Here is a 259,540-nt window from a genome sequence, read left to right as displayed (position 1 = left end):
TGGAGAAGGAAGTTATACCTCCCATTCTCCTGAGTTTCTAGAAGGACTTGATGAACCTCAGTAACTGAATCAGATTATATAGTGGTTTTACTCTTGAAAAACCTCTAAAAGCTCATGCTACAATCCTGGAACAGGATTTTAAAAAATAAAGGACCTGGAGGAAGGATGTGATGCATGGTAAGTAAGTTTGGTGACAGCACCAAACTGCGAAGTGCTCCTGACTCCCATGGGACAAGAGGCTTTGCCTTGCAGAAGGATCTGGATTGATTGGAGTATTGAGCAGTCACCAGTGACATGAAGCTGAGTAAGACCAACCAAATGCTGGATTCTGCACGTGGGATGGAGTAATCCCAGACACAAGTCTGAGCTGGGAGAGGAGTGGCTGGCGAGCAGCCCTGCAGAAAGAGGTTGGCAGGAAGCTCAATGGGATCAGCAGTGGGTGTGCCCTGACAGCCAAGAGGTCAAACCTCATCCTGGGGTACATCAAACACAGCATCACCAGCCAGCCAGGAGAGGTGATCATCCTGCTGAATTCAGCAATGGTGCAGCCTCACTCGAGTACTGTGTGCAGTTCTGGGCCCCACCGTTTGAAAAGGATGTGAAGGCACTTGAACTGAGTCCTGAGAAGGGCACCAAAGCAGGGGAAGGAGCTGGCAGGAATGTGCTCTGGGGAGTGGCTGAGGGCACTGGGCTTGTCTGGTTTGGAGAGGAGGAGGCTGAGGGGTGACCCCACTGCAGCCTACAGCTTCCTGAGGAGAAGTAGAGAGGGAGGGGCTAAGCTCCCTGGTACACAGTGCCTGAACATGCAGGAAAACTGTGTCTGTCATGGGAGGTTTGGATTTAATGTGAGGAAACACTTTTTTACCCAGAGGGTGGCCCAGATCTGGAACAGGCTTCCTGGAGAGGTAGTCAATGCCTTCCCCAGCCGTGCCTGTCAGTGTTGAAGAGGCATTTGGATAGTGCCCTTAAAACCATACCTTAACTTTTAGTCAGCCCTGAGCTGGTCAGGCAGTGGGACTAGACGGTCATTGTAGCTGAACTATTCTATTCTATTCTATTCTATTCTATTCTATTCTATTCTATTCTATTCTATTCTATTCTATTCTATTCTATTCTATTCATTCCCTGTGCTCACCATGAGTTGAATAATGATGAGACTGTTATAGCTGAGGTTTTCAGCTCCAAAATTACTTGAAATAATATAATATAGGCTAGCATGTTGACTAGAAGTCCAGAATCTTCTTTTAGATATTTCCAAGCTGCATCCTACAGATTCTTTGAATGTCTACATGTAAAGTCCAATAGATCATACCATTAAAACTTACACTGAGCATGTGAATATCTTTCATCTTCTTTTGCCTCTCATATGATATAAAGAGGTTTCTTCCAGAAAAGGTTGAGCTGTGCAGCTGAAATTGCTGTGGACACAAGACAGCTACCGTATTTAGTTCCTCAAACTCTAGCCCTTCTTTTTTGCTAGTGTTTATCTGCACTACTACTTCACACAAAAAATGTGCAGCTAACTTGAAGACAAACTTCACAACCAAAAGAGAAATTAAGCTGGGATTATAATGGCTTCATTCAAAGTTATGTTCATGACTCTTCTCTTCTGTTATGCATTCATCAGGTACAGTCACTTCTCCCATGGTCGCTGTAATGAAAGAGTGTTTGGGGTTAATAAATCAGAGGAAATGTTTTTCCATTCAAATTTGTTCTAAGGTAGCAGATCTATTTTGATGTTGATTTAAAGTCAGTTAAAATGCTTTAAAGAAGCAGGAAGGTGATCTGAAATAACTCCTCTGTGGACCCTCAGTGATTTCTGACGTGGGGGTGAGTGTCCTGTGCTCAGGCATGAAGTCCACAGAGACTCTGTGGTAGTGGCTGGTGTGTCAGCAGAAAACCAATGTTTGTGTGTGTCTCTGACAGGCTCTGCATGAGCTCACTGTAGCAGGCTCCTCTTCCCTCCCCATGATGTCAGATGCTACCCCATTTACTGCAATGACAGCTTGCTTAAGGGACACATGCCAGCCTTGCCTGTGCACAAGGTCCCCTACCCTAACCCTTTTGATCTGCTTCATTTGGTACCAGCTGTGCCAGAGTGCTAAACTCTCCCCAATGAAGGAGCCAGTAAAAGCAATTTAGCATTCCTACTCTGAGCATGAAGGAGACGTGAAGCACAATACCTCATTTCATTTACTCAGTGTAGAAAATTTGGATCCTTATTTCTCTCAAGACAAGATTTGTCCCTGGGTTTGTTTCTTTCCCACTCTCCCACTGTGTATCTCACTGTAGGAGGCATCTGGCTGGCTTCTACTCAGTTTTAGGCATGGAGGATGGAGATGATGCACTAGAAGGGAGAATTGCAGTCCTTCTGAGACAGCCATCATTGCTCCACTGTTTTCTGTATGTAATCTGTCATTGGCATGAGAAATGTCATTGACTTGGGAGCAAATAGAATCAATTCTTTCATTCAGCCAAAACCTCTCATTGGGAATGTCACTGCAACACTTTCAGCTACTCAGACTACTGGGAGGTACAACAGGAGCTTGTACCTAATATAGTTGCAATCCTGAGAAGTCAACAGTTCAATTCCTGCCTCACTTCAAATGGCCAGTAAAACTCACTAAATGACAGATGGTTAGGTCTCAGAAGGATGGTGAAAAGAAAATTAGCTGGTGCTAATTCTGAGAACCCTGGACACCAAAATGGCTTTAATGCCTTAGAGACCTAGAAATGAAATAATGCACTTTTGCGATAATACTAATATAGGAGGTAATATAAAGGCTGGTCTTTATTGGAGGCCTCCAGGGGTAAATACATAAAATGTCCACCCCCACATGGGGTGAATACAGTTTAATAAGATTAGCAAATTAGCATAATTGGCAAAAATCCCCAATTAGAGACATAAGTGGTGAGGTAATTCCCACACAGTTCAACCCTTTTCTAAATCCTCCCCCCTTAAACAGGAACTAAACTTTGCTTATGAAAATGTGTCTCAAAGACCAGGTTTCAGCCTTGGGTCCCAGGAAGAACCAAGATAGGACAAAAGCCTTGGATCCCCGACTTTGAGCCTTTGGAATGTTTTGTCTTTCTGCCTATCAGGGTAGGGAAAAGTACTGGGGCTAGCTATGCATACAAATATATGTGTAAAGAATATAGAGAATATATAAAAACAAAAAAAGGCAAAAACCAATTCAGCATCAGCCTGATATACACATAAGGTCAAGATAACCTCTTAAATGATGGCATGTTGTTTGGATTAAATTAAATGCATGAAAAGTGTACAGGGTCCAGCCAGTACATAGGCCTTAGGTCCTCTTCATGAGTTTTTTTCAAAGAAGTGAATACAACTCTTTGCAACCTTGTTTATCTGTTCAGTTTCTTTCTGTCATGTGACTGAACTGTAAATCTAAAATCAGGAAACAACTAAAAATAATAATAATTTTTAAAAAAATGTAACAATGCAGGTAAAAATATGTAACACAGAACATTACTGTGGTGAAAGCAAAATCTGTCTTGCACTCTGACCTTAGAGCAACCATACCAGAGTGAGGTGGCAGAAACCCAAATTTTGGAGGGACTTCTTAACACTGAAAAACAAAGAGCAGATAGGCTGGCATCAGAGAGCAGCACAGCATGAGTGGAGCAAAGCAAGTGGAGCTGAGGATTCAGTGTCCACCTTACAGAAGCTTTACATGTCTTGCTTTAGAATCAGTCTAGTTTGGTCCTTTGGGCTGTGCACCAGCAGGCAACTGGAGCAAAAAAAGATCAACTCTGGAAGCACATTTTCTGGTTTAGTTACATACAAAAGGAATCCAATTTGCATGTTGTGACTGCTCTGAGACACAAACTGAAGCACTCTGAATGGGCATGATTGAAGAATATCCTAAGCATAATGGCCAAGACTAACACAGATGAGTGACAATCTGTGGTTGTATTCTCCACCTGTGAGGACAAGATAATAAAACTCAGCCAGTTTCCAGTGTGGAAACTTGGTTTGGTAGATTTGTAATATTTTTTAGGAAAAAAAGGTAAGGGTAGATTCATATCTTACATGGTAATACAGTTAATTTGTTTTTTATAGATGGTATCCCTCAGATGTATTCAGTTTTACATCTGCAATTTGTTGTTTTTCTGGACTCCATTTGGATGGACTGTGTTAAGCAAGAATGATGAAAACAGAACTTCAATAAAGCAACAGTTAAATTCACTGCAGTAATTTTAATTATATTCAAGCTTTCATCCTTCTTTTCAAGACAACATTTAAGCCTAATTTAACTATGAAAAGCAACGGAAAAAAACTATACTTTCTTACTCAAAATATATTTTATTGTTTTTTTCAGTTATGTATTTTAAGAAGCAAAAGGGTGGCACATAACCAGCTACAGCACCTCCTTTTAATGTTGTGTTAATCTGTTTATAAGATTGCCTCTTTGTGTCTGCAACACACATCTCAAGCTGCAGTATTCTGCTGGAGTGCAGAAATAGCCCTGATTTGCAAGCTAAATCAGTTTCACTTGAATATTTTAGAGAGCACCTTTGAGATAAAAAAATAAAAATAAAAATGTGTAAAAATGTTCTGGTGACGCATCTTTCATATGATATGTTTTTATTCGCACATAAATCAATTTTTCATTTAGTTACCTTTTAGCTTCACAATTAAAGCAGAAATGGGCGGGAAGAAGCATTGTACGGCATTGTCACTGTTTCCACGGCTTTAGTTTTATTTTATATTTCTCAGTGCTCAGTAAAATTCAGGTTGAAACCAAGTGCTCATATCTGGAGATCCTCCCTCAATTGATATTTCTGACTTCTGCAGTTTTAGTAGTAGCATTAATGAATATAAACCATGCTCTTTTCAGAGCAAAGGGTTTGTTCCAAAGTGAACTTTTTTTTTAGATTATTGTGTCATTAGAATCCTCTCCCCTGTTACCTGCTGACCAGTGTTACAAAATGCACAAAATACATTCACATCAGTAGTTCTTATCAGCACATGCTTTGTGTTCTCATCTGCACAATACTCAAAAAAATCACTGGGTTATTGACCAGGTAGTTCCAAGAGTCTCATTGCCATCAGTAAACCTCAGATCAAATTCACACAATTTTTGATAGCTAATAAAATCTTTCTGATCATTCAACTTTTCAAATTCTCCATAGGCAGATGAATTACCAAACACTGGTAAGAAGATTTTCCTAACGAAGTTAATTATGCACTTAGATCTCTGTAGGGATAGGAAAAATAACACTGGTGATCATCTTGCTGCCTTTTGTTGTCTTGTCTGTTCTGAAATTGTACCAGTTCTCAGTCAGCTGTCTTTCTTTTTTCCGTGGTAAGTCATGCACAGCGTCTCTCAGGATTAATCAGGGCAGTTCCTAGTATGTTCCTCTCATTTCTGATGTTCCAGTGTAGTCATAATCTGATTTATTTATGGTCATGACCTGATTTATTAAGATATTGCAGTAATATATTGGGACTAATACAGTAATATATTGGGACTGCTTCTATGACTACCTTACAAGGGATGCACAAGGTATAAATGTGGTGGTGTAACACACATGATGGATCACCAATGTAAAAATCATGACATCAAAACCATGTTGGAGGTCCTGGCACAATATGAAAAATAATTTAAAAAATTAAAACTTTTGAACTGGTGATCCTCTACAAAATTTGTGTTGTTTTATGTTGACACAGCTTTACTTCTGCTTCCATTACAGTTCACCTGCTCCATCTCTTTAAATATTCATTGTGGCCATCTGACTGAACTGTGCTGACTGAACTAGATACCGTAGCCTCAACTGATATGCATCCCAACCTCTCCTCTTTCTTCCCTATCATCCTCTTGTCTCTCAGGCACTAAGCCTTTTACTTTTACCTGTCTTTTACTTCGAATCAGTGACTTTTCTTGGCGGTGACTTTGATGGACCATTTAAAAATGTTAGCTTCAAAGTTCATAGGCACATATGCCATAGGTAATTGCTGTCATTTGCTTTAGGAGTGTCCTCCCATCCATTTGTCTAAATAGAGCCTAACTTCTATTCAAAGGGCTGCAGAGAGGGGGGGATGAGACCCACTCTTAATAAGTTGTGTAAAGACTTACAAAAGGAATTTGATTTTCTCAACAACCTTAAACCCTTTGGTCTTGTGCTTTAATTTTGTTCCCTCTAGGATGTGATACCGTTAGAGGGATTAGGTTTGTACTTCTTCCATTTCAAAAGGAGCATGTTTCACTTTTACTTAATGACACTGGTTCACTAAGAAAAATATATGTATTTAGACTCACATTAAAGACATATTAAAAGTATCAACTGCAGAGAAACTTCAAATCAAAACTGTTCATCATATCTGCAGAGGCAACTGCATTAAGGTTGGGTAGTACCACAGCCTACATTAAAAGTTAAGTGGATTTGTGTTGCACAGAGACAAAACACATGGATAGGTGCATCGTCTGCCTCAGAGAGTGAGATCCTAAACCAATGCATATTCAAGACAAACAGAAGTTTTCATTTACTTTGATAGCTACTGGGACAGCCTCAAAGCCCCAGAACTTCAAAGAAGCTTGAAGAAGCTCTATGACTGTAATTAAAAATCCATGAAAAGTGTAAGAATTCCACCTGGTCCTCGACTAAGGGCTGCCTCTCCATCGTTTCAGATTACAGAAAAAGACCAACATTAATAGGGCATTGGTTTGGTTTTGAGAATCGGGCAGTAGGTTTGACACTCTTAACACTCATTCATGTGATCCTTTTATTTTCATACCCCATGAAAGCTTTTGGAAAAGTTATTTTCCTCTCTTTTTAATTTTTTCTAAAGCAATTTTTTTACTGTACTAAAGCTAAATGTGTATCTTAGTTAAAAAAAGGATTATCAATATAAGAAAGCAGATCATGTTCAATTGCATCGTGATATGCTTCAATGATAGCATAGACAACTTCTCCCTCCTTCTGGTTGAGTGTTGCTAACCTTCTGCAAACTCTACGTAGGGGAGGTTCTCAAAGCAATGAATGTTGAAAAGGGTTGTGTCAGCAGAGAGGTTTTGTTGGTTTGTGATAAATGATCCCATCTTACTGCCCTTCTGACATCCACAGGCTAAGTTTAGAGCCCTGTAATTGGCAGCATTTTTGGATCAAGGTTTCAGTTATCTCTCAAAGCATGTGGAAATGTGTCATGTAAATTCTACATGTTGAGCAATATATTGATGAGTCATATAATATAAAGCATGACTTAAAATATCTTTTCAAATCTACATTATACCAATCTGGTTCAGTCTACTTCTGCTCATCTTTATCATGTTCCATTTCTCCCTGAAAAATTCTGCATCTCCATATGTTGCCCTCACCTTTCATTAGGCCCAGATGCAAATAAAACCACTGCAACTCAGTCCTGCAAATCCTACACTGCATTGCTAAGTTGGGTCTAGAGGGACTGAGATAGTTTCTGAAGTTTCCTGAGCTCTGATGAGTGGAAAAGAGAGAAAAGACCAATTAATTAGGCAGCCCAGACTCTCTCACTTTGTTCAGGCAGCTTTTACCATAAGCAGATGGAAACTAATAGCAGGGTTTACACAGTATATCACACATGGAGGACAAATTGAAAAACAGTTCACTATTGTCTAATTGCTAAGACTGGGGAGCTACCAAGCTACCACCCCAGTAAAGCACTGGATGAGTTTTAAGAGGCCAAGGACAGGCCTCCATTCCACCCTGTGAGGGGCTGATCCTTCACTTTGCTTTTCTTGACTCCTTGTTTTTCCTTTCTATTTTAATATCTTTTCAGGTCACAGTTTTTCCAGTGAAATTTCCTCAATTTGCTGTTTACCCTAGGTTCAACGAAGTTGTCTGTGCCTGATGTTTACTTTTGTGTATTTCTAGCCACTGTGCTTTCTCACCATGTCTGTTTCTATCTCAAGAGCCTGAGCCCAGATTGTGCAGCTGGACTTTATCATATTCAGCCTTCAGGTCATGCAAGGCCCCAACCTGGGAATGAGGATTGAAAACAGGCTCCTCAGAGAAACTCTGACTGTGGATGCACTTCTGCCGGTTGCTAAGAAATTCTGAAGATAGGGATGTTTTTCTCATGTGAACATGAGTGTAGGTAGGCATCTTTGTGAAAACAGGACTCAGCACCTGATGCCTTAAGTCATGATTTTTCTTCTCTGAGTGGGAAGAGCATGAGGTGAGATTGCTACCACCCATTTGTCTAGTAATAGTCTAGCATTTGGAGCACCTACCCTGCAAAGGGCAGCATGAGGTTTGGGACTTGCTAAAAGCCTTGTCTCTCAAATCCCATGAGAGTGCTGTAAGCAGCAGTCTGGAGGGCAATTACTCTGCAGTCTGTGGCAACAGCCATTCCTGGATTTTCAGCAGGTGCCTGCACACACAGGGCTGCCCTGACAGAGCTCAGGAACAGCTTTGAAGCAGCCCATGCCCCAGCATGGCTCTCTGCAGGGCTGTGGTGAAGACTACAAGGGAGTTTCCTGGCATTAGGTAGACCTTACTTCCCCACAGTCCCAGTGAAATCCTGCAAATAGACCAAAAAATATGCAATCAGGCTGGAATGTCGTGAGCTTCAGAGCTTAAGTTTTACATACTCAGAAATCTGAGTATGTTTGCTTTCCAAGTCTATTTGACAAGGGGTGGAGAGATAATTTTCGGGGAAACTCAATATGAATGGTTAATAGCTTTAGTCCTCGTGAAGCAAATTTGTATCCCTAACTTTCCCATGAATTCTTAAGACATTCTTAAAATATTTCCTGCAAGTTTTTCATCCTATTTTTGCTCCAGGGTTTAAACTGATGGGACAGAAGTGCCTGACCATTCTATGGACTTCTTCCCATGAGCACCTCAGCACGGTCCAGGCACAGACCTTGACTTCTACCTGCAAAATGGAGCTCCAGACAGCTCAGTTCAGTTCTCTCTGCTGCCAGCAAGGTGGAGTAACACAATGTCAACTTTGCACCAAGTCTGAGGCGATGTAATGAGAAAAAAGATTTCCCAAGAAAGCTCCCCTTCTTCCTTTTCAAAAATACCCTTAACTTTTAATCTTGTTTTTGGATTTTATAAGCATTTTAGCAGATACAGGCTAAGAGGAAGAAAGGGGTTTTTTCGCAGAAATGTAGAGAAAGATCAGAAGAAACTTGTTTCTCCCTTGACGTACAGAACAGGTGAAGGCTTCAAAGACTTTTTCATGGGTAGATACAAACTATACTGCGACAATTAGCTTCGTGTGTATCACTGTTCTGACCCATGCCTCTGCACCATTTCTCAGCAGTCCTTTTGTTCTCCTTGTTAAGGTGCGTGTCAGCTCTGACGTAGTGATACTACTGACACCTGTACTCAGTCCACTAACACTCTTAAATTTATTTATTGCTCATCTACTATGCCACTAACCTTGATCAAAAATTCTTCTCTTGACATTGAAGGGGACATGATTAGAGCTTTTGCTTCAAAAGAAAAGTAGGATGGTACTTGAGAATACTGGGTTTGAACAAAGCTACACTGAGGTGAAGAGAAGCCTGGGCACAGTGAAAAATATTCCAGCAGGTTCTGCTCACATATTTTCTGCAAATCCTTACCCCATCTACGGGAAACCCTTATTCCAGAGCAGCACCAAGAAGAGCTGCCTTTATCTTCAGTCTGCTTTCTAGCCCTGTTCCCCATTTTCCTTAGCATGACAGGTTTTATTTTAGTTTCCCTGTTTTACAGGTGTTCAGGGACTACAGAGTAGTACATGAAGTCCATGACCTCTCTCTACACAGCAATGCATTTATTATTGATTATACAAGATGCATTCATCTAAAGGCATTTGCAGTTTAAAAAAAAAAATTAATTGATATGTCAAAGCTATTAATCTATTGGTAATTAAGATTTACTAAAGGTTTTCCTTCTGAAAGCACATTTTTGAGACCTACAGTCAGGAGGTATCGTTATTGTGTAGTTAGCTCTCTCGTCTTCTTCATGTCATTTCTGAAATACAACAGAGAGAAGAGTAGCAATGTGTGAACATTTCTCAATACTGTTTTGAAGAGGGGAAAAGGAAAAGAGAAGGTGTTGAAATTTAATTTTCATTTTTACCAAGGCTGCCTCTGATAAAAGCTGCAAGAAGCTGCAAAAAGATGCCTCTAAAATAAGACTAGCATAACATTATTAGCTAAAGACTTCTTTTCCCCACAGTGTGAGAAAAATCAGTCTCTCATGCCAAGGACTAGGAAGAGTTTGGTTCCTATAGCGACTGTTATAGCAACTGTTAGCATCCAAAGTGTCTTTTCATCTAATGATAGAAATAGTTCAAATTTCCTTCTAGAGACAGTCTCTGGATTAGTGGAGTGTTTATTGTCATGCATACATTTACAATAAGGTGAAACAGTTCAGAAATGGAGACTGGGGGAGGACCAAATAAAGTTCTGCTGTGACGTGAATGCAAAGAATATTTTGCCTATCCCTGCTGTTTGTTGGTAGCTCTTTTAAATGCTGCAGAAACCTTCCTGGGGAAAAAGAACAAAACAAAATGAACAATAAAAAAAAACCCAGAACAAGACAGATGTGGGTATATATGTGCTGAATAATGCACTGGCCACAGCTAAATAAGAATCTCTTAAGCAAGTCAGGCCATTTACAGGTAAGACTATTTTAACTGACCCCAGGGACTACTTCTCACAGCATCTGTCTAGGACACCACTGGAATGAATAATATAGCTGGAGCCCTTGTGAATGAAATATTTTCTTTATGTAAAGAGAAATGCATGTTGCAACTTTTCAGTGTGCTGCTCTTCCTAATTTTGATAAAGGAATCAAAATTACTGGCATACCCAAAGTTCTGATGCAGAGGACAGGCATCAAATTCACTTTGGGATACCTTGGAAAAATTGATGGATTGCAGTAAGAGAAGTCAGGACAAATCTAGCTCAGTTAGGAACAAATAATGTACTGAGAAAGAAGAGTGGGGACAGGTAAATGAGGATCCTTGATAATCAAAAGCTGGGGTCATCTTTGGAGAGTCTGTAGGTTTAAAATCTGACTTTTGACCACACGATTTAAAGCAGCAGAATCTACAACTTGACAGACTCCAGACAGGCACTCCAGGGATGCCTTTCTGAAGTCTGGATTAACTCTTTGCTATGTGTCCTAGTTTAGGGCAAATTAGGGAGGAAAAACTCCAAATGGGGATTTCCTCAGGGAAATGCTCCCTCCCCACCAACTGATCCGGGAAAAGGAAAAAAAAAAAAAAATTCTTGGAGAGAAGTGGAAAAAGCTGTTTATTTAACAGAAATTGAATAATATTAAATAATAAAACCTCTCGCTGTTCGATGGGATGGCAAGTCTAGGAAGAAAAAAAGTCCTTTTCATGTGATGTAGCTCGGCTCGCTCAGGTTCTTATCAGTCCCTCCGGCGCTGGAAAGTGCCGAGGCCCAGGCCCCGGTGGGCCACAGGCGTGAGCTCCCGGGGTTTGGCTGGGTGTTCAGTCCAGAGCAGGCTTGCACAGATCCAAGAAAAGGAAAAAAACAAAGGTCCAGGGAACTCCTCTGCCTCAGCTAGCTAAAGCTAACTAAAAAGCCAGAGAGAAGCTCTGTCCCGCTGTCTGTCCGTGCTGCAGACACCACAGTCCAGGAGCGGGATGTGTGGGAGTGATGTTTTTCTTTAACACAAACTGCGCGCTTCTTCTTCCCCCTCTCTTGCTCTCAAAGCCAGTCTTAAAGGTGCAGAACTTAATATATAACATAAACCAGACGATTGGGGATACCAGTATCATAAAGTCACCCCAGGACACTATGTTATATGGTATTCATGATGAAAGTGTCTCTCCTGTGGCCAGAAGTCACATTATTCCCTGCAGATCATGGCTTTTTGGGACATGCCTGATGTGTCTAGGACTAGTAGCATGAGTTTGGCAGTGCTGCTTTTTGCAAGCCATCTTCTGTATCCATGCAAGCAGATCCCTGGTTGCTCTAAATCGTTATTTGCTTCCTTGAAAGCAGTGAGTATAAAGGCAAGAAATTCTGCAGGACAGGCCTCCAACCTCCACAGTCTAGCTTCAACTGACCAGGAAGAAAAATTTCCTGATATTTAGAAAATGACATGTCAGATACTAAACCAGCACAATCAACTGACAGTGGTTTATCTTCTTCAAGAAAAAAATTGCATGGCTTTCATAATGACATAAATGTATTCATAATTTTGCATGTATATATTATCTTGCATTTCATGGCCTTTTTAAATTAGGGGCACACACAGAATAGATATGGCTAGTCTCTTTTCTCCAAATTTTAAACATTTCAGGATTAGGACTACACATCTTTTTGCTACATCACTCCTTCTAGCCCACAGAAGTGGTGGAAGCAATGGCACTGTGTAAATGTGCATTAGCACTGGGAATAAAAGCAGAGAGGCTAGATAATGCTATGTGATGTGTGCATAATGCCATTAGGAGCCAATTCATAAGCAAAGAGTAATTTAGGGAATCATATTGGTGCTATGCATGCCAAGACCCCTTCACAAATGCCTAACCTGAGAGAGGAACTCACTAGTGGTCAGGGATTCCCCAAAGAGAAGGCAAGATTGTGCTGGAATGACTTTAAAGACAAATTTAAAAAGAGAGAGAGTAACTGTTACAATATTAATTTTTATTGTTATGCAAACCAAAAGGTGTGCGTTTCCAGATAATACCGTAAATACTAAGAATTTTGTACACATATTTGATGGGAAAGAGAAAAGGAGGGGTATGGAAAAATTCACATGGACAAATGAACTTTTTAACTGAGACTGACTTTTCTTTCAGGAAAGAACCAAAGGATGTTCTACAAAAAGTCTTTCTGTCCTTTTTACATGACAGGTAAAAAGAAAGAGATTTCTGGTTCTGGCCTGTGTCCTTCTGACCGAAAAGATGAAATGTGCCAAGCACATTTAAGTTCAGATTTTTGAAAAGCAGTTTTCAAAGTTCTTTTGATACTGACCTCAGATAGACTAAAGGAGCCTGAATTTTGGTTGGTACTTATTGTGTGGTGGGTGTCCTTCCTATGTGGGACAGTTCATATGTTATCAGTATAATTCACCAAAATTCATCTTCTGTGCAGCTCACTGTACTTTTAATTACGAAGAGCATCAGGAGGAGGCCAACCAAAGCATAAGTATGCTGATCAGCATTCATTCCTAATGCTGGAATCAGTATTCTATTCACAACCTATCAAGGCACTGTTGCCATCTAAAAGATGAACATAAAGCCAATTTCTTTGCACAGGCCCCACTGCAACAGGTCCATATTGCCAGTTATCCTTGCTGAGGGGAGGAGGGAACTGTGGATCCCTGCAACTCCGGGCGTGCTGAACCTCATTCCTGGATCTCAAGAAATCTTCTTCTTATTACCCTAGTCTTGTCCCTAAGTTTGTATTTTATTGACACATCACACCAGCTGCAGAAAAAGTAAAAAATACTGGTGTTAACAAAGTGATATTTAGTTATTCACTCCTCCTACCCCCACCTGCCCATCCTAAAGGACTCTGGATCTCTTGTCACGTCTTTTTATCTACTTGCACTGCCTCAGACCTGAAAAGATTCACTCAAAGGCAGCAGTAATACCAGGAATTCACTCTCCAGAAGTTGTCTGGGCTTTTTTTATATTTGAAGTTAATTTCTCTGTTTTTTTCAGGGAAGAGGACTTGGAGGATAGAAGGAACATAACCCCCTCCCCCACAAGTCCAGCATGGTCATCCATGTCCTGTGAATGCTATCCAGGTGTGAATTTCCTATGGAAAAATCACCAGTGCTTGTTCTGTGAGCGAGCTCTGCAGCCCTTCATTAGTCATACTTTCCCATGTAAAGCTCATTTTACGTAGTTTCAGAGCCTGGGGTGTCAACCCAGAAATTTGCTGATTGAAGTCAGCAGGAAAGATTTTCCAGAGTAACAAAGTGAGGCCATTGTTGAAGACCACCTACCTGTATGTAGCTCTGTGAAGCTAGATAGATTCAAATAATCAGGCTGAAATCAAAGGGCACCTTTCAGATAAAATGCTTCCCTGTGATGGAGCTAGTGTTCTGTGCTGGAACATAAGTACCAGTTCAACATATGTTGATAGCACTTTAATGGATGAGAGGTGTTGATCTAAAGGTATGGCAATGAAGAAAAACCTAAAAAAAATAAATAGATATGTATTTGTCTTTAACAACAAGAATTTTAATTAAAAACGAGGGTCTAAATATTAAAATATAGAACATGTATGGGTTTTAATTTAAGATGTTTACTAAAATTTTCCTAAATTTTTACTGGATTTAGAACTACATTTATTTTATGAAAGCATTTTTCTTTTGATGCATGTCTTCCACTGTTCCTTACTTTCCTTTTTATGTGAGACAGACAGCTCTTCCCTCCCTGACTCACATACAAAAGTCAGCAAGACCTACAGAAACTGCCCAGATAATTTAGACAGTCTTTTGCTGCCCATTACATGCTGACCTAAACTGCAAGTATACTACCAAGTTGTCACATGTAAAAGAAGATTTAAAATTCAAGTCCTGTACACCTGAAACCTTTGATTTTCTCATATTGTTTTCCCATGCTTGTTATTCTATTAGTCCCATCTTGCCTTGGTTTTTTATCCATACATTCTGCCTCCCCAAACCCACACTACAGTGAGATTTCAACTCCCAGGCTGCCCTGTAGTTTCATTTCCCGCCCCCATTTTCCACTGCACTGAATATTAAAGTGGTGTGCTTATAACGGGAATGTCTTTTATCTGCCACATGTAGTGTGAATTGTGAGTGTCCATATGCTGTGATTTGTAGAGATGCAAGCCACTTGTTACTCTATTTTAATTATTATTGCAATGGAGATGGCTGCAAGGTACCTGCCAATTTTTTCTATCATCAATAGTGTAAAATTGACTCCTTTGGACTAGGAAAAAAAAAAAAAAATTTACTGCTTTACACAAATGAAGAGTGATCAGTATAGCAGAAATGTGTGATGATGCACCATGTTGATGAGCCAGAAATTATCCAGATTTCTTCCTTTTCTGACTAGCATTTTGGGTGAACAGGGATCAACAGCTGGAAAAAGTGGTGACATAGCAGTTGTACTAATATTTACTTTTTCCTTTCCCTTTAAATATTTTATGTTGAAAAATCACCATTCCCCTAGGAGCATTTTTCTATGAATGACTGCTATTCAGGAGGGAAACTGAAATAAAATCTGATTTTAAAATAAAACCAAATAAACAAGAACAATAAAATAGGGAGAAAATGGGGTAAATTGTAGTAAAGGATTATTCATTTTGAAATATCATCTATTTCAGACTAAAGCATGAGCAATACACAGAGAAAACTTTGCTTTGAAACACATCTAAATAGAGAAATTTTCTCTGAAGTATTAATTACAATAAATGTTATATGAAACAGACAGAGAGTATGGAGAGAACAGCCTGATTATTTGCTAATAATTACTTTTGAAAATCTAGTTGATGGAGAGCAACACACACATTGATAAACCAGCTAGTGAAAAAGAATTGGCTGTTGTCCAAGGCCATTAAATGGGGCAAAGCCAGTGCAGGTCAACTGACTGCAAAGGAAGAGACTGGCTGTCTAACTAAGAACATATTTTCATTCTCCTCATCCACTGGCATGAAAAAGCATTTTTAGGCTTGGTGACGAGGGTTCTACTACAATATCAGACAGCGGGGATCTAAAGGGCACAAAAGAGTGTCGTCCTCTCTCCCTCTCCTAGCCCAAAGGCAACCAAATGCACTCTGTTCTGCTGATACTTCCTACCTTTGCTACCCTTTGGTGAAGATAATGCATGAATAATCAGTTAAGACCACCTCTTTTCATGATTTTTTTTTTTTAGTCATTCTTGAAGTGGTGGAATCAGAAGCCAAACTGGCCAGAAAGAGATACTCTGAAGATGTGAAAAATTACCTCAAAGAATTTAAGAGCCCTATGCACACTGAGATTTTGTTTTGATCTTTCACCAGTTTAAGAGCATTGTAAGACATTACTATAATCTTTTCGACAAAATAATTTCCTTGGTTACTGTGATACATTTTCTTTGGTTTTCTGCATTTGTTTTGGGTTTGGGGTTCTTTGCGTGATTACTTCTTTCTTTTTAAATAATATTTACATGAGAATTAAGTAAGTACCTACTCTTACTAAACATTACTACTGCTGCAGTTGGCATGTTAAATCAGCTTCTTAATAGTACAGGAAAATGTGTCAGGCGCATGTGAGACTGAGCAGATGTCAGAAATACAGAGTCTCAGGAAACACAGCTGGACTTACTAAATGTGTGAGACATTTTCTTTTGGCAGGTAGAAGACCTTCTGATTTGTGTTTTATACCAATGTGAAAAATCTATGAAAAGTACTATGAACGTAGGACAGTTCCCTAAAGAAGGATACAGGCTCAGGCTAAGAGAGTTGAGTTCCATTGTTTTGCTTTGTCTTGCTTTGCTGTGGTTGCTGCTGGATTTCTACTCTCCATATCAGGGAACTCCACATTTGGCCAAAAACCAGAAATAAATGCCAGGAGTGATTTTGGGGCTTGGTATCTAGGAAGGATAACTTTGCCAACCTTGAGTGTCTGGTGCTGCGTGATCCCTAGAAGATTTTGGGGTTCTTGAGTTACAGGGGAGGACAGAGACTTTTGCTATGACTGCTCTTCAGTTTTAATTTAAAGTTGTAAATTCAGAAATAAGATCAAAACCACAGAACCAGTTTGGAACCAGTTTATTGCTGTTGGTTGCTACACTGAGAAAGGAGCGAGGAATGGATGGGAGGAGGATGTCGAGAGCAGCACAATGGCAAGTCAGGTGTAACACATTCAGCAGCACGGCCACGTAACCCCAGAACAGCTGATGGCTGTGCCAAAAAGCCGAGCCCGGGCCGAGCCGGGGGGTGCAGATCCCCTAACCGCAGCACCCACCTACTGCACTTGATGCTGCAGCCCCCAAACAAAAGTGTTAAACGAGTTTGGACCTGGAAGTGACTCTGCCTTGGTGGAAACTTCCAGGGGAGTAAGTTTCTCTGGCTGTACAAGGGGGCTTGTGCCAGTAGCGGAGGCAGCCATCAGCTGTGCTTCTAGAAATCATCATCCCCGTTATCTCTCTTGACGTGTTTTATTACCTAGAGGAATCGCCTCATCTCCAGGAGACAACACTTTCCGTCCTGGGCTCCCGACAACCGCCTCCCCGGGGGCCAGGGGCGGCCGGGGGCGGGGGGCCCGCGGCTCACCTGAGGCGGCGGCGGTGGCCACGCCTCTCCCTGCTGTGTCTTTAAAGCCCTCCTCCTCATCTTCCTCCTCCATCCCTCCATCGCCGCTGCCGCTTGTAGCCGCCGGGCTCTGCCTCGCCCGCCTTCTCTTCCCCACCCTCCCTGTCCCCGCCGCCAGCCATGGCCGACATGAAGACCGGCATCTTCGCCAAAAACGTTCAGAAACGCCTCAACCGCGCCCAGGAGAAGGTGCGCTGCGGGGCGGGGGAACCGCTGGGAAGGGGCGGAGGGGGAAGAAGGGTGCGGCGGCGGTACCCGGGCTCCGCGAGAGGATGCGGCTCCGCTCGCCCCCAGCGCCCGCCGCTGCGGCTCCCCCTGTGCCAGCCCGCGGGGAGCCGGGCGGGGGCCGGGGTTGCCGCCGTTATTACATAACTGACCCATTTCGCGGTGCCCCGGGCCCCGCCGGCCGCCCGCTGCCCGCCCGCCGGCGGCACCTGCCGCAGGCCCGGGCCGGCCGCCGCGCCCTCGCCCTTGAGGGCCCGCCCGCGGGGCTGGCACCGCGCCGCTCCCGGGGCAGCCGCGCTGCTTTCCCGGCCCGCGCGGAGAGCGCGGGCTCGGTTCGCCTCGCCTCACCGCCCGCCGCCAGCCCTCCTAAGAGGATTGCCTTTCCTTTAATATCCGCGCCGGCTCGACCCCGGCTGCGGCGATCCGCCTTGCTGCAGCCGCGGCGTGACAGACACCGCTGCGTGTGGTGACAGGAGCCCGCGGGGGCCGGGGTGCTGGCGGGGCCCGCGCCCGCTTCAGCGGCCGCTGGGTTTTGGGCAGCGTCTCGGGATGTCATGAGGCTGGTCGGAATGTTCCGCAGCTGACAGCGTGTGCTGCTTAGGGAAGCCGGTACCGATTCTAGCGTTCTTGAACCCTGGAAATGAACAACGGGCCAAGTCGGGCAGAATTTGCAGGAGTTCGTGACCAAAGACCAGGGCCTTATGGGCCGCTGTTCGTTTGTTCATCTTCATTAATGAAAGCTGATAGGTATAATTGATCTGCACAAATAGCTCCTGTGTAGCTGTTGTGTGTGTCAAAACAGGATCATAGCTACAGATATTAGGCCCAACAGGAAAGCATTTGCGTGTGACTATATGTAGCAGCAGTGTCTGCTGTTAGCACAGTTTATGATAAAGCTGTTGCCAGCATGAATTTTGCCAACAGAATTGTCAGGAAGTGTTGCAAGCCTTTTGAGGGTTAATAAAGCCTTTATACCCCTCTAGCATATATCCTGTATTGTTATGCGGTTTAAGTAGTAGGGCTCTGAATTAAGAAAGATTATTTTATGAGCGTATTGCTTATACTTCACTGCCTATAAATCCTCATTTTCTTTTTGTCCAGCTACTGAATTCTGTGGAGCTCCAGGAGCAGGAAAAAATGCAACAATTGATATGTTGAAAAGTCCTATACATAATTGTGTTATTATCAAAAAATCTAATAGTTGAGGCTGTCACAGACTAGCGATTAATTTTCCCTTTCAAATACTCCTGTCTAGCTCACCAGGTTATAAAGTACTAGCCTTTCCAACACCTAAGTCATGATGCGTTTCCATTCTTGCAGATTTGGACTGCAACTGTTTTCAGGTAGAGTACATAAATAGTCTTTAATAGTTCAAAGAGATCTGATTACTTTATGGTGTGAGTTGACTTGGGTTTGTAGTTGGAGTAGAAGCCTAAAAATACTGTTTGTTTCCTTATGTCTTTGTCAGTGTGGTTATGATTAACCATCTGGAAAAGCACTGGTGCAAGTTATAATCGCATGTACTGCTTCAAGCTGTGTCTGTTCCAGCGTGGGGGTCCTGCTCACAGAAATGTGGGGGCATACCAGGGAGGACACCTTAATGTGAATACCTGAGATACCCCATACCTCTCAAAGACTGCTCATGCACTACCCCCAAGACAGGTGCCTTGAGTCTGATGGTTGCCTTGGGTGCAAATTGAAGATGCTGCTGGGCTCTGACAGATGGTCTGCTCTACCTCCACTTTGGTGATCAACCACGCTAACAAGGGGGAGATCTGTCTAGTTTGATTTTCATGTATTGCAGTCAGGCATCTGGCAATTTTGGCTTCCTTATAGTGTCTGTGGTGGTAATTTCTTATATCAGTGGTCTAAAAGTTGCTTATTTTCAGGGTTATTTATATGATGTTAATGACCTTACACAGAGTAGATCATAGTACCAGCAGTCTGACACAAAGTAGGTCACAATACCATGTAGCTCTGTATCCTTGTCTCCTCCTTGCTGGCAAATGAATTGTTATTACATGAGATGTGCATGTGTACTCTTTCATGTCTACATTTCTGGTTAGCTTTGAGTTCATTTATGTCTATACAACATAAAATCCTTCATTATTTTGACTGAAACTTTACTAAAAAAAAAAAGTCCCAAAATGGGGCTGATTGAGTTTCGTTTATTTGTTTTGGGTACTTGATGACAAGTAATTTTTTTTCTAGGAGTTGAAAATGTATGATTTGTCTGATTCATGATGGTGTGGACAGGATGGCATTGTGACAGGTGTGTAATATCACACTGGCCTAAAGAGGTTTTAAATACATTGAGTTGTTTTTATCTTGATGCTTATATTGTATTTGTGCACCTTCAGTTTACTGAATGTGTTCTTACAGATCAATATTTTATAAGGTCTTTTTGCATTGTTTTCTATTGTGGATGCAACATATGTATTAAAAACATGGAGTGGCTCTAAAACATAGACCTTAATTTTAGTTTTCAGTGATGCTTTTGATACTCTCACAGGATCCTGCTGGATAAAATGACCAGCCCCCAGCTGGATAAACACATCATGCAGTGGGTGAGCAGCTGGCTCACAGGTTGGTGTCAAAGGGTTACAGTCAATGGGGTGACACCAAACTGGTGATCTGTTACTAGTGGGGTTCCTCATGGCTTCATCCTCAGCTCAGTGCTCTTCAACATCTTCACAAATTACTAGGCTGCAGGACTAGTAAGGTATATCCCTAGTAAGGGATACTAAGCAAGTTTGCAGATGATATAAAACTGGGAGGAGCTGTTGACTCCCTTGAAGGCAGCAGAGAGGCCCAGAAGAGAGAACTTGACAAATCAGAGGGCTGGGTAATCCCCAATCAAATGAAGTTCAGCAAGAGAAAGTGCCAGATTCTGCACCTGGGATGGGTCAACCCTGGATGTACAGACAGACTGGGGAACAAGACACTGGAGAGCAGCACCATGGAAAGGGACCTGGGGGTCCTGGTCGACAGAAAGTTGAATGTGAGTCAGCAGTGCCTGCACAGCCAGGAGGGTCACTCATGTGCTGGGGAGCATCAGGCACAGCATTGGCAGCTGGGCAAGGGAGGGAGTTGTCCTGCTCTGCTCTCCTACAGCCTCACCTCAAGTGCTGGGGGGAAGTTTTGGGTGCCACAATATAAGATACAAAACTATTAGAGAGCACCCTAAAAGCAAGCTAATGAAGATCATGAACTGCCATGAGGGAAGGCTTCAAGTATGAGTGGCTGAGGTCGCTTGGTCACTTTACCCTGGAGAAGAGGAGACTGAGGGGAGATCTTATAGTATTTTACAACTTATTCATGAGGGGGAGAAGATGGTCACAGCACCAAGCCTGACAGATTTCAAGAACTGATTGGACAATGCTCTTGGGCACATGATGTGACTCTTGGGGATGGTTCTGTGCAGGGCTGACTCAATGATCCTTGTGGGTCCCTTCCAACTCAGTTTATTCTGTGATTCTGATTCATTTATGGAAGCTATTTTTCTAATAATGCCATCATTTTCTTTGGTTTCTTGCTGTCTAGGAGAAATTTTAGTTGCACAGTGTAGGTAGTGTGTGTGTGTCTGGTCACTATTTACATGACAGAAGCTAAATAACTGGAAAATTTAATATTGAGCAGATCTCTATCTTGCATTAGAAGTGATACTCTGAGAGTTATATAGAAATAGTAGTTGGCTGCTCTATTTTTCACATCATCCAGCTGATGATGCTTTATGTGGTGGCATATGTGTCCTGACACCCTGATTTTGAATCCGTGAGTGTGCCGTCTTAAAATCCTCTGGTCATCACATTTCTTCAATTACTTTTACCCCAAAATGCAGGAAGTGTGGACATGCTGAGCTTGCAGCATTTGTTAAAATCTGCCAAAAGTCAGCTGAAGAAAATGGATGAAAGTTTTAAAAGGACAAGATCGATTTAGGAGACTACATCCCAGCCATAAAAATTAATGAAATGTCAATGTGCTTAAAATGAAACCAGAACAGATGTTTGGATAACCAAGGCTCACTGAGTCAATTCTAAGGACAAGGTTACTTGAATGAAGAGGCTGAATTTGTCTCCCCAGGTTTCTTTGGAAAATTCCATTTAAGCTAATAACCCAATGTATAACACAACTTATCTCCTTGTCCTCTCTTCTATAACCCAACAACTCTAATTGAATAGAATAATTCAGCTGGGAGAGACCTACAGTGACCATCTAGTCCCACTGCCTGACCAGCTCAGGGCTGACCAAAGTTAAATCATGGCTTTAAGGGCACTGTCCAAATGCCTCTTCAGCTCTGACAGGCAGAGCAGGGAGGGAGGCATTGACCACCTCTCCAGGAAGCCTGTTCCAGGTTTTGGCCACCTTGGAGTCACGAAATGTTTCCTCATGTTAAGTCTGAGCTTCCCCTGATGGACGCAGCTTGGAGCCATTCCCAGTGTCCTAGCACTGGGAGAGGAAGAAGGGCTCACCACCTCCCTCACTGCTTCCCTCCTCAGGAAGCTGTAGGCAGCAGTGAGGTCACCCCTCAGCCTCCTCCTCTCCAAACCAGACAAGCCCAGTGCCCTCAGCCACTCCCCAGAGCACATTCCTGCCAGCCCCTTCCCCTGCTTTGGTGCCCTTCTCAGGGCTCAGTTCAAATGCCTTCACATCCTTTTCAAACGGTGGGGCCCAGAACTGCACACAGTACTCGAGTGAGGCTGCACCATTGCTGAATTCAGCAGGATGATCACCTCTCCTGGCTGGCTGGTGATGCTGTGTTTGATGTACCCCAGGATGAGGTTTGACCTCTTGGCTGTCAGGGCACACCCACTGCTGATCCCATTGAGCTTTCTGCCCAGCAGCATTCCCAAATCCCTTTTTGTAGGGCTGCTCTCCAGCCACTCTCCCAGTTCAGACTCGTGTCTGGGATTACTCCATCCCAGGTGCTGAATCATGCATAGTTCTAGCACCCTCAGGTTTGTAACAGTAAACTACTGTCTAATAATCTAAAATGTTGGCCCCACAGATATTATAAAATGTATTATACTGAAGTCATTACAGTATTATGACTGGCCTTGACATTTGTGGCCCTGCTGGCACAAGCACACACAGTGATGAGGCAACTCCACCTCTGAAGAGCTAATTCTTAATCTCTAAGTTTATAAACAAAACCAACAACAAGTCAACAAATTCTCATGTAAATAGTATGGTCTAAACTATGCAGATGATCTTTTTCTGTCTTCAGGTTCAAGTGTAATGAAAACTTGAATTTCCTTTTTAAAAGTCTTTTCATTTTTTTATAGAAATTATAGAAAAGATGGAGTGCAAATAGTTATCTGGCCCATCCTACTACAAAAGTGGAATTAACTGTACATAAAATTATTCCTCAGGAATTATTTTCTTGACAGCTTTTTTAAGTTTGTAATGGTGGAGATTTTGCAGGTTCCCTAAATTGATTTGTACCTTTGCTTCAGTCAGAAAGTTCTCTTCTCATAGAAGTAAATGTCTTTTTTTGCACTTCAATTTTTTTATTCCCCATTCTAGCTTTCCTTGTTGTAGGGGAATGTTTTCTTTCTTCTTGCCTCAAAATTTGGAAGTGGTTTTCCTCTTTTGTCAGTGTTCCCTCTGATCTAACTGGAAACAGTAGATCTTAATAAAATATTGATTGCTTTCACATTTTAGTTTCTAATGTACAGGTTAAAAGGTTAGAGGTACGTTTTGGTTTTCTGGGTGCAAAGCATGGAAGAAAGGGGAGAGAAAAAAACCCCAAGGCTCCTTCCTATTAGGTTCTCATATGATATTTCCCCTGGTTTGTAAGGAAAGGTAATCTGTTTCTTCTTTCCCAGTTTTCCTCATCTATGCAGTATTAACCGTGATCCTGTAAGTTGTTACATAATACACTCCTCATTGTCATTTAGTTTCCACAAAACAAGGAAGTGCTGATTCTTAAGTTTTAAGGGGATCCATAGCTCTGTGTTCACTGGCCAAAGCATTATTAGTATCAATGTGGCCTCATCCTCTGTTCTTGCTCGACAATTTCATCTTTTATTCTTCCCATTTCATTTAGCATGGGTCCCTTCCTCTGTGGTTCTCTCTGTGCTTCACTTAAACCCTCTATTAAAAATAAAGTAAAACTTTTAATAATCTAATTCATTTGGTTTGGGTCTTGACTGCCTTCTTCACTACATCTTGCTTCTCTAGCAGGTCATCTATTTGGCATTGTTATATTATCTAAGACTTAATGTTTCTGACCCAAGGAATGCCCCGTGGTAGCTGTCAGTGGTCAGTGGTCTCCACTCTGCATGCCACCTTCATGTTGTGGCACTGTTGAGAGTGTGACTTCATGGGCACTTGGAGGAGAAATGTTGAGGTGGTATCTGGAAATTGCTGGAATTTCTGCGCTGGATTGATCACCAGTGTCTGCCTCTTAGGATGTGTGCTGGACCCTGGTGCAACCAGTTGCTGTAGATGGCAAGGGGAAGAGAGCAGTAGATGAGTTTAGGAAAGGAGAATGCAAGCTGCTTTTCACCTCAGTGGCCCAGATTTTATTCACTGGCTAGGAGGAACAGTGAAGAAAACTGCCCAGCATCTGTCATAGCAGGATATTTCAGGATATCAGGAGACAAATGGCAGAGAAAATCAGGCTAGGTATAAGGTGTGAGTGAGCATGGAAGGGGAGAGCAGCATGCCTGTGCTCACCTTTCCTGCAAAACAACTGTCCAGGCTGTGGGCAGCCTCTCTTAGTGGCGTGCCAAGCCACTGTAGGATGATGGACAGTATACTGACCTTGCAAGAAAACAAAAATAAAGGGTGAAGAATGCCCTTTAGCAACATTTTGAATGTGATGTGAATAGGACTGTAGCTCCCTGAACTCGCCTGAAGATGGCAGGGAGATTTTTCATTTGCCTAAAATATACACAGAGGGATTCAACCCCACCAAAACCCTGATCAGGCAGCAGTCACTGCTAGTCTCAGGGACTGCAGTGTGCAGGGAGAAGGAGTAGAAGAAGGTGGCTCTGCTGCTTTGATACGGAGGGCATTTTCCTTAGGGAGCAGTTGTTTGGTTTAGTTCATTGGACTCTGCTGCAATCTCAGCTGCTTGGAGCCTCCAATCCAGAGTGTTTTGAGTGCTGGGTCACTCTTCCCTAAATGTTCTGTGGCATCAGCATCAGTGCTATGCGACACTGCATCTTTGCTGTTCTTGAATGCAGAATCATTTATTCGAGACTTAATGAGTGGCTAGTTAGTCGGTAGCTGTCAGAATGATAAACCAATGACCAACTCCGGAAAGCATTTGTGTCATGTTTGGTCATGTTGAGTCTTTGCTAATTGGAGTTTATTAATTGTTTAAGAGGGCATGGTAAAACTTAGGGTGCAGGAAACACACATGTAACAACACATTTCTGCTTGTGTTATGAGAAGGCTAAGCAGGAAATACCCTGTTCCTCTCTGTAGCAGCTGTACCTTTCTTTCTGTTGTCTCAATAATTATTCTTTGTTATCTGTAGGATATTAGCACCTGTGAGATTCTGCAGAATTGGGGACAAAACTAATTACAAGTGAATAATGGTGTGGACAAGCACTTAGTTGGTCAAATTCTGTATAGACAATTTCTCAATGTTGGTAGGGCAGAGGGAATGCTCAGAGGCCTTTCAGTGGGCAGGGTCACAAAAAAGTCAGGGACTGTACCACACTTCAGGGCTCTGGGCTCAGATTCCCAATGCCCTGCTATTGCTACTTACTGTTGTGCCTTCTTTTTCTTTCTACCTCTTTTCTGACAAAAAGCTCCTTCTTACTTACAGATAAGATCCTCTGCTTAGTTCTTCCTGTCTCTGTAGCAGATCAATTCTTTGATGCTGCCTTGAAATCTCAACTTTCTCACTTGTAGTGGATTTAACGCTGGCTAAAATCACCAGTGCACCTAGTAGAATTATTTCTTTATTTCCTGCTGAGAGATATGAATTAGGAGGAGGGCAAAGCAAACTCAAAACTTAAAAGGTATAAAGAAAACTTTATTAACAGAATTAAAATAATATTAAGAATCAGAATAAAAACATCATAACACTCCTCGTCCCCTCTCCATGACTTCTTTTCTTTCCCAACTGACAACATAGAGACAAAACCTGGGATTTTTCCATCAGTTACCACCCCTGCAATAGTCTTTTATCAGTTCTTGTAGAGAGAGGACTTTGTCACGCCATGCCATGGAGACTTCTCTACAAGAAACAGTCCTCTCATGGCTTCAGTGTCACAGTGAATCAGCTGCCTGGGAAAGGAAAATCTGTTTGCAGTGTGAAAGTCCCTCCCATGCCTTGCAGCTTTCCCGAAGCTGCTTTGACATGGGCCATGTCAACTTATGGGGTACTATTTTAAGGATCAGCCGTTCCAGCATAAAAACCCAAAAGTTCTTTTATCTCTGACAATAGAGGCTTTTCTTCTTCTATCCATGGGGTAAAGTTTCTCATCTCTGTCTCTGCTCAAGCTTCTCACTGGATTACAGCTTTTCAGCATCCACACGCTCCAGCACGAGTGCCCTTTTCTCATGGGCTGTGGGTGAATGCTGCATCCCCCCATGCACCTCATGAATTACAGGGAAAAAAATGAAGTCTGATACATCAAAAATATATCTTTACCACAGCTTTACAAAGAGAATTTCAGCCGAAGGCATCTCCTCAATCCCCTCCTAACTAGAATTTGACTCCTTTATTGACCTCAGAGTTCCATGTTGTTTTCCTTACGTGCCTTCATCCTTTCCTTTTCCTGAGATGGGAGAGAACTGGTGCTCATAGGTTGATTTGTTCTCAAGCTTTATCAATTTAAACAGTTTTTATAGAGTTCTGCAATGCTGAAAGGTTGCTCTCATCCAGGCTGTTTACTGGGGAGATCGCTCCCCGTGCCTCTCGCTGCTGCTCACGGGGTCTTGGCCAGCACCACGTGAGCCATGCCGGCCACCAGCTCCACTCAGCGCTTTTCTTCATGTGGAGTGTGGGGAACAAGGAAAGCTGCTGCTGCTTTTGTCCTTCTGTCTGCAGCATGGCTGGCTAAAAGCGGCTAAACAAAGTTCATTGTGAGTCCTGCCGAAGCAGCCACGGGCACCTGCGGCTGTCATGGTTGCACCGATTTTGGCCATGTGGCTGCTCCTGGTACAAGATGCCATGGTCACTCTTGGCCCCCAACTACTCCTCCAGCGCTGACTGCAGGGCCACTCTCAGCATTGGTCCTGGCCGCATGGTTGTTCCTGGTGCTGATGTAGCCCTTGGCTGGCATGGCCCAGAAGTGCCGCTGGAAAAAGGACCCGTGGGCTTCAGGAAGGGGCCCAGCCCCACTGGGAAGGGGCCCCAGCTGCCCACAGGGACAGGGCCTGGTGAACTCCCCAGTGAGGGGCTCAGCAGCCCACTTGCCACCCCTCGGGGGCAGAAAATCTCGTCTGGGCTGCATGGGGCCCAGCCATGTGGGGCCAGTCCAACCAGCACACACTTACCTCTGCAACAGCCATGAGCCAAGTGAGCGATTTCCCGGCCTTGCCCGCCTTTAAAATGTGAAAATGTGAGGCGGACTCAGCTTCTAATGTTTTATTAGGCTGTCAATTCTCAGAGCTAGACACCTATTGGTTTTTGCTAGGCACAGAGGAAGCTCTTAGCAGCCCCTCCCAGAAAAATAATTTCCACGGGTGGCTCCTTCCCTTCTCAGCAAATGTCAATTAATGCAAAACCAGCATCACTTTCTAAGCCCACTTCTTGGTACCCACAATCTTGCTAAATCTGTGGTTTGTATTGATACAGAGGCCAATGCTACAGTCTATGAACTGCAGTCTATCCTCTTTATCTATGACATGAAAGAGGAGAATATGTACACATGAGCCTGCATATGCTTGAAAAACCCTGACTATCCTGCTTTTCTCAGGATAAATTGAAAGACGTGCTAGGAGTAGGTTGGTGTTTTATTTTTAATGAAGTAGAGGTTTAAGAAAATAAAAGTTGCTAAAGAACACAGTTAATAAGAATTTCCTTTCTAGATTGTGATCCTTGGTAAGCAGTTAGTTGTGTCTTTACAGAAGTATAGGGGGTTAACAGTATGTAGCAGAGGTAGGTGGTGGTCTGTAATGCCATAAGAACAGTTATTTATACTGATGATTCATGCTTTATGTCTCACCAAAGCCCAGTGAAATGACCCACATGTACAAGCTTAATACACATTTAGCATAAAGTAGAAGGAGATGAAACACTGAATACAGAGAAGAAGCTTGGTTAAATATAGGCAGTCCATTTTCTGCAGAGAATAATTGGTCTTTGAGATCTGAAAAATGACACTGATTTTTCACATAAAATGCATGGATTAGTTTTTAGATCCAGGAAGTTGTTTAAAGACTTATTTGCATGTAGGACATGCAGAGGAATAAATTAAAATATTATGTTCCTTTTAAACCTGCACAGATCTGTGTGTGGATGTTGTTGCTTGTTGCAACAAGGCTTCCTGTTGTTTAACTTGCTATTGTAACCTAAATCCTTGTTAGTTTATGTGTATCTTTTCACACTGGTGTAGCTATTCTATGCAGTTTGAATGAACTTTTTAAATATAGAAGAGACACTGCAGAAACAGATCTGCTGAGAACATGAAATATTTTTTTTCAAAATGACGTTACCAGTAATTTTAACTATAGGACAAACTTTAGTCCTGTAAAAATCATAAGGAATGGTTAATGAGGGTAATCGGAGAGGAAAGAATTTAATTGCCTTATGTTTTTCAAATCTGTACTAACCAAATTCTTATCAGAGGTGAGACAGTAGCTGTGGATGAAAGGCAGAACACAGGAGACAGAAGCGAAAGAACAGTACGTAGGTGTACTGAGGCCTGAAGAGAGGCAAGAGCATGGCTCAGTTTAGAGGCTGATTGGGCCGGGGCAGGCATTCCCGTGGTTTATCTTGCTCAGGAGAGAAACTCTTCAGCAGAAAAGTGCATGCAAGTAACTGAAGACAGGCAAAGGCTGGTTAGCTGCTGCTACCACAGCATGGTCACTGCAGGACACAGTCAGGAAATGGTAAAGGAGTGGATTTATACCATGTGAAGCAGTGAGTGGAAAACAAGCACAACAGAATGAGGTTAACGTTCATGGTTAGCTGAAGGCCAAACACAAGCTGTGCTTTTGGAGGTGTGATGTGAATTTGAAATATGGAATTTGGATTTAAAGTGATGTGGAAACCTAACGGTGCAAGGAGATTTCTTTGATTTTAAAAAATAGCACAGACCTCCTTCTCTAGCCTTCAATGGCTTCTGGATTAATTAGTAAAGAAATGAATATACTCCTTATGATGTGAGAGTATTGCAAACTGCCAAAATGTGATTTTATTGATAGTACATCTCTAAACATTGTTCTGCTTAATTCTCAGTCAAAATGTGCAGGCAGAGTCAATACCAGGAAAGTTATATCTTCATGTTTGTTAAACTTTCCTTTTCCTTCCTTATCTCTTTCAGTTTCCCTTGTGTCATCCTTTCTTTACTGCTTGCTCTTTCCCGTTGTCTCTTATGCATCTCACCAAAAAAGTTGTTGCAGACATAACCACCAAAGCCATTTAGAAAATTATTTGACTTCTGTTGCTTGATAGGTGAGCCTGGTTTCACACTTTGGATTGGTTAAAAATCAGTACTGAGCCTCCAAACGTTGTAGGCTATGAAAGAATACTGGATGTTCATTTCATTTTATTTGTTTCCTGTTGTGCATGAGAGGAGGGACAGATGGTGCTGCTGGAACAAGGCTCTATTCCCTCAGGGTCTGCAGGGCTGACCAAGGTCCTCCCTGTGTGGGGGAAAACTGGGAATAAAGTGACAGCATCGCATATTGGCAGTGCTGAGTATCTGGAGAAAAACTAAAAGACAGGGAAGGAGAAATGGAGAGACAAGTTGCCGGGTAATTAAGACAGTAATTAGGCATTGTGGGAACTGCAAATGTGCAAGGTGAATGAGCCTGCAGTGGGCTACATTCATAAGCTTTGCTTTTATCGGGAGCTTCAACTGAGTTCACAGGAACTTCACCCAACTTGTAGCCTTAGGGTTAAGCCCAGCAGTGCTGTCACTCCAGATTCGGTGAAGTCAAGGTGCTGCTTGTATCCCAGGGCTTTTGGGCTTACTCCTGCTCTCTATTCTTGTGCTAAAAAAAAACCAAAAAACCCTCATGTGAGATTTATGCTTCCAGGGTCTGAAAAGCCTGTTTCAGAGACTACAAACCTCACTGATACTGTGCAGAGCTGAACAGGGTTTTATTCTTAACACCACCCCGGCATCATGTTTTCCTGTAATATCAATCCAAGAACATAGTTGTTGTAAGCATAGTGCCAGAATCTTTTATGCAAAGTTTCATATTAGGGTAAAAATAAACAGTAATTCAGAAGCTGGCTGAGAATCTACATTGATTTGACAGCCAAACTGAGAAGCAAATCGGGAAGAGATTCAGGAAACCCTTAGATGGCAAACACACACATGCCATTCGAATGGCATCTTAATTCCTAAACTAGTCACTCCTCCAAAAGTCATGACTTAGCACTTTCCATAGGAAGATGGAGAGGAACAAGCTCCATCAAATATGGACTGGAAAATATTTTGGATAAAGAGCACGTGTTTACAGACTGCAGGATGAATGCAAACTTGAGTACAGTGTGTTTTTCTCAGAGTTTCAACCTGGATCATGCCTGTTTCTATAGTGAGGGCTGTTTTCCCTTAGGCAATGTTCATCTAGAAAAGAAATACAAAAAGTGTACCCCATAAAAGAAGGATATTTTAAAAAAGGCACTGTGCAGTATTGAGATTGCTAAGTAACTTCTCTGAAGGCCCTGTTTTTGTGAGCGATAAATATTTTTTCCCTCTAGTATCCAATTTCCAGTTTGCCTCAAAGAACTTACACCAATATTGTTTTGCTAATGCCCATCAGTAGCGCAACCTACCAAAGGCTTACCATGAAGTTTGTGATTAATACTGCTGTTGGATTACTCAGTAGCATCTGTTATCAGAAGTGTTGATGGGATTCAGAATAGTCATATCAACCTGACTCAGACTTTTCCCTTCTCTGACTCAAAGGATATTTTTTACACTCTTTTATACAGAAAGATTCCTTACTTGCATATAAGCAGTCACCAATCAAGCAAATTTTATTACATATTAATGCATCTTGGAATTTTTTGCGAACTGAATGGATCTAAAAAAGCAACCAGTGTGAAGTCAGTCTCAAATGCCAAGCACTTGCTATTCCTCCTCTCTCACTCTGAAGCTCAGGGTATTTTCAGTTCTTCAGAGGGGGTCTTATCATTACATGTTGAACAAAAAAAACCAAAACCACCTCTGGTGGACTGTGATGGATCTCTGTCTTTGTTAAGTCTTGTGAAAAAAAAGTGAAAATAGCAAAGGGTTCAAGAAGAGCTTTCTAAAAGTGTCACAAACTAATTTCTACCCTAAGATATGTATGCCATCACATGCCAACAGGTTTTGTCTACATCTAAACCGGCTTTAGCTATGCCAGAAGTCAACAGAATGTTTTCAATCACACCAAAATTACTTGCTGTACTACTAAAATGTGTTAAAAATAGAGTAAGTTTTGTCTAAGGTTTTTAGCTCTAGGACTTTCAACAGAGCTCAGTTCCCACTGCCTACCTCATCTAATTTCAAGTTGTTGGTAAGTCAGTTCCTTATTCATGAACATGCCTTTCTGTGCTGCTAGCACCTATTCAATTGTGGTTTGGAGTGTTTCCACATTATATCCTTCACTTATCTAGAAATCATTACTCTGGGGAGACACAAAGAGTACAGGTTTAGGTTCCTCAGGGAAAGCACGCTCTGTTGTCTGCATCTCATCTTCATCCAGTGTCTCCCCTAGTGAAGCAAGGGTTCTCCAAGCCTTCAATTGGTGTGGTCTCACCTGGAAAGTCCCATGCCTGACCAGGTGTATATCTGTGCACTTCAGGAGAGTGGGTTACACTCATGTTCACCCAGATCTGCACCCTGAACACAGTAAGTCTGGTCCTTATGGTATTAGCAAAGTAAGTTGTTGAGAGCACATAATTTTCTCATTTCCCAACCTAATGCTTTTGTGCAAAGACTTTGGGCCAGTCTAGTTTGATGTACAACAACAAAGTTTCTAACGGTTACAAATCGGGGACATGTAAAAGTCATACACGTGATACTGACACATGCCCAGGCTGTGCATCCCTTGAAATGAGAATAGTCATTGGAATCATTGGGAAACTAATTGATCACTGCTCTGTCAAGGGATGTTGGTTGCAATGGGAAGCTGGTAGACAAGCAATATATGATTAAGATGAAAAGCCACTAGATAAGTTCCGTGCTTTTACCACATTTGCTTGAGGTTCTTTCTGTCCTTTGCTTTGTAGGTCATCCCACAACAGAATACAACTTCTATCTAAAGTTTTACTAAAACATTCCACATCCTCTACAATGACCTTTTCCATTTTACTTAGGTACTATGATTAAAAAAATGTCTTTCACATAATTTTATGCCAATATGGAGAGTAAGCATGCTCATGTTTAATATAAATTGAACCCAAACAGATGGCTGGATAACTGTTTGATGCTATGAGAATTAAAGAATTCAGCCTTAAAGCACTTATAATTTATTAAACAATGAAGAACCTGTGTATGATACCCACAAGACAGTGCTGGTACAGGGCTAAAGTGACAGAATGGTTAACAAGGGCCAGTGACTTCATATAAGAATTTTATTTTTAGTGGGGCTACATGTTTAAAATTAAAGGGAAAGTGTCTCAGTATTTCCACATTCTAAAAAATAAGAAAGAGAGGACTGGTAAAAAGTTCAAAGGTTCAAATATGTATAAAAATCAACACTGATGTGTTTGACATAAAATATTTTATATCTGTATTAGAAAAAAAGACAATATTGTTAAGATTTACAATTAGTATGTCATATTTTTCAGAAGAGTATGTGTGTTGTAGAATATCCAACCCAGTTACCCTTTATGTTGTGTAAACCTGAACTATACTAAAGAGCATAATGTTTTCAAAACTTTTTTTTTTTCTTCCCAAACCTAGGTATGCGAGTTTGTATTGTTGCTTGGTCCATAATATATGCAGTAGATAATTTTACCAGAGACATGATAAAATGCCTGTACTCTCATCTGGGAATCTGATTGGTCCTTTGGTCTCTGACAAACATAGGAGTGATAGAGCTCTTCTTTCCTCAACCCTCAAAAGAAAAGGCAGTGGTTGATTTGTACTTGGTAAATCAGGGGGATGATCCTTCATTGATATGAATGCTTGTGTTTCATACTAAGGGGCATTTTACTCTACCAGTGATCTTATGGAGATATATGGAACTATGCGGTTTATTGCCATGTACATATAGCAGGAAGAAATGTGCAAAAAACAGTGTCAACCAGCTTTCCACTAAGGTTCTGTTTATTCCCTTTGCCTTTTTTTAATGTTTTAAGTTGTTTCAATACAAAACCTGTTTATTTAAAAATAATTCAAATCAGAGCCATGTATTAAGAAATGTCATTTACATCTAGCACAGTATTTTAAGATTTATGCCTATTGTAAATTGTGATGAACTTGATATCAAATTGCTATAGTAACAATATATTGCTTTTAAAGATCTGATTCTACTCCTGCCAATTTTATTTGTAGCAGGGTGAGGCTCTGCAGGTTAAATATAATCCAGTTCGCTGTGCTAACACAAAATCTAGTACTACATATACACTCAGTATATTATGTATATACTGGCTCTGCATGGGACTGGATTTAAATTGTAGCTCATTGCATAGCTTTCTGAATATCACACTTGTGCTTATGGGTGTAGTAGTGTGTATACATATATTCTGAGGCAAGAAGAATTTTTACTTTGAGGATGTAAGAAGACGTTGTGGCATCTTGAGCAATTATAAGCTGGGGTTTCTCCTTGCTTTGAGAGTTTGCCTGGCTATGCCGGCAGCAAATCTATTCTGGGATCATAAATTTCTTGGTTGACCTTCTCTGTTTCACCTACCCATGGCCTGCATAAATCAATATTTTTAATTTGCTGATACTTTGAATTTTGTAGCCAATTATGACTCCTTCAGCAAATTTGAGTAAAAACTGCAAGCTACTGCATCCACCTGAGGGGAGATGCCCGGCACAGACTTGTGCCAATGTTTTGCAAGGGTTCACTTGTTCAAGCCTTTTCCTTGCTCCCCTTACAACAACCACCTTTACACAAATGAAGAAGGCTTAATAGATCATTCTGGGACTGTCACTGGTTTTAATCTCTCTAATTTTCCTTGCATGTTTGTACTAATCATCTGACGGTACTTAGAATGGCCATGCAGTTTGATTGCACACTTCCTCTTTAGTGCACATCAACACCTTATTTTATCTGTTCCACTTCCCTTGAGTCGTGGCTGAATGTGTCCAATATGTAGACTAGACCCAAATAGTTACTTGACTAAAAGACAGTCTTTCTTCCCCTCCTTTGCTTTTTTTTGAGAATAAATGTAAACAGTTTATGTTGATTTGCTCAATTAGAAGCAATAGAAATCCCACAGAACCTGCCAGCATTGCCACAAGACTCAGAAAACGACGGTGTACCAGGCTGGTTTTCTCATATTTGGGGAACAAAAAGTAATGTTGGGATTTTTTAATATTACAAAATAAAATTACCTTACACAGGCTTTTTAAAAAGGAGAGCAATTAGTTTCTCCTCCTTTCCCTTTGATGAGCATTTCTCAGTGCATTCCTCCATCACTGTACAGTCCCTAGTCCAGTTCCTGCCTCTTCCTCTTATTTTCATTCAGACTAGCAAGTGATCCTTTATTTCAGAACAGAGTAGAGTCTAGAATAAAGTATGTTGGAAGAGATCAGTGGATGGTGACTCATCCACCTCCAACTCAGAGCAGGGACAATATCAAAGTTTGGGTAGGTTGGGTAGTTGTCTTCACTATCTCCAAGGTTGGAGGTTGCCCAGCCTCTCTGAGGAGTCTGTTCCAACATTTCACTATTTCATGGTGATTTGTTTTATCCCCTCATATCTGCTCAAAATTTCCCATGTTTCAGCTTATGACTGTTGCTCTATCCACTTCTCTTGTGAGCCTCTGAGTACGGCTTGAGTTGGTTTTCTCTGTAATGACTGTTAGGGTATTTGGAAATAGAAAGCAAGTTTCCTTCCCTTATCTTTGTATTTTCCTGGCTGAAGAAGCCCAGCTCCCTTCCCAGGCCCACTTCTCTAGCCCACTGAACATTTCAGTGGTCTTCTGCTGGCTTCCTTCTAGTTTTCCCATGTCTTCCTTTCACTAGGTAGCCCACAAGTGGAAGCAACATGACTCTCAGTGCAAGCTCATGAACTCCAAACAGCGGAGGGGAGTTGCTGCCTTTGACCCATCTACACTGTAGTTGAGTTTCCTTCTTGCAAGGGAGCACATGATTCTCAGGGCATGATCCTCAGCAGTGGAGAACAGCAGCAGTTTTCCTTGGCTGGAAGAACTGAGAGTAAGGACAGACAAATATGGAGGTGTGAAAAAGCTACTGGGTACCTCAGTACCTCTTTGTCATTCATGGTTTTCAGGCTAACTTCCTGAGAAAAATCCCCAAAATGCCTACATGAAATTCAGGGTCTGTGCTGCCCCTTTGCCAGCTTTTGGCTCAGGTATGCTAGCTCTCTGGAATAATTTTGAGTCAACAGAAATTAATTCAGCTGTCACCATTTGTGGCTTTGGCTTTTTTTTTTGTGGTTTTTGTTTGTTTGTTTGTTTTTTTCTTTTATTTTCTGTTGGGTTTTTTGTTGGGCTGTGTGTTTGTTTGCTTGTTTTTTAACATGTTGATCCATTTCAATAACAGCTTGTGTTTAATCAGGGCCTGAGTTGGTCCTTTTTTATTAATGGCTTCATGAACAGTTCTGTTGAGAAGCCAAGGCATCAATGCCTCTATGGAGAAGGTCAGGATTCAGACCCAGATCCCCTTATTAGTCAGCTGCGGGCCAAATTAGTAGAGAGACCATATGAGGTGGGTCAGTAAATACTGGGGCTCTGCTTTGCACACTGACTAAGAAAACAGGAATTACTTCAACATATTTGCAGCACCTATCAATTTTGTGATGTCTGTGGTCTTACAAGGTTTCTGGAGAGTCCAATAACAAGAAGTAATGTCCTTGCACATATGATATACCAGGTGTGAATGTTATTGTTTCCCATGGCAGGGAGAAAAGGCTCTCCCTACATACACTTCTTTTTCCACACAGACATACTTTATATGGAGAGCTAGAGATATTTTACATTTTATTTGAAATTTCCTGGAAGCATTTATTATGTGGGAGTAATTTCAGGTGATTTTTTTTTCCATGTGTACTGTATGGCTGATTGATAAGTGTAAGCTGTATTGATGTATTCAACTCAGGAGCACATACCTTCCTGCCTGGGTGCTCTGGACACAAAAAGATTGAGAGTTTCTTTACATCTTTCCCTTACCTGCTGTGATGGTACATTTCTGCTATGGAAACCTTTCCTATATATGTTATATATAAAAATTAATAATTTGAAAGCAACATGATGCAATCTGATGTGGAAATAGAGGGATATATTCTCAGTTACTGTAAGCTCATGTCAGCCTGCTGGCTTCACTGGCTTTATGCTGGTTATCTTATACAGGTGAAAACCTGCCTGACTGCTGGTAACTTTACTTACATTAAGTGTAATGTTCTTGCTGCAGCAGCTTCTGTGCCCTGGGAGTCTCACAGACATGTGGAGCCTTGTTGAAAATTTATTTAAGCATCACACAGGTAAATACAGCGTGCATCATTATATGTATGACCTGCTTACCTGCTTTCTAAGAATCACACTGCTTTGAGAGATAGACTAAGATGTTCAGTTGTTATTACCACTTTTTCTGATTCCAAAAGCATCAGGTGAAAAAAAAAAAGGGAGATGCAAAAAGTAGGCATCCAGACAAAAAATTTAACTGTTTCAGGGTAATTCACAAAGTCAAATCTGAGTATAGACTTTGGAAACATTTTGATCTGTTTTTCATGTGTGACTACCACTATTTGCATTATTTTCATCTTACCTATGTAGGCTCTGGGCCATCTCTTCATTGGCTTTTTTGTTAAGGCATTTACAATATTTAATGCAGTTGCTGTAGTACTTGATATATGACTGATTATATTTTACAATATGGCAGTGGATTGCATGTTACTTCAGTGTCTAAGGAGGGAGTGTTACCTGAAACTGCCATACAGAGGACTCTAGCTGCTATTGATTAACCTGTAGTCTCTTACAGAGAAGTCTTCTCTGGAAAAGGGCCAGTCTCAGGAAGGGCTTCAGTCCATGATCTAGGGTGAATCTGAGGCAGCAAAAATTCATATTTGTCTGGTTTCTTATATGGATCCCAAGCATAGCCTTGATATGATGTACTTAGCTTCAAGTCAGAAGTAATAAATCAAAATACTAAAAAAACCCAAAAAAAATCTATGCTCACATCAGATGAGTTTAAGGCTAAGTGCAAACCAAAGAGTTTGGCTGAAGCAAGACTTTATGGCCCTCAATATCTGTGTCTTTAAGAGGATCTTGATGCCGGAGCAAACACAAGGGTATTAGAAGGCTTGTATTTTCCCTTCCACCATTCCCTTTTGACAGATAGTATGACTCCATGTTTAATAAACCTTGATAGATATTTAACTATTTACATGTTTAGTCTTTTAATATATTCATGCTTTTGCAGTGTATTTTGCTCTCAGTTCTATTTTACTTTTTATTTTGGTTTACTTTCTTTTCCTGACCAAACAGATACTCTGAAGTGGATGATAGACCCCCATATGTTCTTTACCTAATAATTTTTTACTGACTTTGCAAGCAGCATGTACTTTGTAATGTCTGTTCTTTTTAGTATTTAATATGCAGTTAACATATTGAATACCCAAATGGACACCAATTGTAACTCTACTGGTAAAGCTCTCTTCTGCTGCAGCATAGACATCTGAAGATATGCATTTAAGTAGTCTGTGGCATCCTTTCACCTTCAGGATGTTAGCAAATTAAATGTCTATACACTATCTCTGAACTGTTTCAAAGATTTATTAAAACTACTGGAGCATTTTGAAATATTAAGAGCATGCAATATGTTTTTGTCCCTTTGACCAAAGCATAAAAGAGTACATAGCACATAACTGTTTTTTCTTGGGCTTGTCATATTTATCTTCTGTTTTTTCTCCACTCTCAAAATACATGGGGATGGGAAAGAGAGCCCTTAAGTCTAGGGCAGCTCAAAAAAACGATGTTGTTTATGTCCTCTCTTGAGTAATGCCATCAATCCTTCTCTGAAGCTTCATATGAAAAGGTCAGGTTGATTCCAGTGATGATCAAAAAATACCTTTGATATTGTGTGCTTGCATGTATTTGTCATTAAGGGTCAATGTTTTTCTCTGTGGACAGAACAAAAGAGGCAACAGAAAATTGTTGACCCTACACAGCTTGTATGATAAAAAACTAATGTTAGCAATTTTGCCCTTACAGGACAGAGATGTCAGGAAGTCTTTAGATGTCACCAACTGTAAAAAGACTTTCATCTATGTTACCTCTTTTTCCACCCCCTGCCCCCACCAATTCCATGCCCTATTTTTCTAGTGTACTACAGGTCATCTTTTGAGATGACAATTTTTTTATTTTTAATTGCAATTTAAAATCACAGCACAGTGACAAAGTAATTTGAATATTCTACAAGTAGTTCCTGTGGTATAAATTATGAGGAACACAAAATCATTATTGGTGGTAGACTTTTTCCCACTGAAACTCTTTCCTAAGTTGAGAACAAACTGTTTTCAGCTGAAAACTTCCCCTTAATGTGTAAAGCATTGAGAATAGTTTTTCAATTAATTTCATCCTGTCCTGAAATTATTTTCATTATACTATTAATTCACAGCAAAATCAACAAACTAATTTTACTTCTCACTGTTCTGTGAGCCTAACCATAACCCTAACCCCTATTTAAAAAGCCTGAGTCTCCAGCAAAAAGTCAGGTATTTAATTTTTCTAACTTTAATTAAACATTTCTACTGGAAGTTAATTTTCCACTTAACTTCTATGCATTAAACAAAATACTTTAGCAGCATAACTGATAGAAGTCCAGAATAGCATCTATTTTCAAAACTAACAAAAATATTTCCCCCTTTTAAGTCAGAAAGTTTCAGAGGAAAGCTGCTGATTTTTTTCAAATAAGAGATATTGTTAGGTAAGTAGTAGAAGCTCAACAAAGGCTTACTTCAAAATACATGTAACTCTCCTTTCTTTGCTATCTTCTGTAATTTTGTGAAACAAGTTCTGTCAGTCTGCCCCTATTGATTATTTGTCTTACATTTAAATTTTTTTTCTATTTTTCCTTTGCAATTTGGTCAGCTCCTCAGTCTTTATTGTTGTCTGGCACTTCCAATAAAACATCAGAGTGCTTGGCTTAGGAGAGGCTTCTGAGTAGTGTTCAGATAGGGGACTTGCCCATCACAGCTGCACTACAGAGGAATCCAGGTACAGCCTTGAGGGAAGGTAATAAAAGTGTAGATATGATGAGGGCATTTCAAGCAGTCAAAAAAAAAAAAAAAGAGATTAACCAAATGCTGAGTTGCAACATTATGAATCAAACAAAGGTCTTAATGTATGCTCTGCTGGATGGCATATAGCTTAAATATGGTATGTGGTATCTTGGGCAAATACACATCCTTCTTCTAGAGCCCTTTTGGCATAAATACTCAGAAGATGACTTTAAATTACCTCAAGTTATGAGTAACAAGGGACAGGTGGGGTGGTATAGGAGAACAGTCTGAATATCACTTCAGTATCTTTGAAAGCCACCTGTGTATAGAAGTACTGAACATATATCAAAACAACTTACCAAGAAATTGTGTTTGTTGTGAACACAAAAGCTTCATGAGAGATACAGTATTTATATTATTTCCATCCTGTACCTGTGAAATGGAGGCCTAAAATGAATAAAAGAGAGTGTTGGTTACTGAAGGGATGGATTTTTCTTTACTCATGTAAAAAAGAAATCATCTGAGTTACAGGGAGGAGGGTAAATTCAGGCATATCAGAAAATCATTGCTTTAAGGAGGAAGGAGTGAGCAGAATCAAAGAGGACATCTGTTTAAAGAGAAGATTGGTGCAAACATTGTCACTTCTGATAAGATGCAGATACATCTGTCTTTGGCTAACATCTGGCTAGTATCTCCAACATCATGCCAGCTTGGCCTTGTAGCTGTCAGTCCTTGATGGAACAGGCAATCTGTTCGACTGACTTCAGACTGGTGCTGGTTTCCCAAGGCAGAATGGAGGATCGCATGAGAATCCAAAGTAATCTTACAAACAGAACCAGCAAAGTCAAATTCAGTAAAAATGAACCAAAGACAACAGTACAAGGTGAGACCTGTGGGTTGCCCCTGCCCAGGGAGGCAGGGATTTGATTTAGACAAGCAGTGTTAAAGTGAGAGGCATAGCTTTAAAACCTGGGAAAAGTAGATTCCACCCATCTGCCTTGGAGGATATGTCCTATAAGCCTGAGAAGAGTTGGTCCACCCCTAAAATCCCTCATAGGGTGTCAGTCCAAGGAGTTCTTCCCTTCCTGTGTTGCAATTCACTGTATTCTGCAGTAATCCCTCCTATTGTATCCCTATTGTTTGTGCCCCTGGGGCTTCTTGTTTGCTGAGTCCAAAACCCCCTACCCTGTGAGTGTTCGGGGTTCTCTGCCTCTGGATTAAGCTGAGTTGGTTCCTGTGTTGGTGACACCCCAATAAATGGATTTCTGAGCTTAACCAAGCAGAGACCTGTCTTGTTGATTTCTCATGTCAGTTACTGGTAGCTGTAGCATCCCTGGACAAGACCCTGCTGCTGCAACAGAGGCCAAAAAGGAATTTCACTATGTCGTGTCCAAGAGCTAGTGGAGAGATGTTTGTGGAACTATAGCAGATAAATTACTCAAGCCAGAAATGTTAACATCTCAGCTGTTGTCCTTTGTATCGCTTTTGGCAAGAATTCTTTGAAAATACACAGATCTATGCAGAGGTTCAGAGAGGAAAATGTCAGACAGCAAAGGGTTGAGGATATTGAGTTGTCTTAGAACAGAAAACAGATATCTCAAGTAAGTCTCAATTGTAAAACTACTTGCTTTTTGCTTGGTTTTATAGGTGATGGTGATCAATTGTCTTCATCTGACTGTAGGACAAGGTGTAAACAGCTTGCTGTGAAGAAAGATTTGGGCTGCTTATTAGAAAAAATGTTGCCTTTAATGATAACAAAGCACTGAAATGGGCTACTGAGTCATAAAATATTTAGACTGTGGTTTATTTACTTGCATTTTATAGAGCAGGCATGGCCAAGGTGTCAGAGTTGGTATGGATATGTGTTTCCTGTTTCAGTGCAGAAATATGGGGAAAAAATTATGTCTTGAGGTCTATTATTCCATATGATTTTGAGGTACAAATTAATCTTTAACTGAAGGGAAAACTCAGAGGGAAATACAGGTAATTTAAACATAAGTCTTTTCACAGCTTTATATTATTCAATTTAGAGGACCAAATCTTTCTTACAGTCTGTCAAGATGGATCAAGCTTCCATATGGCAAGTTAGATTAGAGCCTCTTCCAAAGTGAGTCTCTCTAAATGCCGTGACCCACTAGATAATATAAAATATAAAAAGCGTATTAGCAGCAAAAATCTGATTCTTTGTATTTGCTAGTGGCAAGAAAATCAGGCTTGTGCACATGTATGAGGGAGGACAGATATCACTGGACTCTGCCTCAGTTCAGGACAAGATTTGGGAAGCGGGTCAAAATCTTTGAATTCTTTCTGATTGTGTTTTATTTAGGAGAACAGTTTTTCCTTATTTCTGTATTTTGCTTGAAATACCAGTATTGTTCCGTTGGAAAAGATGTTGTGAGTCCAAGTTGTAGGTAGGATAAAAGTGCTCTGGCAGCCTGCTATTTTATTTTCTTCAAAGCAGTGTACTTGCAAACTCTGAGCCACCTAGATGCCATGAAACAGAAGTGAGATATGCATTACCAGATACAATGTCTGAAAATTTGATTAAAATATAGGTAGTTCTCCCTGCGACGGGAAAATTAGTGAAAGTACAGCTTTAGACCAAGCAGGTATAAAAGCAAAATTATATCAGTAGGACAAAACAAACTGTTTTGTTCAGGCACAGAAGTGTGTTCTATCATAATTCCACAGATGGTAGCCTTGCACCACTGGCTCCCCAGTTATGCACATACCTCAGATATTTATATACACATATGTACATGAACATACACACACATATATGCACACATGTGTATTTATACTTGTATATAGTGGGGGGAGAAAAATCAAATTACATATTAATTATTGTTTAATAGTGTGACGTGGTAATAGCAAAGCTTCAAGAAATGCTTCCTCGTGTAGGTAGGATCAAAGCTGCATCATAGCTTCTAATGCATGTGAAAATATTTTCTTGGGGAAGTTATTGGACCTGTGGGGTCTGGTGATCGCCAGAAATACTGTTGCTTCCTTTCCAGTGTGCTTGTATCTCTTGTTCCAACTGATTGGTCTGTGTTGTGATGGATTATGCCATAGTTCAGCCTGCAGGAAAAACTTCATTTGCACTACCCAGGACTACAGTGAGTCCACTTGTAGAAAAAAAGACTTTGACTGAAAAAGGGATTACTATTCATTGAAGTAAGATTTGCAATAGGGATATTGGTAAGGGAGTTTTTCTATGCTGAGTGTTGATTCTTTGCTGTCTGTTCCTCAGAGGCATGGTTGTGCATGCTCTTTTCTCCCTTAGGAGCACTGTAGAGTTTGTGTCTCTTGTCATAATGAGTTTGACTATTTTAATTTAATAAATGGTTATGGTCCTTTCTCAGAAACTTTCTGGTTTTCTTACAGAAGCAATTTTTAAACCAGAATTCAAAGGACAGACCTATCCTCCCAAAAGTTTGGCACCTTGATTGTTCACTTCTTACAAGCTAATTGGTATGTCTGAGGAGAGCTCAGTGTCCATTCAATCCATAGGAACTCTATATGTAAAATTTAATCATCCCACAAACTTAAAATTTGGGTCCCTAAGTTGTGGCTTGACTTTGGGTATCTACATAAGGACTGAATTCACTGAGGTGATTTTAAATGGGAAGGAATTAAATCTCATCAGTTTGAGGCTGAAATAAAATTGGAGTTCATCCTGTAGCATGAACAGTTTCATGGATTTGATTGATTTAATATAGAATCTGAATGCTGGCATGAATTTGATTATGAACAAAATTAAATTTTTGTTAGTTTTAGGCAAAGTATGAGCCACTGGAATAGTTAATGCCTGAAGAGAAACATTTTTTAGTAATTTTCAAGTTCTTTGACTTTTACTGAACTCTTTTCTTCCTTGGATGTAAAGCTCTTTCCTGCTAGACTGGATTTTTGAGCATGCACAAGGAGCCTGTATCTTCCCCTGCTCCCGTAGATGGAGAGGGATAAAACAATAGTATAAAATAGTCTGTCACTTATGATATTTTTGTCATTTAGAGACAGACTGTAGTAACACTTATTTCTCCCCTAAATTTTGCTCAGTTGTGCAATATTAATATTTCTCAGTACTTGTCACATACAAAGCTAGAGAACATGTAACACAATTTGATCTGTTGTGACATGGCATAATAATGTCAAGATTTATTCAGGGGGAGAAGTGGGAGGATCCAAATGGAAATTTCCAACCTTAAGATGTCATTTGCTAGAAGAGCTGTCTTTGGTTACAACCAGCCTCAGCAATTTGCACGTGGCATACACTTGGTTTCCTTTTCACAGAACACAGTGTGGTGCTTCTAATGGCTGTTTGTTTGCAGCGTCTGGACTGTGGGTGAGATTCTAGCTTTCAGATCAATAATGAGGAGAAAAGGACTTCTTCAAGCCTGGTATCAGCTTGCCCTGCTCTGACACTCCTAGGAGGCTGCAGAAGGTGCCAGGCTTGGTGGTGTATCTGTGAGCTACTCCTAGGATAGGACTCTATCTCAAAGCAGAATATAGCCCTTAATTATTTATTTTGAGCATGAATTATTTATTGAATTGAACACTATTGTCTTCTGCCAAGGCTGGAATGATTTTATGTGTTGATTGCTCACAGCTTTGCTCTCAAGCTTTGATTGTGATGTCTGAATCCAGGGAACATATTTTAATTCAGTGAATGTGTAATTCCCAGAGAGAAGTGTGTGGGCATCAGGAACAGGATGAACCGAAGTGCCTAAGCTATAGACACAGCCGGAGGAGTGAGATATTTATTGAATAAATACTGCCTTTGTTGTAAAGACCTTGGAGTAGAGACCATGAAATAAGCTGAGGAAAAGTGTGATGGATTACTAAATACATGCCCCTAATGAGTCTCATGTTGCCCTGACGAATCTATGCTGCTTCACTAAAGCACAGTGGTGTGATGTGGTTGTGGGGGGCCACCCTATCCAGCTGATAACCCCATGTTGAAAGCTGCTAAATGGCTGTGATCTTCAACAGAGAACATGCTCCAGATATTAAACTCACACATTTTCCCAGTACCAGCTTACATACGGACTAGGTGTGCTTGCTTGCTGACCCCAGTATGGTTTTGGTAACTCGGGTCCCTTACAAATGAGTTTTATTTCACAGCTCCCTGTTACTCATAAGATATTTTTCCAGCATTCCTGTAACCCTGTTGACCTCTTCCTGAATGGGAGTAGTTGAATAAAAGTGCCATGATAGGATGTCAGGTGGAAATAGTAAACATAACTGGAACAATTGTGCCTTGAGCAGTGGTTTGTATGGAAACACTGTGAGTCTTACGTTACTGTATATATATTTTCTGAGGTGAAATATAATTGAAAGTGTTAGTTTTCACTGTAGTTTACAGTACTTACCACTTTGTCCCCCTTCTTGTAAAATGTCAGCGGGAAGTGAGTCAAATTGAAAGAGTTCATATTAATAAAATCTTGTATTTTGTAAACTTGAAACAACTATTTGTAAGGTTATTTGTTATTTCATTTTCCACTACTTTGAAGAATTTTGTATGCCTCTCTTCAAATGCCCAGGTCTTTATTGACTTGATTCATGTGGGTTTTCTTTTTGTTTTTAAACAAAAATATTCAGACTCCAATAGAAAATAAGAAGGGATAACAGTTCATTGGTGAGATGCATTTAGTGTACAGATACACTCTCAAATCAGCACTGAGCCTCCAGTGAATGCTGAGTGGCTTTGTCTGAAGCACTGTGATTCTCCTGTGCCTGAAGTGACAGATATAAAACACAAAGACTAAAGCTGGTGGAGTTGAACAGAAGAGGGAAGTATCACCTTCTATAGTCTATCTCCTCATTTTGTGTGTTCTTTCCACCTGGCATCTCAAAATTGAATTATCTGGCGCCTTCTCAATTTTAAAAATTGTATTCTGATGATTTCCTGGCATATTCTCATGATATCCTCACATGTACTGGTTTCCAGAACAGGTGGTCCAAAGTGGTCCTTGCTGGTATGTGTCTACCAAACACTGGAGTCCAAGCCTGCTATTTCAGGAATGTGTTCCTAATACCTGCTTGGGATTGCATTTCAGTTTGTTCTTCCTAACGCCTTTAACACATTGTTCAGTGAGTTTTAAAATAAAGCAGTTATTTTATCTCCAGGTTTCTTTGAAGGAAGCATCTCCACTGGAAGAGCACATAAATGAAGCCATTTGGGGATATCTGCTGAGTGTGCTCTGCAGCCTTGCTTGGTAGTATCCAGCTCTCTCTACAAGTGTCTGGGAACCTGCTATGCTATGGCAATGAGATCCATGCTTCTGTTTCTCTAGTTTTGCTAAAGTACACCAGAGTGGAGTTACACAGCTGCCCGTATAGTTGGCTTAGTATAATCTGTCCCTGATAAGAAATGGCTAACATTTTCACAGTATTGGCTCACATCCTTTATAAATTCCTAGAAGGCAAAACTATTGTCTGAAAGTATATAAATTTGAGTCACAAGTCTGTCTTCCATACCCTCTCTTCCATGCTGCTCAAAAATTTGGATTTGTCTTGGTTTAAGAAAATCTAAGGGGAACATTCTACAATGAGTTCTCCCCCTGTGTTTCAAACCATTCCCTTTCCACCAGGAAGGGGAAACAAAACCCCAGTAGATATAAGTGAGAAAAATAACACTTTTAAGCAGCAGAAACAGCAGCAGGCAAAAAATAGCAGTAAATTATTGCTGAATACAAAACTGCTAAATTTAAATCTTGCAAACACCACAGGAACAAAAAGAAAACTTAACATGGTAGAATATCCCTCCCTTCCAAGATTGTGACCTTTGCAGGTGACCACCAACAGTGACAATTCCATCAGCAAATGTGACTGGCACTCTCCAGTGGCCGGCACTCAGCTGGGGGCTGGAATTGGTGGAGGGACTTGGCCTTCCCGTCAGCAGCAGAGAGGAGCAGCAGCTGGGATGTCCCAGACTGTGTGCCCCTGCCTTGGCCAGGCCGTGCTCCTCTGGGCCGCTGCAGACCCGTGTTGGACAGTGGCCCTCAGACAGCCTTGATTGCCACACAGCTTCTGCTCACCGTGCTGCTCTTGTGAACAGAGGCACGAAGAAACCACAAATCTCTTGGTGACCCAAGTGATTGTGCCTGGGTGCCTGCACTTTTAGAGAGCTTGGAACACCCCTGCTCCCTCTGCCCTATTTTTGTTTTCCAGCAACAGGGTATTAAAGAAGCAGTAACAATTTTTGGGAACAGATAGGTAAGGAATACAACATTTTGGGTTACCTACTACAGATGCGTATTGCCCTGTAAGACACTCCTCTCACCATGCTCTGTTCCTTTTGGGTTTGTTGTTAAATTTTACCTTACACAAAGGAAGAAAACTTGCCAGGCAACCATACCTGCATTTCTCAGAAAAGACTGATCACTTGCACCCTAGATGTAATTACATTAAAAATACTTATAAAAATATAGTATGTGGGAGGCTAATGCATAGACAAACTATTCACCTTACCAACCCACAGCAGTATTTTAAAATTCTGTTTTAAATAGGTTTAGATATTCCTCTGTGTTTGCTTGAGTTTGAGGTTATATTTAAAGGAATAAATGTTTTTTGAGAAGCAACTTGGGCTATTTAGCAGTGAGATAGTAAAATGTTGAGATAAGCCGGGAAAAGTGAGATAAGTGAAATGGAACATTTTTTAAAATTTATTATTAATTACTTTTTCCAAACTCCTTCTGATTTATACACTGCTAATAAACATTTCCTGTGATTAATTTGCAATTAATGCTTCATAACTTGCTAACGAAGAATAGAAGATGTATATTGCTGTCAAGGATTTGAAAGCATTGTGCCTTGATCATTCTGAGGTCTACTAGGTTCAGATAAAGAGCCTGAAGCCCTGATTAGTGTATTCATAGTGTCTACTTTAGAGCAGGGGGAAAAAAAGGAATGGTGCAGGAAATGAAAAATAATGCAAAACCATTCTTTGATAAAAGTTTTCATTACAGTTTGTTATGCAATTCCCAGGTCAGGCAGTTATTTGAATAATAATCAGGCAGTTAAGAATCAGATATGTTGATTGTTACTGGCGTTGGATTGACGCTGGAGCTTTTTCTTTTAAAATTGTCTTCATCATCCTTCCCAAAAACCTCTCTGTTGTTCCACCATGGGGTGAGAGATGCACAGCAAAAAGAAGCACTAAAGCCAGATTTGCTCCTTAAAGTTAACAGGATCAAACAGTAGCAGGCTATTCCTGAAAAAGATACAATTGACTTATTCCTGAGAGAGGCCTTACTAATCTGAAACTCTTTAGCTCTTGTATCAGTATGAGAGTGATCCTCAGTCATGAGAGGCTGGCTAGGGCTGCTGTGATTGCACAGGAAGGTCTCCATGTAGCAGATGATATCAAAGTCTGAGCACGTCTAGTTACAGCTGAAGGAATTATTCAGGTGGAAATAATGTATATTTCTGAATTTAATCTGATTTTCTTAATATTTTGTGTTTTACAACAGAGTGTAATTTTTTTCAGAGATAGTTACTGCTCTAGTGCACTTTTTAAAAAAATCTTCAGTTACTTTTTGTTCAGGTTTGCTAACCTCCAAACTGAGTATCTCTCTGTTGTACTCCATGGTCCCTAACTTGCTATAAACAGACTATATTTTTTAAAAAATCTATTAAAAAAATAAATCGTTTAACTCATCATGCAGCTTATAAAAATTTATTTATAAAGTAGTTTGAATAAAATTAGTAGTGGGAAAAAATATACTGTAATTAAACTGGAAAGAGAAGTTTATCAAGCTGGATGTATAATTAAGAGTTAAAATGTTAATGTCTCTGGTCATGAGAGGAGCTTTTGTTTAATTGAAGGAATGGATTTAAGAGGTAGTACCAAGGTAGATTGTGCAGTAGAGATTTTTAGTTGGAGATTTTAAGTTGTTTACTTATCCTAAAAGAAGAGGTGATCATAAGTTGGTAAAAGGAAAACAAGCTGAGAAAATGACTTCTTGGAGAGAAAGGAAGAGTTGGACTAAGGACAGAGCATGAAAGCAGAAATCTTGGGAATGGTGCTACAGAATAAAAGGGTAAAACAAAGAATAAAAGTGAAAACCTAAAGGGAATATTTCAAGGGAAACTGTTAGTGGAGATGTAGATGGAGAGAAAGGGGCAGAGAGTGGAACCATACATCCCTTGCCTGTCACTGATTAATATCTGTATGCTTGTTTAATTTGGGAGAGTGACAGTTGCTTTCTCTGAGAAATGCTGACTAGTTTCAGTTTTTTCTCACATGACATACTTCAGGGGCTTGAGCAGTATTTCACTCTTGCATGGGAGTATTTATAAAATGTCAGAAAATCCTGATGTAATCTTGTATACTACCTGTTTGTTGTCAATAACGTTTCTAACAAAGAAAGTCGTGGTCATAGGAACAACTAATGTGTTGTATTGTTAAGGGCTCCTTGAAATATAATTTTCTGAGTTAGCAAAAGTTACTTTTCTAAAACCCCAGTCATCATAATTTTCTTAAAGCCTATTGTAACAGAAAATATTGATTTCCAGAGGATTTTTTTTATCTGATTGCAGTTGCCTTTATTTTTACAGTTGCCACTCCTTTCTATAAGTACTTCTGTAAGTACTTCTATTGCTAGCATTTAACCAAATTTTAACAGTGTGTGCATGTGTAGTAAAATAAACTCAGTGTAGTGATACCAAAACTATGTCTCTGAGAGCTGTATAACGATGTTAGCATGCCCACCATAGCTGGAGAGGGATTTCATTACTCAGGATGGAGCTTTTTCTCTAGCAAAGTTACACAAACCCACCCAAATCTGGTGTCTCTGTGCACCCTTACACTGATGCTTTTTGATCAGCCATCTGGTATTCATTTGGCTGTTATATCTGCCTCCTTCCTTTGCTGCCACAGCTTCCAATCCTCTAAATCAAACAACAGCTTTAGACATTTGACAGCAGGATAATTGAAAATACCAAATTATAAGCAATTTTAAAAAATTATATGTTTTTGATTGTAATTTTCTGCAGCAATCTGGTCTTTCCAATGGCAGAAATCAGGCTTTATCAGGGGATTTATTTTATATGAAAACTAAGGGCTGTTTATGGTTGAGTATAAATTGAGTGCTACATATTGCTAGCAGTACAGCCAGTACCTTTTTCCAGGAAGAAAATACTCTTTTGTTCCTGACAGAAATCAGTGTATTTAGCCCTGTGAGTCACTGGTACACCTATGTGCATGGAGGCTCTCAATATATGCCTGTATTTGTGCTTCCCTATGCTTTATTTAATGCAGCTAAGATGCGGGTAACCTTCAGCAAGGGCCTCCAGCTAGGCTCGGCTGCTCATAAGTTTTCTTCCTGGCAGCATCCTCCTTCCCACAGATTCCATAAGGAGTGACAGTGAGTGTATTTCCATTTCCATACTCAGCCTTTTCCTGAGCTGGCAGTGAGGGGACTCACCTTGCCCAGGGACACGGTGAGTCAGCAGAACAGCTCAGTGCAGAGGAGCTGAACCAGAGCAGCAAATGCTGGGGGAGCGTGGCTGTGGAAAATATGTTTATTTACAAAAGGCACTCTTTATTTTTCAAGAAGGAAAAGCAACTGAGCAGATGGTTCAGTCCAACAAAATTTCTTTTTCAAGAATACATTTGACTTGCAAAAGTGACAACATCTTCCTATCTGACACTATATTATCATCTGGGAAGTGATTATCTGATCTCTAAGAAAAAGATGAAGGATATTAAGATACACTGTTCTGATACCAGCTCAACCACTACAGATGTATCAGAAGACTTTCTAACCTGGGGGCTACGAGACCAGTCCTGTAAATTACCCAATAAATGTTGAGAATACATAGTAGAGGTCTCACTGTATGCTCAGATGTAATTTCAGTTTTCCAGTAACATTTTCCAGTATCTGTTTTCTTCCTCTACATATGAAAAGCTCATAAATTTGAACTAATCTAGACAAGAAATAAATTCTAGAAATGGCAAAGTCTTTCATCGTATTTCTCAAGGGTAAACTATCTCAATTTACAATTTAAAAAAAGGCAAAAACAAACAAGAAAACCAAAGCACAAAAACTTTCCAGGTCTAATATATTGATATACACAATGCAAACTATGGGAATTAAGTTATTGCTGTCATACTCATTGACAATAAAATAGACTTTTCAACCAGAATTTGTCTTTCAAAGTCTGTGGGGAATCTTAATGCGAAATACAATGCAGTTCCCTATTGGCACAGCAATTCTAACAAGATGAGGTATAATAATTGTATTTTAAAGGCCAACATTAGACATGTTTCTTGAAAGGCATTGGAAATTGTTCTCTTGAGTAATGGGTTTCAATCACGTGGAAGCTGCACTTACTGACTAAAAGATCAATTTAAACAGAAGTGGACTTCAAATGTGCAAAATTTTCCTGTTTTGTAAATAGGAAAGAAAATAATATCTAGCATTGAATAGGAGAATCCTGATTATCCTTAATTATGGACTCTTGCTCAGTTTTTTGTGTATATTACTATACTATATGTTATTCTTTGACTGAATAGGTTTGTTGTTCTCAAAAGAATGTCATCCCTGAATTACTCATCTCTCACCTCAAATTACAGTTAAAATTTGTAGATGTCGCTGTAATGACCTCTGTGGAGCTTACAAAGATCAAGCTCTTTGAATCTCACAGAAAAAGATTACAACACACAGAAATAAAGCAGTGTGAGTTGGTACTTCAGGACAGTACCATATCCATCATGTCTCTCTCACTTAATGAAAGTTGTTCTATCCTTGGGCTTAAGGGGGTTTTTTGGACTGTAATTTGCTTGATATGTAACAGGATATTTATATCTGATCTATAGTGCACTGTAGTACTTTGCAAGAAGAGAAAGGAGGAACTCTGGCTACGCAGGGAGATCTAGATCCTGCAGACTTGGAAGAAATTACAGTGCTGTTGGTGAACAAGGGGCAAGCTAGAGTTTTTCCTGTCCCGTCCTTTGCTGTGCAGAGGATACAGCGTATTCTCCTGACATGGACATCTCCTGACTCTCTTGAGGGATATCTATTCCTTTAAGTTAGGCAAATTAAAAAGTGAACTCTGAAGAGTTGAACGTTCATTACCTTTCATATCACAGCTACTGCTAAGGTTCATCAACTACTTGAAAGCTGTGTATGTGTTTCCAGATTTGTGATTTGGAATGATATGGTGAAGAGGGAAGAAAGTTCCTCAGATAATAAGTTTCTTGAAGGGAGTGTTTAGAATGGCTCTGTTATTTCAGATTAAACCTTGTTTAAAATCTCTGTTCAAAGACTATTCACTTTCTTCATCACTGATTATCTACAGTAAGTCCTACTGAAGCATGTTCTGGATTGAAACTGATAGAAAAATCTTTTTGAGTATTAATTTACCTTGTGACATAGAAAACTGGCAAAGCATGTTACACCTTTTGGACAGGGTAAAGAGTTCTAGTTTATCTGGAGGTCAGGTTTTTCTGTTGATAACTAGACATTAAGCTACTTTGCAGTTTAATGTCTAAATATTTATTAATGCAACTCAACTTTATGTCACTGGTCTGTGGCCATGTAAGTATGTAATTATGTTTCAATCCTCATCTCTCTCTGTTGGTCCCTTTACTCTATTGGCATCTTTTTATAATGTAAAAACTGCTCACAGGAGAAATAATTGCATTGAAATTACCTGGTAGTGATTGCATAGTTATTTGGGCAGAAATTAGATGGGGTAAAGTGATGAAAAGTTAAAGCTCAACATTTTATGACATGTTGTGGAAAACATATTTCATTCTTTCACTTGTGCAATAATCTCTCCATTCCTTCCTTGACTTTCTATCCTGTGCAAGGTAACAGGGTAAATTCCCCTGCTGCTGCTTCTCTAAATTACCATGTTGGCAGAGTTGCATTCATATTCCTAATCTCTTTGACTACTTGATTGATTTCCTTATGATATCCCTTAAATGTAATAGTGATGGCTTTTCAAGTTGTCTTGATGTGGAGGTGACATTTTTCAGGGTCCACTCTATGCTAAAAATGCATTTGCTGGGGTTTTGTGTTTTCTTTTAAGTTAAACAGTATTTCTCAGAGGGTTTTTTCCTTTTTAGTTTTTTGATTGGTTTTTGTGGGTTTTTTTTGATTTGGTGTGTTTTTTTGTTGGTGTTTTTGTTTGGTTTTTTGGTTTTGTTTGTTGATTTGGTAGGGGTTTTTGTGTTTTGTTTTTGTTGTTTGTTAGAATGGACAGATTCACTACTATATAAAAAGAATTCTTAACTACTTTTTCCCTTCTGAAAGGGTATACATTGACAAGAACTCCAAAGCACAATAGTGTTGAGTGTGCACTGCATACTAGGAAGTGGAGTTGTGGGATTGTTGGAAAAAATCTTCTGTGACCAGATACTAGCAGATTTCCTAGGGGTTATCATATCCTAGAGTATGCCCAGCACTTCCCAACTGCTCCTGAACAGCCCAAGAGCCATCCTACAGGATGCAGGACAGCACAAGAGCGACTTCTCTCAAGAAAGTTCCCATCTGGGGACCTTGTTTAGGTTGACTCTGAGACAGGTAATTTAATCCAGGTGCTCTGGATGTAGAGTGCTTGATTTTGGAACCCAAATTCACCAGAAAATATTTCCACATTTCTTTTCCCAGAAGAAACAAAGAAAAAAAAAAAGAGACACAAAAGCACAAAAAAAGGGGAAAACAGGGGAGAGGGGAGGGGTGCGGGGGAAAGGGAGCAGCTCCTGCAATCTCTCCTATATTATATACATATGTATTTTATATACATATGTGTGTGTATATATATTCTGATCCTTTCTATGGATTTGGGCTGTTGATACTTGACTGTGGGTGCTGTGATGAGGGGTCCTGTCCTGCTCAGCCGGGGGAGGGGGGGAGCAGGTAGTGATGGAAAGGTCACTTGCTGCAGTTACGTAAGGCACTGAATCCCCAGCGATTTGTGCTCAGCAAAGCTGCCTCTGACTTACGTCATGTGAACGCGGAGCCCAGAGCGGTGCCCAGTGTTGCCTGCAGCAGCAACGTAACCTTTTAGTGAAACTGTCAGTGTTTGCTCTCTCTGTGGAGAGCCTGGTGGATGTAGGAAGGTGTAAGAAGGATGTAGGATGCTGTAAGAGAAAAAAAAAAAAATAGCTTTTTGGATGACGAAGCTTGACTCCTGTTAAGGATAATTGGTTTTCAGAAGGATACTGCTTTGAGCAGTACACGTCTGTCTGTTTATATGATTTCTGAACACTCAAGCTGGAGTCTTCCCCGTCTTTGTCCAGGGGTTGAGAAATTCTTGCTCTGATTTGCGATTTTTATAGATTTCATATACTTTCAAATGCTGCTTTCATAGCTGGTAAGGAAAAATATTCCTTGTCCATATTCCCAAGGAGTATTACCACAGTACCACTGTTGTAAAACTGTCTATTTTTTTTCTTGCCCAAACATGACCCTGAAATGTTTATATTAGATCAGTGTTGTAATCCATGTACAGTGATTTCCCCAGAAGTCTGCCACTGTGACACTGAGAGAGCACTTCAGGCATTCACAGATGCATATTTATTCTGAAACAAAAGTAGCTGAAGGTTAGAATGAGAAGTTCTATGACAGCATGCTACTTTGAATCGGAAAATCTTTCTTTAAATAATGTCCTCTCATCCTAAATTCAGAGCAGATTTTGAAACAATTTAGTTAGTTATGGGAAGAGAAAGCATTGGGACTCAAATATGTAGCCCTGTTAACCACAATGACTTGCACTTAATTACACAGTTTTACATTAATCACCAGCATTGCATTTATATTGTTTTACTGTCTGTAAGGACTGCTGTGCTTTATGCGGACACCATTTCAGGCACTACTGAAATGCAGCTTCCTTTTGAAGGATGTGGCAAATGTGTAACAGTCCATAGTACTACTGACAATGGCTGAGGGTAGGAAGAGGACAAAGTTAAAAAAGGTAAAACAGAACTATTTCAACCATTTTGTTCTTACTGCTGTGAAAAATACGTGAACAATACCTGAGATTATCAAGATTTAGTTTTGCTACTTTTATAGAGACATCTCTGATAACCTCCTAACAACCTGCTGAGATGCTGAGATTAATTTAAATTTGAGGAAGCAGTGGCATCTACCAAACAGTTAACATGATTTCTTGCAGCGTCCAGAATTTCCATTGTAGTTATCAGCTTCAGTAGGTATCTTGTTCATAAAATTCCTCTCACAAGGAAAACAAAAGCATAAAAGTTATAAAAAGACACAAAGCTACAAGTAATAAATCTGTCTTTTGACTACTTTGCATTCTATGAGCTTTTGATGTAGAGCCCTGGGTTTTTATAAAGAGGAGCATTAGAGTAGCTTGGCAAGGACTATGCTCAGAGGAATAGTGTCATTATTCAGGCAGCCTTTCCTTTAGGGTGCATGTTTTCAGCATTAGTTGCCTTAATACTGTCACAGTTTAGGAATATCTCACATAATCACCTGCCTTTATTTTCATTGATTTGCCTGCAGGCCTATAGGAATCATAGCAGTCAAGAGCATTGCATGGATTACATTAGTGAGTCACATTGAAATTACAGTGGAGGGGGCATAAATAGACCTGGAGTATTGATATAAAAGTCTTGTCATAAAGGTTTATCATTCAGCAGCATGAAGTCTAAAAGAAGCATCAGATTTTAATGTGTGTTTCTATTTCATATCACAACAAATTTGATCGTACATCAGTGTAAGTTCTCTGTCTCCTAGCTCTGTGATTTTTATTAAGAATTAGGAAATTACATCTCAAATTATATTTACTAACAGCTGTTTCCTTCAGTTTATAATGTGTATTAAAGCTTTTCCCATATTCTAATTTATTAATGGCATCAGAAGAGGCTTTTGTGTGGTACTTCATGAAGTTACATTTCCTTAATGTCAGAATTCAGACTTCAGTATGAATGGAGTTCTTAACATTGTAAAAGGAAGTGTCAGTCTCTTTTCCTCCAGGCTAAACAATCCCAGCTCCCTCAGCCACTCCACATGTGACTTACTCTCTAGACCCGGCTCCATTCATTTCTCTGGACTCTCTTTAGCATCTCAATGTTTTTCTTGAAGTGAGAGGCCCAGAACTGGGCACAGTGCTCGAGGCACAGTCTCACCAGTGCTGAGTACAGGGGGATAATCACTGCCCTGCTCCTGCTGGCCTCACTATTCCTGGTATATTCCTCACTATTCACACCTGGGTATAGCTGGCTCGTGTTCAGTTGCTGTCAACCAGCACCTCCCAAGTCCTTTCCCATCAGGAAGCTTTCCAGCCACTCTGTCCCCAGCCTGTAGTACTGCAGGGAGTTGTGACCCAAGTGCAGGACTCAGTACTTGTTGAAGCTCATATTGCTGAATTCAGCTCCCATATCCAGCCTGTCCATGCCCCTCTGCAGATCAGCAGATCAACACTGCTGCCCAATTTAGTGTCACCTGCAAACTTACAGATGGTGCACTCAATCCCCTCATCCAAACCATTGATAAAGATATTAAACAGAATTGGCCTAAACACTGAGTCTTCAGGAATCCCAGTAGTGACTGGACACCAACTAGATGTAGTACAATTCACCACCACTCTCTGGGCTCGGCCATCCAGCCAGTTCTTAACCCAGCAAAGAGTGCTACTGTCCAAGCCATGGGCTGCCTGCTTCTCTGGGAGAATGCTGTGGGAGACAGTGTCAAAGGCTTTGCTGAAGTCCAGGTCCATCCACAGCCTTTCCTTCATCCACCAAATGGGTCAACTGGTAATAAAAGGAGATCAGGTTGGTCAGGTAGGACCTGCCTTTCTTACAGCTGTGCTAACTGGGCCTGCTCCCCTGGTTGTCCTGCACGTGTGGCGTGATTACATTCAAGATCTGTTCCATAACCTTCCCAGACACCAAGGTCAGGCTGACAGGCCTGTAATTCCCTGAATCCTCCTTCAGACCCTTCTTGTAGGTGGGCATCACACTGGCTAGCCTCCAAACATCTGGAATGTCCCTGGTTAAATAGGACTGATGACAAATGATAGAGTGTCTTGGCAAGCTCTTCAGTCAGCTCATTCAGTATCTTCAGGTGGATTTCATCCAGCCCTGCAGACTTGTGAGTGTCTCAAGTGGCACAGCAAGTCACTTAACTAATTCCTCCTGGATTGCAGGCAGTCTGTTCTGCTCCTGCCCCTGACTACCAGCTCAGGGAGCTGGTTGATAACCCATCTTCCTGTTGAAGACTGAGGCAAAGGAGGCATTAAGTGGCTCAGCCTTTATCCTTGGTTACAATGTTCCTTTTTGCATACAATAAAGGATGGCGATTTTCCTTGGCCTAATGTATTTTAAAAAACACTTTTTATTATCTTTCACAGCAGTGGCCAGATTGAGTTCTAGCTGAGCTTTCACCTTTTTATTTTCCTCTCTGCATGACCTAATGACATCCTTGTAGTCTTGCTGACTTGCCTGCCCTTTCTTGTGATAAAGTCTCTTTTTTTTCCTCAGTTCCTGCAAAAGCTCCCTGTTCAGGCAGGCCAGTCTTCCCTGAGAGCTTGCCTTTTGACACATAAGGATGGCTTGCTCCTGCACCTCTACCATTTCCATCTTGAAGTATGGCCAACCTTCCCTGGACCCTTTGTTTTTAAAGGCTCTTTGACTAGGGAGTCTCAGAACCAGTGCCCTGAACAGGCTGAAGTTCACCCTTTGGACAACCAAGGTAGAGGTTTTGTTGACCCTTTCCTTACTTCACTGAGAATTAAAAACTCATTTCATGGCTGCTGTGCCCAGCACACCTCCAACCACCACATCTGTCACCAGCCATCTTCTCTGGTTTTAGCAGAGCACCACCCCTTGTTAGGCTCACTTACCAGGCTATGCCAGGAAGTTATATTCCACACAATCCTGGAACCTTCTGCAACTTCCCAAAAAAACTAGAACTAGAGATAGTGAAACCTCAGCCAGCTGTTTGCAAAATGCTTCATGTGCCTTTTCCTCCTGGTTGAGTGGTCTGTAACAGACTCCATCAGATATCTGCCTTGCTGGACTCTTCCCCGATTCTTACCCATGGACACTCAATGTTACCCTCACTATCCTTGAGCTCTATCCAGTCAAAACACTCCCTAATGCATGGAGACCCCCACCTCTCCTTCCTCACCTGTCCCTGCTGAAGAGCTTATAACCATCTATTGCAGCAGTCCATCCCTTGCAGATTTATAGCCTTGTGGTTACAGAGGACATCCCACATGCAGGGTTAGAGCAGGGGTGCTCCCAGCAGCTTGATCTAGAACAGGGCCTTGCAGTAAAGAATAAAAATTCACTGTTCACTAGTTAAACTGCTCCTGTGACAAGAAATCTGTGTAATGGCCACATTAAAGTTTGCAAACTTTTAGCTATCTGAAGTACCTGTTATTTTGCTGAGAAGATGCAGTCTTTGCAGAAAGGCAGCAAATGCTGCTCATTTTGAAGGAAACTGGGTGTCAGAGTGCAATAGTATCATTTCATGAGCAAGACAGGGATTAGTTAATTGGGGAAAATGCAATCCAGCGCTAACAACTTTGCACCTTTATCTCATGAGAAAAGAGCTGGCCTGACAACTTTTTGAGCTCTCTGACCTATGATCTTAAGGGTGTAAACTGGCTCCAAAGCAAACAACTGTATCACTGCAAATACCTGGAGGGCCTTTTTTCCTCCCACAGATAGGATTTGGCAAAGAATATGCCATGGTCCCATTGATCAACAGATTAGGGAGGCCTTTAAAGACTTTTGTTTCTAAAATTCATAGATGTAGGGACAATTATTTTTTCTCATCCTATAGCCCCCACAGACTACTGCAGTTATTTTAGGTTCATCAGCATTGGGAAAATTTCATAGACTGCATCTTACAGTGTGTAGTATCATACTCAGAGATAAATTATATGAGATGCAAACTATTGACCAACTTCCACAACTTCTAGATGTCATCTACTATGGGACCTTTTGTTGTGGAATGCATTACATCTTTATATTAGATTATTTCATTGCTGTTATGGTAGATAAGAGGGTCCTGAAAACAATCGTCTGTTTTCCTGGTAACCATTGTGTTCCTTAGACCTGCTGCCCTCAAGTCCCATCCTAACCATCCTGTACATATGGAATTCAGCAACAAGAACATACTGAGACTCAGACTGAAGTACTTCTTCATAGTTGGCTCAAGAAGGCGTCTATAATTTTATCTAATATAATGTATATATATGTATATATACATATATATGATATATACATACTCCTCTATGTTATAAAAATTTGGCATCTTGGCAGATACACGTGTTAGCACACCATGGAGCAGGGTACCTTTCCTTCCTTTTCAGCTTTTGTGTAGCCATCCCTTCTTCTGTGTTCCTTAGCAGCCAGCCATCAATACTTTCTGCTGTGAAAAGCTGGCTTTCAAAGGACAGATCTAATGTTTGACTGTAGTATGTACCTTGCTGCCTGAAGTTTGGTGTCATACAGATATTTTAGATAAATTGAGACTGGCTTGATAGTAGTCTTCAACTTCTCACAAGTCCTCTTGAGACTGTGTTTCATAGCACTTAAGGTTAACAGAGTGAAATACCAGTTAAAGACAGCAATTCTGTTTGGTTATAAAGGGTGATTTTTCCATCAAAGCTGGAGGGGACCTCTAGACAGGGAGTCCAAAGACATTTTGAGGTGCAACTGGAAAGCTCTCTGCACCATACAGGCAGACAAAAGGGGCACAGTAACAGTGTGGATCACTCAACAGTGTTACTGTAGACTTGCATATCTCTGATCTTGTTTCAGTTTGTGTTTTACAGGTTTCAGAAGAAAGTTTCCTTCCTTTTGTATAAAGTTGTTAATTTTCCTCTTAACTTGCAGCAGCATAAGGCATTCGATAATCAGAATATTCACCCTGAGTGGGAATACTACCAAGTCTTTGGTGTAAGACTGGATTTTCCAGAAGCCCTCCTAGAAGACTGGCAGACTTTGATTCTGCTGGACATGGGTTGAATGCTAAACACCGTAACATACTTCCCCCTACATGATTAATCTCCTTGGTCAAGAGAATCCTGAGGGTACCTGAGATAAATATTTCCAGACAGAGAATTTATCCTTGCAACCTCAGGCTTCTGTTCTCTTACAATGCATGAAGTCACCTTCCTTAGTCAGAAACAATGTCTCTATATGCTTAAATAACAAAACCGGTATGTTTTTAAAGTCGCCTAAGAACATCATGAGTTTCCTAGTGCTCCTAACACTCTTCAGTACCTGTGGGGTACTTTTGTATTCCTAGAAAAACTCATTTATGTTCATATAAATGAACAAAATGTTATGACTGTGGTGCCTTTCTAATATTTTAGTAGCTGCTTGAAGTTCAATTTATATTAATAAATGCCTACAATTCTACTTGCCTCTTAAAGTAATTATAGTTCATTATGTGAAAAGCATCTTTTATGAAAGCATTTAATAAAAAATCACTTACAACATGTCTTTGTTCAGAAATTATTTGCTGCAGGAGCTATTTTTCACAGCTGAAAGTTTCAGGGCCAAGGGAAAAAAAAATAAAATCAGTCTTTACACTTAGAGAATGATTTATAGTAAGCTATGATGGAGTTATTTTTGAACCAGTATCTTTAAATTTAAAATTTTTGCTACAAGAAGTATGACAGCCTGAGTAAGTATGATAGACAATATTAAGTAATAATTGCCATATGTATCAGTTTATTGTGGGGAGTGATAAAGAAATTAATCCTGCTTCTCTTTCTCACACATTCAGATTCACAAATCTAATCACTTGAGAGAAATAAATGATATGTGGTCCTTTTTATATATTTGTACTCTGTTATATTTGCTTTTTTAGTTCTTTTTGTTGCTCAGTAGTTGTTTAGGCACAGTGTTGATGTACAACAACTACACATTCAGATTAAAGCTCTTCCTTTGGTGTATTACATAATTAATTAAAGGCTGGCACAGCTGCTTGATCAATTCCTGTGCCTCAGTTTTCTCCTTCAGAAATTAAGGTGTTATAATCCAATCTAGAAGTGATTTTTAAAGGTGCTTGGAAGATAGTTATTTATTCTGGTGATCATGGTGGATAGGAGTATTTAGACTGACTGTATATGTGAGCTCCAAATGTACGAGACACTGAGGAATATGTAACTATTTTATTAGACATGTGCAATGGTTTTTTTCATAGGATTAAGTCCTGAATATCAAACTGCCATAGTTTAATCTCTTTTTCAGGTCAGGCAGCATTTTCTGATCCATTTTCACATGTAAGCTGATTTTCAATGCTTAACACATTTCTTTCTACCACTGATTTTAAAATGTATCAAGCGGTTTTAGACATATTATTTTAAGACAAACTGGAAAGAGTCTAGACAAAAGTCAAAAAAAGAGTTGAACATTAGTATACTTGGCCACAAGGGAAGGTTGAAGTCAGAGCATTTGGCTAGTATGGAAAAGCATAGACTGAAGACAGGAATGACAACCCTCTTTAAAAAAGAATGGTGATAATTGTTTTCAATTTTTTGCCATGTGTAAGACACGAGAACAAGAGAAAGACTAGAATTATTTGTCCCTCTGCCATGCATTTCCATGACATTTAATGTGTTAAATGACTGTCAACTTAGCGTTCTCTTCGCCACAGCTGAATTCACTATGCACCATATCCCCAGTGGCTTTCATAGTCTCTAGCATGTGCCAATTTCCTTCCATCTTATGTGTGATGAGAGATTTGTATTGAGCTGTTCATTGACACATGGCTTCCGCATCAGTAGAAAGAGTTTGCTTCTGAAGACTGTAACAGGCCTTGCAGCACCAGACTTGCTGATGAGGGTGGTTAAGGTTTGTCTTTGCCTCTGCTGTCTCCCCAGCATGCCTTGATGACTACACTAACAGGTTATAAGGTCACAGTATCCCACTGTTATTTTATTTTCTCTCAGTTATGGAAGTGCTGTTTTCCAAATCTCCTTACACTTGAGTTTGTGGTATTTTTTCTTACCTGTCCTAATCCTCTTTCTGTATTGAAAAGGTTTTTTGTCCAGAACCTGAATTTTTCTTCTTGTTGATCTTGCTCTCAGTGTGGTACATTCCTCTGACTTGTTAAGTAAGGACCATTAAAAGGCATCAGAATGTTGCTCCAGATGAACAGTATCCTCAGAAGAACATTGCTTCTCTTGCAGTACAACAGTGTTCCTCCTGCCATTTATTTTCCATCATTGGCAGATAGGCTCCTTTTCTGGACCTTTTCTTGCCCGGAAAGTGTGACTGTTAGCGAGCTGTTAAATGGGTTATTTTCATGCAGCACATTGAGTAGAAGGGAATTGATGTTGCCTCAGCAAAGACTTTCCTGAAAAGGGGACCCTGTATGTACTCTGCGTGCTCCTGATCTGAGCAACACATCTGCTTCCACGTTCAGCAGCTCTGAAGGCTAATTCTGGAGTTTCATTCCTGATGAGAGGAATGGATGGGAGAGGATGAAGTCCTGCTTGTCTACAGTGTCTCAAATGTCAAAGCTGGAGCACTGGCACCACCACTGCTGGTAGTCCTTCATGACCTCAGCATCAGTTCAGTGCTTTTTTTCCTTTTCAGTAACTAAGAGTCTATGACTTGGGGTGAGCATGAAGAAATGATACACATAAACTCCTGAGAACAGGCAAGCTTATCCTTAATAGCACTCAACAAGAGAGTTAGAAATACACTATGTTAGCTGAGCAGCCTTAGAATACTTCAACATCACAAGGTTTGATATTCAGTAATACAAAAATGCTCAATAATTCTGAAAAGCAATGAGAAGGAAATATGGTAACTTTTTCTTCAGAAATAAATGACAAGCACATAAAGCTAGCCACGTTATGCCAGTTTAATTATTTCTTTATGGAGATGATCTTGGAAAATTTGTGATTGTTAGGAGACTATGCCATCACCAATTCTTCCAATAAGTCTGGAATAAATCTCTTTTGGATCAATAAATTTTTGACAAAGCTATTTTTAAAAAAGAAAGACAGACCTGGCCGGCTTCAAAGGCTTACCAAGTTGTTAGGTTTGCTAAACCACGTATATATGCTCTATCTAAATTTGGATTTATACTTTTGGGAGCTCCATTTTTTGAAAAAAAACCACTTATTTATCATTCCATCTAGCGGAAGAATGAATTTATCTGAAAAAATTCCATCTCCAGAAGAGGAGACAGGAGAGAAATTTGGAGCATCCCAATGGTGAAAAGTACCTCATCAGTAACTTTGCTATGTCAGGCACATCAGTGATATTTAGTGTGCAGTATTTTCATGATCTGTCAAGAAACAGTAAATTCCTCCATAGAGGAGCATCAATCTGGAAAACGTTTTGCAAAACAATAGACAAAGTTATCTTCATGTACTGCATTGCTATGTGTGGCATGACATGAGACTTTCTTAACAGGTGGTGAAATATGTTGTTGGCAAGCTACCAAAACCGTGCTGGAAACTTTAGGTTTTGTTTCCCTAGGGCTCCATTATACCAGTTCTGTAATGAAGGTTGACCTGGGTCTACAGAGAGAAATCCTATCCTTGCTGGACATGAAGGAGCCTCTGGGTGGGCAGCATCTTCACCTCAGGGCATACTGGATCAAATGTGGGTGTCTCTTCCTAGCCTCAGCCAATTCCTTTCCAAGAAGTACCTGTGGAAATGTCACAGATCAAACTCGAGGAGGCAGTCAAGATTAGGCATCTGTATTGCTACTTTGAGCATATGGACTAATTTGGAAGCCAAACTGTTAAGACACAAAACCACTAGTATTCTGGCTTGTGGAAATAATGATGTAAGCGGAGGGAAACTAAATTAAACTGTTATCTCTTTGACACTGAGATAAGAAATAAGTGAGCTCTGTTAATTTACTCATGTCATGAATGGCTGTAATCTTGTCTCTAGTTGGCATCATCTCTGCGTAGTTACTGATGTAAATGTAATTTTTTTAATTACATTTTACTGTGTTTAATTATGATCTTACAGGCAATCACTGGAAAAATATATTATATCAAATCAAAATATCTCTTTTATCTTTTTTTCCCCCACCAACTCTGACAATTTCTTTAAGAATTTTTATCTGGTTCTTCCTCTACATTGAAGAAATTGCTGTCATTCTTAAATTGTCTGTCTGCCTTCTGTGATGAGAAGTAACCTAGAGATACCTATAATGCTATCAAATGAGACATACCAACTTCATATCATTCTACTGAAAGGATGTATTTTGCCACTAATGCTTTTTACCCACTTAATGCCAAAATCCTCTGTTTTAATAAAAATTTGTTCTATTTTATTTTAATCAAGACCAATAGGAAATATTTTCACTGATCTTGGAACTGAGAGAATCAGATACAGCAGTGGGAATATAAGGGGAAATAGCCTGGAAAGCATCACTATTGAAAATGAAAGCCTAGTTTCCTTAAATTCTGTGACCCACTGAAATTGTATGATCCGAGGTGAATAAACAAGACTCTGCTATATATATCCTGTGGAACTAAACAGTAGGAAGATGCATGCACACTTCAAGGTCTGTTATATTGAATTATTGAATGAGATCTTTTTATTTGGCCATGTGACTGAAAAGCTTTTTGTTTGATTTTTTTTTTTGCCAACTGCCAACAGCCAAGAAGAACAGCATATATTTGCTGTGATAAATCCAGAGGGACAGTCTGTAAAGGACAAAGTTGTCTTTTCCCAGGTAGAATTTAAATGTTTGATTAAGAAATGAAACTGTGGTAGCTACAGATAAATTAGAAACTTATATTTAATATAACTTCTTTGCTCAGAAAAAAAAAAATAATTTAGAGTTAACACAGTGTCTGTTAGATATCTCTGTGGAGGACTTTGGTAAAATAAATTGTCTTAGTTGACTTGCTCAAAGATGAGCTTTAGTGGCCCTACTATACAGGAGAATGAATCCTTTATTGCATTGTGGCTGCTTCCAGCTTAAAAAGATTTTTGCACTAAATGTTCCTCTGACAAGATCTCAGAAGCATTTTTTAAGAAGTTCTATCTAGGCAATTACTTAATTTTTAAATAACAATCCAAATCTAATTTGGAAAGTTTCAAATTGAAGTTTTGTCAATGTCAATTGTTTTGTGTTTGATTCTGTGCCTTTTTTTCCTTGGAAATATGGTGGAAGAAAGTTTATCAAGTGGCTGCTTTTTTTTTTCCTCATTCCTAAAGACTAGTAGTATCAAGTAAATAGTAAAAGAACTAGCTGGTCACCAGGTAAATACAGACATCAGAAGTTAAATTACTAATCATGTGTTTTGATAGGATCTTCAAACAAGAAGATGATGGTCCCCTTGTCTTCAGTGCTATAAGGGGCAGAGGTTCAGATAATCTCTTGGTTTGAAAAGCTTGCAGCCAGAAAGTTAGTAGATCAGATAAATGAAGTTGTCACATGACAAAACTGAAATGCTATCAAAGGCAGTAAATAAAATATTTCTTCTATTGTTGATGTTTTTTGGAGGGAGCAGTTTTAAGGAAAGCGTCTGCTCAACAGTAAGGGTAGAGGACAAACCAAAGGGTAGTCAGACAGTGAAGGAACTGGTAAGAAGGAGGACAATTAGAAGTAATGAGGAGAGTGTGAACCTGAGTGCACAGCTAGAACCCTCAAGACTGCTCACTATTAGAAAGCTATCCAGGTACTTTTCAGCTACATTAGTAGTAAGTACAGGCAGAAACAATAGATGACAGGTTTTTTCTTTTTTTTTTTAATACAGCAGTGTAATGTTTTGCTTTATTTGGGATGCAGTAAAGGACACTTTACACTTTAAAAGAAATTCAGCCAAGGATATCATTGCTAATTATTCGGGCAGTTAAATTTAGACCTTGTTCAATCAAAAGAAGTAATCAATCTTTTCAAGAAGGATGAGAGCAACATAAGCCAGAGAAGGTCAAAGAGATTGTCTTTGCAGTTATTTGAGATGCCTTTGTGTCTCATTCTTTCTCTTCTGTATAGCTCTAGAGCAGATATTCTGAATACAGCAGATTTCTGTACTGCTGTTCACAGGAGGATGGGCCAGAGGTTAAGATGGTAGTCTGTTTTGGCTTATGATTGACATTCTCTGAACTTGGTGTAGAAGTTACTTGCCTTTTCTGTACCTGTATTGCCCAATGGTAAAGTGACCAAAAAATGCACTATTATTGTATTAAGCAATTTTGTGAGGGAACAGAAAACTCAAAAGTTTGAGGACTGTAGGTGTTGCTATGCTATTAATAGTTCAGTTTAGCAGCCCACACATAGACTGCTTGAGTTGTATCCTGCCTTGCCTCAAGCTGCCATCTTATGTCATGTTTGCCACCTGCACAGAGGTGTTCGAGACATCAATGTGTGATCTGAGATGACTGTGGGAAGGCAAATGAATCAGACCCGTGATTTCTCAAAGCTGATTCTTTGTTTTTAGCTTGGTCCCTATTCTCTCATAATCACTTGAGTCCCACTTAATTCCTTCTTTGATTTCTCACTCTTTTGTTCTCTATATATCTTGATCTATGTTGTTTATTGTTTCTTTCCATTTTGTCTTCCTGTTTAAGCTACAATCTATGAAAATCAGCTGCCATGCACCATTGCACTATCTCTACCTTGATGCTGTCCTCTGTTATGTAGGCTAGCTTCCCACATAACCTAGGGAACAGCTTTATTGTTTGAAGCTGCACCAGGTTTTCACATCCACTGGGGATAAGCACTGTTCAGAATACATACAGAGAGCATCTGATGAGCCACCTCATCATATGGGACCCCATGGCATTAACTCTTGTGAAGTTCTTAAGAGAAAAGCAGAAGTCCCTAGCAGTATACTGACATACCTGTTAGTATTCCTTCCCTTCTCATAAGCAAAATGAGGCTTTGTAAACTTAAAAGCTCATCCTTCAGTCTCCTTGTATTTCTACTGCCCAGCTTAAGTTTTACTGCTGGACCTCTTAGGGTCACACTTAATGCAGAGCAGTAACCACTTGCTATGGTGTTAAGTTTTGCAAAGGTGTATACTTTCAGCAAAAGATATTTGCTGGATGTTGCAAAGAAAAGGGCAAAGGTCTGCCTACATATTGTGGTACACTGCAATATGCAGATCAGTGTCCTCTGTAAAGTTCTTCTTGGTTTTAACCAAATGACCAAGAACTAAGGTAGCAAGCAGTCTGTAGTTTCATTCCAAAGGTAGTCATAATCTTGTTTATTTTGTGTATCTCTTTAGAGAATTTTTACATTATCTGGGCAATGATGGACAATTAGATTCTGTGATTTGCAGAAGGGTTACTATGGTCGTCTCTCATTGCATGATGTTCACATTTGTCATTTAGGCTACATTTCCTCACTTAAATTTTGATTGTGAGAATGTTGTTTATGCTTGTCTGGATATTATGCAGTACTCTTCTCATTTGTTACGCAAACTGTTCCAATGCATCGTGGTATTTTACAATACTCAAAGTACCAGCAAGCAAAAGCTTAAAAAAAATTAACAGAAGAAAAGCATTTGCAAGAGAAGCACACCTTTTTGCTTCTTTAAGCAGTGAATACCTAATCAGAGCTTCACAATCAGCAGGACAGTCCATCAGTAAGAAAAATCCATCAATAAGAAAAGTGGGTCTATAAAGTGTAAAGAGACAACATCAGTAATTCATTTTTACTGTAATACATTTTTACAGTAATTCATTTTACAACATCAGAAATTCAGTTTTAGTGGTTGGGAGAAGGTTCTGAAGTAGTGTCATTGCGCAGTTATCATGTATCTTCTTTTGAGGGGTTTGGAGAGAGGTTTGTTAGAGGTTAGGTCTATATTATATGGACAGTTAGTCTGACCTGTAGACACATCTTCATGCTCTTCCATACTGGAAAGTGCCTGATACCTAGCAGCTGCCCTCCTCCATTTCTTGGGCCATATTTCATGCATTCATGCAGTTCAGGATATGACTTCTCTCTGACTTTGTACAGCGGAAATTGCCTATGTTATACATTAGGATAGAAATTGTGGAGCTGCATAATGCCACTAAATGATCCATTCCCAAATGCAGTTTACTGTGATGGCCTTTCTTCTAGGATATGATCCACTGTGTCAAACTTGAGCAATAAAACTTGACTGTAAATCGTGGACAAATTAACATTGTTGTGCCCATTCTGAGAGAAGACCCAGGAGGAGTCTGGGGAACCATTACTAATACAGTAATAAATATATAAAATACATTAAAGGACAGTGAAGATTTTCTGTAATTTGATGCATGATCAGTTCTGTGTGTCATTAGTAGTGCCAGTGTGCACGGAAAAAAGAGCTGGTAACCACAGATGGCCTAAAGCTGATCTGGAAACCTGAGCTAAGTTCAGTCATTTTATAAGATTAGTAACAGAAACCAGCACCTCACAAAGTAATTGTTTATAAATGAAGAGCTTTATTGTAGCGTCTTTCTGCATTTTCTGTGATAAAATGCTTGGTGTTCTGTATTGATCAGGTTTTCAGGCTTTTGAGAGTCGGTCAATGGCAAAGGGATTTTTTTCCATAACCTTGCAGCAGATATTAATGAGAACAGAGGCTTCAGCAAACATTTTGTTGTCATCTGTTGTTTTTGCAGGAATACAATGGTGAAATAGCAGCAGGAGTACAAGGGCAAGGCTGAGTTCTTGGAAAACATGTGACTGTATAGCATGGAGAGTATGAAATTCAGTCAACCACTTAGAGAAGCAAAGCTATTGAGCCTGTTGCATTAGAGCTAAGCTGAGATAAAAATATTCATAGCAGAACTGAAACTGAGCAACACACTATGCTATTTCATACACAGGAATCCTAACTCTGTCATAAAACGATAATTTGTACTTACTGAGTGTGTTCAACACTAGAGAAAAAATTAACAGGATTTTAAAAAACATTATATTCATTATTTTTCTAATTATGAAAATCCATCTAATTTTTAATCTTAAAATGTAACAGTATTGAAAAGTATCTTAGTGCCCTTCTTTTACTGACCATATTTTGAGATTTCAGTGCTGAAATGGAGGCAGAAGACTGTAGACTTAGACATGGCAGAAAAAAAGCTGTTTTTGTTATTAAATGTCACCCAGCTAGAACTTGAGTAGATATGAATGTTGCCACTTTGGAGAGGAGGCTTTCTATTAGTTGGACTAAACAAATAGTTCCATAAGCTTAATACTTACATACCTGTAATCCATTGCACTATCTCTTTCTGCCCCTCTTTCTTGCAGCAGAGCTAACTAAGCAGCATCCTTAATGATTCTCCCCTCTGTTTTCACTTCAGCAACCCATGTGCTAACTGTGAGGAGGTGGGAATCTTCTGTGGTTTCAATGACTCCTGAGTATTCTGTTTCTTGTGCTTAACACCCTGCTGTCATGCTTGACTGAGAGTCAGTATATAAGTTTTGAAATTATTTCTATACTGTGTTAATACTTAAATATCTTATCTTCCTAGCCAGCTTTTATTTCTGGAACAAACAGGGTTTCTTAAACTTTGCTCCTACACTTCTCAAAAACCAGCTGGGTATCATGGACCATGCTTCACATTTCTACTTTGACACTATTTTATGGTTTTGTGGTATTGGACACAGTGTATAGCATCCCATCACATGAAAAAAAATTGTCTTTTTAAACATGGAGGTGCTTGTGGTGCTTGTGTGGGGTTTTCTGGTGGGAGGAGATGGCTGGCTTGTGGCAAGATGATTGGTGGGATGGAGTTTTTTGTCTGTCTGGAATTAGTGTCAGGCTCTGGTAAGCCTGGGGCCATGTATTTTTCTTTATGAGTTGATGTATACTACTTCATAGTTGGTTAAGTTAAAATGCAGTCATGCTTACTCCAAACTTAACCCATTGTGTTTCTCTTTTTTAAAAATGTCAGATAAGCATTGTTGTGTATCATAAGAAGCTTCTTTCAAAGTTTATATTTTATATTGGCCAAATACTTTAAATTTTGTGAGCATTTGCTGATATCCATATGATGTTTTGCACAAGGGTAGCTCTAAAATCATTTCTCCTGCATGGCTGGTTTTCATTTTAACCAATTTCTGCCCAGGAGTATAATCTTGAAACTCCTTTGGAAAATTGCACATATTAGTCATGCAGCCCTAGTATTTCTTCTAGAGGTTGTAGAAGAGTATGGTATTAGCTTTTAAAAAAATGTTGTGTAATGGAGTTGTAAAACTGTTGTGGAACAGTGCTATAGATGCACAAGGGTGCATTTCTTTAGATCCAGACCACCTGTTCTCCAAAAATTTTGGACAGTGTGTCCAGGGAGTCTGTGGCAATGGTTTTGAACTCTCATAAGTGTTTCTCTTGCTTTTCACACTGTGGTTATTCTGTTATACTCTAAATTGTGCTACTTTTGGCAAGTCAGCTTGGTTTAATTTTTTCAGTATTTTAATGGTCCTGTGAATTTCTGATGAAGTCTTCTCCTGGGTAGCCCTGTCTGAGCAGTCATATCTTCATGCTCTGAGTGTTTTTAAACATGTTGATTGTTCTTTAAGAATACTGATGTGTGACTGGGAATGATGTATGTTGTGATCTCTGATGAGGTCAGTTCCTGTCCACCCTCCTGCAGCTCTGCAGAAAGCTGAGCTGCCCTTGAGGCAGCTCCTGGGTGGCCACAGCTTACATCAAAGAACCAGTTTCAGGGTTGTTCAGTTTTATTAATTTTTTTTCTTCTTTCCTTGAATTGCCCTAGTCTTAAAAACTTTTTTATGAGATGATGGCTATGCCTGTCAGGGTGGTAGTCTCAGTAAGTACTGTAACACTCATTCTTACCTCAAGACAAGAGTTTTCAGTGTAATCAAGCTTTCTCAAGCTAATCTGTAGTTTATTTTACTATATTGGTTTCTTCAGTATGTTGCAAGCACTTAACAACGTTCACATTACAATTATTCTATAGTTGCTCAGTTGAATTCAAGGTCCTCATAAAATTGAATGGTAAATAAAGGCAGTTAGAAGACTAAAGGCATATTGATGCACTGAAGATACGGCACCCTCAAATGGAAATGTTCTTGATGACATATATAAATTACATCAGAAATGACTGATGTTCTTACTCAAATTTTGTGTGTTAGTGTAGAATCTGCCATATGTCAGTACCACATTGCCTGGCAATTCCTTTTTATATTAACTTGATAGTATCTAAGTTTACCATTGTATTAAATGTAGCTTTTACTTCATTCTCGATGCTAATTTGATTTAACTATTTAATTCATATATTCTTAGTAACATGCTAGATCAACACTGATACTCACTTTAGATACTTTTTAAAAAATATTTTTATGTCATTTTAAGAGGAAGTTTAGTGGTAGCTGCATTAATTTAATTATATGAAATGAGGTAGCTTTTATCCTGTTTTATTTTATTAGAGTGAACATGTTCATCAACTACTTTATTATATATATTTATATATTTTATTTTTTTATGTTATATATTTATCTATTATATATTTTATAGCTATCAACAGTCTTCAGAAGATTACAAAAAAACTTGAGTATAGAACATTTATTGAGATTCATTTTGTGTCCACTTCTTTAATTTTTAAAATTTATTTTATTGTAAATGATACAGACTGTGGACCTGATTTTCTGAGTCTGAGAGAGTTCCCAGCCTGTCAGTGGCTGATCTGTTCCCAAGGGAAAGTTTCTTGAGAACAGATCAGCCACTGATAGGCTGGGAACGATCTCAGATTCAGAAAATCAGGTCCACATAGACTGTTCATACACATTGACAGATGTTCTCAAACTTAACCTCAAATGTTATTTCTCTGTATGGGTATGCCAAGAAAAAAAAAATAAATGTTAGCTGCTTGCCTTCACTAAGCTCTGGACTCACTCAAGTCCTTCAGGCCTCCACATGTTCAAGATCTTTGATTCTTCTGCTCTTTTTTTATTTTTTCCTCTATTTTTTCCCTAATAACCTGAATTCAAATCCATATTATGGATTATTTACCACTTGGGCCTAAAATAAAATATTAGCCACTTGGCAGTCCAGAGTTCCCTTCTTTAGCATGTTGTAGAGCCCTCCAAGGCTCCTGTGAAACACAATCCATCTACCTTTCTCCTGTTCACAGGGGCCACCAACTGACTGAGCTATTCCTGTTACTGAAGTTAATTCTTATCTAGAATGGTGGTCAAACTGAGGCTTAAGGGGGAGGTTAAACACTTGCTGCTCCGGAGAACAGCCTTCATTTTGCCATTAAGAACCATCAGATGCTTTCCAATAACCTGTGTGTTTCAAGTCTATTTTCTCTTGTTCAAAACCTAATGGTACTTGCCTTTTCCTAACCCTACCAAACCCCGACCTTAACCCAGATATTCCACAGAACAAGATGAACAAAATGTTTAAAATTTATTTCAGCCTGTCCTGAAATAAATAACTCCACCACCCCCAGGTGGGTTAGACTAACCCACGTCTAGGGCAAGACAAACCTTCATCGAGCTTTAGCCCTACCCCACAAACATCCTATAGGTGCTGACCTAACTGAACAAAAATAAACTATAAACTGTAGACTTCTATTGACAAGAGACTTCCACTTTGAGACAGAAGTGCACAAACAAGAGCTGAAAGGTGACAGTTTCTACTTTCAGACTGTCAGCCTGGCTGCTTTTCTGTTTAGACTACCAATGGTAAACTTGTGAGTAGGTTGATTGTAAAAGACTGAGCTACACATTCAGTAGTCCATGGAGTTATATAGGTGGGATCTAAAAGAATCTGTGAGGAACAGTTTATTTTAGTGCCAGTCTGCTCCACTGTCTCTGTATGGAATTTTGAGGATGGGATTAGGATTGCTTTTAGCAAAGAGTAAGTGAACCTCAGTTATCTGTGTACATGACATGAGCTGCAGGGCTTCCATGAGGGTAAGTTTCTTTAGCCTCTGGCTTGGAACTGCTAGATCCAACCCTATGACACATTTATAGTTCTGATTTGGATTGGGAAAACTGAAAAACTATTTTATAAATTATCTGTTTTGACATTAGGGTTGGTGTTTGTAGAGGCTAAATTATAACACTGCATCTTAGTTCAGCTAAATATCTGTCTATCAATGGAAAGCTGGAGACAGGATAAAAAAACCCCAAGCCATAGGATGTAGGTTCTACAGGAGGTTGTTCCCTTCCGGGCCTTATACTATTGGGCCTGAGTGAACATTTGAAAATCTGGATGTTCCCCATTGATATGGAAAAAAAGAGTCTATCATGACAAATTTTGGTGCTGTAGTTAGTTATCTGTGTTATGAATGCTCATACTACAGTTAACATGCTTCTTGCTTCAAATGTGGTTTGAATGTATTGCCATGGTCAGGAAGCTTACCTGTCTGCCACCTCTTTGAAAAGGAAATGTTGGATTTTCAGAAAGCCCCCTAGTGCAGATCAAAACCATGTGACTGTTTAGCTCACTGGTGACAAGGAGCAGTGTGAAGGCCTGTGATGATTCCAAATGTTAAATTAAATTATTTCTCTTTAAAAGTCTCTGTGATACTTATTAATATTTTATGAAGAGGTTGGTGATGAGAGTGAATGAGGTTTTAGGGACTAGTTAACGGTCTTAAAAGCAACCAAAAATGCCCACATATGCCAGAAAATGAACATTGCTGTTGGCATCAAAAGGCTAGTCTATGTCTTTTTTTCTTCTCTGATATAATCCTTTGTCTTTCTGCTGTAATTATGTCAAAACTTCCTCTCACATGCCATGTCCAGCATTGCATCAGCTTCATGATTATCTTGACCTCTGGTTTCCACAGCAGCAATGCTCACCACCCCTTTGTGCAGCCTGATTTTGTGCTGTGAGGCTGGCTGGGCTTGGGAGAAGACGGTCTGTGAAAGAATGTGGTAGTACTGGAGCTGTACATTCTTTGTTTTGAGAAGAATAGGTTATAATGTTTATATGTTCATTCATGGTATCTGCTAATTGCTACTGTTTCGATTTTGTGGGGCTTTTGGGTATTGTTTTGATTTTGTTTTAATTTGTTTGGTTTTGTTGTTAACTGTGCAAATAGATAGTTTGGTCAATTTGTAATGGAAAAACAATCTGAACATCAGTCTGTGGGATGGTTCATTCCCACAAGCAAGTACTCTATAAAGATTTGGGGATTGCTTTACAAGTAAGGTGAAGCATAATTGCAGCTATGTTTAAGTCTTCAGTATTATAATGAATGGATAGCAATGGGATTTATTAATAGAATGCATTTATTGTGGTTAAATACAGTGTAAAGTGTAGCTGTGTCAAATTACTTTTGAGATTGCTGATTGAACAGCCCCTATTGCTGAATTATTGTAGCATACCTGTTATCTAGTGGATGACAATCTACTTACGAATTTAATGAGGGGAGCAAAATGAACACCTTGTTTTAAATAAGCATCATCCTTACAGTTCCTAAATTTTTATGACTTTATGTTGAAAATCATGCAGATAAAAATAATGCCAGCAGAATTCTCTCATTCTTTCTTGCTTTGAAACCATGGGATTCTTTGCTAAAAGAAAAGTTGCTTCACTAAAAAAAACCAGCAACATTCCCCCAAGGACTCCATACTTGGAAGTACATTTCCACACACATACACTCACATACACCCACACATACCCTCCACACATACTCCTGCTTTTATATACTTCTCTTTTTTTGACAAAATATTTTCTTGTGTGAACTTTGGAAATTGTAGAGCATGAAACACTCCCAAAAGTAAAATACTGTTTATGCCCAACTGCATGAGCAGACGTGTTGAAAGTAGCAGTGGTTTTGTTTTCTGTTATATATATTAAATTATTCCTTTTTCCTTTCACTGTAGGTACTTCAAAAACTAGGAAAAGCAGATGAAACTAAAGATGAACAGTTTGAAGAATATGTTCAAAATTTCAAACGGCAAGAGGTCAGTTACTTTTTCAGTTTCTTTAATTATGTCTTAAGAATGCAAGATATTTAACTTGCTGATTTTGAAGAAGGTATTGGAGGAGAACAGGTAAGATTTTATTTTTTGGTGGGTAAAGAATTTTGTTCTGCAGTTTTCAGACAGAGATAACATTGTGCATGCAGAGTGCTAAAATATGGCCTGAAAATAAAAGCACATTTGTAGTCATATGTAAAATCATCATGCTTGAACTACTTGAGATCACAGTGACAGTACATTTTCACCAGTAACTGAGGATAGAACCCAACCTCAGTTAAATACAGCTTTGTAGTCACCTTCTTACAAAGAAGTATTTCCATGGTTTAATTTTGTGGATTATTTTCATCAGTGTTATATAATAATACCAAATAGTAAATTTATAAGAGTGAGTAGATTAATAGTTTTGAACTGCACACATGTTGTAAAGCTCCCTGTGGGTGCTGGTGCCTGTGGTGGCAGTGTTGATGAAGCATAACTAGGCAGCAGTGCTCAATTACTCTTAGTGTTAAAAACACATGAAAGGAAAGCTGCTCCAAGGAGTTTATAATCTACTCCCCATGCAATCCTAAATTCTAACCCAAATTATTTGTTTCTTTGTTGGACAGGCTTTTTGGTTCTAAGGTGATTAATTGCAATTTATATATAGTACCTTTCCAGTACAAATTAATGCCTACCATGAACTGTGGTAATAGCACCAAGAAAATAGTATTGTTACATAAAATATGTACTGATGTGTCTGTCTTCTTTATGAGCTGTTATTTAGAGCTCCCATAGAAAGGAACTGGAGAATGAGAACTACTTTCACACATTTTACACAATGTAAAATTTGGCTCATGTCAGTTTTTGCAGTTTCTGCTCTGAATCAGTCCTATTCTACCAAATGCACTTTCCTCCTTTCCATGTAAACACAAAGCCTTCATCCTGACTGCTAGAATGTTTATTAACTCTTTTGCATCTTATTGATGCTTAGTCTTTGTTTTCTTGTCAGTCTAGAAGAGAGGAAGGGTTTCAAGAGCTACTGAGCTTTCCGCTTCACCAAAGAGAAAAGTACTAGGAAGTAAAGAATCTCTTTCTCTGAGAAGAATAATTCCTTCCCCAAATTTCTTGAGGTCAGGAAGATGGTGGGATTTAATAGAAGTTTTGAAACCCAACAGAGGTGTTATATTTTCCCTTTTCTTCCCTTTCCATTTTTCCAAGTCTTCTTGACTTTATGATTATCTGATGTTGTTGCTTATCTTTGTTGCCTACATCCCAGCTGTTTGCACAGCTAGTAACTGTGTTTGTAGAAATAAGGTACATCTCTGGGGGGTTTCTTCAGTGTAGGAGCAAATGGAGCATTCCCACAAAGAAAGAATTTGTGGTACTTAATTCTTTTAGTTCCAAATTCTGAGATAAAAAAAAGAGGGGAAAGAGAAAAAAAAGTCCTTTTAAGCAAAATGATGTCTCAAGTATTAGTTTTTTCCTGTTCTTTACTAAGAATTTTCTGTAATGGTGATTTTAAACTGAAAATCTTGCTTAGGGCTAAGGAGGACATTAGCATTTCTTTCTTTTTATTTCCTCATTCTTTGATGTACATAGAGGCAGTAATAAACAGTAAAGGACTCTGCAGGAAATGCATGATGCTAAATCCTAAATACAAATGTGAGTTGGGACCAGAGAGGGAATTGGGTAGGGAGGAGTGACTGCAGAGGGAACTACTACAACTCTCATGATGGTCACATGCAGATTAGGCTAGGTCCACTGACACACCAAATGAGAGAGACTGTATATTTACTGAACTAGTCACACATGCTTACTGCGCTTTCAGGGAGCTCTCTTGTGCTCAGTTCTTCAAATACAAGGGGAAAAATGCTGCAAAAGCACTGTTTCTGCCATGTTCACTGATAAGAAGCATATAAATAGTTTAAATTTTCTAAGTTTTGTCCATGCTTTGATCTACAATTTATTAGCAATGCAAAGGTATGAAGCATTATGATGTGAATCTGAATTACCATTCTTACTGATTAATGCCATGTAGGTCTTCTGTGAACTCAGGCAGCCATCTCTTCTTGGTTTACATTCAGTCCTGCTTTCAAGTCCATTCTGCAACTCTAGAGGCTTTAGATAAAGTCAAATTCTAGATATTAAAGGCAGTTTGGTGGATTTATCCCTGTGCTGAGGTTCACCAAACTGTTGATGTGGGCCATTCAGGAGGCTTGCAAGAACAACCAACCCTGTTAAAGGCTGTCCCGTCTTTTTCACTTCCCTTCAGGATTATTTGTCTCTGTGGTGGTCACTGACCTAACAAGACCATGGCAGATGAAGTTTGAGAAGACATCCAAGCTTTACTTATTTTCTTGTAATCTCACTTAGCGAGGATTTGTCTGTTCCCTGCCCCCCTTACCTACCCACAGTTCATTCTGAGGAACACTATCACTTCAGTTCTATGTCTCTTTGCAAGTTCTTTGTTGCAGCTGGTGCTATGTGTGCCCTGGGGATCCTGGTAAGCTGAAAGCTGTGAAAATGGTTTATCTGTTTATCTTGTTTTCCTGCATTACTGAGCCTGCAACAATCCTTGAGAGGTCAACTAACCTAAAGTATAAAATGATCATTTTATTACTACTCTCCAAAGATTGTAAATGAGGACTCCCAGTTCAGCCCACTGAAAGGATAAAGGAAAGAACATAGTGCTCATTATCCAGGAAATGGAAAATAGAAAATCTGAAATCTTTCCCTGAATAGCAGATTGGATGGTGGGCCTGTACCAAACTCAGGAAAAGGCTGTTTGTAAGTATATGTGCATGTCATGGTTTGATACTGGCCAAACACCAGGCACCACAAAAGCCACACTTGCCCTCCCCTGCCACAGTTGGGCAGAGGAGAGAAACATTTAAGGAAGGCTTCATGTGTTAAGGACCAGGATGAAACATTCCAAGGGCAAAACAGACTCAGCTTAAAAGTACAAAGTGAATTTATTACTAATTGAGTTAGAGGAGGATAACAAGAAGTAAAATAAGCCCTTAAAAAACTCCATTTTCCACCAACCCTCCCTCCTTCCTAGTGAGTGGCACAGAGAGAGAGGGTATGGGGATTTGGCCAGTTCATCACCTGAGGTTTTCTTCCACTGCTCAGGGAGAGGAATCCTTCCCCTGCTACACCGTGGGGTCCCTTCCCATGGGAGACAGTTCTCGTGAACATCTTTGGAGCATGGCTCCAAATCTCATGAGCAGTAGTCCTGCCAAAACTGCTGCAACGTGAGTTCCTCCCATGGGCAAACAGTCCACCCAAAACTGCTGCAGTGTGGGTCACTCTTCCACAGGATGAAGTCCTCCGGGGACAGGCTGCTCCAGCCTGGAAGCAGGGACCCCTTGTCTCCCTCCACCGGGTCTCCCACTGGATCACAGCCTCCTCCAGGCATCCACCTGCTCCAGCATGAGCACCTCCCTCATGGGCTGTGGGTGGATCTCTGCATCTCCCGTGGATCCCCATGGGCTGCAGGGGCACAGCTGCTGCACCATGGTCATCACCATGGCCTGCAGGGGAATCTCAGCTCTGGTGCCTGGAGCAGCTCCTGCCCCTCCTTCTCCACTGACCTTGGTGTCTCCATGTTATTTCTCTCACATGTTCTCACCTCCTCCTCTTCTCTGACTAGCAAAAAACTTTGCATGCACACTTTGTTTTGATTTTCTTCTAAAATATGTTATCACAGAGGCATTACCAACATCTCTCATTGGCCCAGCTTTGGTGAGCAGCATTTCCATCTTCAGACCCATCAGAGATTGGCTCTGCTGGACATGGAGGAAGCTTCCAGCAGCTTCTCGTCTCAGAAGCCACCTCTGGAGCCCCCTCGCTACCAAAAACCAGGCCATGCAAAACCAAAGCAGTGCAGCTGATCTATCTGGAGAAAGCCATCATTTGGATTCCCCAGTCACCCATTCCCGTCTCTTTCTGAATATAGTTGGATAAGAGCCTCTTCTGGACTTGACAATCCAGAGTTGAACTACCTAGATGAATCACCATGGAGAAACTGAGTCATCCCATGTCCAGAGAGAACAGAGCACAGTTGCTTTGCAGACCCTTAAGACTTTCTTTGTCAAAATCATTAAGCTCCTGCAGCTGATGCCAACAGTAAAAACATTTAGATTTGTAAAAATGAATACAGCTGTTTTTCATCTTCATCAAGTTGTAAACTGAAAATTGCCACCTTAATCTAAGCTTGTGGAACAAATAAAACATACAAAGTCATATATGACAGTATGACACAGATTTTCATTGTATTGCAAGAAATTTCTTGAGATTTAAACATTCATTTTACACAGCTAATTGTGAATATGCTCAGCTTCTTAATTGACTCTGAAGTTCAGAATGAGGGGAGAAAAAGGAATTTCTGCATAATTCCTCTTGTAAAATTATCATCAAAGCCCAATGAGGATTTACCAGAAATTTCGTCTGTATTCTGTTTCTCAAGCAATTCCATCTTACATGTTCTTTTTCTTTACAGTAAGTACTGTAGCAATTACCTTTATCCCCATGTATATTTCAATGACTCACAGTCATTAAAAGTCACACTTTATTGTTCTAAGAGAGCAATATTCTATTTCATGTTTATGCATATTTACCTCTCTTTATTTTTCTACATGTAGTTATGAGACTTCTTTTACTTTACATACTACAGTCAAAATATATTTATATTATAAATATAAATATAAATATGTTATAAAATATTTATGCTTAAACCCATAAATATTATGTACTGTATATGTACACAGAGGAGATATAATTAACAGTTGCTACTACAACAGCAGCTTCCCATGACATGTTGTCAGAAAAAAAGCAAAATGACAAAGGCTGTTGTTGCTACTTTATAGAATTAGGTGAAAACTAAGAGCCTTTTTTACTGTTGTTGAATGATCAGAATCTACTTCTATGGACTGTTTTACTAATTGTGCACCTAGTAGTAAGAGCTGTTCATTGGTGTAATTGTTACGGTTCCTGAAAAATCTTCTTTCACACAAGCATGCTTGGCTGCCTTACAGCCAGTGTTATGACGTTGTCTAAAAGTTGATTTGTGAGACAATTAACATTTTTTTAAGTGTTCTTTTTTCATCAGCTGTGCCAATGATTTTTTTAAACTTATTCATATGTATTACAAATAATAATATTAATTTCAATCTGAGTTTTGCAAAATCTTATTTTCTCTGGGAATTAGTAATTATCATACATCTATATGAACCATCTTTAAATTTATCTTATATCTCCCATTTAAAGCCCCTCATTTTACATGTCTTGTATGTGGTCTTGAGATGGATTAAAGAATCCAGGCAGTAAACAAAAAGTGTGAACTTTAAAATTACTCTGAATGGGTGACACTCTCCTTAGCTAACACTCAGATATTCTTGGTTGTCTGTAGAATCTAATACTAAAGTGCAGGGGATTTTTGGTACATGTTAAGCTGCAACTATTATGTGTTCAGTACTGTTCTGTCCATGTAAGACTCCTTTGCTAAATAAAAGTGATACCAAGCGTCTCTGGTAGCTGTTCCAAAGTAAACCAGGCATAGAATAACACAATCTAGACTAGAGGGAGAGAGCTTTTTTCTGTGAACCAACAAGTATTTACATTCAGGGGTACTGAGTCTGATAAGCATTTGGGGTAAACTGGTAGTGTACTTCAGAAACTGGATGATCCCTAAGCCAAATACACTCTATACAATGTATATATGCAATCTATACAAAGGTACAATGTAGCTTGAGACCATGGGAGGGATTTCTGTGCTGATTCCATTCCATCCTGAAATGTGCATTTAATAATTTTCTTATGTCTTAAGGGCATTTTTCCCAAGACAAGAAGAAATATAGTGTACCATTAAATCTTATCTCAACCTCATCAATTTCCAATCAAACAAGATACTCAGGAAGGTGGTGTTATGTTTATGTTTTATGCTACAAAATTTTCTCTTCATGAACAGCTCAGATGCATTTCAACTGATTCCTCAGTAAAAAAGAGAGAACAGCTGATGCAATGTTTTTCTGTTTTGATTCTGACCATTGATTGCTCCAAATCCAGAGTCCAAACCATTGTCACACTGTGTGAGTTTTGAATGCCCCTTGGATATAAACTATTATGCCTCTGCAGCTTTAGTAACTGTGCTAATTATTTTCTCCCCAGTGCAGCTGAATGTTCAGTGTTTTTTCTGTCTGTTTTTAAAGGAGACCTGTATATGTTTCTTCAGGACCCCTTTGAGATAAATGGCTGTGGGGATAGTTAACATAGCCCAGTTCAGAGATTTAAGACACGGATTGAACATGATGCAGTTCACAACAAACAGTTCCGGACAGTTTTCTACCTGATCTGTTCATACATAGCTTATGTACATTATTTACAAATGTGGTTATGGTTATGCAGCTATTAGCATAAAGAGAGGCACAAGTTGTCAGAACAACTTTCTGCTGTTCAGAAAGTCTAGCTTGACATGAAATATGTAGAGATTATTTTAGCCATAGACTTGTAGATTCTTGCTTCCTCTGCAGACCCCAGTTTTTAATTATTCCCATTATTCTGGGCCCTGCTTTGAGGACATGAGTATATTAAAGGATGATATAGTAACTGTGAAGGTAGAATGCTTAGGCAGGGGGAGGTTTAGTTGTGAGCAAAGGTTGGAATTTCGCTTAAGGTGGGTGCCACATATTTTTCTGTTCAGTTCTTATCTGGAACAGAAACCAATGGTTCAGTAAAAAGGTTGGTTTAGTGTCTCTGCAGGCACAGAGCTTCCTCACCTGCCTACTGGGTGTTGCTACTAACACAAGGCAGAGCTCCCTGGTTCTTGCCTTTAAGGTTGATTTTTTAAAATTTTTTTTTTAAATTAGTATAAATCATCTGAGAAGCTTGTTTCATTTGATGCAGTTTACTTCAACATGCTACTTAATTACTAGAACAACAAAATTCTTATTTTTGAGCCTTCTTAGTGGCTGGGTCACAAATTTGGTGCTCTTATGGAAGATACTGTGTGAGAAATGACACTCAATTCATAAAATTTTAAAAAGTTTATTAAAATACAACAAGGGGAAAAACAAGGCAAAAGGGTACTTAGCAACAACCCGAGGCACAACCCTAATAACAGTAACATTCCTTATGTTTCTTGGGTATTGATCTGCCAGCACTGCCCCTCCCAAAGTCTGCCAGTTGACTCTTCTTTGCCATCCACTGGTGGAGACCTTCTTGCAACTGGATTGGAGGTGAGCTGTTGTTGTGCCAAGTCCCCCCAGTAACAAGCTTCCCCCATTGCCACCTGACTCATGCAAGGGGCACATGTACACACCCTCCCCCCACATGTCTGTGACAACCCTGAAGACCAAGGTTGTCTGGTGGCAACAACACAGAGGGGAGAAGAGGGGATTAGAGGGAGAACAAGACGGGGCCCAAAAACAACTTGGTCACCCACATACAACAAGAGTCACACATCAAAAGAACTTTAAGTCCCAACAGAACCTCCCCCAATACACACAATATCCATTCCTCATTTGGGAAAGACTGACACACAGAATAAAGACTCCACAACCTGCAAGGCTGTAAAGTAGGTATGTTTTCAGTGCTGAGACACATGGGGGAATCACTCCACCACAAACGTGCGTGCCAAACAGAGCAGACGCTCTGTTTGTATACACTTAAGCTCATACATATTTAGGAAAGTTTCAGCATCGCCTATACATATTCATAACCTTATCCCCTCCTACTCTCGCTTCGTATGTTAATCAGCCTTTCATCGTTCTGTGCTTGTGCACTGTCTCCCAGTGGTCTTGGGCAGGGGTTGCTGGATGAAGGAAGTAGACATCCTCACAATGCCTTCTGGATGAACCTGGTCTTCTCTTGGTATCTGGCCATCCTTCAAGGCTTCTGGCCACAGTTCAAACTAAAGATCCAGGTTTTACCATTTTTTAGAGCTCTAGTTCCTGCTTTACCAGTCTTTAATGATAGGCAAAATCCTGTTGTTGCATAGGAAAGGACTATCTGTTCTGAACACGCTTGATTGATTACACAGCAAGCTATAGTTGCATAAGCTTAGTTATAAGTTTCCTATATCAAGCCAATCACCACACTACCTGTCTACAACATACTGCTATGCCTAAAACATCTGTGTTTCCAGAGAAGGTTGCAAACCCAATTTTTTCAAGTGATGCACTTGATAAATATTTGAAAATCTCCTAGAGCTTAAAAAGAGAGAAAGGAAATCCATTTCTTTAAGAAAAATATTTCAGAAATTGTGAGACAATCCTAGGGACTATAAGAAACCTGATTGTTGGGGTTTAGTATTTTTCCTTTTGTTTCTTTCTTTTATGGATTTTGGCCCATCTGTTGCTAAGAAACCATCATGACCGCTACTTAGAGAGACAGAAGTTGCCAGAGGAAGGGTGTGGCTGGCTACTCTCTTGGCTGGGGGGTTTCTCTCAGAGGGGCAGAGATGCCAGGAGAGTTAGGCTGAGGAAAAGGGGGCTGTGCCCAGCTCCTAGCTCTCTTGCTCTCTCAGCTTTGGAGGAAGACAGTCGAGTTACTGCTCACTGGCGGGGCGTGAGTTCATTACTGCTGCTGGAGCCCAGCCCTATCCTGTTTCTTCTGCTGTGGCCCCACACCCCCTTGCCTGGTGGGACGCCCCACAGTTCCAGCTGCCACTGCAGAGTTTCTGATACAGCTCATTTTCCACTCTGGAATGTTGCATGTCCCAGCTTGCTGCTTTCAAAGTCCCTGTTACAGCTCTTTTTGTTATCCAGAGGGGCACCAGGAGCAGCTGCCCCCCGTGAGTTTGTGTGTTTGAAGCCCCGCTCTGTCTCTCCCGCCGGCAGCGCGGCCATTGCCCGTGTGGGGAGAGGCGGCCGGGCCCGCGCCACAGCGCCCCCTGCCGGCGCGGGGGAATCATCGCACCCGCCCTGCCTGGCCGGGAGCCACCAGCGCCCCCTGCCGGCTGTGCCCGGAACTGCACCGGAGGGGAAAGTGCCTGCGGCCCAGAGAAGGCGTCACTGGGCTTGTGCTGCTGCTCCTTCTGCTGCCCTTGTGGCTGTTTGTCTGCCTTGTTATACAGATATATTCTGGTAAAGAACTGTTATTCCTTTCCCCATATTTTTGCCTGAAAGCCCCTTAATTTAAAGGTCATAATAATTTTGAGGGAAGGGAATCATATTCTCCATTCCAAGAGAGGTTCCCACCTTCCTTGGCAGACACCTGCCTTTTATACGAAGACACTGATAAAGGTAAAATGGAGTACTCTGGCAAGCAGATAGATTTCATATTTAATTACAGATTTGTCCAAGTAGCCTTTTATTATGTTAAGCTTCTCTTAATATAATAGTTATTTTCATTCATACTACAGAGTTCTGTAAAAGACCTAGCAGTAAATAGTATCTAAAGTGTTTATGAACAAAGAGATAGCACTGCTCAACGCTGCAACAAGCACATTACAATAAAGAATGTCTTCCAGGTGATACAGAAAATGTTTTCTTTTCAGCTATTTCTCTGATGTCTTAACAATGGAATGACAAAATTCCAGTATTAATTAGAGCTGCATTTAAAAAATTTCCTTTTAATTGTAATTGTTGTTATTGTTACTTTTACTATTATTATATTTGCTATTACTTACACTGTGCTCCAGGTTCAATATTTTCAATGCTCTTGCCTCTCACTAAATTGGAATGATATATTTGGGTTTTGTATGTCATTCATGTGCTGACCTTTCCTGGAAAGATGTATTATGTTTACATCCTGTATGTGACATGATAGAAAAATCAAACTCTTCTGTTCTGACTAGAAAGCTGTAAATTCATGATTCCTGGCAATTAGGTCATCCAATTACAACTTTTGTGGAGGCAAGGTGGCCTTTAATTTATGGGTGGATGCAACAGTTTTTCTAATCCATCAGGAAGCAAAAGCTGGTTAGATGGAAACTATGGGGCTTGTTTTCATCGTTAGCCTTTTATAGGTCTCATCAGTCTCACAACCAACAGTGCTGTGGCTGTCTTTTTCTTAGTGCTAAGATATGATTAAATGCTACAAATTTAAAACAAAATCAAAACGAAACATACCCAAGAATCAGTAGTACTGAAAAAGCCTAATGCTTCTGTCATGGTATGTAAAGCTTGTGGCTGTAGATTGGTAGATCCTGAACCATTGAACCTTCTTGTCTCACTGAGTGGATGTGTCTTTACCAGCTATATAATACTGACCATATGGTGAGACCAGAGAAACGTGATAGGCTACATTGTTCAAAGCAACAAACTATTATTTGGGACATTGCTGTGAGGAGCTTTGTTGACTTTCCCAAAAATTTGTGTTGATTTCGGTTGTTGATGTGCCTCCCTTGCTTTTATGTAAAGTTAAACAGCATTATGTAATAGATTTTTTGTGATTTGTGTATTGGTTTTAATCAGGGGAGATAAGAGCACTGATTTTTGGTGCTGGAGTCTGGTAGAACTGGTTGTGAGAAATTTGCTGTTGAGATTTTTGTCTGGAGTTTCTTGCATCTTACAAAACTCTGACTCATTTTGCTGACTTATGTAGAATAAATGAAAGAAATTATGAAATTAAAAAGGAAGAATCAGTGCTGTCTTGGGAAATTTCATTTCAGAGGAATACAACATTGGTGAAAGGACCTTTCACTCTCCCTCAAGAAGCTGCATCTCATTTATCAAAATTCATGGCTTTAGTGAAGATACTTGGAGCAACAGCATCAGAGCCACTGGATGTTTTCATTTGCTAGACCAGAAAGCAGAAAGAATATACTAGTAAACAGCATAAAGGGACAGCATTAGATCCATGACAGTCTTTTAAAAAGCACTTTTTAAAACCTGTGTGTAACAGTTTGCAAGATGTGCATAGTCAGCAATGCAGTATTTTCATCTTATGAATTTTAATTAGTCTGTTAGGTGACAAATGTTTATCTGTCTTCACTAATAATGAGTTTACTGTAGGAAATGTGTAGACCAGATGCACATTTTTCAAAATTCACAGGACTGAGGGCTTTTGATGCTAATTTTTTTCTAGTATTTTTTAAAAGGTCTAATTTTGTTGCCATTGAAACTGAGAAATTATCTCAGTATATTAATTCCATAGGAGCTCGCCCTTGCTCATGGATTTTTCAGTGTCACATCACACAGCAATTGATAATGAGGGAAAAGTCATATGACTCTATCATCCATAGATATTTCAGGTGTTTGTGGCCTGTTAGTAACCTAGACTGAGGGAGATGTATATTAAAATTATTCTTTTGAATGAACTGTCAGAACTCATAACAGCACATGTGGCAAAATATTTACATCATGTCTTACTACTTTGACTTTTTTTACACATTTCCCTGAACAGCAGTTGCTGATGGTGCACAATGCTAACCAAACAGAACAGATCTAATAGTGGTTTAGGGTAGGAGTTGTAAGGCTGCACAGCAGTGTAGTTACAAGCATAGTGTTTGAGCAATGTATTTCCCTGACATTTGTGGTGTGCTGCTTAGTCCTAGTGACAAAACATCGTGTGTATGAATAAAACTGAACATGAAATCAGCTAAGGAGGCTCTCAGCCTTCCAACTGTGGTTTGCTGCTCCTGGAAAACCAGAGATTTTTTTAATAACTAAAAGTTGTTACTATATGGTCACCTGTTCAGCTGGACCATGATGAAGAAGCAAGTTTCTGTACCTTCCATTTTTACCACAATAGGTCAGGCCAAAGAAGATATGAAATAAAAAGATAAATTCTGTGCCTTGATGTGACTTCCCACAGCACAAGGGATCCCCCCAGAAGAAGACTGGCATGGATAAAAGGGGAACTTCTGTTTCTTTCTAGTTTCTGCCAAGTATTTGCTGATCCTCCTCTTCAGACATGAGATCAAGAAATTTGCTCCTGGGTACAATCTCCTTTCCTCTGTGGAAGCACTGATCACTTAATGCCTAAGACAACTTCTGCCTACCACTTGAGCACAGAATGAAGTTACCTTCTGCTGAGTTATGTAGCATGAAATAATGTGTTGTAATGACACTTTAGAGTAGTACGTTTTGCTAAACACTGTTAAAATGTACGCTTAATATTTTCTTTAAGGACATAACATCAAGCTACTACTCCAGAGCTTTATGTTGTTCTATAAGTAATTAAATCAGAGGTTAAATCCACTGATACTCGCCCTGCACCTGTCTGGCCCTTGTTTTGATAAGCAGCTTGTTAAGATAAAGCAGGAAGATGTTGCCTTCCCTTTGAGCATCGAATATGGTCCCAAATCAGAGAATGGTTGGTGGTCTGGCTGCTCCCTCACACCTGCTGTTACCCAGCAGCTTTTCAGATACCACCATGGTGGGTCTATTCCTATGCTCAGACTTTAGTCAATTAATGGATTTGAGACCTGTATCAGTGACTTCTTTCAGATCAAATTAGTGTAAAAGCAAGCTTCTGTTTGTTAAATCCATAAAGTGAATTCAGCCTACTTTCTAGACCCACTCAGGCGTTTTTACCTTTCGAATTCTTTAATATTTCCAGAAGGTTAAACAGTTGCTCTTTTCTTCTAGTGTGCTGCAATTTGAGAGATGGGGGTGGGGGCTGTTTGTGATCCCATTGTAAAGGCCTACAGTTCCCTTCAAGAAGCTGGGAGAAGTGAATTTGGTGGGTGTAATCTGCATTGTGTTGTGTGTACTGGTGAGACAAGTATTTTTTCAGAACCACAATTTTTGAATTAACATGGCATGTAGCTATAATGGATTTTAAGCATCAGATAGCCCCTATCAACTGAATTCCTTATGATCCTCTGTGTCTGAATGCTCTGAACATTGAAGTTGCTGATGGCAAATCCTTTACTGACATCAGACATCCTTTGAATTAAATGGAGTTGTAACAGCTTATACCTTCTGCCTTCTAAAGTATTCACATTATTCACGTGCACCCTTTAGATTCTGATTTTCACATGGAAAACATGAGAAAAACTCTGAAGCAGTCAGTCATATTTTGCTGCTGATTTTTCCATATGGTGTAGCTGTATGTGAGAAAACGTGACTGCAAGCTGATATTCCTGTAGTTTCCAACTGCTTAAATAAATAATTTGAAAGCTATTAGAAACTGGTAGATGTGGACTGTTTCAAAAATTTCAGGCTATTGAAGGTGTCCTGGACATCATCTTTTTAGCAACAAAGTGTGTGTGTAGCACAGATTTCTTTTCAAATCCTAGGAACTGTGAAGTCCAACTTGTGTTACAGTCACAGACAAAGTAACAAAATCCATTGTATTCTCTGTTCTGAGTTTTTCAAAGGTTGTTGGTATAAGAGAAAGGAAGATAATTTTGATGTATTCACCAAAGAAACAGTCAAGATTTCACAGCAGACTGCAAGATGCACTAATCAAGCAAAACAAAATAACTAGCATTATTGTATTTTGCTAGTTATTTGCTTGCAAAATGTTAAATTTTAGAATACTTGGGAAATTGTTTGCAAATATAGTAAGCAGCTTGTATAGGGGTAGAACTTTCTTCAGATCTAGACTGGCCTCATTTGAGTGGTTTCCAGTGGAAGTTCACCATTTTTGATTATACTTCTTTGTGTTTCAGATTAGGCCATAGTCCCGGCTAACTTGAGCTGCACCTTAGCTGTAAAGTTCACCTGTCTTTCTTTGGTAGAGTTCTTCCCTGTGCAGATGATTGATAGGATAAACCCAGAAATTCTAGCCTAGAGAGTACACTATGCAAGCCTCCTTTGCCAAGCCCCCTAGGTATATGAATATATGAATGCTTGCAATGTGTGACACTATTAATCAGATAGCTCCTGAAATTGCTTTTAGTTGTTGTTTGACATACTGGATGTTTCAAGGCATTAAACATAACTGACATGTTCTCACTTCCATGCTTTTTTTTTTCTTCTTTTTCAGGCAGAGGGTTCCAGACTCCAGAGAGAATTGAGAGGATATTTAGCAGCCATTAAAGGTGATTTTGAAGCTTTATATCTTGCTTTCATAAAGTAGACTTTTTTTAAAAATTGTGACAAGTCAGCTTGTTTGAAGTATACAAAGACAAATATAAGTAAGATTCTCTTTAACCTGATGCTGGGGATTCTGCATCTTCAATGTCAACTCATGTATGTAACAGTCTTGCATCCTTGAATGTCCTTTGTGTGCACCCTCTGCTGCCCTGATTCTCATGTTGCATGCATTTTCAGCACCCACAGTCTACACACCTTGTTATTCAACTTTGCAAATGCTAGAATATGAAGTACCTCATGCAAGGCAAGGGATTGCTTGATCTCCACAACTGTAATATTTCCAGGTTGTTGCTAGTTGGATGCCGAGCTTCCTTCAAAACCAAGCTCATTGTGATAATGTGATTTCTCATCTATTTCTGGCTACTTAATCCATTTTTTTTGAAGTTTAAAAGTCAAATGTGATCTCTCTTGATATTACATTGAACATCTAAGTAGCAGAAGTTCATTAAACAGTGCTTACATTTCAGAGATAGGTAAAGAGTCATTTAAGTCCTGCTAGACATTTGTAAATCCAGCACACTCAAGAAAGCACTGTAGGCGAAGTGTTCTCTTTCTCATGCCACCTGTCTTTGGAGGAGTTGGAGGCTAAAGGGAAGGGAATAAGAGTTGGTGACTGATTGAGAGACAGTAGCTTCTTGAGATAAATATATGATAAATATATATGTGTGAATATATTTTCAACCTGGCTCCAGTCCAGTAGGGAAAATTTTGCAAATGAGTATTAACATTCTTGGAAATTGCTGTCATAGTAACAGTTCGTCAGCTGTTCACAGGCAGGTAAGAGAGCTCTTCTTGATCTGAACTATAAAATGGGAAGCAAAGCAGTAGCTTACTGTCTTTGACCATCTTTTCTGGATGGGCTGCCCAAGGAAAATTCCATACCAGACAAATTTGCACTGATATCTTTCTTTCATAGAGGAAATTATAGTATCAGTCTTTTTGGGGGGAACACATTGAATGCTAATTTTGCTTTCTTAGTTTTCACTCTTCCCTACACACATTGTCTGGTGGTTATTAAGAAGCAGCAGGATGATGCTGTTTGTTGGCTAGATGTCTTACCTGTCACATAAGCTGACTGTTTATATGCTGCCTTGATTTCTGTATTGGTGATAGCAACACTTCTCTCTGTTTCATCTTCTTTTCCCATCCTTCTTTTCCTGGTATTCTAGACTCACAGTCCTTTTGCTCTTTTACTCTCTAATGGACTACTTTTTTCACAAAGTTTTATCTTGGTGTAAAATTTTCTATTGTTTAAGTTTTTCCTTTTTAGCTATGCTTTTCTGTTTAGCATCTTTTTCTTGTTGCTGCCTTTAAGTAATTTGGATTGACTTTCTTACTCAGAATGAAAAGTGTTTGCTAGTACCTTATTATGTACATGTCTTAAAGAAGATCTAGTCAAAAGCTCTCATGAGAGCCTTAAAAATGTGAAAGCCAACAAGCCAGCAGTGGGCGTCCTTGGCACACGTACTGGCACACATTGATGCTGTGGAGTGAGCACACAACCCAAGACAGTAGAGCACAATACACAGCTCTGGCTGAGGCTTCCTCAAAGATGACCAGGTCAGTAGTGCCAAAGACCAGATTTTGAAGCACCTGCTACAGTGTCTTTGTCGAATGAATGACTGCTATCATTAAAAGACTTTTAAGGTATCTATGCACAAAAACATGGGAACCCCTATATTTAGGCACTTGAGTGGGATTTTTGCACCAAAGATGTCAGAAGCTTGGTGTCATGCTGTCATCAGAGGCTCATTTTTCAGGAAAAAGGGTCAATCATTTAATCACTTATATTGGAACTACTGGAAAATAATGTACTTGACATCCTAATACTCTTGAATGTATGAGAGAAGCAGTTTTAAAGGGGTTTAGGATTTGAACTTCAGTAATTAGTTTCATTTTGCTGCATGAGTTCTGAGTGACTTAATATTGCAAGTAGGAAGTACAAATCCAGGCATGATTTCATAGAATCATAGAATGGTTTGGGTTGGAAGAGACCTTATAGATTATCTAGTCCAAATCACCCTGCCATAGTCAGGGATGCCACTCACTAGACCAGGTTACTCAGAAGCCCCATCCAGTCTGACCTTGAACACTTCAAAGGATGGGGCATCCACTTCTTTGGGCTACCTGTTCCAGTGTCTTGCTACCCTCTGAGTAAAGAATTTCCTCCTAATATGTAATCTAAATCTCTCCTCTTTTGCTTTCAAACCATTCATTCCCCTTTGTCCTGCCACTGTCTACCTGTGTAAAAAGTTGCTATCACTCTTTTTCAACAAGCTCCCATTAAGTACTGTCAGGCCAAAAGGAGATCTCCTCAGAGCCTTATCTCCAGGCTGAACAATCCCAGCTCTCTCAGTCTGTCTCGGTAGGAGAGGTTCTCCATTTCTCTGAATATCTTTGTGGCCTTCTCTGGACCTGCTCTAATGGGTCAACTTCTTTCTTGTGCTGTGGACTCCAGATGTAGACACAATACTCCAGGTGAGGATTTAAGCAAGGAGGGGAAGGCAATTGAGCCTTATTATGACCCTCTGTCCCTTCATTTTAATATACTTGACAATTTGAGGTTTAGCATCACACATTCTTAAAATAATTTTTGCTGTATTCAGACTCCTGCTTTTGTTCACTGATGCTTCCTAGTCTTAGCTGGACCTTAATCTTTCTTGTTGGTTATTCAGGGACATGGAGAAACCATGCCATAAAGCTGTTGAACTTGTAAATGGCTTTTATGTGTAATTTTATTTCACCTGCATGATAGTTTAATGTCTGCTGTGTATCAGTGATGTTTGTACTGATGAGACTTTGTCCTATCCCCCATAGCTGTAGTCATCTCATGCCTCAGTCTCATGTCTGTTCCAGTCTCCTTGGCAATATATATTTGGATTTTATATTCCATGATTTATTTTTAAGCTTTTGAGCGCTGTGAGGGACTTGAACGGTTTTATGGGCCCATTGTTACAGAAAACCTAAATCAGTCATCCATTCTCTATCCTGAGCTCTTTGCAAGTACCAGTGCAGATGGGGAAGAATAAACCTAGATCTTCATGCAGGTGGCAAGGTGACAGAGGTAAAAAGTATTCCTGCAGGATTGAAAGAAAGCACCATATACTTCAGGTGGCTTAATGCAGTGATAAAAAGTAACTGGTGTAAAGAAGGCGAGGGGAAATGTTTGAAGTCTGTAAGAAGTTCTGCTGCCTAGTTGTCAGTCTGTGGCTGACAGAACTGCACATATCCTTCAGACACAGAAATCTTAAAATCAGTCATGTAATTTCTTAAAAGCCATTAAACTATTGATCATCTTTCTGCAAAGTTTATTCATGAATAATGAAATTATTGAATTGTTCCAGTGGAAACCCAAATGGATTACTAGCAATAACAAATACAACCTTTATGGCAGGGCAGGTCATTTCCCTGAAGAACCACATAAGTAATGTTAAGAGCCAGACCAAGATGTCTCACCCCATCAGGAAAATGGAAATTTCTACATCATTCAGGCTAGATTATGCTGCAAGGGAGTGAGGAGACTCCACAGTGTGTGAGTTCTACAACCAACATGCTGTTTCAGGTCTGTCTCCTTCTCCCTGGGAGCTTGAGTACATTGGAACTGTGATGGTAAAGAGTCTCCTACCCTCCCCTGGTGGTGCTTAATGAGAATGTCTCTGCACTGTCACCCCCAGGATCCGTATCACAAGGAGGCCTCTAGGATTTTTTGGAGGCTTCAGGGACAGGGACTCTTTCCCATAGAAACAGGAATCATTTAATCTGAGAAGCTCAGTCTTCAGTTACTGGATTATTTAGGAATATTTTTCCTAGGTGATTCAAATATTTTGGCACTTTTAGCTATTAAATAAAGGACCCAATTACCAACAAGTAGTACTGAATGAAATAATTGATACTAAATATAAATTTCTAACTGTTCATCAGCAGTAAAAATTCTTTTCACATTTCTTAGTACTTTTCATATTTTTTAGTACTTTAATGACTTGCTTTTAACAACTTATCTTTCAAAACAGCCAAGAGAAAGAACAGTCTCTAAGACTGACACTAATCCTCTTCAATTTAGTGTTGAATAACGCATAAAAGGTATCAGTGTACAAGAAATAATTCTATGTGAAAACCAGCCAAATAAAAAATCATTGGACACTGTAAGTTTATGTCCAGAAGCATGAAAAAGAATGGGAATTCACTGGATTTGTATTTACCTCTTCACTTATTTGGTGTATTGCAGTAAACCTGGTATAGTTGCAGTCAGAGGGAGTAGGATGGATGATCTTAACCTGGAAATTTCAGATTGAAGCCCCTGACCGAAAAATCCAAATACTTTACTGCCCACTTCCCTGACACTGCAGCTGGATTTTACCAATGTTTTTTACAGGAATGTGGTGGAATGGAGGATTATCTAATTCTCAGACCAGAAAAAAGTGTAAAAGTTGGTGCAGTTTTGATACGATTCAGGCAAGGTGTATTAGGTGTATTTTACTTATTCTCTTAAGCAGATACATGCTTGAGTCCTGTAATACTTAAGAAAGTCTAGGAAAAGGTGCCAACATGGTCTGTGACTGAGCTGAATGCAGGCTGCAGGAGGGATTATCTAGCAGCTGTGCTAGCCTGCCTGGCACAGGAACCTCTGCCACAGGTTTACCACTCAGAGTGCTTAAGGGCAGAAGTTCAGATATCAGAAAGGATCAAGTGTGAGCAGGAATGAACAAACCCTCCTGGTTTGTACATTCACCCTGATGGGAGAGAAGCAGCCTTCTTAAGCAAAGAGATAATCTGTTGGTTTTGCCTTACCTCTTGAGTTGATTAATTTGCAGTTACATTAAAGATTTTAAATGAGGCCTGCCTGAAAATATATGTGAAGATCATCTGTATTTTATTGTAATTTGGTATCTTCTAAGGAAAAAAAAAAATCCTTTTTTTTCAGTGGAACACTTTCTTAGCTGCAGATACATCATCCTAAGAATTAACCATGAAGGGGAAAAGGAAGAAATACATCTTAATTTTTGTGCTATCCTAATACTCTAAGATAAGCTCAGTCACTAAAAGCCACCCCCAAGACAATTCATAAAGAGATCAAATCTGTTTTGGCTCAGTACCTTTTGATTTAAGGGTGAAAGTTTGTACCCTCTAAACACCAGTATCTCCCTTGTACTTGTTCTTCCCCATGCCATTCTCTCTTTTGTACTTAAGGACTGAGAGCAGGCATGTACTTTCAGTTTTTTCAGTATCTGTTTTCCTATCCTATCTATTCCATAGATAGATATTCCACCATTTTCTTATTAGGAAGTGTGCATTCCTGCATTTATATTCCTGTCATTTTTACAGCAAGTCTTTTGGGAGTGCATGATGGAATACCAACTGACTAGATCAAGTCTGCTCTCCTACACATTCAGAGCTTCAAGTTAATTTTCCTTTTCTACTTGTTATTGTTTCTTTGTGCAGAAAACAAAAATATTGATGTTATTCATTCACTGAGGAAGTTAATTTATTCTGTAATAGTTAGTCACTATATAGTGACTAATAAGTCACTGAATTCATTCACTGAGCAGTTAAATCTGAAGATCATACTTAAAGGTATTTTCAAGACAGCAAACAGATTGTAACTAGAGAAAAAAATGTGCTTTAAAAAAAAAAAAGTTAATGCTCAGTAAGAAATTCAATTGTTGAGATTTTGCAAAGAAGTTGAAATAAAAGTTGTCATTTTAAAATTACTTATTTTGAACTCTTAGAAAGTTAGGTGAGATGAGTTTGGTTTCACTGGATTCAGAACCATATTCAGCATCTAATGGATTCATGCTGTATCAAAATGCAAACCCCAGTGCCTTCACTGAGGGTGGTTTTTTGATTTATTTAGGTCAAACTGATCTCGCTGAAGATAGATTTAGGCCCTTTCTCATAATATCACTGAAGCTATTTTACATTTAAGCCAGCTCCTCTGTGTATTACAGAGTGATAACCATCAATAGTCCCTGTTCTTGTTCCACCTGTGGTAGCAAGAGCTCCAAAAGTGACTGACCAGTTTGGCTTCACACAATCCTCTGCAGGCGCCACCCTGTTGCAAACATAAATAAGCACTGGGCTCCACAAACTTGTAAACCTACTGTGTGACTGTATAAGATTCTTCATAAAACCACGTCCATTACAGCGCTCTCCCCAAGTTCAGGTATCTCTTTTGTAAATGTACCAGAGGGAATAGCATAGTGGGTACACATGGGTGAAAATAAAGATATTTAGCAACTATTTATTGCAGTTTGCACTTATATGTTCCTCTTTCCATCTAACTGCAGGAATGCAAGATGCCTCAAAGAAGCTTACAGAGTCTCTCCATGAAGTGTATGAGCCAGACTGGTATGGACGTGAAGATGTGAAAATGATTGGAGAGGTAAGATGTATGGAAAGAGGGAAGAAGTATTTTGGATGCAAATGGATTGATCTGAGCTGTTGAGGAGAAGTGTGCATCCAAAATTGACCTTAATCCTTCATGTCATGTTAAATCCTGTTTTCTCAGCATATAAATTATGGATCTTGCGAAATGCAACTCCTGCTGGCCAGATGCAGCACTTGCAGTTTCTGTTGTATGAACTAGCTGATAAAAGCTCCCACTGAGATAACGTCAGTGTGAGCAGAATTGGTCCTGACAACACCTGACTGACAAGTTTGTACAAAGGTATCTTACGTGCAATTTTACAGTCGGGATTCTCAGTTAAAAAGAATGTTAAAAATTATCAAATCTGCTTATCCTTTTGTGCTGTGTAACAACTGTTGAGCCAGTTTAGTGGTACTAAACAGGGTATCTTATGAGACACTCACCCCTCTCTGAGAATAATGCAGAATTTAAAGGCAAATTAGCATTCAGGACTCTATTTATTTTTACTTTTTACCTTCCTCCAGTGATTAAGGAAGATTCTCTGATTCCAGAGAAGAATAGGTTTTTCTAGAAAACATGGGAGGCATTTAATTGGAGGTGCTCTGAATTGCCTGCTTAAAGAGCCTCATTTCTGGGGGAAGTCTGTCAGAAAATGTGATGGTGGTGACAGGAAAGTGCAAACGGTTGTCAATTAAGGGTTTAACCAGCTGGCATTCGGTTTGCAAGGCCTCCTTGATAATATAATTAACAGTAAACCTGAATACAGAGCAGTGTACAGATTGCTTTTCTTCTCTATGGCTGCCTTCTCCTACCTTTCCCTGCTGCAAAGGTTTTTTGATTTTAAAAGCACCCAACTTCCAAACTGCCTAATTTAAGATACATATTTTTTTGGTTGGTTGATTTAGGTTTTTTATACTGTTTTAGGTAAAGCAGAGGATAATCTCATGGTGCATCTTGCTGTTGCACCTTACATTTTATCTGTAGATTAGATTTTACACTCAGAAATCTGTAGTTGAGTGTGAAAGGACTAAAATTCAGTTCTTAAGCTCTATTAAATGTAAAGATAAATTCTAGGTGTGTTTTCTTAATAAGAGACTCATGGGTAATGTTACAAAATCTCCTGATTTTTATCAGTACATAATCAAAAAGGTGTATTGATTAATGCATCAATTAGAGTGGAAAAAGCTCAGTTAGTACTTAACCTGGCCACTTCTGTAAAGGCTAATAAAAAGTGGTTTTATAAATACATTTATATCAAAAGAAAGATCAAGCAAAACTTCCATTCTTTATTGTACATGGTGGGGAATATAGTTACCAAAGATGAGGAAAAGGCTGAGGAACTTAACACCTTCTTTGCCTCAATTGTCAACAATAAAAAAGGTCTTCCTCAGGACAGATGGCCTCTTTAGCTAGTATACAGGGATAGGGAGCAGAATAGATCCCCTGTCATCCAGAAGGAAACAGTTAGTGACCTGATGAGCCACTTGGATGTTCAAAAGCCTGTGAGACCAGATGGGATCAACCTTAGAGTGGTGAGGGAGCTGTCAGAAGAGGTCACTAAGCTGCTTTTCATCTTTTATCATCAGTCTTGGTTATTCGAGAGGTCTCAGATGACTGGAAGCTGGCCAGTGTGATGTCCATCCATAAGGACTGAAAGGAGGATCCAGGAAACTACAGGCCTGTCAGCCTGACTTTGGTGCCTGGCACAGTTATGGAACAATTCATCTTGAGTGCAATCACACTGGACCTGCAAGACAGCCTGGGGATAAGAGCCAGCCCACATGACATTAGGAGAGGCAGGTCCTGCCTAACCAACCTGATCTCCTCTTATGGCCAGGTGACCTGCCTGGTAGATGTGGGGAAGGCAGTGGATGTTGTCTACCTGGACTTCAGCAAAGTCTTTGACACCATCTCCCATGGAACAATCCTGGAAAATCTGGCAGCCCATGGATTGGACAAGGACCCTGGGGGTACTGATTGATGGCAGACTGAACATGAGCCAGCAGTGTGCCCACGTGGCCAAGGCCAATGGCACCCTGGCCTGTATCGGGAACAGTGAGGCCAGCAGAAAAAGAAAAGTGGTTCTTCCTCACCAGCACTGGTGAGGCCACACCATGAGAGCTCTGCCCAGTTCTGGGCCCCTCAGTTTAGGAAGGATGTTGAGATGCTGGAGCATGTCCAGAGAAGGGCAACAAGGCTGGTGAAGGGTCTGGAACACAAGTCCTATGAGGAGTCCTATGAGGAGCTGAGGGAGCTGGGGTTGTTTAGCCTGGAGAAAAGGAGAGTCAGGGGAGACCTTATCACTGTCTACAACTGCCTCAAACGAAGTTGTAGCCAGGTGGGGCTGGTCCCACCAATTCTCCCAGGAAACCAGCAACAGGAAAGAGGACACAGCCTTAAACTGTAGCAGGGGAAGTTTAGGCTGGACATTAGGAAGAATTTTTTCACAGAAGGAGTGATTTGGCATTGGAATCACCTGTCCAAGGAGGTGGTGATGTCACCATCCCTGAAGGTGTTTAAGAAAAGACTGTATGTGGCACTTAGTGCCATGTTATAGTTGATAATGTGGTGTTAGGTCATAGGTTAGACTTGATGATCTCAAAGGTCTTTTCCAACCTAGTTGATTCTGTGGTTCTGTAACTCTGTGATATCAGCCTAAAGTGAAAAACAACTATGTATCTGTTCAGTTGAAGATATAAATGATCATTCCAAAAGGAATCCACTTAAAAGGACTTATTCTGTATGGTAGGAAAGATGATGGCTTAAAGAATCCTTCAGCAATGTTCTTTGAGTCCATTAGCTTTCAGAAAATCTCTATTATTTTAATTTGTTCAAAAGACATATCAGCAAGATACAAAGGCAAACACACAGTACTGGCAGTTGCTTGCTATAATCTAATGCTGTGGTGCTTTGTAGACCACTGTGATTAAATGCTGTGTTAATAAATGAGGTATTTCTTTTAAACACGTTTAATAGATTCTAGTCATTCATTAGGGACTCTGTTGGAGTAGGAAATAAATGAACTGAAAGCTGGCATCACACAGCATTTATAATATACTGTATAGTAGATTATGATAAAACAAACACTTGGGAATAGCTTTCCAGACTTGTCAGTGAGGATAACAGCCCTGCAGAGCAGTGCTTACACCTATTAGCCTCCCTTCCATCAAAGGGAAGGATGTTAAGTGATTTTTGAAATGTGCAAAGAAAAGGGAAATCAGGATGTTTAACATGTGATAATGATTTGGTCAGTGGAGAACGCAGGACCTCAAGCATTATATCTGTGTAACAGAATTTGCTTCTAATAAGGAATCTCACCCACTGAGTCCTTGTCACATGAGCTGCATTAATATGTTCTAAAAATCAGAAAACAACACGGGTTTCTCCTAGTGACTACCCCAGAGCTCCAAAGAGGACTGGTGAAAAGCACTGTACCTTCAGGGCAGAGGAGGGTGACAGGTGTATGGATTTTATTTATTTTGCCAACTGATGTTGGGATGTTTGCTATCTGTCATTCTAATTCTCCAGCAGCACAAGGTAGAATTTTTGTCTGCATCAATCACTTCATCAAATGTACCTTGATGGCACAAAAAGAATGAGATGGGAAGACCTTTCCCTTTATTTTATTTTCTCTTCTATTTTTTTTGTTGTACTTCCTTTCTCTGTAAACAAGGTTCATCATCAGTGAACATACTTAGACACAAGAGCTAGGCCAGGTTCACATTCTGTGTTACTGACCCTCAGGGACCTGAAACCCTGAGGAACACCTTGAATCCATGACATCCTTATTTTCACATAGCACTTACTATTTGAAATAATGAAAACACAAACTAGTTTAAAAGTTGAATCTTAGTTCGTTGTGAATTGAACTTGCAATATCAAGGTATTCCTTTTCATTCACCTTATGTTTATGCTTTGATTTATTTCCATAAAGAACATTTTAAAACTTCAGAAATATTAATCTTTGCCAATTACATTTGTATTTCTCCTAGGTTTAGAGTGGCATTAAACTACTAAGTACATTTTTCTCCTTTCTACCTTTTCAGAAATGTGATGAACTTTGGGAAGACTTCCATCAAAAACTGGTGGATGGGTCATTGTTAACGCTGGATACATATCTAGGACAATTTCCTGATATCAAAGTAGAGTAATGATTTTCTATAAAGAACAAGTTTTAAAGTTCTGTTGAGTTGCAAAATAAATTTAAAATGAGATTACAAGCAAAAAAAAATGAAAAAGGGTGGGAGGTGGATGTCATGCTCTCCTATAAGGTACAAGATACTGTCCTGTAAGTAAATTCCTAACATTAGGCAGGGCTGATTTTCCAAGTGAACAAAATATTTTTCATGCAGTAGTACTTGGAGTAAATTAGCCTTTGTAGAGGCTCCTGTTTCTTTGGTATGAGATAATTTTAACCAGCTTCAATAAGGACACATTAAGCTCTTCAGCTGTTAAAATGCCAGACAAATTACATGGAAAGAAAGCTTTCTGTTACGGGATAGGTGCACTCATGAGTCTTTGTTTTATCTAAGCCATGGTTCCTGTCTTTTAATTAGTTATAAAAGGATTTTGTAATACACATCACGAGAGAATGTTGTACAGATGTTAGCTTCCTCCAGATGCTCATCTGATGTACAGTCCAGAGAGATGACTGCTAAACAAAATGAATGAGGCTAGAGAAGCAGTATAGGTGAGAGGTAGATACTTTTATATTTGAATACAACTGTATGGGCATAACTGGATTTTTTTTGTGGTGGTTTATAACTGAGTAGGTAAGACACAGTCATACCCTTTGTAATTTATATCAAGGACTAAAAAAAAAATCTAAAAATACCGGCATTAGTGATGTACAGTCTTAAACTCTGTTTTAAATCAAACTGTGCTTATGCCCTCTCAGTATGTGAATTTTACATAAAATATATAGCTTTGTAAAGACTATATCAAAATGTATCTATATCTATATCTTGAACTCCAGTATTTTAGGTGCATGTCAGAACAGTTATACAGAGAAGTATATTTTAGCATTTTTCCAACTCTAGAAAAAATGCATTAATTGCTGAATTTTCACACTGTATGTAAGGGGGAAAGACAGTGTTACCATGATTTTAACAGATTCACTGATTCTAGAGAATGTGACAAGTCTTACGTAAGACTTTTACCTCAACTCTAAGGCCTGTAAGCCCTACACCCATGAAAAAACTTTCCAAACGATCTGTAAAATGATTTCTTATTTAAAATAATGTGATTAGTTTGTGCCATGTTTGATAATAATGTTTGAAAATAATGTTTGATTCGTTTTTACCATTTCTATGTTCCTCCTACATAATATAATAATTCAGATATGAACAAAAGAGATGGGAAAATAAAAATACGTCAAAAACTAAATTGACAACACAAGTAAAATGGCTTTTTTAAAACTGCTCCTCATATTTACTTTCATTTCTACCCCTTACAGACTCGCATTGCAAAACGAAGCAGAAAGCTAGTGGACTACGACAGTGCAAGGCATCATCTAGAAGCCCTGCAGAGCTCAAAAAGAAAAGATGAGGGGAGAATCACCAAGGTAGCACAATCAGAAACATGCTGTCAGAAGACCTGGGGATATTGGGTGGCATTTTTTTCTGTACAGAGACAGAGCACAAAATTTCCTTTTGCTCTCTTAGATATAGTATCTCTAAGCATAAATGAGCACTGGATGCTTTGGTTCATGTGGTAGGCATGCCCAGCATCTTTCACAAAGGAGTCCTGTTTGAGATCTAGCTTCCTCTCTTGATGAGACTGAGAGGACAACAAATCCTGTACTGGCCTCCATGGTGTGGGACTGAGTAACATTCTTTGTTAATAAAAATTATGAGAGACCCACCAAGAAAACCACACAAAAATAATTTTGGTTTTGTTATGTCATAGTGATTTTAGAAGTCACCTGTTTCATTTTGGTTTAGGCAGAAGAAGAATTTCAAAAAGCACAGAAAGTGTTTGAAGAGTTTAACACTGACTTGCAAGAAGAGTTGCCATCTCTGTGGTCACGGTAAGCCTAGAGAGATACTGTATGCAAGGCTTTAAATGGGGAGTAAGGAAAGGGAATCAGGGAATTTTAACAGAGCCAAAAGAAAATGGATAGTTGGGTTCTTGAAGATTCCATCTATTTCCTTCTTGAAATAATAAAAGGAAAAATATATGCAAGTGCTCCAAAAATATATGTACTGTAAATGCACTTTTGCTTATTTCTTTCAATGTATGTTGGCACTTGAGATTCATTACCATATCTTCATTCTGAGGTGAAAAAGGTTTCCATTTTGTGAGTAAATAATTATGCTAGAGCACAGAGTAGTCTGTCATAATCTGGGTCTACTTATAGGTCATTTTTTATTACAACTACACCAGAAGACACATTTTATAGTTTTGCACTGATTATGTTGTGATGTTAAATGATTTGATGGCATAGGTCATTCAGTCAAGATGTTCAATCATGGATTGTGTTTATACAGAAAATGCAGACAATATGAATGGGAGAACAAAAGAAGTAGAAAAATAAGCATCTCATTAGTGTATTATGTTCTTTAACAATTGCCAATCTGGAGTGGAAATGTGAAGTATCCTTTGTCTTCTCTGCCTTCTAAATTAAATCCTGTTAAATTTCAGACCAATAGAGGATTTTCCTGCTGTGTTTCTGCCTATTTCAGTGTAGACCTTCTTAGCACTTCAGGGTATTTATTTTATGGGCCTACTAAAAGTAAAACTGCATATGAATGACTTAGAGTAAGAGCCCTTTTACTTCAGTAAATTTTGTATAAAAAAGCAGCAGCTAGTCTCAGGGAAAAGTAGAATTTAATTTGAGCAATATGCATAATTTAGAAAGCAATTGCTTTTGCAGTGCTTTATTTTAGTTATTACAATTTTTCAGGAAGAAAATTATCTATTGAGCTGACATTTTTCAGGCTTATTCTTATTCCAGAGATAAATTTTATTAATAAAAGTTGGGAGAAATTATACATGAAAGTTTTAAATAGGAAAAAGAATAAAACAAAACCCTAGAAAAGAGCTTCTACTTTTGAAATGTACAAGAATGTAATCATTCACCCCAAATATGCAGATTCTTGACTACACGCACTGAAATGTCTAGTCTATATTGAATTATTTTCTCTTATGTACATGTGCATGTGTTTCAGAGTGGAGCTTGGGATGCCCATGCCTGGGCTGTACTGAGCTGTATACATTAAAGCTGACCTCAGACACAAGTGCATCACCTTGATTCTGTGATAAGATTTGGGCACAGGGACTCACAGGCTGGAATGGTACCTTTCTCCTTTCAAGAAATGGTTGTGTGCTCTCTGGTGGGAGATGGATGGCCAGAGCATCTTGTCTTCCCTGTGCTTGTGCTGCACTTGTGACCATCCTTTTCCACGCTTCTTTAAAAAAAGCCAGAGACATCTGATGTGAAGTAGTCTCAGCTTGGTTGACTGGGCGGTGTGAAATACATTATCTTAACACTAACAGAAATAATCGTGAGCAAACTAGTCTGAAATTTTGACATTTCATCATTTGTTTTGCTAAGAGTAATAGTCAAGAATGTTGCTTGTAGTCCAGAAAACAGTTAATCCCACACATATCTTTTATTCTCTTTCCTTTCTTTGTGCCATCCTTTGTAGACGAATTGGCTTCTATGTGAACACCTTCAAAAATGTATCCAGCCTTGAAGCCAAGTTTCACAAGGAAATAGCTTTAGTGAGTAAAACTGACTATCTCATGTATAATGGATTAAGATATGCATGACAGCTAAAAAATGTCTTATAGTAAAAATCTAACAGAGGCACACATGAGAATTTGCCATAGATCCAGATTTGTAGTATAATAATTATATTCATTTCTACTTGCCGTATTTGTTCTCTCCTCAAGGAAGGAGCAGCCCTTACAATTTTGGATTGCAGTGCAATATCAGTTGTAGCACTAAATTCACTTTCTATTTCGATAATTACTGTTGCCCTAATTATTTTTGCTGTGCTAAGAATTGCTAAGCACCTCTTTGCTTTAATCAGTACAAGAGAAGCATGTCAAACATTCCCTTCAAGTCTGTTATATGCGTTGTCAGCAATGCAATATTTTATCTGTGACTGTTAGGCAAATCAAGTTGTTTCATTGAGGATCTTTTGAATGTACCTGGCTAAATAGTAATGTATTATCTATAGCAACCTTCGAATTGGAACCAAAATTTTTTTTGAAACTCACTTTAGTGATGCTCTGTGAAAATTTGGATTAGACTTCTCAAGGGAAAACATGGATCTTCTTGGCTTCCCATGTTACTTTTTTTTTAAACTTAAATGACCTCTTTCATCAGAGCTCACATAGCACTCAATCACACTTATGAACTTGTTCTCTAGAAAATGGCTCAAGTTTTTGAAGAACTGCTATTATCTTTGATTCTGTGGATTTTGATGGGTTTCTTTTTGGGCGTTTGCTATACATGGCGCTGAGAATTCTTGTTAGGTTTAATACTGTAACATAAAGTTATCAATTTATCATTTGTCAGACCTGATTTATCACCTGTGTTTTTAATCATGACTATAGCTGTTCACATAAACTCAGGCAACTGGTTTGTTTTCACAGTTATGTCACAAACTATATGAAGTGATGACAAAGCTGGGGGATCAGCATGCAGACAAGGCCTTCACCATTCAAGGGGCACCAAGGTAAATTTATTGCCTTTTTAATGGATTGCATTGCTGTAGGCTTTGTGGGTTTCAGCATATATAGTAATCACCAACACCATCTGTAGTGATTTCTTCACAGCATGGTAACAGGCATTATTTTTTCAGGGTAGTAGATGAAGGTGTCTGGGATGAAGTTCTCAACAGCAGTAAAGATGCAAATCTTAAATCTTCCTTCTTCACTGACTCTTTTCCTAGAAAGTCCTTCCAAAAAAAAAAAAGAACGAAGGCTGTTTCAATTTAGCCAAGTTTACTGTAGACTGTTACATCAATTTGCACCAACTAAGTGCACTAACTTAAGCTTCGCAGTAACCCTAAGCTCATTTATTCTTAGATGCTTAGTTTACAGCTATGTTGCTAACTCTCATAATTTGTTTAAGGCCTTGAAATATTGAGAAATGTTTTTAGCTCCTACTATTAGATGAGAATCCCAGCCTTTGAATGCCAGCTTTTATCTCTTCTGCCTACGGGGAAAAGTAAAGACCTGAGGGTGCATCATAGAAGCAGAAAAGCTTAATAAAGAGAATGTCATGAAATACCATACTTTTAAAGACTTTCAAGTGAAATCTTGTTTTAAAGCACAAAACCAAAAGGAGTTTAAAATCAGATGGTGCTTTCTTAAGGTCAGTCGATGCCAGTACAGTATTTCTGGATTTTTTGCTTTCAACAAATATAGCCCCTCTTGTGTGCAGCTGCCTGCTGCACGTGCCACGTGCTAGGCCTCTGCCCACATCAACATTTTCCACCCAGAAAATCAGTTTATAACACAAAAGCCAGATAATGTTGAGGCATAAATTAAAATTAAATTGCTGATTTGCCCCCAGGATGGAGGTGGATTAGCAGCAATTAAGACTGACCAAAGAACGTAATGTCTGCCTCAAAAATATGGCAGATACTCCTACATTTGTTTTAATCTCTCTTTAGAGGAACAAAGAATGAGATACTGAATCTTCTGATGTAATGCAAAATTCAGAACTATTTTATAAGCACATCACTAGAAGTTGCATTTTAGATTATTTCAGTACAATCCATGATTGTATATTACATATTGCCTTCGGAGCTGTTAACTTTGGCCCATTTAGGACAGACTCACAAACTGGATTTGTAGAATACCTTTATGTGATGTAAAATGATGTATTGCTGGAAGATTTCAAGCACTTATTGTAAACAAAAATTAGTATTTTATCCACCTGTGTCTTTTAGACCATGTCCAACATGCACTTGCTTGTTCCCACTGAATTTTTCATTCCATCACTGAAAGAAAAAAGCAAAATTATTTTTGCTGCAAATTACTAGATGTCATTTAATGTAGCGTGAACTCTTAAAAAGCTTTCTAAAAATCCATTTTTTCAGTTATTTTGTTACTGTCTTTTGCCGTACTGTTTGTACTTGTGTGAAAATCTGGATAGATTTTTATTTCCCTTATTAGTGATGATACTCTAAAAGACTCACAAGTGGGTCTTGATGAGATAAAACAGCTTTCCATTTTAGATGTGTGAGAAGTTGATACTAGACAAGTACAGTATCTAATCTTTATTTTAAAGAACTGCATAAAAAGAAACATCTTAAAAACTTGCATCCTACTGAACACTCTGTCCTGAAGGCAAATATTGTACCTGGAACATAAATTTCATAATGACTGCTTCTTTTTTCTCTTTTAATATTTCCACAGAAAGAGGTGGTGAGTGTGAGCTAAGTTTGTCCTTTCAAAGAACAGTTTTTCTTGTGTTAGCATTAGGATCATGTTTATGCTGTGCTCTCAATCAGGTAGTGCTTCTGCTCTCCCTGAGGATGTGTAGGTGTCGCTCTTACTGAGTACTGTGCTTGTTGGCTACTGTAGTCCATAGCCTCCCTCACTGTAAGCTTTCTGCATATCTAGGTAGCTGAATATTTTCTCAGTGTTTGCACCAGGTCCTTTCATGAGAAGGGCAGATGCTTTTTACAACTTTATCAGATCTTTTCTTAGTATCAGCAGAGCTCTGTAGAAGTCACTAGACTGCTGCTTGTTTATGATTGTTGTGATTTGTCCTTCCAAATACTGATATCTTTATAATAATCTTGGCTGTGTTTTGTTCTATTGAAACCTTTCTGAAGTTGCTGGGCTTTTAAAATTGTTTGCATTATTCATTGTTATGTCTTCCTCTGGGTTCTTTTAATCTTTAGAGTCTTTTATTCCAACAAACGTGTGAAATTAAGACAGTAAATCCATTTCACAGTTTATAGTAGTTAAAAATGTATAAGTGAAATGGTATTTCAGGTCCAGAATCTGAAAAAAATGCAGGTACTATGTTTTCTTCAAGCTACAATGATCAGATAAACAAATGTTCCAAAAATCAAGATTATCAAAAATTCAAAATTAAAACTTCCTTTGACACTGAATTTTAATTGTCTTTAACTGCAATTTTAGTTTTAGTCACTATTTAATGGCTTAGCTCATCTCCAGTGTGGACTGTTTTTTGTGGTCACTGACATTACTTCATGGATGCAGTTCAGCATCCGATTTTCAAAGTAATAAGTCAGCAAGATATGTATGTCCTTGCCATTCTTCTGCTTCTGTCTAGTGATTCAGGTCCACTCCGCTTTGCAAAAACACCGTCACCACCAGAGGAGGTCTCTCCCCTACCTAGCCCTACTGCTAGTCCCAACCATATGCTGGCACCAGCATCCCCGGCACCAGCCCGACCTAAGTCACCCACACAGGTAAGGAGATACCTGGCAGAGGGACCTGGCCTGTTGTGCAGTGAAAGATAGCTGAGATGATGTACTTGGTAGATTGAGTAATGGCAGAGAAGCCACTGGTTCTGTTGCAGTCTGTTTTGTTCATCGCTTGTTCATCCCTGTGTCACAACATGAATAGAAAATCGTTGTTATATTAGAGGAAAGAAGAAAGATTTGGGTGCCTGGTGAATTGGTGGGACTTGTGGTGACAAAGCAAAAACACTGCTTAAAAAGTTGCATTGTCTCTAAGGACCCATATACCAGCAGTGATAGTTTGAAAATCCTGTTTCTGAAACCTCCCTGTGAATTTTTGTACACTATATAGTTCTGCTCTTCATTCATCTTCAAATTAATGCTTACCCTGGGAAAAATTAGCCAGTGAATATCACTGGTCTGGCCACTCTCTAAAACAATGAAAACTAAAGCTAGCTGAAATACTGCTCTGCTAATTACTGATAATTACAGTTTTATTGTTTTAAACATAAATGGGGAAGTTCGACACTGTTGTAATCAATGGAGTAATTTCTGTTCTCAAAAATAAGAATTGGTTTCATTCATCGCTTCCATCTGTAGCATGAGTTGTATATGATACTTCATGTGTATATCAAAGACTTGTGTTGATGTTACGGATATTTTTGGAATTGGGATAGCTTCTGTACTGATTGCTGTTTCTATGCAGTCTGCATGTCAGAAGAAAATCAATTTTGTATCTTGCATGTGACCATGCTTATTTTCCCTGGTCTCCCAAAATGTGACAACTCACTGCCTGAGTATCCACCTGGTAGGACTCAGCCTCATTGGTGCCAATGGTGTTATGTCACTATACTATTTGAGGATTTTTTTGTGGATTTATTTTCTTGGTTTTTTGATAGATTTAAAAATTATCCAATACTATTTGGTATTATTCCTAGCAATTAGTTCATCACAGTTACGTGAATCTCTGGAGAGCAGAAGGAATATAGTAAACTAAATACCTTAGAAGTGGTATAGTTCCCAGAGATGTGCTCTTAGCATTAAGTTCACCCTAAGGCTAGCAACAGGTGAGCAGATACAAAATCCCAAAGCTAAACACATATGAACTTATGAAGCCAAAAAGCTGCAGAGGCATTGTTTCTGTGCAGTATCAGCCTTCCAGCTATGGGCTGCATAGAAGAGCTAGTGTCTTACACGGTGTGCCTGTCTCAGCAGAAAGAAAACAACCAAGAGTTGCTTTTGTATCAAATGTGAAACGTTGAGTTTTAATGACTTTGAAACATAGGGTTGTTCTGCTCTTCCCATAACGTTTATTTCAAAGCATTTGGTGGTGAACAGCTAAACAGGTCCTTTCAATACATGGCTTATTCCCATGTATAAACATAAGCCAAAGTACAAACCTAAGACAATTTGTTTAGGCCTAGATTAAATATTTTCTTTTATCCCTGAAGTAGTCTGTGACATTTTTGCTGTCTGCCTAGCTGAGGAAAGGTCCGCCAGTCCCACCGCTGCCTAAACTCACACCCACGAAGGAGTTGCAACAGGAGAACATCATTAACTTATTTGACGACAACTTTGTCCCAGAAATCAATGTGACAACCCCATCACAGGTAAGCTTCAGTGAATTGTGTAGAAGTCCACGCATGTAATCACCCTAGATCACCCATTCTCCAAGATAATGCCCCTGGGGCTGATCTTCATTGGGGAGGGAAAAAGAAGGCACAGGTAGAAGGCAGAGGCACAATTACCACTTTCTGTAATCTTGAGTTACATGTATGGTGTTCTGCCTTTGAATAGGTCACACATAATCACTCAAAAGGGTTAACATTGCTAACATATTGAAAAAAAGAGTGATTTCCTGGGAGGTCTGACTAAACATACTGTGATACAGTCATGTTTGAGATTTAAATGCATCTGTGTTGCATTACTAGCTGAGAGTTGATCTAAGATGTTTCTTTTAATGCTAAGCATCTCAAGTGGAACTTTACAGAGATCCTTCATTACTTCTGTTTCCTTCATCAAAATCATCAAAAGTATTCCTTCTTTCTGTTGAGTGATTTTTATAAAATGGACCTTGTCTAGTTTTTACAGGTATAAAAGACTGCTTCAGGTAGATGATTCGTTCACTTGTCTTTGCTCATAGAAACATTAGCTGCATAGCAAAGGAGGGATCAAAATTAATTTCATCTTACTATTATGATATTTTTAAAAGTTGTGTATAATAAACAGAAAAGCCAGAATTGTGCAAAATAAGGCCATAAAATTTGTATTCAGCTATTCAGCTTTTACATACTTACAGTGATTGCCACTTTTTTTGATAATGGACCCTTTCTTTCATGGTAATTGTAGCTCTGAAAGCCTGCATCTGATAGACTGGGGAGAAATATGTAGATCTGAAGCTTACGCAGAATATTTAGGAATTTCTCTTTTCATCTGAATCATTGGTTTTATTGTAATTAATTTGACAACACAGGAGAACAAAGGCAATGAAAAATGTATTTTATACCATTTGAACATGTGATGCTTTGTTTTCTTGTGGTAGGGAGAAGCATGCATTGCTGTATAGAGGGGTCTATTCGGAAAAGACTTACTTTTAGTTAAGTCTCCATGCAACTAAAGAATTAAAGGCTACTCCCAGAATGCAGCTGCTGGCAGCCACTCTGAAGGGACATGGCGGGTGTCTTGCATCACTGTACCCTGATTTCGTAGGAATTAATTACTTTAGGAGCGTGAGCCTTGAAATCACTGGAAAGAGTTGGTGTAACTTGTGCTAGACATGGCCCCCTGCATTAAATACCGTTTCCAGCTAACATGTATATGTCAGGCCATCCAGGGAAGCAGAAATGGAACTGCTTTCCTTTTCCATTAGGAGATGACACCAGAACAAAGCTTTAAATTAGCATAAGTTATGCTTCCAGAATCCTTATAACCTTTCTATGTGAAAGTGGCATAGAAATGGAATGGCATAATAAAAGTGGGAATGCTTCTGAGAAGTGAACTCTTTTCCTTGTCTCTCAAGAAAAATGGATCTCCCTTTACTGAGTGATTTATGTCCTTCCCTCCTCCACAGTCAATGACCAGGGAATATCCTAAACTATTCCATGACCACCTTCTCATCAATCATCTGCACTTCTCCCTCCACTCCCATCACTGAAGCACCCTACTTACTGTGTCTGAGATCTCTGACTACATACAGACATACCCAAATGTGATGTATAGGTTTTGTAACCTTGTGTATGTGAACCAGTTAAAAAAATTATATAGCATGAAATCCACAGGAAATATGGGCTTATTTCACATGGTGTTTATGGCTTCTCCTATACTCCCAAAGCCCTTGTTGAGCAGCTATTAAGCCTGCAGAGCCTGCCAATGGTGCAGGACTTCCCAAGGGACCACCACTGCTCATGCAAAGGCACAAAACCAACAAACTGATGAGTAGAGCTTTGCTGCTTTGATACAGTGTTTTGGGGGTGATTACAAACAGGCCAAACACTTTTGTTTCCTGAAACACAAATATCTGGTAATTGTTGTTGTTCCCTCCTTCTTTGCCAAGCAGTATTTATGCATTCACTGCATTAGTTCAAGATGCTGAAAGTTGATTAGTTGAAGATGTTGGTTCAGCAAAGTGTCTCACACATCCTGGTTATTCATCATCAAAAATGGATTTAATTACTGCCTTGTAAAAGAAAGAGGTGAAAAGATGAAATATCTGGGTGACCAGGTGAAAAGATCATTCAGAATGCATGTTCCTTGATTTATTTCTCCTTTTCTTCACATCACATGTCTCCCTAGTGTCCAATTACTAGCTTGGACGTTGTAGGCCTTTATATGCCCCCTACAGATACATAATGTGTTTGAGTGTGCCTGACAGTTCTAAAGTGGATGGTCTATAATGGCTAAGGCTATTTTAAGGCTTGTACAAACTGTGTACAGAGAGAGGATAACAGTTCTGGTAGTCCTTGAAGGTTTTTTGTGCCTTCTTCATTCCTTGTACATACCTCTGAGAGGTATAGCCTTGCTTCTGCTACAGCTGCCTCTTTCAAATGTTTAATTTATTCATGCTTCATCATGCTGTGGTGGAATAAATATGGGATATTCGGCAAACCTTCCTGTCACAGCTTTGCCCCTTGTTGAGGGATTTTTTGAGGTTCATGTTTCTCCTGCATCTCCCTGTAATGTGGTATCTTAAGTACTCTGTATGTTTATTAGTGCCTTTGTTACTAAAGTTGAGTGTTCACTTCGTTTTGGTCTGAGGGTCGTGGGTACATGATAACCTTTGCTATCAGTGATCAGTACCCTGTCACTTCCAATACCTTAGCTGTCATCTCTCATGGCCTAAGTAAGACTCCTGTTCGTTTGATTCAGTCCTCAAAGGGAGCAACTTCACTCTCAAACCTCAGTGAAAGATAATTAACTTTTATGTCTCCATGCAATTCTGATTATATGCCAGCAAATGCTGTTGTTTCATCAAGTTGTATGACCATATGGGTATTAGTGCCTCAAGAGCATATGTGATGGAGTCTAAATACACTTGATGGAAGGCATGAGAGAATTAACGTGATGTTGGTTACTAGTGGGAGCAGTGTGTTTTTTAGCTAAAGTTTAATACTATAACACAGGCTTCAGTGTATCAGACCAGTTATCTGTCATCACCAGTGATGCAGAAGGGCAAAGAAAGAAGATAAATCAAGGCAAGCCAAGTTGGTACTCTTGATACCCCCTTCTACTACAGTCTCTCAGCCTCCAGTCATTCTCTGTTCTGGGGCTTCCTCAGCATGATTTCTACCTATTTAGTGAGCCTCAACAGACTACTTTGCCACAAGTTTATTCAGTCTTTCAGCATGTGTACATTTTTCACATTCAGACTACCTGAAGCCAAGGAGGTCCCCAGCTGGACCCTGTGTCACAGGGAGCAGCACCACTTCTTTATTTTACATTTGACCCCATAAACTTTGCTGCCAACTGCCTTCCTGGTTTGGAGGAACCAGGGAACAGCCAAACCCCTGTGCCTGCTGGTAGAGACCCTTCTCACATCATCCCTAGCACATTCTTACAGACTGAGGAGTTCTAGGTCACTCTGTCATTCCTAACATGTGAGCTGAGAAGCTCTTTTGACCATGTTTGCAGGTGACAGAGAGTGTTAAGGTGTTTCGTGGCATAATGGAATTATTAATTACCTAAATTTGAACATCTATTTACTCTTTAATAGTAACACTAATTAGGAATGTTTATACTCTTAAATGTCCTATCATTGTCATCATCATTATCTCCTAGATTTTCTGGGTTTATATCTGCCATATTGTGTTAGACTTGCCCTGTTGTACAAGCTTCTCCCACTATTTAACTGAACAACTAGCAGTAGGCAGTACTAGCCTTGTTAGCAAGACCAAGACGCTTGCTTAGAATATTTACAATTAATGATAATTAAATCTCAGCTACGGTTTCACACTAATTAGTATATTACGTTGAAGCACACTAATTGTTTTTTGAGGTTATTTTACAGCAGAAAAGACCTGTAGCCCCATTAAACATATATATATATATATATATATATATATATATATATATATAGTGTGTGTGTATATTCTTCTAGTGACCTCAGAGGCCTTGGTTAATTTATTAATTGCAAACCAAAAAGGCTCTACTATGTGATCCAGTTAAATAAGAGCATATCATAGAATCATAAAATGGTTTTGGTTGAAAGAGACCTTAAAGATCACCTAGTTCCACCCCCACCATGCCATGGACAGGGACAGCTCTCACTAGACCAGGTTGCTCAAAGCCCTGTCCAACCTGGCTTTGAACACTTTTAGGGATGGAGCATCCATGGCTTCTCTGGGCAGCCTGTTCCAGTGCCTAACTATCTTTAACTTTAGATGTTTCCTAAAGTTTAGAGCTCAAGACAACATTAATTATAAATTGGTATACATGTTCAGAATTAAAACTTAATTCAAATGCGCTTAGATCCTTCTGTATTGGCTTTTTACTAACGTTTGTGTTTGGGGAGAGATTCACTTACTAGAAGGTATGGATATTGGGTGCGTTTATGTAGTTCTTAACTTTGATGTCTGTCTCAAAGAACTTTAAAAGGGCCTTCACCATCAGGAGGTGTACACTCAACACTTTTTTGGGAGGGCTGTCACTGTTTAGCCTGAAAAGGCAAAGCTCTACTACAGAGAAACCAAAGACATCGTAAGAGTGAATCTCATAAAAGTAAAACTTACACTAAAGCTCTGGAAAATCTTCAAAGCTCCTCCACCTTCTGTTGTGCACCACAGCTAGTAAATATATGGGGTGGTTTGTTTTCTTTCTTGATCATTTTATTATTTTACTGCCCAGGGCAGCTTTTAAAAGATAAGTTTTTCAAGAGCTATATTTCTCTTCTAACAGAATGAAGTACCTGAAGCTAAGAAAGAGGAATCGTTACTGGATTTGGACTTCGACCCCTTCAAGCCAGAAGCTGTATCAACAGGAGTTAGTCATTCACCCATGTCTCAGGTATCTCTTTGCCCTGACATAGGCAAAGCATATGAATGCAATGTACTGTGTTTGGTAGAAAAGGTTTGTCCCATGTGTTAATTAGAAGTGTCTGAGAAAGTTTATCTTCCTGAGAAGCACAAGTCAGCCTTTTATCTTCTCCCTCAGTAACCCTGTACTTGATGATGTACTGGAAGGAGAGGAAATTGTTAGGTGATAAAATGAGATGTCTGCTGATGAGAATTGTTGCTGGTACCTTGGCCTTGACTTTAGCATCCTGCTATTTTCCATCTTTAGGATAACTCTTAGTGTAAACATTATTATTCTCCAGTGCTTGCTTTTCTGACAACTTTTCTGACCTGACTTTGATTCTTCATATCTGGAAAGATGCCTTAGGGGATGCCTAGGTCTCATGGAGTCAGCATGCGGTTGCTTTACTGTGATGGATGTACCAAGCAGTGGTATGATCTGAGTGGTTTTGCTATTAATCTACTTTAGTCCTAACCTCAAGGAAAATTAGAGTATGGAATGGGGTTTTTTCTTGTAGAATGTTGTGTTATTGAAAGTCTACATTCAATAGTAATATTTGCAATGGTAGTTTATCACAGCAGTATAAAAAAGAAAATATTAATTTTTTTTTAAAAAAAGAAAACACTAATGTGTCAAGTTGTTGATATTCATTGTCTTAACCTACAGGATATGCTATTTTAAAATCCAGAATTCACCCTCACTGCCAAGAGGGCAGGTAGCAAAGTAGGGAAGATCTTCTGGCCAGCACGTCTTGTACACAAAGAGGCAATGTCAATACACTGATAGCAAGACCTGTCATTAATCTGGCTTGTTCTGTGAGACATAGGAAGACTAACCAGCTATTCAGAAATGAAGCACTGGGAAAGGAGTGAGAAGACAAGAAGCTTTAAGGCTGAGATGGTCCTGATTCTCTGCTGATCTCTTCCTCAGTTAATTAATTTCTTATTCAGTGTGAAGGCCTAGTTATGTAATGAGATCTGTAGTGATCTCTGACAGGATATGTGCTGTCAGAAAAATGATGCACTGTCAGCACTCTGAACGTTAGCTGAATTTTCTCATTGAGATTTGCTACGAGAAGTATTCCATTCTAGCAAAAGCTTTGTGCATTTTACTTGTTGCATTTTTTCTCCCTCTAAACAGAGAAAAGGAAGGGGAAGGCAAATAATTCCGTAGCATTCAGCAGTGGCAGAAAATGCTAAGTGTGACTTTGCTAACTACTCTTTCAGCTTGTTTTGTTATTGTGCTGATTAGAACAGTGGGATCATTAAACAAAATATACTTTTATGACAGAACTCATTTGTTCTGGCATCATATTGTACAGATTGTAGAAAAAATTATTACTGTAGTAAAAAACAACTATTTTATATTCAGCTATACCATGAAATCCAGAATATAATTCTGTGTAGAAAAGTACATCGTAACTTTTCATCTAGGGGCATAGGAAGCATTCACTGAACACCTTTACTCATTCCTTTCACCTTTCTGCAGAACAAAGGCATATGAAAATGAATGGTCTGCATCTACAAGAGCATGTAGATGAGACAGAACACTGATTTTAGAAGGGAAGACAGCCCTGCAGTCTGGGTCTTGGTCTCACTGGAGTTGACAGGTTCATTACTATGGCAGTATAGAGAGAATGAAACCTGTGGCTGCAGAGCCCTGTGCTTGCAGGAAGAATAAGAAGAGAGCCTTAAGTGGTATTTCCATATGTGTATAGTTTTTGTCTCAGTCGTGGATATTTTCCATTTAGCAAACAGCTGAAGTAGTGATGTGAAGACAGGAGTAGTCATCTGTGCATGATGCCTTGGAAGGCCTGGCATGACTTGTCTATTGTTAATTTAATTAATTAGCTCCCTCCAGTGCTCTGCCAGGGTTATCCAACTACAGTATGGGAGCCCTGGTTTGTCCTTCCTCAATTGGTTTTCTGTTTCTGTGGCTGTGCCAGAAGGGACCTTTCTAAACCTGTCTGATTTTCTTCTCTTTTGATACGAACCAGCAGTTCCATCTCATGTGGTGGGCTACAAATATTTGCCGTGAAGTCTGCTGCTTTTCTTTCATTTGTCTGCATAGCTCTTCTGTTGAGAGGTCACTGGCATTTCTTAATAGATTGGACAAGAAAAAGAAAATATTGGTCAGCTTTCTTATTTCCTTTCCCAAATAGTATGCCATTTTCCTTTCTAGTGTCAGTGTTGTGAGGAAGCCCATTTATTCTCACTGGACAGCTGCATCATTTTTAACTGGCTAGAAAACCCCAGCATTGTAAGCTCTTTAAAGCTGACACCTTGCAGAGTCTTGTATACCTGTTGAAAGTCACTCAGTGACCAGCTCAGAATCTGACCATTAATCATGCACACAGCAATGTGAGTTTTCTGGAAAGCAACAACTACTTTGAAGTGGGAAATACCACAATGCATTGCATACTGCTCATCCTTTATAACCAAAAGTATTATGCATATACATACACAAATACACACACGTGCTAACATATAAAATGTGCATATACCATACTATATAGTATATGTAATATACTATAAGCAAGCGTGTAAGTAAGTTCTCTCTTCTTATTTAATGGTCATTGTTGTGTAGAATGTTGGACATACAGTACAGGAATGGTATTTTTCTGACAAGCTCTTTTTTCCACTACTTTTTTCAGACATTGCCATGGGATCTATGGACGGTAAGCCTGACATACATAATAGTATTTCTGTGCCTATGGTTTTGTAAAAACTTAAACTCAGATTTCCAATTCTTTTACCAAAACCTGAGATAAAGAATTCACAGACCTTGAAAAGCTCTTTCAAGTATATTAATCCACTGGGTATCTTTTAAAACTAACAACAACAAAAAATAATCTCTGTTGCTTAGCCTACAAAACCTAAATGATATAGGTTATTTATATATGATATATATAGGCTATATATCATATATATTATTTATATATGATATATATAGGCTAGAAGATTCACAATCACTACATGTCTAAGTGTGTTTCTTTTAATATGCCCAAAGTACAGCTATTAGAAGGTAATAATGGATATGTCACTTGTTTTAAATACCTGAAGGTGTCCATTAATGGACAACCATTTTCTCAAAATTAGGAGTAAAGACAGAATTTAGCTTGTCCTTGTGGGCAGTACAGTGAACTGGAGTTACTCACAAAAGAAACTGCTACTGTAGGAAACTGTATGAATCCTTCCTTCTTCCTCCTGGAGCCAAATCAGATAAAATTATTTGCAGGAAGAAAACAACCCATTTTTGTGAGCTTTCTTTTAACTGTATGTAATGGAGTTAGCTGGGCTGACTTGATATGGAACCTGATATGTTCATATTTGACCTTTTGTAGCACCAGCCAGTACAGAAATCTGTGAATGCTTGTCATGTATTCAGGCTCACAGCACAGTTTTGCAAGCACATTCCTCATGTGATGTATGTTAAATGCTTATCTCCTAATACTGAGGTTAAATAAAGCTTGATAAAAAAAGGCATGTATGTAGGCTAGCCAAAATTTCAAGGCTGCAAATATCTAGACCACATAAAATAACCCAGAAATGTTGAAAGTGTATTGCTCTAAACTTAAATTAGATAGCTTTATCAATGTCTTCTTTTTGCACGGTTTTATTTATAGCTTTTTAATGTTATGTATGTATTCTGTATTATATTTTCATCTTGCTCTATTTTTTAAAAATGCCAGTGTACTTCATAGCTAAACATTTGAAATAAGAATGTCAGTGATTCACATGGGAAAGCAAGAGGTGATCAATATTCAACATACATGAAGAACATTTTTTATAATGTAATTCAGAGGTTTGAAATTCACAGGCCTGGAATTAGTCTTGGGTGGAGTGGCAGTAAAGGACCCGCCACTCCTTCCCCACCTTGATTTGGTAACTGCAGCTGGTTAGAGAACTGCTAATTAATGAACTGCTGCTGTATCAAAGTACATCATGTTCTTCTTTTCTGTGTTTTATGTGTATGACTTCATTCTGTACAGACAAGCAGCGAATTGGTGCAGCCGGTAAGCAAACCTCCCCCCAAAATTGTAACCACTCTAGAGACTCCTTTAATCACTGTGGTGTAACACATAGTTCTCTGGTTTTGTGTATCAGTGCTGCTCTTTTGCATTATTGCCTGCAGATGTTGCAAATCACATAGCTTTTCCTTAAATTGCTTAACTTAGTCACTTCATTCTTTAGATTAAAATTGCTCTTGTAAAATATAAATTTTGTGTTTTCTCATCAAGTCCGCCTTTATCTTTTTCATCTTGTGTTTTTTCTTTGCTTTTCTGTCTGCTTAAAGCCTGATTCTTCAAAAAGTCTTTCCCTGTGTAACCTGATCATGGAGGAAACCCCAAACAGTGGGTCATCAGAAGATACTAACAGATCTCAAACTGATCTAGGTTCACTCAACTGGGGCCTAGATGTTAGCACACCCAGTATCAGCCAGGAAATTACTGCAGGCAGTTCTTTGCTTTTCCCCAGGGCAGAGCAAACCTCAAGTGAATCCACAGGTACTCTGCCTGCTAGTGTTTGGCCTGCAGTAGGTGAGCAGGAGGATGCTGCACCAGGGTCAGCTTCTGTAAGCGAAAACCAGAGGACTTCACTGGAGGACCAGTTGGATGCCAAAAATGTCGTGTGGGAAGATGTGGTGACCAATCAGCCTTTAGAGAACGTAACCAGTTTTGAGACACCCATCCTGGGAACTGATAGCTTGTTGGATGAACCCCTCCCATGTGATGTGCAAAAGGCAGAGGAAGAGCTTGAGGAAGACGAGTGGGCAGGTGTCAAGCCAAGTGAAAAGGTAGAGACTGGAGCTAACTACAAGGAGGTAGAAGGTACAGAGGAACTGGAAGAGCAAGGTTGTGAAACCAAAGGAAACAGTGAGGCAGAATTTCATAAGGGTTTAGCAGAATCAGATCTTGACATTTTAGTCAGCACAGAGGTAGAAAACTTAAATGAGTTTGAAGATAATCATACTGGGGATACTGGGAGAACTGGTGGTGCTAACCTAGAAAACTCTACAGAAGAAGAATTCAAACAGGTCAATCTCATTGAGGAGACAGATAGAGAAATACAGTCACTAAGCACAGGGCTGGAATATGGGGACAAAATCATGACATGCAACTCTGAGACTATAGAAAGCACTGAACCTCAGGGAGTCCTTGGTATCTGGGATGAGGACCATAAAAATACATTTGAGGAGGCCTTAGACCAAACTGACAGTGGTACTGGACAGAATGCATCCATGGAGTGTATAAATATGAGGGCACATGTTGACCTAGAGATAACTGACCACACAGGAAAGTACCCCTCAGATACTGGAAGTGATCTGTGTGATGCTGAATTACTCAGTGCAGAAGAATCTGGCAAAGGAACTGAAGATAACAGCATCAGCCACCTCCCAAATGGTAGTAGTGGTACTCCAGGTCACGCTGCTGATGAAAAACAGTGGGCATTTCTGCCCACAGCAGCTGATGCTGCTGGCACAAGCTGTGATAATCCTTGCCTAGATAATGCAGATGGCCAAGTGACAGGTAGGACAGCAACAGCAGTCACTGAAGTGATTAGTAGTGATGTTCCTGAAGCCTTGGAAACAGAGCCCTGGCTGGCAAACTGGGATCCAACAGTTACTAATGATTCCTGGGGCTTTTCTAGTCTGTCAGATAGCCAAGCCAATGGACTGGATAATTGGCCCTTTTTCCCCAAGCAGCAAAACTCAGAGGAAGGTAACATGGAAAATGTTTGGTTAGGCATTAGTAATAAATGGTCTACAGAAGACCTGGGAGCTGCTGATAACAGCTGGGGGGAAATAGGTGGAAGCACAAGGCACGTAATTCAGGAGACACCAGTAAAACAAGGTTTGCCTGGAGAGCAGGCAGGCATTAGCAATCCTGGACCGAGCAAGGAGCTAGCTAGACCCTTGTCTCTGTTTCAAATGGGAAATTCCAGAAATGCTAGCACCGAGAGTTCAACTAGTCCTAAAGACAATGAGACCAACAACTCAGATTTATCTGAAGATGAAATTGCTAACCGGAGATATGGATTGTTGTACCAGGAAATTGAGGCTGATAAAGAAGAGGTACCTACCCCAGTGTGTAGCCTAGTCTAGACAAAGAGTTCCTTAGGCCATGCATAACCTTGTTGTTTAAAAACATTCCATTTGTGTGTTTCCTACTGCCCTTCCTAAGTCCATGCTATTCTTTTTTTGAAAAATTGCCATGCAACTCTTCTTGGTGTGGTGCCCTCAGCCCTTCAAGCAGGCTGACAAAAATGCATTTTGAAATGGTGAATGAAGCATTGAACTGTGAAGACACATTGTGTCTGTCAGCTTTTGTGTTTTGTCTGTAGATCTTTAAATGCATCTGGTCTTTTTTTAATTATTATTTTTTAAATTATTGAAGGTTCTCTGCTTTTTCTTTTTTGTCATTTTCTTTAAGCCTGTGATGTCTTGTTAACAAATAGCACTGTTGTAAAATTTCTTGCTGCCTTACCCTTCATTTTATTATTTTTTCTCTTTTTTTTTCTTTTTTTCCTTTTTTTTTATGTCTGGCCTACATTTTTATTTTGCAAATAAAAATGTTTTGACTCATGTTCGGATTTAGTAAACAAATGGTAATTTGTTCTGATCTTCACTTCTACTTAGGCATCCACCATAGCATTTAATGGATTTGCACAGGTAAGAAATAAAAAAGTTTTGAGATAATGTTTTTCTGTGCTATTAGGAAGGCATTAGAACTGGCTATACAAATTCAGGAAATCTGTTCTACAGACAAGCTGCATAGCAACATCATAATGTCTTAAATCCAGACCTTGTCTGGTGTCAGAAATTCTTAGATGTTGCTAGAAAGATTCTAATGCCCTTAGGACTCTTGGCCTGAGTCTAATAGCAAAAAATCTGTCTACCTTAGTGGGACAGCTATTTCCTCATAAAATGGCTGGTCTGGTTTTTTTTATTGTGCTCTTTTGTGGATTATTTTTCTCAAAATCCCAAAGTCCCGTAAAGCACATTTTCAGTTTCACCTGGTTTCAATAACTCTATGTCTAAATATGTAGTGAGTTCTTTTTCTTCATCTTTATTTTCAGTTAAAATATTTTTTACTCTCAAAGCATAACCTAAATTATTTGTAATACTCTTATACACTGCGGTGCTGATGGTGAGTCTGTGGTATGCATCACAGAGATATAGCACATTAAAGACACCATGTTTATGCTTTCAGATTCCAGGGATGTGTCAAGATCCCAAATTTCAGGTGGATAATCTGGGGCCTCTTTATTTTCCAGCATTCTCTTAGAGACTGGCTCAACCACAGCACACCCTGTACACCAAATTTTGAAAGTACCCAAAAAGGCCCAGCTGACGCAAGGATGGAAATGAGTTTTCCAATGATCAACCATTCTGCTCCAGGACATTCATTTTAGTTAAGGATACAGATGGAAGGGGCAAAGCACAAGGCTCTAATAATTAAGGCAAAATGTTCATCTGGAGAAAATAAGTATTTTCTGTCTCCTCTGTGGTAGGAAAATAATTCGGCCCAGCAATATTTTGCAAATTAATTGTTTCTGAATGAGATGTTGGAAAATGCATCAATATTTTCTACTTTCTTAATGCAGATAAAATTTCATATTTATAATTACTGTAATTACTATTCAAATAAAAGCCAATGATCAAGAAGAAAGTAGCTTAGACCTCGTGTACTCTCCAGATACAGCCACGTGTAATCTGCAAAAAGAATTCAGAGTTCCACAATTTAGAAGTGCATTGCACCTTAAACAAAGTCCATGTGAATCATATGTATTCAATGAAGGGTGTGAATCACATGTATTCACTACCTTTAGTGAGGTGAAAAAATCTTGGTTTAGAAACATTGAATATAAAATAGAAAAAAATAATGGTTTTAATATTAATAGTACCCAGATAATCTAAATAAATATAAAAATAATCTTTAGGTAACTTGTATTTGCCATCTTATTCTATGTGAATGTACTTAGTGACTTTACCTGAAAACCATTAAAAACGTCAGGTCTTTGATGGACACCTGCAAATATTCTGTCTCAAATACTTTTACATTGTTGTTTTTCATTTCTATATCTAGGATATCTCTGCATTTACAGTGCAATCAAATGAGAATGTGGCAGAGCCTTTGGTAAGTGGTGGTTTTTGGTTCTTTTTAAAATGTCTTGTCAAAAAGGATACAATTTTTCCTTTGTGAAAAAATATTTTCACTTTTTTTTTGGTTTTCCATCCTTTAAATCATACCACCTATGTAATTTCTCCATTTGAAAGAGCTGGTGGGTGGTATCATTGTAGTTGTAAATCCATACTCACTGAAACAATCTTTCACAAGGATAGCACAGAGCGGAAGGAAAAAACAAACAGAATATTGTAAGGCATGTTTATTTTGTAAAGGTGTAGTCAAACAGTTTGTTCATTTATTGCATTTAAGAAATTACTAGAATGAGAACTATGCTCCAGTGTACAGCAAGGACGTGATAGTACGTGGTGGCTGTTAACATATCTCAAAAATTGCTGTAATTTTATCTGCTCATCACCACATTAATAGTAGGCACAGTCTACTTCTAATGAGGGCACAATCTTTTTGGAAGTGATGATCCCTGGGCAGTTTCTTAGCTCCTCTTACAGTCTTTGCTTAGCCTGGAACAAGGATGATAATAACAGCATTGCTGGGTAAGTGCTATAGTTACTTAACAGCAGCAAGGTGATATTTAGTGTTATTTAATGTGGTGTTTGTGCTCATGATGGTTACTGAGTATTTCGAGAGTATTTTTATGTGTAGCTGCAATGTGGTGACTCACCTGAAGTATGCTTTTCAACAAGTGACTTGCAGCACATTGATGCAATCTGCTTTATGTTTCTTGTGATTTTAAGTCTGAAAGAATCTTCCGGCGTTACACCTGAGGAAACTCATTAGTCATCTTACCTGGGAAAAATCTACTTTGTGTTTCTCATTTCAGTCCTGTTTCTTCTTATTAAATTCTCTAGAGCTGTCATTTATACACTGCACAGAGAAAACTTTGCACAGTATGGTATAATATACAATGAGTGAATGTTCCTTAATGCTGTGCCAGATCCTGAAGGTCTTGCATAGACAAACTTCTCTGTACCTCGTTAAAAACCAGCCTGCTTAAGGAATATATGAGCAAAGAATTGAGAGATTGTGGAGTTGTTTCTTTTCCTGAAAAATATCAGGAGGATAAGGTCATAGCATCTTAAATAATTTCATAGAAGCTGTCTCTTCATCACAGGAGATATCACATTCTAGCCAGCAATCTGTTATCAATTGCAAAGCAGTTGCTTTTGAGCTACATATTATGATGAGAAATTTGTTTGTGGCAAATTAATCTATTGGGGTCATTCTGTCTGGTTGAGTCAGCCATCTTTATAAATTGAATATGCTGAGCACAGCTTGGAGCTCTCCCCTTGTTATGTGCATGTATTTGCAGAGTAATGTCTCCATTGGAGATTGCACTTTGCTGTGAGCTATTTTGCCACAAGACTGCACGTGCTGCAGGGCTGATGATATTTCATAGATCCTCTTGTTGGCAAACAAGCTGAGGGCAGAATTTGAAAGGGTGGAAATCACAATAGTAGGTTGATAAATGGATGCCTTGTAGGTGCTTAAGAGCTCAAGAGAAAATACATTTTAATAAGAAACCAGAGATGATTGCTAGAATTCAATCAGTCATTGTGCATATAAAATCTATTTGGGTCTCACCCTCTGTTCATTGCTTCTTACCCTCAATGGAGGAGGCACTATATTGTCTGAGAACAGACAGAGCCAGGGAGGAGGAGAAGGTAGTTTTTAAAACTCGTGTGTTTGAAGACCAGGGTTGGTACACATGGGTGCTAGTTTCAATTTCTGGCCTTGCCAGCAGTTTCTGGAGCATTTTTGAGCAAACTGAGTGCTTTCCCCCCACTTCCATTACCTCTCACTGTAAGTCAGGAAGCTATGCTTCCTTTCCTTGTGAGGGAGGCATGTAGGACTGGCTCATTTTACATAGAGGACATTGATGATGAAAATGCCCTTTACATGCTGTCTTTCATTGGGGACAAAGCCTGGCAAGACTGAGCCTGAAGCAACACTGTGCTAGGCACAGTTCTCTTTCTCCCTCTTCCTCCCCAACATTTTGTTCTCAACAATTTTTCCGCTATCTGCTTAAAAATCAATTACAAAAGGCTGAGGCTGAAGAAACTCCACCTGGGGAACCTAAGGTTGAGGAAACGCCTGCTGCTGCTGTTGTGGAAAAGGAGGCCGTCCCTGCTGAGCCAGCAGAGCAGGTTGTGGTGAGTGATCTGTCCTCCATGCCCCCTGCCTGGCCTCATCGGAGCCACCTTTTGTTATGGTGAATGTGCTTGCTGCATTTCAGCCATCCTTTCCACTCTCATCCTCCATGGTCAGTTTCTCCAGTGCCCGGCTGCATCACAGCATGCCTCTCCATCACGTCCTCCTTTCAGCCCTGAAATGTCATTCCTCTTATGTTTGGCATCTTCAACTGAAGTTTGGCTGAGTGGTTGTGGTTTCACAAGTAGTTTGATGCCAGATGAACTTCAGAAGGGGAAAGAATTGATGCTGTTTTTAAATGATGTTTTTAGCAGTTTTCTCATTTTATTTCAAGCACTAATCAAATGTACATCATGTGTAGTCCTTACTAGAGCCATGAAAATTCCAGAAAAAGTTATTGTAATAGGTCTACAAGGCACACAGTTTTAGAAGCCAGTTGTGAGCCAAAGGCAGAACACTGAATGCCAGTTTGGAGATTTTTACATGTCAGCATTCAGGAAATGAAGAAGAAAATACAGCTCTGCATGGAGAACAAAGGGTATCCAGGGTATCCAGTATCACTGCAAATTAAGAGGTGGTCCAAGACAGTAGGCAGGGGGCTTTCCTGTTGTCTAGTCTCCCTTTTTATACAGGTATTTCAGTGCATATTCTTTTTATGCAACTGAAATTCCTCTCCTACACACTATTGTCAGAAGGTCTTGGTGGTGGGTGATACCTACAGGCTAAGAAACGCTGGAGGAAAACTGCATCTGACATCTTTCATGGTTTCCTCAAGACAATAACATGTTGAAAGGCTCTAATGAGTTGCTGGTAGAATATGAAGATTGCTACTGAAAAACTGGGTGGAAAAAAGGGGTTGTTTTGTGGGTCAGTTCCTCTGCCACAGAAGCTGATGGAAGATACATAGCTGTGCTGTGCTCTTTGTCTACTGAGAATAGTTTGGTGCAGTAAGTTCTTAGAAGAGAAGGTTTAAGCTTGCTGAGCTGCTCTTGGTCTTGGAGGAGACCCTGTGTGTCTTCCACTGCTAAGCAGGGATGATGATACCCAAATGATGATAAAATTAGGTGGTTTTCAGTTAGCACTTGGTACACTGCCATACAAATATCAATATTAAGCTAGTGTAGATGCAAATTAGCTGAAGAAAGTGGAAGTATCTCTAGATGCACCTATAAATGTGGCAGCAGGGAGCATGGATAGATATCTGATTATCAGATATCAAGCTACTGAGCTTTTCCTAGCAGAGGGAAAATAATTTATCATGTGAGGAAAGGTGGGCAGTGCTAGATGGGTTGTTCTGCTGTAATTTGGGGGAAAGGGCAGATAATACCTGCCTCTGTCCAATCTTACCCATTCTCTGAGGATGCCTAGCAGCTTTAGACCTATGGAGGGAAGTGGTCACAGTATATTCCCCAGAACTACATTCAGGCTTAGTTCTGATTACCCTTGCATGAGCTTTGAGTATTTGTTTCATATTTTAATCCACTTTTGCTTGGTTCCATGGTATACACTGGAGCAAATTATTTCAGGATCATCCCCTTCTACTAAACATAACTCGATGAAGAAAGCTTCATGTCTGTGCAGACCAGGATCTCCCCTTCTGTATCTTTTCAGCCATATTGTCAACTCTATAGGAAGGCAAAAAATTAAATTACCTATCTGAGGCACATTGTTTTGTCAAACTGTTGAGCAAAATGCCTCATGTAAATTGGATGGTTTGGAATAACGAAAGTGGGAGGGAAGGTGGAGAGAGAAGGAATGAGAAATTGGTCATTTATCTGGAGCTCTTCTCATGAGTGCATGGCAGAGAATGTGGAAGAATAGATACTAATGAAGCCAGAAAGGTGGTTTTATTTTAAAAAAAAAATTTAAAAATGTTAAAGTTCCCATTTTTCCAAAAGGAAGCATTTTTGTCCTGCACTAGAACAAAGCAATTCTCTGAAGCCTATTGCATCTCTTAAACACTAATTAAACAGTCTGTCTGCAGTACCATGCATTTGTTTGCTGGCTGGCATGACTTTTCCAGTTGATCCATTTTGCTGCTGAGGAGATGTGGTGAATTGTCTGTTGTCAGCTGCTCTGGCTGAGTCACAGGAGTGCAGAGAGAGGCAGAGAGAAACAATGCAAGAGACAGACAATTTAAGAGCAATTCAAGAGGAAGAGTGTAGGCATTAAATAGAAGTTAAACAGTTTTAATTAGGTTTGTTCTTGGTGTTTTGTTGCTAATTCAAAATTATGGTGTCCTTACTATTTTGGGAAAAATACCAGTGTTGATTTTAAAAATGCCTGAAATGGAGTGACTGTGTTTGGTTCCGAAAGGTTTTTATTTCAGGGAGGGTTTTCCAAGACTTGCAAAGAGTTTTGAAGATTATGATTAAGGACAAATATGTTCAAAGCTAAGGAAAAGTACATTGAATTGCAAAAAATTAAAGCATGTCATTTCCCAGCAGCAGTTCTACATTAATTTGCTTTATGAGTGACAGTTTCCTTTAAAAGTAGAATTGTAAAATTTTAATAGATACTGCTTTATTGGGAATCTTTTATCGAGTTTAGTTGCTTCCAGTTTTGACTGACAGCCCTCAATTCAGTTTTTCTGTGCTAAGTTTTCTGTCACATCCACTTAATCCAGAAAAATTATGGCATGGATTCTTCATTATAGGAACTGCACAGTAAATTTTCTGGCAGGATGTTAATTTAAATTGTGCAGAGAATGGTCCAGGGGATAGGGTACTACTTGCCTATCAGGGCGTTTTGGATTCAGTTACTTGCTGCTTTATAGTCTGCCTGACTAAGATTGCCAAAACTTCATTAAAAGAGCTCGTCAGAATTGCTGCCTAGGGTCTCATTACATATTTTTGATTTGGTCCTTCAGATCTCCAATGCCGCAGAACAAATTAAGTTTTTATTAGTAGCTCTCAACAGTTGATCCTTTTTGGAGAGGGGATAAAATGTCTGGTAATTAAAGGGACGGGATGACCATGTGTGCCAACAGAAGAAAAGTTAACGATGCGGTAAACAGTTTGTGCATTAATTTTTCTACACAGAAAGAGTTGTTTTCCTGTTTCTATAGCATCCCCAAAGGCAGCTGGAAATCCAAAGGATATAATGCATTAACAACTGGTTTAATTTCTTTTTCAAATAATACTGCCCCTCTCACCACATCAATTTCTCACATTCAAACAAAGATGGCATGAGGACATCATAATAAAGTGAATGCTTATGAAATGTTGTTATTTCCCTTTCTTCTTTTCCTACATGTGAGACATAGCACTTGGAAATCAGCTTTTATACTTTCACTGCACTTAGCAGTTTGGGAAGAGCTTCTCAGTGCTTTGGGTCTGATGCCTGCCTGCCTGGACTCTGATGTTCTCTCATTAAAGCAGTCAGACACTCAGCTAAGTACTGTGGTTTTCAGAGCAGTATATAAGCATATGTGAAGTTGCCTCCTGATAAGCTCTTTGCAGACACTGAGTAGCCTCACAGCAGAGGCCAGGGAGCAGCCTGCAATGAGACATATCTAATTAGGGTTCAGTCCTACTGTAGGTACTATTCACAGTGCCCAAATGGTGGAACATGTAGTTTGGGAGAACAATACAGTGGTTAGATACAGAAGAACAGTCAGCTGTGTCAGGATTCTCAGTGTGAAGCTAAGTGCAGGTGAAAAATGGGAGCGTAAGGCCATTAAAAATATATGGCTCTCTACAAGAGAGAGCTGATGTAGAGTAGTGTCTTTCTGTTGAAGTCTCCAGAAGCAGATTTTTCTCTCTGGAACCAGGGTGTTAGCTTCCTAATGTTATTCCAGTCATCCTTTTTACTAGGGTTTCCTGCCCTAAAAATTATACGGTTTATGCTATCTTGCCTCTCTTCTCAAACTCCATTATCCACAAAATCCCAACTTCCAGCTAATCAGAAAAGCAAAATGCTACTAAATTGACTAGTACGCAATAATCAAATTATTCAGGAAAGCTCAAGCTTTGGGAAATAAGGGAAGTTCTCCTTACTTTCACCTTTCCAACCAAAATTGTGCTTTTAGTTAATAAGAACACAGTTCTTACTTGAAAATATGCGTATGTATGTATTAAATCATTCTGCAAAGATACCCAAAGGTGGGCTGATGGGATTCTTACCAGAGAATGTTGCCAGGGAATTATTAAGAAAATGGAAAAGGCTGACACATTCCTGACTTTGAAGTGCAAGATTATACTAATGTCTGAAAGCAAATTATAAATACAACTTCTGGCAGAAATTCTGCACTTTTTAACAGTAGAAGTAGAGTCATCTGTGTACTGACTTACAGTTGGACATAAAGCTTTTATGAATAACAGTATATCTTTGCACTACAAAAAAATTTCTCTGGGTAGCTCTGTGCATGCATATATCACTACAGTATGAAATATTTTTATTTTTCTGTTGGTATTTGGTTTTTTCTATTTAAGACCCTCTACAGCCTCCTCAAACTTACTATAAAATTGAAGACCACATAGCAAAGGCTTGGCAACTTTAAAAAAAAATGGATTAATAATTTTTTTCAAGATTAAATAACACTGCAATTTTAACAGGCGTAAGGCTGGAAGAGGTTTCTGTGGAAACACTACTGTCAGCAACTGCCCTGTCCTGGCATATGGGCACATTTGGGGCTTATGACTGACTGCAAGCAATACTAGGTTAGAGTAGAAAAGAAAAAACCAAAAAAAAAGAGTGATATGAACTTTGCATGTAACTCAGCATTCTTTTATTAAAAAAGTAACATGCAACCATTTCAGCTGAAACTTTAAGGAATTTTGGCGTGACAGTTGTGTGTGAAGGCAGACAGCTGGAGCCCAAGTATGTGAGGTTACATGGCTTCTGACTGCCAAAGCAGGCACTCCAATATACCATGCCCCCAAGTATGCTTGCATAACTTCTCTGCACCCTTACAGCTCTGTAGAAAAATCAGACCTAGCTGTGTCAAAACTTATTAACAAAATTGATTTCCATAACGAGGCTTTGACTTGTTTTTGCTTATCAGAGTGTCTTTAAAAATAGCCATGTCTGCAGAGAGTCAAACCTGAACAGCTAAAAAAGCGCTTCCAACTATTCCAAACCAAACCTGAATTTTAGCGATTTTGACCTTTTCTAGAAAAGGACCTGGTGCTGGTAACAAGTACTGTTTAGGAGGAGCTTGTTACTAGTCAGTGAATTCAATTCTTTGAACACCTAAATGGGTGTCAGATGTGGAAAACCACTGATGTCTAATTTTTTTTTGTGTCAGGCATCTGCTGAATGTACCACTGGATATGGACCTAAAGTAAGGTGATTCTGCAAAAAAAAACCAAAACAACAAAACAAACTTTGTGACACACGTTTTTTGAACAGCTCCTTTTAATGAGCTGCAGTCCAACATTAGTGAAGAAGTATTTTATTAGGTTTACATTGATGCGCTGGTAAATTACAGGAGCAGCAGCAGGTGATAATGGAAACAGTTTGAGTTAGAGGTGTGAGAAATTTGAGCTTGGTTGAAACTGCAACGTTGCTTACTAAACAATTCTTCAAAGCTGCTGCTGTTATAAGAGTACTGGTAGTAAAAGTATGTAAAATTGTCCTTAAGAGTTCCAATGTGATGATGATGACATATGTAAAGGATTTGTTTTAGCATATCTATTTCAGATTATATGTGGCAGTATCTTTCTGCTTGATAGTATATACTAGGTCACTTAGCCATTCATTTCATTGCATCCCATACATGGCATGCTTCCATTAGCTTCATTAATGCCAATTTTTCTGCAGCCATTGCCTCAGCACGCGTAAGGTGATGACCATATTTCCTTTTTATACAGGAGAGTGTCGAGGCAGGAGATAAGGAGACAACTGGAGTTGCTGAGAAGGAAGGCGAGGTACATATGAATAGGGGCGAGTATGGTTGTGCTTTAATATTTTCAACCATTGCAAAAAAACTGTCATTTTCATGTCACCAACAGGCAGGCCTATACAATGCAACTGTGACCTAGCTGTGGTATCTGAGTCTAACACTGCACAGCTATATCTGCACCCATGGCATATATTCTAACAGATCACCTCTCATTCAATGCAGGATTTATCTTAGAAACTGCCTGTTGCAGCAGTATAGAGTGATAAATATTTCAGGGCAGCAAACAAAGCAGCTCCATGGCTAAAGGAGGTATAATGCTGTTTCTATTGACATTTGGAAATACACTGCATAGATTCCCAGTAGCTTTTACAATTTCTGTGTATTCGTTTGCCTAGACTTTCTGTAAATTTCTTTATTAAAAACCCTACGATTAATCATTTATTTTTCCTAGCACAATATGCCCTGAGCTAAAACAGATACTTGGAAATAATCATGTTATGAGTTGGTTTGCTAAAGCACAGTCTGGCATCATTAGATGCAGTTAAAATCAAATTACAGAGCAAATTAAAAACTCAGTGACATACTTTAGGCTGTGCATATGTGGACTTGAATGACTGCATATAGCCTATATTCCTTTAGTACTTACTCTGAATCCTTGTGTACTGAAGTGAAACTCCAATGTGTTCAAACATGCACAGAGGGTAGCACAAGAGAAATGGCTGTATATTAAACTCAGGGATGGATGTAGGGACTGGGAAGTAACTCCTTGCTATTAATCACTCAGGATTTGTATCTCAAGGTGCTAGCAACCTGCTCTTTTGTTGTTACTCATTTTGGTGCCATGATATATACGAAAAGGTAATTAACTGGTTTCAGAACATGCTAAGTTCAGCTGTCCAGTCTTAGGTTCATTATCCTACTGTTTAACAGCATTAGGTATGCTAGAGCCAAGGATATATCTGTGGCTGTATGGCATACCAGTGTCATTTGGAAGTGAATTTGGGTCTCACTGGTGCTGTATTCCTCACCAGCACTGCCACATCCACGTGGAAGCCAGTGGAATTGCACAGGAAGAAAGCGCAAAATGGGAGTGGTAGATCAAGCCCAGCTTGGTGTGGACACAGTGCAAAAGAGTGTTGTGTTGTTCCTCTAGCATTGCCTTGTCACTCCCAACAAGTCTGGTTCAAAAAGAAATATGCAAGAAATGCCTCACAGTTGTGCTAGCACCAAGGCTAAGTCTTTGAAATCTTCCCCTTTTATTCTAATACTCCTTGTTCACTCTCTTATCTGAGAGTGAATTTGCCCATGTTCTGTTTAAAACAGTTTTACTGTGTGCAGAAGAGCTGCCATAAGAGATGAGGTTATTTGCTAAGCCAATATTTGACTGTTAATGGAGTGTGGTCCCTTTGATACTCCGTAAGTTGTGTAACAAATTCTTCAGTACTATGTCAGAATTTTTCAAGACTTTTCAACTGATGCATTCCCTAAAGCTTGATGATTGGTCTCTCTTGAAGTTAGCTAGCTTAGCTGTGATTATAAACAGCTGTCATAAAAATTACCCATTCCTGTTCTAAATCCAGACATGGGGCAAGAACTTCTGGAAGACAAGTGTATCTGAGGGAGCTCCTCTGGCACACCCCAGTGGCAGGCTTGGTACCCCTTCTACCCTTCCTGGGCTCATTTTTGCTACTGCTGGATCTGTGGCATTGTGTTGAGCAGACAGCAGTGCTAATGAGAGTAGAACTGTGTGGATCAGCTGCATCCTGGCTAAAGAAGAATTCACGTCTGTGCAATTAAAACAGTCGAGTGGCTCTATCGCACCCCTCATTATTCTGGATGATTCTTTCTTTCTCCCCTGTGTGCTTGGTGTAATGGGACAGCTGTCCAAATTTCCGTAGTTCTGCTAGAGATAGCTAATTTGGAATACTATTAGACTGCCTAATGTTATTAATTGCCTATATAAAAAAGATTTCTAGGATTGGTTTTCAGTATGAAGTAAGGTAATACAAGTCACTGTATCTGCAAGGATGTGGTTCAACATAGCTGGATATGAATCCAGCCTCCTGCCTTTTTTATTTCTCTTCTGAACTAATCAGATATTTGAGACTCGTAGTGAGGTTCATTCTGTTCTACCTCACATGCCTTTTTTTATTTTTTTTAATCATCTAGCTTTTATTGGTTTTGTACTCTTAAGACACAAAAAAAAAAATTGTGCCATTGTGAGCTGTGGCATGCATTTAGTGACTCATGACTGCAGGCTGTGTCACCCTTTCACTGTGAGGCATTTGTGAGCCAATTAATGTAAATTAGTATAGTCCTCCATAGTAAAATAAAATGATTTATATAAATCAAATAAATAGAAAAGTTGTTGATCTTAATTAGAATAGATAGCAAGACCAATTTCTGCAGCATGCTCTTAGAAATGCATGGTGTAAAATCAATCTGATTTGCACTCTATTCCCATTCTTTTCTACTAGCCTCTTCCAGGAGTTTAACATTCATCATTTATTTGTATATCTTCTTGGATCAAGACTGCTAAAATTGGTAATACTATGAGTGGCAGAATTGCATGCCTTACAGGAGAAAATGTCAACATCTGACCTTATCTGTTGATGTTATTTCCTCTTACAATAGAGCATCCTTCAGCAGCAGCAGTTTCAATTTAAATTAAAGTTCCCCAATGATTTCTGTAAATCCATATAATATTTTCTGTCTTCATGGATTCCAGGAGGACTTCTTTATCACATCAATTAATAGCAGCAAATAGGAGTAGTGGTTAATATTTAATGTTGCTAAAAAACAATGCCTGAAGAGTGCCCTTGAACAATTGCTGAGTTCAGGTAGTAGAGTTAGCCTCATCCACGGGGGAAAGATCAAACTGAGGGAACAAAGAGCATCTGACTGTTCACTGGAGATGAGAGAGTAGGCTAACAATGTCAAGACTAACTGTGCCTTGACATTGGTACCTCGAAAAGAGTTTTCCTTCAGTGTTTTTTCTTTATCTTTGAGCCATCTGCTGTAAGGTAAAAATTCCATCTTGGAGTTAATTAGATTAAAGCAATGAGTTTTGTCATTTACCTTAATAGTCCAAACCTCAAGATTAACCCATTTTAAGTATTTATCCAGTATGCTACCATAAGCAGTATATAGCAATGCAAATGTTAGGGGGATGCATTAATTACAAGTGTCTTGGTTTAAGACAGTTTAAAAGGAGAACACTCTGGAATAAGTTATGTCCCTTTATCGGTTCAACCAATCCCTTTCTGCCACTGAGAAACGAATGTGAGTAGATATAAGTGAAAAAATAACAGTTTGCTAATATATGAAACAGCAACAGGCAAAAGCCAACAATAAATCACTGCTAGTTACAGAATAGCTAAATCTTATGAACCTATGAAAACAGAGATCCAAAATGCCAGCAAACGCCCTTTCCTGAGATAGCACCCGACAGGAGCAACTGCATGGGAAAGACAAAGGGACAAGATGGGATCTAATCCCTTCCAGGAGCTCATGGAGCGATTCCAGTGGCAGACGAGGACCCAACACCCCCTCTGGGGTCAGTGCCCTCCTCACAGCAGGAGACAGCAGGGCAGGCAGGGCCAGGCAAAGCAGCAAAACCCATGGCTGCAACAACCCGTGCCAGAGCCAGGGCTGCTCCAGTGCTGTCAGTGTGATACCTCGACTGCAGACAGGCACCTGCAGGATTCATCCCAAGGCAGCTCAAAGACTCCAACTTCAGTCTCTCCAAGACTAGAAAGAAGAAGACAAAAATACTAAAAGAGAAAAAAAGGGATAAGGCCTCTGCTTAAGCAAAGACCAAGCAGCCAGTAAAGCAAAAACCACAGAGCAAAAGGGGACAAGCTGCCTGCTAGAGCAGACTTTAATAATGGCCATGATAGCATCCTGCCCCAGTTTTTTCAGCTCCAGGTCTTAAAGAGACAGTAACAATTTGGGGAACAGATAGACAGGAAGTACAACAACCTTCTGAGTTACCCTCAACAAGAAGTAACAGTTTATGCTGCATGAAAGATTAAACATTGATCTAGTAGTCGGCAGGTACTGTTCTATGCACCTTTCAAACATTGGAATAAACCATGCATTATCTTCTCAACACAGACTGATCAGAAATGATTCAGTCACAGCCAGACTGAATAGGATTTTATGTATTTTGTACACTGACATAACTGTAGATCTGGAAGTTAATTTTTTTCTGATATTTATCCAGATATAGAATATATTTACTTCTCCTGACATGGCCTGGTTTGTAAGTCTCTCTGTTAGAAAGAAATGTATAATTAAGAGTACAAGATTTTTTAAACCAGGCAAGGTCTGTGGTAAGGTAGGTAACTAGCTAGAGAAGGCCTGAAGCCTCTTCCCAAAACCAGATTCCATTAGCAGGGTCCTGTGGACCCCTGGACAGTTTGCAAGCTCCTCCTCCTCCTCTGCAGAAACCAGTGGTAAATTTCTTCCACAATACAGATAGAAGACAGGGGAAGGAAAACAGCTTTGACAAACAGTTACTCCACTCACCTTATTATGCTAAATGTTGCCTGGTGAGGTTTCATAAATGTCTCTCTCCCACCTGTTAATCATCTTCTCTGAATAAGCTTGTCCCCAGTGCTACTTTTCTCCATAAATCAGGAGAAACACCAGTGAACTCAAGACCGTAGGTCAGTGTCACACAGGGAGGTCACAGAGCAGAGGCTGGTCCATGTTCTCTCCAGCAAGTACCTGTAACTCATATCCTGAAAGGTCCCTCCCTTCTGTTGTTTTTAGGTGGTACCTGTTGGTGAGAGGACTGCGGCATCAGAAGACAGTGCGGCTGTGGCAGCAGGAGCTGCCACCACTGAGCAGGAGGATGTTGCTGAAGGTGACAAACCTCAGGGAGAAGAAAAAGAGGCTGATGTGTCTCAGGTAACTGGTGTCAGTGCATGGGAGGGTGTGTATGGGGAGTCAGAACAGATTCAGCAGCCCAAGAGAGGCAAGGCTACTGCAGCTTTGTGCCCCGAGGTTCAACCAGTAGCAAGGTTGATGTTCTCTTGGGATGGTCCTAGGATGGTCTCTTGCATATCTTGGTGTCCTTTCTTCTAAGTCCTTACTTAGGGTTGTGGCTGCCTTTTTGTCTCTGTACTCCCCTAGGCTTGCGGGGATGGGACTTGATGGCCCTATAATGGCACCTATGATGGCCCTGTGAGCAGCATGGACAGCTTTTGTCTGGGTTGTTCCCCACTGTTGTGTCTCTGTGCTCCTCTGTCGTGATAATATTTACCACATAGTATAACAGGGCTTTCTGGGAGATAAATAGGCAGAGAAACAATTGGATTTTTCTTATATCCTGGCACCACGTGCTATCAATAGCACTACTTTGTTTCCTGTAAGTCATGGCAGTCAAGCCATGTGTCTGTATCTGGCCTGCTGCCTTTTCCTCTGCAAGCTCTGGGGAGCTGGCAAGTACCTGCTAAAGCAGACTCTGTAGCTGGGCAGCCACCTGATTTCATTGCATATTCTATTTCATCTGTGCTCCAGGATAAGATGATCTGGAAGAAGATCAGTGAACATGTTTTTTTTCAGGTTGGGTGCTCCAACAAGTTTTGTTAAATGCTTTTTTTACTGGGATTCATTATTGGTCAGATGCTACTTAGATTTTTTGCTTTCTCTGCTCCCAGTTACATTGTTGCAAAGCAGGAAAGAGACCTTCGGTCAAATAAATAGGTCATATTTCCTTCTTTCATCACCTTCTATCACTATTATCTATCACTATTATCAATTTCCAAATAAAAACAGTACAGTGACTACTGGAGCTACTGGCTTCACTCAAACCTGCTGAAACTAAAGAGCAGAGTAAGGAAGGAAGAACTAAGAGAAGGAAAAAGGGCTGGTAATTTCCAGGAACACTGAAAATTAAGCCAAATCTACCTACAGAGAATTTTTATTATTAATTGCAATAATGTGTAAAGTAGATTTAAGAGGACTAAAGGGAGCAGCGAAAACAGGGAGGGGATTATTCCTTGACATTCTTGTTCTAATACTGTTTTCTGTCTTAAGAATTTGTGGTGGAGAAAACGAGAAATTCTCATCCCCATGAATGTCCTATGCAATAAGCAAACAATAGTGTTTTCCTGCTTGAAATAAAGTACTAAATAGTTTTGCAATTCTTTTCTGAGGGAGGTTTGTTTTTTGGGCTTTTTCCCCCCAGGAAAAAGTCAGCAGCATCCCTTCAGTAGTAATAGAGCCAGCCTCAAACAACGAGGGGGAGGGAGAAGAACACGAAGCCGTCGTGAATGAGTCCAAAGATGCCACAATAGAGATGGACGCTCAGGTCACTGGCACTTCTCTCAGTGAAACTTCCCAAGCTGGAACTGATCAGAAACCTGCTGACGAAATCCAGGCTGTACTTTCTCAGGATCAGCCTGCTCCAGCAGAAGACGCAGCTTCAGCAATGCCACCTGGTTTTCTCTATAAGGTCTGCTTCTCCATTCTTTTAGATATTCCTAGCTTCTGTGGATGTGTCTTGTCTACACAGGTAGTGTCATGATTTCTTGAGGGCAAAGGATTCTATGCACACACAAATTCATGCAACTGTAATATTGCGGTGTTGCTTCATAAATAAAGTCTGAGGAGATTCATTTTCTGCATGCCTGTTGCTGTGAATATCCTTATGTAGCTGTAAGATTCCCTGAAATAAGAGAACCCTTGAATCTCATCAAATGACTGCTGAAAATTAATATATTGAATAAAACTGCGCTGCCACATAGTTAATCAGGAATATTGTTGGTATATGCTAATGATATATCTGATATGCTAACAATATATTTGATCTCTAAGGTCCCTTGCAAACCCAATCCATTCTGTGATTCTATGATCAATAAAAAAATGGCTTTTTTTCTGTCCTGAAAATCTATAGTGGAAGTACTGATTCTATTGAAACCCATGGCTACAATTAATGGTAATGAAGCCAAAATGTCAATCAGTAACTTTAGTAATAATATAAACTATTATGGTTTATATTAAAATAAATATATAAATTTATAATTTATATAATAAATATATAAATTTTTATATAGTTATATATAAAACTTTTCTTTTTTCAAACAGAAAAGTTTAATGAGGCATAAGAGAAATTCTTTCCTTGGCTGGTGAAACCCCCAGGGTTTCCTGGTTCACAAGGTTCTTTGAAAATACTTTCCATTTAGAATCACTGAGCAGCAGAAAAGCTCCTTGAGGATGGATGAACTTTACATGCTTCCTACCATAATTTGCATAGTTCAGACTAATTAGTCCCCTAGCACTCTCTAAGTATGCCATTTTTTTTGGTCTGTTCTCACTGCTCAATATTTTCTGCAGACTTTGTGGATAATAGTAGGGTAAAGTTAAACAGTATAATGCAACTCAAACATGCTGACACAGTTCATCTTTTGCTTTCCATCGCACTCTCTTGGGTCAGACATAGAAAAGGAGAAGCAAAATATAAGCTTGTGATCTGGATCTCAGTGCCACTATCTTTCATAATTGCAGAGTTATCGTGGAACTGTCTGTGCTCTGAGTAAATTAGGCCAGCTTTCTTTTAAGGAGATAGAACTATTTATTTAAAATGGTCTGCCCACAATGACATGTTGATCTTGCCAATGTTTGAATGCTCACCCCTTTGAATGGCAGATATTTTTGACATACCTGGTGACAGTTCCTTCCAGTACAATCATTGAGTAGGGTTCCCATTACTCACCTCTTTGATCACCATATTGCAGTGGGTACTATATGACTGACTCAAATTTTTATAGATGTTCACAAGAAGAGTAATGCAAGAAGAGTAATGTTGTGACCACAACAAAAGAATGAGAGAATAAAGTTCCTGAGAATCTTTCTCAATTTTATTTGTAAAATCCTACCAGCTCTCTCACTGAGCTCGTAGTGATAGTGGATAATTGAAGGATGTTCCCTACATGGGAGAAATGACAGTGGCAGGCCTTGTCCAAGAGGCAGGACTTGTGAGATGTTGAAGCATTGTCTATCCCTGAGATCTTGTAATCTTGGATCTTAAGTTTCTTCTGATAGTCTCAGGAAAGGACACTATCCTTAAGCTGTCCCTGCTTCTAAGGAACTGCATAAAATCTGACGTGAATCAATGCCTTTATTATCAATTTATGCCAGATCAAAAGAGATGATTATGTTCTTGTGAGATTCCACCTGGAGTGCTGCATACAGTTTTGGTGTCCCCACCATAAGAAGGACATGGAATTGTTGGAACAAATCCAGAGAAGGGCCACAAAGTTGATAAGAGGACTGAAACAGCTCTGCTGTAAACACACACGGGCTGAGAAAGTTGGGGCTGTTCAGCCTGGAGAAGAGAAGGTTCCATGCAGACTTGTGGCAACCTTCCAGTATCTCAAGGGGACCTGCGGGGAAGCTGGAGAGGGACTCTTCATCAGGAACTGTAGTTCCTTGTAGGACAAGGAGTAATGGGTACAAACTGAAAGAGGAGAAATTTGGATTAGGTATTAGGAAGAAATTTTTACAGTGAGGGTGGTGAGACACTGGAACAGGTTGCCCAGGGAGGTCGTAGATGCCTCAGCCCTGTCAGTGTTCAAAAGCCAGGTTGGATAAGGCCTTCAACAACCTGGTGTAGGGGAAAGTGTCCCTGCCTGTGGCAGGGGAGGTTGGGACTAGATGATCTTTAAGGTCCATTACAACCAGTTATCATTCTATGATAATTTGAATGTCTTTAACCATATGTTTGCATAAAGATGAATTTTTTTCAGTTCACATTTAACAGATAATTTTGTTGAGAAAATGTCTTCATTTAGATCACATCTATGTGTGGTGTTATTTTCTTTAGGTTGAAGTTCTACATGATTTCGAGGCAGCCAACAGTGATGAGCTTAATTTAAAACGAGGAGATATTGTGCTAGTGATTCCTTCTGAGACCACAGCTGATCAGGTAAAAACATGTGGTTGTTGCTTTTGTTGATGTTTTTCTTTGTCTCAGCTTTTTTTCTTACAGATTATAGTTAATGGGAATGTATATTCAAAACTACATTACTGTAAGAAAACACAAATATTTTACTTATGCCTTTGTTTGTAGTTTCTTTTGAGACTAAAAGGCACAGTTGACTACACCTGAAGTCATGTTATTAGCAGGATCTGACCTCAGCATAATTTTTAGGATTTTTTTTTTTGTGCTACATTTTAGTGGATTTTATGCTGACAGACAGGTACACACAGATTTCATGCAGAGGACAACCTACAAACTCTGTTACATTGTTCTGTATCGTCTCGTCTTAACATTCCAGTAGAATTGATTACATGCTCCCTAAATATTCAGTTTTCATGTGTGATTTGTAGAAGTAATACAAATTCACTCACAGAGAGCACTGAGAATGCACACAAATTGTGGTGTCCTATAGCCTAAAGGTATAGAGATCCTGCTCTGTCATAGGTGCCTCTGATAACGCTAACTTTGCCCCTCGGAAGCCTGAACCTGAATTAAACAACATTTCATTTGTTCTAACATTGCATTTCAGGTGAATTTTTAAACAATTGTATTCCATATGTTAAACTGAATTGCAGTGGAGTATGTTGATTTTGGCTGCTGCTTTAAAAGAGAAGACTGTACTGTGCACTGTTAGCACCAGGCACCCCATGGACATCTGTTAGTGCCTGTAGTGTTGGTAAGAGGTCTCCCAGTTGATCTGGGGATTGCTGAGTGGGGGACTGGATCCTGCCTGATCAGGTAGCTAAGAGTTCTGCTCTGAACGAAGACTCTTAAAATATCTCTTAAAATAAACCTAAATACTAATGCCCTAAGCACATATCAGTCCTGAGAATTTGAAATTGTTTTGCTGATTGATGCTGTTCAAAGGTAGGTAATTATCAGTCCTCTCTGCTGTGCTTTCTTTTAATTCAAGAAACAAATACTTGGCTTTTGTGTGGGTGGGTGTTTTTTTTACTTATTTCAGAACAAAATAATTATCCTACACCAGGTACATAGCTTTTTTTGTTGGAATGAAATCTATTATCCCTACTCAAACTATGCTGTCTTACCTCATGGACAGTTCAATTGATTTCATTGTCAGTGTTTGCAGAATAAGATACTACTCTAAGGATAGCAAAATATGGTCTCTGATTTCAGTCTGGTTTTGCTAGGATTTTAGGTGTTAAATACATGATAATGCTTGGTGAGTCCATGAAGTATAATTCTTCTTCTGGTGTGCATTGAAATTTCCATCAGCATTAATTGAAGTAAATTGTGTGCACTGATGGAGAAAATCTCTAAAAAACCTTTATGTATTCATGTTTCTTTTCATATATTTATTGCACATTACCTATTTCCCCTTCATGTTTGACATCACCATAAAGCTCAATACTTTTGTCTTTTGCCAGGTACTTCGTTAATTTCTATAGAGGCTTATCTTTGTTATTCTTTATTATCCTTCAGAATTGACCTGTCTAAAGCTGTAATTCCAATACAACTGGTAACATCAACCTCCATTTGAAGCAAACCAAACCCACAGAGTGTTTTTTTTCCATTAGACTTGTGTTGAAATTATTATCCAGTGAAACTGTGTATTCCTTTCTACAGTTTATGCTGCCTGTGCTGAAGAGCTGCAGTTCCTCTATCTCTTAGATATTCTACATGCTTCAAAAACATATCCCCACTTAAACTTACCCAGCCAATGATAAGCTGGATCTGCTTTAATGATGCTCATTTGGGGGCAGACAGCCCCCACCAGCACATGCAGCCAGACCACAATCATGACTTGATGGTGTATGTGATCATCTGTTCAAGCTATTCTATTTCCATGCATACTGTCTGTGCAATAATAATATGGCAACATTAGAAGTCTGTTTGCCATGGCTTTGCTCCAGTTCCTTTTCTTTAAAGGATAAGGATACAGAGTTTCTTAGTGAGATGAGAGTAGATTGGTCATTTTTAAAAATACCAAAATGATTTTATTCCAGGTTTTATTCATTTATCACAATTCAGAGAGCCCAGTACTTTCCAATAAGAAATTTCCTGTTTGCTTGGACTGCTGGTGATTTGTTGATATTTTGCTTGTCAAGTCCTGGTTTAGGTTCCCAAGAGTTTTTTGAAAAATAATTACATATTTTCTAGAGGTAGTAACTCCTGAGACTGCAAGAACTGTTCTTTCTTCTGACTGTTGATACATGAATGAGAGAAAAAATATCTCAGCAGAAAAAATTAGGATTCAGAACTGTTCCTTCCCCACCTAGAGCATTAAATTCAGTCAGGAGTTAGACGGGCTAAAGGCTGTATCGTGTGCTTGCAGTCACTTGGTCTTACAAAATTGTGGTCTGGCAGAACAGAGAGAACAGTCTGTGCATAATTAGAGGCTGCTTTTTAACCAAAACACCAAATATTTTAGCCATGTTACTCTGAAACATCTTCAGGTCTGAAGCTCATAGTGAGGAATGGAGAGGCCATTGGATTGGAATTTTTTGATTTAAGAGACTCTGTCTTTTTCTTTGCAGGAGGCTGGCTGGTTGACTGGCATTAAGGAATCTGAGTGGCTTCAGTACAGAGATGCAAATAGTTACAAAGGACTTTTCCCAGAGAACTTCACACGCCATCTGGAGTAGTTCTCCCAGGCAGACAAACATAGTATGAAGCTCAGTCAGTAGGTTTTTAACCTCTTTGAAACACAGGAGCCCATCTTTTTGTAGTTTAAGCTGTTAATGGTTTACAGACTGGTGCCAGACAAAGCTTGTTGAAACATATCAAATGAGCATGAATGCAAACAGTTAAGCTGTAATTTCTGAAGCAGTACATGGGAAAAAAAGTCAGATAAAAATGAAATGTCCTTATTTGTTCACAAGTATGTGGCGACAGGTTTGTTTGTGCTTCGTCAGAGCTATGGTGATCCTGTATGTGATCCTTTCCCATGAATTCTGAAATTAGCTTCCTCAATACCAAAACCTTAACTTCTCTGCACTAAGTGTATTGTATTCCGTTGCACTGCAGAAGATTTAATTAATTATCCTGTAGCTATGAGGTCAAACTATTATAAGTTTCATGTGTTTAAAAGATAGTTAACTACTGCAACGTTTTTCAGTGTTCTTTTTGGACATGCATAATATATATACACAAGAACTTATATGTGTATATATAAGTGCATATGGCTATATATGCATTTTCACAACTTCATTGTAGTTCTTTGGCTGTGTAGTATCATCCAGGACATGCATTGCTCTTTCACTGTCTGGCATTACAGGAAACAGTTTTGTTCAAAGCAAAACTAGCTGCTCCATTGCCAAAACATGATACGATATCTGTGGTTGTAATGTGAAGTTTTCATTCTTAGATGATGAATAACATCATGTTCAAAGCCGCTAACCTTTGAGAAGGCATGGCTCGGTCTCCTCTTCCAGCTGCAGTAGTTACAATGAGATAACCTGGAGGAGGGAGTTGTTATGATGCTAATCTATACTTTTTTATTTAATTGGCTGAATACATTTTCAAAAAGAAACAGAACTAATATCTGAGAATAAATAAACACAATATATTTTCACTATATGTATTTATGCAGTGTACCTTCACAGAACCTTTTAAAGTAAGATATATAATGTATCCTGTATCAAAAAGTCATCTGTAACTTATGTTTTCCAGTGCTGTGTCATTAAAAATAAACCTTTGGTCCAAAGAAGCTGTTTCTTCTGTGGTGCTTTTGAAGTTTTATAGGAAGTCCATATAATTTATGCATAGTATTATATAATCAAATATTATTTGAATACCTCTTTTTCCAAAGGATTGCAGTATAACAGGTGCAACATCTAAATTCTTGCTCTCAACCCTAGTTGTGGCCAGAGTTCCAAAAGGTCTGAAGCCCAGCTCAGCATGTCTCTCTGCTGCTCTTCCTGTTCCTGACTCTGACCACCAGCTAGTATCTGTCCACTGAGGAAGGGAGCTTGTCTGTCTTAACCATCACTCAGCTGAAGATCTCTTACTTCTTAGTAATTTTTCACTTGTCCACTTTTTTCATGTGGAAAGTAAGTTCTCCACAAATCTTCTCCACTGTGTTTGCCAAGGCATGGAAGCTGCAAATATTTAGGAACATCTATATTTTCCTAGGAATTAGTGACTTTGGTGGATGCTTGGCATCCAGCCAGCCTCCACTACACAAGGTCCTGCAGCATTCTCTGAGTGGCTGCAATCTGACAGACTTGTGGTTCTGTAACTCCTAAGGTGTGATAGAGATATATACAAAAGTGGAAGTTGTCCATAGTCTTTGGCAGAGATTCAGAACCCTACATTTCAAGTCTGTAAGATGTTTCACATGAGAGGCTGTGCAAATGCTGAGGATCTTTAGGCATCTCCTAACCCAAGAAAGAATATCACACTACTCTCCACCTAAAACGAACTCATGCAAATTTAAAAGACAGATGTTAAACAGTTTCGCTTAAAAATCTCTGAGTAGGAATTTTTGGCATCCATCCATGCCTATGGATTACACAGCTGCCCACAAAAGCCTTCTGAGAGTTTTACTCCTTTATACCCAGCAGGGGGTGGTAGATGCAAGAATTTGCATTTGCCAAATTAACTCTCATTTGGCTCATCTTCAACTATGAGTTTGTTTCATTAATATCTCTCATTATCTGAAGTTGGCTAATGTCTGCAGCCACACACAGAAAATTCAGTGCCATACCAGAAAAAAAGTCAGTTTTATGCATGCTAACTGGCTACTTCAATCTGCAGGCAAAAAAAAAGATAGAAAACTACTTTATCAAGCTGCAGCTCAAGTCATTAGAGCAACATATCCTTGTATCTCATACATGTTAAAACATGATGTATACCAGACATGGTAAATCTGCTCCAAATAATAATGAGTTATTCTGCTGGTTCAATTAAAAATGACCATGTTGATTTAAGAGGAAAAATAATTTTACATGCTACTTCTGCTCAAAATAATTTTATAGTCTACCTGTGGTTAAGTAAATAGCTAAATTATTAATTGCAGGAAAATATTTTAAAATAATTTTAAAAAGTTGTCTTTCATGATGATGGAACATGCCCTGCCATTGCAAAAGGTCTTAGGAATATTTAAAATATACTGAAGTGCCCCCAAGGGCTGCATTGCTCTGCATTTTATACAAAGGATGGAAAGATCAAGAAGGGACATACAAGCCAGCAGAGACCCCCCCAAAAAATACCCTTAGTGGCTGGTTCCTCTCTGGATGCCTGTGCAAGTCTTCTGCTCAGCAAAGCCTGTCATCATCCATAGCCTCATTGTGGCAGCTCCAAAACCATGTACCCCCATTTCCTCCTTGCTCACAACCTCCATGCTGGAGCATCAGTGCTACTGTCCTGACAGCCATCCCAGCCATCCTGGCCCCCTCAAGATAAGAAAGGCAGTGGTGCCGAGACTGGTAGGAAGATGGAAGTTTTTCTCAATCATGAGCTCTCTTCTTACAAGGGTGGGTTTTGGAGATGCATGGTTTTTTGGGTGTGGGGCAGGGGGAGAGGTTGACTGGTTTTTTCCTTTCTGTTTGAGAGGTAACCAAAAGGAAATGGCTCATGCATCAGTATTTAACTTGTAGCTGGCACAGCCTCATTGGATAATTTTCTGCCACTCAGATCTGCTTCACCTCCTCTTGAGGCTGAACCTGACCCTGTGCCTGTAAGGAAGCTCTAAGAAGAGCAGTGACTATGTGGTTGCTGAGCACTTTCTTCCTGACAACAGTTTTTTCTGGTAGTTCTACGTGCCCTGCTCATCCTGCTCATCCACCAGTGGAAAAGGGGATGCTCTCTTAGCTTCTCAATTTTTTCTCTTTTACTGCCACAGGTGGCTCTACACAAGACTTGCAGCAAACACCTATATCCATCACCAATCCAGAAGGAAAAACAGAGCTAATAAACTGCCATGTCTCCAGTCCTGATTTAAGCAACGTTTTTATTCACTGGTACCAAAAGAGGGTCAATGCACCTCCCAAGCATGTTGCCTACATGTCTTCCAGGTTTTTCCTTGGAAATCAGTGTGATGAGGGGAAGTTTGCTGTTAAGAAGGATCTCAGGAAATCTGTCTGCACCATGACAGTGAGCAAAGTAAAGCTGCAAGACTCTGCCACCTACTACTGTGCTATTTGGGATGCAAAGCAGTAGAAAGCCACAGGGGACCTGCACAAAGGCATGCTCTACTTTCCAGATAAGAACCTGGAGTATTTGACAATACACAGGAACACTGCCACCCTACTTTTCCCAAATGCTTTGAATCAGATTGCAGGCAGCCAGATACAAAAGATGCTGCTGAGCTTTGCAGATGCACTCTAGAACCAGTACCAGCAGACCTGTTATTCCACTTTGCCAATAAAAAGGGCATTTTTTGGGTCAGGATGGACTGCCTCTGAGTGGGTTTATAAGATGACAGGTTTGGCTAAAAGCAGGGTCCTGCTAAGAGCAGGAAAAATCTTTCTATTCCCACTACCCTTCAAGCCACATCTTTGGAATAAAACCCTAGTTCTGTCATTTATATGGCAGAATAGAAGGTTATAAGTTATATATGTAAAACCTATATATATATAGGTTATATATTTTAGCAAAATAAACTTGAAGCACCGGTTAAGACTGCAGATGCAATATACCCATTTTATACTTCTCTGTCACTTGAGAACCTAGTTTTATTTTCTCTTTGTTTTCTGCTGGAGCTGATCACATTTTCATTTAGGTTAAAACACAAGTGTCCTCATTGACTTCAGTGAGGCTTCTCATCCTATATAGCAAGACTGCAGCTATAGAGCAGATGTTTTTATTTTTGCAGACAGAAAGACATTCCTTTGAGTAATTTCAGCTCTTTCTGTTTATGAACAAACAACATGTTGATAAAGTCACCGGATCATTATGTTCCTATCCCAAAGGACCCAGTATTGACAGTACCCAGTATGGGGTCTCCAGAGCACACTGTGCACTGGGGCACCAGTTGCATTTCACAGGAGATTGAAAGATCAGGTTCCTGGCACAACTGTAGGACAGCAGTTAATGGATCTGTGTGAAAATTCTTGAAGAAAAATTAAAAGCTGTCTAACAAGTAAAATGACAACAACAGGAAAAGGGTTTAGTGTTCTTTCCAAGGAAATTAGAGGTGACCTTGTGTCTGAAAAATTACTTTGAATTGCACAAAATAATTTCTGTATTTCACTTGACTTAATTGTCTTTATTTTAAACTAGGCCTATGGGGGTTGCAAAGCATTTGTGTTTCTTGGCATTGTGATTTTTTTCCAGCATTTGGAGAAGCTACTCTGAGGTGTAGCATCTCACCTTACCTGTGACAAGAAACAGTCACAAACACAACAATCCTGCTTTTGAGCTCCCAAATCTCTGCTGTGTATTTTCCTGGTCTTCAATATTCAATCTGTGTCACAAACAGTAATTTCACACCCCTCCAATTCATTTAGCTCCATGATTTGAGTTTTGTTTTTTTATGTTTTATTGGCAGCCAACCTGAAGAAAAGTCCATTTCCTTGGTCTCGAAAGACCAAGGTAGAGTCCAGGCATTGTTTAGAAGCTTTCAACTAGTCTAAAATCAGTGGTAAAATTTGCTTTAGACTACAAAATTACTTTATAGATGAGTTAAGGTAATTTGAAGGGAGGTTTGTGCCACTTGTGTAAAGCTATAATCTGACTGTTGATTTTGAAGGGTTCAATCAGGCTGCTTTATCTCAAACAACACCTGCCAGGACAACCTCTCTGAAAGCCCAAGTGAGTAATTTCCTTTCCTCAGTTGCAATGCTCTGCCCTTGCTGGGAGCGCTGTTAGCTTCCTCCTGAGAGCAGACACAAGCAAGAGCCCTCAGGATGCTGCTGCTTCATCTCCTGGCCCTGGCAGCAGCCTGGTCTCGTAGGTTCCCTTTGTCACCATGACACAGAGCAATGGAAGGATGCATCCCATGTTTATGTGTGTGAATGAATAGCAAGCTAAGAGTATTTGTTCTGTTTTCTCTCTTTCTTTCTAGATGGACAAGCACAAATGTTTCTAAAGCAGAGACAACTGTCCATTACCAGAGGGCACAAGACAACTGCATCAATGGACTGTATAGCTGAGGGTATTTCTGATTTCCAGCACTTATATATACATTGGTACCGACACAGACTCTCCAAAGCTCCAGAACGGATTCTGTACATCGGCCCCGGTGCTGCTTCTTACGATGACAGTTTGTACAGCAACAAGTATTCTTCTTTCAAGAGAGGTACAAATATCTGCACTTTCACAATCAATGACATCAACTCCAATGATGAAGGTACCTACTACTGTGCCTACTGGCATTTCCACGGAACTTGCAGGTGACAGGCAGCCTGTACAGAAAGCTGCCTGTGCCCTGAGGGGAAGGCTTTCTGTCAAACACAGAGAATCATAACTGCACTTTCCTGCCTCTTAAACACCCCAACACATTGATGCTGAGCATGTTTACATGAATATCAGACAAGGAGAAAACCAAAGATGCAACTTAGGTAGTACAATGCTCTGTGCTGGGGAAAATGAGCACTCCTGTGGGTGATGGCATTGCAGCTAAATTATATAGTAACACAGATCATCTCTGAACAACACAGATACTTCCCCAAATACAGCCTGAGAAAGCAAAAACTAAGCAATATCGGGGAGGGAGCATAGGAGAAGGATATTTGCACTTAAGATCTAGCTTGGGAGGCTTCAAATGCAGATGATGGTGGAGATAAAGGTGATACTTATCAGTAGTAACTCCCATCCTAATGGTTATGATGACAATGACTTTTGTAGGCAAGGATCCATTACACTGGGCAACACCTGAAAAGACTGTTCCAAGAAAGAGCTGTGAAGACCTTTTACAAGGACAAGCTGCAGATTAAACCAGGGAACATATAGAAGTGGTGATACAGCACTGCTCAGCCAGACAGCTGTGAGAAGAGCTGCAGTGAAATTTCATGTGGCAAGGGTATTCACAACCCCCTGCCCATGCGAGTTCTTTTTTGGTTTTTTCATTTTAGGTATATCTGCGCTACAGGACCTGACACAAACTCATGTATTTATCACAAGGACAACAGAAAAGTATTAACTTTCTGTACTAGGTGTAATATGAGATTTATTTGTGTACAGTGCTATTGACAAAAGCTTAAAAATTATCCAGAGGATTCTCTCTTTTGGGTCAGAAAATGTGAAAATTTTCTCAGGGAAGAACATGATGTATGATGGCTGCTTCCCACGGGACCATTTGCTATAAAGTCTTTGCAGGGCATATTTTCAGCCTTTGAAATTCAGGGGAAGTACCATAAAAAGCAAGGGGCAGCAAATACCTATCTGGTAGAAATGCATACTTCTCCCTGGTTTTGCCACAGCAACTGAGTCTGTCCTAATAGAGCCACCAGCTGTATGTTTTCCTATTTGGTGCTACAACCCCATTATCAAGGAAGGCAGGCACTTGCACAGAGGTCCAACCACCTTGCTGCTGGCAAGACACTACTGCCAGAGGAACTCTGTATTTCATGCAACAACCTGAGAGAGTTAAAGGGATGCAAAGATCTTCAAAATAAATGTGTCACGGTTAGTGCGACCAAATGTTTACACGGCATTTTATGTATCTGTAATTCTTGATGCACAGTGAAATTAACAGCTGACTGTTTTTCTAAGATAGATTGATAGATAGACAAATACGATTAAGTATTCCTAGACCTGTTCCTATGCAGTTGGAGGTGCAAAGCTAACCAAAATTCTTCCCCTCAGGAGAGAAGGAGAGACACAGTCCACCAATCAATCTGAAGCAGGCAAAACCTATTTCCTGCCCCTCCAACTCTTTCTGCCTCAAAGCCCCCTTTTATACTATAAATTTTTGGCCCTTTCCAATGAGATGGAACAATCACATGCTATAGATGGGGTTTGGTAACTTTGGCCATACATGTATTACATGTCTCCTGTTCTTCCTCATTTGCATTCCAAGGGACATGAAAGTTAAATATGTCACTTGTCACTTACTTTTAGTGTCACTTACTTTTGGTCAGAATTTATATTTAACACAAGTGATGAAATAAACACTTTTGCCCCACCCCCCTCTAATATCTGAAGCAGTGTTTGCTGTCTGATCTTTTCCAGAGAGTTTTTGTGTGCCTTTTCTTCTCATCAGAGCAGATTTACAGCAAGGCTCACCTTTCAGAGTGAAGGGAGAGTGAGGACAAGGGGTGGTACATGGGCACAGGTGCTCCTTTGTTCCTCACTGAAACCACACAGGGCTGTGAGACCTCCACTTCACCCCAGGCATCCTTTGGTTGTGAGACCTTGCTCAAGCCAGGTGTAAGGGCCGCACAGAGCCCAGCTCATATCATCCTCAACCAGCCTCATAAATTCCACATGCACTTAGAGCAACACTGAACAGCTCTGACCATTTGCCACGCTGCTGCAGGCAGATGCCCTCAGGTGGGAAGTAGCCTGCCCATCTCTCCATCCTGTCAAGGTCCCTCTGAAGCCCTCTGAGGTATCAGCCACTCCTTCCAGCTTCGTGCTGTCAGTGAACTCAAGAGGCATCTGTCCCTTTCCCCAAGTCATTGATGAGAAAGTTGAACAATACTGGGCCCAGTGCTGAGCCTTGGCAGACAGCACTAGTGACCAGCCTAGTTAAAACCTAGCTGGGGCTGTTCAGCCTGGACATGAAAATGCTTAGGGGAGACCTTATTGAAGCATTCCAGTATCTAAAGGGCACTGACAGAAAACAAATCTTTACAAGGGTAGATGGTGATAGAAGAACGGGGAAGGGTTTTAAACTGAAAGATTTTTTCAAGCAGATGTTAGGAAGAAATTCTTTACTCTGAGAGTTGTGAGGCACTGAACAGACAACCCAGAGAAGATCTAGATGCTCCATCCCTTGATGTGTTCAAGGACAGGTTGGATGGGGCCCTGAGCAACCTGACCTAGAGGATGACATCCCTCCCCACAGGGTGGAGATGAAAGCTAGATGATCTTTAAAGTCCTTTCCAACCCAAAACATTCTATTATTCTGATTCCCTGAAGTTCTAGGGAAAGGCTGGTGGAACATTCTTCTGGGACAGTTCTGAGGTGTTTGAGAAGAGAACATCCTTGGGAACAGCCAGACTGATCAACTTGAATTTTTATGTGTGTGCTCAGTGGGTAAGTCTGAAATAAGTGTAGTAGGTAGATAGATTAATAAGTTTTTTTCAGGTTGAGTATTTTTTGTCCATTCTGTGCTGTTCCTGCCATGGTTTAGCTTGTCAGTAAATGTAACACCCCTTGGGTGGTGTGTTGAAGAACGACCATTGGATGTGCTGAATGAGTCATTTCCTCCTCCCAGTCGTTTGATGCTTTGTCTACCTGAAGGGCTTTATAACATTATAACATTTATAACTGTTTCTATTTATTTCATTTTCAGGTCTAATCTGCACAGGCAGTATGTTGCTGTTTCCAGTCCTTCTTGCAACTTCATTTTGGTCCTGTAAGATCTTTTTCCTCTCCTGTCTCCTTCCTGTCCACAGTGAACATAGGCTGGTTCCAAACTCCGGGAGTTTTACCCTCATGCAATTCCCATGCTTTTGCTTTCAGGTGTAGACATGCAGTTTGTGCCAGTGCAAACCCCAGAGCTGCAGAACCAGATGAAGGACACGTCTGCCAGCATGTCATGTCAACTGAGGGACAAAACCATTGTGCACTGGTACAGGCAGCTTCCCGGAGAGCCGCCGAAAAGGATACTGTACGAGACTGGAGGGGCACCTGTTTTTGATGACAACAACAATAAAAATAGATTTCAAGTTCAGAACGATCCTACTCAGCCTGTATATCGTCTCATGATAAGTTCTTTAACCCCGAGGGATTCTGGCATTTATTACTGTGGATACTGGTACATAACAAGAACCACAGCATCAGTTGGGCAAAGATAAGCCTTACAAAAAGACTTTTTGTGCTCTGAACCACAAGCTGTGAACTCCGCTAAAAATTAAAATGCTTCCTTTTCCACCCCTTTCATGACTTTCTGCAGCAGGAGAGGAAAAACAACTATGTCTTATGACAAGTGTTAAATATCTGATCGATCTGATGTTGACAATTCAGTATATCATTCCAGTACTCAGATTTATCTGCAACATCCAGAAACTGAAGCCTTCCTGTCACTTTTAGATAAATATATGAAACATTGCTCTTAAAATGAAGGCTAGATTTTACTGAAAGCACTTGCATGACAGTGAACACAGTCTGTCTTTGTGTGTGAGTTATAGATTTCTCTTCTCTGTTAGAATCCTAGCAAGCAGAACAACATTTCTTCATCCCTCAGTGTTTTCTCTTGAAGAAAAGACGGGAATAGGAAAGAACGGGGGAAGACCAGCTGATCTTGCACATCCTCCTTCATATTTTTCTTTTGCCTTCCTTTGCATTTCAGCCACTAAAAAGTCCTACAACAGCCCAGAAAACCTAATTTTATTGTCACAATTCCTTATTTGATACGTTCAAGACATAAATTGAAATCCTCAGCCATGAGCTATGCCACAGACAAGCAGAGACTCTGAGAGCCTTTGGGTTAAGTGTGCTGAGTTTTTAAAATCAGATTCTACAAAGACTGGTTCCAGGAAAGCTGGCATTTTCCTGAAAGCTAGGTCAAAACACCGAGACACTTTTACATCTTTCACTTTCTGAATTTGAGTGCACATGTTCAGTATCCTTTAAAAAATGAGCACAAATACCTCCACAGTGATAGATTTATAGTTCTACAGGCTCTGAACATTTTTTTGGTTAAAGTTTCTATGAGATTTGAGTGCATAACATCTTTCTATGGATGTTTCTGTCCTCCTCAACTGTTTGAAAAATAGGTACATGTGACCTCAGATGTTAACTTCAGTCAGCCTGCCTTTTGTCATTGTACTGTGGGATCTGAGAATTTCTCACAACCAGTCGAGGATGTTTCAGGGGTGAGTTGGCAGCAACCTCTTGACGTAGGTGACTGGGCTTGTTGTGGATGGAAAGGTCAGGACAGGTTTGGCTGCAGCGACTATGAGCCAGTGGCGTACAGACTCCTGAGAGAAAGCTGCCAGGCAAAAGGCAGGACCTGAGCCCTGAACTTTAGGAGAGGAGACTTTAAAGTTCTTCAGATACCTGCTTGGAAGTATCACACTTGATACAACCCTGGCCAGGAATGTTAGCTGATATCCAAAGATCTTCTCCAAGTTCAAGAAAGGTCCAGTCTGACACCTAGAAAACCAAGTAGAGGCAGCAGGAGTACCTCCAGAGTAAGCAAAAAGCTGCTGATTTTAATCAGGCATAAAAATGAAATATAAAAGAGGTGGAATCAGGGGCAGGTGATCCAGGAGGAGTATGTAGCTGCTGTTCAACCATGCAGGAATAGGCTTAGGAAGGCAATAAACTAGCTAGAATTGAATTTGGCAAATGATGTAAAGGGGAACAAGAAAGGATTCTATAAATACAGCAGCAGCAAAACAAACACTAGGGAAAGCTGCTGGATGGGGCAGGGAAATTGGTGATGTATGATATGGAAAAACCTGAGGTACTCACTATTTCCTTTGCCTCAGCATTTACCCATAAGAATGGCCTTCAGGTATCCCACGCCCCTGAGACCAGGTGGAAAGTTTGGAGCAAGAAAGACAAAGCCTTTGGTGGAGGAGGATCAGGCTAGTGAGCACCTGAACTGTGCACACCTAAGTCCATGGTGCCTGATGGAATGTTTCCACATTGGCAGCTGGCCAATGCCTTTGCAAAGACACTCTTACTTACCTGTGGAAGGTCACAACAATCTGCACAGGTTCCTGAAGACTAGAAGAAATTAAATGTCTCTCTTATTTTCAAAAAAGAGAAAAAGGAAGACCTAGGGAACTGCAGTCAGGTTAGCACTGTCTCTGTCTGGGAAGGTGATGGAGCCACTAATCCTGGAAACCATTTACAGACAGGAAGGTGAAGAAAGTGATCAGGATTAGTCAACATTAATGTACAAGGAGGAAGTTATTTAGACAACTTTGATAACAAAGCTCTTAGCAAAATACATTTTGGGCATTTCATCAGTGACAAGTCTCTTTAGTGATAATTTTAACCTGGAAAGATATTTTGTAAAACAATATTCCAGCCACTCCATGTGTCTTCTCCGTATAGACACTTTCATGTTTGGTCAGTAATTATTCCTACTTGTAGACTTACTGTGTTAGAAAGCTTACAGTACAAAACTTAGACAGTGTCTGTAAATTAGGCTTTTAATCATGTGTGATCCAGTCACTGACGTATTCCTTTCATTTCTTCATCTAGAATCAGGTGCCTGACAGATTTCTGCTTTGTGATCAGAAGATTTTTGCTTTGTGATGAGAAGAATAGCAATGTACTGCTTCTGTTTCATCCATGGTACTTTTTGGCAACAGCACCTTGATTTCAGGTCCTCAACATGCAATAGCCAATGCAGTTTTCATTCTGCTTAGCTATAGTTGCCATGCAAAAGACTGCCGGGATAAGTGATTTCTTCCTTGACTCTCCCTCCCTTCACCTCAGGGTGGCCTGAAAGAAAATTAAACAGGCCTTCCCACATTTATTTATAGGGAAGAAGGGGATCATTTTGATTGCCACCACACAGGGGCAGTTGTCTGTCTTTGCCTGACCCTCCTCACAGCTCTGCATTCACATGCACCTTTCCAAACCACTCAGCAGCGTGATTACCACCAGTGTGCTGTATGTGGTCAAGTGCCAGCAGGAGAGGGAACGAAGTAACCCGTCTTCACTCCTATCTACCAACAGCCCAGGCTCAGCTGGGGAGACAAGACTTTGTTTTTCCTGCTGCAGAAAATCATGAAAGGGGTGGAAAAGGAAGTATTTTAATTTTCAGCAGAGTTCACAGGGGAGACCTCACAGCATCAGACCCATTCATCAAGATGTCTCTCTGCAATGGCTGTTGACAACAGCTGTTCTCTTTTGTTTTCCAGCCTTGTTTCCAAGAAGTGTTTGCATCTCAGCTAAGCTATGAAACTGAAATCCTGCGGCTGTGCGTTTCCTCCCGCACCCTGAACCAAAGGAAAGACAAGTCCCCACAGCTGAGCTTCTGCAGTCACTGCAGGTTGATGGTCTGCAGCTTTGGTGGAGGGCACTACCAGCACAGGGGCACCCTGGGCACTTCTGCACCTTGCATCTAGGTGACTGAGCTGAAGCAGCAAGAGGCAGTCCTCGCCTGCTGTGACACTGCGCACCTCTCTGCACCCCTCAGGTGAGGGACACACTCACTGCCCACCAGGGTAACATCCAGGCTGAAACCTTCACTCCACCACACGTATCTGAACATGATCTTTACTTGCAACCTTTTCTCAGTCACTTTGACTAGAATTTTATAGGGCCACAATCCTTGGATTTTATCAATATTTCCCAGATTTACTTGAAAAGCAGACAGGAATACAGCCTTTTCTCCAATTTTAATATTTGGCAGCCTGGAAAGGATTTTCTGCAAAAACACCCCATCTGCTTGCACACAGAAGATTCATCACTGAAGACCATTCAAGAGAGCCACCCCCTCCTTCCATACGACACAGTTTCCATTTGGAGTGCCTTTCATCCTCCTCTGAATCTCAGTGAGAGCAAAGCGTGACAAGCAAACATGCTGCTGCTGGTAGTGCTTGTGGCCACAGCCCCTTGGTCTTGTGAGTACTTCCTTATTTTCCTACCTTTCCTTGCAGGCACCCATGGCTTGGCAACAGGCATCTTTCCAAATCCCTCAATTCCAGCTAATGACAATTTTTTTCTCCTTTTCTCTTTCCTAGATGGATTTGCACAGGAAATTCCCAAGCAGAGTCCTATATCTATCACGAAGTTCCAAAAAAGTGCACGGATGACATGTGAAATTCGGACATTACAGGAAAATTTTGATGACACTGTCATACATTGGTATAAGCAGAAGGAGGGTGAAGCTCCACAGAGGCTTCTGTTTGTTTCAGGAGGCAAAGTTACCACTGAAAGTGGCTTTCAAACAAACAGATACTTGGTTGAAAGAAGTTCTGTCCAGAAGCAGTGTTTTCTTACAATAAAAGATGTAGTTCCAGATGATGCTGCTACTTACTACTGTGCCTACTGGGATCCTCACTGTGATAGAAATGCAAAGATCATCAAGGCAAAAAACCCACCCACAACATCTGAACCACAAGATTGTAAATGTGCCACTCCACCAGTCTTCTCACTGCATCTGAGTGAGCTGCTGGAAGGCCCAACCTTTTTCTGCTACTCCAAAAGAGCGGGTAACCCCACATAAATGTCCTTCTCAAAGTCTGGTTTATCATTAGCACTCCTGTCTTCAACACACATCTATTTAAAGGGCAAAGGATGCCTTCACTGACTTAAAACTTAACACATAAATACTGGACACTTACAAACTCCTTTGGTACTGTTTACATAGCCATGGAATAATTCTGGTGGTCTTTAGGGGAGCAAACAGAGAAGCAGTAATCTTCTGGTTCAGCCACTTTTCTCCCATAGGAAGGAGTAGGCAGAAAAGAAGTACAGTGTGCTGAAGGAAGTACCTCGGTGATGGGAATGATGTGCTTGCACTGCCAAGCACTTTTGAGGAAAAGTTTCCCCATGTAATCTTCCCTGCTGTACATGTAACCAACTATAAGCTGTTGGAAAACCTGCAAGCCCTGTCTACTCGAAATACTCAGTTACCACAAAATTCCACACAGACCAGTTTAAATTAGAGATTTACAGTCTCTTATCTACCAGAGCTGATGATGTCCTGCTTATAACAATTATCTTGATCCACTTCATATTAAGACAAATAAAATTGCCATGGTTTAGGAATGGTATTCCCCAATTTAGTGTTCCCACTGAATCACCCCAAACCTTGTGCTGTTCCCTCACTCCCACTTCCCCTTCTCCCTCCCACCTGCAGTGAGCTAGAGAGGAGAACTGAAGGCACAAAAGGAAAAGATCGTGGTTTGACATAAGAACAATTTACTGGAAACAGCAGTGTGATAAGAAAAGGAACAGTAACAGCAACAATACTAATGACAGTGTACAAGGAAGAGGTGATGATTCATGCACAAGAACTCACCACACAGAGCCATGTAAAACACAAACCACTGCCATGTTATCCCAACCAAAAGAGATCCCCTTTTCCCCTGCCCCCAGCAGTGACATAAGGCGGTGTAGAATACAGGTGTCCCTCCTGACTACTGCAAAAATTAACCCTGTCTTGTCTGAAACCAGGACATCATCCATTCCTTATTCTATACCATCTACCCCATACTCAGATCCTACACCTTCCAGCTATGTATATATATACACGTATCTATATGAATACAAAAACATGAGTATCATTCCTATAGTCAATGGCCATCCCTCCAAGATGTCTGTTGAGTTCATTTAGTCCATGACTTAGTTTTGTCTGCCCTAGGTGTTTTCCAGGGCAGAAGGGCTGGTGTGCTGTTGGGTGGTTGCAAGCTGCATCAGGAGCTCACAACTGGTGTATCAGGAGCAGTCCATGCTCTTTGTCCATGATGGTTATGGCATACAGTGGCAGTGTCATTCAGCAGCCAATATTATACAGTTCAACATTACAGACTGTTCTTACCCAAAAATCAAACCCCTTGAACTTCACATTGTGTTTCCCTGTCCCTCTGCATTACCCACCATATGCATCTAGGTGCTTGAGCAAAAACAATCCCACAGATGGCTTTGCCTTTGCTTTAGAGGCAAAACCAAACTGTCTTCCCTAGCACATATTCCTCATATGCACCATGGGGACTTTATCCCCTTCTCTGGTATGTGGAGGCTTTGATGGGGCAGGGCAAGCTCAATTAGGAAAGCCTCTGATGTTAACTAACTAGGAGACCTCTGCTAGATGTAGATCCCAATGTTTGAAGATCCCACCACCTCTTGGTTTTAATATGGTTTTTAATAGTCCATCATATCAATCAATATTCTCAGAGGCTGCTTCATGAGAGACAATACGATACACCCTCTCAATGCTGTGCTCTCTGGCCCAGGTGTCTGTGAGGCCATTTTTAGAATGAGTCCCACTGTCTGACTCAGTTCTTTCTGGGGTGTCATGTCACCACAGGATTTGCTTTCCAAGACCCAAGACGGTGGTCTTGTCAGTGGTGTGTGGCACAGGGTACGTCTCCAGCGATCCAGTGGTTGCTTCTCCTATTGTAAGAACATAGCACTTGCCTTGGTGGGTTTGCAGGAGTGTGACACAATCCATTTGCCAGACCTCCCCATATTTATATTTTGACTATGGTTCCCCATACCACAGAGGCCTTACCCTCTTGGCCTGCTTGATTGCAGCGTATGTTTCCCAGTTGTGGATAATCTGGAAGATAATGTCCATGATTGGGTCCACCCCTTGATCAAGAACACATTGGTGTGTTACATCTTCCCTGATGAACTGAGCTGTCATTGGCCCAGTGAGCCAGAAATAATTCATCCTTGCCAGTCAAGATGCATCTCAGACACTAAATTTTGGCAGCCCGTTCCACCTGTCTGTTGTTGTAGCCAACTCTTGGCTACATCTACAGTACATCTACAGGATGTACTTCTCCAACCAGCTTCTCAACCCAGCCAGTGATGTCTTGCCACAGTTCAGCAGTCCATATGCATTTACCTCTGCACTGTCAATTGTTCTTTTTCCTCTCTCCATCCACTCCCACAGAGCATTTGCAACCATCCATGAGACAGGCACTGGCCATTTCTCTCATTCAGTGATATCTAAACCCAGCTAGACAGCTTTCAGCTCTGCAAACAGACTTGATCCACCTTGTACCCCAATAGCTTCTGCAGCTCACTGTATAGGACCCCATACATCAGCTTTCCATTTTCAGTGTATCCCTACAGTACAGCAGGAGACATTAGCAAAGAAAAGCTAATAAGCTTGAATCTTTTGAGTCTGTCCGGAATCTTGGGCAGTGTTTCCACAGCCGAGGCACAGGCTGGTAGGGAGGAAAAAGATGAGCATATTGTCGGAGTCAAGCAATCACCTGAAGCAGTGTTCCTTCTTCTTTCATTGACATCAATGCAAAGGATGCCAAAGGGCTTGCAAGGGATAGCAAGCTCCATACAAACTTCTGCCACATACAGTGTGTACACTGGACAAGGGTCTGCTTGTTATTTGAATCCCTACAGATTACCTTCAGCACAGCTAATTTTCCCAGGTACTGGATACCTTTTTCCATGGCATTCCACTTACTTGGGTACCCTACTGGATCATCTTTGAGAGAATGAAAGAATCCTTTCCCTTCTGCTTGAAAGGAGTTGCCTCCAGAGGCTGAAAGTTTCTGTCCTCTTCCCAATCCCCTTGCCAATGCCCAGGTCCTGGAGCAAGGATCTCAGATGCTTGGCTTCACTACCATCTACTTTCACATTGTGGGGCACGATTTCCCAGCATCAGAGCAGGCAGGTTCACCAGGGCTTTCCTGACTGGCAGCTGAAATCTTTTCACATATCTCACAGCTCACCTGGGGTAGGGATTAGGTGTTTATCTCTGGCCTTGCCTCTTCCTCCTGTTGTGAGGGCCCTATTCTTCATCCCTCACTAAACAAACTGATTTTGTCTTGGATTTATTCTTCTGTGCTAGAACGGGTTGTTCCTCTCATTCAGCTGCAGTTTGAGCGGCTACAGTGCCTGTTGGTCTGTTTTCCTCCTCTTCCTGCTGAGGGCATTTGCTGGTATTGAACTGTGTCCAGTAAAGACTAGGCAGGGCACATTGCAGTAAGTTACACCTCTGCCAGGGTCCTGCAGAGGTTCAGGGGTGAACTTCCAAAATACTGAAGCAGAATAATCCTTCAAAAGCTGTTCCATTTTCTCCTACATTTCATGGCACTCGTGACTATCCACCCTCAAGTTAGATCTCTGAATAACCTCCCTATAAATCTCTGTCCCGACTCTAAGCCACACTGTGTGGCATGGGCCACACTGAGGGGACCTGGCAGATTTTGCAACAGTAACATACTTTCTTTAACACCCAAGAGAAATTAAAAATCCTCAAAAGCTGTTGTAACAGGCCTGAAGCAAGAAAAGGGGGCAAAAATCTTGGGAAAATCATCCTCTCCTGTTCCTTCCACAAACTGGCTATGATTATTAATAGACCCAAAAAAATTGTGCCCAAGGTAAGTGAAGGAGAGCAACACTGAATACACATCCCAATGTCCCTCACTGACCTCTATGCTGTCATGTCACTAGCTAATATCCCCCAATATTCAACAAAGAAACCCTGATCCTTCCCCCTGCTCTGAAAAAGAGCACTGCAAGGTGCACATACAGGAATATGTATAGATAGGGTTAGAACAGAACAAGCAAAATTGTAACCGGTGCTCCATGCTTAATATAATGAATGCCTGGATCAAATTTGTTTTCAACCAGGTCTGGATAGGTCTGTTGTTATCTCAAACTTTTATACTCCATTTGGGCACCAAGTAAGTCTGTTGTGGTTTAGGAATGGTATTCCCCAGTGTGGTGCTCCCACTGAAACTCTTCAAACCATGTTATACTTGCTTGCTCCCCTACTCCCTTGTGGAGGGCTGGAGAGGAGAATTGAAGACACAGAAGGAGAAAATCATGGGTTGAGGTAAGAACAATTTACTGGAAACAGCAATAAGATAAGAAAGCAAATAATAACAGGAACAATGTTAATAATGAAGTGTGCAACATACAATACAATTCCCACATGACTGCTTGAAATTGGCATTAGCTGACTTTTCCCTCCAGCCTGGAACCAGCATTACCCTCTAACACATGTACCTGACCAGAAGGAACCCCTTCTCCCCCAGAACAGACTCCCTTGCCCCACATCCAGCAATTAGGTGAGGTGATGTAGAATAACTTGTGTGTCCTAGCCATGCACTCTCCTGTCTACTGTAAAAATTAACCCTTGCTGTCCAGAACTGAGATAGGTGGCTTCCTTCACTGCATGTCCAAGGTCATGGCAGGAAAAAACACCAGCCAGCATCATTCTGTCTATATCACTCCTGCCCTTAATTTGTGGTTGTGATTAGGATGTTTCTGTCCAGAAGATGTCAAATTAGACCACTGGGTTTTTTTATATCTACTTCAGCTGAAAGACCTTCACCCACTAGTTCCTCCCTTTTGCCACAAATAATAACTTCTCAACAGAATTTTGCAGTCAGTATGCTACAAGAGATCCCAGAAGTACTCTAACTCAGTTTATTTTTTACGCCAAACTAAGTGTGCAGGCTGTTTGATTGACAGTCACGGGGTAGTGACTCCTCTGATGTTATCTTGGGCTGCTTTATAAGAAAACCTGTGCAAGGCAAAGCCTCCTTCTCCTACCAGTTATTATATAAAAAGCTGCCAGTGAGCTGCTGTAGCAAAGCCTGGAGTGATTCCAAGAGGTAGGCAGACAATAACCACGTACTTGGGGCAAGAAAATGCAACATGCAGCACACAGACATCTTCACAATTCTTTTGGCTCTCCCTCCTTTCCCCCTTCTGTGTTCAGACAATGAAAAATGAACTCCATGTAAGTAGTACTTGAGGTCATGTAATTGCAGGTGTACTCTTTTAGTAAAGGGCAGGATTTTCACCTGAAGGTACGTGGTTTTTTTACATGCAGAACTCTGTGTTCTTATTTGCTGCCTAAAATCAAAGAAAAACCATAATCTAATTCTAAGACATTAAGTGGAAGGGTTATCTAACAAATTTGTAACACTTCAGAAAAGAGATTTTCTCTGAAGGACATCAGCTATTGGCTGAACATCCAGCTGAAATTCCCAACAACCTCCCAGCAGCCAAGGATGAGGTCTTCATGCAGACTCCCATGAATGATTGAAAAATTGGGATCTTCTTCATCGATGGTATATCAAGAGAGCATGCCTGCTTATTGCAAAGTCAAAACATAGTGTGGAGCACCTGGATTAAATACTTTGGCACAGGAACAAAGCTAATTGTCTCTGGTAAGTACCATTATCATTGAATTTATTTTCACAGAATCATTCAGGTTCTCAGATAATCAAGAATGAAAGACTGTGAGGAAAATTAATTTCTCCCTGATAAATCATATTTTGTTTGTAAACTGTGCATGGTGTCCCAATTGGGTAGGTAGATTTAAATATTGGGATGGTTTCATCCTGTTCTAGGAAACAAAAGTAAACTTCTTGAAAGCTAACTCCCAGAACAGCATGTGAGAAATAAAAAATTTCTTACTGCCAGAAGTGGTCTGGTCTAAATTGATTGGGAAGAAAAATTCCCAGAATGCAATGAATGTCTAGTTCCTGGCCCTATTGAAAGCAACTGGTTTGCTTTTGTGTTATTTTTAATTGTGGTGAAGCTGTGCAATTGAAAGGATGAATGCTGTTTTCAGTATAAAGCATATAGATAGCAATGCCTACAGTATGTTACTCAGAAACTACATTACATTATCAAGGTGGCTATAATTAAGGCAAATTTCAAATTTCTGAGGAGAGTTACAGAGGAATTTAAAACGTTGTCTATCCATGCCTCTGGCCAAAAATTTTCAGAACTTTTTACTTGCTACAAAAATTAAGGTATTTCTAGAAACGGCACTCTAGTCAATGTTGAAAATTCAGCTATAGCGCTCAGTCAGATTTATCACCAGCCTCTAAATCAGAGAGATTTTTTCTGTAGCCTATGGAAGAAAAGTTCAGTGCAGGAGATACTGATAAGCATTATCAGACTGTGGGATGCTGACATCAAAATATTTGGAAGTGGAACTGAACTTAGAGTTTCAAGTAAGTACCAAATGTAAAACTTGACTACTTCTGAAATGCTTTTCAATACAGCTAGATATTGGCTGGCAAGAAGTGCTCTGTTATTTTAACTTTCTCTAAATCTGCTGTTCTGAATACTTTTCAGGATTTTCCCCTTAAACAGCATTTGCAGAACACAATGTAATTGGTCTGTATTTATGCATGAAATGGAGGAAACACAACAGCTATTGCAGCAGAGACCTATATCTTATCCCATTATGATTTTCTATGTAAAAATGAATTTAAATATGGCAAAGACAGCATTTGGAGAAAAGAAAAATGTTTTTTATCTCTAAGTATGCATATTTGACCTTTGTGATACTCCTAATTCACTCTGAAAATAGTATGTCCAACCTCTGTGTTACATATATTCTATGAATAGCAAAATATTTTTCTTTCGGACTGTATCTGACTGTGAATGAAAATGAGAGAGTTATCTGAGATATGCCCAGAACAGTAAGTTGTACCTTTGAAGATAAGCAGAGTTGAAAAGCTGCTCTCTCTTCCTAGCTTTTGCAGAAACTGCTTATTATCAGTTATTACTACAATTCAAAGTGTTTTGCTTCAAGTACACCCTAGGTGCTGTGATACTTGCCTGTAATTTGGCTCAGCTAAGCATCTGAGATGAAAATAGTTTGCCTAATTTTGACCAGCTGGAAATGGTGTATCTTGTTAGTGGGAATTTTGATTCCAGTCGATGCAGTTTTGCTTCATGTTACTGGTAACAAAAATATTGGTAAACAGTCTCATGCTCCTCAGATCTCTGCATAATGTTCACCAGTTCTAAGTCTGATCTTATGGGGATGTATAAGGAGCAAATTATCTTGCCAACATCTGATCAAATAAATCTTATGGTGATGCTGCCTGTTTCCATAAAGCAGAGATGGAGCTAAGGTGCCCCATCTGCCCCATCTGTCCACCTAAGCTTTCAGAAGACTCAAATTAATTGAGATGAATCCTGTTCATTTAACAACTTATATGCCCTCCAAAAATTCCACCTTTTTTCCTTTTCTTTTTTTTTAACTTTAGTTTATTTTAGGTGGCTGCTCCTTTTTTACTTTCCTAGGGTCTAAAAATTGATTATACAGCAATCTGATTTTCTTTAGAGTACTATTTACCCATGTAAACACAACCGAGCCACACTGATAGTGTAAAGGCTTTAGTCGCCGTGATTGGTTATTATAACAAGGTGTTTGGCTCAGGCACAAAACTTGTTGTCTCAGGTAAGTTGAATTTATATTGTTCATACAATTATGGGAGCTTGGAGTGGTCATATAGATGAGTATTATACTATCTCAGAGGTCACTCAGCCACTTAGAGCCTCAATCAGCACTGTTCATTGTGCAGGATTTTCCTCCCCAGCTGGCCATTCCCATATTCATCCTTGTGGTATTTGTAATGCAGTGGGTTAGAATCACAAACATGCCTAAAAAGAAGCTATTTCAAGCCACTTTTGATCATAGTTCTCCTAGAAATCTGATGGAAAATGGTGTGTAATAGTTTTCAGAGACCTCATTCTTTCCTCCAGCTTACTGAGGGAATTCAAGAGAATTCAGGGAATCTAGAAAATGAGAATTAAGTATTAAAAAAGAAAACCTCTTTTTAATACAGATACAAAGAGCAGTATGAAGTGGACATTGCAAAAAATATTTTTGAATTAGGCTAGAAAAAGTGAAATAACTTGTTCATAATTATTTCGTCACATACATAATACTTTGCATTTGAAATAAATTAGCACCTCCAAATTTTCCTCTCATTACTTAATAACCGCTTAACAAATTAATTAATTATTCAGTATTAATTATGGTGAATTACTGCTTAGTAATTGCTTAATGAATAAGTGATCCTTTCTTGCAGAGACATTAATTTTAATGGAAAGTGGCAGACAAATATATTTTTTCCCACTTCCCACATGTGCTTTAAATGACATAATCCTGAAGTGAACAACTATTCAAATAAAAGGCAGAGGAAGTACTTCTACCAAGTGTTTTAAGCTAGGTTAATACATAAACCTATATTAACTTATCAAGCAAATTGGTATAATGATTTATGCCAGAAGGACTTAGTAAATATAATTCAGTGGAAATATCTGTGACATGATAAGCATGTTGTTTTTAGTGAAAACCCTTACCTACCTAACTGGGTAATTGCCATGCTTTTCCTACATACAGTTTAAAATAAATTCTTTTCAAGCATAAATCTAATTCTGTAGGATTTTGTCTTAATGAGGCCAAGGCTTTTGACCCATTACTAGAGTAAAAGGGCTGTAGTTACTTCACATTTAAGAGCTTAAAATCATTAAGAAATGGAGAAAACCAGGACTTAGGATAAGGGTCTTTGTGAATAGAAGCATTAACTGAGATTGAATCCAAATATTTTACTTTCAAGAAGCCAAATCAAGAGAATCTTATTGTTCATAATATAGTTGTTGAATCTGGTACTTTTCTGGCCAAAATCGTAGAATCATAGAATGGCTTAGGTTGAAAGAGACCTTAAAGATCAGCTAGTTTAAACTCCAGTGCTGGACACTTTCCACTAGGTGAGGCTGCTCAGAGCTCCATCCAACCTGGCCTTAAACACGTCCAGGGATGGGGCATTCACGATTTTTCTGAACTCTCTGTTACAGTAGCTCACCACCCTCACAGTAAAGAATTTCTTCCTAAGATCTAGAATAACCCTACTCTCAGTGTGAAGCCATTCCCGCTTGTCCTGTCACTACATGCTCTTGTAAAAAAGTGTCTCCACCTCTCTTGTAGGCTCCCTTCAGGTACTGGAAGGAAGCAATTAGGCAATCCCAAAGCCTTCTCTTCTCCAGGCTGAACAATATCAGTTCTCTCAGCCTTTCCTCATAGGAGAGGTCTGATCAATGTGTTGGCTCTGGACTTGCTCTAACAGGTCAATATCTGTCCTGTGCTGGGGACCCCAGAGGTGGACTCAGCACTGCAGGTGTGGTCTCATCAGAGAAAAGTAGAGGTGCAGAATCCCCTCCCTTGCTCTTCTGGTCATGTTTTTGGTGCAGCCCAGGACACATTTGTCTCTCTGGGCTGGGAGTGCCCATGGCTGGGTCATGTCCAGCCTCCCAAACACCAGCACCCCCAGGTCCTTCTCCCCAGGGCTGCTCTCCATCTGTTCATCCCCCAGCCTGTCAGTACTGGGGGTTGTCCCAACACAGGTGCAATACCTGGTACTTGGTCTTGTTAAACCTCATGAAGTTCCCATGGGCCCAATTCTTGAGCTTGTCCAGGTACCTTTGTAAGTCATCGCGTCCTTCAGACCGCAGTTTCTGTAAAGGACTGTACCAGAGTGCAGATGTATGTAGTGTTTGGTTCTGGCACAAAGCTCATTGTCTCTGGTAAGTTTTTTCACAGTCTTACGTTTTTAAAAGTTTTGTAATGGGAAAGCTTTGGGAAGAAGGCTGACAGCTCTTTAAGGTATTTGGAAAGGCTCACCATAGGCCAAGACTATACTATATTGTTATCAGTTATAATCAGGCCTGCTGTCAAGCAGGACAAGAATCCTGTTTATGAGCTGGGTGCGCTGAGTGCCCTCCAGTCCCACTGGCTTAAAGTGCGACAGAGGAGCTTTGAGTGTCAGTACAAAATAACTCCATTTTGTGGGATCATCCAAGTAGTGAGAACTAAAATTTCAGTTTAAAAACACAGTGACCTTATTTATAAATCTTATTTATAGATACTTATAAAGAAACTGTGGGGGAGTTTAATTAAGGAAAACTTTTGACAGCTAATCTATCTAAACATATATTTTGAACTTAATTTTTTAATAGCTCATTGGTAATGAACCTAACTCCAGGATTTTGTTTGAACAATGTTTTACAGCCTCTCTGCATTGTTACATGAGAGAAAAGACAAATCTTACCTTAAGAAATATCTGCTCATACCTATATTTTACATGAAAAAGTAAGACCTATATACATCTTAATATACCTCTGCCTTAGAAAACTGTTTAACAAGGTAAACCACAACAGTTTTCAATGTTTAGCCGAATCAAAACTGACAGAGGAGTTCAAGTTCATTACTTCAATTCTTTAGAAAGAACCAGATAATTTACCCAGAAAAGCCAGTGCAAACTGTCTTACTGACTTCAAAGATTTTGCGGAACAGCCTGAAAATACATCAAAACTTACAACCGATTCTACAAGTTTTCATACTTTTTTTTCAGAAACATGCATACAAAGATACTTTTTGTCAAGTAAAAATAGATAGATAGATAGATAGATAGATAGATAGATAGATAGATAGATAGATGAAAAACTTAACTCTTTTCAATTCTCCACTGTCATCCATTTGCCCGTATATGTACATGAGACGCTTCAAGGCCTGAAGACAGCAGCAATTATTCAAGCAAAGTGTTCCCTCAGTATTTTGGTATGATTTAGGTGTTTCATGTAAGCTACACACCTAGGGTGCAATAAATGAAATGATGTTGGCAATTCCAGAGGTGGAAATTATTCCGTCATAACCAAAGTCTCTAAAATGAGTAGGATGAGCTAGCAGTTAGAAGAATCTCTCTTGCCTCTCCACTTAGATTTGATATCCTGATAGAATGTCAAACTAAGCAATTAAATGTACTGAAATTAGAGCAACTTACTAAACTTAGAAAATCTAATAGAAACCTCTAAAATAGTCATGAAGCTTTGCAGAATACGCTGGGCCAAGAGCTACTTCATGGTCTTGTGAACATATACCAACAAATAGATAATTTTAGAAATTGCTCTAATCTTCAATCCTTGGGAGGACTGATGCATACAGAAGATAAAATTAACACCTAAATTAATGTTAAGGAGCTATAAAGTTGTCAGAAACTTTATTTCTGATACAACAGAACTCAGTCCAAATTGTCATTTTAATGACCTCTCTAAAATGAAGGAAACTCTTAATATAAGGAAGGTAGACAGGTCATCTTTCTCTTTAAGGACCAAGTTTGAAATACTTCAAAGAATCAGTAAGTTGTTTCAGGGAGAACGCAATGTAGAAGATTTCTCTAGAACAGCCAGATCATTTAAAGAAAAGTGGAAGCTTTTTGGCAAAAATGAGTTTTATAGTAATGTATTTTCTCCCAATGCATTAAAACGGCACCAGTCAGACGAAAACTTAAACCCCATGCATCTACTTGCTCAAATTCAGTGGCAGAGATTTATATAGAAATTCAAGAGAAAAAGTGGGATAAGGGAACACCTAAAAGTTCTCTGCTGCCTTAAAACAATACTCTTAAGCAGTACTTTCTATGTAACAAAAGTCAGTTTTGAAAACTGTATTCAGCCTTCACTTGCAGTTAAGCATGGACAGAAATGATTGCCTGTGAGCACTGCAGAAGCTCACATTTACCTAAATCGGACCCTTAAATTTACTATCCACTTAAATAATATCAAAACCTATCTCAATGTGGACAGAATCTAGATGATTTTGTCTCCTCCTAATCCAGAGAGCATCCAGGCATAATCCAGAGAGGCAAATGAAATGGAGATTATGTCAAATAAGCTCGTGGAAACAGCTCACTTTAAATTTAAAATATATACATGTATATTCATACTGAGCATAGTTCCCAAAGCACAACGCCTGTGCAGACAACTCTGGCTAGATATGCTGTTTAGATGTGAAAATGTTATCCAGCTATAGCATGTTCTTCTGCTTTAGTTTAGCTTTGGTTTTTCATTTCCAGATGCAATAATTCAATCATTTAAACAGATCTAGTATGGCTGAATGGCACTGCCAACCTTTGGTGTCTAGGGCATTTTGTGATTCCATTTTCCTGTCTTGATAAAAATCTTCACCTGGCAAATACATGGAATGCCTTAAAAACAGAGCAGTCATTGTTGTCTTCCCTTCCCTCACCCCCTAAAAATATCATAAAATTAATATTGGCTTTTAAAAAATTAATAGATATAGCTGATGTTAATTATGTAACAGTGGGGACTTATACTGGGGACATAAGATTGCTAGGATTTTAAAGGTAAGTGGTCTATGCTTAATATTCTGTGGACAAAATTTAATGTACTTGTTTTTGCATAAATACTGTAGAGCAATATTAAATTCCTCTTATTGAATAAATGGAGTTCAGGAAATATTACAATTATTTAATAATTGTCAGAGACTTGAATGGGTAAATACACTTTCTGACAGCAGTACTGCTTGGAAGGTTGTGGGATATAGCCACCTTAAGGTTTCTAACTCAGTTTCAAGTGAGATTAACAGCTATTGGTATATTCAACAGTATTTCACTTTCTTAATGTTTCTCAAAAGAGCATTTACATTTGTTACAAGTGTATTAATATTTGTTAATAAGGCTTTTATTATGTTGCTCTTTAGAATTTGTATTCTTGGCTGTGTATTTATTTGCTGTACACTACTGATCTTCCAGTTCTCTGTTTTGTTAATTTTCTCCCTCCAATAACCCATCCAGAAAAAGGAAGTTCTCCCCCAGCAAACTCTGAAATCCTGCAGAAAAAACATGAAAATCAGATAACCTATGTTTGCCTTATTGAGAAATTCTACCCAGAAGTTATTAGGGTGACATGGACTGAAGACAAAAAGGAGGTAACAGACAACGTAGTAAAAGGCGACACTTGGCTGTCCAGAAAAGAGGATGAATACTCAATTGCCAGTTGGTTAACTGTGCCAGCAGAGAATGAGGACAAGAAATACTACTGCAAATATGAGCATGAAAAGGAAAAGGCTTCACTGTCAACACAAGGTATATTCCACATGTTAAAAATGTAATTGGATGTACTATTATAAACCTAATTTTTCTTTACAATAAAATTAGAGTAATAATGCTTTCTATTACTGATGAAAACATCTGTGCTCCTAGGCACAATAGCTAAAGTACACAACTGGTGAAACTACCCAAAGTTTTACCAGGAAAAGTAACTCAGCCTGTTATGGTCCCCAAATAAGCATCCCATTGTTTATAGAAAAAATTGCTTTACAGAAAAATAATAGTTATTTTAAAGTAATGAATCTCATCAGGTGTAAACTAGCACAGTTCCAACAGATCTGCACTGAAACATGTCTGTTCCTTTCCATCTTACAGAAGTTTCTGGAAACAGCATTATTTCTCATATCTTACAGGTGAAAGTCCTTCTGACACCCCTTGACATTATCACAGCTATAAAAATCTAAGGAGTTAAAAATGAGGTCACTGAGGATGTAGAGCAAGTTTAAAAATATTACTTACCCACTATCCAGAAATAATAAGTTAATAAAAGTTAATAGCCATGTATAAAAATAAGGTTTTGTTTTTAATTGTGGAAAGATTGATTCTGATTGTTGAAAGCCAAATCTGAAAGACAATGCAACTTTAAAGAAAAAGTAGCTTATACTCAATGCAAATTGTTTAAATCATCTATAAGAAAAGTTGTCTAAATTGGTTTAGATTAATCTTCTCTCCATACTTACCTCTGCTTAGCTTACTATAAATTAACTTAACTCCAATGAGTGAGCTCATGGCCACAAACAACAATTATGTTTCAACCTTCCAAATATATTTTATTTATATGGAGGATGTATTTAGAGATGCAATATAAATGTCCTTAATGTTTGTATCAATGCATACAAACAACATAAACAAGAACAAACTCAAATTTGCTACTTCAAGAACAAAAAGGATGTATTTTAGAAAAAAAAGCAGCACCAAGATTCCCAGTAGGGAAAGTTAAGATCAAACACTCCTCATTATTATGCTTTGTTGTTGAACAACCACTAACATATTAGCATATTAACTGAAGTCTCTTCCAATATAAATTATTCTGCATTTCTGATAACAGTAGGTTGTGAAGGCAAATGGACTTCAGCTACTTCACTGACAAGGTCAGGTGCTCAAACTGACTACTCTTCCAAATAAAAAACTTTGCGCAGGAACAGCCTAACAGACACATTCCTGAAAGGGCAAAGACACATCTCCCACTTATGGCAACCAATACCCAGACACTTCCTCAAGCATTTCTCCTCTTCCAATTCTCTCTTCAAATGAATTCTACTTGTGAATATCTGCTTTGCAGACTAATCTTAAGGCTCCTGTTTTTTATTTAATACTAACTGGGGCATTTTCCCAGCCTTGTTTGTGTCCAGCCTCTTTTTTCCCCTATTTCTCAATTCATGTTTGTTAAAATTAAAGAAAAACCTAACTGGGGCATTTAAACTCTCTTTCCAGTCGATTCTGTGAAGACTGCTCCTCAGGAAGAGGACTGCAGAACAGTTTTCAATAGAGGTAATTTAATGTGTTAAAATGTGGGAAAGTGATGCATGTCATGCAAGAGTTAGATATCGCTACATAAGATCTGAACGATCCAAAAATTATCTTTCTTAGCAGTATACAGGAAATCTTTCAAGTCTGGGGTTGGCAACTCAAAAACCTTTCATCACTACTCAGAACTAGCTTCTTATAAGGGGCTCTCCTGCCTTTACAGGTAGCTTCATTAAGATGTTACAGATGCTGTTTGGGCTACTAGATTATTAGCCTGCGTTAAGCCCCACTTTTTTAAACACTCGGAGTAGTTAAACATTTCTGCTGATGCTACATCAGCCTAGCAATTGCCCAGAACTCTGGGCAAAGAAATTTTTTTTGTCTTGAATGGTATTTAGAAAGAATCATGAGCAAAGAGAAATACATTAAATACAACACAAAAGGATTTAAACAAACATCGTACTAAGTGGTGGAAGCACTACAGTTATGCTCTTGTCTTTACAAGGAATAATAACCCAGTGACGCTGAGAGTCAGTTTAGTGCTAAGAAACCCACTAGGTCTAGAACTCATTAGAGGTGCAAACCCACTTAAAGAGCAGAACAGATCTTGTACGTGTTTATGCTGTACTCTGGTGTCAATGTAATTGCAGCAGTAAACTGACTACATTGTCCCATTTTTTAGGATGCTATACAATGTTGACATTAAATGAGACTTTTCTGTCTTATATTTGTTACAGATCAGTTAATGCACAGGACAGCATATTTAATATATATCATCCTTCTTCTGAAGAGCTCCATGTACTATCTTATCATACTCTTCTTCATCTACAGAGTGTGGGCTTCAACCAAGCACCAAGGAAAGAAAGCATAAATGCTGTTTTGAGAAAGGGGTACAAATTGATCTTCAATTTACTTTGCCGTGTGCTTATCCATATAGACTCCCCTGCTCTTGGTGTTGGAACAGAAAAAAAAAAAAAATCCAAAATAATATTCTGGTATTAGTGCATAAGGGCTCATTTTGCTTTACTGCTAGTGTTTTTATATCAGGCTAGTTTTCCTAATTTTTTTCTGAATATTGAATAAAGATAGGCAATAGGAATAATGCATTTTAATCCAAGTCTGTATTGCAAAATGAAGAAGGTAGCCATGTCAAAAGTGGATATGCATCCAGAAGCTTAGGGGTATAACAGGGCTTTTGACATATAAAGTACAGATGTGTTTTGTCACTGCATTTAAAGCTTTGTTAGGAGCATTCCTGTACAGGAAATTCACAGGTTTGGTTCATTTTTACTTTTAGTGATTTGTTGCAACTCTCATGTATCCAACAAATCTGGAATTAATTATTCTGAAGTGGTGTGCTTTAAGAGACAATTAGACAAAATTTTTAAAAGTGAACAAAAGAATTTTGAATTAAGAAATCAGATGAGAATAAAAGAGATTCTAAAGTGTACATGTGCAGAAATTGAAGAAATCCACCAGCACTGTGACATGGTCTGAAAATCTGCACATTGTAATTTAATAAAAAAGAAAACTATCACAATGGTCTTGAACATCACCACATCACCTTATTTAAGGACACCTTTTAAAACTGAGCAAAACTGCAAATGTGAAGCTCTGATAAAATATATTCACAAAGGGAGAAAAATTCTCAGATACTTTGAACCCTTAATCTCCCAGTTCCACAAATCAATTCCTTTCAAATTTATGCGTAGAAGTAGGAAGTGGACGTATTGGGATAAATCACTTGCTTGGTTTTGGGCAAAACTCTGCCCTAGGTTTTGGAGATATGCCCCTATAGCATTTACATTTACTGTGTCTGTAATGATGGTGGCAATAAAAGCTTTCCTCCAGCTGTCTTTATGAAGCATGTGTTTGTTCTCCAGCATTTCCACAGCCTGTACAAAGATGTCTAGAAAACCTGATTAGTATCTCTGCTGATATAAATTTCTCAGGTAATCAAAGGTCCTCAAAACATCACTTTTCTGCTTTTCAATGTGTTAATAGAAACACTTTTATATAGAACAATAAATACTAGTTTGTTACATCTTTTCTGCTATAAAACAGAAAGCTAAGCTTTGCAAAACAGCTAAACCAAGCCAAGGGGAAATGTTGTTATAACAGGACTGCCTTCTAGGGCTCATGCTATCCTAAGGGAAGGAAAATATACAAGGCTGAGTTCTAACAGCCACAGCCATTTTCCTAATGTCATACATTACAAGCTGTTAGAATACGCATATTGAAGCCAAAGCAACTAAATACTGCCTTCAAAGTCATGTTACTCTTCAGTGTGAAGAAAGATGTGATCTCTAGTCTACAGTCAAACTCTGTTTGAGAAATATCTGGGATCCCATGCTATTATTTGTTAAAGTTTGGGTCCAATCAAGGTGAAACAAAACAGCCACAAAGGTATTTTTGGAACACAGTAACTGTAGATTTGAGTAGCATCATGGTTTTTACCTGGATATTATATGGGTCTCCTCTATCTCTGCTAGACAAATGCTTGAGTGCATTAAAGATCTCTCACTTCATGATCCCCAAATCTACTCTTTGTGTCTCCTACATAAAACTGAAAGATATTGTCCCTGCAGTTCAGAAAAAGAGAGAAAACACAGCAAACCCCCTGCCTTTATGCGACCCTAAACCATCACCTCTTGGTTTCTGGCATTTTTCAAATGCTTGGTTGAAGGTTTTACACCTTCCAACAGCTCACATATCCCTGAAGTTTTTTATACAAATACACACTGCTCCCACTAATATCTTAATTCTTATTTATTTAGCTCAAATAAGAGGAAAAGTAGATTTGAAGGTTTATGGGTGTTGGGGTGTTTGTTTACAGGAAGGTTTGGTTATGTAGTGGAAAAACCCTACAAACTGAACCAGTCACAACTGGTTCAGAGGAGGTGGACTGTGATGAGAATGGGTGATTAGCTGAGGACAGTTAGACCACAGCCTTTTACCACAGTAGGCTTCTAAACCATTTCCTTTTAATACAAATACAAAGTTAGAAAAACCACATGCCTAAGTTACTTGTGAATACCACGGTGAAAGGCACTGTTTGATACAACTTGGTCTAACTGCATGTTTGTGATACACAGGGATTATTGCTGCCCCAGTAACTCGGGTGCTGCAGGATGCCTGCAGGACTTGCAGTCCTAAGCACAGGACAGAGTTAGATGTTGTCTATTAAGCGTGAACTTCTGTTGTTGGGACTTTGCTAACACTTGAAAGACATGACTTCTCAAGCACATATCTTACACTACTGATTTTCAGTGATTTCAAGCTTCTGCAAGTATGAGCACCACTACAGTAGCTGCTCTACTGCTATAGAGTTGCAGAATTAATGCAAATACTACAAAAATTGTTATAGGCAATGTGGTGCTTCTGATAAAAAGAAGATTGAACACGATCAACTTTTGCCATGAAAGTACAAAGAAGGCATCAGCACGAATTTGTGGAAAGGCATTTGTATATTCTTTATCATGTTAGAATTATTTTGTGTCCTATATGATACAATTACTTGCACATGCTTGAGAATATTGACTTCTCAACAATCAACGAACAACAGGTGATACAGAAACTCTCATGCATTCTTCTCACATGTAGCTGTAAATGAGAAAGATCTACATAAGGATGATTGCAGTCTGCCAACAGATAATATCTGTTGATAATAAGTACCAACACTAATAAATTTTAAGAGCAATTCAAATTGTAGACTATTCAGTTTGAGATTTTGAAATGTGATGTGATGAGAAAACAAAAAACCTCCGAGGAACAGTTTAAGCAATTGTATCTCTGCACCTATAGATAGATACAGGGAGATAGTAGATAGATAGATAGATAGATAGATAGATAGATAGATAGATAGATAGATAGATAGATAGATAGATAGATACAGGGAAATAAATCAAATTACAATTAACAAGTACTTGTCAAGTTTTACCTAAGGAGTACAAACTGTCATTAAATATAGTTCCACAATAGATAACTTTTACTTCTTTGCATTACTGGTTTCCTCATAAAGGTACATGAGAACACAGCTCCCAGTAATTCCATAGTTCCTGGATTAACCTCAGGAACCTCTGAATACATTTTGGACAAGTATTTTCATACCACCAGAAAGGCAACCTAACACATGTATATCAAGAAGATGCCTCCTTGTGAGATACTACAGCATATGGGAATATTCTACTTGCTTTCTAATTAATAAATTCTCTTAGCAGCTCCACTAGCAAATCCCAACAACTTCTCCCAAAGATTTTCTTTTACAGAACTGTAGATTAATAAAAATGAGATTCAAGCCAACACATGGCGGGGGCGGGGGGGGAGTGCTCAAATATATGAAAATGGGGGGGGCTCAAAAGGAAAGGTGACCCACTGTTCCAAATGAGCACCAGAAGATTTCAAATCAGAAGCTTCAGCTTCTAAAGAAAATTTCATCCTTATGCCAGTTGGAGCTTTTGCCATTTGTGGAAGAGTGAATGCATGGGGCAAGATAATCCTGAAAATAAATGAAGCACTTCTCAAAATGAGGAAATTATCTCTGCACAGAATCAAAATGTACTACAAAAGGATACAGGCTTCTGCTGTGACAAAGTGCTCAGAGGCCTCCCCCAAAAAAAGCTGAGATGGTCACAGGATTATGTGTCCAGAGACAGCTCCAGCAGGAGGCACTGCCTTGCAGGAAGGTGGCTTGATGAATTAATAATTTCAGGGAGACTTTTCATTTCCTCTTCTAGAGTAGCACAACAAGCAATGATTTTGAGGCTCAGATTGTAAAATAACAGTAGAAATGAACTTTTTCCAGACCGATTTTGAGCATGCTACTAGGAGAATGATTACTCAGCAATCAAGATTACATATCTCATCCCTTCACATTTAATATGAAGTCTCTAAGTCTCTAACATTTCATATATTTTAATATAATTTCATTTTTCATACCCATAAAGTGTGCATGAACTTTTTACTTGACAGCTGCAGCAGACTAGCAGAAAAAAAGTGCTCAAGCTGTTGCTGAGGCCCAAGCAGCAGCTACTCGAAGTCAGAACAATGGTGGTCACAGGCCCCTGGCCACCACAGGGAATGTGAGGCATGATTCCTGAATTCACACACAACGCTAACCTAATTAAACTGTGAAGAAAAGTTGGTTCAACCCTTGTGTGTGGGCAGGGAAGTAAAGAAGGAGTAGAAGGAGGGAGAATCAGAAACATTCTTACCTTCAAGTACAGTGACATATACAGGAACAAAAGGAGAACATTTCCAAAATTAACATACAGTTTTTCAAAGCTTTCTGAATCTTTGACTGCTACACCTACAGCAAATGGCTGGGCCTCCTTTTAAAAATGTGAACAGCTTATTTCGTTTATGTAGTTTCTATTTGCTTTTTTGGTGAAAGCACTGGTTCCACCAGGAGGCCTTATTAAACCAGCAATAAAAACCAGATCACTGATTATGTTTAACTAAAATACATATTTTTCCCTTTGAGTCATTAGTGTGTTTTAGTCTACAGGGAATCCCAGGGATTATGCCGTTGCATAAAATTTCAAGAATCTCTATGCAGGAAAGACTCACTGTACCTGGAGCCTCAGCATCCTGACCAGTAAGTAGGTTATTTAATTCACAACCTGTACTATGGTAACCCAAGTTTTTCCCCTCCCATTTTCTGTGTCAAAAACAGACCTTAATTTGCAGTGCACTGTAGTGCACAGCATTATATTTTTTACCTCATCACCCTAAGGCAGAGGTTTTAGACCCTTACACCAAGACATTGCAAGGTTTCTTGCTATTTTATCAAGTTCTAACTCCTCTTGAGAAAGCTTTTAACATCTATCTTGAACATACTCTTGAATATCCTTGGATATACAATGAATATCTTGAATAGGTACAGAGCATACCTGCTCATCTTCACATTAGCTTGCAAAATAAATGCAAGAAAACCCCTCAATGCAAGGAAAAACACACAGAATGTGCACATGGGCTTACAAAGGCCATGAAAGGTTATGAACACTTCTGCCCCCAGGCTGACAATTCTATTTCTGCGGGCCTCTACTTCTTGGGGGAAAAAAAATCTGCTTCCTTCAGAAGCTTTGGGAAAGGCCGTTGTCTAAACTCTGACACACTGCTTTAGGCAAATTTAAGGACAGAGCAACAGCCAGACAGCACGTTCATTCTGACTATGCTTCCTGAATGAAAGATTTGGCAGGAATAAAAATGCTTCCTTCAGCAAAGGTCTTCCAGTGAAATCCTGGGTCAGAAAGCAAAGAGCTATCAGGTTTCAAGAGTCAGATAACTCGTATCTCCAACACCATAGCAAGAGAGGCAGCTCAGACTCCTGCCAGATTCTCTCTCTACAAGACTCAGACTAATAGTTTTGCTTTTCTTTCTACCCAACACCATTATGAGTGGTAAGAAACCTTGGTGGACTATCAAAGTGAATATTGTTAAGGAATGAGACAGTGCCGTCAAAAAAACCCACTCAGAAGCTGGTAATGCAGCAATTAAACTGTGAAAAATATCAGCTTTTATAACTTTTAAAGATGCCAAAGGATACATTTAGTGTCTAGTGGTTCCTCCAAAGCTGAGGACACAACATTCCTGACTGCAACTCACCAGTCACTCCTACACAAAGAAGGGAAACCTCACCATGTATCCCCTCCAACTAAGGACAGGACCATGGAGGACATGCAATAAGAAACTAACAGCTGCTGCGTGTTTGAAAGGGGCCACGTTTCTATTGCAGAGGTATTGTAGGTCCCACCTCTACAATAATTCACTGAAAACTGCTCAAGCCATGTGTTCATCAAATACAGAACTGTTAAGGCCAGCTGCTTCTTCCTGCAATATGGGCTTTACTTTTAGTTAATTCACAGCAAATTCCATAATCATTCTTGACATGAATCTCTGGGAAAAATATTGTCTGGTTACCCTACTACATCGCCTCCCAGTAAGATCAATGGGGATTACTCTGGGTTAATCTGTGGCTTATTCAGGACAAAGTAATAAGAAATTTAACTGTCTGCAAACATAGAGACAAAGCACAGCCTAGTGTACAACATGTGTAAAAGCAACTCAGCTGAATGTTTTCACCACAGGGATGTCAGAACACAGTTGATCCCCTACCTCTGCTCTGTAGATGGCTCTCTGGTACAATATTTACTACTGGGAGGATGACTAGGGGAAGTGCAGACCCTAGGTACCTGGGTTAGGTGCTCAGGATTTAGGTGCACAGCTCTGGAACAGAGTCCAAATGCCTGTCCTACGGACAAAGGAAAATTGGTTGTCCAAGAGCAAGGTGTGACAAAGCCAGTGCTCAGACCAAGGAGCTAACCTAAAGGAGTTTCCAGTCCCATTCCCTTGCTTTCAGGCTGATAAAGGACTTCAGTCCAGCACAGCTCCCACACTATGGAGCAGCTTCTCTGGAGAATGGATCTTTGGTCTTTCCTGCTCCTGACATTCTTCATTTCAGCATTGATGTCTGGTTGTGTTTTCCATTCTGATGGGCCCTCGCCACATTTCTCATCCACCCAGAGAAGAGGCAAGGAGGTAGCAAGCCCTGCCACAGCTAAAAATATATTTGGTGTAGGTGTCAGGATTCTGGTAGTTGGGGACTGTAAGGGGCTCACAGTGAGGACAGGCTGAGGCTTCATCTCACAATACCTTTTGTTCTCATATCTGTCACTCTGGGATCACTTTAAGAGTCTTCTCTGCCTCAAGAAAAATTATCATGGGTGTTACAGGAGTACTGCAACACAAACAACAGATATAATGGACTTCCTACTACATTATTACCTATTATGGGTTTAGACTTTTTAGAGAACTTTTCCCATTGTCATTGCGAAGAAGAGGGAGGGGGGGCTCCTCGGGGATGGGTGGTCGGTGATTGAGCTAAAGGGAGGTGGCTGATAGCCCTAGCATACTAACGAAATCCTTTTGGTGCGGGGAACATGGGTTTGGCAGGTATTTTTAGCTGGTGGGGATTTTTCTTTGCCGCTCTGAGACCGGGAGCTGTGGTGTGCCCCAGGAGCCGCACGGTCTCCCCGGCTCTTTTTCTGCGCAGCAGCTCAGCGCTACGGCCAAGTTCTCCCTGTTTCCCTGCCTGCACCCACTGCCAGAGAGAGCATCCTTTCCCCCGGCAGACTCAGATTTTGCAGCAGCTGCCAGCCAGCGTTGAGATCTCCCGTCACCAGCGTGAGTTTGCGGTAACCTGTCCAAAGACGGAGCACTCCCGGCTCCCGTCCCATGGAAGCTCCGGGCTCGCATCCCAGTGCCCGCTGCCAGCAGCATTCATAGCTACACCCAGAGGGGAAAAGTGGAGAGGACTGGAAGTTTCTGTTACCGTGTTGTTGCTTGCTCTGTTCTGTTCTATTTTCTGGTAAAGAACTGTTGCTCCGTTTTCTACGTTTTTTTGTCTGAAATCCCCATAATGTCAAAGTTATAATAATTTGGAGGAAGAAGTCTTCTTTCTATTCCAGAAGGGCTTCTGCTTTCCTTGGCAGACATTTATCTTTCAAAGATATTACCATAATTATTAAGATATTACCTTATTCCTCCTGATAAAAGGAGACACCCTGGATTCCACAGACTAAACGCTCTTGCTATGAGAACAGGGCGAACCTGCTCTATTTTAATACATTGTAGAGGGTACCTCAAGTAGACTACAAGTATGATCCCAAGTTAGATGTACAGAATTCTAGCTGTAGACTCCTAATTTCAAATTGAAATAGACTCTACCTATAGTTTATCACTGTTTTGCAGAAGGTGCTAGCATGCAACAATGAAGAGAGAGATACTCAGACTATCGTTAAAATTGTTATTTACTAAATCTAACATTATAAGGGGAGTATATTATAGGCAATCTTACATCATTTGAGATGGCAGGAATGCTGGTTGCTGTAGCTTTGAACAGGCTTCTGATCTACATGCATCATGCTAGACAGACCTTGTCAATAGGAGAGATTCTTTTTTTATTTGGTCATTTGAGTTATCTTATAATTTTCTTACAGAACAATAGCTCTATTCATAAAGGATGTTCCTTGCCATCTTTAGAGATTAAACCACAGCTATGGAAGTGGCATAACCACTGCTACAAAGTGGGAGCTGCCTGCAAGCTAGTAACTTACAATGAGCTGGCTGAGTTGATCCTGCAGTCACAGAACCTGTGCAGCAAAGAACCTGAGGCCATTTCATATATACAGGACAGGCCTGCACCTGCTGAGGTTAAGTGCTATATGTTCTGCTAACTCCACACTGCACAGGGGTCTCCCATCAGGATCATTACATTCCACCTATTGATCCACATGGAGCTTATCTTTCCCCAAGATATTAGAGATTGTATGAGGAATGTATGCATTTCTTAGCTTCAAGTACAAGGTGCAGTAGAGCAGATGTGGTCTGTTCAAGATTACTAGCTCCTCGAATAAAATACCTTCTGGAAGGTTATCAACATCCTCTCCCAAACCACCAGTGACTTCCTGGTATAGCAAAAAACCTGCAACTATATTTTTCAAACCAGTATTTTCTATGGGCACAGTGCTCTTTGCTAGAGGTGTATTTTACACACTAATTGCCCCTTTCTAACAATACACAATTAATGGAAACGACATCCACTTCATCTGGAGTCTGAATTTACCTAGCATCATCTCCTGATATACAAGTTATTTTTGGCACACTGGAAGGCAACCCTCTACAGGGCAGGGCTGCATCTGCCCAGTGTTAGAGAGGCACACCAAAGAATAAGGAAGAATGGGTTGTTACCCATTGAGACAGTCTGGAGGCTCCATCACCTAAGGCAGAGAAAGTATATGATATGATACTTAGCCTTTGCTAGAGGTCCTATGGCAGTTTCTGGAGGGAGACCAGCCTTGCTTTCTTGACAGTTCTAGGCATACCAACACAGAAATGAGAAGCTGCAGCACACTCAGGTTGAGAGGGCTTCCTATGCTCCAAGCAGGCTTCACACAAAGCTTGCTGTCTAGTTACAGGAAACTGTCACTGCAGGGATATTGAAGTGACAAATGGAGGAAAGAGCTCACCCTGTTTACATCCTTCTGCTGCAGAAGAGTACAACATCAGCTTTACACTCCCCACTGGAATTACTGATTCTCAGGGTGAGCCTGTAAGTTTTAGGTCAATAGTCCCAACATTGTATTATGGAGGAATATAAGAAAACATTCAGCAGGCACTGCCCTTCATTTGAAATGCAGAGACTAACATGGACAAACCAAGCATAAGAATGACTTCTGTTTACACAAAGGAAGGAGTCTCATGCCTCTTCACATGGGACAGGTGAGGCTGTGAATCTCTCCTCTGTCACCATAACCCTGGGATGCATTTGTCTCTTCATATCCTCACAACAGAAGAAGCCACTTCAAAAAGTAGCAGACAAATAAAAACCAGGCAGTGCTATACATTCTTAAAACAGTTTGATATTCCTCTAACACATCCCCTACTGGAGTATTAACAGTGTCAAATCACAGAGGGTTCTTCCTTGGTGTTTTGAAGCTACATTTTATCAGGGACAAATGCATCAAAAGCCCATTAGAACAAAGCAGGAAAGCTCATGCTGCTAAGGCTCTACCCCCAAAATACCTCCTTGCCCACGTCTCAAAGCAGAGCATCTCTCACAGTCTTCATAGCAAGCCAGACCAGCACCAAATCAAGGCAGAGTCCAGATTCTGTTTCTCAAACCACATTTGTCACTGTGGCAATTGACTTTCTGCTCCAGCTGGATAGCCAAATCGGAGCTGACAGGCTGGCTAATACAGTGAAAAGATTGATGTCTCAAGGTATTTTGAGATAAGGGAAGATAAGGTAGGTCAGACCTTGCCCTGGTAAGACAGTGAGCTGCTCCCCAGCACCCACCCCTAGAGCCTTTATCCGAGCCCCACAGTGTCTGCCAGTCATTTGCACATGGGAAGCAGTGCTCCACTCTTGCCTAAGCCAGCTTTTGAGTGGCCAAAGGAAGTCCCACCTCTGGGGAAGGCCCAGGAAGGCCAAGGCTTAAAATGAGGCCACCATACACTTTGACCCTACCTTCATCTTGGAGTTTGTATCTGAACACTGCTGGAACCCATGAGCTGCCTTCTCTATATCTTTTAAATGTGTGCTTTTCTATATCTTTTCTGTCTTTCTTCTTTTTAATTCCCTCTTCTTGAAACATTCTGAGTAACTTAACATTGAAGGGGTTTAAAATTTGCTAAATTGAATGGGCCAAATCAATGCTTTGAGCAGTATTTTACGTTGATTGGATGTTGTACTAAATTTTTTGCTAAATTTCCCTGACTTTCTAGTTTGCCAGTAAACTTTTGTTTCAGCCTCTTGAGAATATCTGGTTGGTGTTTCTCCCATGCATCTAACCCGGAGTACATGTACCTCTGTAAAGTCCTTTATTAGAGCCTTACACACAGTTGCTTACACAGATACAACAGAGGAGGTAGAGAGTGCACTGGCTGCACTATGCCCAGACTGAACTATATAACCTGGTATTTTGTTGAATTTGCTTTAATTTTCTCATTGCAAGAACTTGGAAATGTCTTCAATTAATATGCCCATGCTTACAGAAGTGTTATTAACTTTTCTTTTAAAAAATTACTAGAAATCTTGATTTTAAGAAAGAATGTAGCTATGCTTTACCTCTACCCCAAGAGAAACTCCTTACCTGACAGTCAGTTTAATACTGAAGCTGTCGTTTTCCCTGTGGCATATAATGTCCAGCTTCAATGGGGTGGTTTAGAGGAGGTGAATGAAAAGAAAGGTCCCCTACCCACGTGCCAAATAGACTTTTGTACACAATGAAAACCTCCAAAGTATCAGTTTATCTTCAGAATACCTAACAAAGAACTAATCAAGAGTTGAGAGTTTCTACTGAATAAGTACACAACAAAAAGCAAAGAGTTAACAGCACAATGATCTATGTGATCACCAAGTGTAATTGTCTCCTATTTAATAAATAGGCTTAAGTAGATCTGCTGCTTACAAGGTATCTTAACAGGGAATGATTTTTTTATTTTAAAATCCAGGAGACATCCAGAGACAGAAAGCTGTAGTTTTGCATTGTCAAGATGGCTGCTCTTTGGAAACAGCTCTAGTCAAGCAGAGGTACTAACTCTCAGGATTGCAAAGGTCCTGAAACCTGCCTTGCTTAGAGAAATACTCCCAGAAGAGTAGCAATTTCCAAAATTGCAGGAAAACACCTGCTACAAGTCCAAAAGAATGATTCCTCTCAGACTAAGGCTCCTGCTGGCCTCAAGCAGAGTTCAACACGGGCAGTGCTACTTCAAACACTTCATCATTGCCTCTGCAGGTTCTACTGATGTCCTACTTGTTATGTGCCAGCTCGAAGAGTCTAAGTTCTTAATTATACTCACTGTCTACAGGGAGTATGCTACAGACAAAAACCACACCATTCCAGAAAATACCTTCTTCCTTGTGCAGCTCCTCTGCTCTTTGGCAGTACTGTCAAACAGTAGCAGACTAAATTAAGAAAAAAAAATTCAAACTCACTCTTTCAAAGGTAGAAAGATACTTGTTAAGAATATGAAGATCAGATTTTACTATTCTACAGATTTTGCTCTTTCCTGTTAGCATCTCAGTATTCAAAAAAAACCACAAAACATCCAGTTTTGGTCAGTAAAGTGTCCTTTTAATAAACTCCTTAGCCGCATTTCTCATTCCCTTCCTCCCCCCATAAAATTTTAATTCGCACTTAAGCGGATGGCACAATTTGATGGTGTACAATTTCAGTTTTTAAATCTGCACTCTTAATGCTAAGAGTATCAGGAGCTAGTATTTGACAAAATTACATAGGAGTCAGATGTGCCCATGCAAAAGAAGCAGATCTTTATATACAGTCCCTATTTTCTCTTATAAATTTAAATATTTTAAAAAATGTATTTTCAAAATGTATAAAGTTTAGGGAATACCCCAAATGTATCTTAAAATAAAATGCTTTCTGGTTTCAAAGGTTATTTCAACAATGAAGACTAAATTGCACCAGATAAAAGGCACTTGTGCTGTGTGATGTCTTAAGCAAGTATATGTTAGTTTCATAATACAGTGTCTTGAAGTCATGCAGCTGTCTCTGAGCATCAAGCATCATTAAAGCAGCCAAAAGAGATAGTGAGTAAACTTGATTCCACAGTTGTAAAAACATACAGCCTTGTGCTCCATCTTTGACTCTAAAATCAAACACTACTGAAAAATTGCTGTCACTCACATGGGAATTCAAACTACATTTCATTCTCTCATAAATTACAAAAAGTATACCATTTAATTATGAAACTAAACCACCAGTGAACAGCTCAGTGTTCAAATAGTTTGTGCCACTGAAAGTCTGTATTTATAAACAAGCTAGGGACTAGTTATTCAAGGAGCAGTGCATTGTATTTTCAATTTCCATTTCACTGTTGAGATAAAAGCGCAGTCCTATTTGCCTTCATCTTCTCCAGCCTTTTCATTAAATGGCTATTGGTCATCTCCATCTCTTCTATCTTATCCAGTGCTGTTCTTAACTATAAAAAAAAAAAAAATCACAATCACTTTAGTTTATTAAGGCTTTGTGCTGATCTCAAGCTTGCTAAGGGGAGTAAAAGTATTATGTTTCATAAGACTGCCACAGAAGTTAAGATGTAACATTTCCATTATTGCAGAATTAAACTGTTAAAAATAATTGTGAAGCGAATGAAGTGCAGTGTATTCACTATTGACTATAATGAATTATTTACTACTATAATTCAGTAGTGCATTCACTACTGAACACTAATGAATTCACTATTCACTGAACTGAAGTGTATTAATTCCAAAAGAACTAGGTGCCTGCAACCTCCCATTACATGAAAGCAATTTACCTAGAACAAGGTACTCTCCACCATTACTTGCATACAGATATGTATTCCTATCAAAGTAGCAGGCATCATTCTAGTGATGCAGTAGCTCTTTAGCAAGAATGATTAACAGCTCAGTTAAGTACAGTTTCTCCCCAGAATCCTGTGAGGTGCAAGTTGGAAAATTCCCAGGCTGTCACTTGACATAGGAACCATTCAACTCTCTAGCAATTTTTGTAGAAGGATTACTTTGAAATATAAAGTATTTTAAGTTATCACATTTAGAAAAAAATATCACTTAGATGCTTCCTTTCAAGGAAGTACAGCATTGAATTGTAGTTAGTATTACTTTAATGCACTAGATGTCTTCTTAATGTCATATTGAGACTTGAAGGTCATCTCAAAAAACAATTAAAAGCTGTAATTGAAGATTACAAAAAAAAAAGCTTGGAGGCAAAGGAAAGAGCAGCTCAAGACAGAAAGGAACATACAGCTGGAAAGAAAACCAAGTCAGTTACCTCTCGCTGAAGCTTCCTTTTTTCAGCTTTGAGTTCATCTTCTACTTTTTCTGCGTTTTCTGCTGCATTTTTATATCTTGCAACCTGTCCCTCAAGTCGTCCAATCTGTAAACCCAAATAAGACAAAAGGAACATACGCAGGTGCTCCACCTGGAATTCACCTGCCACCAGCTGCTCTTCTAAGGACACAGCTGAGAAGATACAGAAGGTTAAAGAACTAACAGAGAGTGAAGAGTTGGAATGCAAAAAGTCAACAATTGGGAAACACATGGGATTAAAAATGAAAGTGGAAAGTTGAAAAGCAGAAACTGTATGACAAAGGTGCAAAGTAGAAAGGAGACTGTGAACTGTTATCAACAGATGATGAAAGAGGTCTTGAGCCCAAGCACAGAGTTCAGCAGTAAGGAGAGGACTTGAGACAAATCCTGATTGCAACCTGCAAATGTTAAAACCACTGGCTGGATTGTTTTATGTACCCTGCTACCCCTAGATCCACATGATAGGCTACTAGACTGAATCTGTGCAAAAGAGAAAAGATACACATCTGTGATTTAAATTATAATTCTTCATTAAATTTTTAGGTAATAAGCTGTAGTCAAGTTCCTAAAAAACAAAAGTATGGCAGATTATAAAGACAAACTGAAGCTACCAGCTCTAGAAAAATCAATTTATGTAACTTAATTACTCGTAAGAAAGTTGTAAATACTGTGGAAGGTACAAAACTTACTCTGTAAAGTTGAGAGTTATCTATTAAATCAATCACATTTTGTAAGTCAATAACATGGTTTTATAGCTCAGCATCTCAGTAGATTTTCTCTTATGGTTAGGCTGTGCACAAGTATTTAATTGCAGGAAATATGAAAAATATGCTATCATTCTATGCAAACTAAATATCAAACAGAAAATCAAAGGGTGAAATATGCTTTCATAGTTTTTATTGAAAAAAATATTGTGAAAGTGTGCAGTGTAATAACAATCATGAAAAAAAAACACTTACATTTTGTTCCAAAGTAGTTATATCTTGTTCAGCTTTTGAAAGCTTAAATTTGTATTCACTAATTTGTCTGTTGGCATCTCCTAAACAAAAATTGACATGAATATGTTAGTCAAAGCAACTCTCTAAACTAGCAGTTTCCCTTTTAATTAAAATTCATTAAAAAGACCATTTTATTGAGAAGCCCATATCCAGGATCACAAAGAGGCAAATGTTCTTTTAGCAGTCTACAAGAGTATGGAAAATAAATAATTTTCCTTCAGTTAGAGAACACAGCTACTGTCTCTATAAAAGTGTGTATTAAATCTCAAGTGCACCAATGAGATACACACCTTTTAAAACACATGGTTAGATCAGCAAACTAATTCCTTAGAGAACAGAATCAACATAATAACACACACTGCAAAATGTCAGACCACAATAAACATAATACCAGCAGCATTCAGCTTAGACATCTGTAATAATATTTGAATAAGGAGCACAAGGCTTGAACCTGACTGACAAACTCTAAGGAGCTTGGCAAATTATTTTGCTGCTATATTTGAGCCCTCGCATTGCCAGTGCTTTGTTTATGTTCACGAACACAAGCATGTTAAATGACAATCTGTCAAACAAATAAGTTTTCAGCTGAATAGCTTGCTTGAAATAAAAAGCACCTCAGTGCTTCTATGAAGCAACACTAAATATTATGTTGAATAAATTTTCACGTTTTGCTTCAGGACAAGTCTTCTAGGTTAGGTTTCTATATCAAAGATTGAACAAAATCATCCCACAGAATACATATTTTTTTTAAATCTTAGCTGAAACTCTATTGTCTAACAATTGTATCCAAGTAGTGGCACCCACTCTAGGCAAGATTATCAATTGAAAAATAACTTCCCAGAATGTTTTCTCCAAAACTGAAAGAGATGGATTTTGAAGCTATTCTGCAGTGAGAATTCCATGCAAGGACATATACCAGCAAAACCTATCTGCTCAACAATACAGTCACTCACAATACTACCAGTGCACAACAACAGGAGCTGGAAGTACGCTTTGGAAAGAGAATAACTTTGAACAGTAACAATATACCTACTTTGCATTTCAATTAGCTGCAAGTCAGAGCCATTCTCCAAGCCTATTATATCTGGATTCATGCCATCACTTTTAGAGTATTTCTGTCGTTCTTCTTCTAACTGCATCTTCAGTTTTCTAACCTGAAAAAGGAAGTGTTTCTTTATGAAAAGGAGACTCCCAGAAGTTCAGTAGTTGCTTATCTAAATGTTCAATGGTAAAAAGGCAGAGTAGTCCTGAGATGCCACTGGCTGCGAAGGTTCCATAAACAAGAATAGCAGAGCCATGCAGGAGGGTCAGTCCCTGAGGTCTGTGGCTGTAGGACCCCATCCCCATCACTGGGTGAACATCCTCTGCATGGCAATGCACAACCCAAGCCCACCAGATTGGTCAGTGCTGCAGGGATATCTGCACGTGAGGAGCACCTAGTAACTAACACAGCTCACTTTTCAGAAGAGGAGATAGCATTAAACTCTATTTATGGATTTCTTCTACTGTGTATCTTTTCCCCTCTAAACACACATGAAGATATTGAACACTATCCTAGTGAGCTTACAGACAATAATCCATGACTTTTTTAGCAGTCATCTCTCACACTCCACCTGGAAACAATGGTCCTAGGCAAGTCTGTAGTGCACATTAGTCTTAAATAGTTCCATTTCATGCTACAGCTGCTGTCTCTCAGTTTTTCCAGTAGTCAGGGAACATAGATTTCTTAGCTATGTGCCCTGTGTATGGACATTATGAAAGAAGTAGGAGCTACTTTTTGGACACTTACAAAAATATTATTTGACAGATTAGCAGTACATGAGTTAACTTGCAAAATCCCCATTCATGACACAAATCAAATATGTGATCAGTGAATTTTAAATTATATGGTGCTAAATATGTGCATACATATTTAATACTATAATTTACTGATATTCCAAACAAGTATCTATACTATAATTAAGGTTCATTCACAGCAAACCCAAATGTTGACAAAATGGTTTAAATTTGCAATGTCTTCAATTAAAGGGCAAAAACTGTAGTATTCTTAACAATTGCTCAATGGCTATATGTTTGCTTGAGTCCTTTCTTCTCAAAACAGAGCTGTATTTAAACACAATTAGTTTAATAATATTAATTTTCTCTCTGAGTTACCAAAATGATCAGTGAAATAATATCACTCAGCAATTTTGAAGAAAATGCCACTTGAACTTATGAGAGTGTAATCTTATGACTTTATCATTAGTACACATCCCTAAAGCTCTTTCTTTTATTTTTAAAGTCAGGAAGAAGTTAGATTTCAGCGAACTAGTTAGTGAAATGAGGTTTCTTTACCAACCAAGATCCAAGTCCCATGGATAAGGATACTAGCAAGAGTAACTGCTAATTCCTGGTAGTCAGTGAGGTAAGAATTTGAGTGTTTTATTTTGCTTTAGTGCTTAAGTATTTTATTAAGCACCTTTTATATATAAGTAATAAACAAATATTTGTTTATTACTTATATATAAATACTCAGCAAACTGATACACAAAGGTCTACTTCTGAAATTAATAACTTAGTTTACCTGGGATAGCAATTCCTCCTTTTCTCCAGCCAGTTTTCGTAGCCTGATATCTAAAATCAAAGAACCCAATTAAAAATCAGAGAAATCTGTAATTAAGAATATGTTTTTCATAACTTTTTGTTTGATTCCAACTGAAATGCTCATCCAAGCTAACAGCTCTGGGACCACAAAACTTTGGTATTTCACTAATAACACAACAATCTTCAGTTAACAGCAGAAAAAAGGAGAAAATACTTCATTCACACTGTTTATTAGTATAACAACTGTAAAACAAAGACCTCAGAGTTCAGTAAATCTTTAAAGCAAATTAACAACTGACGATTATTTTTTTTAATACAATAACAGTTTTTTCCCAACATCTAGAACAGCCATTTCCAACAGCAGTTTCTTCTGTTATTATTTGAAAGTTGTCTTTTATGAAAGTTGTTGTCTCTTCACGGAAGCCACTAAGCTTCCCCATGTGTTTAGGAAGTTCGTAAAAAGTGTTCCCAAATGACAAAAAAAGTACCTGGAAAAGGACTCACAGGAATTCAGCAACATCTCTACTTAGTCAGAAGATCAGTAATGGCTACAAAACAGTCTATCAAGCAACACTGTGCTAAGACTAGAGCAGCTCCCTTAGAAATTGTAACTTTGACAGAAATGAAGCATAATGACATTTGTATTGCCCTGTGAGGGAGCCGCAGCAGAAATATGTATCAAGTCTAATTTCTGTCAATAAAAAAACATGTAACTATTATGTACAAGTATAAATCAATTTAGAGATTTTTTTTTACATGTTAACAGAGTTTTACAGTGGATTGACCTTGCATACAATAACTTGCTCAACCCAAGGATAAAATCAAATTAAAGCAACTTAACCCTGAAACCCCCAATTAGTGTCTCCGCTATTCCTGTCATTTTTTGAATGTTTTTGAAACTTCTTTTTCTAATGAATGTGATGGAAGACTGCACTTGATGTACTTTCATTGATTATGTATACTTCTAAAGAATTATTTTCTTGAAACACAATGGAAAACATACTAAGAAACACTTTTAAGCAAGATGTTTTCTGTCACTATTAAAACAGGAACAGGACCAAGAGAACTAATCAGTTTCAAACACCTAAGCACATATTTTTTCTTACTCAAAAGATACATCTGTCTTTTTCACTCAGAACAAACAAAAAAATTAAAATCAGGAAGTTGTGTAAGCATATATTCCAGATGCATCATAGGTGCTTGCATCTGCAACTATAAGTCACACACACTGTGAATGAGAGGAAACAAAGCCCTCAAAAACTCTATAAAGTATGCTAGGATATTTTTACCTAGTGGTCCTTCTCCTGCAGATTCCAAGACCTGAGCAGCTTCCTGTGATACGACTGTTATTGTACCAACCACTGATTCGTGGTTTACATCACCATTTGGTGTGCCATCTGGAATTATAACTAATCCATGTTTCTAAAAATGCAAAGCAAACAAACAAACAAAACTTAGTCATATAACACAAGTGGTAAAATATAAATCAACAGATAGGTTTTTTAAGAGCTTTTCGAGTTCACTGAAACAGTTACAATGATACAGATCATTTATCCTACCCTAAGGTCAGGTTTTCAGACTGCACAAGAATAGTAACCATTCTTCCTCTTTTTTACTGACCTCGATTTCATGCCCCATTCCTGGATTTCTGTTACTGTAAAGTAACTACTACCAACATACCTGTCCTCTCTTCATTGTTTCCTTCAGGTCAGCCAACTCCTCTCTGAGCTCATCTCGCTCATTCTTAATGCAGTCAAAGTAATCTTTCTGTCTTTCTAGGGCCTGGGCTCAGGCAGATAGCAAGAAAAAGAATGGCACAGAGAAAAAGCATATGACAGACAGCAGAAAGATTTTCTACAAGTAAATACAAAGAGCTCAATACAAGTAAAGAAATTAAAAGCGCTTTTAAAATATGTTGTAACATACATTTCTGAAAACTGCCTTCTACAAGTTGCACATCTAACTTCATGCTGAGTTTGTCATAACTTTTTTTTTCACACAAGTCTTAGATTATTTGAGATTTTTTTTCAGTGAATTCTATTTTTGTGATGAATTTTGATAAACTAAATTGAGTACCAAAAGAGTAAGTGATTCTTCTTCATACAGGCACTCTGCAGCAAGAAATAAAATTTGCTGAAACTCAAATGGCGAAGATCCTAAAACATTACATCTATTGAACTAATTCCTCTGCCTTTTATAAGGTACAGAAGGAGAAATCATACATCATAGCAGACCTTGAATGTATCCACTCACAAATACTAGTTTATTTACTAGTTGCTTAAGGGTTACAACACCATCTACTAAACCCAAAGCAATCAGTTTTAGAGGAAAAAAAAAAAAAGCAGCAAACACTAGTAGCACTGTTTTAGCACCAAAAAAGTATGGCAGCTAGAAGTGCAATATAGGTGTAGACAGATTTGCCTAACTATGCTGGAGAGGTTACCTGGCAGATAGTTGGAGACTTACTTGACTGGGCAGCATTCAATACTGTATGTATTAAAAATAATCCTCACCATGCAACAAGTGCAAAAGTATACACACATTTTTTGCCAAGAAAATGATCCAACTAAACCTTGTGCTATGCATGACTGTGTAGGAATGGACTGATACCAAGAAAGAAATGCAGGTGTATACATTTGTACTGTATTTGCTGCATGTAGTGGCAGTATGCTGAATTTTAATAGTCATCTAGAATCTGTATACTAGAGCAATATTTTAAAGCATTACTCAGTTTTAACAGAAAATTTTGACAAGTGCTGTTGCACTTGATTTATTTGTATGTAAATGTAACATTTAAAATAAAGGCAATTCAACCTATGGGAAAACATTAGTTGGCACCTCAATTTAAAAATTTGTAACATGTCCCTTTATTTCCTAGCACACACTAGATCTCTAACTACATAATAAACAGCATGAAGAACCTTAATCATTACATAATTTGTAATGATTTTGCTCTACTTAAAAGACACACACATCTCTTTAATTTTTGAAGAAAAATGGCAGAGATAGAAGGGGAAGTAAGCTCACCACTTGAGAGAATGGATACACCAGCCCAGAATCACAGATACAGATTGTGTGTACTTGACAGTGTCCTGTAACAATGCTGACCTTCCCCAAACATATTTTCTATCCTCACCCCCTCCTAACACAAGTTTTGGAAAATTCTGATGAAGAAAGTGAAACTGATACAGCTATGTATTTCTACCTACGTCAATCTAAGTAATCACTATTCAAAAGCAGTAAAAATCCTAGTGTTTGTAGGCCCAGGGTTTAATTTAGTATGACATGGATTTTACACAAAAATCTATCTCTGCAATTCTTCTATTGGGGCAGGAAACAGAAATCAGGACAACAAAGTTCTGCAGACAGGTTTTACCATACTGATATGAGCAAAATCTGATCATATGCCAGAATGCAGAGATGTTTGGGGTCCTATTTTCTAAATATTCCAAAGGCCTTCATGACCTTTGTACCAAATTCAGAGTTGCCATTACTAACTGAAAATTTGGAGCCACTAAACAGTAGAATAACTGTATATTTCAGGAATATAACCCAAAGCTGTAACTCAGTGTCCTCAAAATGATCTAATTTGATATCAAATATAACCACAAATTTCAAGCACTGCAGAAACAGGTCAACATAAAAAGGCAGGTGTAAAACAAACTTGTGCTATTTTTCTTCTGTTTGTATCCCTTTCTTTTTCTGAAACAGGTGAAAGGTCTTGCACACATTGTAAAATTAGATTACAATTTTATTTATAAACTACGTTGTGAAGCTTCACAGAGATTTCTAAAGCTGGAATAGAGTAAAAATTAGCAAAGCTGCTCATTAGGACGGAGAAAGGCTCAAAAACTGTGAGCTAAGAAAACTATGTAAATATTTATAGATGTGAGAAGGAAAAGAGCAGCATTTTTTACATTTTCTTATTGAAGAGAGCTCAATTCTGAGAATTAAAAAAAAAAAAAAAACAAAAAACAAACAAACAAGAAAAAATGACCAGTTATGGTGTTTACAATAATACCAACTGGCAGGGCAATTCTGGCCAAAGGAAAATATATCTATCTTTCTTGTCATTCTGGCTGATAGCTATATTTGCATATGGGATATGCTTGTACTCACTCTGGCAATGTATTTGAAAGTGCACAGAAATATTGCACAAATTGAGACAGTCCAATATACAAGTGAGAGAAGTAAGTATGGAAAGAATAGGGTAAATTAAAGATAAAAAGCTTTCAGAAGAATCTTCAGAAAACTCCAACAGAGTGCTGAAATTTTTTTATGGTGGAAGAGAAAGACTGAAGCATGGAAAAAAAACATATAAGATGGCATAGCTTTTGAACTGGGCACCATCAATTAAAAGGCAATTTTTCAAGGTGACTTGAACTCCAGCAAATAAAACGATTTTTAAATAAATCTGCATATAATGAAATATGGTGTAAAAAAGTCAGGTAGAGAGAAATGACCCCTGAGCCGTTAAGAGGCAGATAATTCCTTTTTAAAGGCTTTCCAATTAACTTCCTATTGCCACCAGGCAATCTGCTTGTGTCCCAGAGCAGCCACAAGTTCAGAGCCATGGTCAGGCTGACTCAGCTCTATGACTTCTGCACTGCCCAGAAGCAAAGCTGAAAAAACCCTGCCTGACCTACATTAGCTGAAAAGTATCAGCACAGTTCTTCCTGTACCACCTTTCTTCCTACACAGGAACTTTACGGATGCTCCTCAAAAAGTCACCTTCAACCACTGTTTCAATTACAACTCTCAATACCCAAAGTATCACAAAACCAACTTGGTTCAGTGTTGCATCCAAGCTAACCAATCCTGCAAGGATCAGAAGTGCAACACAGGAATGTGCAAGTTGGTTGCAGAAGTCAATTCAAGATCATTTTTACCACTAGGCATGCCATCAAAAATTTTGCAAAAAAATCATAAAATTGTATGTGTAACAGTTCATGTTACAGCTTTAATTAGTACTAATTATTATGCAAGAAAAGATAAAGTGTGGCTCCTTTTCTGAGGAAGAGAAAGATTGCAAAACATTTTATTCAGTTAAGTTGGGAGTGGCCTTAATTTCTTTGGAGTACACACATTCCTTGGGGTGCAGAGGGCATCCATCTACTTCTAAATTAAAAAAATACCTTTCCTCCCATATTTGATTCATACCCCTATTTTTTTATCTTTCCAATTAATTGTCTCCTGGAGATCAAACACTTCTTTGGTTATGGAGTCTATATTCTCCTGCATACGTTGATTCGCCTGTGGTAAATAGGATGAGGGAAGAATAAAAGAGGAAAGAGAAGTAAGGAAATGGAAAAAAAATCCCAAACATTAAAATAGATAAAGGAAACTAAGTAATAAAAGTCAACCAAAGAGTTTGTGAGCATGGAGTTACAGAAACAGTGTGCAGTTTAATATAAAATATTTCTCATTAATTCATGCAAGAGAATGGTATTTAATTCTATTCAATCAACGCTGTTGGGAAGACTTATTGCAGCTAGAGTTAATTTTCTTTAGTGACTGTTCCCACTGCAGTCTGTGGATAGAAACAATTATCCTGCTGTACCTTCCAGATACTTTCAAGTCCCCTTTGGAAGTGAACATTAATGTTAACAATTGGATTTATTAATGTTTTATAAATTAATCTTCTTGGAAGCATAAAGAAGGAAGTTTGAATCAAACATCCAGGAAGCAAAAAACAACTGCTGACTGCTTTCTGCTAAGATATGAATACATATCAAGTGTAGTCCTACTTTTTTAGCTGACTATCACTGCATTTTGCTGCTTGTCCTGCAAACATAATTAAATCCTTAGCTATGAAGATGACTAAGAATTTTAAGGGTTAGAGACAATTTTTTTCCCTCTTAAGGAGTGAACTTGATTTTACATCTGGGAATGGAAGATAATGTCTTTCTGCAAAAAACTACATGGCTTCAACTAGGTTTTCTGTTAGTGTTAATAGATGGGAAAAAGACACAAATAAGCAGTAAATACGGGTCAAATCTTCAAAGGGACTGGATGTATTTGTGACTATTTGACACATGCTACATTCTACCAAAGCAAACATTCCAGACAAATCTACTGTATATTCCTGGTTCATACACTTAAACCCCAGCAAAAACCCGAACAAGAACATGCAAAGTTGTTCTTTAATTCTCAGGGAAGTCAAAGATAACTTAGAGCAAGCAACAGAGCCACAACAGAATTTTTTCGCATTTAGAATTTTTTGTCAGCATTTATCTAACTCAAAATGCTGGTATTTAGGATAATCTTAATCCTTTTCTACTGCTAGTAACTCATATCAACTCCAGTTCATGAAGGACAATACTTCCAAAACTCAACTAGGACTTTTCAGAAACCATTTGAAGTTACAGTATTACCACCTAGAGAGCACAAGAATACAGTGAAGAAATAAGGATCAGTGAACTATTACACAGCTTTTGAAAATGACAGTGGAGACTTTGGCCTACACAATTAAAAATAATCCATTTTTACTGCAATAAAGAGACAGTGGGAAAATTACATAATTGAACTACAACTTCCAATTAAAATCATTGGGAAATGGACACACACATACTGCTGACAATATACATACAGACATACATATATATATATAAATATATATAAATTTCTTTGTGACCATTTTAAAATGAAGACTGATAACAGCTCTGGGATTTCAGGGTTGGTGGGTTTCCTTCCAGAAACAAAAGGGAAAAGGGGAAAAAGAACGAGGTGAGAGGGGAAAAGAATACACTGCACACCCAATAACGTGGTCATGACCCAGTAACATGCTGACCAGGGTCGTTGTGTGTTACATTTGACTGGTAAGCAAACAAATACTCAGTATGGCAAACTTTTTGATTGATTTGATTATCAAAATTGTTGATACTCACAAAAATCTGAAATAACTGAAATGGAAAGTTTTGGGAAAGACGAAGACTAACATTTGGTATTATCCATGCATCAGAACTTTTGGTAATGGAAAATTATTTGGAAAATTATTGACAAATATTAGTTCTGTCCTCACAACAAAGGAAAGACACAAGGAACATTCATGAGAGAACCACAATTCTCACAAGAATTAAAGGTTTTGCAAGACGTTAACACATTTGAAAACCTTGCAGAGACATTTTTAGCTTCATAAATTTAGGACACTCAGTAGCTTAAATACTACCCATTAAAACAAGATAAATTATTTATTAAAAATGCAAGATAGCATTTAATCCTGTTTTGTGTATGATTCCCATGTAAATCTTACACCATATTTATTTGCACAGGTTCTATCATACACTCATATGACCATACCTCTATCAATTCATCTCTCTGTCGAAGGCCCTCTTTAAGTTCATCCAACTTATGCTGCAGAATACTGCAGGTGTGTTTCTGTCTTTCCAATTCCTGTATTAAATAAATCAATTATTTACATTTATTTTGAGTTATCTAAGAAATTACTGCAAAGATTTGAGAAATTATACCTACCAAGCAGTTAAAAAAACCCAATTGAATCAGTCTAAATAAGTTGTCCAGATACTTACTACACAGAATATTTTATTTAATGAAGTGTAGAGAGAAAAAATGCCATAAAGACTTAAGCCCAATACTAACAAGTAAAGCTACTCAAAGTCTTCAACTGTTCTTACCAAGTAGTCCAGATTTCTGTACTTTATGATTAGAAAAAAAAAAAAAATACCTTTGACTTCTCTTCATTCTCCCTATAGAACTCTGCTATCTGTTCTTCTTTCTCCTCAATAACATCCTTTAAAGTATCCACTTGGTAAATCAAGTTGTTTTTTTCATTATCTAGTTGAGCATTGGAAACCATAGCTTTCTTGTACTTCTCCTCAACTTCAGCTAGTGAATCCTACAGATAGCAGAAAAGTTTACATTAGTCTAACTTTCTGATGCATCGTTATAATGTTAAAATACCACCATAATGCTAAAGTATGAGATGTTAGACATGAAAATTATGCAACCATTTTTGTTTCTGAAATATATTCTTTAGCGATATCAAGTAACAGTTTAGTTCCATTACTCAACTTGGCTCATACACAACAATGGAAAGTTATCATTACAAAAGCATGAAAAATACAGGATTCCACTTGCATTTTCTACTCTGCCACATTCACAGCAACTCACAGAGATACAGCAGTAATATCAGTGTCTCATTCTAGTGAATACCACATATCCAGCAGCAATATCACTATTCTCAAGGCATGCATGAGAAAACAGTTCAGAATGAGGCAACAAATCTAACCGAGAGCATGAACAGTTAAATCAGTAAAAGAGATCACAAAAATAATTCCAAGAGTAGATTTAACATAATTCTCATTATTTAAGTAGTGCCCTATGACCTTAGATTCAAAATTTTAAGATAGCCACATTATTCCTGTAGTAAGGATTTGCTATTTAAACAGGTATTTTATCTTTGGTTTATTTACTAACTTTTTTTTAAAAAGCATGTAAAGATTGACAAACTTGGTTCTCTACTAAAGGTGTATGTGCCTTGCTATACAGCATCTTACACAAACCTCCCCCATTTACCGTCTTATCCTGCTTTTAGTAATATTTGGGTTTTTTTGTCAGAGCTATAACAAATGTCAACCATTTAAATACTTAAAACAACTATCACTCCAGGCACTTATGGAATCCAGGCACATACATTATACAGGTGTTGGGACTACATGATCTTTTAAGGTCTATTCCAACACCTTAACATTCTGTGATTTAAGAACAATAAAAATTGACTTTAGGAGTCCTAATTTTAGAACTGAATTATTAAGCCAATCCCTGGATGAAGTAGATCTATGCCCTACTACAAATCTCACTGTACTTCACACAATCTGTTCCTTGAAGGCATAAAGTAGCATTATCTCCATTTTTAATTACCTGTATTATGACAGTAGAAGCAGTAGCACAGGAAGAGCACGAAGCTTGGGCTTACAGAAAACTGAACACTAAAACTAAGATATTGAGAGAAGGTGGCAACAATCTAAGTTTTCTAAGAAAATACTGAAGACCGCTATCTGTTACGCAGTAAAATTATGCAGTCATTTTTGTTTTGGAATTATAGTCATGTCTTCTATTTAGAAATTCCAAGTCACAGTTCAATATTCAGAGCCATGGTCAGGCTGATAAGAAAGTGAAAAACAAATCCCTATCCTCAGACACTATTCCATGTTGTAAATCTCCAGTCTGGCAAAGGTGTCCTTAGAGTATGTATTTTACCTTTTATAATTTTACCATAATCACATGTATTTATACATTTCTATTCCATTCACTGAATTCTGGAATTTTCTGCTGGAGAAACACAGTTTTTTGGAACCCCAGAAAAAATAATTACAGATCAAAAGACACAAAACAGTGTAAGTTTGAAAGTATAAGACAAGTACCATTATCATCTAGGAAGTAATAGCAAACAGCAAAGATGACTCAGGATAAGAAAAAAAAGTATAAATGTAAGGGCAGGCAAGTAATTCTAAAGATTAAAACAAGAGAAAATATTTCTTTTTTATGCTATAAATATGACAAATATTGTAAAGATTAGCGAAACAAAATGCTAGAGACAGCAAACCTAAAGACTTTCAAAGAATAATCTAGTTTAGAACAAAAAAAAAAAAAGGAAAATACTAGGATTCTAATGAATCCTATAGTAATTCTACAGGGAGGTATGAAACTTAACCAAAAAAAATGCAACTAGGGAAAAAGTCATATCTGATTATTTCTGTGAATGTGGTGACTGGGGTCATGTAGTAATTTAGTTTGGCAGAGATCTCTGAATGCCATCTGGTCTAATCTCCTAACTAAAGAGGGTCAGCTAAGATCAGGCTGCTCACAGCTCATCTCCATTTTAAGTATCTCCAGAAACCTAGACTGCAAATGGTCAAACTTGCTGGACCTGCATCAGTGTTTGCTTTCCTTGTGAAAATTTTTTCTTGAGTTCTAATTGGAATTTCTGCTCTTATAACTCAACTTTTGTCTGTTGCCTATTTCGCTTGCAAAGAAGTCTGCCCTCTACTCTCCACAGCCTCCTATCAGACGGGCTGAAAACAGCAGCAATATTGCCAACCACTACTCCAAGACTTATCAAAGCCCCTTGTTTCAGCCTCTTACTGTACACCACATATTGCAGGACTCCAGCCTTAAAAGACAAGACTAGGTTGGGGCTTGAAACATTGTATTAGAACATCATTAATTAAAAAAACAATGGCAGGGGAGAGTGAATCTGCAGTTACAAAAGCGGAATAGATTGATTTGGATACTAAAGAGTGAAAACTGCTTCTGAGAGAGAAGCTAAATTATGTCTAAGTCTCTATTGGGTTAAAAGAACTGAAACATTGCAAAGACTTCTTTGTAACTGTCTTCTTTTCAAGTTTACACATATTCCTCATGGTTCAAGAATTCTAAGCAGTTTCATGAAGTCTTCCAGTTTGATTTGAAATAATTTCTGAAACACTTGAAGGAGACTGTAGGATTTTTAAGGATGAAGTATTAGGAATGGGATGGAATGAAAATACATAAGGGTCTGCAGATAACCTAAAGCTATGAAGAAATACCACCCACAACTTTATCAGTAAAGTCAAAGTGCTACAAAAATTAGCTTGCTCAGCTAGAACAAGATGATTCAAGCCAACAGACATCATCAAGACAGTGCACTGTTAGCAGCATAAAAGAAAAATTCTGAGGAAAGAAACAGAATTCCTTTCCAGTTGATGCAAAGAAATATATAAAGAAGCAACAAAACTTAATCAAACTGAGACAGGAAAAGATTTGAAGACCTTACTAAACCAGAACTAGCCACACTAGAGTTTATCCTGCTGACAGTCAGTATATTTGTAGCCAGGTATAACCCACACTTTTAGCAGCATAACGGCAACCACAAAGCTCAGAAGATATTTGGATTACAAATCCCCATTAGTCCACCACTGGAAAAAACCCAACCAAACAAACAAAAACTCCAACACTGAAACATAGTGTTATGTGTAAATGAATATAAATGTAAATGTGTAAATGTATAGTGTAAATGAAGATACCTTGGTAACTCTTCTATAACATACGCAAGACAAAACTGATCAAGTACAAGCTGAGAAAAAAGCAGTACTTTCCTAATTAAAAAAAAGGTTCCCAAAGAATCTCTATGGATTGTGAACTAACTTAGGAACATATTATCCAGTGTTAGCAGCAACATAAAATAGAGTTCAATTCTGAAAGCTGAGCATAGATGAAGATCTTACTATTGCACACTATTACTCTTTGGTAACTGCAATGGATTACAATAAATAGTAATCCATTAGCCATGTGTCAGAACAGTAATCATGGGATGCTTGCAAACACAAAAGTATGAGAGATCCATTCTGAAAATATGAAGCAGTCTCACATTACACTCAATTTGTGTCTCATATGTCTATGTCTAATAATCTTGTAATCTACTACTCTTTGAAGTGCTTTTAATAGGGAAATATAACTAAACAAAAACATACTTCATCTGAACATATTGCTATCAGGTTTAAAGTTACCTTTAGAGGTAAAGTTATCCTTCAAAGAGAAATATTTTTTGCTACACTAAACAGTTTGTATTACATTATTTTCCCCTTACTGTATCATCTAATGTATTGTTAAATTGAAGAAACTCAAGGAAGCTGATAAATACATCACTGAAAAATGCTCTAATACAAGAAGCATTCATTTAATTCAGTCTCTATATAGACATAAAATATGAAAAGTTCTCTACTTTTACATGAAACTGTTCACAATTAGACCACAGAAAAAACAGAACAAATAGCCTGGAAAAGATTTGTAAGCCCCATAATTTGTTGAATTCTGTTTCCCTTCAATACAAAACAGTGGAAAGTATGATTATTTTAAGTTTACTGCACTGTTAATTGTGTGAAAATGTATAAAAGAAAGGCACACATACTAGTTTAAACAAGTCAAAATACAGACAAATCTCCTGTGGAAGACTACACCTAGCAGAGGTAGTTAGTTCAGAGCGGTGCTGCAGTGCAAACAGCAGACTGTACCCTCAGTAGGGTGAAATGGATGGAGTTTCCAGCAAGAGCAGTGACCTGGCACTGACCCTTTGCACAACAAGGGCATGGGGACCCATGGCACCAGCCAGGTAAGTGGCCACTCAGAGATATGAGTGCCACTGGCTCAGCAGGAAGATCCCAGACCCTCGGTGTGCAGGGACCACAGATACAAAAGCCCACAGACCACTTGGTTCAAGGTCCCTCCTTGGCAGCACCCAGCTTGATCTCAAGCTAGTTTTGTGTGACTTTGCTATGAGTACTTTGAGAAATCAGATATCTGAGACTCTGTTATGGGAAACCTGTGGCCAAGCCTGAAAGGAAAACTGGTCTGACTTTGTGAGAGTGGTGTGTGTAGCCAGTGTAGCGCAGCACCCATTGACTCACTTGGTGACTCACTGGGGAGTTTTGCTCCCAGCAGTCAAAGTCTGAGTGGTGGGAATGTGACTACCACAGTGGATGCTGGATTGCCAGACAGGAAAGTTCCCTTAGTACTCATTAGCCTAATGCTGAAAAAACCAACCTGTGGTTTAGAGAAAATAATGGGAATATAAACCAACATAAGTGAATTTATTTTTTTTTTAATGGCAAAGAATTCATGGAAAATTAGTTTTCTCCTGCAAGCAATATACCTGCCCAAATTAATTGCAGCACATCTTTCAAAATTATTTGATTTTGCTTTATTTCAAATATGAAGTATTTGTTGAAACTTGGAAGACTAATTCTTAAGTTTTTTGCCATAATTATCTCCCATTTCTTTGCTCCCAATTTGATACCTATTAATTATTTTGTATATCCATTTATTTGCTAAAAAAAATCTAAAAATATAAACTGAGCACCTCATCTTATCAGAAAATACGTATATATAAAAACATCAAAGTTTAATACTCTTGTAACAGTAATCAAATAATAAACATTCAATCTCATGTACATTTTAAGCTGATGCTCTTCATGCATTAAAAGTTAGATACATGCTTTAAAGAAATTTAAAAATTTGTTAGTGAAGCCACTATATGTTAGTGAAACTGGTGATAACTTCATTATGCAAAAACACCCATTCAGAATGCATGCTTGGGAGGAGCCCTGATACCTTTAATTCTTTAAGTCCCTGCATGTATCTCCCTTCTACATCATGTATCTGGTCCTTAAGATCATAGATATCCTGCAGGACATAGGAATGAACCATTGCATAAGAAGTACAGGGAAAAAAATTGAAGTTGAAAAAGCATTAAAAGGTTTACATGCACTTCCATCAAATGACGAAGCCTGCAATAATTCCCAGAAATTATAATCAATTTGCAACAACTTGATGGAAATTCAGGTTTTGTTTACAACACTAAGTCCAGGACAACTCAAATAGGACAGAATTGTTTGGAATTCGACATAAACAAAGTCTTATCTTAATAAGCTAAACTCAAACCATAATTATGAGCACAAAAATACCAAGATAAATTACCAAGAAAGTAAAAAAATACCTCAAGATTGAAAATTACATCCTCATAGCACTTTCTTATTATTACGTTAAAAAACAATCTTCCCATTTAAACTAGCTCCAAATTCTCTGAAAATGCAATTCACCCGTAATTCACTGAGGGAGGCATCAGGATCCACCAAACTACTTGCATCTCCACTTCCTCTTCTAGACGAGTTGCCACTCAAAGGAGTCGCACTTACTGAATTGCGAGATGAGGGCTTAAAAAAGGGAAAAACATTGTATCAGGAATCTTATGGTTATTTCTGGTATACTTGATAATACTCTTCATAAATTTATTCAAAGTCACAGAACAGTTTCCTCTCTTGTTTTAATTCATATTAGCTTACAGACAGTATTTTCAACTGATTATTTCCCAGCACTTGTTTTTCTTCTTGGTAGAATGTTGGTTTCTCGTTGATGACTTAGTGTATCAGAACATCAGAATTTTGAGTCATCTGTCCAGAAGACATTCATAAGATAGCTAATAGTGCTGAAATACTGTAGACATTTACAATATTACTAAATATGATAATTTTTGCCATCCAGTATTCAGAAGAAAGCTTACAATGAGAATCTACCGTATGGATTTTTATAGCCTTAGCCTCCTAAAATTTAGCCTTTCCTGGTATTTCTCACATGAAAAGTAAATTGTATAGAAAATTATTTCTGGCCAAAAGTAAACTAAAGAATAATTTTTTTCCTCAAGAAATGAAAGGCAGAATGCAATAAAAAAGTATATCTAAAAATATCTTTGCAAGCTAACCCTTATGAAAAGTACAGAGAATTCATACTTTTTGAACTATTTCAACATTTGCAAGTTTGTGAATGAACACTGACTTCAAATAGTTTTAAAATTAAAAACTCTTACCCTTGAAAATATTTCTGAATGTGATTTTTCACTCTTTTCTTCCAGCTGAAAGAGAACAGGGAACACAATTACCTTTTGTAATAAGGGACTAACAAATTAGCATCTTCTGTTGAGACTCAGAAATATTTTGAAATGAAACAACTAAAAAAATTCCATATGTTTGCATAGATCAAGACAAAAAACAATATTCAGCCTAAAAAATGTAGTTCTTACCTCAACTGTAAAATAAATAACTGCTTGTAAAATACAAGCCAGAAACTTTTCTTTAAAGCTTTTAAAATGTCATTACCAGTACTGAGCAACAAAACATGTTTTACTATTTTAAATTTCATCAGAGTAATCACTACAATATTTGGTGGCATAACAGATGTAAAGCTTCATGCAGGTACACTTAAGGCAGTCAGTGACAGCAGTGTGAATGCCCTTGTTAACAGAAAACACATCTGTACTTTCAATCTCTTTAGTGTCACCTGTGATTACATCACAATAAAACTGGTTAAGGTAAAAGCCTATAACTAAAGTGTACTAAGTAAAAGCAATCTACAAAATAATTTCAATTCAAGTTTTCTTTATGTACTGAAGACTAAGCAAAATAACTACCATACTCCCTTCTTACTTAGGAAACTGCTAGTGCAAAATTATATTGTAGATGTCCACATTTTCTACATTTCTATTAATCAAAATAGGTGGGATCACACACATGTTTAGTACGGTATCTCACGTATCTTGCTTCTCAAAGAACACCTGTTTTGCACTATGCCAGGGAAAAGAGTTTTGGAAGTCTACTGCAATCACAGAAGAAATAAACACTATTTTATAAGATTTCTCCTTTTCCTCCTATTGTTCTGTTTTCTCCTATAGTTTCTACAAAACCAACATTGCTTCTTCATGACAAATTCACCACCTCCAATAATGTACTGAAATTACAGATAGCAAATATTTGTCACCAGTATGATGATAGAATCATGTGAAGAATCCAGTTGATCTGGAGGATACATTTAGGCTAACTGAAATCAAAATACAATTTTTGCATCTAATAATAAATAACGATGATGACACAAGCAACTGAGAAGGCAGCATAACTACCAGTCTCAGTCTCCACATTTCTTTTAGCAGAGCATTAATTCTGGGAAGTCAGCTTTATTATGGGAAAAAAAAAGCACTAAAGTTTAAGCTGGAGAAATAATTAGTCTCTCATGATTTGAGAATGTAAGATGATAAAAAATAAGAATTATTACAACTTATACAGCACTGTAACAGTATTAAAGTATCATCTAAATGCAAAGTCACAGAAAGTGGTTGTGAGAGTACTCTAGCTCTCAGTCTCACATTCAAAGCAGAATCACGGCCAATAGTCCAGGACAGCTGTGGCTTGATCTAGCAAAGTCTCATCAGCTCCTGAAAAAAAAGGCTCTCCAGCCTTGCTGTAACCTGACAGACTGCAACAATAACGTCCTTGTGGAGCTTCTTGAAGTCTCATCTGAAGTCCTAAACTGCAGCATGAGGTTGCTGGCCCTTGTTGCACTGCTTGGCAAGGCTACAAAGACTCTGGCTCTCACCTAAGCAAGCACTTACACTCATTGCCACATAGCACTCCTTTTGCTCAACTAAATAAACACAGTGCTCTCAGTCTCTCTACCTACTGCATGCACTAACCCTAAATGCTATTTCAAAAGATATACCTAAGAACAGAAATTTGCTTTTTTCTCCATGCTATTAAACACAGTAGTTTTGCCTGCAAGTAACAAGAATTTTTAGAACTTAGAGCAGCAAGAAAGAGAAGGTGGTTAGTTTTGGTATAAACAAAGTTTTTTGCCTAAAGGGAGCTGCACAGGAAAACCACCACAATAATTTTACTGTAACACCATCTGTTGATTGACATGGGATTCCATACAAGTGCATAGCCAACAAGGAGTGCTTCAGTAATGGATTCTGATAAAATCTCATACATGATGAAGGAACACTAAAATGCAGTAATGCGGGCACAGTTCTAAGTATTTTTGACACTGAACGAAGTAACAGTATTCCAAAAGTACTCAAAACACCCCTAGCATTGTTAATTTCTTTAAGAAAAGAATGTAAAATGTTTGGGTCTGTAAGATACTGTTATGCTTATCACACACAAAAATGTTAAGTGTTACACTTGTCACATGCTTCTAGCTTCAAAGCAAAATCTCCTTTGAAATAAAGCAGCATGCTTTTTAAAAAGTCACACAGTACATTTTTTACATGAAAACAAGCCCCAACCCCGCAATAAACCTATTTACAATTAAGGAATTTAGAATGCTTTTACAGTATTTACTCTTTCAGAATATGAAAAGAAAATCCATAGTTTTGCTACATTCACCACAGGGTAAATAACAGCATTACACTCACACTATTCAAAACTTGGCCATCATCTGCATCAGAAACAATGCTTCCCCTGCGGTTGGAACGACTAAAATAGTCAGCAGTAGTTTCACTTTGATCAGAAAAATCGGAGGACTTCAAAAGATAAGGAGAAGGTGAAAGAGAACTGAAGATGACACCACTGAATGAACAAAATCTATTAAAAATCCAAAGATCCTACCTTAAATCTCCATTATTGTACTAAAAACAATGAACATTTATTATTGATTCATTTTCCTCAATTAGAGTAATATAAAAAACATACAACCAGATACCAAAGGATTTAGTACTAATTTAGGTTCAAACACAAAATATAAAAAAATAAAAAAAGTTTGCAGATAATAAAAGACAGATTATATAAAATGATAAATAAAAATTATTATTTTTCTTTACAACTGTTGTCATTTTTCAAATCAACCCAAACCCAACAGTGCTAGTTATAATCTGGGATTTTTCTCATTCCTAAATTTAAGATGTCTTACACTAGAAGGCACAGTTACTCCCCAAAGATGTGTGTCAGGCACCAAAAAGGTGGGGAAAAAATGCTAGTGCTATACATTTCTTGTTAAAAAAGGCAAAATACATCTAAGCACATTACAGCAATGACATCAGCCATGGAAATTCGAGAAATATTCAACTGAGAAACATTAGGCATGTAAAACACAGTATTTAATGGGAAGAGTGGGTCTATCATAAGGTTACTGATAACATTCTACTTCAAAAGGCAGAGAATTAAAACTAAATACAACGTTCACAGTGATTATAGGAGAAAAACTTCTTATATGAACTGTTGGAAAAGATATTGTCCTTATCCAGTTCTCACCATTTCAAAAAGAAAAATTCTTTATACTTGATGTATGTCTAGCCTCATTCTGATCAAAAGATAGTGAGATGGATAAAAGTTATATATATAACTGGTATACAGAAACTCGTTTACTGATGAACACCTGGCTCAGATGATGCTGTTTTAGGACTACAGAATTTGTATTTGTTGTCACTGCTATGTTATGTTCTATTCTCTGACAACAAATTTTCCAGCTATTTTCCAGCTACATCTATATTTAAAATAGTATCTTAATCTTCATTAAATGTAGCTAGGCAGGTATATTTTGACAGTTGGAAATTTGGCTAAACTTTCCTATGCACTTCCATTTCACGAAATATAAAGGTACTGAAGAGAATTCTTCATATTTTTTATGATTACAGCAAAAGAACAAACAACTCGAGCCACAATTTGTTACAAAACTGGTCTTTCATTCAAAATCCACTTTGCTGTTGAGAAGTCCATATACCTGATAAACTTTGATGTCTCTCCTTCTATACTTTTTGTACACCTAGTACCTTTCCCAATGGGTTCATCAAAATTGATACATTCTAAAATGGAGAAGCATCATACAGTTTCCCACAAGTTCTGTCTTTTCCATCTTTCCTACTTGCTTGCTCTTTTGAATTCCTAAACTGACTTCAAATGCATTATCCAGAGCAAAACCAAAATACAAGCCACAGAAACAGTAGGAAATGAATGTTAAATTATTCATAAGATTTTTATTTCATCTGCTTTTCAGGATTATGTCATTAAACAAATACTTTGAATTCTATTAAGCATTCACTAGTGTGAGTGAACGTACCTTGGCATTATTGGTATAACATATACATAGCAAGATCTGATATATACATTTATTCCTATACATCTGAAAGTATATACTTCTAAGAAATTAATCTCAGTGTTAAGAAAAACTAAAGAGACGAGTTTCCACAGTGCAAGAGACCACACATATGTATGTCAATATCTGTTAGGTATGTTAGGTTTTGAAACTTCATAAAGCAACAGCAAAATGACCTATATCCTATATCCTCTAAAAATTCACTCTGATATTTCTTGTAGCTAAAAACATTTGTTTCTGGTTTTATTTGTTTAGTACCTATAACACTTAATATGTGAGAAATTTACAAAAGGACAGAACATTTCAATTTAGCTCATCCTAGAACACTGACCACTTGTTTGTTTTGTGTAGCGTGACAAATGAGCAGCTGTATCAATGAAACTTAGACAATTGTTCTGCGGCAGAAGCAAAATAAAGCTCATTAAAATCACTTTGCAGCACAAAAGCCGATTTTAGAATGACACTTCCAATGCAATACAGACCAAGAACAAATTTATCTCATTTTGGATACTGGTTACCATAAAAATGAGCAAACTTTTTACTGCATGATACAACAGTTTCCATTAATCCTCTTCCCCAAAAGAAAGACTTTTCCACATACACTATAGTATGTTTCATGTGCTTGCCCCATGTATGATATAGGGTGCTAACCCCAATGATGTATACTTCAGTTACTAGTTGTTTATTACAAACATTAAAAAGATATTTAGAAAAACAAATTCCTTCTACAGTTTACTGTCTTACTGCTAAAAATGTACATCTTGCTAAAAATCACATCACTGACAAGTCAAAACTTCTTGTGTGGAATGGAAAAATCAAATCTGTGTGTGTGTCAGTAAAACAATCCCAAGTGGACATACTCATATCTGCTGATGTGTTAATATCAAAGCATTCAGCAAATCGTGCATAGGAATGCTCACCACAGGACTACTTCGAACTGAGCTTGCTCTTGAAGAATAACTGTATTCAGATGGCTAAAGAAAAGTTATGAAGAACATTTTCACAACTTTCATAGATTTTTGTCTGCAGAAAACAAAGATAATTAAAGAAACAACCAAATGCCTATTACACTAAGAGTGCAAGAATTATTTGAGTTATGTCATCCATGACCACACAACGAGGCCTGAGAAAGAAGGAATGAAGTACCACATACATCCAGTCTCAGCCATTATCATGCCACACTCATACACTGCAATTCTTATGCACAGTCATGTACTCCCTTATCCCATCTACATGTTTCCAGTTAGTAGCATACTTTTTGTGTAAAAAAAAGAATTTAAAGATTCTCGGCAGCATTTATTATTTACTACTAGGCATGTCTATTTCCATGCATCACTAAGAATTCCCTAGAAAAACAGCCAAATAGTTAAAAAAAACCTAACTATTTGCATAATTAAACATTTAAATTGCTATTTGTTTTTAACTGCTCTGAAACCTGAAGAAGTTTTAACACCCTGGGAACTGAAGCTATATTGTACACTTGGTGGCTTTGTTTTACACTCACCCATGCACGCTCTCCTCAAAGAGCTATGTTTAAAGGTGCAAGGCTGAAATCTATTTAAGCAATGAATAATAAAAGTAGCTCTGAGAAACACAACTTTAAAAGAAAAAAAAATTACCATTTCATGCTGCTTTGCCCTTCCCTATGAAGAAACCTCTAGCAGAAATTAGAATCATATGTATATCACAGTTATATGTAATAACAGTCTTTAAAGTCTTGTTCTCTCACTGAATCATCTAATGTTTTCTTGAGAACATGCACAAAGCCAAAAAAGCTAAATCATCTGTTTGCAAAGTGCAAAAGAAAATCTCACTCATTAAAAATACTACATAATATTTTATGATCTTTTACACAGGTTTAGCATGTCTCTAAATGGCAGTGTAAGATGGATTTGAACTACTATAACAGCAAAAGGCATAAAGTTTCAGATGTTCATGTCACTGTTTAAAGAAAAATTTTTGTAGAGCTCTATTGGCCATTCTTATGGCACTACCAGCTACTCTTTATTTTGTAAAGATGCAGATTAAGATTTCATGCTATTGCATTTTTTTATGTTTATTAAATTTAAATATGGCATCCTATTTAAAAGTATTCAAGGTGTATTTACCACAAACTTCAGTGATCTCCTGATTTCCATCCAAATGCTCAACTTTTTAAAATACTTTCTTTAGTATTACACATGCAGTTATTTTAGTATGCTTGAATTAACTTGCTCTAACCCCTGTGTTCTTCAATGTCATTGCTGCATTCACCAACTTTATGCTCATCTGTAAAAAGAGCAGCAAAATACCAACTACTAAAATACTTTAAAGAGCCAATTTCACAATGCTAAGAAAATTAAACTGAATACCTCCATAAAATGACACACAAAAAATGCAACTCTAAAAATATCCAAAAAATGCACACATAACACTGTCAAGCCTCATGGCCATACAATACAAATTTAAGGCAACCATGCAAACAGTGCTTACAAAAGAAACGGATACGTCTTATCAAACCAGTGTTTAAAGAAGTCACCTATGAAGAAAAGTGTAATTTTTTATTTACACTGGGCCATTCAAACATCTAAAGATATGATATTATTTTACATTGTACTAACCCTGTAACTTCTAGTTGGTGCCACTGGATCGCTGTATAGAGAAGACGACTATAATGTGAAGAACAGAACAAGTCAGAAATACTTTTTCTGCATAAATAATTTTCTTTTATTCATTATTATAAATATTTTATTATGTTCTATATTCCACAAAAGTCCTAAAGATTTAAATACTAAACTTTTATCTATCTACAGTAGATAGAAACTTTAGAGTGAAAGAGTCTCCAGGAAACCCGCTATCTTTGAAATAAATTGAAACATTATTAAACCAATCTAGTATTTTTGCAAGTTTTGCAAGTAGTGCAGAAAAGAGTGAAAAAATTAAGTAGTTCTCAAATAACATGTCAGTTTCCTCTAGCTAGTTATTTAAACCTGGCCATGACCACAGCTGCAGGTACTGAAAGATATTACTCATCTTTCTTTTATCATCACTGATATATCAGTGTTTTATCATTTATATTAAGATGGAAAAAAAGTATCGCAATGGTGCTAAACATTTAAGACTTTTTTTTTTGGTATTAGAAGTCAGGAATTTGAAATAGCAACTGTCACAGCTGCTGGCTGGTTTCTGTATATCATACAGAATAATGAAACAGAACTTATTTTAAATTTAAAACCTCACATGCACAAAGGAACAAAGTAACCTGCATGTTATACATAAATCCTATAAAACACAACCCTTACAAGCAAAAAATACAACTGTTACCACCGTAACAGTTGTAAACTGTAATGATTGCAAGTTTCATAGAGAGATAAGCATCATATGATTAGCATCATAAGGCATAAGTAAGAAAAACCACATATATGTATTTTTTATAAATAATTAAATTAATATAGAAACAGGAGACAGACCCAAACATGGTAGGAAGGAACTGGTTTACTATATCCAAGCCTGCTATAATTTCTTTGATCACAGTGAATTCCACTCTGAGGGGTGAGAAAGAAAAGAAGAGAGAAAATAAATATTGCATCTCTAGATCTTGGAAACAAAAGTTTTATCTTAACATTGCCCAAGTGTTTCCCAAGCCTAGAACTCATGCAGTATGCTGTAAAGTTTTCCCTACTGCTAACCCCAAATCCATGTAGCTTCATTAAGCAAAAAGCCCCCAAACTACTATGTACTCTGTATATCAGCATTATCGTATTTCTAATGTCATGCTCAAACAAAATAATAAATAGTTTTGGTATTTTTCCTCCATAATAAATAAGAAAACTCCAAAAGCTTGACAAGAGCAGCAAGAAATACATAAAAACTATAGTTTACAAGTCTTGCTAATAATTAGTACAATTGTTTACTTTTATCTTCTTTTCATTAGATACCATCATGAATCAAAACATTTTGGGGAGAGAGAAGGACAGAAATCCCTAATAATTGAATTTGGGCTTGATGTTTATGTGATAGCAGCATAGCCTGTACCCTACCACTATTTTATACACCGAGTATGCATACTGGAAGTCTACAAATTATATTTTGGCTTATTTCTCTTGGGTTTTGACACTTGCTACACAAATTGCATATATATGCACATGTGAGGCAAAAAACTGATGCACACATACAAGAAAGAAAAACCAGACAGATAGAAACATGGAAAAAAGTAGTGGCTGCAGAATACAGCACTTCTTATCTCAATAGGCAACAAAAAGAATAAATATTCTTATTACTCATTTGTTTAGGAACTAACGGAACAGGAAAACAGCACTTCAAAAACACATGGGGAAACGCTGTAATACATTAAGTAAATACAAAATTACTTCAGCCTAGTCTCAACACAAACATCCACTGCTGTTCTGACAGGGGCAAGCCCCAAACGCAATTGCTAATTCACCAGTACCAAAAACTCTATGAAAAATTACGTCCAAAATGTTTAATTTATTGACACTATATTCCCTTGTTAAGCACCAAACTTTCTGGAATAGTTTCTGCACAATCAAAATAATCCCCATGCTCTTCTCAATATATCACTGGATTAACATCAAGGTCTGCGGCAAATTCAATCTGCTGTACATCTACATTCAAAATGTTTCTAACTAACTATCTGATAGGGGCCAAAGTGGGAACAGTAAAATATGTATCTCCATCCTGACTGAATAAACTTTAATCCAGAGAAGTGCCACCTTCAAACAGTTCCAAGAACCTTTTCCAGGCCTTCAGCAGAACAAGAGTTCTATTAATCTGATCACATTGATGGTATTGAACTGATACGAACACAGTTTCAAACACAAATTGAGGTCAGAATTGAAATATGAGCTTTCTTTTTTCCTAAAAACATTTATGCAAATATCAGGAAGCTAGAAAATTTATCCATGACACTTTGTACATTTATAATGAATATTATACTAGAAAACTAACCAATAAACGTTTATGGGAATAAAGAGCTTTCCCCTTTCAACTTGGAGATTCATTGTAAGCATAACTCTAAGAATAAAATTCAGAGTATTAATACTACTACATTAAAGCATCTTCAATCTTAAAATATAAAGAAGACAGACATAATAATTTAAGGATTTTATCACCTAAAACAGAAAAAAACCCAGGAAATTCTAACTACATAATTAGAAAAAAAATTGGCCATGCTTCTATCACTATAGTGAAGCGAAACTATAATCAACCCTATTCTCTCATTAACATAGGCTTGGCTTAAAGCTAGTGCTCCCATTTCACAAAAAAAATTTAAACCAATAAACAAACTAAAGAAGCTCAACAGTACAAACTAATTTAAGCACTATATTGTGTTTGCCTATCTGCTAGCTAATTCAGATAACATTGCTGTTTAAAAAAACACATCTTTTTAAGCTGCTTAATTCCTTTTGTTGATACTTGATGCTTGCCTTTTCTTAAGAAACACACAGATTTTATGTGGCATAATACCACTGAAAATGTCATGCAATTTACTAACACTTCATAAAAATATCAAAGTCTTTTAAGTAAAGATATACAAACCAGCTGCTTTTTTTCTGGACTGAAATAGCTTTCCATTAGATTAAATTAAATTTTCTATGTAGCAATGGAGAATACAAATAGAGGCATACACACTTTTTCCCCTAAGGATGTCCTCCAAGTCTAATCTGTATGTCACTTTACCACAATGTTTAGAAATAACTAAATACTAGAAAGTGCTCACTGTAAGACAGTTGTCTTCTCCCTGAAAAAAAATTATACCTATAGTCTACAGAAAGTGTTAGAATTACAAAACTATTCTAGGTCTGAACATATGATAGTACAATTATATACTTTTTAAAGTCAAGAATTTGAAGTCACTAGTTAGTACCATTACACCTTAGAAACGAACCACAAAACAGTCTTCACTCTAAGACATGCAAAGTATTAACATACAGGGACCAAATATCTTGCAGATCTATCCTTAGTGTTGTCATATTAAAGAAAATTAAATAAAGTGAAAATCACAACAGTTAAAAAAGTTAAACTTTTTTTTCAAAGAATGACTAAAAAAACTTACAGGAAAACCACAATAAAACATATTCCACTGATTATGAAAATTTAAACATGAAGGAATATCCATTTATTCAGATCTAAAGTGCTTTCTGAGGCTGGACCACTTAATAAAACTAATCCTTTTCCTCAACAGCATCCCAGTTTATGAAAAGTGACATAATTTTGGACAGCACTACCCTATGTGAAATATTTCATGTGATTTTAGTAACAGAATTTTATAATAATTAAGCCAAGCTCATATGGTAGATTTCATTAAACTGAGACAGCGTTTACAAGGCTCCGTACCAAAAAAGGCTCATCTCCACACAGGAAAAGCAGTCTACAGGATCATCAGCCTCTTGGTTGAGCTGTGCTCATCATGATGCAATGACCTTCAGGGCACCTTACAGGCTCAGGAAGGTCACTGCCTACAGCGAACAGAGCATGAAAGACTTTACAGGTGGAAGGGGAAATAAAAAATAAAAAATTTTGCAATCAGGGAGAAATTAAAGATGGGGATAGAGGAATTAAGTGTTTTTGGGAGGAGTAAGTGTGTGAAAAAGAAGGAACAGCATGATGAAAGGGCCAGATGTGTGTGAAGAGAATGGGAGTCTACCAGACTTGGCATCTCTTATGAATACTAATAAAAACTGATAATAAAAGCTTGGTAATAATAGTTTAGCCAGTGTCCCATGTTTCTTGTCACTCAGTAACAGCAAAATTTGTGAAGTTTATACTTTTTTTTTCAACTTAGAAACCTTAAATTTGCATAGCGAGCTTGTTTTTTTCCAGTTAATTAAAAAATTTCACAGGTATTTTGACTGTAGGTAATGCACAATACAAAACATAATTTAATATCAACCTAAGCCTACTTGCAACAAAATAGAAAAAAGAAACTGAAGGTATCTTGAAAATATTGCATTATATAGAAGTAGCATGCTGCAGTATTGCCCAGTGTAATTTTCAAAATGAGGGGTAATGAGAGGATTGCAAGAAAAAATATTTTTGTCTATTGTTACATCTGCAAATTTCTTCTAGACATCAAATTAACACCAGAAATTTCCTGGATTTAGATTTTATATTTGTTTAAAAGTTAATGTAGCCCAGATTTAACCAATATTATTTCATACTGTATTTATATTATCTCAATCGTTCAAATATATCCAATATTAACAGTATATTAAATGATATTTTAATATTGTAGATGTAATTTAGAGACTATGGTCCCTTTTTGTGATACTAAAGATATCACCCACAGGACCCATAGGTCACTACCAGTTTTAATCAACACAACTATTTATTTTTTAAAACACTTTTTGTCTTTAATTATTACCTCCGATAAGCAACCTTGCTATCGGAGAATGAAGACAGATCACTCAGACACTTATCATCCTGATACTTAACAGTTTAACTGTCGACTAAAAAATGTTTAACTTGACTAAACTAGGAATACCACAAACATACAGAAATACCTTACTATATAGTAAGGCCCTTACTTACTAGACCTTACTAGATATACAGAAATACATTACTGAAAAGGCAAAATTTCTGTATTTCAGCCTTGTCTGTTTTTCTAAAATCACAGAAGAGAAAAATGTTTCCTGTTGTAACTTTCAAAAATGTGTTTGTACCTATCAAGGCTGATGGACAACCTTTTTCCATGGTATTTTACTTCTCTACTGGGGACACTGGGAGAGAGGGACTGAAGAGATGAATTCACTTTACACCTGTAAGTGTTCTGTCTTGAAGATAACTTCACTTAGCACTTTGTTTCAGCGCTCACATTTGCTATCACAAAGTACACGATTACATCAATCATTGCAGCAGTTCTATTAATGCCATTTTCTTTAAGCATGCTTTAAGCAAACTACTGCTTTGGTAAGTAGACACAGAAAATGTTACAATGTGAACTCATCACATTCTAAATAAAAAGCATGCTCATTCCAGGTTACACACCCCAAGATCTCTCCTTTTGGAGGTACTTGCTCTGTTCCTGTGAGATGCACTGACGTCTGGGAAACTCTTGAGAACAAAGTTATAAAAACATATCAAGATATGAAATAATTTTTTAAATTTAATTCTATTACTCTTCACTGAATGACAAAAAAAATAACCAAGGCAGTCAAAGAAATACTAAGTAAGTCCCAAAAAAGAGCTTAGTTATCTGCCCAATTCAAACCCTCTTAACCCTCTTGTTTAGACAACAGCTGATTACTTAATCCTCATCTTAGCATATTTGATATGTCAGCCAAGAGAAGAGCAGATCTGAGCAAATCTATACCAAGTTTCTAAGAGCTACACATAGCATATTTTACATATTTTCTTGATAAAGCATTTACTGTTCAAAATTATTTGGTAAAAATACCTGTGCAGCTAATTGCAGAAACACTCCAACACTAGGACTTGCATGACACTACACAAAATTCAGTTAATCAAAAACTACATTTAATTGCAAAGACCTCTTAGCAAGTGGCAATCACCTTTTTTTAAAGTCATGCAAAGAAACAGCTCATTCCAACTTCCAAAATATATAAAACCAACCATTTTATTTTAGCAATTTGTCCTTTTCCTGCCCTATACACCCAATCAATGACCAGCTGATTTCTAGGCAGATCCAAGACCAGGAAAATGTTAACATAACCTCAATAAAACCAATCTTTAGCAATATATATATCACCGAAGGATGATATAAAAAGAGCCTTTACAATAAATATTTCTGTTAGCAGTCTTTGGGATATCTTACATAATTTGGCTAAATTTTTTGCCGTTAATGAATAATATATTCCCACCTTCTCAAAGAAAGAGAATCTTGCATCATACCAAACTCTCCATCAAATTATATCTTAATGTAATGATACTTTTTCTTTCACAAATACTACAGAAAAACAGTAATATTCAAAGTGCAAGAAAAGACTGGAAGATCGAAATATATTAAAATAAACTACCTTTTTAAGACTGATGGAAATAAAATACCAGATGAACTTAAACACTGGAAGTGACTTAAAATTACTAAAACAGTAAATACTTAGGAGACTTGAAGCTTCATCCTCTCCATTAGAAAAAGAAACCAGACCCCAAAGCTTTTTTAATTTTGATTTGGTTTCTGAAGGCCATGACCAAAAAGAAAAAGTATACAGTTTGAACACAAACCAAATGTGAATGTCGACTGGACTGCTGAGAGTATCTGGCCCTCTCTGCATCTTCCTGAGAAAAAAGAAATGCAGAGTTATCTCATAAAGAAGAAAAAAAATCCTGACACAATACCAGGAAGCCAAAGTGAGCAACATGCTGTTAGCACTTTTAATGCTATGTGTCATTTTGAATAATCCATGGTGGCAAGTAAACTCATTCAAGCCAGAAAAGCTCATTTCACCTGATTTGGGCAAGTATCACAAGATATTACATTAGAAGTTGCAAATAAGGCAGGTTAATACAATTAATAATTAGTGCTCAGTAGTCAGTCTTTCTTATGATTAATATATTAATGCAGGAAAAAGGCATAGAATTGTTTAAATTAAGAAATTAAAGGAAAAATAGAGAGCTTTACAAAATTACAAGTACACTAGTAAGAAATGTACCATATAATTACTGCATTCAGATTTTAAGTAATTTACAAAGTTATTTTAGCCATAATAGAAATTATTACTCTCAGTTGCCTCATACGTATTTTGCGTTTTCTTCTCTATTAGAGGGACAAAGCTTCTTACAGCAAATTGATTCTTTTTAAGTTCTACAGCTAGTTTTTCTCTACAGTGACAGTGAAAATAATAAACCCAACTCATAATATCTGAGTGATGACAACTAGCTAAGCACCTTAATATCTTTTGTTCTCTTGAAAGATGAAAGAATGTTCATTTTGGATCACACAAGAAAATACGTGAGAAGAAGCAAGACAAAAACCACAACAAATTTAAAATTAAAACATATTTCACATGTCATAAGCATCTCAAATTGTTACAGTATGAAAACATATTAAGAATAACCTTAATTTTAAAACTATCCTATCTGGAGGCTGCAACACAGTTCTAAAAGTAGGAGTTCTTTCTTAACTTACTTATTTCCTACAGTTTTCAATATGATGAACTATTCTAAAGATTGTAAGCCAGTTATTTATAGAATTACAGGCTTTGCCTCCAGATCATAGATGGGTATCTAAAGGCTAAAACCAGCTTTCATATTGCTTATGGTAACATGGTTATCATCTGCATTTTCACTGGATACATGAATTTGTTTAAAACTATTTTACGACTATTCAGTATTCAATAGGCCTATTTAAAGTTGTCTCTGCCAGACAACTGCCATGGAGGGAAGGTGGGCTCATTTCATAATGACATTTTAGTCTTCCTCTCTATGCTGTTTGTTTTGAGGGCTAAAATGAATGTTCATGCAATTTAACTTTGCAACACAATATAGTTAGATCATTTCCAATTTTAACTATTTTTTGTATCTCTGGTCTAAATGGACAAGTACCTCTTAGTAACATCTGCAGCAGGCAAGAAGAGAGTTTGCTACTTACATAAGATTCCTCTCAATTAGTGGGTAACAAGTCTCTTCCTGACATTCCATCAGGAAATAGAAAGTCTGTGTTAAGTGTTCAGCATATTCAGGTCAAAGGATTATGTACTACATAATGTTTGTATTGCAAACAGATAGCTGCTGCTGGTATCTATAAACCTTGATTTCTAAAAATTCAAGTTGGAATTACGCATGTTATCCAATACAGAGGTTACATCTCCCAGACCAGGAAAGGAGTGCACATCTGTTCAGAAATCTCCTGCAGCAGATGTACCTCTTAGGACTCCAAAAGAAGGTGGCATTCAGTTGAGCAGCATTAATTTTGAGTGAGATTCCTCACAAATACAACCTATGTTCCACATTTTGTAAACCCTTGATCTCAAACAAAAAGCTTTCAAAGGTACATTCTGCCAAGAAATACAGAAAATAATGTTGGTCTTGAGAACACAAGAAGTAACGTATACACAAATATCAGGTAGGAAAAGAGACAATAATGAGTCAATACAGCTTTGCAAATAAAATTCTAATGGCAGTCCTTGGACTTCACAACAGAGATCAACTGCCATTGTAGTTTTAACTATTTGAAATGATGGCTAGTCTCAGCTTGTATTACTTAAATCTTGGGGATTCAAAAGATTTCCACAGTGAACACTTCCCTAAAAGCCAGTAAAACTCCTGACATCTCCGATATACCCTTTTAAGAGGCACATGAAGTTTGTGAAAGGCATCCTCTAAAGAAACATTGCAATTAAGTCAGTCTCAGTCTAGTGCTGGGTAGTATCATGGAAAATCCTATTTTAGGAGGTACTGAAAAACAACTGGGAGACAACTCAGTCATTGGTCACAGCCAGTATGGCTTCATGAGGGGAAAACTCCTGCTTGTCAAACCAAATTTAGTTATACAACAGGATAATCTACCTAGGTGACCTAGAACAGTCAGTAGATTGTATCCTTTTTGACTTCAGCAAAGCTTTGGATACCATCTCTCACAGGATTTTCCTAGACAAAGTGGACTGCACACAGCTGGAAACCATGTTATGCAATGAATGAACAGCTGGCTCACAGGCTGGGAAAGGGTTGTAATGAATGGGGTGACATTAGACTGGCATCAGGTCACTGGTAGGGTTCCACAGCCTCATCTTAGGCCCAAGTCCCCTCATAAATGGCTTGGATGCAGAACTCAAGGAACAGGAAGTTTGTCAATGATACAAGATGGGAGGAGCTCGAGGGCAGGGAGGCCCCACAGCAAGACCTTGGTAAATCAGAGATGGGCGAGCACCAACCACAGTGTCTTGGTTTGAAAGACAGATGCCTTCCAAGGAAAGCAGGACCCTCCCTTGGAATGGAAAATGTGAACCCCTTCCCTCAAAATTATTATAACTTTGACATTACAGGGCTGTCAGCCAAAGATATGGTAAAAAGAATAACAGTTCTTTACTGTGTATATTTCTATATATGTATATATGCACACATTAAACAAGGCAGACAAACAGCCACAAGGGCAGCAGAAGGAGCAGCAGCACAAGCCCAGTGACGCCTTCTCTGGGCCGCAGGCACTTTCCCCTCCAGTGCAGTTCCGGGCACAGCCGGCAGGGGGCGCTGGTGGCTCCCAGCCAGGCAAGGCGGGTGCGATGATTCCCCCGCGCCGGCAGGGGGCGCTGTGGCGCGGGCCCAGCCGCCTCTCCCCACACGGGCAATGACCACGCTGCCGGCGGGAGAGACAGAGCGGGGCTTCAAACACACAAACTCACGGCAGGCAGCCGGTCCCAGTGCCCTTCCAGCAAAATGGGGCACAGCAGGAACCTCAGAGCAGCATGCTGTAACAGCACAGGCAAGCACACCTGGGGTGGTAAAAAGTGTAGCAAAAACTCCAGAGCTGTGTGAGGAGCCAGGAGCCGCAGGGTATCCTGGTGGGCATATTTAAAGTGTACCCAAAAGCCCAAAGCAGCAGCACTGGGCAGCTGCAGATGGCCTTCTGCAAGCAGCTGCAAGCAAGGACCTGGAAGATGCTCCCTCCAGAGGGTGGTGGAAGTCAGAATCCTGGGTTTTTCCCCTTCAGCACCCAAGCAGGTGGTGAGGGTCCTTTCCACTGAGATTGGGTGTTGAAAAGGTCCAGTTCAACAGCTGCTCTTATGAGCAAATGCTCACCCATGGTAAAGAAAAGCATTGCATGACAAGTCTGCATTGACAGCGAATTCTCCCTGTAGCAGCAGCCCCACTGTCTCCCCTCCAATCCTGAGAGCGAGCAAGGGACAAGCCCAGCCCCTCACCCCCCAGCCAAACTCACGGTATCTCTACATTCCCCAAGAGAAAGCCCCCCAGGCTAAGAGACTGCAGCCAGCTGCACCCTTCCCCCATCTTGGCCACATCCTTTGTTACTTTCAAGTATCCATTGCTCTCTTAGGCAACAAACAGGAGAGAAAATCCCTAAGAAAAAAAATGGAACAAATCCCAACTTCCAACACATATGAAGTTTAACAAGGCCAAGTACCGGATTCTGCACCTGGCATGGGTCAACCCTGGATGTACAGACAGACTGGGGAACAAGACACTGGAGAGCAGCACCATGGAAAGGGACCTGGGGGTCCTGGTCGACAGAAAGTTGAATGTGAGTCAGCAGTGCCCGCACAGCCAGGAGGGTCACTCATGTGCTGGGGAGCATCAGGCACAGCACTGCCAGCTGGGCAAGGGAGGGGACTGTCCCCTCTGCTCAGCACTGCTGCAGCCTCATCTCCACTGCTGAGGGCAGCTTTGGGTGCCACAATATGAGAAAGATACAAAACTATTAGAGAATGCCAAAAGGGCAACCAAGATGGTGAAGGGGCTGGAGGGGAAGCTGAATGAGGAGCAGCTGAGGTCAGCCTGTCCAGCCTGGAGGAGACTGAGGGGACTCCTCATTGTAGTACTCAACATCCTCACAAGGGGAAGTAGAGACGCAGGGACTGATCTCTTCTGTGACAGGACTCAAGGGAACAGGGAGTCAGGGGAGGGGAGGTTAGACCATGTACAAACCAAACCACATACATACATAGTTTATAGTCACATATATGTGTGTATATATATATATAAATATATATTTTATACATAACACTTTGAAATGACACACAGCAAACCATTAGTAAATTACTTCTTCCAAAATCCTATGTTAGTTCTCTGAGCGGCAAAACCATGCAAAACAGGTGATTTTAGCCTACCATCCATTTCTGGATATGAGCCCATTTTCTATCATATGAATGCTGAGAAAACTACAGAATGTAAAAAGAAAACCGAACAAAATATTTACTGTATAAATTATAGTCACCACACAAGATTGGATTATTAAATTTACAACTCAGATAGCTCTACATTAATTACCATGTAATCTTCAGAATAATAGCAGGTATCTACAGCAGTTCAAAAACTGAAACTGTGTCACAATGAGAACCATATAAAATTGAGGCAAAAAATGTTTTGCATATTTTGCTTATTACCACAGAAAAAAAAACCCCATAGCAACCAAGTATAAGCATTACATGGATTTGAGTATAATCATGATAAGTAATAAATTCTCAATGCTTGACATGCAAAATCTGAATTAAATGCAAAAACTATGGACTAACCAGACTGCTGAAAACCTAGTTTCTAGAATTTTTCTTCTCAAGAAATGCCAACTTTTTAGGAGAAATGTGTGGAGCAACACACAGCTGTATGTGTAAGTATTACCCCATTTTAATATTTTTTTCAAAATAAAGATCTTGACAACAGGTATTTAATGAGAATCCTTTCAGTATAATCCAATTCTAAGGCTGAAAATGCTTTCACAAAACTGAATTACAGTAAAAGATGAAATCTTATGGAAAGGCAGAAATAAAGTACATTATGAATTTTTGTAAAGGTTTGCCATAATTCCTGGTGAGTTACATTACCTCTTTTTGCTGTCGCTCCAGTTCTCTCATACGTATATCTCTTGCTTCTGCTCGAGCTGCCCGTTTTGCTGCAAGTCTGGCTTCTGCCTACAAGCAGATGGAAAATAAAGTTTAAAAAAAGTTTTTTGAATAATAGTTCAAGTACTCAATCTCTTCACAAGTACACATTAAGATTTTAATATCATAATACAGAAGAAATAAAGAATGAAATTTCAAAAAGAGTATGTACCTAACTCTTTAAAGATAGCATTGCTCGTTGAAAGAATTAGATGTTCATTAAAAAAGTCATAGAATGGCTTGGGTGTGAAGGGATCGTAAAGATCATCTACTCCAACACCCAGATCAGGTGCTGTCAACTAAACCAGTTCACTCAGTGCCCCATCCAATCCAGCTTTGAACAGTTACAGGAATGGGACATCCACAGTTTCTCTAGCCAACCTGTTCCAGTGCCTCACCACTCCCCTAGTAAGAATTTCCTCCTAACATCTAATCTAAACCTACTCTCTTTTTGTTTAAAACCATATATTCCCCTATGTCCTAACACCATCTGCCTGTGTAAAAAAGTCACTGGAAGGTCACAGTGAGGTTCCCCAAATCCTCCTCTTCTCCAGGCCAAACAACCCCAACTCTCTCAGCCTCTCTTCATAGGTGAGGTGCTCCAGTCCTCCAAGCAAATCTGAGTTGATTGTGGCCATCAACAAGTTCTTCTCCCAGTCTAGACTCCCATCTGAGATTGCCCTGACTGACGTGCAGTACGACACACTTGGACTTGCTGAACTTCAATAGGTTCTCATGGGCCCAAGTTTGTCCAGGTGGCTCTGGATAGCATCCCATCCTCCTGTTGTGCCAACTGAACCTCTCTGCTTCACATATCTGCAAACTTGATGAGGGTACACTCAATCACACTGACAGTGTCATCGATAAAGGTATTCAAAAGCCCTGGGAATATGAGGGAATAAATTTTGCCTCAATATTTGGAAAAAAAATCTGGAATATTTAAATATAGCTAAAGTTTGAGAAAAGCACAAGCTCAGTTTTTTTCATGTCTGAATAATGAGTTGACAAAAATTCTCTCAAATTCTTTAAATATTAAACCACTGAAGTCAGGTTTTCCACCAAAGATTCCAGCTGTCCATGTAATGTTAATTAAAAGCATTGGAGAATCAGCAGCAGCTAAAAATTCAGAACTCCTAACAACCAATCAATTATAGAAGTTCTTAAAATGTAAAATCCAATGGAGTTTAACTTTTGATTAAGGATAGATAGGGCTTTCCCTGCTTTTTCCACTGTCACAGCAAATGTTTTTGTAAAACATTGGAAACCTATAAAACTATTTTACTGTGCTTCAGGAAAACAAAATAGGGATATAACTTGGGAGTTTAACTTCAAATTATGATTCAAGTACAGGCACAAAAGTATCTTAAAAAGTAATGGCAAGAAAGAAGGCAGATTCACTATAGCTTTATTACTCAAAATAGTTTGTCTTAACTCCAAATGACTCATGAAGACTATTTTTTCTGTATTTTGCACATGCAGATAAAACAATTCCAAGGTTGTGTCAACACTCCTGACCGCCATAATATAATGCATTTTTTAATGCAGCATAAAGCTACCCTTCTTTCTACCTGACGACAACACACAAGTGAAGCAAGGAAATTGCCATGCAGAAGGTAGTACTTCCATTTCTAGCCCATTATTGCTCTGTCACATATAAACTGTCACATAGACAGGTATGCAGGACAGAAAGAAAAAGGACTCAAAGTGTTGATATGTTTGGGTTTAGTTTTGTCTATAAAACAGCAGATAGATGCATTTGGCCTTCATGCTCTAGCAAAGCTTGACTGTTAAAAGATACAAAGTTAATTGGTTTACTGATTCATGGTAAAAATCAATTCACATTTCACCACTCTCTCCTAGTCCTACACCCAGAAACCTTACTTCAAATTTCTACAGTAAAAGGGAAGATCTATTTCTTCTAATCTACTAAACTCCTGGCAAAACACAAGTTAATTTTCAAATATTTGTCAAGAAATGGGTGCCTGAAATTGAAGAAAAAGAAAATCTTATCTTTTTAGAGATTTTTTTTAGGGTAGAAATTGCTTAATATTAAATTAATTTTTAACCTGAGCAACTAGATTCCTCTAAAAAGCACACAATCACAAAAAAACTTGGCAAGTTAACTAAAAGGACAGTTCTCAGGCTTCCTTCACCATACCTCAGAGCAAGAGACAAATTACAGTACCATTAGAAAGGCCATAATACCAAGTAATTCTTATTGCTCAATAGATCTATTCGCACACAGGTCTCATGCTATTGATGTAGCAGTCACACAAGTCTTCATAGCTATGTTATTGAAATTCAAAATTAACAATAATAGAGAAACAACCGCAATTCAAAAGGACGTAGTTTTCCTCCTGGGTACTGCTATTTACTCTGTTGCCTTACTGGAAAAGCCCATAAAAGTTGTGAAACAAATTACCACCAACAAATCCTTAACAAAAAAATTTCATCAGCTACATGAAATCTTTAAATACCTGCTAAGGAAAATGTAGAGCCACAATAACTTTGGATAAAGTCTGGACTATAGAAGCAGTGCAGAAACACTAAACTACTGGTTTTAATTCTTTTGAATAAAAAAATTGAAGTAAAAATTCAACTATGTATTATTGTCCAAGATCTAACAACTCTGACACTACTTCATAAGCTTCCTAAGGGAACTTTCAACTGATAAAAAGAAATGGGATAGCTGAATTTTCTTGAAGTCTTTAACTGCAAATAAGATGTGAGATATTTAAACCTGGTACACTTACGAAGGTGGCTTAAATGGAAAGAATGTTACAAAATCTAGAGAGCAAACAGTCATTAAGTAAAGATGGAATTTATTCCGAGAATTGATCAAAAAAGGACATAGAAGACTACAGAGGAGATTCTTGTAATGAAAGAAATTGTGTAAGAAAACAACACAGAGGTCCTTGAGACTTTGTGGGTAAGAAAAAAAGGACTAATTAATAAATTATTAATTTATAACTAAATCTCAAAATTCTCTTTTGTATGTGAACGCATTCACACTATTCATATTTACCTTCTATTCTAGGACAAATTTGTGTTTTTAAGCCAACCTTGTACTTCTTTGGGTATTAGCTCTGGTCTAAGTAACGAAACAAAGCAATCTGTACACCACTGAGTTCTGGAATTTCTCATTTCAAAACAGATACCAAAAACCATTACATGAACGAAAAAAAAGAGCAGTGTTCCCTTGTACCTGCATAAAAAAACGTTATAATTCTAGAAGATTATTATCCTGGCTGTTTTCAAGCAGTTAAGCAGTACCTCACAGCACTATTCACTTTGGTCTATTTTATTGTATATGTTTAGTAAATATAGAAGTACCAAGACAATGTTCTCCTTTCAGAAGGTAACACAGTCAGTTTCCTGATTGTCACCTAAAAACCAATTATTATAAGCTGCTTACAGTCATTTAGAAAGCCATCCCTACGTCTTCAATTTTCTCATCTTTGTATTTAAATACATATTCTACCATAATCTTTTGAAAACTTTTATCTCAATTTTCAAGGATAACATTTAGTTCTTCAGGTAAATCAAAGGTATTTTTGACAGGAAAGAAAAAAGAAAGAAGATGAGACTAACTTAAATGCCTTTGTAAACATTGAGTCTGGAGTCCCTCCTTTCTAATGTACTTTTCTTAATCTCTTCATAGTAACAACCGTGTTTTTTCCTGGGTAAGCAGTATGATATTAAAATAGAATTGATATGGTAGAGGCTTCCCTCCATGTTTAGCATGGACAAGCATAACATCTATCTCCAAAGTGTAGATAGGCATCTTTTTCCTTCCCTTTCTTGCAAGAAGGAATTCACTAGAAAGCACCAGTATTTTATTTTTCATTTTTGTACTCTGGAGAAGGTGATTCTTTAACTAGCTCAGATTCAGCATAAAAGCTTCATAAGACTAAAATATAGGCTATCCTAAAATGTTATTCACCTCTGAAAAAATTAGAATTATTTTGCCATGATTGGCTGATGTATACATATAACATAGAACTCGTTTCTCTCTGCGAAGGGACATGCAGTCCTGCAGTTTCCAACGCAAAGGCCCGGTTAAGGAGCATTTTACTTCTTCCACCAGATGGCACTGGTGAGGGCACCGACTGCCCCCACGGCGGCACCCTCTGCTCCCTGTCTGCCAGGGGTGCATGGAATGGCACTGGGACACCCTGCCAGCTCTGGCTAAGCATCAGGACATTTTAAAAATGTTCACCGTAACTCTTAAAAGACAACTACGTACAGCAACTTCATTTCTCATTTTCTCATTAAGAAAACAGAGGATTCTGTGCCCATGGCAGGTGGGTTGGAATTAGATGATCCGTAAAGTCCCTTTCAATCTAAACCATTCTGTGATTCTGTCTGCTGCTCAGAAGCATTCTGTAGTCTCATTTCCATGTATTTTGCCCTTATCTCTATACTGTTTCACGAAATCAAGGCAACATCATCATGTATGTACCAAAAGTATTTCTTATGGCTCCGCAGAAATCTCTTTTCTACTTACTTCTGCTGTCTCTGCCCTAGTTGCCTACAAACAACAAAATCTTATGTTTTAACATAAATGTTTAAGAGTCTTTATTTCTGATGTCTCGTTCTTCTTCCATTTATTGTACAGATTTATATATATATTATAAAATTTATAGCATGTCTTAATATCCCATAAAATAGCCTTAACCACTAGTAAAAACAAAAGCAAACAAGACAATTGAAAAATATTTAGTGACCTCTTACTAAAACGGAATAAAAAAATCACCTAGCATCTACAAAGACAATACCCATAAAGATGGAATTCTTTGGAACTTTGCTTGTTTTCTTAACAGAAGCTGAACCTACATAAAAAGAAAAACATGTACTAAACTTTATAGATTATATTTATAAATAGATTCATATGACAAAGACTTGTTGTTAAAAAAACTGTTTCTGAATTCATTATATAGCCCTCGAACATTTAAAAATATTCAACTCACCTTTTTCTACCATGGAAATTCAGTAACATTACATCTTTATCAAAGTAAGAACAACTGCACTCTAAGTTAAGCAACTACAAATTTAGATTTTTGAATTTTAAATCAAAATGAATCTTTATTCTCTCCCATGAGAAAACACCTTAAGAGTTTTCCATGCTCTTACTATGAAGTGAAAATTGTCATGACAACGATTCCTGAAGAAAACCCCACCAAAACAAAACACAGAGACTACATTCTACAAGGCAAATCCAGTGAACACTGTTTCAATGTTGCTTGTTCACAAGCTCTAGTTCTCTGTCATCTACTTACACAACCGTGATGAATGGAGGAGCTGTTGATGGTAACACCCAAAAAAAGGCTATGAATGATAAATCTTGATTGTACCCCCAAAGTCCTCTTTGGCATGTTGAGGATAGTGAGATGACACCTGTCAGACCCTTTGACTCTGCCAAGATATTCATTGTATTGAAGCACGAACCACAGTGATTGCAAGAGCACCAGTGACTGAAACCTCCGTTCTTACATAATCAGACTGGTTTTGGAGAAAGAGGTTTCATATAATTCTAAAAGATGGTGATGACAGGGGATGACTGCTAAATATTTAAAATAAGTGATTTGTCTGCAAACTACAAAGACAAGTGAAGCAGTGATGCAGAATCAGCCAAAGATAGTCTGTCCGCAAAAAAATTTAATAAGCAGAGAATTCCTACAAAAAACACATAGGGAAAACATCTTGAGATCATATCAGCCATATTCAATGTACACTGTAAACATAGCCTTGAGAATATGAACCTCAATTTTCATTTATCTAGTTACATGGGAATCCTTTTTGTTTAACAAATGAGAATATAATGTTGCCAGAAGCCAGAATTTACACCAGACAATCATTATCCGTACTTTGGGAAGCTCAAACTTTTCACGAGATATACTAAACTGTCTTCTACACCAGATGACTTATTCTTTGCCAATATGAGAAAGCTAGCAGTTTCAGAATCCATTACAAAAGCTAGAGAAAGAACCAAAAGGTCATATAAAGGAACTACACATTTACAGGACATAGGCTTTTTTTTTTTTTTTTTAAAGAGATAAGCTGACTTCAAATTAACCTTGCTATAATTAGAATACACTCACCACTACTCCATTTTAATGTAGCTGGGTGCTTTTACACCCACTGTTCTTTTATTTCCTTGCAGGGAACACATGGATAATACATCTACACCTGCTCCTGCCGCTTTTGAAAAAAGCATGATAAACTGTTGTACCAAGATAAGACTTCCAAACTGATCAACTGCAAGTTACATCATTTCAGACACTGTGAAATAGGGAGAGTGCACTGCTTCCAGGAAAGGATGCACAGATGGATCCCAGTCCCTGGATATGTACATCACCTTTACTCTTCCTAAGTTCCACTGAGCAAGGAAATTCAATGCCAGGAAAAATAATACACCATAGTATAAAAAGTAGGTCCCTAAGAAAAAGGTTTAGTAACACAAAATTCTTGAAATAAGGCAGAAATTCACTCCAGTGTTGATGTTTTAGCATATTTGTGTGTGACACAGAGACACTGTAAAAATGCTTGTCTCAATGCATAGTCCCACACCCAAGGAAAAGATGTGGAAGAGCTCTCTAAAGAAGCACAAGAAATAAAGGGGATGGGACAGCCAACAGAAGAAAAATTTCTGATGCAGATGAAAGATGGAAAAAAAAATTGAAGAAATATCAAAGAGGAAGAAATCAGGCACCTCAGATCCTACAATAGTGCCTTTATCGTCCATGAAACATTTTCATATAAAATGACATCAGATTCAAGACATCAGATTCAACCAGCACAGAAAAATGACTATATGGAAATTAACTTAGTGGATCAGTGCCAAATTCTTTAAACCAAATTTAGAAAGCAATGTCTACTGGTACTAAAAGACACCTTTTTTTTTGACACATGCCATAGAACAAGGAAATCACAATTTTGTCAAATTAGAAGTGGTAACAAAGAATAAGAAGTGCACTTTCTGAAATGTGAACTTATAGAGAAAAACCACCCTGAAATGTCATGCACTACATTAGAGTCACTTCACTACAGTTCTTTGTATTACAAATTCCAATACTTCCTAGTGCAATTTTGTGAGTGCTCTGAATCCCAGAGCACTTTTATGCATTTATGATCACCACACAGATCATTCTGGATGCAGCCTTCTGCTTCAACATATTCTATTTACCATCTCGTAACACCTAGAACACCTTCAGGAAGATTTTCCACAGGGGACGTGGATTACAGGACTCAATTCAACTGTAGTAAGTAATGTCTTCTAAAAAGATGGAATGTGAAAGAACAAAGCCCAACAGTAACTTTAAGTAAGATAATATGTATTACATCTTGCTATTGAGATCCTTTTCTAGATTAAACAACAAGCTGATGTTATGGAAGCATGCCTATACTCAAAGATATTTAAGGCCATATTCTTTCTTTTTTTATTCACTGTTTTCCCAAAAAAATGAGAGATGGAACTTGATGAGTGAGGTCATGCACGATCCAGAGTCCCACACAGACCTTGGCTGATAGAGTGAGACTTCTATTAGAATTAGAAGGTGACTGTGAATATGACTTTCTGAGAAGTTACTGACTTAATTTTTTTTTTTTACTGAGAAAGCATATCTTTAACCTACAGTCTATGACAGATAGACTTGAAAACACCTAAAGAAGCTTTCTCTTCAGAGACCTATCACCTACCTATTTTGTCTTACATGCACAAATACAGACAACTATTACATCACATCAGAATATCTCCATTTTGCACTCATTTATGTCAACTAAGGCAAGCAGCTTTGTAGATAATGTAGGCCCAAAGAACCTGGATCCACTTGCATACAAACAGTATTAAGGTTTTTGTTCCCTAGTCACAGCATTTCCACCCATAAAAGCTCTGGTCTAAACAGACATCTCTAAGACTTTAAATTCCAGCTGCCTATATCCAGTGGGACAAAATTCCCCTTTGTATCGACTTCTTGTTAATTGCATTTTTCACTGGTTATATCCAGCCCTCTTTTTTTTTTTTTAGATGGTGAAATTCCTGGTACAGTGTACATATTAGGCTTATGTGACTTTTCACAGTTGAAACAGATTCTACTACAAATATATCTTAATAATGACTGCTACACATTCAACACTAATACACAATACTTACCATCTTAAAAATACTACACACTGTAATATCATAAACGTGTATGTTTTTTTAGTTTTGCACTTGAGATAGCACCTGGATTTTTCATTTATCTTTAAGCATGAAAGTATCTGTAGAAATAGCTGCTAGGCTTAAGTGTAAATCTATGAAGTTACACTAGTCATACATTTAATATCTCACTATGTTGACACTGAAGTGATTTTTTGATCAATAATTCTCTTAGCTTATATTAATTGTCATATTTTTGGCTAATTACACTTTCTAATGCACATCTTAAAAAAATTAACTCTTTTCAGATAGTGAGAATACTTTCATCCCTGTTTCTGAATTCAAGACACTTTAAAATTAGCAAACCTCTCTGGCAATGTTGCTTAAAGCTTCATCTTCTGCAGAAAACCTGTCTTTCACGGGAGTTCTCTTCCGTCCTGATCCAGGAGTTCCCATTTTTATTCTCTGAATCTGTATTTGAAAACACAGACAGGACAAAGTTCAGTTTTAATTAAGATCTGGAATTAAAAACAAACAACCAACCTGCACTGCAAAATGTCCTAAGTTTTCCAATTTTTAGCTACATAATACTCAATTAATCCCCATGCAATTGGCATGTAATGGCAAAACTTTATCACAAAAGCTTGCGGCAGCTTTACAGAACACCACTGCATCCTTCAAGGCGCACATTTAGAATTTTTCTTCTGAACAGAACCCATCAGTTTACCTACAACTTCAAAGTCAGGCGCAACTGTAAACTGCTCCTTGCTCAAAAAATACACCTCTGTTGTCTGACAATTTATGCAACTCCTAAAAAGATATATCCTTTTAAGTTATGGATGGGAAAAAAACCCTACAGACAACAATGTGTTTGAGAATTAAATTTACATGATCATTACACCTCTCCTCAAAACAGAAAAGACTGAGAAGACAAATTTTACTAAGCATCCCAGTAGGTAGATGTGGCTTATTTACATTTTAACGCAGCTGTTCTCATGCAGTTGCAACTGAACTGCTGTCTTCTAAAGCAAAAGCTTAACTGTAACAGAAATAAAGACATCTTTAAACAAAAAACCCACTCTTTTGCCTAAACAAGATTCTCAAACTGGGAAATTAAGAGAGTAACATATTACCATCATATACCCAGAATACATAAGAGACCCTTCTACTTTTCATCCAGAAACCTCTCATGAACTGCAAGCATATAAAAATGACCAACAAATCAGAACACAGCCCATACAGCCTCAATCAGAAAAATGTTACATTAAAAAAAAAAAACTTCAAAAAGCACAACTATATTAGTTTTTTTTTCCAAATATCCTAAAGAAATCCTACTTCCAGACATCCAGGTTCTCCCAAATGTCAGACTAGAATTTGGTGGTAGTCCAGCTATTTAACAAGGTAAGTAGTCTACACAGAGTTTGAGGAAACACCTTAGTTATAATAAAAATTTCTATTTGCAGGAAGAAGATATCTAAAAGGTAACTACTACCGGCTATCCTTTTGAAACTAAACTGGCACAAGAACTACCTTTCTTACTGGACCTAACTAGCAAGGACTCAGTAACTGATTATAATTTAGTCAAAGGGAAAGGAGGAAAAAACCCAAGGTGATGGGTATTTTTGTACAAGCAGAGGTTTTTACTTTATTACTTTTACACAGCAATCACAAAGCCAAAATATCCTGGGGTATTTTCTGGCACTCAAAGGCAACAATCACAGGACTTTTTTTTTTCTCTTATATCTTCTACACCTTTTCACCACCCTTCCCTTAATAACTTTGTAACACTACCCCTTTCTTTTCCTTGCAAGCAAGATTTTATACTCTGCTTCAAATTTTACAGGTATTTTACTATTCTTCATCTGCTCTGTACTGTCACTGCTAATCCATTTAGTAGGAGTCTGTATTTTTAGTCTTAAAAAACAGCAAGTAAATGTCTTGTATTCAGGCAAATTTAGATAAATATATGCACAAGCAGTTTGGAGATCTCCATGGCAAAGGTTTAATCTCAGAGCTAGAGGTTGCTGTCCACATTCTGAAGGTCTCAAAAAATCTGCAACTTTTTGCAGTAATTCTTATTGCCTGACTTCAAATATTAAAAGCAGATAGGGCCCAAACTAGAAGTTACATTAACACAAAATAATATTACCCCTACTACAGAACACTTTAACAAAGTTGTACACTAGCCACAAGAAAAATCATGAAATGTTTATTACAATAAATGGGTTTATGTAAGAACAGAAATCCAATTTATCTACTAAAAGTCACTAAGCATGAAATTATTATTATTTTGACACATTAAAGGCTGTATTTCTTTTAAAAGTATTTACCTCACAAGTAAAAACTGAAGAATAACTGCACATACCATAGACTTGAACTGCATTTGCTGACATCCTTTAAACAACGTATCATTTCTAAGAGACAACAAACTTTGGTTTGTTAACTCAGTGAAATGCCCTTAGCTGGCAGACTGATCTGGGGAATGTAATGGGTTATAGCTAAAATATAGCTAATTTTAGTAAAACTATCTTCAGTTTACAGGAAGTACTAATTTACAGAGTAGTGATTTCATAAAAATTAGATGCTGATGCTTCAGATGAGGAAAACACACTTCATCTCAGTCACTATGGAGGAAGGCAAGTGTGGCATCCCTGTCAGCCATCTGCCATGCTTCTCACCCAGAACGAGCATAGGACTCGTGACTGAGCCCAAACACAAGAGTGAACAGGACAGAAGACCCAGAAGAGGTATACAGAAATGTTGCCTTTGTCTGTAAGTAGGAATTAAGAAAGTTAAAAGTCAGCTGAAGCCAAAACTGGCAAAGGCTAGTAAAGACAAAGAGAAAGGCTACTAAGGACATTGGGAACACAACACAGACTAAGAAAACTGTAGGGCCACTGTTTAGTGCCATGGGTGAGAGTGGTGGGTGCTTGCCAAGCCCCACCCTCGGCCAAATGGTCTGGATAATAACAAATGTGAAGATGGGAATCTTTGTATGTGTGAACCAAATCAGCAAAATTGTCTGACAGGGTATGGGCCCAAAACTGGTCATGTTGAAGAGCAAGAGGATCATCGGTTACATTAAACAGAAACAAGGAAATTAGAAGCACTTGTTTGACGTAAAGGAGTCCTCTTGAAAATAAAACCAAAATCAAATTGAAAGTCTGTACAGTGACAGTAGCAGTGACTTTGGAGGGATAACAACATCAGTTAAACTCTGGTTTGATGCTGTCAGAAGTGATTCCACTGACGTCATGATATCTGTCCAGGCTAAACCAATACAGCATCTCTCCTAGTGGAGGGAAGATCCTGCACTCCAGCTAGCAGGTGGTCAGTACAGGGAGGGTCAGTACACACCTGAAGGGTGTGAGTGTGAGCTTGTTAGGTATACTCTCACTGGCACATGCATTAGGAGATAGCACAGCACATATTACAGAACAGCACAGATATACACAAATATAGAGTGTCCACATCTCCAGCAGACGTCATGTGCAAGGAGGGGACCCTGGAGTTGAAGAACAGAACAGTTAAACACCAGCTTAGAAAGGCTGTGAAATGCCCATCCCTGAAGATAAGTAAAAACTTAACTAGACAAGGCTCTTAAAAATCTTTTCTAACTGACAATACTTTAGGCAAAGGATGATCTCCAAAGAATCCTTCTAAAATATATATATATATGGTTCTATACTTATTATTGTTCTCAACTTTGAAACTAAACCTCAATATAAGCTTTCTTTCATTAGATGTTTTAATATTTCTTCAAGGGTCTTGTCACCATTTCTTCCATTTAACTTTTAATGAGTCTGATATAGGTCAGAGTATTTAATTTCTTGTTATAAAGTTAAGTATCACAGAAACCTAGACATATTGCTAATATGCTAATTAGTCTAACACTATGAATATAATTATGCTACTTCTCAGGAAAATACAAGATATCAATACTTCACATGCATGCAGAAATACATCCAAGATATTTCACTTCAATAACTTTCCGATTACACAAAAAGTTATTTTGCTGCATGGGATAAAGAATTTAATAGGCACTGTCACCCTAGACTTTTCATGAAAAATAACTAACAAGAACACCAAAACACAATCAAAGAACAGTTCACTATTGTCTTTTACAGTTTAGAAAAATTAATACAAAAGGAAAGAACACTATAATATCTACTGCATTTACAGCTGAAAATTCCTGAGTCACGTCTGTATTACATGCCTAATTCTATAAGCATGGTTACACACTGTATTACACAACTGATGAAGTGACATCCTGCTGTATTTCATTCCAAAACACTGAAGTGTCTGAAGTCCCTAAACAAACCAGAAGACCTGTTACGAAATCCTTCAAATGCCCTCTCATTTGTCTCCATTTCAGGCATATATACGCTTTATCTCTTCCACAAGTCTTTGCTCTCTAGTCTTCTTCATATTACCTTCTGACTTTCTTTTTTGCTTCCTAGAAAAAAGCCTGATTTGTCTTAGAGAAAAAAAAAATGAGCTACACTACGAGTTCAGGCCTTCAATGGTACCACCTGTTCTAAACGCCTGGGTGTACGCCAGCATACTTGGCATTACACACATAGGATCCAGATACCTTAGTGTGAACAGGCTATAAATAACAGAACAAAACCCCCCTTTTCTCTTTCAAGCAAGACTACAAGATCACTAAATTCCACCTGTGAAGACATCATCTCTGTATAATTGATTCAACAACAGAGAAGAACAGCACTGCTCTAGAACTAATGTCTTTTAGAAACTGAATCTGAAAGCAAAAGTATTAATACTGTAACGGTTGCATTCATAAATGAGAAGAACCATAATCATATTGGAAACCACAATCTTGTTTGCTTGATCTTCAGTGCTTTGTCTAAACAAGCTTCAAAGGAGACAAAGCAAATAGACATAGAAAAATTAAAAATTACGCAAGACAGAAACATGAGTCTTCCTCAAAAGAAAGACCCCATACAAGGGCACTCTCTTTGCAATTAATATGTTTGCTCATGGGTCCAAAACCACCCATGCAAGAAAAAGGGCTGCATGATCACGGGGTGACCATGACCAAATAAAGGGGCATGCAGGAAGAGAGAGAAATAGATTAGGTTTTAATGCACTGAGAAAGAAATACACTGAGTTCTAATGCAATAATTTTAAGGACTCATTTGGAATTTTCATTTAGAATTATCTTGTTCAGAATATTAACTAAAACAAGAACTATTGCCAAAAAAGAGCTGCTACCAGGAGGGAAAGAGCCTAACATTAAAGGGAAAATGCAAAGACTGAGAAAAGTATATAATTACAATCTGCCAAAAGATTACAGTACTTACCACTATACTGGAGGCAAAGTTATTTCAGCCAATAAATATTGTTTCTGTTTTAAGAAGCTGGTCATCTCTAATCATGGCCCACTTTAAAAACTGTTAGCACAAAGTTTCTGCTCTGAGTGGACAAGTTTATGTCAGCTTTTTCAGGAAAAAAAGTTACTCTTTAGACAACTGCACAATCCAACACCTTAATGCAGTATATTTTCAGTTTACTTGCCATTTTAAAATCTGAGAAATACAATTTCCTATGAGTTCATGGTACTTAGCAATAGAATTACAATGCCTTAGAGGAGTTGAAATCCCTCAGTCTGCTGGTGTTACAAAGTTAGAGACCACCAGAAAGTCCCCAGTTAAGACAATCAAAAAAACATTATGCAGCTTGCAAGAGTCCGCAAGTGCCTGATGAATCCATGAAGAGCAACAGTGCCCAGCTAGCATTGGCACACATAAAGAACTGCAAGACAGTCAATGCACTAAAGGCATCCTACAGCCCTGTAGAACTATGAGACATCTCCAGACCCACCAAGCTATCTTTGGTGACCTTCACCAGTCTTCACAAATTACCAAAATTCCAAAACAATGTCTTGCAATTTCAAGTGGTGACGACTTGTTTTATGAAGTATGAGTTCTCTGCCAGTCAGCTGCCAACAGCTGCAACTGGAGATACGACTGCTGCACGAAGCACATTACATACATGATATTACCATCAGTTACACGCAGCATCTGGGAAAGCTCTTATAATGGTGACTCACCAGAGGATCTCTCAGGGCACAATATAAAGCACATATAACTTTCAGAGAAGCAGCGTAACACAGATTGGCTTTTCTAGAATCAGTGCTACTATAAATGCTGATGATCCAGGAATAAACTAAGAATTCAAATGGAACTTTAAAACATAAGGGGATGACAGTACTAAAATGAGCACTATAAAAAATTATGAAAATGCATAATAAAAAAAAAAACATAAGGATCTTCCAGAAGTGTTTATTCTAAAATGAAACAACGAACCATCGTTTTTATACTGTCAGATTTTTCAAAAGGAGTATCCCTTTGTCAGTTTGCAAAAGAATGATTCATTGCTCATTAAAAAACGAAACGCTGCTGCTATATTGAGGCTCCACTTTTTTTAATGACATGGAGAGCCCCATGGTAACAACCCACGTTCTGTAACAAGCTGCAACTATTTAAAATATTTTTCCCTCACCAATTTAATACACTCCTACACTCTTTCCTACTTGTGCTACAGTTACAGTACAATGAAGAAAAGCTACTGCAGCAAGGGACAGAAATTGTTCTGGGTACCCCTTAGAAGAAACAGCAGTTGGAGGAAACTATCAGCTGACATCATTCCTGCTGACTAGTACTCTGCTGTGGTAGTGAAGTCAGTAGGCTTAGAAACACTTATGTCCACCTGCCCTTTCCTTAGTAAATAACCCTTTCACCTCTTCCCTTAAAGCAGATCAACACTGCTAGCTTGGCTCAAGGAAATGGGAACTTTAACATCACCTTCACAGGCAGACAGTGTTACTTACATAAACTATTTTACAGGGCACATAGTGCATAAACAAACTGTCCTGTACCTACTATTGTAGGTAATAACATGTATTTAAACTAGGTAAATAACATGTTACCTAGTTTCCAGATATTAAGATAATAAAATCAAATTACTTTCTCAGAAAGCAGTTCTAATAATTTTTTGTAATGCTACTGGGCTGCACTAAGTCCTTACTCTCACCACTCATCTTCGTATTAGTATCTTATAAACAAGAACACAGTGCCAAATCTATTACTTATTTCTAATCCCCTGCTTCCATTACATACCAGAGTTATTCAATTATATATGATACTGATCTAGGTTTCTTTGGTATGTGCACATGCCAACTTGTGTGCTATGTGAAAATCTAGACCTTAATAAGCTCTAGAGATCCCCCTAGACAGAGCCTAAACAGCACTTTCAGGAAGTTTGCGTGTATTATAGTACTGTGCCATCTTCTGAGAGAATGAGACTTAAAAAAAACTTCCTCTGGAGTCAATTCACAAGAAATACTGGTGTTTAGGTCAACAAGCTACACCTGACACATTTCACACAACTGTCTTGTATTTACAAGTTTCTAGCTACAGCCAATAATTCAGTTCAGGTAAGACTGACTTCACAGTAAGCTAAATACCTCCAAACCCAAGAAACAGGAAACAAAATGATGTCATGTACGTCAAACTATTTTGTACTGCTAAAGTACCTTTTATCTATTCTTACATCATCACTAAGCAATTACATTAACCAAGGAAGCAGATGTATATTAAGAGGGTAACTGTTTCTGGACCGCAAGTAAACATTTAGTTACATCACTTCACAATCAAGAAATAATGAACGTTTAAAGAGCTCAGAAAAACATTGATTTAATATTGCACTTTTTAACAAATCTCCCTCCCCACATCTCCAAAGATGTTTCACCCTAATAAAGATACTTTTGAAAGAGATAAAATTGACCCTAGACCTCCCTCTTTTCAAGAAAAAAATGTATGTCTCTCTAAAATGAAAAAATCACCGAGTACATCATATAAATCAACACAGTACTACATCTAGAAAATAATTTTATTATCACTAAAATACATAACACTGCCCTTCAAAGAGTCATGCTAGGATTCAAGCTGCAAATCAATTAAAACACATGGAGCAGTTCACAGTCCGGAGCTCTTTTCGGGCTCCTTCCAAACTCATGAATGTGCTCATCTCTCTTATCTTCAACAAAGTCTTTACATTTATAGCAACAGGGTATACTAAAAATAAAACAGCGTGCTCCAAAATAAATAAAAAACCCCAAACGACTAATCATCAGCGAGAGTGACCGACTCCAAAAGGCAGCTCGCTGCAGAGGGGGCACGCCCTATTGCTCCGGGAACAGCGAAGCCGTGGTAACGTGCTCCGAGGAAGTAAGACAGAGAAAGGCACCGAAATACATACAGCTGTGATTTCAGCACATCTTTCTTTTTCCCTCATTCCGCCGTTTCCACTCAGCCCCCGCGGGGCACACAGCAGCTTCTCGCGGGTCAGAAGGAGGGATCGCGCCGGGCGAGCGGGAGCAGCCCGCCGGAAGGGCTCGGGCCAGGCCGGGCTCTGCTTCCCCTGGTCCGCCCGCACCGAGCCTGACCGCGGCCACACGGAAGGGGCCGCACACCGCCGCCCCAAGCTTCTCCTTCTGTTCGCCAACCTGACCAACGAGTTCCGGCTAAGCCGCTCCTCCAAACCTGAAGAACCGGGTTCCCGCCCCGCTTCGTCGCCCGAGTTTTGTGTCTGTGACACCCTTCCTCCTCCCGGCCCTCGCCCTTACCCTGCCTGGGCCCCAGGGAGCCTTACCTGCGGGCCAGCCTGCCGCAGCACCGGGACGCCTCAGGAGGGAGGGGGGAATTGTTTCACTCTTCCCTCCACCGCTTCCAGGGGTGTGAGGGGCTCGTGGATCCCGGAATCACTTCAGGCTCCTTCCTTCCCTCAATCCCTACGCCCCGAAATAGGGGAACAGTGGCAAAAGCCGCCCCCAGGCAACCAGAGTGCCCGTCAAACACGGACCGTCCACGGGCCGCGGCAAGGGAACTGCTACCTCACTTAACCCTCTCCACCGTCCCCTCCCACCCGTCCCCCACGAGGGGCTGGGGGAACCGGAGCTGCAGGCAGACAAGCCGCTCCGCTCCAGGCCGCCCTCCTCTTCCCCGCCCCGCGCCCTTGCCTCCTCCCCTTCAGCGCCGGGCGCTTACGGCCACATCGAGAACTCGAGTGAGAGACTGCGGTAAATTTCAAACCGCCTGCAGGACCGTGCGGAAGGAAAAAGGGGCCGGCGCTAAGCAGAGGAAGAGAGAGCGAACGCCCGACAGCCGAAGCGCAGGAGGAACCGCAACCCACGCTGGCACCGACAGCCACCACACTTGCCCGGCCCCCACGCAGGCCAGGGGCGAAGCGCGCAGGCGCCGCGGAGGAGAGGGCGGCACGCCCGCGTGCGCAGAGCGGGCGCGGCTGCGGGCACCGCGGTGGGCGGTGCCGGGCGGTGCCGAGCACGGCTCGGCCTCGCTCCGCTGGCAGGGTACTGCTCGCTTCCTCGGCGGCTGATGGGCTGCTGAAGCTCCGGGCCGGCAGGACTGCGCCCTGTGGCAGCCTTTCAGCTCGGGGAAGGCGAGAAGGCGATCCGAAGGAGCAGCGCCCTCATCTAGCCCCGCTTCTCTTTTCCTCAGCAGGCAGCGAGGGGCGGGGGGGAGGGGGGATCATTTTCTATAGTGTGTCGTACTGCAGTGCACGCTCTCCGCCTCGCCCCCCGTATCTTCGGGCAGGCCGGCTGCTCAGTGCTGTGGTGCGTAGAGGTAGGTCTGATACCAGCTGTTTTGTGCTTCATTCCCGGGATTAGCTAGGATTTGTTTTTATTGATCGGCCTTCCCCAGGGAACGGCCGTGCGAGGGCTCCCGGGAGACCGTGGCCGCCTGGAAGAGCAGCAGCAGCAGCACGACTCGCCTGCATCAGCCGCGACCGGGCCTGGGCCGTGCTCGTTCGTGTGCCCAGCTCAAGAGCGTTTCGGAAGATTTACGTGGATGGGTGCCAGACGAGGTTTATGGGTAAAAATCGTGTACAGACATTGGCACCTTACCTTAGACTGGCCTAAACACGACCAGACTCATGTAGTATCAAAACGTAAATACAAGCAGCCATCATAATCCCTAAGGATAAAATACAGGGAAAAAAATAAATTACTGTATCATTTTATATATTGCGGTTTATACACAAACAGTCATGAAACTTAGTGAGATTCTGCTGTGCGATAGGCTTGAGATCACACTGGTAGTTACTTGCTTTCCAACACCTCTGAAGTTAAGTGCAGGGTGTCTCTAAGAGTGTAGAGATAATTAGAGATGACATTTTGTATGTTGGAAATCACATGGAAATGAAAAAGCACTGTTAAATGACAAGCTTGTGGTAAGACTCAAAAACATGCACGAGACAGATTTCAAATGTCTTACTGAAAAAAGCTCAAGTGGATGTGCATAAAGAAAAAGGGATATGCAAGTGATTTAGATCTATTAGAGCAAATGTATAATGTATTTCTTGTGTTTCTTTAGTATTTTATAATTTTCTGTGTGAGAAACCTTACACTCATTCACTCTCTTTCCTCAGCTGATCATACAGTATAGCATCACCATGCTTATTTTTAGCATCACATTAATTTCTGTAGTAATAAGGGATGATCTCACTGGAGGGAGGTGAAGTAGAAAGTTTCTCATGGGACATCTATAGGAAAGACCAAAAAAAGTACTGGCTTAAAACCTTCGTTTTGATTTGACATTTATTCTTCCAGAAGGACTTGCCTGCTGATTTTCTAGGCTTTATGGAGAATCATCATTAAAAACATCTTGGGCTGTTTTGGTTTGCCCTAGCTGGTGGGAGGAATCTTTTATTCATTCTTGAGTAGAGGGTTGGTGTATAACTTTCTGAAATGTGACGTGTCCCAGGTCTGTATGGGATCTCTATTAATGTATTGCTGTTAAAGAGGATATTTTTTCAATTATTTGTACATTTTTCTACGATGAAGTGTTGATATGTTCATACTGCTAGTCTTTTGATGTCATAGACTGCACATTTTTCTTTAATGATTCAGTAAAATGCATGTCTCCTTGAGAGCAGGCATGTGTTTTTGTCACTTGAAAGAGCAATTGTTTACTTGACTGAAAAGCAGTGTATAGTACAGCTAAAACAGGCAGTGGTACAGGATGGCACAATAGCAATTCTGAGTTCAGCATTGTTAATGAATAGCTGAACAGCCAGGTTATATACAGTTTGATTATAAACCTTCAATTAGAAGCCAGAAAATGAGTTATGTTAGAACTTCTGCTATGAAATGACTGCACTTACAAAATGAACAATAATTTGAGTGTCTTGATTAAGTTTTTACTGAAGCTATTATAAAGCTTGCTCTATTAATAATGAGTGACAGTTAAAAGTAAGAAAATGAATGAATGAAGTATCACTAGATCTGCCTTCGAATATTTTTTCCCTTCACTGTTTTCTACTGTATATATTTTATACAGTAGGTTAGTATAGATCCCTTATATGTAATTGAACTTGCTGATTTGCTCTCTCCCTTTTCTCTAGAAATCTCTCTAAAACTGTTTTGCTCAATTAAGGAGTTCCATGCGTGGACTCTTAGTTCTTTTCAGAGTGATTGTCACCTGAGAAATTATTTCCAGTATGAATCTGCAAATCAGTTAAATGGAATACTTTGAACAATGTCAACTTCCTACACTAATGTGTATATAGTTTTAAAGAGATTTTGTCATTGTAACAACTTCTACGAGAGAAAAAATATATTTACCTTTGCAATGTTTTCTTTGTGCAGTTCTGAATATGTTTTTTTGTCCAACACTTTAGCATTTCTAATCTTACCATTCATCTTTTGTTTTATGATTATTGCACTTTCTGATTAAGAATATAATAGTGTTAGCATCCCACATGTAGGATTATAGCATAACTTAATTCCTGATGTCATTCCTGTATTTTCCCTTCTGTGTCCTCTCTATTCTTCTCTCTCTCTCCCTCTTATCCCTTTCACCCTCCCTTTGTAGAAAGAATAACTTTCAGGTGTTAATTTAACTGGTAGATTGGTTTACTGATGAAGACTCCTTGATTTAAGAGCATTTTAAGAAGTTCTGACAACCTCATCAAATTGTTTCTGTCATTTCCATTTTGTGTTCTTCCTTTCTAGTAGTTTCCCCCTCCTCAGTTCAGATACTGTCACTCAGCAATTCATTTGACACAATTGAACATACTTTCTTTTTTCTTTTTCCTCCCCCAGCTGTAGCAGATCCTCTTTTGGAGATTCCCAGTATTGTTCCTAATTGCTTGTTTGCCCCTCCCCACAAAAAGGGTGTCATAATATTCCCTTGTGACAGGTAGAAAATAAGCTTTTTGTGTCTACACTACAAAATAAATGTAAACCATTTTTGTAATGTAGGGATCAAGTCTTGCTTTTTTGTTTTGCTTTTCAAAACAATTATTGGATGTGCTTACAGGAGTTTCTGCCAGGCCTTTTCAGTCTTGTCCTCTGCCACCTTTTTTTAAGACTTAAATTTCTATTAAAGGTACATTTCAGTCATCACATATAGCCACAATTTCATATTAAATAAGTGTTTTCAATCTCAGCATTGATACGTTTTTTAAAATTCCAAGAAGAGAAGAAGCACAAAAGATGCCTTTTTTTAGGTGACCTTTTGTATGTTATCTTCTCTCCGCCAGTTTTTTAACTCAAAAATTGTTAGAATATATCTACAAAATCTTTCAAATCTTTCATAGAATTTATTGGAGTATGGAGCAGCTATACATAGACTTTCTCTGTATGGTTTTTGCATACATATAACATTCACCAAAAAAACAAGGAACAAGTAGAAAAAAACCCCAAGCTTTCAAAATTCTGGACTGTTTTTTGTGGACATATGCACATTTCACAGCTGTTCTTATAGACTACATAAAGTTTCCAGTAGTATTAGGTACTATAGAATGAATGAGATTTAGTTTTTCCCTTTACCTCATTTACTTTAGCACTGGAAAAATCTGTAGGGCACAGTAGGGATTATGGACATATAGAATAATTTTGATGGGGCTTGGTGCTCTCTAGTAGTAGAACTGCACGAGTTTCCATTTGATTCTGATCCATTGCATCCTCAGTAGAAAAATAATTAGGCTGCCTGTTGAATAGCTAACTAAAAATTTGTATTCCAATGTTTTCCAAAAAATCTAGACTACAAAGTAAATGCAGTCTTTTTTGGAAAACTTCCATTTTAACACAGATTGACCAAACAATTGAATTGAATTCATTGTTCTCAATATTCAAGATTTTCACTGTTTTGGTAATATTTTTCATGTGTTGGTTTGTTTCTGTGTTTTGGGGTTTTTTTTTAATTCTTTCAGGAGCAAGGTAAGCGCTAGAAAAATGTGATTTAAATTTAAATTAATGCATTTAAAATGCATTTATAGGAAGATTTTTTTGAATTTTTTTTTAATTTAGTTTTAAATTTTTAATTTTTTTTTTTTAATTTTTTATTTAATTTAATTTTTTAATTTAATTTTAATCAGTATCCATGAGTCTTTGTTTAAAAGACAGATGCCTTCCAAGGAAGGGGGGAACCTCCCTTGGAATGGAAAATGTGAACCCCTTCCCTCAAAATTACTATAACTTTGAAATCAAGGGGCTTTCAAGCAAAGATATGGGAAAAGGAATAACAGCTCTTTACCAGAATATATCTGTATAACAAGGCAGACAAACAGCCACAAGGGCAGCAGAAGGAGCAGCAGCACAAGCCCAGTGACGCCTTCTCTGGGCCGCAGGCACTTTCCCCTCCGGTGCAGTTCCGGGCACAGCCGGCAGGGGGCGCTGGTGGCTCCCGGCCAGGCAGGGCGGGTGCGATGATTCCCCCGCGCCGGCAGGGGGCGCTGTGGCGCGGGCCCGGCCGCCTCTCCCCACACGGGCAATGGCCACGCTGCCGGCAGGAGAGACAGAGCGGGGCTTCAAACACACAAACTCACGGCGGGCAGCTGGTCCCAGTGCCCCTTCCGATGGCTAAATGGGCTGTAGCAGGAACTGCGAAGTAGCAAGCTGGAACTGCAGAGGTGAGCAGTCTCTGGGGTGGCAAAATGTAGCAGAAACTCCACAGCCATAGCAGGAGCTGCAGGGGGTTGGGCAGACACTGAGTCTGAAGTTAAAAGAGTAGAAAAATCCCCAAGCAGCAGCAGAAATGAGTGGGGCTGGAAAGTGGCAGCTGGGCTCCCGCAGACAGCCAGGAGACACTCCCTTGCCCGGGGAGGGGAAGGGGTTGGGGTCCTGGGTTTTCCTTTGGGGCACCTACATAGGTGGTGAGGATCCTTTCCAGTGAGATTGGGTGTTGATAAGACCCCAGTTCAATGACCGCTCTTACAAGCAAAAGCTCCCCCACGGTAAGGAAGAAGCAGTAAAGGATGGAACTCTGCGGTGGCAGGATATTCTCCCCACAGGAGCAACAGCACCATCTCTCCTCTGGGCCCCAACAGCAAAAGAGGGTGAGGAGCTGATCTCAGCCCCTCATCCCTTAACCAAAATCTCGTGGTATCTCTGTCTCTCCCAAGAGAAAGCTCCCCAGCTCAGTAGCATACTGCACTCTTCCCTCTCCTCATTGCTATATCTTTTGTCCCTCTTTAGTACCATTGTTATGATCTCTTAGACAGCAAATGAGAGAAAATTCCTTGGAAGGAAAAAAAAAAAACTAACATCCAACTCCATGGTTATATAGTAAAATTTTAAGCACTGGAGTTTCTGAACAGTGTTCCAACATCAGCTTGTTATTGAGAATTAAGGGGAAGATGCTTTATTTTGGTAATCCCATTTAGATGAAAGTAGGTTATGAAATATCTTAACAAAGTTTGTAGATGAAGATTTTTTTTATTTGTAAAGAAAAATACTAACATTCTAAAATAATATTTTTTAAATTAAAGGTTTATTTTAAAATTTGGACATGTTTATACTATACAGAGCAGTATATTTAATTTTCACATAGAGCTTTTCCATTCCAGCTAGAGATCCAAGTATCATCATCCTTACAGATTTAGTAGGCACTCATATAGATATCTTTATGATCTGTTTGATCTAAGTAGAGATGCTGATAATTTTCTATGCTAAGATCATTCTTGAAAACTCAATCAGAAGTCCATTCTATCTAGTCTATGTTTGTTATATATCCTGAAGAGAGGTTGTGTAAATCCTAATTGACTTTACTGATTACATACAACTTGCATAGAGGATCACTTGCTGTTACATAGCTTGTAAAACTTACAAGGAGTGACTGCTGTGTGAGTAAAGGTATGTACTTTTAGTATGTACTCACTTATTTTTCTTTGTCACTTTTCTGACTCCCATTATTTTCTTAATTTAGAAATGTCATTAGAATGTAAAGTTTAAATATGAATTTTTCATACATTTAGATTTTTATGACACACTAAAATCTAATGAGCATTTATCATTAACTCTTCTATGCCAAATTATCTTCACCTACTACAGTTTTCCTACCAGGTATGCATAGGTGAACAAATTCTTCATAACTAAGACATATATATACTATGGATTTTTTTGTATTTTTTAGAAAATATAATAAAAAATTAAATGCTCCTATTTTTCTTCCTACCTGAAACAACCACTCTTTTACAATTCGCTTCAAAATCCCAAATGCGTAGATTCTTCATATAGCAAAAATAATTTTCATTAAACCTTCATTTTCTCCAGCAAAAAAGCTGATGCTGTGTAATGTATTTTTTACATAAACAAGTGGACAACGAGACAAATAACCAACTGACAGCCAGACAGAGAGAGATGCTTCTTATTCCATTAGTGTTTTGACTATGCTGCTGCACACAACTTCAGTGCGCTTCTCTGTTGGTGTGTGTCTAACATTAACTTGTGTCATCATTTGAAGATGAAGGTTAAAGTGGAGAAGCTAAAGCACACTGAAATTTAAATTCTAAATCTCAGGGTCTGAACTGTACTTCGGAGATTGTCCAATCTGTTTATTGCTTACAGAAAGAGAAAATGGTAACCTTGTATCTTCTTTTTGCACTTAATCAACATTGCTTCTGGTCCAGTTTTTTTACAGCTTCTGAGCCGTTGCTGCCTCTTCAGTCAATGGCAGCTGTGGATGCTTAGCACTCCCGAGAAAAACAGTCCATTCCAAATAAGCAGATTTGGTTTTATAATTTTGTTTGCTGAACTGAAATCAGAAGGCTGGGAATGAACTAATATTTGTCTATAAGGCACATGCACCCCAGAACTAGAGCAAAACCAGCTTTGCAGGTCATGTTAAAGAAGATAATAGCTAAAATACTTGAAATTTTAGATCTATCATACCATACAAATGTTTGTTGGATATTTGTGGGGTTTTTAAAAGGTAAGTTTATATTCTTAACATTTTAGAGAATTCAGAACATTTAGAATTTAGAACATTTAGGGAAGTGCAGAGCTGATAGAATTTGAACACTAAGAATCAATGAGAGAGAAGAAAAATGCAAAAAGTTCTCAGAAATGTTCTTAATAATTAATTTAAAATAAATACAGTTTAAACCATGTATTACCTGTAAAATATAGCCTGAACAAATTTGTATTTAATTTAGTAATTTACTCCATGTAGCATTTTAATACAGCATGTCCATCTGTAATCTTAAGACAATGTGTAGGTCTTTCCTTCAATGAAATTAATGAAGCTATAAGAAAATGCCAAATATTTAATTGTAACATATGAATGTTACAACTAAATATTTGGAGTCTTCTGGTAGCTTCATTAATTGGCCAAAGTGAAAAGTGAATAAATAATTTAAACATTTAAACAAATTAATTCAACTAAATTAAATTGATAATACTCCTTAAATATACATTGCATTTTAGAGCTTGAACATACTTGATTCATTAGATATTTGTAGCAAATTTATCTTTATGTGTACTTTGTGTAGAATTTTCTGAGGGTTATGGCAGCTTAATCTTTCTGGCCTAGGAGCAAAAAGTAAATATTTATGTTTCTGTATGTAATGTGTAGTTCTGATCTAAAATTAAATTTAATTTTGTAGAATTCTGTATTTGATGAATGAATAAAAAAGATAATTTGCAGTTTCTGAGGGTTTTTTTTGCCTTTTCAGGAATTACTGAGATAATCTTGCAAATTGTCATCACTGTTAAGGGACATCCTAAATTATACATATGCATAATTCTTAAGCAGTTTCTGTGAGACTTCTTGAATTACATTAGCAAAAGTTAAACCAATTGAAAGAGAGTAAAGAAAGCTATAGATTATACAAGTAGAAGAATCTGTCTTCAACTGTTTCTAGGCTGAACAAATGTAAAAGCACTATAAAAGCAAGATGTCGCTCTAAATATATATTGGACAATTCTACTTCCAGGCATGGTTTAATTCTCAAAAGTGACATAACAGTCTTGCTCAACATTTCTGTAGAATTTGAAAGGAGAGCCAGAGTAAATTTTGTGATGATTCATGTCTGAATATTTTGAACACTTCCTGTTCTGACTAGCTAAGTTTAAAAAGTGAGGGAGAGCACACAGAATAAGCGTCCACTTGAGAGATGGTTGCAATTGAGCTCAACTTTAACAGGTGTCACCAAAGCCATACTTTAAAAAAATGGGATTACACAGCTGTAATGAGGATACTGTTTGGCAAGGGAGGACGTTTGTTACAGGAAGCGTGATGGAAGCGAGAAATAATGCTGGAGTGGTTAAAGGAGCCAAGGTTGGTTTTGTATGTCTGGCTGTTTTCTTTGTAAAAAAACAACAAAACACCTGCCCACTCACCCCAAAAAAAACCCAAAAAACCAAACCCTATCTCTTTACATGACTACAGAAAGAATATGTGATGTCAGAATCAAGGGAAAACAAATAGGGATTTTGTTTCATGTTGTTTTTATTTGAGTTTTCTGAGCAAAGCTGTACTTTGAACCACATCTTAAGCATTTTATGCAACAACTTAGCTTTGCTACTTTGTTACAGGTGTCAGTTTATTTAACCACTTAAGACTGAAAACAAAAGCTTTTAGGATTTGCTAATAATATGGATATATTATATATCCAATAGAATGGATTAATCCACCAATTCAGGAGTCCTTCAAATCACCCATAGAAACTGAAACTTTTGATATTATATATGAAATACAGATGCATGCAATATGAATAAACCAGAATATCATATGCTAATAAATTAAGTATTAAAACTGATAGAGGCTGAACAGAATCTCAGAGAAGTCCCAGTGTCTAATCACAAGCAATTACTTAAATAACCATTTCTTGTTGTTAGGTTGTTCCTTCACCGAAGATGTTATGGTATTCTCCTAATTCTCCATGTCTGCTTTGCCTCAAAACTTTTGAGAAAAATATCAAATAGACACCAGGCCAGTATCAGTAAGATGTGTACTGACTGTTTCCTGAAGGAAATATTACAGTTCTCAATTCCTGGTAAGCAAGACAGCATGCATATTTTTAGAAAAAAACAGTTCTGCATCTGCATTTGTCTGCTTTTTATGTGATGGGGAGAACATTTGGCTGGGTTACTTGTAAAAGATGGTACAAAGCATAACCAGTAGGAGGAAAACTGCTGTCTAAACACAGAAGTATGGGTTAATGTAACTAAAATTTAATTGAGTGAAACTACATAATTTGTCATCAATAAGTGTAGAAAAAATATCTGCAGTATACCCTGGAACAGGAAAAAAAGTGGCTTCCTATCTATGTGTTGGTAGTGATAAAACAAATTCACCTTTCCTTAAAAAAAAGAAGTAAAAAGGTCCCAGGAGAAAAAAAACTAACTTCCATGCAGGAAGAGGAAAAGCAATAAAAACTCTTCTTCCAAAGTAGGTATTTGAGGGTTGGACTTGTTTGTATTTGTCAGATTTAAAGGAGTAGCATCCAGAAAGGCTACTAGGAGTTATTTTCTAAATATTTAGCTCAGAAATTATTGAGGTCAAGAAAAAAGTTGTAAAGGAGACACTGAATTTGAACTCATCTGAGATTCTCTTAGTTGCAATTATTTTACTTACTGACTCTATTTTTGGGCAACTTAATACAGTATGAAAGTGCAAAGTTCAACTAAACTATTTTACTTCTTCCTTTGACCATGCTAGGTCAAGATGAGCAATGTGAGAATTTCACCTGGAAATTTCGTGAAAAATCCAGGTTTTCATTTGAAGTTATACCTTTGATAATCATAAATAAAGACTACAGCCCATCATCCACCCTGGAAAGGAACGCTGATCACCCAGTTGCTCTGACGTCACCCTGTGACTGGCACCCTGCTAAGTCTGTATAAAGCCAACAGCTGGTCAGAGGCACCATGGACTGTTGGGTGCCCCAGCAGCGAGGGTACAATGCAGGCGTTGCTGGCTGGCCACCTGGGAAGCAGCTGTTCTCCACCCTAAGCCAGGCAGCTGGCAGAAACCAAGTATTGTGAGCTCCTTGGTTTGGCATAGAGAAGGCTAGGGAGTGGAGCTTGCAGGGGTATAGTAGAGGTGAGAGAGAAGGAGCTGCAAAAGCATAAGCTGTTTCCACTGATGGGTTAATGAAAGCTGCTGCTGTTTGCAGCCTCTTGCTGGCAGGCTCTTGTTGCAGGTTGCTGTAGTAAAGGTGCTAGGAAGGGCAGGATTGTAAAGATGTGAAGGTTTTTACACTAGTGTACTGAAAACCTAATACTTATTATCCTTAGGCAGTTACACTGCTCTCATTTCTCAATACTGTGCTATTATCTCTACAGTGAGGCCATTTTCTGGTCCTTTTTCTCTTCTGTATTTGCACTGTGAAGTCTGATTTTGAGTCCCATGTTTGAATTCTCTGCATAGTTTATATTTTCAGTATTTATACATTCCCCTATTTCAAAATATGTCAACAAACAAGAATATACTTAGATATTTAAAATAAAACAGCCAGAAGTTTATGCTAAAAAGTAAACAAATAATGATTTTTATTTAAAGACTAGAAATATTTTCTGTTAACTAACGTGCTTGCCAAATTTTTCATTCTTAAAGGAAGCATTATTTCTATCATCAAGCCCATTAAGTATTTACACTCGTCTCCCTTCCCTCCTAAAAATCATATTCTCTGGAAACATTGGAGGTGTCGCAGTAGGGGGAGACAGAGACACGACACATGAGATTCATGCAACAACAGCCAAGGTTTATTCATGGACGCCCCCTTTTATAGGGGGTTCAAAATTCCCACCCTTACACACCTGGTTGGTTGGGATCTCAGCATCACCCAGCTCCTGGCCAGTTAGATGTCTGCATTCTGGATGGAATGGGATTGGCTGGGATTGACTCCCCTGTTTGGATTCAAATCCAATTTATCATTGCCTCATCCGGGGACCCTTTACTTCTACTCTTTAACAAACTAGGATTGTTCAGTTTGGGGTTCTGTTGTGGCCAATCTGTGCAGCTTTAGACCAGCTGTAGCTGTCACATGGAGGCATTGGAGACAGAAATACTGAATGCATAGAAAACTGAAGTTTGTTTTCAAGTAGCCTTCACTTTTGAGCAGTCTTATTTTTAGACTAAATTAATAGAACAACAGTCTTCCATGAGTGCAGAAATTAAATTAGTCTCACTAACTAAAACTAAAATTAACAGTTGTTATTATTAGATTTTATTGCATAATAGTTAAATTTCTTATCTGCAGTGGTAATCCTCTCAAACAGGCATGAGAGAACTCTTGTTCTTCCTTATTATTTTCTTTGCACCATATCACAAAACTTTTCACTTGATCTTTTATTCTTCTGTCTTCTTGGGGCATCTCTGCATGAATGATGCAACTGGACTTACATATTTCTAAATTGGCGCAAAAAAAAGACAAAACTGCATTCAAAAGGTGTAAACTGTTGAATTTAAGACATTTTACTTGCTTTTTGACAGAGTGGTTTGAAGACTGTTCATGTACTTGTCTCTCTGCTCTGTATTGTGTTAGCAGAGTATCACCTCTGTTCTCTTTGTTCTGAGACTTCTTTTCAGCAACAACTGTGTTTACCTGTGTGATGTCTGCTTTTCCAGTTTGCTTTTTGGAGACTAGGTATTCTCCTGAAGTGGCAATTTCTCCTTTGAACTCCAGAGAAGTACCCCCTTGATTCTGAGTATTTCAGGCTGCTTAGGTAAGCAAAGTCACTTCTAAACCCACTCAATAGCTTCATGGCAGTTTTGTAGGCTTTAAAGTGATATCAACAAGAAACGGTTTTAAAAGTATACACTTGGACTCTACATTACTGACACCAAAGAAGCTAAAGTGCTGTCATTCATGGTGTTTTGTTACTTCATAATGTTCACAGTTCCCTCCCTATATCTAACCCTGCTGCATGGCTCCGGCTTCAACACATGCTAAATGGATTACACCAGAAGACCCTACACCTCATACAGTTTGGAGGTAGTATATTACTGTGAGAAGCGAAGATCACTTCTAAAAAATTTTAAAAGTGTAATAACGGATAAAAGGGACAATAACAGCGCTGAGTGCGTAGCCATAGCCAGAGGCATGCCGGCTAATCATAGCAGCTCTTATATACTTATTCTATTGCATTGATCAAATACATATTCATAAAGATTATATATATTCAAACTTATTTTAAAACTCATTTATATGTTCTGGGAGTTCTTTAGCTTGGTTCCACTTCTGACTCATATTCTTAGAATATGTGCAATAATGTGGATGTGATTTTGAGGGTCGTGTCTGTCACGTCCTCACAAACGCCCCCCGTTCTGTGGTTTCAGCAAGCAAAAGTTATTGATCAACAAAGGGTCCGTGGCAGAGGTCCTTCACATCCATTCTTTAAATGTTATCAGACCATGTAGACAGTTTTTGTTATTTCCACAAGTACATTAAATCAATATCAGCTGTTTCACAAACATTTCTGACTTGTTCTCATTATTTTCAGTTAGTTACAAAAATAAAGTCATTAGTTATTATTTCACAACTACAGCTACTTCTGCAAAAGTTAACATAATACACAACACATAGCATCTACTTTAATATTTGTGAAAGCCAAAACTATAATATGTTTATCACACTGTCCACAAACTAAAATATCATCCGTAAATGGTGTTCTAAGGATATTAGCTACACAGGGGCCAGAGCATTGACCACAAAAAGCTGACAAATTTTACTATTTTCAAAAGTTTTTGAAATTTATTGAAATTTATTATTTATGAAGTATTTTGATAATTTACTATTATCAAAAGAAGTTAAAAGTGATTACAAACTGTACTACATTAAAACTGTAGTGATTAATAATGATTTGCAAAAGCCAATGCATAATAGTGAAAGCAAACAACTACACAGTTATTTATAACATTACCCAATGAGACTTTCTGACATTGTTCATACCTGTAAGGAATTTAAAGGTTTTAACAGAGATTGGCAAGAAGGAAAGCAGTATGTTATTTGCTTGTTTGTTCCTAATGGACTAGCAAAGGTTTGGACTGCTAGGCTATAAAGCACAAAATATCCAGAAAAATACTTTGAATAATAAAATTAATGAATATGTGAGACTTCTTATTGTGCCCAATTAGATACTCTTAAATAAACCAATTTTTAGTACATGGAGGAAGAGAAGAAAATACTGTATGGAACATTTTCAGTGCAACTATTAGAATACAGTTTGAACAAGAATTATGGAATAAATTATGCTGGTTAATGCATCATGAGAGTATGTGAAGAGTTACCTTTCTTCTAGTATCTGAACAGAGCCAAAAGGAAACTATGCCTTCCTTTTAAGAATTTCTGTGCATATTTATAGTATAATCATGAAATTTTAATTGTCAGCAACAGTGTTTCTCAACATGATAATAGTCTTTGAGGTGAACAGAGTTCTAAGGAGTTACATGACATAAAAATATAACATTATTAAATATTTTTAATAGTTACAGTGATGAACTGAATAAGGCAGGATAATAGAAAAACAATAAATTACACTTGTAAATCAAAGACTATTCTAGCCATTTCTGGAAGGAGACAGAATTACATCTTGCTGTTTCCATGAGCTCTGTGTATTTTGACTAAAGAAGCCACAGCAGGCCTCACTGCCTTAGCATGCCTGACTCTTCATCTGTGGTAAATAATTCAGTGTAGCTCTTCTCTGAGGAAGTAGTATCACATGTTTAATAGAAAAGAATCACCGAGTAGAAATCACGCTGTAAGTTCTTCAGTGAGCAGTGACTTCCATCAGAATTCTGAATTTCTTTGGCTGCATGTAAATTACTGATAAATCAGAATTGAGGCGCTCCCAATATGGTTCCTGTTTCATAAGGACTTGACAGTAATGGATGTATAAAAAGAAATTGCCTGAAATCCTTTAATTTAGCCAGACAGAAAATAAAACACAGTTGTCTTGTTCTTTTTGTGCCTGGCTAGTTTACTTTATGTTGTAGTACTAAACAAACTTAAAATTTCTAGTATCTTTCTAGAGCTGAACTTTATGATTGTGACCTCTGTCTGACCCAAATATACTGAATACAGTTTAATACTGAGACAATCCTGATCAACACAGCATCTTTTGTCTTATCTCACAAAGGTGCTATTCCAAATGAAGTTTCAGGTGCTGCAGGACAAGTTGAGGTCGGCCTGGTTTTTCATAATATAATAATTTGAGTTCATATTTGGCTTATTAAAAATGTAACTGTATAATTACATCCCTTAAGTTAAACCCCCTTCCCCTTCAGGAGTCATGGAAAAGTTCAAGTGGTTTGAAGGAAATTACCAGAGGAAATACTTGGGTGAAGACTTGTCACTCTTTTGTGGTGATAAGGGGTTTTTTTAAGTGTTTCTTTCACTTGTGTAAATGTAACATTGCAATACTTCAATTACAGCCATCAGAGTTTATTATGAATGTTGGAAAACAGTTACTTTGCTACTTAGAAATTACTTGTTCCATTTTAATAGAAGAACTCATCAATAAGTAATACTTTATATTAGTGAATCAAGATGTTATATTTTATATTAATAATTAAACAAAACTATTCTGTGAGCTGTACAACCCAGTATCTCTGGCATTTTCCGTATAAGCAGGGAAAGACTTAATGTGTGAGAAAGGAGTGTGGAATCAAAGTGACAAAATGAGCAAAATCTGGGACAGAACAGTTTGATTATTAGAATTTTAATTTAATTTTAAATAATTCATGGTAAGAGATGAAGATACGGAGTGTCTTGGGATGATTTTATGATGATACTCTATTCCCTAATTATCTACTTGATGTCCAGAAAGTGGCTGCTGTAGCTTTAAGATGAACCAGGGGCCAGAGCCTGTGAACCCCGAGTTCAAACTCTCCACGCCCCTGTGCATTAGCCACAAAAGCTGACAAATGATACTATATCAAAAATAGTTAGATGTGATTACAAAATGCACTACATGAAAATTGTTGTGATCATTAATAACTTGCAAAAGTCAATACCTAAATGTGAAAGCAAATAACTATATTGTCATTCATAATACACTGAACATCCATCTTCCCATACACAAACAAACCCTGCTGTGAAACCCCCAGCCCCACAGGCCACATCCACAGGACATTCATATGAGGGGGTTTAATAGTCCATCAAAGACCCCCCTCAAGGTGCTCCACAGAATTATTCCTGTGGCCTTGCACCACAGCATTGCATGTGATGCAAAGTGATGCAACAGATCCAGAGTCCACTGCAAGAGATTGTGTCAAACTGCACCCCTCCATGGGAGGTACCTGGCCGTTCCCACCCGGCCTGAGTATATATTAATCCATTGGATTTTGTCCTTTTTGTCCTCACCACCCAGTAGACCAGCTGGAGAGGATCTGTTGCTGCTGGACACTAAATGAGTCACACAGACGCAGCTCAAGGTGTGATGAAAGGACGAGACCTTTATTTTCTTTTCTCAATATTGATAAGTTTCTGACCATGGCCAGGGATTGGATAGTCAGTTTAACACCTTCCCAACTGCACTGGCCATGAGAGATGTCCATCAAAAGACAAGTATCAGAAAGAATGTATATATATTTATGTTTACAGTCATTGTTTTGGGAAAGTCTTTAGAAACTATGTCAACAAGATGGAAAACTGAGTTTTCAGGGAGACAAGGATCAACAGAATATAGTTGGGATCCATGGAGTGGTGATACTTTCTTTCATCTGTCTCTGTCCCCCCACATCTTTCCTACTTCATTCTCTTCCTTTTCTTTCTCTCTCTCTCTCTCTCTCTCTCTCTCTCTCATATTTACTATTAAATAAAAGCCATACTATTGACTTTGGCATATGGTCTCATTTGCACCTTAATTCAGGCAGAAGCATTTCTAATCATTTTAAGAAACTGGACTGTAATGGTTGTGTTTCAGAAACTGTGATGCAGAGAAGTCTAATTATTCCTAAATTGAACTTTCTATATTCTGCAATTTCATAAATTTGATGCCATAGACAAAAAGTGAGCATTATAACATATCAATTTATATAGTACTGTAATTGGGAAAAATACTTTTGAATTCTCCTTAAAATAGTTGCTTACTTTGATGGTGGCAAATGTTATTCAGTACATTTCCTTAAGAATCTGTTAGGCTGACTTAGTGACGTTTCTCGGCTGTGTTCTGCTGGGTGCAGCATCTACAGTGATGTTCTGTATTTTAGCTAAAGGAATCATACATATACATACACACGACTCAGTGTGTCAAGATCTTTGCATGAATTCTTATCCCTGTTGACTAGAAATTATTAAGCAAAATCATTTCTTGTTTCTTAATGTTGGCATTTAGTGGAAAACATTATCAGAGTAAGAAAAATCCCAGCAGTCCCAGTTGTGCTTTATGAATGTACATCTCACAACAACTAAAAAGCAATTAAATAAGCAGTCATTCCTTTGACCTTGTTGGGGTTTAGGATTCTTCCTTTTATTTCTTTCTCTCAGGAAATTTTGTCCCATATATGCTACTAGGAGGCAATAACGACTGGGTATTTAAGAGAGACAAAAGAAGTTGCCAAGCTCAGGGGAGGAGGGCACATGGCTTCAATCTTTTCTGAGGGTTTCTCTCTCTGGAGGGGCAGAGATGCTGCGAGAATCGGGCTGAGAAAAGAGGTGCTGGGGTGGCTGCTAGCTCCTTCTTGCTCTCTTGGCGTTTGGAGAAGAATGAGGCCTCAGTCACTGCTGGAAGTGTGCACCACCGCTGCGGGATTCTGTCTTCTGCTACCTTCTACTGTGAATGCAGCTCTGCTCGTAAGAGCAGCCTCTCAACTGGGAACTTATGAATACCCTACCTCACTGAAAACGGACTTTCACCATTAGCTCAGGTGTCTCAGGGGAAACCCCTGGATCCCTGAACCCCCTCCCCCTCCAAGGGAGCCTCTCTCTCTGGGCCATGTTCAGGAGTCAGGCAGCCACTGCGCAGCCCCCAGTGGTTTTTGCCACTGCTCCAAGGTTTCTTGGCTATGCTGTAACTCACACCCCCTGCCCTGCAGGGACACCCCCTGCAGTTTCATCTCTAGCTGCAGAGTTTCTGATACATCTCATCTTCCACTCCAGGACTTTGTTCATCCCTGCCTTCCCAGCTTGCTACTCTGAGGTTCCTGTTACAGCTCCTTTTGCTTTCTGGAAGGGCACTGGGACCGGCTGCCCCCCGTGAGTTTGTGTCTTTGAAGCCCCGCTCTGTCTCTCCCGCTGGCAGCGCGGCCATTGCCCGTGTGGGGAGAGGCGGCCGGGCCCGCGCCACAGCGCCCCCTGCCGGCGCGGGGGAATCATCGCACCCGCCCTGCCTGGCCAGGAGCCACCAGCGCCCCCTGCCAGCTGTGCCCGGAACTGCACTGGAGGGGAAAGTGCCTGCGGCCCAGAGAAGGCGTCACTGGGCTTGTGCTGCTGCTCCTTCTGCTGCCCTTGTGGTTGTTTGTCTGCCTTGTTATATATATATATGTAGTGAAGTATTTATCTAGAAAAGTATATATGCTATATCTATAGTATATATCTCGTAAAGAACTGTTATTCCTTTTCCCATATATTTGCCTTAAAGCCCCTTAATTTCAAAGTCATTGTAATTCAGAGGGAAGGGGTTCACATTTTCCCTTCCAAGGGAGGTTCTCGCCTTCCTTAGCAGACACCTTGGTCTTTCAAACGCAGACACACCTCTCAACAGCTGGGCAAGATAAGAAGAAAACTAACCAACTAACCAATGTTTGCAGGAAATTGGATAGAATCACTGTTCTTCCTGAAAATGCCAATAGAAACAGTAAGATACAAAATAGCCTTCCTGCTGTGGGAGACCTGGACGCTTGAAGATCTAGGAATAGAGTCTGGGTCTCCCAAACCAGCCCATTCTTCTGCTGTGAAGCAGCTCTGTCTTCAGGAGCAAATTATTTTCTTTTTTTTGCTCAGGTCCCTGCCCATATTATTTGATGGGGTGGGGGGCCAGGAGGTTGGAAGAGAGGGTGGAATGTTTGGGGTTTTTTTGTTTATATTGTGATTACAGAAATAAGGATGAAAGTACTCAAGTGAGCATCTGCTGCTAACTAATTTAAAATCAAACTCATTAATAGCATTACTATTGATAAAAATGGTTGCTGGTTTATAGCATCATTGGCTCCCTTTTCGTGATATTCAAATTTTTAAGGTACAATTAAAGTAAAATAGAATTTAAGAGACACTGACACACTAGAGAAAGAGGAAAGAAAATACCACTTAACGAGGCAGTGATAAAATTAAGATTTTTGTTTTAGGAAAGTCAGACTCTTGCAAGATCAAATCATGCCACTCAATTTTAAATCTCTTGATCTCTTATATTCCCATTCATATAAAAAAGATACCTCAAGTGAGCCTGCTTACTGTTGTGGTTCTTAGTAGTTTATCTTCAGTGGCTGAGCTTGCACTTTGTACTTTTGAAAAGACAGGTATCTGGCATGAAACTTTCTCAACTTTCTCAACTTTCTCAACTTTCCTGTTAAAACAGAGAGGTTCTGTTCCCTCCCAAGGTGCAGAGCAGCAATGCCTATCACATTTTCTTCTCTCTGAAGTGACTCAATTCCTTTTGTCTTCTTGTGTGGACAATTTTAGCCTTTATGATATCTTTCAGCATTTTCAGACAGCTTTTCATAACTTTGTGCATTTGAACACACAGGTCTGACTTCTCCCTCATGTCACTCACCATCTTTATTCAGTTCATTAATTAATCTCTTTCCTCTGTTTTACTTCCACTGCATTCAGGCCAATATTTGGGCACTACCAGTGAATATATGAAGGCACAAATAAACACCATAGACTGTTTGCTATGAACTGAGGCAAGTGGTAAAGAAATTTTGTGTTTGATATCTGTCACAATAGAGATAGACAAAGACACTTGTTTCTTCATGCAGAATAGCCAAATCTTTTTCCATATAGTCCATATTTTTATGATTATTAGAAGGCACTGTGTTTGAATCTAATTGGTCAGCAAATCATTGAAACTCAGTTCATTGGTTGGTAATAGCTAGTGTACATGTCTATCAAACTTTTCTCTTTCTAGATATGTTTACATTTTTAGTCTCCTGAGAAGTGAATTTTTCACATGGGTAGAATTTTCTTCCCTGCAGGTGCGAGCTATCTTCTCACAAGGGTAGATTGCTGTGCAAACTGATTCTCATTCTTATAATTCTTTTCTCCCTGGAATTTATCAGGCTAGCTTAGCCAAAGTAATGAGGCCTGATTTTACAAGGCCTTTCTTTTAGAAGATTTTACCTATATGTAACAGATATCCAGTAATTTACTTGGAGCAACCTATACCTTGTACAGAGAAGGGTTATACAGTTGACAAAGAAACTTTGGGTTTTGTTTGTTCCCTGACCTGAATGGTGTTAAACTCTCATCTTGTTGCTGGTATAGTTTTGCATTTGTAATACTGACAATGACTCTGCAGAGGCATAATCTCCTAGAAGACTGTCATCTGGTGGTTGTTGTAAATCACAACAGCTAAATATTAAAGTAAAAGTAGCAATCGGATCAGATTAGAAAAGTGCTCTGATTATCCCTTTTATTTATATTAAAGCTTTTAGGGTTCTAATCACAGAATTCGCTTTGTATGACTATTTCTCATTCTGTAGGTTGCAGGTATAATGAGTTGACAATTCTCACTGTCAGGTAATGTGCTGTGTTTTGTAACATTTGTGTTGGAATAAAGATCAAAATACTTCCAAACTGAAACTGATTACTTGTGCAACTGTGCATGATATACTACCTGACCACTTTAACATCAGCAATAAAATTTTGAATTTTATGAGTAGGAGTAGAAACTGCAAATATCACCAAACGCAACATTCTGTAAACTATGTGTAAAGAACAGTGGTTTGTACATAAGCTCTGGACAGTAACTCCTGTTACATGATCAGTGCTCCTTTCTTCTTAGTTTTTTTAACTCTTTTACTCTAACAGCTCTTGTTAATTTATCTTTACAGTAACTCCCTCAATGTCAAATATTACCTAGGTGGAATAATAGGAATATTCAACTGTTTTAACAGTATGATGGTGAAGTAAAGAAAAATTCAAACATGGAAAACCTCCTTCCCAAAATAAATATGAACCAACATTAAAAAGTTATCAGAAATGTTACATACGTTATGTTACACATATATTTTTTATATTATTTATATATTTATATTTTAATATTTGTGTTGGATAACTGGATTGAAACAATTAGCTGCTAGCAAATTCCTATGTCTTTCTTAAAGTATTTGAAGTTCAATGTGTGGGAAAGTGTATTGAAAGTCATATTCATAATTTATGCCCATGGCTTTTTTGTGACTTCCAGAAAGCTACAATCTTAGACAGCATTTTAAAAATTAGGTTGGATTGGCTAAAGACAATATGCATCAGTAGGCTGAAATCTAAAGACTTCAGGCATTGGTAGGAACTAAGATAGTTGAGATTGTATCAATATTTCCAGTAACAGAATTGCTTGTTAGCTGAGCTTGAAGAAGCACTCAGTGGGATAACTTGAGTTTAAAGTTACACAAATTGCTCACTGAAGACTGTATGTTTGTGACAGTCTGAAATAACCTGCAACATAAAACTGTCCAGCTCCTGACTGCCTCCATCTCCGTTGCAGCAGCTCTGATTCTCAGGGGAAACTCAGCACAGTAAGTCAGCAGAAATTTCTTTTTCTTTTGCCAGGTTAGTTTTCTGCAGATTGAACATGCAGAAATTACTAAGGAGATGGTCTGACAAGCACTGAAGCTAGCAAAAGGCAAGGAATGAGATGGTAGGCATGTATAAGCTGGTGTTACTGACAATTAGAGAAATCTAGACTGGCATGAGAATAGTCTTTTACATTTATGCTCATTTATACCCTTTCCCAAAGAAATACCTTAATGATTGCTATAGGTTGAATTTGGAACAGACCTTTATTCTTAATTATCTACTGTAACCAGTGCCTCTTGCACGTATACATTTATCCTTTGCAGACAGCACCATGATGTCGTATTTCTCTTTCTAATCTATGTTAACTGGTGTACTTAAGGAATATAAAAAAGGAGGGGCATATCTCCACTTTCAACTGCTTCTTTTAACTTTACAAGTAAGTCTGCTGGGATCAGATTAACCCTCTAGAAATAAGGTATCATTCAGCTGAGTATGGGATTTTGACATTCTGTGTGTAAAAATGTAGTTTGAGACATCTTCCCCAAGACTTCTGCAGGGTTTAGAGTAAACACTTTGCATATTGCAATATGTTTCAATCAAACTTGCTCAGATGCTAAAGCATTTAAATCCCATTTAGAAGGCTTATGATAGAGTTTTGCAGAGTTATCATACATGTCTTCAGAATTTGGATACTGCTGCTTAGTGTGGGATGCCACTTCGTATTATTGGAACAATACTAGACACATAGCCATGTATCACAAAAGATACCAATTCAAAAGCACAAAAATTCACACTGAGTTTTTAAAATGCCACCAATCTATATATGATTAAATGATAAATACAAATATTATTTAATCTCTTTCTAAAATGCAGGTTAGGCACCTCCTGTGAAGAACAGGAGATGATAAAGTACCTTGAAATTTACACAACAGAAGACCTTGCTGTAGTAAAAAAATTCCCCTAGAAAATATCCAGTTATCATGCAATTACCAGCCTAGTATTATTGCAACCCGTTATCAGACTTTCAGCCAAAAAATCCCCTTACCATTTTCTGTAGTAACTAAGAATTTAATGTAGGAAAAAATGACTTATTGTAGTTTCTACTTTCAAGTTTGTTCTCTTCCACATAGCCTTTGGCCCTACAAAAACATCTGTAGATGAGGAACACTCAGAACATACCATTTCAAGCTTCAAATTTTCCAAGGAAATAATACAGAGTTCTTTTTTTTGTGTGTTGTATACATTTTATGAATAAATTCAAAAAGCTGTGCTTTTCTATTTGATAGGAGCTAGTGACCTTTCAATTATGCATCTGTCCATCAAATTCACATACTACATTTAGTGATTTAGGTTTAAATCAGGAATGTAATCTCAACAGAAAAAGAGAATATGAGCTAGCATTTGCAATGCAGAACATACGTAAGAGAGGGTCATGGATTTATTAGGTTATTGATGGTTGTTAGAGGGTTTCCCAAAGCATTCATCAGGCAATGGTCCTCTCAGTTGATAACCTCTGAATTTTACTGCCATGCTGCTGCATGTCTGTCCTGGGGTGACTTTATGATGCTTGTATCCCCAGTTGTCTGTTCTGTTTATGCTGGATATTAAATTTTGCACCTTTAAGTTTCTGAGAGTGAAGAAGAAGCACACAGTTTGTTTTCAGAAACTACACTTGCTGTCCTGCATTCTCTCTCCTGGACTGTGTTGTCTGCAGCATGGACAGCAGGAGAGAGCTCTCCTTTGCTTTTTAGGTTTCTTTTAGCTAGCTGAAGCAGAGAAGTTCCCTGGACTGTGGCTTTTCTTTTTCTTGGAACTGATCAACCTGCTCTGGACTAAAAACCCAGAAAAAACACCAGGAGCTCACACCTGTGGCCAAGCAGGTCCCAGGATGTGGCATTTTCCAGCACAGGAGGATAAGAGCCTGAGCAAGCCAAGCTACACCCCATGACAAGGACTTTCTGAACTTGCCATCTCTTCAGAACCATGAGAGGCTTTATTGTTTAGTATTATTATTTTCTTTTTTTTTTTTTCTTTTTTTTTTTTTTTTTTTTAATGCTTGTGAATACTTTGTTTCTTAAACAAGCTGTTTTTTCCACTTTCCTCCAAGGAAATCTTTTCCCAAACCAATTGGGGTAAGGGCTGCTTGAATTTGCTTTCTAGAGGGACCCCATTCAGAGGTTTCCCCCCAAATTTGTCCTAAACTGGGACAATGTCATATTTAGAGGAAACAGAAATTACCTCAGTGAAATAGAAACTGTTTAATTTTTATGGATGCAATAAACTTAATTTGCCATTTTATCTAATTTACACATTGACTGCTATTCAGATGGTTTTGCCCTTTTAGTCTGGAGACTTTTTCCTATACTTCTGATTCAACCTACAGAAATGACACCCTACAAATCTTCAAGATACTTACCTGGCTATTACAGCTTTTAGGTTCAGATTAACTTTTTTGAAGGTGTTTGAAGACAACTGTTGTTCTCACCAAAAATCAGTAGAATGTGCTAGTAACTGCTGTCATCTGAAGTATGCCTAGTAGTCTTAACAGGAACACACAAATGAAAGGGTCACTACCGGTCACAGTTT

The 259,540-nt window shown here is 38.7% G+C and overlaps 3 protein-coding genes across 25 annotated transcripts; 2 read left to right on the top strand and 1 right to left on the bottom strand.

Annotated features, from left to right (window-relative positions):
• The first annotated feature begins 17,273 nt into the window (after positions 1-17,273).
• AMPH (amphiphysin) lies at positions 17,274-140,692 on the top strand. Of its 8 annotated transcripts, none has more exons than XM_088053535.1 (23): positions 17,274-17,438; positions 73,661-73,741; positions 87,617-87,671; positions 94,011-94,105; positions 98,137-98,232; positions 99,546-99,653; positions 100,033-100,118; positions 101,740-101,815; positions 102,695-102,777; positions 105,357-105,495; positions 106,968-107,096; positions 111,877-111,984; positions 114,647-114,670; positions 115,985-116,008; positions 116,290-116,790; positions 118,633-118,665; positions 120,083-120,133; positions 122,185-122,292; positions 128,104-128,160; positions 132,912-133,049; positions 134,332-134,598; positions 136,969-137,070; positions 139,623-140,692. In XM_088053535.1, the coding sequence occupies exons 1-23, from the start codon at positions 17,370-17,372 to the stop codon at positions 139,728-139,730; spliced, it is 2,538 nt and encodes an 845-aa protein (XP_087909661.1). In that variant the 5' UTR covers positions 17,274-17,369; the 3' UTR covers positions 139,731-140,692. The 8 variants fall into 8 exon arrangements, with proteins under 8 accessions (XP_087909661.1, XP_087909655.1, XP_087909651.1 ...); XM_088053529.1 differs by having other exon boundaries at positions 116,290-118,068; positions 122,185-122,286; XM_088053525.1 differs by having other exon boundaries at positions 116,290-118,068.
• Positions 140,693-144,930: 4,238 nt separating this feature from the next.
• On the top strand, positions 144,931-169,798 carry TARP (TCR gamma alternate reading frame protein). Its single transcript, XM_088051688.1, has 6 exons — positions 144,931-144,978; positions 145,094-145,403; positions 159,724-159,779; positions 166,218-166,508; positions 167,967-168,023; positions 168,737-169,798. Exons 1-6 carry the CDS (start codon positions 144,936-144,938, stop codon positions 168,868-168,870), a joined length of 891 nt encoding a protein of 296 aa, XP_087907814.1. The 5' UTR covers positions 144,931-144,935; the 3' UTR covers positions 168,871-169,798.
• Positions 169,799-180,614: 10,816 nt separating this feature from the next.
• Positions 180,615-236,222, bottom strand: LRRFIP2 (LRR binding FLII interacting protein 2). 16 transcript variants are annotated; one of them, XM_014258696.2, is made up of 24 exons: positions 236,080-236,222; positions 235,685-235,823; positions 227,375-227,479; positions 218,815-218,901; positions 218,104-218,154; positions 213,545-213,598; positions 212,351-212,416; positions 207,814-207,888; positions 206,965-207,012; positions 205,285-205,338; positions 202,689-202,796; positions 200,313-200,357; positions 199,549-199,662; positions 199,061-199,132; positions 193,638-193,808; positions 193,253-193,345; positions 191,114-191,206; positions 187,634-187,735; positions 187,243-187,375; positions 185,934-185,983; positions 184,404-184,524; positions 183,332-183,411; positions 182,335-182,439; positions 180,615-181,504 (listed from the first exon to the last, which is right to left on the bottom strand). In XM_014258696.2, the coding sequence occupies exons 3-24, from the start codon at positions 227,462-227,464 to the stop codon at positions 181,394-181,396; spliced, it is 1,923 nt and encodes a 640-aa protein (XP_014114171.2). In that variant the 5' UTR covers positions 227,465-227,479; positions 235,685-235,823; positions 236,080-236,222; the 3' UTR covers positions 180,615-181,393. The 16 variants fall into 16 exon arrangements, with proteins under 16 accessions (XP_014114171.2, XP_014114170.2, XP_014114169.2 ...); XM_014258695.2 differs by lacking the exon at positions 236,080-236,222 and having other exon boundaries at positions 235,685-236,048; XM_014258694.2 differs by lacking the exons at positions 235,685-235,823; positions 236,080-236,222 and adding an exon at positions 235,292-235,478.
• Between the last annotated feature and the right edge of the window lie 23,318 nt (positions 236,223-259,540).

This window comes from Pseudopodoces humilis, chromosome 1 (genome assembly GCF_049639895.1).
Source record: "Pseudopodoces humilis isolate 2021_Gansu_Grassland_sample_001 chromosome 1, ASM4963989v1, whole genome shotgun sequence".
NCBI classification, from domain to species: domain Eukaryota; kingdom Metazoa; phylum Chordata; class Aves; order Passeriformes; family Paridae; genus Pseudopodoces; species Pseudopodoces humilis.
Note: the sequence above shows the minus strand (reverse complement) of the source record. Positions and strands in the feature narration are given on the sequence as shown.

Bases quoted from the DNA above. Each gene is read 5' to 3' on its own strand.
- TARP (XM_088051688.1), top strand. From the start codon at position 144,936: ATGCTGCTGCTTCATCTCCTGGCCCTGGCAGCAGCCTGGTCTC. The intron at 159,780-166,217 runs GTAAGTACCAAA...TAACCCATCCAG, and splicing joins AACTGAACTTAGAGTTTCAA to AAAAAGGAAGTTCTCCCCCA. The intron at 166,509-167,966 runs GTATATTCCACA...CTCTCTTTCCAG, and splicing joins GGCTTCACTGTCAACACAAG to TCGATTCTGTGAAGACTGCT.
- AMPH (XM_088053525.1), top strand. From the start codon at position 17,370: ATGGCCGACATGAAGACCGGCATCTTCGCCAAAAACGTTCAGAAACGC. The intron at 94,106-98,136 runs GTAAGATGTATG...CTACCTTTTCAG, and splicing joins ATGTGAAAATGATTGGAGAG to AAATGTGATGAACTTTGGGA. The intron at 107,097-111,876 runs GTAAGCTTCAGT...CTCTTCTAACAG, and splicing joins ATGTGACAACCCCATCACAG to AATGAAGTACCTGAAGCTAA.
- LRRFIP2 (XM_014258694.2), bottom strand. From the start codon at position 235,327: ATGAGGGAAAAAGAAAGATGTGCTGAAATCACAGCT. The intron at 218,155-218,814 runs GTAATGTAACTC...TACATTCTGTAG, and splicing joins TGGAGCGACAGCAAAAAGAG to TTTTCTCAGCATTCATATGA. The intron at 202,797-205,284 runs GTGAGCATTCCT...TATCTTTTGAAG, and splicing joins CAGTTCGAAGTAGTCCTGTG to TCCTCCGATTTTTCTGATCA.